At 43.2% G+C, this 272,982-nt stretch overlaps 4 protein-coding genes and 1 long non-coding RNA gene across 11 annotated transcripts; 2 read left to right on the top strand and 3 right to left on the bottom strand.

The window, feature by feature from the left end:
• Positions 1-29,691: 29,691 nt before the first annotated feature.
• PKDREJ (polycystin family receptor for egg jelly) lies at positions 29,692-37,199 on the bottom strand. The gene has a single exon (XM_005010063.6). It carries the CDS (start codon positions 36,683-36,685, stop codon positions 29,810-29,812), a length of 6,876 nt encoding a protein of 2,291 aa, XP_005010120.2. The 5' UTR covers positions 36,686-37,199; the 3' UTR covers positions 29,692-29,809.
• A 2,372-nt stretch (positions 37,200-39,571) lies between these two features.
• On the top strand, positions 39,572-65,858 carry TTC38 (tetratricopeptide repeat domain 38). Its single transcript, XM_072041038.1, has 14 exons — positions 39,572-39,728; positions 40,689-40,766; positions 41,379-41,460; positions 41,826-41,997; positions 42,991-43,164; positions 46,106-46,181; positions 47,275-47,394; positions 50,029-50,088; positions 51,186-51,224; positions 52,092-52,173; positions 53,757-53,922; positions 62,570-62,729; positions 63,025-63,098; positions 63,910-65,858. The coding sequence occupies exons 1-14, from the start codon at positions 39,585-39,587 to the stop codon at positions 64,001-64,003; spliced, it is 1,521 nt and encodes a 506-aa protein (XP_071897139.1). The 5' UTR covers positions 39,572-39,584; the 3' UTR covers positions 64,004-65,858.
• A 2,254-nt stretch (positions 65,859-68,112) lies between these two features.
• LOC101795565 (protein mono-ADP-ribosyltransferase PARP12) lies at positions 68,113-92,288 on the bottom strand. 5 transcript variants are annotated; one of them, XM_038185138.2, is made up of 14 exons: positions 91,911-92,288; positions 89,509-89,641; positions 86,685-86,937; positions 86,456-86,605; positions 86,020-86,088; positions 85,348-85,440; positions 82,978-83,101; positions 81,683-81,848; positions 78,974-79,094; positions 78,351-78,447; positions 77,861-77,942; positions 74,034-74,164; positions 70,819-70,970; positions 68,113-70,177 (listed from the first exon to the last, which is right to left on the bottom strand). In XM_038185138.2, exons 1-14 carry the CDS (start codon positions 92,198-92,200, stop codon positions 69,894-69,896), a joined length of 2,145 nt encoding a protein of 714 aa, XP_038041066.1. In that variant the 5' UTR covers positions 92,201-92,288; the 3' UTR covers positions 68,113-69,893. The 5 variants fall into 5 exon arrangements, with proteins under 5 accessions (XP_038041066.1, XP_071897127.1, XP_027309840.2 ...); XM_072041026.1 differs by having other exon boundaries at positions 78,974-79,090; positions 81,679-81,848; positions 85,348-85,449; positions 91,911-92,287; XM_027454039.3 differs by having other exon boundaries at positions 85,348-85,449; positions 91,911-92,287.
• Positions 92,289-93,150: 862 nt separating this feature from the next.
• On the bottom strand, positions 93,151-95,718 carry LOC119718057 (uncharacterized). Its single transcript, XR_005268659.2, has 3 exons — positions 95,546-95,718; positions 93,715-93,817; positions 93,151-93,617 (listed from the first exon to the last, which is right to left on the bottom strand). It is a non-coding gene; the product is annotated as an uncharacterized lncRNA (long non-coding RNA).
• Positions 95,719-127,130: 31,412 nt separating this feature from the next.
• Positions 127,131-271,147, top strand: ETV6 (ETS variant transcription factor 6). 3 transcript variants are annotated; one of them, XM_038181037.2, is made up of 8 exons: positions 127,131-127,485; positions 176,292-176,421; positions 234,142-234,306; positions 238,080-238,214; positions 242,956-243,498; positions 263,881-264,023; positions 266,799-266,899; positions 270,291-271,147. In XM_038181037.2, the coding sequence occupies exons 1-8, from the start codon at positions 127,453-127,455 to the stop codon at positions 270,394-270,396; spliced, it is 1,356 nt and encodes a 451-aa protein (XP_038036965.1). In that variant the 5' UTR covers positions 127,131-127,452; the 3' UTR covers positions 270,397-271,147. The 3 variants fall into 3 exon arrangements, with proteins under 3 accessions (XP_038036965.1, XP_071897117.1, XP_071897115.1); XM_072041014.1 differs by lacking the exon at positions 127,131-127,485 and adding an exon at positions 129,526-129,678; XM_072041016.1 differs by lacking the exon at positions 176,292-176,421 and having other exon boundaries at positions 127,350-127,485.
• Positions 271,148-272,982: the final 1,835 nt, after the last annotated feature.

Genomic DNA, 272,982 nt, shown 5'->3' with positions numbered 1-272,982 from the left:
ACTGAAGGAGGGAGCCTTGTGTTGGCAGGATAGCCCTGTTTTGGTGGCAGAACAGAGTCTTGAGGTCCACTGGACCCGAGTGAAACTTTTTGCTTCTTTATGTGTAAAATAAATATTAAAGTTAATACCCATGAGTAGGATAATGAGCTTAATGAAGTACGTGCAAAACAGATATGACTCTCGCACTCAACTCTTCACTCAAATCATAGTAAATATACACCCAGGGAAGGAACAGATAAGGTTAGGATTTAAAAGAGTGATAGGAGTTAGTGTGAGAAAAAGAAGGAAAGAAAAAGCTAGCATCAGGGAAGAAAAAAAAAAAAAAAAAGTGAGGAACAGTAGAGCTAGGGAGAGACAGAAGAAGAAACTGTAAACTTAGCATAGGCAGTTGACTGGCTGTGCTCCTTCTCCTCCACCTAGACAGGGACGCTTTCTTGGTAAGCTCTGCATCTTCACCCTTTGGTGAGGAATACCTGGGAGAGCATTTTGCTAGCACTGGTATCATATCTTAGCGCTGTTGCAGTAAGTGTATTTACCAATGGAAACTTCACATCTGTTATGTCTGTCACCTTATTGCAACTAATTCAACTTGATGAAACTGTCTCAGCAAAAGCCCTTTAGCAGGGCTCCAAAACTGGCAAACATTTGATAACTCACTTTAAAAGCGACAGCTGTTGCACTGGGAGAAGGGGCAGGTTGCATTAAGCACATCTTTTGACAAAGTCGTTAGATTGTACATCAGTGACCTGGGTCTTGTGGGATGCTTCACCATAATTTTCAATTTTTATGCAATAAAAATTTCTTGCATCCATTCTGCTTGAGAGCTCTTTTGCCAGGGACTGCGTGTTATTAATGGGTTTGCTTTTTGGGCTCTATTTATTTTTTTCTCTCCACACGTTGAAATTCCTATGTGGGACTATGGGATTGCTTGCACAAAGATGCCCCACAGTTTCCCCATGCCTGAGTGACACAGCCACCTCCTCATTTCCTTATACATGGTCTGTTTTGAAAGTAGTAGGACTGGCTTTTTCCTGGGTGAATGGGCGGACGAGAGGCGGTCTGCGCGCGCAGGATTGGTGGAGGGGGATATTGGGAACACTGGGAAAAATTGGCAGTCAGCTGTCGGCCGTTGAAGAGAGCAGGTCGCTTGTACTGTGAACACCTGTCGAAACGCCTCATTACAGAGAATCATGGAGCGTTTACTGGAGCAGCGATACGCAATCAAATTTTGTGTAAAGCTTGGTAACAAGGGCAAAGAGACTCACGACATGATTAAGGAGGCCTACGGCGATGCTGCCATGCGTAGATCGGGTGTTTTTGAGTGGCACAAGCTGTTCTGAGAAGGTAGGGAAAGAGTGGAAGACAACGACCGCTCCGGATGCCCTTCGACAAGCAAGACCAACGAAAATGTGTCGCAAGTGAAAAATTTACTGAACCGTGATTGCAGGATGAGTATCAGAATGATTGCTGATGACTTGAGCATTCCTCAAACCCAAGTTTTTGAGATGGTGAAAGAAAACTTAGCCATGAGGAAAGTGTGCGCAAAGTTTGTGCCGCGAGTGTTGTCAGAGGATCAAAAGGCCAACCTGAAAGCGATCTGCCAGGATCTTCTTCATCATATGAATGAGGAGCCCGACTTTTTGGACAATGTAGTGACCGGTGACGAGACGTGGGTGTTTGAATACAACCCGGAGAGTAAGCGGCAGAGCACAGAATGGCACATCCCTGCTTCCTCACGCCCCAAGAAAGCACGAATGAGCAAATCCAAGCAAAAGTCCATGCTCATTTGTTTTTTTGATCAACATGGAGTCACCACAAAGAGTTTGTAACACCCGGACAAACAGTTAATGCCGTTTTTTACGTGGAAGTCCTCACAAGACTGCAAAAACGCATTGCTCGTGTCCGCCCAGCCATCGTCAACAATTGGCAGCTGCACCATGACAACGCACGGAGCCACACAGCGTTCCGCGTAGTGGAGTATCTTGCCCAGCACAAGGTGGCAACACTGCCTCAGCCTTCCTACAGCCCCAACTTGGCCCTGCCAGACTTTTTTCTATTCCCAAGAATAAAATCGACCCTCAAGGGGAAGCATCACGCATCAGTAGAAGCACTTCAAGAGGCCATGACGAGGGAGCTAAACAGCATTCCGGTCCAGGCATTCCTGGAGGCGTACGAAAACTGGAAAACTTGTTGACAGCAGTGTGTAGATGCAGAAGGGTGCTACTTTGAAAAATTCCAATTGTTTGTTCTATTCTCATGAATAATTTTTTTTTTCAAAAAAAAATGAGTCCTACTACTTTCAGAACAGACCATGTAAGCTTTACAGATAAATCTTTGGCTCATAAAAATTTGTGTATGCTATAAGGGTGGGCCTCTCTACATTGTCAGCAGTAGGTAAAGCTACTTTTGTCCTGCAGTGTTCCTGAGTCCTAGGATATTTTCCTAGAACATTTGACTTTTGTATTTTTTGGAAGGAACGAGTGAGAAATTTTTGGACCTGCAAACAATTCTTTTGTTGGAGATGTTACTTGAAGTTAGCACACATAGGGAAGGAAGTGAAACCTACTCAGGCATGTATAAATTACAGATGAGCATATATGAGCGATGTTCTGTGGTGTGGTCTGTAAGAAGAGTGCGGAAAAGCACTGGGAAAGCATCTACAGGTGTGGGCCCTGTTTAGCAAGTGGCTCAACAAAAGAAGTGAAATATCCCACTCTGCTTGCACTGAGGTGCGAGGCTGCCCAGAGACCCTCAAAGGCTGCCCAGAGCCAGCGCCTTGCGCCAGCAGCCGGTGTCACTCTGCCATGCCAGCACCACCTGCAGCTTCCACGGGTACAGCCACTCGTCCCTTGCCTCCTGCAAGTGGTGTCGCGTTGGGGAGCTGTGCCCTACTCTCAGAGCAGGCCTGCCTGGGCCTGGCCATGCCTACGCTGCTGTGCCCAGGCCCAGTGCTGCAGTGAGCGAGCAGGGGTCCTAGCGCGAGGAGCTGCAGGGTGTGGTGGGTGCTGCTGCGGGCAGCAAGCAGCTGAAGGCTGGTAGGCAGTGTCCAGTGTGTCAGCAGTAACATCCCTGATGAGTTAATGATGCAACAAAGGTTGCCCTGGATTTGAAAAGAGTATGGCTAAACAGTACTAAACAGTATGGCTATCTGATACGATTGTGAAAGGTGCTAGACTTCAGAACTCAGAAGTCAGGAAGGCTTGTTTAGGGACTTCGTGATTTCTATCATGCGGTCAGCTGCCTTGTCAAAGAAATCAAGGCGGTGCATCATTGGCTGTAGGACAAGCGTGACAATTTGTAAGCTTACAGAATGGCAGAACGGCTGACCTGGGAAGGGACATGGTGCTAAAACAAAACCACCTACAGCAGACTGTACAAGGACCATGTCCTGGCAGCTTTTGAAGATCTTCAAGAATGAGACTCCACAACCTCTCTGGGCAGCTTCTGTCAATGCTCCATTACCCACACAGCACAGAAGGGCTTCCCAATCTCCTACAAGTATGTAGCGATGCCAGTGCTTTTTTACAGCAAGCCCCTCACTTTTTCTATAAAAAGAGAAACCTGATTTTTTTTTTATATAATAGAACCTCAATGTAAGTACAAGAATCACACATGTCATTGCTGAGCAAGTGAAGTGCTTTGTTGCAGATACATTCTGAAAAGCAAATGGATTGTGTGGACAGAAAGAGAAGCTTATTAATATTTTTCCAAGAAAAAATTATTTATTAGACCTAGGACTGGTTTCACTTATAGAAAGGAACATGTTAAGCAGTAGGGAGATAATAGGGCTTCCAGAAGTACACAAGTGACAAGAGGAAGACCAGGGAAAATGTGGGACCTGGTTACACAGGACAGGAAAAAGGCTAAGGTTTAGGCTAAGGTTTAGGCTGATGAAATTTCTTTTGAAAATAAAAGTCCTGACTTTCATTTTTGCCCTTCCCAGCATCCTTGCAATTTCACCAGCTTCTCAAGGCTTACGCTGCTTGTTGTCTTGGATTTGGGGAAGCCTAAGGTGCTTCTCCTTCATCTCATCTTCATTCAGCATTTCCTTACCCAGCTCTTGGAATACTTTTTCTGACTTAACCATTTAATGTTTTCAGAGCATTTTGGATGAATCACTCTCAGAGCTGAGACAGAAAAGGTTTTAGGATATGAAAGAAGAACACTCTCTTGAAAAAGGAGGTTGCTGATCCGAACAGCCACTCGACTCAAGTCTGGTAGCCATAAGACAAACTGTATAGGACAATGAAAAATGATGATACCCTAATTACAGCTAGAACTAATGCCCACAAGAGGTAGACGCACCACCAACCAAGATCTACATGTAGTCTCTTGTGAAAGAGCCTGGAGGAGAGGCCTACTGGCTTTCTTCCTTTCAGAACGTTGCCCCCTTCTTCTGCAGAGCCCTTCTGGGCCAAGGCACGAGGAGAAGGTTCCCTCTGGGAATACTTAAATAAGGCAACAATAATCGTTTCCAGATGCCAGGTCACCAAAAATTCCTTTTATAAGTTCCTTTTCTAATGGATCTCAGGTACCTCAAGTGCATTGGATACTGTGCATTCTTGCACTGTTAGAAGTGTCATGGGGTTTTTAGGGATGTCTGCTATGACCGTTTTCTCCAGGTCCACCGTGTTGGGGGTAACTATTACTTTGGCTGCCAGGAACCTGATGTCAAATGTGGACGTATTTGAGGCCACACGGACTGACAGGCTTCTGTGACTCTGCTTCATCTTGCAGATGCAGTGTACCCCCTGCCAGTCAGTCAAGGGGCCAAGCCTGCACAGGTCTTCCCTCCACTGACTTTGAACTCCACCCAGAAACAAGCACTGGTCACTGAAAATGTTGACGCTCACCAGCCCCGTGGTTGGATACCTTGTAAGGTAGGGCATCAGCAAGACAATGGAGATGTTCTGACTGTCAGCACCACTTCCTTGAGCTGCAGCTTTCAGCTGTGACTCTGGGAGACAGATAACGTAAGGAGCCTTGATGTTAAAACCTGCATTAGTCCAGGATTTTTGGGGCCAGATGGGATCCACCCAAGGGTACTGAGAGAACTGGCAGAGGAGCTGGCCAAGCCGCTTTCCATCATTTATTAACATTCCTGGCTATCGGGGAAGGTCCCAGTTGACTGGCGGCTAGCAAACATGATGCCCATCTAAAAGAAGGGCCGGAGGGCAGACCCGGGGAACTACAGGCCTGTCAGTTTGACCTCAGTGCCAGGGAAGCTCATGGAGCAGATCCTCTTGAGAGTCAACTTGCGGCACTTGCAGGGCAAGCAGGTGTTCAGGCCCAGTCAGCATGGGTTTATGAAAGGCAGGTCCTGCTTGACGAACCTGATCTCCTTCTATGACAAAGTGACGCGCTGGGTGGATGAGGGAAAGGCTGTGGATGTGGTCTACCTTGACTTCAGCAAGGCTTTTGACGCCGTCTCCCACAGCATTCTCCTCAAGAAACTTGCTGCTCTTGGCTTGGACTGGCGCACGCTTCCTTGGGTTGGAAACTGGCTGGATAGCCGGGCCCAAAGAGTCATGGTAAATGGAGTCAAGTCCAGTTGGAGGCCAGTTACTAGTGGCGTTCCCCAGGGCTTGGTGCTGGGGCCAGTCCTCTTTAATATCTTCATCAATGATCTGGATGAGGGCATTGAGTGCACCCTCAGTAAGTTGGCAGATGACACCAAGTTAGGTCCGTGTGTCGATCTGCTTGAGGGTAGGAAGGCTCTGCAGGAGGATCTGGATAGGCTGGACTGATGGGCTGAGGTCAACTGTATGAAGTTCAATAAGGCCAAGTGCTGGGTCCTGCACCTGGGGCACAATAACCCCAAGCAGAGCTACAGGCTGGGAGATGAGTGGTTGGAAAGCTGCCAGGCAGAGAAGGACCTGGGAGTGATGGTTGATAGCTGAATATGAGCCAGCAGTGTGCTCAGGTGGCCAAGAAGGCCAACTGCATCCTGGCTTGTATAAGAAGCAGCATGGCCAGCAGGTCTAGGGAAGTGATTGTCCCCCTGTACTCAGCTCTGGTGTGGCCACACCTCGAGTACTGTGTTCAGTTTTGGGCCTGTCACTACATGAAGGACATCGAGGTGCTCGAGCGAGTCCAGAGAAGGGCGACGAAGCTGGTGAGGGGCCTGGAGAACAAGTCCTATGAGGAGTGGCTGAAGGAGCTAGGACTGTTCAGCCTGGAGAAGAGGAGGCTCTTCTAAACCTAACCCTGACCCTGACCCTAACCCTAAACCTAACCCCATCCCTAGTCCTAACCCTAGCCCTAACCATAACCCTTACCATAACCCTAAACCTATCCCCTTCATGCCACCTTGGCTGCTGTCTGCACTAGCAAGACCAGCCTTCAGGAATGCCAGGTCACAGAGACCAGGGGAACAGCTGGAGCAAGGAAGATGTACCCTGAGTGGAAGAGGATCAGGTCAGGAATACTTCAGTGAAGTGAGCATTCCAGAGTCCGTGGGTCCTGATGCCATGCACCCACAAGTGTGGAGGGAGTTGGCTGCTCACCTTGCAAGGCCACTCACAATAATCTTTGATCATTCATGGCAACTGGGGAAGTGCCTGAAGACCAGAGAAAAGCAAATGTCACCCCTATCTTCAAGAAGGACAGGAAGGACAAGGCAGGGAACTATAGGCCTGTCAGCCTAACCTCAAACTTTGGGAAAGTGATGGAGCAACTAACCCAGGAAACTATTTCCAAGCACACGAATGACAAGAAAATCAAGAGCAGTCAGCATGGATGCACCAAGAGGAAATCAGGCTTGACTAGCTTTATAAACTTACATGGTGAAATGCCTGGTCTGTTGGATGAAGAGAAAGCAGTGGATATATTCTGCCTGGACTTCAGCAAGGCTTTTTATGCTGTCTCCTGTAAAATCCTGCTACACGAGCTCCCGATGTTATCGGCCTGATGGGCAGTGAGGTGATCGAAAACTGCCTGGATGGCCAGGCCCAGAGCAGGGTGATCAGTGGCACAAAGTCCAGCTGGAGATCAGTAACTAACGAGGTACCCCAGGGGTTACTACTGGGCCCAATCCCGCTTAATACCTTCATTAATGATCTGGATCATGCAGAAGAGGGTGCCCCCAGCAAGTTTGTGGATGACCTGGGACTGCTAGGAGTGGCTGATTAACCACAGGGTCATGCTGCCATCTGGAGGAAGGATGAGGGATCTGAAGAAACAGTCTGACAGGAAGTTCTTGTTCTCTTGTATTGGTTGCACTACTCATGAAGTTCAACGAGGAGAAGCATGAAGCCTTGCATCTGGGGAGAAACAACCTCATGTATCACTATATGCTGGGGGCTGCCCAGCTGGAAAGCAGTGTGGCAGAAAAGGACCTGGGCATCCTGGTGGAAACCAAGTAGAACATGAGCAGGCAGTGTGTATTTGTCACAAAGAAGGCCAGTGCTATACTGGGTTGCACTAGGTTAAGTATTACCAGCAGGTCAAGGGAGGTGATCCTTTTCCTCTGCTCAGCACTGGTGAGGCTGTTGTCGACGGAAGGAAGACACAGACGCTCAATATGAGTGAACAGTGAACTTCAACTTTAATGGTTAGCTCAGTTGCCTTTTATCTAGTTCAAACATAATCAACTCATACATATTGCAGAAACTAAGCTCAGGATTGGCTAACACTTCCCGGGCTTTTCAGTCAGTTCCTCCTTCTTTTAGCTACTGTCCTGCCTTAGGGACTTCCCACCCCCCCCACCCCCCCCCTGCTGCGTACGTGCCCAGGCTCATATGAGTTGAGTACGGTACTTCACTAGCCCATTGCCTCCTAACTGCTCAACATCCACATGTCCTACTTCACTTAACCATTCCTCCACATGAGGCCACACCTAGAGCACTATGTCCAGTTCTGGGCCCCCCAATAATTATTATCCAATAATGAGGATATGCTGGAGCAAGTCCAACAAAGGGACATGAGGCTGATGAAGGGACTAGAGCACCCCTCCTGTGAAGAGAGGCTGAGAGGGCCGGGACTCTGCAGAGTCTCAGAGAGATCTCATCAATGTCTATAAGTACCTGAAGGATATTTATACCTGGAGGGTACAAAGAAGATGGAGTCAGGCTCTTCCCAGCAATGCGCAGTACCAGGGGACAAGAGGCAGTGTGCACAAACTGGCAGACAGGAGGTTCCCTCTGAACATAGAATCATAGAATCATAGAATATCCTGAGTTGGAAGGGACCCTTAAGGATCATCAAGTCCAACTCTTGACACCGCACAGGTATACCCAAAAGTTCAGACCATGTGACTAAGCGCACAGTCCAATCTCTTCTTAAATTCAGACAGGCTCGGTGCAGTGACCACTTCCCTGGGGAGCCTGTTCCAGTGTGCAACCACTCTCTCTGTGAAGAACCCCCTCCTGATGTCAAGCCTAAACTTCCCCTGCCTCAGCTTAACCCCGTTCCCGCGGGTCCTGTCGCTGGTGTTAATGGACATCAGGAACCCTTCCGTGCTGTGCAGGTGACAGAGCACTGGCACAAGTAGCCCAGAGAGGTTGTGTAGTCTGCTCATCAGAGATCACTAAAACCACCTCCTCATTGGATATCACCAAAGGCATATCCTGGACTAATACAGGTTTTAACATCAAGGCTCCTTACGTTATCTGTCTCCCAGAGTCACTGCTGAAAGCCGCATCTCAAGGAAGTGGTGCCGACAGTCAGAACATCTCCATTGTCTTGCTGACGCCCTACCTTACAAGGTATCCAACCACGGGGCTGGTGAGCGTCAACATTTTCAGTGACCAGTGCTTGTTTCTGGGTGGAGTTCAAAGTCAGTGGAGGGAAGACCTGTGCAGGCTTGGCCCCTTGACTGACTGGCAGGGGGTACACTGCATCTGCAAGATGAAGCAGAGTCACAGAAGCCTGTCAGTCCGTGTGGCCTCAAATACGTCCACATTTGACATCAGGTTCCTGGCAGCCAAAGTAATAGTTACCCCCAACACGGTGGACCTGGAGAAAACGCTCATAGCAGACATCCCTAAAAACCCTGTGACACTTTTAACGGTGCTCTTCATTTTTGCAGTCTACTTGCTCTTGTCCCTCTGGGCCATACAAAAAGACAGGGCTGACAGGGCCAGCAAAGACAAGATTATAGTTCTGCCTGACAACGACCCCTTGGACAAAGAGAGCTTTTTGGTCACCTTGTACACAGGCAGTCGCTGGGGAGCTGGAACCAAAGCTGACGTTTTTCTCCAGCTCATTGGTCAGAACGGCACAAGCGATGTCCACTGCTTACGGCACCCCCAGGTTCCTTCTTTCCGTCGAGGAAGCACTGACCGCTTTCTCTTGACAAGTAGGGAGGACTTAGGAGACATCTGCGCCTTCAGGGTCTGGCACAGTAACAGGGGCCCATCTCCTGGATGGTTCTTAAGCAGAGCCAAAGTTGAAAACACGTCCACTCGGAAGACCTGGCTATTTATGTGCAGGAAGTGGCTTTCTCTCGACAAGGGAGATGGCTTACTGGAAAGGACATTCTTTGTCACAAACCCCAATGATCCCCTACCCAGAAAGGACTACTTTTTGATCCGTCTCTCCAGTCATCTGAGAGAGATTATTCTCTTGCTTTACAAAATGCATCATCAACAAAACACATTACTCACTGATTAATGACATACATGATTCATGAAGTTAAATTCTACTCCTACTATCAAGAAAAACCAGGCTTCTCCTCTGATAGAAAAAGTGAGGGGCTTACTATAAAATAACACTAACACCCCTACATAGTTGTGCAACTGTATTGGGTTTACATGGCAAGGGCTTGGGAGCAGGGGTGGGTACAGGAGTGGCCTCCATGAGCAAAGCCCAGCTGCTGCCCCATGTCAGATCAGAGCCAGTTGCACACAGCTCCAAAGGGACCCGCCCCTGGCCAGAGCTGATCCAGTGAGGGATGTTGGTTGTGCATCTGTGGGAGCAGATTTATTAAAGGGAAACAACTGCTGCAAAACAGCAGCTGGGAGAGAGGAGTGAGAATCAGCCCTGCAGACCCCAAGGCCAGTGCAACAGGAGGGCAGGAGGTGCTCCAGGCATGGAGCAGCAGTTCCCCTGCGGCCTGTGGAGAGGCCCCTGGTGGAGCAGGCTGTCCCCCTGCAGCCCATGGGTCCCACGTGGAGCAGATCTCCACACTGCAGCCCGTGGAGGAGTCCCCGGTGGAGCAGGTGGATGTGGCCTGGAGGAGGCTGCAGCCCATGGAGACCTTCTCAGTCTCCAAGATTCAGAAACAATTCTTTTCTCATCTGCAATACAGCCCAAACCAGTCACCATGTACTGTACAGACAGCCTGAGAGGAGATGTCATCAATGTTTAGGCCACAAGACCAGAAAAATCAATACTTTTAGGTTAATAGAATAGTGAAATTTAAAATGTTTGTTCCCTAACGGTTATCATGTTCCTTCTGATTCAGATACATGTTTTCTTGCAAAAACTCTGGGTTCTTTTAAGTTCGATTAACACACGTGATCCTTGCGCATACATTCTACTCCTACTAAAAACTCAGGCTTCTAGTTTTTTAGAAAAAGGGAGAGTCTTGCTGTAAAATAACACTGGCATCACTACCTACTTGTGGAACGTTCCCAAGATGACTCTTCCCATACATTAAACAAACTAGAACAGTATCTCTTTCTATTCCAGGATTGGAATACAAAAAAGACAGGGATCTCCTGGAAAGAGTCCAGCGGAGGGCCACAAAGATGGTACAGGAGATACAAAGATGATACAAAAATGCCTAGAGCATCTCCTGTTGAGGGATTTTTGAAACAGCAAGGAGGCCATCACTTGCTGCAGCTGAGCAAACCAAGCTACCAGGACGACTATGAGGAGTTGCCATAATGATGTTCCCTTATCGTCCAATTGAGGAATTAAAAATATTGTTGTCAGCAGCTGGCTTCAAGGACAAGATCTACATGACTGCTAATCACAAAGGGGTTGTTTTCTTGCAGTTGTTTCATCTAAGTGCTTTCAACCAATAATCTTGTGTGAGACATCTGCCCCTACTAAATTTGCTATAAAAGTCAGGCTATTTGGGAAATAAAGAGAGAGCATGATCTGACCGTATATGTTTATGTCATGTCTTCGGCCGTTCTTCCTGCAACAAATGGCACCCAAACAGGGACCCAGGACATCAGTGATCGAACCAGACCTCAAAACTTCTACGGAAGAGAGGAAGAGTTGGTGAAGATAGGGGATGAGCAGAGTTGTGAGCCCAGAAGAGTGGTGGGAGGTAGGAGATTGAGATTGCTTATGGGATAAAGCCATCTCAAGTGGAAAGCTGGATAAAGAAGTAAGTGGGACGTGGTGGACAGCAATTGATGCGCTGTGTGGTATGAAAGCCAAGCAGCAGGAGGTGATGGCGGTGGAACAAGCTCTTGCAGTCCTGTTTGGGACTGACAGATCGCCTGCTGCAAAGTGCTGCCAGCCCCGCTGCCAGCTGCTGCATTTCTCCGGTTTGAGCACCCGCATGGACACATTGGGCTGCATCATGTTCCACCTGCTGCTGCACCCGGGCCTGCCGCACCCCGGGCCCCTGCAAGCTGCTGCTACCCCCCACCCTTGGGTCGGTCCCCCCTCAGCCCACCAACCCTGCTGCTGGTGCTGTGGGCCACCTCTGGCAGCTCGGCCGAGGATGTGGATGGATCCTCTGAAAAGGCAGCCACAGATCTCAGCAGTGAAAACAAGAAACTCAATAAATCCCAGCAGCTGAACAAAGTTTTCAAAGACTGTGGTGCTGTAAGGGTTTCATTCCACGTTGGAATTTCATTAGTATTTCTAGGAATCTTCTACCTGACTGTAGCAAGTGGTGTGGGAGTGACTGTAGTGTATTGCTGTTAGGACAATCAAGTGCAACTTTGACTGGATTGTTTGTTTTGCCATGGATAATTGATGCTGATTATAATGGGGAAAAAAAGGAAAGGAAAGGAAAGGAAAGGAAAGGAAAGGAAAGGAAAGGGAAGGGAAGGGAAGGGAAGGGAAGGGAAGGGAAGGGAAGGGAAGGGAAGGGAAGGGAAGGGAAGGGAAGGGAAGGGAAGGGAAGGGAAGGGAAGGGAAGGGAAGGGAAGGGAAGGGAAGGGAAGGGAAGGGAAGGGAAGGGAAGGGAAGGGAAGGGAAGGGAAGGGAAGGGAAGGGAAGGGAAGGGAAGGGAAGGGAAGGGAAGGGAAGGGAAGGGAAGGGAAGGGAAGGGAAGGGAAGGGAAGGGAAGGGAAGGGAAGGGAAGAAAGGAAAAGAAAAGAAAAGAAAAGAAAAGAAAAGAAAAGAAAAGAAAAGAAAAGAAAAGAAAAGAAAAGAAAAGAAAAGAAAAGAGAAAAGAAAAGAAAAGAAAAGAAAAGAAAAGAAAAGAAAAGAAAAGAAAAGAAAAGAAAAGAAAAGAAAAGAAAAGAAAAGAAAAGAAAAGAAAAGAAAAGAAAAGAAAAGAAAAGAAAAGAAAAGAAAAGAAAAGAAAAGAAAAGAAAAGAAAAGAAAAGAAAAGAAAAGAAAAGAAAAGAAAAGAAAAGAAAAAAGAAAAGAAAAGAAAAGAAAAGAAAAGAAAAGAAAAGAAAAGAAAAGAAAAGAAAAGAAAAGAAAAGAAAAGAAAAGAAAAGAAAAGAAAAGAAAAGAAAAGAAAAGAAAAGAAAAGAAAAGAAAAGAAGAAAAGAAAAGAAAAGAAAAGAAAAAAGAAAAGAAATCTTCAGTTTGATTTTTGTTGATAGAAGCCAGAGATTATGCTTAAAATTTACTTGGATATTGTTTGAGGCAGGCCTGTAAGACTTCACTGAAATTTCTCTACTGTTGTTACTCTGCCTGCATATTAGAGACTGAATTTCATTTCTACTTCTTTTGATGTTGTATCAGTTCTGAATATTCCTTGTACAATCCGGGCAGGTCTCCTGTGGCACTACTGTTTATTTCAACAAGTGGCATGCATTTTACTTTTTTTTCCTGGGCTCAAACCATATTCATATGTAAGAAGAAAAAAAAAAAGAGAGAGGGATGCAGAGAGATGCAGAACAGAGAGGCAGGACACGGAGAGATGCAGAACAGAGATGCAGTAAGATACGGGACGTGCTGAGATGTGGAGAGATGCGGTGAGAAGCAGAACAGAGACGCACAGAGATGCAGGACACGGAAAGACGCGGGACGCGGAGAGACGCGGAACAGAGACGTGGTGAGACATGGAGAGACGCGAAGAGACGCAGGACGCGGTGAGACATGGACAGACATGGTGAGACGCTGGATGCAGTGAGACTCAGAACAGAGACGCAGAGAGATGCAGAGAGACACAGAGAGATGCGGGATGCGGAGAGATGTGGAACAGAGACGCAGAGAGATGCAGGGCATGGAGAAATGCGGAACAGAGACATGGGACGCAGAGAGATGTGGGACACAATATTGTATCAGGCTAGCAGTATGCTGAGCAGGACCAGTTTGGGTGCCAAACCGAGTTGTGGAGGCTGCCCAAGATGTCTCAAGGGACAGGGAAGTTGCTGATGGTGATTCTAATGCTGGCAGCAGGGATTGCACTTCTGGCCAAGATTAAACCATGACAAAATCTGTGGGTAACATGGGTGTGAGGACTTTGTGGGAATGTGCTGTATGAACCTCTCTGATCACAGTGAGTCAATTGCTGATCACCACTTGCTGAGGCGATCGGCCCCAGGGCAGACACGTTCTGCAGCGGAGCAGGGGATCGGGACAGGCAGGGCTTTTTTTCCAGCACCGAGGCCACTTGAGAGAGCCGCCAGGGCCCGGCAGCCCGCTCGAGGGAGGCTGACGTGGTGTAGGTGGAGCTGCCAGCGTCCCCTCCCAGCAAGAGGTGCTCCTCACCCAGGCTGAGTTCAGGTACCAGAGGCTGCATGGTGTGGTTGGTTTCTGCATCTCTTTCTTCTCTGGCTGGTAGCGCAGCGTCACAGTGCTGCTCCCCAGGCATGAGACACAGTCGTGGGTGTTGCACTTTTGACAGATGTGTCCTGTTCATTGCTGTTGCAGAACAGACAGCGCAGAAAGAAGGCCAGGCTGGGAGCAGCAAGGGGCAAGGTGAGCAGCCATGCTGTCAGCGTGGAGTCTCCAGATGACAGGGGTGAGCCTTGGGCTTTGCTGACTCCCCTTGGCCCTCAGCCCTGCAGCCCTGCTCTCAGAGCTGGCCTGCCTGGCCCCTACCATGCTGTGGCCACCGTGCCTGGGCCCAGTCCTGCAGCAGCAAGTGGGTCCTAGTGCAAGGAGCTGCAGGGGGTGTCATGGCAGCAGGGACACCACTAGAAGGGAAGAGTCAGCAGGAAAGCAGCAGCAAGGGCAAGGCTTTGGTCTGGCCCAAAAGAGAAAAGGCAAAGCAGGAAAAGGAGTGGAGGCAATGGCACTCTCCTCCAGGAAGCCTGGCAGCGGGCAGTCTGTTCTGGGTTTAGGGAGAAGGATGAGGGAAAATGAGCGCAAGAAGCAGCAGAGCCAGTGTGTGTGAAAAGGGAAGGTGATGGCTGCTTTACAAGCTCTTCTTCTGCCTTGTACCTACTCGGCTCTCCTGGGTTTCCTTCAGTCACAGATTCATATGCCAGTGCACACAAGCACCAAGACCTGAATGTCTGTGGTGGTTTTACCATGCTAGGCAGCTGAACACCACAACCACTCTCACACTCCCCCTCCTTAGATGAGGAGGGGAAGAAGTAAAGGAAAGAACAACTCATGAGTTGAGGTAAGGATAATTTAATTTAAGGAAATAATACTAATGATTATTAAGGAAAGATTATTATGAATCAAACAATATAACTAAAGGGAAAAAAGGGAAAGGGGAAAGGGAGGGGGAAAGGAAAAATAAAACAAATAAAGGCTATGTGGAAGTGCAGAGGAAAGAAATTACTCTCTTCTTCCCACAAATGAGCAATGCTTGACCATGTCCTTGAAGCAGGGCCTCAACGCATGTAGCCGGTGTTTGGGAGGATGGATGTTTTCACAACAAGAGCCCAGCCCTTCCCTCTTCTTCCTGTTTCCACCTTTTTTTGGTGAGTGTGACACCACATGGTATGGAATATCCCTTCGGTTGGTTTAAGTCAGCTGCCCTGGTGATGTTTCTTTCTCGCGTTTTTGCCCACCCCCTAGGAGGGTTAGAGAGAGTCTTGATGCTGTGCCAGCACTGCTCAGCAGCAGACACAAAACTGGTGTGGTAACACTGCTGTTCTAGCTACAAGTGCACAGCACTGTATGGGCTGCTGCAGGGAAAGTTAACATTCCAGCCAGAGCCAGTACAACCTCCACCCCTTATTCTGTAACATTTGTGTCACTCTCAGGTCCCCCATACTTTAGCATATAGGTATTCTCACCACCATTGTTCCTTGTTCTTTAACAGATTGATAGGTAGGTATATGTTTTCATTCTATAGGTCTTTCTCGGAAAATGTTCATAAGAACTGTTGACGATTTAGTCTTCATCTGCCAAAGTGGTCACTCAGGGCAGGCAGAGTTGGATGTCTGGACACCAGCACCAGCTTTGCTGAAGTCCTTGTTGCACTTGCCCAGTTCCTTGCAAAGTTGACCTGTCGTTGATCCTGCAGCATCTTCCTACAACATATAACTTAGATTATAGATTAGTTTTCTCTCAAGGTTAAATTTCTTCAAGGCACGCACTTGATATCCCCATTCTTTTGCAATACCCACCAGGTATACCCCAGTCCTTGGGCAAAGACAATCCCATGAGTGGGTTTGCCTTTTCCCGAGGCAGGAGCAACCCACACTGCCTTCCCCATCCACTTTCCTACATGCACTGCGGGGACTTTAGCTCCTTTCACCATGTGTAGGGGTTTTGTTTCGGCAGGACCAGCATGGCTGTCAGACCCGCTGTTGTTAACTAGCCAAGTGGCTTCTGGTAGATTTATGTCCCATTGTTTCCATGTCCCAGCACCCAGTGCTCGTAACATAGTCTTTAACAGTCCATTGTACCTCTCAGCCTTCCCAGAGGCTTGTCAGTGATAAGGGATGTGATACACCCACTCAATACCATGCCTCTTGGCCCAGGAGGTGACAAGATTGTTTTGGAAATGACTCCCATTGCCAGACTCGATTCTCTCTGGTGTACCATGACACCACAGCACTTGCCTTTCTAGGCCCAAGATAGTGTTTCAGGCTGTGGCATGGTTTACAGGGTATGTTTCCAGCCACCCAGTAGTTGCTTCTACCATGGTGAGTATGTACCGTTTGCCTTGGCAGGTTTGTGGGAGTGGTCCAATATAGTCAATTTGCCAGGCCTCACCATATTGAAACCCTAGCCACCTTCCCCTGTTCCAGGGAGATTTTACCTTCACGGCTCTCTTGATTGCAGCACAGGTCTCACACTAATGTGTAACCTGTGTAATGGTCTCAATGGTCAGGTCCACCCCTTGATCACGAGCCCATCTGTATGTGGCATACCTCCCCAGATATCCTCATGTTTCATGGGCCCATCGAGCTACAAACAGCTCACCCTTACGTCCTCAGTCCAGGTCCACCTGAGACACTTCAATTTTTGAAGCTCGATCTACTTCTTTGTTGTTCTGATGTTCTTCAGTAGCGCGACTCTTGGGCATGTGGGCATCTACACGACGTACTTTCACATCCAGGTTTTCTACCCAGGCAGCAATATCTTGCCAAAGGGTAGCAGCCCAGATAGGTTTACCTCTGCGCTGCCAATTGCTCTGTTTCCATTGCTGCAGACACCCCCAGAGTACATTTGCCACCATCCATGAGTCAGTGTAGTGGGGATTTTCCCTTTGAACATCCAATGTAACACAGGTAGCCGTGGTGCCAAGAAGAGCTCTGCCTCTGTACCCACAACTTCTGAAGCAGCTCAAACACCCTCATATGCTGTTAGCATCTCTTTTTCAGTTGGGGTGTACTTGATAGCCCCGGCTCCAGATACCCAGAGGTTGACCCCGAGTTTCTTCTGAGGTTTTCTGCCAGAGTCTCCAGGTGAGGCCATGCTCCCCAGCTGCAGTATAAAATATTTTTGCACAGCTGGTCTTGTACTGACAGGCCCAAGGGCTACTGCATGAGTGATTTCTTGTTTGATTTGTTCAAAGGCCTGTTGTTGCTCAGGGCCCCACTTGAAATAGTTTCTCTTTCGAGTCAATTGATATAGAGGACTCACAAGCTGACTATAGCCTGGCACATGCATTCTCCAGAATCCTGCAAGGCCTAGGAAAGCTTGCATTTCTTTTTTGCTAGTTGGCGGAGACATAGCCATTATTTTGTTGATCACATCCATCGGAATATGGTGAAGTCCATCCTGCCATTTTATCCCCAAGAACTGGATTTCCTGTGCAGGTTCCTTGACCTTACTCTGTTTAATGGCAAAACCAGCTTTCAGAAGGATTTGGACTATTTTCTTTCCTTTCTCGAAAACTTCCTCTGCTGTGTCACCCCACACAATAATGTCATCAATGGACTGCAGGTGTTCAGGAGCTTCCCCTTGCTCCAGTGCAGACTGGACCAGTCCATGGCAAATGGTAAGGCTGTGTTTCCACCCCTGGGGCAGCCGATTCCAGGTGTATTGGATGCCCCTCCAAGTGAAATCAAACTGTGGCCTGCACTCTGCTGCTAGAGGGATGGAGAAAAATGCATTAGCGATATCAATTGTGGCGTACCACTTGGCTGTCTTCGATTCCAGTTCGTACTGGAGTTCCAGCATGTCCGGCACTGCAGCACTCAGCGGTGGTGTGATTTCATTCAGGCCACGATAGTCCACCGTTAGCCTCCACTCGCCATTAGACTTTCACACTGGCCATATGGGACTATTAAACGGTGAGCGAGTCTTGCTGATTGCTCCTTGACTCTCCAGCTGATGAACTAACTCATGGATGGGAATCAGAGAGTCTCGGTTGGTGCGATATTGCCGTCGGTGCACCATTGTGGTAGTGATTGGTGCTTGCTGTTCTCCAACCTTCAGCAATCCTACAACAAAAGGGTCTTCTGAAAGGCTAGGCAGGGTAGACAGCTGCCTAATCTTCTCTGTGCTCAAAGCAGCTATGCCAAAAGCCCACCAGTACCCTTTTGGATCCTTGAAGTACCCTCTCTTGAGGTAGTCTATGCCAAGGATGTATGGAGCCTCTGGGCCAGTCACAATGGGATGCTTTTGCCACTCATTCCCAGTTAGACTCACTTCAGCTTCCAGTACAGATAGTTGTTGGGATCCGCCTGTCCCTCCAGAGATACAGATGAGTTCTGTCCCTTGGTAGCCTGATGGCATTAAGGTACATTATGCACCAGTGTTCACTAGAGCTTTGTATTCTTGTGGTTCCAATGTGCCAGGCCATCAGATCCACACAGTCCAATAAATCCAGTTATCCCTCTCCTCTACCTGGCCAGAGGCAGGGCCCCTCTAGTCCTGGTTGGAATGTCTGCCACTTAATTCTTGCAAATGAGAAACAGAGGTCCCTTCATCAGGATCAAGAATAACAGCAGCTCTTCTACTACCTCTGGGGAAGTGCCCAACAGAAACTGGAGCAGCATTTTTCTTAGGAGCCCCTCTTCTTGCTGCTGTATTTCCTTTCAGTTCATGTACCTGAGCAGCTAGGGTTGAATTAGGTACACCATCCCATCTCTTCATATCTTCCCCGTGGTCACACAGATAAAACCACAAGGTGCCACGTGGTGTGCGTCTTGGGTACTCTCTCTCTTGAGCAGGAAAATACTGATTCTTAGTGGCTGAAGTTGCTAATCTAGCTACAAGTGCAGAGCACAGCACTGTATGGGCTGCTGCAGGGAAAGTTAACATCCCATCCAGAGCCTGTACAGTGTCCCCAGCAGTCTGGGCAGGATCACTTGTTTATGACCCAGGGGACAATGGGTGCTCTCGCGTGTCCCCAGTGGCTCTTAGGTTCTTCATTGGCAGCAACGGACGAGGTTTGGGCAAGTCTTTTCTATCTTTTAGATGTGCTCATCTGTTAATCATAGAATTAAAGAACGGCTTGGCTTGGAATGGACCTTAAAGATCATGTGGTTCCAACCCCCTGCCATGAGCAGGAATGCCACCCAGTAGCTGAGGTTGCCCAACCTCATCCAGTCTTGGTCTTGAACACCTTCCAGGATGGGGCATCCAAAACCTCTCTGGGCAACCCATTTTCTGTGACTCAGCATCCTCTGAGTGAAGAATTTCCTCCTAACATCTAACTCTCCCTTCTTTTAGTTTAAAACTATTCCCCCTTGTCCTGTTATTATCTGCCCAAGTAAAAAATTGCTCTCCTTCTTCTTTATAAGCCCCCTTTAAAGTACTGAAAAGCCATAAGGAAATCTCCCTGGAGCCTTTTCTTTTTAGGCTGACCATCCGCAGGTCTCTCAGCCTTTCTTCATAGGAGAGGTGCTCCAGCCCTCTGTGCATCCTTGTGGCCCTCCTCTGAACCCGCTCTAAGAAGTCTACATGCTTCTGGTGCTGTGGGACCAGAACATTTTTTGTATAGTAGGAGTAAAATGTAGCGGCAAGTATCATGTGTGTCACTATTCAATGAGTGAAGTGCTTCATTGTAGATGCATTTTATAAAGAAAATGGATTGTGTGGACAGAAAGAGAAGTGTACCAATATTTTCCCAATAAAACATTATTTATTTGACCTAGGATTGGTTTCACTTACTAAAAGGAACAGAAGGGAGATAACATTTTAAAATTCCTTATTCTATCAAAATAAAAGTGTTTTTCTACTGTTGAGACGGTTCTTCACTAACAGAAGTTTCTATAGGCAGGTAGGATAGTAGCTTGGATGCCACTGCTGTACTTGAGAAGCTAGCAGCTTTTACTGGCCACAGAATTATTTACAAAGCTGTGAGGATGGAAAGATATTTTCTCTGTGCCTTCAAGCTGTTCTTGCCAACTCGTCCTAGACAAACCAGTGATTTTGGTGCAGCTCGTGGTAAGAAAGGCTGGCTGAATGGCTTTGTGGATGAAAGGCAAGAAGATGAGATTTGCCCACAGGTGAGGATGTTTTAGCTTGTCCAGAGGGGAAAGTCTGGGAGCGAACTGGTTCAGAATACGTGAGTTGTAGTGAAAACTGTTGGTGTTCTCAATGGAACAGGCAAAGATTAATAGCAGAGCTAAAAAGACAAGATGGCTGATGAAATTTCTTTTGAAAATAAAAGCCCTGACTTTCATTTTTGCCCTTCCCAGCATCTTTGCAATTTCACCAGCTTCTCAAGGCTTACGCTCTTCATGCTCCCTGATTTGGGCAAGTTTAAAGTGCTTCTGCCTCATCTCATCTTCATTCAGCATTTCCTTACCCAGCTTAATCTCAGAATACTTTTCCTGACTTAACCATGGAATGTTTGTACAATATTTTGGGAGAATAGCTGTCATAGCTAAGACAAAAAGGATTTTTAGGATTCGAAGTTCTAAGAAGAACTCTCTCAGAGTAAAGGAGGATGCCAATTCAAACAGCCACTCAACTCAAGTCTGGTAGCCGTAAAATAAACTGTATAGGACAATGAAAAATGATGATACCCCAACTACGGCTAGAACTAATGCCCACGAGAGGTAGACGTACCACCAACTAAGATCTATGTGCAGTCTCTTGTGAAAGAGCCTGGAGGTGAGACCTACTGGCTTGCTTGTAGGGCATCTTGCAGATGCAGTGTACCCTCTGCCAGTCAGTCAAGGGGCCAAGCCTGCACAGGTCTTCCTTCCACTGACTTCAAACTCCACCCAGAAACAAGCACTGGTCACTGATTTTGACGCTCACCAGCTCCGTGGTTGAATACCTTGTAAGGTAGGGCGTCAGCAAGACAATGGAGATGTTCTGACTGTTGGCACCACTTCTTTGAGCTGCGGCTTTCAGCAGTGACTCTGGGAGACAGATAATGTAAGAAGCCTTGATGCTACAGTCTCACAGTAGTCCAGGACAGTCCAATTAGTCCAGGATATGCCTTTGGTGGTATTTCTCTGTAGATCAGTTCTCCAGGGAAGAGGAGCACTTGTTGTTGGGGGCCTGTCTGCAGCATGGCCTGCCCTACCCAGCAAGAGGTTCTCCTCACCCAGGCTGAGTTCAGGTACCAGAGGCTGCGTGGTGTGGTTGGTTTCTGCATCTCTTTCTTCTCTGGCTGGTAGTGCAGCATCACAGTGCTGCTCCCCAGGCATGAGACACAGTCGTGGGTGTTGCGCCATTGACAGATGTGTCTGTGAAAGCCCAGGCAGGTGAGGAGTAAGGGTGATGGCTGCAGGTGGGGAGAGGAGGCTCGCAGAGCTTGGAGGAACAAGCCGAGCAGCGGAAGAAGCAGAAAAGTGCACAGAGGCATGTCAATAATGACCTGAGGGTCACGAGGGAGCTCTGGCATTGAAGTGCTGCCTGCAAGTGGGAACCAGCCAAGAAGTCCCAGCTGTTAGTGGGTGCCCTTGGAGAACAGAACATGCTCCATGGAGACCAGGACCTGTCCCTCTCTCCCTGTGTCCTGGTTTCAGTTAGGACAGAGTTAATTTTCTCCCTAGTAGCTGGTAGGGTGCTTAGGATGTTTTGGCTTAGGATGAGAAGAGTGTTGATAACACCCTGATGTTTTAATTGTTGCAGACCAGTGCTTACACCAAGCCAAGGACATTTCAGCTTCTCACTCTGTCCTGCCAGTGGGCAGGTTAGGGGTGCAGCAAGAGCTGGGAGGGGACAGACCCAGGACAGCTGACCCGAACTGGCCAAAGGGGTATTCCATACCATCTGACATCATGCTAAACAATATATATATATCTAGGGGTGGCTAACTGGGGGGAGGAGGGCCGTACTGCTCGGGGTTAGGCTGGACATCGGTCAGTGGGTGGTGAGCAATTGCATTGTGCATCACTTGTTTCGTACACATTATTATTAGTAGTACTATTATCATCATTATTGTTATTATTGTTATTGTTATTATTATTGTTGTTATTATTATTTTCCTGTCTTAAAAAACTGTCTTTATCTCAACTCACAGGCTCCACTTTCCCATTTCTCTCCCCCATCCCAGAAAGGGAGGGGGGAGAGTGAGTGAATGGCTGTGTGGTGTTTAGCTGCCAGCCAGGTTAAATCACAACAGTCCTTTTGGCACCCAATGTGGGGCACGAAGGGTTGAGATAACAACAGATCTAACCAGAGTGTGTTAAACTAAAATTGGTATAAGTATTAGACCTGCTTAATAGTTGCTAGTCATAATGCTGATTGCTTTTATCTCAAGTCTGCTGTGCCTGTTTTCCAAATTGAGTATTATAGCACCTTACTTTCCATATGTGCTCTCTGTCATGTTGTTTATTCTCTCCAGGCCCTGGTTTAAAACCATTATGGTACTGTGTATTGTAACAGTGGCTTATGAGATGATGAAATTTCTGGTCATTACTCTAACTTGGTGTTTGTACTCAGCAATGTCATCGACTATACTTTGGAAACCATATCTTGGAAACTATTAACAATTACACCTATTGCCTTTTTTCATCAGGGAGCCAATCTGTGGAGGGGAAAGGGGAAGATATTTTTTCTTACTTGTTCACTCTCCCTTTCTCCTTCACCACCCTCTTATCCTCTGAGCTTGTTACAATAGTTCTGCAAGATGTTGAGTATCTGTGGGACACTCAGACCAGCATGTTCTTGTTATGCCTCCTGAATGCACTTCAGGTTTTGTTTAAAGTTAAACAACTACTTACGAATCTCATCCAGAGATCTGTCCTGAGGCAGGATAGTTGTGAGTAGCAGGGAGTATGGGAGGATATGGGCAGGTTTCTAGAGCAATGGGCACTTCCAGTGTTTTGGAAATTCACCCCTGAACAACTGCAAAATCCTAAAAAACTGGGAGAATACTTGAAAAAAGGGTGTAATGACTCTGGCAGTTCCAAAGTGACACAAATCACTGGAACGTGCTGGGGTCTGGCCCATGCCTATTGAGCTGCAATTGATGCTACTATCAGCTTAATGACAGACTTTGCGGCCACTCCAAGTCCTGTGACAGACCCAACAGCCACTCCAACCCCTGTGATGGACTCTGCATCCATTCCAGCTCCTGCAGCTGTTCCAGCTCCAGCTCCTGCAGCCGCTCCAGCTCCTGTGGCTGGGTCAGAGAAACAAGCTGTAGCAGTGCAAGTTGCCCCTGTAGAGAAGGTGAAAAAATGGTATAGAGATTCAGGTCATTTAGAACACAGAGAGTCTTCTGCTAGGTTTAGGTATAGAGAAGATGATGCTGGGCCATCAGGGATTCAGGAGGAGGAAGATGAGGATGCTGAAAAATCAACAGTAACTACCCGAAACCTATACCAGCGTGAGCTATGAGATGTGCGAAAAGATTTTGGTCGCTGCATAGGTGAGCAGCTTGTCATCTGGCTGCTCCGGTGCTGAGACATGGGACCAGTTGTGTGAAATTAGAGGGCAGGGAAGCCAGACAGCTGGGATCCCTTGCTAGAGACACAGGCATTGACAAAGCAATTGCAGATGGAGCATGATCTCACAGCCTCTGGAGGTGTCTCCTGTCAGCTGTGAGGGAAAGATATCCCTTTGAGGTAGAATTTGTATGTCTACCAGGCAAGTGGACCGCTATGGAGAAAGGAATCCCGTACCTGAGGGAATTAGCCCTATGGGAGGTGATTTATGAGGACCCAGACCTCGGACAAACATCCACAGATCCAGATGAAGTCAGGTGTACACGACCCATGTGGCGGAAGTTTGTACAGAGTGCACCATCATCATATGCCAGCTCATTGGCAATTATGGCCTGGAAAGAGGATGAGGAACCCACAGTGGATGAAGTGGCTAAACAACTCCGGCAGTACGAAGAAAGTATCTCCTCTTCCTTACAGGCCTGCATCTCAGCTGTGGAGAAACTTTCTGAAGAGTTCCACCAACTTAAAGAGAATTTATCTTCTTCCCCACCTGAACAAACCAGTGTCCACCAACTAAAAGAGAATACTTTGGAGAAATTCTCTGGAAAGTTCCACCAACTTGAAGAGAGATTATTTTCCTCCCCACCTGTACAAAGCAGTGTCCCAGCTATCAGGGGTAGGTGTTCATCCGCACAAAGAAGACAATATGGTGGGTACACACCTCGTGCCACCCTGTGGTTTTACCTATGTGACCATGGAGAGGACATGAGAGAATGGCATGGAAAATCTACCATGACCCTAGAGGCATGGGTACGTGAGTTGCAAAACAAAACGATAAGGAAAAAGGGATTCTCTGAAAAGTTTGCTGCTCCAACGTCCAGCAGGCAGTCCTTCAAACACAGAAACAAAGAAGATTCTGACCAGGATTAGAGGGGCCCTGCCACCAGCCAGGGGGAGGAAAGGGACAATCGAGTTTATTGGACTGTGTGGATTCGATGGCCTGGCACATCAGATGCACAGAAATATAAGGCTGTAGTAGACACCAGTGCACAGTGTACTGTGATGCCATCAAGCTATAAAGGGCCAGAGCCCATCTGTATTTATGGAGTGATGGGGGGATCCCAGAAGTTAACTGTACTGGAGGCTGAAGTGAGTCTAACTGGGAATGAGTGGCAAAAGCATCCCATTGTGACTGGCCTGGATGCTCCGTGCGTCCTTGGCATAGACGGTCTCAGAAGAGGATATTTCAAGGACCCAAAAGGATTCCAGTGGGCTTTTGGCATAGCTGCTTTGAGCACAGAGAAGATTAGGCAGCTGTCTACCCTGCCTAGCCTTTCAGAAGACCCTTTTGTTGTAGGATTGCTGAAGGTTGGAGAACAGCAAGCACCAATCACTACCACAATGGTGCACCGACGGCAATATCGCACCAACCGAGACTCTCTGATTCCCATCCATGAGTTAGTTCATCAGCTGGAGAGTCAAGGAGCAATCAGCAAGACTCGCTCACCGTTTAATAGTCCCATATGGCCAGTGTGAAAGTCTAATGGCGAGTGGAGGCTAACGGTGGACTATCGTGGCCTGAATGAAATCACACCACCGCTGAGTGCTGCAGTGCCGGACATGCTGGAACTCCAGTACGAACTGGAATCGAAGACAGCCAAGTGGTACGCCACAATTGATATCGCTAATGCATTTTTCTCCATCCCTCTAGCAGCAGAGTGCAGGCCACAGTTTGATTTCACTTGGAGGGGCATCCAATACACCTGGAATCGGCTGCCCCAGGGGTGGAAACACAGCCTTACCATTTGCCATGGACTGGTCCAGTCTGCACTGGAGCAAGGGGAAGCTCCTGAACACCTGCAGTCCATTGATGACATTATTGTGTGGGGTGACACAGCAGAGGAAGTTTTCGAGAAAGGAAAGAAAATAGTCCAAATCCTTCTGAAAGCTGGTTTTGCCATAAAACAAAATAATGTCAAGGGCAGATCCAGTTTTTAGGAATAAAATGGCAAGATGGATGCCGTCAAATCCCAATGGATGTGATCAGCAAAGTAACAGCTATGTCTTCACCAACTAGCAAAAAAACCCACAAACTTTCCTAGGTGTTGTGGGGTTTTGGAGAATGCATATCCCAAATTACAGTCTGATTGTAAACCTGTTCTACCAAGTAACCCGTAAGAAGAATGATTTTGAATGGGGCTCTGAGCAATGACAAGCCTTTGAACAAATTACACAGGAAATAGTTCATACAGTAGGCCTTGGGCCAGTCCGAACAGGACCAGTTGTAAAGAATGTGCTCTACACCACAGCAGGGGAGAATGGCCCCACCTGGAGTCTCTGGCAGATAGAGCCTGGGGAAACTCGAGGTTGACCCCTGGGGTTTTGGAGTTGGGGATACAGAGGATCTGAGGCCTGCTACACTCCAACCAAAAAGGAGATATTGGCAGCATATGAAGGAGTTCAATCTGCTTCAGAAGTGGTCGGTACTGAAGCGCAGCTCCTCATGGCACCCCAACTGCTGGTACTAGGCTGGATGTTCAAAGGAAGGGTCTCCTCTACGCATCATGCAACTGATGCTACATGGAGCAAGTGGGTTGCACTGATTACTCAGCAGGCTCGAATAGGAAACCCCAGTTGCCCAGGAATCTTGGAAGTGATTATGGACTGGCCAGAAGGCAAATACTTTGGGATATCATAAGAGGAGGAGGTGGTCCGTGCTGAAGAAGCCCCACTGTTCAACAAGCTACCAGAAAATGGGAAGAAATATGCCCTGTTCACTGATGGGTCCTGTCGTATTGTGGGAGATGGAAGGCTGCTGTATGGAGTCCTACACAACGAGTTGCAGAAGCTGCTGAGGGAGAAGGTGAATTGAGTCAGTTTGTAGAAGTAAAGGCCATTCAGCTGGCTTTAGATATTGCTGAACAAGTAAAGTGGCCAGTTCTCTATCTCTACACTGATTCATGGATGGTAGCAAATGCCCTGTGGGAGTGGTTACAGCAATGGAAGCAAAAAAACTGGCAGCGGAGGGGCAAACCCATCTGGGCTGCTGCATTGTGTCAAGATATTGCTGCCCAGATGGAGAACCTGGCTGTAAAGGTACGCCACGTAGATGCTCATGTGCCCAAGACTCGGGCTACTGAAGAACATAACATCAGAACAACCAGCAGGTGGATCAGGCTGCTAAGATTGAAGTGGCTCAGGTGGACCTGGACTGGCAACATAAAGGTGGATTATTTATAGCCCAATGGGCCCATGACACCTTGGGCCATCAAGGTAGAGATGCAACATACAGGTGGGCTCGTGATCGAGGGGTGGACCTGACCATGGACACTATAGCACAGGTTATTCATGACTGTGAAACATGTGCTGCAATCAAGCAAGCCAAACGGTCAAAGCCTCTTTGGTATAGAGGACAATGGCTGAAATATAAATATGGAGGGGCCTGGCAGATTGATTACATCACACTCCCTCAACCCCGCAATGGCAAGCGCTATGTACTTACAATGGTGGAAGCAACCACCGGATGGCTGGAAACATATCCTGTGCCCCATGCCACCACCTGGAACACTATCCTGGGCCTTGAAAAGCAAGTCCCTGTGGTAACATGGCACCCCAGAAAGAATAGAGTCAGACAATGGGACTCATTTCCCATCTCCTCCTCAGCAGCCAGATGGTTTTTTTTTTCATTCTCACTCTATCTGTCCTTTCCCCCCACTCCGAATATCCCCTAATATTTTTGAGCATGACTTCTTAAATTGCATGTGCAGATGTCTGCCCAGCCTGAACCGCACACCAAGTCCTTGGCGCTGATTGCTCATTGCTGTTGCAGAACAGACAGAACAGAAGGAAGGCCAGGCTGGGAGCAACAAGAGGCAAGGTGAGCAGCCATACTGTCGATGCAGTGTCCCCAGATGCCAGGGTTCGACCCCTTGGCTTTGCTGACTCCCCTTGGTCCTCAGCTCTGCAGCTGTGCTCGCAGCTCAGTGATTGAGTGAAGATTTGAGTGCTAGAGCCATATAAATGTATGTTTAACATGAACACCAGTAAGCTCATTATCCTCTTAAGGGGTATTAACTTTAATGTCCATTTTACATATAAAGAAGCAAAAGGTTTATCTCAGACACCGTGGCCCTCAAGATTCTGTTCTGCCACCAAAAAGGGGTTGTCAAGCCAACAGAAGACTCCCTTCTTTTCAACCCATAAGGTCTCTATTCTCTTTTGCGACACAACTCATGCTGTCCTCCTGTTCATTAAGGTCTGGTTTTACATGAAATACATGGATATGACTGTTCTGCCACCACGGAATCACAGAATTGTCTGGGTTGGAAGAGACCTCAAGATCGAGTCCAACCTCTGACCTAACACTAACAAGTCCTCCACTAAACCATATCACTAAGCTCTACATCTAAACATCTAAACTGTGTGCAGTTCTGGGCACCACAGTATAAAAAGGACATGAAACTGTTGGAGAGTGTCCAGAGGAGGGCTACGAAGATGGTGAAAGGCCTGGAGGGGAAGACGTACGAGGAACGGCTGAGGGCACTGGGCCTGTTCAGCCTGGAGAAGAGGAGGCTGAGGGGAGACCTCATCGCAGTCTACAACTTCCTCGTAAGGGGGTGTCGAGAGGCAGGAGACCTTTTCTCCATTAACACCAGTGACAGGACCCGCGGGAACGGGGTTAAGCTGAGGCAGGGGAAGTTTAGGCTTGACATCAGGAGGGGGATCTTCACAGAGAGAGTGGTTGCACACTGGAACAGGCTCCCCAGGGAAGTGGTCACTGCACCGAGCCTGTCTGAATTTAAGAAGAGATTGGACTGTGCACTTAGTCACATGGTCTGAACTTTTGGGTAGACCTGTGCGGTGTCAAGAGTTGGACTTGATGATCCTTAAGGGTCCCTTCCAACTCAGGATATTCTATGATTCTATGATCTTCTAAAGACCTCCAGGGATGGTGACTCCACCACTTCCCTGGGCAGCCCGTTCCAATGCCTCACAACCCTTTCGGTAAAGAAGCTCTTCCTAAGATCCAACCTAAAACTCCCCTGGCGCAACTTAAGCCCATTCCCCCTCATCCTGTCACCAGGCATGTGGGAGAACAGACCAACCCCCACCTCGCTACAGCCTCCTTTAAGGTACCTCTAGAGAGCAATAAGGTCACCCCTGAGCCTCCTTTTCTCCAGGCTGAACAATCCCAGCTCCCTCAGCCACTCCTCATAAGACTTGTTCTCCAAAACAGGGCCATCCTGCCAACACAAGACTCCTTCCTTCAGCAGCCTCTCCTACCAAGCTTGCAGATCTCCATCCACCAAGTTTGTGAAAGAGAACAAGCTGCAAAAGAACAAGAACAAGCTGCAAAACTCCCTAAGACTGGTGCTTGTCAGTGATGCTGACAAGTCTGGCTGCTCTCCCCAATCAGGAAGGTGCGTTCACAGACTTTGTGATTTCTCTCACACGGTCAGCTGCCTCCTTGAAGAAGTCAAGGTGGTGCATCGCTGGCCATAGAACAGGCCTGGCTATCTATGCTGTGATCCTTCTGTATTCAAAGTAAACTGTGTGGAAAATTCCCACCTCTTATGAATAAGATTTTTTTTCTAGGTGTACCACCAAGGTTCTTTTTTTTTTTTTTTTTTTTTTTTTTTTTTTTTTTTTCCTGTTGGCATATGGCAAGATCCATTTTCAAAATCACTTTTTTGTTATTGTTGTGATGTTTTGTTTTGTTTTCTCAGTTAAATAATGTACCAATAGTTTGTAAAAACCCAAAGGGTAGTACCAAGGAAGCTGCACAAGTAGGTAGTTTTGTCAGTGCTTTTGATGATAAGCCCACTTTTTCTAACAAAATGCAGGCCTACATTTAGATAACAGCATTAATAAATAAATAATAATATATAGTAAGGAGGAAGTGCGTCATTGTTAGAGGTGGTCCCACAAGGATCACCTGTATCACCAGCAGAGGGTGAAGTGTGTCATTGCGGTTGTGTTTTGTAAAATATACTTCTGTGGATATAAAGAGCATCTGACCGGTAATTTTCCATTCCTTTCCTGTGTGCTTTTTTTTTCATGAGAGCAGAGCAAGTTCTCAGTTTGTAACAGTTTACCTCGGATAATCTTCACCTACAGATTGTAATATACTGACTGGTATGGGGATAGAGTTTTAAAGTACAAAATTATAGTAAAATAAAAAAAATCAGAGGCTCTATAAAATGGTATTCTGCAGTCAAATGTTAATGACTAGAAGGTAAATGTTAACAAAGCCATCAGCCTGCAAATACAAATGCAATGTTGTGAACTAATTTTAGTTGTCAGGTCATACCATACAATTTCTCTCAGCTGAGAAACTCTAAGCACAATCAGTAACAATGGGTTGAATGTTAAAATAAATAATTAATTAATAATAATAATAATAATAATAATAATAATAATAATAATAATAATAATAATAATAATAATTTATTAAAACAATATTTTATTATGAAAATAAAAGTATTTATGAACATTTATTTGAAACATAAGTATTACAGGAAAAGTAAGTATTACAGAGTACAGTTGACCTGGAATATGAAATCTTGCATTGTTCATATGACAAGATAAACCATTTTTTTTCCATTTATTTTTCTGTTCTTGAGGCCTAAATGCTGCAGACGTCTCTTCTGAGGCTGGCCATAGAGCATGCTGTGAAAAAGATTGGGTTCACCTGTTTTGGCTGTTCTACAGATCAGATAACACAGTATCTTTCTAAGCCTTTGTAATAAAAAATCAACTGCTTGGGCTTCATCAGATGGTTCTTCATACACGGGTTGTTTCGTATCTCTGTAGGCAGACAAAATAACAGCTTGGAAGAGATTGATCAAAAGACAGATCATCACAAACATGAAAGAGGCTAGGAAGAGACCACCCAGGAACCTGTTGGAACGAAAGTCAGTGTCTCTGAAAGCTAAAACACTGTAAGAGAATATAGTCTGAGCTGAGCGAATCATGCTATTGTAATTCTCTTCATGCTGGCCAAATGCAAGGTAGCCAAAAGCCATAAATACAAAGAGGTACACCACCACCACAAAAGCCAGAGAAAATATTCCGGGAAGTACTGCCATGATTGATCGCTGTGCCAGACGCACATCATAAAAGAATTGAGAATATTTTAGAGTTCTCAAAACTACAAAAAATGCCAAGAAGCCCGTAGTAATCCTTAAAATCTGATCTACATGAGAAACTGCATGAAAAGGAATGAAATCATTTGGGTGAAGTAAGTAGAACTTCAATATATCAGCTCCCATCTTGAACTTTAGGACCTTTAAAGGAACAAAAAGGAAGAATGCTGATTTTGAGCCAAAATTAATTAAATTAATTAAGTTGGAAGGGCTGTTCGTATATTTTTTCCCTTGCACAATGATGTAAAGGCCATCTGCGATGTAAATGAACAGAAAGGCAACAAAAACAACAAAGAGTAATTGTTGACCTTTTGTTTGCTGATGAAAAATGGGGAGTGCAAAAGAGTGTACTGACAAACTTGGTTTTATGATCCCCAGGTGAGAAAGTTCAAATATGACTGAGATACTGCAGAAGAGCTGCACATCAGAGTTAAATGTAGTTAATTCAATGATCAGAGCCCATGTATTTTCATCGATCCAATGGCTCTTCTGCAGCAAATCCAGCCTTGCTGTGGAATTATGTCTTCCTTCTTCGGGGAAAAAGTAAAAGGTGTAACCTCCGGATCCGTATGTGTGCAAATTGCCAAATGAGTAATAACTCCACGGAGTTTTGTTTGGCTGGTAAGTAAACCCAAGCCAACTGCTGGCATCCTTGGAAACAGACTGGTTGGGAATCTTTGACCAACTGCCAGCGTAGTCACCTTTCTCTTCAGTGTCCCTGCCGTATTTGTGAAGACAGTGGCTTTCACTGATCACAAGTTTATTTACAAAGCTATGAGGATGGAAACATTTTTTCTCAGTCTGTTTAGCCCGTATTTGCCTCATCCTAGGCAAACCAATGATTTTGGACCAGCTCTCAGGAAGGAAGGAAGGCTGAACGTTGTTGTGGATCAAGGGCAAGAAGACATCATTCATCCACATGTAAATATCTTCTATCTTGTCCACAGGGGAGAGTCTGGGAGAGAACTGGTTCTGAATAAATTGGTTGTTGTGAAAAATGTTGTCGTTCTCACTGGAATAGGCAAAATGTAATACCAGAGCTAAAAAAACAAGGTGGATCATGAAATCTCGTATGAAAACAAAAGCCTTGGCTTTAATTTTTGCCCTTTTCAGCATCTTTGCAATTTCATCAGCTTCTAAAGGCTTATACTGCTTGGTGCCTCTGATTTGGGCAAGTTTAAAGTGCTTCTCCCTCATCTCATCTTCACTCAGTGTTTCCTTGTCCAGCTTTATCTCAGAATAATTTTCCTGAGTTAACCATGGAATGTTTGCACAGTATTTAGGACGAACGGTATTCAAAGCTGAGTAACAAACGATTTTTAGGACAGAAAGGAAAAACACATTCTGAATAAAGGAGGCTGCCGATGCTAAAAGCCACTCCATGGAAGTCTGATAGCCGTAAGACAAACCATACAGTACAATGAAAAATGACGATACACCAGTTACAGCTATAACCAATGCCCACGAGAGGTAGACGCACCACCAACAAAAAACCACCTGTGGCATCTTGCGAAAAGGCCTGGAGGTGACACTTAGCGGCTTGCTTTCTTTCAGAAAGTTGCCCCCTTCTTCTGCAGAGTTTTTATTGAAACTGGAATTGGGTGGTAGCCCTCTCTGCAAGGCCTGAGCCTTTGGAGGGGAATTCTTTTTGGCAGTCTGCTCCTCAGCTCCAGTTGCATTGGCATCTCTTTCAGAAATGGGGGAGTGGCTCCAGTTCTGGGGAGCTCCTCGATTGCTCATCCTTCGGTGAGGCAGTGGGCCCTGTGCATTGCTGAGGCCAGGAAAGTTCTCCAGGGGATTATTATTCCTGGATTGTGCTGAAGTTTCTGGGAGGTACCGTTTTTGCAAAGGTTCTTTCCCGTTTTCAAGCCTTCCAGGAAGGAGGGGTGGACTGCCGGTTGGGTCCTTCTGGGAATACTTAAATAAGGCAATGATAAGCATCTCCACAGGTATCGTAACCAAAGCACATTCAATCCCTATTATTATTGATCTCAAGTACCTCAAGTGTATTGGAGATTGCTCTTCCTTGTCAGCATTAAAGAACATAATGTTAACGAGCAGATTTAATAATAAGATTGTTAAACATGAAGATAACCTTTGGAGCCTGGTGAAAGTGCCATTAAGAACATGGGCAAAAATCGAGAGCCACAGATGGCCCTCTGTCAGACCATTGGAGAGACGGATCAAAAAGTAGTCCTTTCTGGGTAGGGGATCATTGGGGTTTGTGACAAAGAATGTCCTTTCCAGTAAGCCATCTCCCTTGTCGAGAGAAAGCCACTTCCTGCACATAAATAGCCAGGTCTTCCGAGTGGACGTGTTTTCAACTTTGGCTCTGCTTAAGAACCATCCAGGAGATGGGCCCCTGTTACTGTGCCAGACCCTGAAGGCGCAGATGTCTCCTAAGTCCTCCCTACTTGTCAAGAGAAAGCGGTCAGTGCTTCCTCGACGGAAAGAAGGAACCTGGGGGTGCCGTAAGCAGTGGACATCGCTTGTGCCGTTCTGACCAATGAGCTGGAGAAAAACGTCAGCTTTGGTTCCAGCTCCCCAGCGACTGCCTGTGTACAAGGTGACCAAAAAGCTCTCTTTGTCCAAGGGGTCGTTGTCAGGCAGAACTATAATCTTGTCTTTGCTGGCCCTGTCAGCCCTGTCTTTTTGTATGGCCCAGAGGGACAAGAGCAAGTAGACTGCAAAAATGAAGAGCACCGTTAAAAGTGTCACAGGGTTTTTAGGGATGTCTGCTATGAGCGTTTTCTCCAGGTCCACCGTGTTGGGGGTAACTATTACTTTGGCTGCCAGGAACCTGATGTCAAATGTGGACGTATTTGAGGCCACACGGACTGACAGGCTTCTGTGACTCTGCTTCATCTTGCAGATGCAGTGTACCCTCTGCCAGTCAGTCAAGGGGCCAAGCCTGCACAGGTCTTCCCTCCACTGACTTCGAACTCCACCCAGAAACAAGCACTGGTCACTGAAAATGTTGACGCTCACCAGCCCCGTGGTTGGATACCTTGTAAGGTAGGGCGTCAGCAAGACAATGGAGATGTTCTGACTGTCGGCACCACTTCCTTGAGCTGCGGCTTTCAGCAGTGACTCTGGGAGACAGATAACGTAAGGAGCCTTGATGTTACAGTCCGCATTAGCTGTCTTGGTTTTGCTTGCAACCGTCGGCATATCAGGAAAAGCATCAAAAGAGGCTATGGGAAAAGCCTGAGTGACGTTTGTGCCTGTAAACACTACCACCTGGAAGGTCACTTTTAATTTTGTCAGGATCTGGATGTAGATGATCTTGGTATTTCTGTTCACTTCAAGACTAAATCCTCCAGTAGTGTAGGTTTCTGTTCTATCGGGTCCCACTGCTAATCGAAAAGTTGCTGATTCAGTATCCTTCCTTGTGATAAGAATGTCCGCTTCTTCAGGCAGGATCCCTTGCAGATCCCCGTTAGCCTTGGTCTCTGCCATCTTGAAGCCCAAGACGGTTGTTGCGATTTCCGATGTGTAACCTAGCCATGGGAAAGGATTCTCATCAAACTCAAAAACCGCAGTGGAAATGACAGCGTTGCGGGGCAGACTTGAATTCTGTCCTTTCTGCAGTGTTGGATAGAAACAATTCCTGCAGGTTTCTGTGGCTGAGAACGCATTGGTGACATTCCAGTTTTCATCCTTCTTCAAAGTGATGTTCCAGTTTTTTGTTTCCATCACAGTGTCTGTCTCTCCGGGGACTTTGCCCTGGAAAACTATCTCTGTTAAGTTTTCCATGATGGAGAAGACTTGTGTGACTCCACCAACATTGACATTCCTGCGAGGCAGAAGAGCAGCCCTCAGGATATTGGACAAGCACCTTAGTATTCCGCTGGTCTGAATTTCTGTTTGTTCAGACCAGTGGCTCTCATTCCTCTGTACTTTCAGCACTCTCGTTACTTCGGTCAGTTTTGTAATGGCAATCTCCTGTGAACGAATGTTCACTTCCTCCGGTTCCTCTGTGACTTGAGAAAGGGAGGCAACTACTTGGTTGATTTCCATCGTGCTCTCCACCGAAATATTTACAGCTGTTTTAATCAGGCTTTCCCGAAACTGAGCCTTGGGTATCTGGATTGTTGGTGCAGCTTTAATATAGTTGAGGACCGAGGCTGCAAGATAAGCCAAGTAACCAGCATTAAAATAGTCTCCGGTCTGCAGATAAGCTGTCATGGGCGCGCTTAAACCGCTCACTGAGGCAAGCATTTCATGGAAGATGACAGCTAGTGGTCGACTCTTCACAGGGTTCTCCACTCGGATATATAAGCTCACCTGGGTAAATGCCCCGAGAGAATCACTGACCTGAACATACAGGGTCAAAGTAGACTTCCGAGAGGGCATGCCAACCGGCAGGAAAGACGGAGGAGTTCTAGGCTGATAGCCAACGTACAGAATGATGCCAAAAGTGTTTTCCTCCACCGAGCTTATTTTGGCGGTCTGGGATACATCGGAAGCTACCATTACTTTGTATGTCAGAGGTAAGTTGCTGTCGGAAAATCCATTGCACTGGACAACAAATTTAGTCTGAAAGGCTGTACCCCGGTGTGGGCTGATGCTGCACGTCCCGGCCCTGGGAGGAGAATTCACTCTGAACGTGTATCTGTAGAGTGCTGACCCACCGCCCCGAGTGGTCACTTTTAAGAGCAGCATGTATGACTGATGCGCAGCGTTTGTAAAAGTCAGAGCATGTATAGAGAGGAAAGGACCAGACCTGCCCGTTGAAGTTCTGGAAGACCAGTCAAAGCGGATTTCGGTAGAGTTTTCCAAACAAAGGGACCAGAGGTAGACCGGCTGGCTCTTTGTCGGACAGTTCAGGCATTTTCCCGACAATGTAAACCTCTCCGTCGGAATGACAGTGCCGCCACAGTTCTCCAGGCACGCCACGGCCAGAAGAGGAGGGGAGCCAGGCCTCACGTCTACAGTCTGCTTGGCATAGCTCTTTCTACTGTCCTTCTGGATGACCAGACGGAAGTGGTATGCAGCGTTTCCCGGGAGGAATTCTGGTGGCACTGCCTGAACGGAACCCGTAGGTGTTGGCCATTTCAAGTCCCTCTGGGAGCGGTGACATTTCTGTCCTGCACTGACTTGCATGGTCTCATAGTCCGACACCTTTTTAGTGCAGTACCAAGTAAACGCGATTCCCTCGAGCGGCTCCTGCGAATCAGGGTCGTAGGACGCGGAGCCATCAAGAGTCCAGCGATCCGAGAAACCCACTGTCCGGTACGTGCCTCCGGCAATATTCGCCACCAGATCACTTCTCTCGATCTGAAGGAAAACTCTGTCCGTGCGACTGAAGTGTCTTTTAGTCCCAAGCACATCCACTCGAGCAGTAAAATACACCTGATACATGCCGTAATTCAGAGTACAGCCAGGGACAGTTAGCTGCACCGTGTCCACGCCATGCAGGAAGGACACGTTTAAAGGTTTCTCCCAGTCCGGATTCGTTTTCATGTCCGGAACAGCATAGAATATCCACTCCGGCTTTATAGACAAGCTGAGGCTGCAGTCCACCAGCACTCTGGCATACAGGTAGAAAGTCATGCCCCTTTTCTGATGGATGACAGACGTGTGAAGAGGCTTTTGAATTACGACGGAGTGTAGCTTACAGGCTGCTGCCTGCCGAAGCACTGCCATTTCCACTGTTCCCGGGGTGCTGTTACTGACCGCGAGCCTCAGGAGACCTGGCACGAGCCCCCTCGGGGCGCCGCTCCCTTCTGCCACAAGCCCTGCCTCTTCTTCTGGGTGGAAGGCTGGCGCGGCACGACGAGCCAGCCTCGGCGCACCTCCTGCGTGATCGCCGCACATGCCCGTGCTGTTGAGGACAGCACGTCTCGGCAGCATCACGACGCTGATGTTGCGGTGCAGACACGTGGGTGCCGCGCACAGGCTGGACGAGCACTGCACCGTGACGAGGCCAGAGGCTGCGGGCAGAGGAGCGTGCCTGGGCCGCGGGAGGCCTGTGTGCAGTGTCACCCGCCCTGCCCAGCCCGAGGTGCTCCTTGCCCGGGCCGAGTTGAGGTACCAGAGGCAGCGAGGCGGGGCTGGCGGCCGCGTCCCTCCCTTCTCGGCCTCGGGCCCCGCTCCTGGGGCCGGCTGGTAGCGCAGCGTCACGGTGCCGCTCTCCGGGCACGCGACGCAGCCCCGGGCGTCGTGCCCTCGGGAGACGCGGCCGTGGGGGCCCGGGCAGCTGAGCAGCAGCGGCGGCGGCTGCAGGCGGGGAGCAGGGGCCGGCAGGGCTCGGAGGAACGAGCCGAGCAGCGGGAGGAGGAGCGCGGGATGCAGGGGCATGGCGGCGGCGCCCCGAGGGCCCCGGGCAGCACCGGCGCTGCGGGCGGCAGGGCGGCAGCCGGCCGGGGAGCCCCAACCGCCGGCGGGGACTAACGGCCACGGCTCGGAACGCGCCCCGCGGAGCCCGGCCCCCGCCCCCCGGCCCCGGCGGCAGGGCAGGGCCGGGAAGCCGCCGGGCTGCCGAGGCGCCCCGGGGCGGCCGGGCCCCGCGTGGCCGGCAGCGGCAGCAGCGGCAGCAGCAGCAGCAGCAGCGGGCCCCGGCGGCGGCCCCGGGGGCTCGGCAGCGAGCGCGGCCGGCGGGATGAGCGGCCCCGGCCCGGCCCCGCCGCCGGCGGCCCCGCCCGCCCCTGCCGCGGCCCCTCTTCCTTTATGAGCTTCTTGAAGGTAGGATCGGAGAATCAGTAGGGCTGGAAAAGACCTCCAAGTGTTTCTGGTCCGACCATCCCCCTACCACCACTGTCACCCACTAAACCATGTCCCCAGGCACCACGTCCAGCCTTTCCTTGAACACCCCCAGGGACGGTGATGCCACCACCTCCCTGGGCAACCCGTCCCAGTGCCTGACTGCTCTTTCTGAGCAGAAATGTCTCCTCGTTTCCAACATGAACCTCCCCTGGCACAACTTGAGGCCATTCCCTCTGGTCCTATCACCTGTGAGATAGATCTGGTAGATCTGGTCCTATCATCTGTGAGAAGAGGCTGATCCCCAGCTCTCCACACCTTCCCTTCAGGTAGCTGCAGAGAGCAATGAGGTCTCCCCTGAGCCTCCTCTTCCCTGACTAAACACTCCCAGTTCCCTCAGCTGCTCCTCACAGGACTTGTGCTCCAGGCCCTTCACCAGCTTCGTAGCCCTTCTCTGGATACACTCCAGGGCCTCGATGTCTTTCTTGTAGTGAGGGGCCCAAAAATGAACACAGTACCCGAGGTGCACGCTCATCAGAGCAGAATACATGGGGGCAATCACCTCCCTGGTCCTGCTGGCTACACTATTTCTGATACAAGCCAGGATAGCCCTGGGGAACACCACTTGTGATGGGTCACCAGCTGCATTTTACTCCATTCACCACTCTGTGGCCAGCCAGTTTTAACCCAGCAAAGAGTGAGTGTACCTGTCCAAGCCGTGGGCTGCCAGCTTCTCCAGGAGAATAGGAGAATACTATGGGAGGCTGTGTCAAAGGGCTTGCTGAAGTCTAGGTAGACTACATCAACAGCCTTTCCCTCATCCACCAGGTGAATCGCCCTGTCGTAGAAGGAGATGAGGTTGGTCAGGCAGGACTTGCCAGATGTTGAATGTGGATTTCTTTGAGGCCACGTGGACTGATGGGCTTCCACAACTCTCTGTCATCTTGCAGATGCACTGTTCCCTTTGCCAGTCGCTCTCAGAGCCAAGCCTGCAGACGTCTCTGGCGATATTTGCCACCAGACTAGTTCTCTGGGGCAGAGGAGTGCTTGTTGGTGAGAGGTCTGTCTGCAGCATGCCCTGCCCTACCCAGCTTGAGGTGCTCTTCACCCAAGCTGAGTTCAGGTACCAGGTGCAGCGTGGTGCAGCTGGTGGCTGCATTTCTTTCCTCTCAGCCTCTGGTCTTGCTCCTGGGCCCAGATGGTAGTGCATCATCCTGGTGCTGCTCCCCCGGCACGTGACGCAGCCCTGGGTGTTGTACTGTTGTGAGACATTTCCAGGAGTTTCCAGGAAGGTGAGCAGCAGGGGTGGTGGCTGCAGGTGGAGAGAGGAAGCTTGCAGGGCTTGGTGGATCAAGCCGAGCAGTGGAAGGAGGAGAAGAGGGCACGGAGGCATGTCAGCAATGACCAGAAGGACCTGAGGGAGCTCTGGCATTACAGTGCTATCTGCAAGTGGGAGCCAGCTGAGGAGTCCCAACGGTTAGTGGGTGTCCTTGGAGATCAGAATGTGCTCCATGGAGACCAGGACCTACCCCCCTCTTCCCTGGCACAGCTGGCAAGGGGGCCTGGTGCGGGGGCCTGGTGCAGGTGCCATCCTTCTCCCTTGGGCGGCAACTGCCCAGTCCTGGGCTGCCTTGGCCCTGATGTGCTGGGGCAGGCAGGACAGTTGCCTGCCAGCAGACGTGGCTGCCATTCCCTGTGAGCTGGAGTTCCCATCTTCTCCTCAGCAGCCAGATGTTTTTTCTTCACTCTCACGCTATCTGTCCTTCCCCACCACCCAGAATATCCCCTAATATGTTTGAGCATGACTTCTCACAGTGCACCTGCAGACATGTCTGCCCAGCCTGAGCCCCACACAAAGCCTTTGAAGCAGAATGCTCATTGCTGTTGCAGAACAGACAGCGCAGAAAGAAGGCCAGGCTGGGAGCAGCAAGGGGCAAGGTGAGCAGCCATGCTGTCAGCGTGGAGTCTCCAGATGACAGGGGTGAGCCTTGGGCTTTGCTGACTCCCCTTGGCCCTCAGCCCTGCAGCCCTGCTCTCAGAGCTGGCCTGCCTGGCCCCTACCATGCTGTGGCCACCGTGCCTGGGCCCAGTCCTGCAGCAGCAAGTGGGTCCTAGTGCAAGGAGCTGCAGGGGGTGTCATGGCAGCAGGGACACCACTAGAAGGGAAGAGTCAGCAGGAAAGCAGCAGCAAGGGCAAGGCTTTGGTCTGGCCCAAAAGAGAAAAGGCAAAGCAGGAAAAGGAGTGGAGGCAATGGCACTCTCCTCCAGAGATATTCTGGCAACTTCTTTGTGCTCTTCTGAAGTTGCCTGTCCCTTCTTCCACCGGACATAAACTCTCTTTTTCTCCTAGACACCAGGCAGGGCAGGGCCGGGCAGGGCTGGGAAGCCGCCGGGCTGCCGAGGCGCCCCGGGGCGGCCGGGCCCCGCGTGGCCGGCAGCGGCGGCAGCAGCGGCAGCAGCGGGCCCCGGGGGCTCGGCAGCGAGCGCGGCCGGCGGGATGAGCGGCCCCGGCCCGCCCCGCCGCCGGCGGCCCCGCCCGCCCCGGTCGCGGCCCCTCCTCCTGAGGGCCGGGAGCTCCCGAGCCGCGGGGCAGGGTCGGAGAAGCAGCGGTGGGGCCATGGCGCCGCTGAGGGACTGCAAGGTCCGGCGCGGCGGAGGGGAGCGGAGCGGCGCGGCCAGGGGAGGGCCGGGCAGGGCCGGGCCGGACAGGGGGAGCCCCGGGGGAGCCCCGGGGGTGCCGACAGCCCGAGGGGCAGCGGGGTTGGGGCTGGGGCTGGGGCTGTGGGAGAAAAGCAAAAAGCTCCTCTGGGTGCTGCAGGTTCTGCAAAGCGCTGCGAAACGGCCGCGCGGAACCAGAGGAGTAAAGAGGAGGGATCGCTCACAGCCGGCTGGCATGGCTGCAGGGACACTGCTAGAAGGGAAGAGAGCAGCAAAGCAGCAGCAAGGGCAAGGCTTTGGTCTGGTCCAAGAGAAAAGGCAAAGCAGGAAAAGGAGTGGAGGCAATGGCACTCTCCTCCAGGAAGCCTGGCAGCGGGCAGTCTGTTCTGGGTTTAGGGAGAAGGATGAGGGGAAACGAGCACAAGGAGCAGCAGAGCCAGCGTGTGTGTTTAGGCTCCCTAAAAGTTTTGACGACGGCATTAGTTAGGTGAGTAAGTTAGGAAGGGAAGCCCATGAGGTAGTGAGGTGACCAATGTGGTGGTTGTGTGGCTATCCTGTTTAGGAAAAGGCAGTATTGCTTCTGTATATAGAAACCTGGGGTCTTCCTTTCCCGTGTCACTGTTTCATATGAGGTGTATCCTCAGCAGAGGAACTATCTCAAATTTGTGTGCAGGGAGTGAAGTGTGGTCCTCACCTTGTTAGGTATATAGCCTTTCAAATTCTACAATTTATAATTTTTGGTTCTTTATCCCCACTGCTAACCCAACAAATTGAGATGTATGGACAGGTGCACAAAACGTGTCTGCTTATGCTAGCATTGTTCTCACAGCTTTTTCCTGTTTTGAAAAAAAAAAAAAAACATTTGAAAAACATCAGAATGTCACCACTCTGTCCATCATCTCATTGTGTGAAATCCTTCATTTCTCATCTGTTTGTTGTGCAGGCCTGGCAGGATGCTGGACTCGGCCTGTCCACTGCTAGCAATGAAGCCTGTAAACTCTTTGATGCAGTGCTCACCCAGGTATGATGAAAAATGGGGTCTGAAGGGACTTCTGGATAAACCAGTCTTTGGTGTAGCTGATTTCTACATTCCTTTACAGCTGAAAGATTAGACAGAGGCTGTACTGAGTTTTGTTTCTTGAGGAAGGCATGATTAGGCAATCACAGCGTGTGTGTTTGTGTTCATGTATCTGCATTGGTTCTTTCCAGTAGCATGTGTGTTGGTTAGCTACTGGCTGTCAAGTCTGACAGGGAAACTGTGGTCTCAGAAATGTTACGTTCTCACAGATGTTCTTCAAATTGGGCTGAATTCAGCCATTAGCAGTCAGCAGAAAACCCTCATAGCAGAAAGTGATGCCAGACACTGTAGCTGTAGGAAGAACTTCAGGTAGTGTGCTCATCCCACTGGACCCTGGACCCATAAGCTGCATAGAGAACAAAGGCTGTCAGTTCTGCTGGTGGCCAAGCTACCTTAAAGAAAGCAGCTTCTGTGTTTTCTTACTGACCTAATTATATCTGAATGTAAAGGTTCTCTGCTATCATTTTTCTTGCTTCTGACTTTCACGTGGCTGGGAGAAGGAGAAGATGCCCAATGTCATTGGGGATTCCTTGACACTGTCTCTCTCTTTTACAGTATGCAACCTGGGCCAATGATGAGGGTCTTGGAGGTATCGAGGGATGTCTCTCCAAGCTAAAAGCAGCAGATCCAAATTTTAGTAAGTATAATCTTTAATGGTTAGTATGGAAAGTGTTGCATAATTCCTTGCCTCTTTGTGTTAACTGTGCTTTGTTTAGGCAAGTGGGAAGCGGTGGGCTGCAGAACTGTGTGAAGATTCTTTATAGTTGAGAGCAGGCTGGGATGATGTGTTTGGTTTTGTGTTTTTCTTTTCATTTCAAGTCTTCTTAAATGCTTATCATGAAGGGCCTAGAAAACTTCAGGCTTATAAGCCTTTCTGTCCCCTGTCACTACAGATCAGTCCCATTTTAAAACAAAACAAAACAAAACTGTGTTAATGCTTCTGTAGAGATGAGTTTCTGACAGTTCCATATGGCTCAAGTTGTAATGTGCTGGTTTCTCTAGCAATGGGACAGGTCATCGCAAATGGTTTGGAGTTGATTGGTACTGGAAGTTCAGTGCGGCTCAACAAAGAGCTGGACAGTGCGATGAGAACAATGATGACACTGTCAAAATCCCAGCCTCTCAGTGAGCGGGAGAAGCTTCACGTAGCAGCACTGGACATGTTTGCCCACGGGTAAGTGTCTAGCCCTATGGGGAAGGGGGCAGGAGCTGGTCTTGTCATTCAGAATCTCCTTGCTGTTGCTGTGTACCACCTTAGCACGTGTCCCACTTGCTCTTCTGTTGTCGCTTTCCTCCCGTGTAAAGGACTAGGAAGAGTTTTACTTACCGCAGGTAGAGGCGATGCTTGGGAGTGGTGTTGCCTAGCTGTCTAGCTAGACAACTAGTGAAGGATCAATGTGCAGTGTTGGTGGCTGTGCTGAAATTTATCTACCCAGGCTCTATCACCATGACTAGTTTTCCATCAGAACTGTAGGAGGGGAAGTGCTGTATGGCCTCTATGTTAAAACGTGAAGCACTCCTTGTTTTAAATGTCTTAGATCTGTCAGTGGAGTTAAATGGTTTAGAACTAAGATACTTAATATTTAAGTCCTCTGATGTCCAGTATAATATAATACACACTTGGACCCACAGAAGTAAAGTCTAGAACAGACCTTTCTTCTCCTCTCTGTTGTCTTCCTATGTCAAAATAGATTTCCTCTGAAAAATGGAAAGCCTGTCCCACTGCATGGGGTTTTTACAACCCAAGTACAGCACGTGGCATTTAGCTTTGTTGCATGTCATGCAGTTGGACTCAGCCGATTGATTTGGCCTACCCAGATCACTACAGAGTTTTCCTACCCTCAAGCAGATAACAGCAGGTCTCTGTTCAACCCCATAAGAAAATCTTTAGATTTATGGTTGAGCTACTGTTTTTTTCTGTGCAGTTTATAGCTTGTTTTTTTTTTTTTTTAACACAAGCATATTTATTTTATATTATTTCCCAGAAAGTACCCAGTGAAGAAAATGCCATTGTTTCTTACAGAAAAAAAAAATTAAATTCTTTCAAGAAAAAAAAGTTTTTTGATGTTGAATTTTCTCTTTTTCAGAATAGAATGAGTTTAGAAGTAACAGTAGAGTCGTGTGTGTGTGCCTTCTTTCAGCATTCAAAATATTTCTGTATTTCTAGCCAGCTTCCCAAAGCTTGTGATCTATGGGAACAGATTCTGCAGAGCCATCCAACGGACTTGCTAGCCCTCAAATTTTCCCAGGACACTTACTTCTATCTGGGATATCATATACAAATGCGAGACTCTGTTGCACGGGTTTTTCCTTTCTGGACACCTGATGTTCCTCTGAGCAGGTAGGTCATGCTTCATTTTAAAAATAGGTCTTTATCTGGTGTAAGGTATACACGCTTTGTCTTTTTAACTTCAAACACATCTAAAGGATAGGATCTGCTGAATAAAGACACATAGAAAAGATCACAGCTTGTAAGTGAAGTCAAGTGAATTGTAAGTGACCACACCTAGAACACCTCTCCTATATCCCTGCTGATACTGTTAGTGATTTTCTGTTTTGTTTGTTTTAGAAGTGAGCTTTAGGTCAGTTAGTAATTTTTGCTAGCAAATGTGGCACATCATGTAGCACATAGGATAGTTTTTGTTTGTTTGTTTTACTTCATTTTATTTATTTAGTTAAGTCCTGAAAGTTTTGGTTTCCCAAGGTTAATTTGGGGTAATCTGAATCTACTGACAAGCAGTTAGTTGACAAAAACAATTATGTGGGGATAATTTTTTAAATTATTTTTAAGACCTGTTAAATTACTTGAAAGCTGCTAACTTTATGTAAAAATCTACATCAAACTATACATCAGTGTATACATTTAACACTTAGAGATAGAATAGACCCTCCATAGTCAAACATAAATTTCTAAATACTCTATGAATATTTACATGTATGTAGACTCATGCTCTGTATCTTGATATCCAGTACAATCTTTTCTCTTCCACGAGCACTGTAAAGAATATAGACTGAATGCCTATATTCTTATAGAATGTCTATATTCTCATTCTTATTCTCTACAATCATAATAATGAATCTAAAGCACCCCACAAAATGTCTCATTTTTCCAGCAGTGTTATCTCAATTTAGAAAAAACGTAAAATACTTTGTTCTTCTTAACTACAGTACGCTGATGTCATTTCTTGGAGAAGTAAGACTCCTTAGCAGCTTTAACTGCATTTTTGTAATTTTTTCTGGACACAGTGTTATAAAAGTGCATTCGTTGTCCACTTAAATGTAAATCAACAGGAAATACCCATATATTAAACATCTCTTGAAGTATAGAAATCTGGCAGGTATCCCATGTCCTCAATCTGACAGGCATGTAGAGTTTCGTATGAATTGATACCTTGACCAAAATAAAAAAATCAACCTTTATTCCTCTCAAACCATGAAATAAATCAGGTGCAATGTACCCCACATGTTGTAGTATTTTTTTTTCTGCCTCCTGAGTATAAAACCAAAACTCCAGCAGATACTTTGAGAAACAGAGATGTATCCAGTGGTGTTTTGCAATCTACAAATCTGCAAATACAATAGCAGTTAAATATTTCTTAAAATGACCGCATCATGTACATGCACAGAAGCATACAACTTCCCTAATTTTCCTTTACATTGGACTTTTATTGCTTAATGGGGATGCCTTGTGACTTTAGAATGACGTTAACCAGTTTTCATAGAATCATAGAATCATAGAATATCCTGAGTTGGAAGGGACCCTTAAGGATCATCAAGTCCAACTCTTGACACCGCACAGGTCTACCCAAGTTCAGACCATGTGACTAAGTGCACAGTCCAATCTCTTCTTAAATTCAGTCAGGCTCGGTGCAGTGACCACTTCCCTGGGGAGCCTGTTCCAGTGTGCAACCACTCTCTCTGTGAAGAACCCCTTCCTGATGTCCAGCCTAAACTTCCCCTGCCTCAGCTTAACTCCGTTCCCGCGGGTCCTGTCACTGGTGTTAATGGAGAAAAGGTCTCCTGCCTCTCGACACCCCCTTACGAGGAAGTTGTAGACTGCGATGAGGTCTCCCCTCAGCCTCCTCTTCTCCAGGCTGAACAGGCCCAGTGCCCTCAGCCGTTCCTCGTACGTCTTCCCCTCCAGGCCTTTCACCATCTTCGTAGCCCTCCTCTGGACACTCTCCAACAGTTTCATGTCCTTTTTATACTGTGGTGCCCAGAACTGCACACAGTACTCGAGGTGAGGCCGCACCAGCGCAGAGTAGAGCGGGACAATCACCTCCCTCGACCTACTAGCGATGCCGTGCTTGATGCACCCCAGGACACGGTTGGCCCTCCTGGCTGCCAGGGCACACTGCTGGCTCATATTCAACTTGCTGTCAAGTTTTGAAGAGTCACTTCACTTAAAGGCACTTACCTATAGGTTAGTGGGCACTGGAGAAAGTGCAGAAGACTACAGCCATATGCATTGCATTTGAGATATACAGATAATTTTGGTGGTGGTATTTTCTTGCTTCTGACCATCTAGTTCTCTAAATTCCAGTTTATCCAAAGAAGTAAATGTCAGCTCTCAAAACACTGGTGATGTGCATTTTGTTCCTGATTTCCATGCTGGTGTCTCTTGGCCTCTCATTTCCTATGAGAGCTAGCTTATTGTTCTGTATTCTGCAAGCTTGAGCCCTTTGAATATTATCAGTGTGGCTTACCACCACCAGCAGCAGCCTGACAGTGAGTTTGTTCTATCTCCAGCCTGTTGTATTGGGGGAGCCAGAATAGCCACTTTATACAAACCAGAAAGTGTTTTGACACATTCCCACTCACTGTTTCTAACTGTAAATCTTAAGTCACTTGTGGGTGCTTTTTTTTTTTTTTTTTTTTTTTTCCCTGTTGGTAAAATTCAGTATGCTTCAGAATGTGTTGAATTTGAAAAATGCTAGTGGTGGTTTAGACTACCTACAGAAAAGCAGACATTGCGTCTAAATATTGTCTACATACTCTACAATTCAGAATCAAAAACACAGTGTTCCCAGTTCCATGTGATGCTCTGGCTAGCACAATAAATAGATTGCATGTTTTTTAGTATACATGTTGGGCATGAGGAAGAGTTGGTCTTTTGTTAGATACACATTTAAAATAGATGGGATCTGAGCTCTTTGCATGGTTCAATATAAAGTGCATTGTAAGGACTGTTTTGAGTTAAATGTATGTTCTGGTATGTTCTTCAATCCTACCTTAAATCTAGTTCTTAATGATGAAGCATTGTTCATTTCTCTTTTGCTTAGCTATGTTAAGGGCTACTATTCTTTTGGACTCATGGAAACAAACCTTTTTGATCGTGCTGAGAAGCTTGCCCTTGAGGTAATTGCCTTTTATTGATGGTAAAATGCTTTAGAATTCTTAGTCATGCTCCCTATCTCTGACTGATGTTTTGTGCAGATACTGTAAACTGACTCATCGTCATCCCAGTTGTTAAGAGGAGTAGCAAAGAGATAAAATTTAGCATGGAAATTCTCACAATTTCGCAAAGAACTATTGATTAATATTCCTTAGAAAGATTCCTATATCTATGCCATACCATGGCAATTTCATCTTAACTGTATTGCCTTCATTTCCTTACAACCATACCATGCGAGATGGTATCAAAACAGCTGTCTAAAATCCATGTATATCGAATTTTCTGTTTCCCCCATGTATAATTGTCTGTTTACTCCTATTAAAGAATGTTAGATTGACTTAACGTAATTTGCTCTTGACAATCCACCCTGTTTGGGTTCCTCCTCCATTTTTTTTTTCTAGATGCACATTCATGAATTATTGAGCAATTAAGTCTACAATGTTCCTGGGGATCAAAATTACTTGGTGTGTTCCCTTTTTATGAAGACAGTAGTTACACCTGATTTTCTGCAGTCCTCCAGGGGTCTCAGTTACAATTCATCTTTAATGGGTGTTTTTGCCAAGGTTCTGTTAAATCAAATGGCTGAAAGTGACAAGAAAGACTAACTTTACGAAATGGCTAAAACTTATTGGTAAATGGAGTGAGAAATAGTAAATTGCTCAATAGTCAGAGCTGGACATGTTCTTAAAGGAATGATTACCTGCAAGAATGTGCTATGGGGTATATTATGCCTGTGTATGCAATTCTTTTATGGCTTATATTGACATATGCCTTTGAAATAAAACATCATTTGATAACCTTCATTAAAGCCTGCATTCTAAAGCTGTTCTGCACATGTTTATCTCTGTGCAGTAGAAGTCAGGAAGTGAAGTCAGCCAATAAACATTTTCTTCCTTTCTGTCCAAATCAGTCTTCCAGGCTGTGGTTAGTAGGAATAGTGCAGGGATGTACTTAACGTGCAGCTAATAAATACAAGTCTCTTGCTTCTATATCAGCAATAATAAATATGTTTATTTGCAAGTTTGTAAGATCACATTTTCCCTTTTTGACTCACAGGCTTTGGCTATAGATCAGACAGATGCATGGTCTGTTCATACTATAGCTCACATAAATGAAATGAAAGCAGAGGTGAAGAAAGGGTTAGCATTTATGAAGGAGACAGAAGCCAACTGGAAGGTAAACTTTCTCATAGCATCTCTGAAAAAAAAATCTTAGGTCTTCTTTATCTCCTCCAGTCAAGTTCTCTGATTCTTCATCTAGTTTATTCTTGTCTCCATACATGTTACAAGCAATGCAAATTTCCTAGATTACGAGAAAAATCACTTGTGGTGCTGTTATCTGTGCCAATTTTGAAGCATAAAAAAATTGTATATTATGAACAACACATACTTTGAACCACTTTATGCCATCGTAACTCGGACTGCTGAGATTACACAAATGCCAAACACATTGGTTGGCCACGTTTCACAAAAAGTCTGTCTTCTCACACTGCCTTATTTTATCTAGAAATATTGAAAAAATACTGCTTTTCAACAAGTTTGTACACACACGCGCCATAGTTTCTTTTTCTTAAGCAGATGGAACTGGCTAAATATTTCATATCTCATAAAGTCATAGCCATTGCTGGAAGATGAAATATTAGATATGAAAACTGATTTATTTATACTCGCATGTTTATAGAAGTAAAATGACAAGCGTTATTTTCATGAACTTTTTGCTTAGACTGAGGCTGAGCAACATGCATCGATTGAGGAACCTATGTGATCTTCCTCAGGGGAACCAGCTCTGAGATAACACAGGCAAAGCAACGTTTTAGAAAGCTCATGTATTTAATGAGCTTTTTGATTATTTTTGTTTGTTTGTTTTTGTTTACTTCTTGATAGGGAAGGATGCTAGGTGAGCTGTAAAGAAAAGATAAATTATGCTTTTGTCTCTTTTCTAGTCTACTCAAGTTACTTCATATATCCAACTTATTTGAGTATCTCTCAGTGGTATATTGAACAGTTTTGTTAATTTGTCATGTAGTCCTTTGCTGTAAGTGGAGCTTAATTTTTATTTGTGTTGAACAGCATGTCTTTTCCTAATGATTAAGTGAAGAGCAGATAATAATATTCAGAGCATAAGGTTGTGGAGTTTGAAGTTGATAGAACCCACAAGAGTTTGTTTTAGAGTCATCTCAACTCACTGTACCATGTTGCCCAAAGAACAGGGCTGGATAGTGAGGCTAGAAGGATGAATTTTTTTTTTTTTAAGTTAAATCATTGAGGTACCAAGCGTGGATATGCATGCAGTCAATCAGTCAATCCTCTCTTCAGGTTCATATCTTTGATGTCTCAGAAAGGATTCTGTCCTTTAACATATTAGTTAATGAAACAGTGATACATGGAACTTACAGTTTGGGTGACACCTTCAAAACTACCAAGAACCATTTCTGAAATCAGCCCCTGACTTTTGGAACCTGTTTGAACTCTGTTTCTTAAAATAGTTCCATTCTTCTGAGCTTTATACCCTTTATCCAAATAAAACAAAGTGCCAGATCATTAAGTGGAATTGTCTAGAATACCCTCATGTCCACTCCAGTACAGTTAAGACTTATAACTGCTGACATTGTCATAATGATAATGTATATAATCACTTCTTTTATGCAATTTTTTTCATCTTAGCCTTCATGAACCCATCTTTTCGTCATGAACCCAGTTAAAATGTAATCATGTGGAAAAAAAAGCAGGGCTTTCTAAGGGCTTATGTTTGGCCTGGTGAATTGACAATTAGTACTTCTTTTAATGACCAGGATCTTTTATATCTTGCACCACTAGACTCCTTTAGGTGTTTTTAATTCATCTTTCTTTACAGTAAGAGTCATAAAGAATTTGTAAGTTTTTTTTACATGGTAGTTTACTTTTTATTGTTCCTCTCCACACAAAAAAAGAAGATGCCTTTCTTTTATGTATGTTTCAGCACAAAATCAAAAGGAGCAAAATATGTTACCAGAGGGGGCCTCTGTGCCAGTACTGTTGGTTATTAAATGGGAAAGTTTTTTCTCCAGAGCTATTGCAAAGAGTTCTCCTAGTCTGCTTTTATTTATTTTAGCAGTCTGCAAGCCCACTTCTGCCTTAGCAATTTAATCTCATTCAGAACTCAAAATCAGCAGGCAGAAGAAAGGTTTTGTTTTATTCAGTGAAGTAATCCCATGTTCTTGTTTATATGGCATTTGGTATTGTGGTATAGTAGTAAACGTGATATTATCAGGTTTATGCCAACCCCTTAACTATTTTAGTTGCTCATATTGGTTTTGTAGTATAATATTAAACAAGTAAAGATTACTAGAGGATTTATATTAGCACCATAAAGTTCACTGGGAACCTTTGTACTTCCTGAAAGTGAAGCAGTTTTCATCATTACAAGGAAGATTTTTCCACCTGTAAGAAGATTAAATTTAACTACAGTGTTGGAGGCTATGAAAGAATATTTAAAATTCTGGTACCAGTTGAGAAGTAGGGCGCAAAGTTGGTACAGTTCAGTGAATATTGATGATATTCAGTTATAATAAATAGTAATAATAAATATATATAATAAATATAATAATAACAAATTCAGTTATATAAACTTCAGTTTTCATCCTGAATTTCAAGTAGCATATGCATAATGAGAAATTTAAAGTAGACAAGCTGATTTAACATTCTTGTCTCTTCTGTCACTTGAAGTACTCTTTTATGAAGAAGAAAACAGAAATCTGTCTAGATACATTTAAATGGAAAGTTATTTTGTATATAACATTTTTATTTTATTTTATTTTATTTTATTTTGCAGAACAGTGATATGCTTGCTTGTCATAATTACTGGCACTGGGCTTTATACTTCATTGAAAAGGTATGAGACATTTTCATACAGATGTTTTATGGTCCAGACAGATAATTGATCTAATGCTATTTAAAAGGCAGCCCTAGCGTTTATTTATTTTTTTTCAGCTGTCTAGAGGGTTGTGTGTTTTTTTTTTGTAAAATGGCACAATGACATTTTTACAGGATAGTTCGCTAGTACAATTATTTTGAGAATAATTTTGTTGTAATTACATTGAACAAAGATCCAGTATCTTCGTTGGAATGTTGAAAAGTTGCTTTATTACATGATTATTACATGTTCAAAGATAAAAAAAATATCACTAATTACATTTGGCACAATTATTTTATAGAAAGGTGAACCTGGATCTCTAATTTTTAGCCAAAATCTTGTCTAAAAATAAAATTCTCTTCAAATTCAGTACTTTGTTGTTGAACTCAAAATTTCCCAACTCTAGAAAAGAGGCAGTACAACAGCTCTAGATTTGATAGCTAATGTTATTAGTCAATGATACTAATTCTTGCTCTTATAGAGAGATCAAATTTATTGAAACCCTTTAAGTTGCACCTTACCCAACCTATCAGGCTGCAATGCAGAATTTCCTTGGACTTGATAATTCTTTGTAGTTGTGGGTCTCAATTCATTCGGGAGACAAATGTGTCATCATGGAAAAGGTGCTGTACGTTGGTCAGAAAACAAGATAACTTGCAGATGTTCAGCACTATTAACACTATTATACAGCTTTTGTATAGCCTGCTTAACATTAGTTTTATTCCTACCTCTTTGCATAACTTCATGATGCAGTAATTTCTGCAAAGAAACCTGAAAGGAAGATTAGAATGAGAGGTAACACCTTGTCTTTCTCCCTCATGTGTAACCTATGGCAGGATTAGTTCTCATTATTAAATGAAACCTAAGCATAGTGGTTATTTTACCTAGTAAAGCCTGTTTTATCTTAGTCTCTGTTCTTTCTTTTCAGGCCTCAAGGAATTAATTGACTTTTTTTTTTTTTTAAACAAGTCATGAGGTAGTGAAGTAATACGGCACCTATTAATTGTATTTATATGTTTGGTTACTACCCATCACTCTTGTTTTCTCTACCTGAATGTTAATGATTGCTTTTACAGGGGGAATATGAGGCTGCTTTGACAATTTATGACAATCATGTGAGTAGGAGCCTTAATCTTTACTGGAGAACATGCTTAAGGCCACAATACGTACTTTATTCTTTCTGCATGAAATTGAAACCTATTGCAATTGCCATATTATTTTATTATATTATTTATATGTGTTGTTTGGGAAGCTGTTTGTCAACTACTGAAATGCCCCAAATACTCAAATATTGATTCAAGCCTTTCTTACACTTTTGCTTGAAGTAGCTGTAATGGCACTGTTGGTACTGTTTTCCAGGTGTCCACATATCTTATTCATGATGTATAGGTCTAAATGCCCCTGAAAAGAAACTTTTTTAAAAGGATGTGAAATAATTTTCTTATAAAGTCAAGTTACCTTTATAAAGAAGTGATTTTTGCATGTTAGCTACTAAGTCAACAAAAACATGTCTTTTTATTTCTACATAATAAGTTATGGTTCTTTACTGCATAGATTTCAAAACAATCTTAGTAAATAAGTGCTATCAAATTTCAGTAGTATAACATCTTTGTAAGGTTTAAAAATAATGTTGTCATTAAGAAAGCTGCTGTGCAGATTCCGGTCTACTAAATCTGGCAAAATTAAATACTAATTATGGCACTGTACTGGAAGCAAACAAACAAAAAAACACCTTGATGACCTTCCATGCTTACTGAGTTTAACTCCATAACATGTAAAGCAGCACAAATGAAGCAATATGTGTGTTTGTCACTGCAAATTACCACATTCAGAAAAGATGCAAATAGGGCTATTGTCAGACAGGTATTTTTGGATGAATAAAAAGATAAAATTAATTCTGTACTTTGAATATAAGTTTGATTATCTGAGTAAGTTCCTGCTAGCACATCAGTTGGGCAGCTTATGAATACCTGTGATTACAGATTGCTCCTCAGTGCCTGTCAAGTGGAAGCATGCTGGATATAGTAGATAACTGTTCAATGCTGTACAGGCTTCGTCTGGAAGGTAGGATATCCAACTGTTCTTTCTTAATGTGTAAGAGGAACAGTTTTCTTTTTGCCTTCCCCTCCCTACCCTCACCCCACAATACACACACTGGCATGTTGGAGAAGTTTTTAGAGATACTTACAGAGCAAGCTTGGTCAGTGTTACAGAAGAAATCTTAAAAGTCCGTTCTTGAGAAAAGCCTCAATGTGAACTTTATCATCTTTTGCTGTTCTGCTTTAGTTGGGATAGAGTTAATTTTCTTTATAGTAACTCTTACGATCCTATGTTTTGGATCTGTGATCAAAGCAGTGTTGATAGCTCACAGATATTTCAGCTATTACTGAACAGTGCTTACACAGCATGAAGGTCTTTTCTGTTTCTCATGTTGCTCTGCCAGCAAGTAGGCTTGGTGTTGCACAAGAATTTGGGAGGGAACGTAGCCAGGACAGCTGACCCTGATTGACCAAAAGAATATCCCATACCCTAAGTTGCTATGCCGAGCAATAAAAGCTCGGGAAAGAAGAAGGAAGAGGGGACATTTGGAGTTACGGTGTTGGTCTTCCCAATTAACTGTTAAACATAACGAGGTCTAACTTTCCTTGAAATGGGTAAAACATCTGTCAGATGATTAGAAGTAGTGAATTAATTCCTTATTTTGCTTTGCTTGTATGCTCAGTGTTTGTTTTATCTATTAACCTGTCTTTCTCATCCCACAAGTTTTCTCACTTCTGCCTTTCTGATTCTTCTCCCCATCCAACTGAGGGGGAGGCAAGTGAGCGAGCTGCTGGGTGGTGCTTTGCTGCCTACCACAGCGAAGCACCACCCAGGGTTAATCCACATCATGTGCATAACCTTTATTCTTTCCAAGATACTTTTTTTTCCCATGCCAGCACAGTATTTCATTCAGCTCAAGCTAGCAGAGGTTACATATTTCTTTTCTGGAAGATTTAACTTATATTGTCCCTGGAGATCTGAGGCTGAATAATTGAGTACATTAGCTTCTAAAATGCTATAGAGCTTTCTTGACGTAAATTTCAAATTAAATACTTTATATTGTGATATTGGTTGATATAGCAAGTGCACATCTATTAGCCTCTGGCTTTTGTGTACTCTCATAACTCTGTGTCATTTCTTCTCAACTTTTTAAAGCTAGAATTTGCACACTGGAGTTCCTGAAGGGTGGTGTTGGAGGGTGCAGGGTTTCATAATATTTTACTGAAACACTAATGGTGCATTGGGTTTGTTTATGGAATCCGTCTTATCTGTCTGTATAATTTGATTGCTATAGGCAATTCGCTATGAACATAATCTCCAAGAAGACACAAGCAATCTTGTATTAAAGCCAGAACCTCGCTTAATGCAGTCTAGAATACTGGCAATAAATTACTGACAGTCAATAAACCCTTTGCCCAGATATGACAGGCTGTAACTAAGCATTACTTATATTATTATATTATAATAATATTATAATATAATTTTGCCACTCTAGGGTCTGTTTTCTTGAGTTTAGTAGCAGTGCTATCTGTGCTGTGTGATGCTGATTACAAAGTGATGCTTTTGCATGTGGTATTTTTATTGAAAAAGATATCTTTTACTCATAGGTGTAAAGCTTGGAGACAGATGGGACAATGTTCTCAAGATTACAAAGAAACACACCAAAGATCACATTCTTTTGTTTAACGATGTACACATCTTGATGTCTTCCCTTGGAGCCAAAGACCACAAAACTACTGATGAGCTTTTAACAACTCTTCAAGAACTTGCCAAGTAAGTAAATGAATTAAAATGTTATACTGAAAAAATATTTTGTCCTCTGAACTTTAGGGTGGTAATGCCTCTGGCTTGCAGAAGTGTTACAACATACTCTTCTCTGCCTTAGAGTGTTAATGGAACAAGTCTGGTTTGAATCAGCTGACGTGCAATTAGAAGATCCCTGTAATTATTTTTGAGTACTACCTAAAGGGGCTTCTGTTTTGTTAAGCAAGAATCGCTTACATTTGAACTCATGAGCACTAAGTGAACATTTGCTTTGTATTTTCTTTTGATGAATTCATACTACGCTATGTTACATACAATAAGTATTTCACCCATATAGTAATGAGGACATTGCACAATATATGTTAGCTCTCTGTGGTGGTTATTTCTGCTCTGCTTTAAAACGTTCTTTAATCATGGACCGTTAGTTGGTAGCAATATTCTAATAGCTACGATTTGGTGCATTGTGAAGCATCTCTGCAGGAAACCAATTTTTAAATATTGCTAAAGCAGTTCTAGAGAGTATTTTGCTTTGAATTATGTGCAAAATTTGCATATTGAAGTATTTCAACTAAACAATGTTTTTTCTTTATGTTTTCTTTTGTATTGAATAACTGTAAATGATTGTAATTCTTTTGAGGGGATTGATCCATAGATTACATGTATGTAAATGCAGGTGATAGATCCTAAAAACAAGTTACTGGTTTAATGGTATAGTTTTAAGCACAAAATTTAGTAATTTACAAAGTTGTAAACAGTAGACCACCTGATTAGACTCTGCAGCAAACATGGGAGAGAAAAAAGATTAATACTTAACCAATACAAATTTATATCTAGTTACTCTTAATGAAATCTCTCGCGTAAGTGTGAGTAATGGTTTTCAATGTATGAATGCCGAACAACTGAAAGTGAACAGAAAGCTTCTGAAATCTGTAGAGATTGTGTCTGAGAACATACAGCTGACCTATGGGCTTGGTAGGCTGGTAAAGTCACAAATGGCAGTCAGATAACATCCCTGTTTGCCCGGCTTCACTGCCTTGAGTTACAGTACCACCTTTCCCCTCCTGTTTTTGGCCATAACATCTTAGGAATTTCAGCTTATCCTGCTCCAAACACATGATTACTGGTATGGCAATCATTGCCAGTTTAAAATTTCATTCAGTTCTAGGTTCTTCCCCCATATAACTTGTTTTTCCCCTGCTTCAGCATCTATTGCTTCCCTTCCCTTAGAAAAGAAGGAGGAAGAAGAATATGAAATTCTCACAATTTGTTTCTGACAATAATGTTTCTCAACCAAAAATAAATGTATTTAAGAGTAGTTATGAAAACAAGGATCTGTCAAATCAAGCCTAAGCATGTCTGATTTGACTGAAGTAGGAGACAGTGAATATCTTTCATATAATTATATTGATATGTAAGTATATGTAAAATGTGTAAAACTGCACACACCACTTCAGGAAAGCTGTAACACACTACAGAATCACAGAATCACAGAATTTCTAGGTTGGAAGAGACCTCAAGATCATCGAGTCCAACCTCTAACCTAACACTAACAGTCCCCACTAAACCATATCCCTAAGCTCTACATCTAAACGTCTTTTGAAGACTTCCAGGGATGGTGACTCCACCACCTCCCTGGGCAGCCTGTTCCAATGCCTCACAACCCTTTCAGTAAAGAAGCTCTTCCTAACATCTAACCTAAAACTCCCCTGGCGCAACTTTAGCCCATTCCCCCTCGTCCTGTCACCAGGCACGTGGGAGAACAGGCCAACCCCCACCTCACTACAGCCTCCTTTAAGGTATCTGTAGAGAGCGATAAGGTCGCCCCTGAGCCTCCTCTTCTCCAGGCTGAACAAGCCCAGCTCCTTCAGCCGCTCCTCGTAGGACTTGTTCTCCAGGCCCCTCACCAGATTCGTCGCCCTTCTTTGGACCCGCTCAAGCACCTCGATGTCCTTCTTGTAGCGATCCTTCTACGTATCTCTCCACCTACTGTTCCCTTTTGCCTGTGTTCAGCCTTTTGTAGTAATAGAACTGCACGTTTTTAGATGTAATTTGAAGCATTATGAAGGTTAATTTTGTTATTTCAGAAAACTGACTGTAAGATGAAGAAATTATTTTAATTGTTTGGATTAGTGGATTAATTTGTGAATCATGAATATATTGTATTCATGCATGTAAATGATATCTAAGATGTGTTTTACTTGTGGCTTTTTTATTTATTTATTTGTTTAAAATGCAGTCATAAAAATGACCCAGACCAAATTCATTTGGGGCTTTAAAGTTGACAAGAATTACAAGCTGACTATAGACTGGCACATGCATTCTCCAAAATCCCACAAGGCCTAGGAAAGCTTGTGTTTCTTTTTTGCTAGTTGGCAGAGACATAACTGTTATTTTGTTGATCACATCTGTCGGAATGTGGTGACGTCCATCCTGACATTTACCTCCAAGAACTGGATTTCCTGTGCAGGTCCCTTGACCTTATTCTGTTTAATGGCAAAGCCAGCTTTCAGGAGAATTTGAATTATTTTCTTCCCTTTCTCAAAAACTTCTGCTGCTGTGTTAAATCTCCTTGAGGCACACACTTGATATCCCCATCTTTCCGCATTACCCACCAGGTATACCCTGGTCCTTGGGCAAGGACAATCCCACAAGTGGGTTTGCCTTTTCCCACGGCAGGGGCAACCCACACCGCCTTCTGTGGCGCTCTCTGGTGGTTGGTATCCCATGTTTATTTTCATGGATAGAAATGTTAGTTAATGCAGGGGCGTATATTGTTCTTCATGAATCAATACTTCAGATCAATTGCAAGAGGAAGTAAAAAACAGTCTTTGATGTCTGTGCATTTTCTATGAGAGCTGGAAGAATCGTTTAAATGAAGGATTGTTTCATCATAGAATCATAGAATCATAGAATATCCTGAGTTGGAAGGGACCCTTAAGGATCATCAAGTCCAACTCTTGACACCGCACAGGTCTACCCAAGTTCAGACCATGTGACTAAGTGCACAGTCCAATCTCTTCTTAAATTCAGTCAGGCTCGGTGCAGTGACCACTTCCCTGGAGAGCCTGTTCCAGTGTGCAACCACTCTCTCTGTGAAGAACCCCTTCCTGATGTCCAGCCTAAACTTCCCCTGCCTCAGCTTAACTCCATTCCCGCGGGTCCTGTCGCTGGTGTTAATGGAGAAAAGGTCTCCTGCCTCTCGACACCCCCTTACGAGGAAGTTGTAGACTGCGATGAGGTCTCCCCTCAGCCTCCTCTTCTCCAGGCTGAACAGGCCCAGTGCCCTCAGCCGTTCCTCGTACGTCTTCCCCTCCAGGCCTTTCACCATCTTCGTAGCCCTCCTCTGGACACTCTCCAACAGTTTCATGTCCTTTTTATACTGTGGTGCCCAGAACTGCACACAGTACTCGAGGTGAGGCCGCACCAGCGCAGAGTAGAGCGGGACAATCACCTCCCTCGACCTACTAGCGATGCCGTGCTTGATGCACCCCAGGACACGGTTGGCCCTCCTGGCTGCCAGGGCACACTGCCGGCTCATATTCAGCTTGCTGTCTACCACGACCCCCAGATCCCTCTCTTCTAGGCTGCTCTCCAGCGTCTCATCGCCCAGTCTGTACGTGCAGCCAGGGTTTCCCCGTCCCAGGTGCAGGACGCGGCACTTGCTCTTATTGAACTTCATGCGGTTGGCGATCGCCCAGCTCTCCAACCTATCCAGATCCCTCTGCAAGGCCTTTCCACCCTCATTCGAGTCCACAACTCCTCCAAGTTTGGTGTCATCGGCAAACTTGCTCAAAATGCCTTCTATTCCTACATCCAGATCGTTTATAAAAATATTGAAAAGTACCGGCCCTAAAATGGAGCCTTGAGGGACCCCACTGGTGACCGCCCGCCAGCCTGACGCAGCCCCATTCACCATAACCCTTTGGGCCCTGCCCGTTAGCCAATTGCTCACCCATCGTATGATGTTTTTATTTAGCTGTATTGTGGACATTTTGTCCAGTAGGATCCTATGGGAAACCGTGTCAAAAGCCTTGCTGAAGTCCAAAAAAATCACATCAGCTGGTTTCCCTTGGTCCACCATACGGGTGATCTTATCATAAAAGGAAATCAGGTTAGTTAGGCAGGACCTACCCTTCACAAACCCATGCTGGCTGGGACCAATGACTGCTTTGTCCCCCAGGTGCGCCTCAATACGTTCGAGAACCATCTTCTCCATGATTTTACCAGGCACTGATGTGAGACTGACAGGCCTGTAATTGCTAGGGTCTTCTTTCTGACCCTTCTTGAAAATCGGCACAACATTTGCCAGCTTCCAGTCTACCGGGACCTCTCCAGACTCCCAGGATCGTTGAAAAATAATTGAGAGAGGTTCCGCGATGACGTCCGCCAGCTCCTTCAGCACCCGGGGATGAATCCCATCCGGACCCATGGACTTGTAGGGATCCAGGTGGAGTAGCAGATCCCGCACACGTTCAGGGTCGGTTGGGAGTTTGTCATCCCCACCGTCCCGGTCCTCCAGCTCGGGGCACCCTGGGTCCCGAAGCCCATCATCGGCATTGAAGACAGAGGCAAAGAAGGCATTAAGCGTCTCTGCTTTGCCTATGTCATCGTCTGTGAGAAGACCTTCCCTGTCAAGGAGCGGCCCTATGTATTCTTTAGTTCTCCTTTTTCCATTCACATATCTAAAAAAACCCTTTTTATTTTCTCTCACAGACACAGCCAGCTTCAACTCTAGGTGTGCTTTAGCCACACGAATTTTCTTCCTACAGACACGAGCAGCATCCCTGTATTCTTTCCATGTCACCTGGCCCTCCTTCCAGTAGCGAAACACTCTCTGTTTCCGCCTAATCTCCATAAGAATGTTCCTGGTCAGCCACGACGGCCTCCTGCCCCGCCTGCCTGACTTGCGATATTTAGGAATTGCCTGATCTTGTGCTTCTAGGAGGCATCGCTTAAAGAGTGACCAGCACTGGTGAACATCAAGGCCTTCAAGAGCAGCTTCCCAGGGGACCTTGCTGACTAGTTCCCCGAGCAGCCTGAAGTCCGCCTTCCCCATATCTAGGGATGAGGTTTTGGTGGCACTTTTCCTTCTGTCACCGTAAATTTTGAACTCAACCACTTCATGGTCGCTATGACCGAGGCGGCCACCAATCACCACATCTCCCACCAGACCCTCTCTGTTTTCTAGCAACAGGTCTAGGAGGGCACCTTTCCTAGTTGGCTCCGTCAGCACCTGCACCAAGAAGTTATCATCTAGGTGCTTCATGAACCTCCTGGACTTGCTCGTGTCAGCCGTGTGGCACTCCCAGTTAACGTCTGGCAAGTTGAAGTCCCCCATAAGGACAAGGGGAGTTAATCTCGAGGCCTCTCTTAGTTCTGTAAAGAATAAGTTATCGGCGCTATCGTCCTGGCCAGGCGGTCTGTAATAGACTCCCACAACGACATCCCCTTTATTCGTTCGTCCCTTGATCCTTACCCAGAGGCTCTCAACTTTGCCATCGCCGACCTGAAGTTCCACACAGTCCAGCCCCTGCTTCACATACATCGCCACCCCACCACCTCGCCTACCCTGCCTGTCCCTCCTGAAGAGCCTGTAACCGTCTATCGCAACACCCCAGTCACAGGACTCATCCCACCAGGTTTCGCTTATGCCGATGATGTCGTAGTTGCGGGACTGGGCCAGGACTTCTAGCTCATCCATTTTATTCCTCATACTGCGTGCGTTCGTGTAGAAGCATTTCAGGTGCGTCTCCTTACACTCAGCACCTTGTGGATCGAACCGAAGGACCTCACTGGCACACAGCCCCTCTGATTCTAGCGTACCATCCCTTAGGTCTTCACCGGCGTGCCTGGTTTTAGCCCCTTCCCCCTTCGACTCTAGTTTAAAGCCCTATCTATCAGCCCTGCCAACTCCTGACCCAAGATCCTTACCCCTCTCCGAGAGAGGCCCATCCCATCCGGTGCCATCAGGCCCGGCGTAGCATAGACCTTCCCGTGATCAAAGAACCCAAAGTTGTGCCGGTCACACCAGTCACGAAGCCACGAGTTTATGCGAACAGCGCACCTTTCAGCTTCCATCCCCCCTATCGGAAGGACAGAGGCAAACACAACCTGCGCGCCCGAACCTCTAAGTTGTCGCCCCAAATCCCTAAAGTCTCTTTTGATCGCCTTCGGACTTCTCTTTGCTACTTCATCGCTACCAGCCTGAAAGACCAATAGCGGGTAGTAGTCAGTGGGCCGTACCAGGCGCTTGACCTTCTTGGCAATGTCCCTGACCCTGGCCCCAGGGAGGCAGCAGACCTCCCTACGGGTAGGGTCAGGCCGACAAATAGGGCCCTCTGTTCCCCTAAGGACAGAGTCACCCACAACAATCACCCTTCTTTCGTTCTTGGTGGAGGCAGTCCTGATGCGTGGAGTTGACCTCCTCACCCTAGGCATCCTCCTGGGAACACTTTCTACCTCTTCCTCAGTTGCTGTTGATCTCTCATTCTCCAGGGCCTCAAACCTGTTTTGTAAGGGCACCTGGGAAGGTGGGGTCGGAAGAGGAGGGCATCGCCTGCGATGTCGAGCAGGGACCTGTTTCCATTCGTCCTCAACTCCCAGATCCCCTCCCTCTGCCCGACGGCGACTGGGCAGGGTGTCCACCCCCATTTGGGGTGTCTCACCCCGGTATGTCTCCTTGAGGCCCTGCAGGGAGTTGCTCCAGAAGTCTATCTCCCGCTCACACTCCCTGATGGCCCTCAGCCTCTCCACCTCCTCCTTGAGCTCCGCCACCATGCGGATCAGGTCATCCACTTGCTCACACCTAACACACGCAGCGTCTCTGCCTCCCGCCGATGGCAGGAACAGGCTCTGACACTCCCTGCATCCCGTGACCTGAACCGCTGCATTCTTTAGCGGGTACTCGGTCTGGGTGTGTACCGACCTCCTGCAGAGCGCTCCGTGCCTGGTGGAGACCATTCTCACCTAGCTAACGACTGTCGTTAACAGGTGTCAGACCACTTCTTCAAAATACACATCTGTTATACACTTTTAACTTTCCAGAGGAGGATGCATGTTAAGGAATGATAAACACATAGGGCAACACTGTATACATAAAAATCAGCGTTGACCTAGAGGACAATAAGGGAAATTTATGATCGTGACTCAAAGGGAATATTTAGGGCAAAGCTTAGTGCTTTGAAAGGTAGATCTTTAAAGACATTTTGATTGTTTATACAGAAAGCATACAGATACACACATTTTATTTATTTATTTATTTATTTATATAAGGAGTGAATTGTAGCAATGGGGCATTTACTGAGGTGTTGCATAGCTTTCTGTTTACACCAGTGTGTACATTTTGTATCATCAGATTTTTGGCTTGGTAAGTTTAAGGCAATATTGTGGCTTTCAGCTGTGGTTGCAAGCACTTTAAACAGAAACCAGTGACTAAAGTTACTAGGCTGATTCCTCAATGTTAAAGACTTAACTTGAAAATTTACAGAGAAATCTATTCTAAGCAACCAATGGAATTCATAGCATTGACCTGTGCTCCGTATTCTCAGGAATGAATGGATTTGTATTGCTGGGGTCAAATAGCTCTCTTCCCCTTCTGGTACTGCCCACCAAGCTTTTGGCACCTACATGTCACTGCCTCCGACTGTCAAGGTGTGATCACTGTCAGCTCCTTTTGTAGCAGTGGAAAAACAATTCCACATTGTCCCATTGCAGGTATTGCCTATAGGCCAAATGGCTACAGTTTGGCTACTTATATTTTTACATTTTTTAATATAGGGAAGGATGTCTACTAAAATGTATACATCTTCTACAGGCTTATTGTCATGCTGTATGTCTCTTTCACTCTTAGACGGGTTAGGTTACAAGCATTTAAAAGAAAAAAAAGAGAAAGAAAAATAAAGAAAAACAAGTGCTATCTAAAATCCCTTGCTGTTTTTGCATCTAAAAACAGTCTGTTGTGATGAAAATAAGAGCAGACTTTGAGAGCTGTCATTCCCAGCTGTCACTGGGAATGCAGTGTATATTACAAAGATGGTGAGGCACTGTGCTGTGTGGCAAGTTCTTTTGAAAGATTATTATTTGGAGCTCTCTGCAAGAGACTGATTGCCAGTTTTGGCAATGGTAAGGACAGTCAAAGAAGTAGCAATAGGATGTTCTGGTGAGAGGATCAGAAGAGAAACTAGTGTAGAACAGGCTCCCCAGGGAAGTGGTCACTGCACCGAGCCTGACTGAATTTAAGAAGAGATTGGACTGTGCGCTTAGTAACATGGTCTGAACTTTTGGGTAGACCTGTGCGGTGTCAAGAGTTGGACTTGATGATCCTTAAGGGTCCCTTCCAACTCAGGATATTCTATGATTCTATGATTCTATGATTCTAGAATTTTCTGGCTTTTTCTTAGCCTAAACTATTTATTGCAAAGGCAGGAGGCATTGGGCTTGTGACTTGCAAATATGTGCAGAGGAATAAAAACTGATTAATGAGTAACAGAGGTGAAGGTAACATAACCACACAAAAAAAATATTATCCAAGTACCTGAAATATCAGGCTTTGTAGGGTAAAAAGAATAACTCTGTCTGTAGGCAGTGACAGACTGGTACAGAAATATGCATGTTTATCATTTGACTTATGCAAGTTCATCACTTTCTCTTTCTACAGAGCACCTGGTGAAGACCATGAACTTTCCCTGGCTCCTAGTTTGGGGTTACCACTGTGCCAGGCTTTTATGGAGTTTGAAAATGGAAATTGTGACAAAGCAGTAGATTTGCTGTACCCAATCCGTTACCAGCTAATCCAACTAGGAGGCAGTAATGCTCAGGTAAAGGAGGTCAATAAAAGATGTTTTGATGCAACTTAATCCTCTTCCAGTAGCCTCCCTTTGATTCTTACACTATTAATAATACTTCATTCTTATAAAATGAAGAATTGTGCTTGTGACTGAATCCTGTTTACAAACACTTACTAGCAGTGTTAGCTATTTAAATATGTCAATGAGAAAATGTTTTCCTTGGGGGCTTTTAGTAAACAAGACATTGTAACCATTGTAATGATGTTCATGTAAGTCTAAATTACATATTAATTTGTATTTTTGCTAACTTTTTTTCTGTTTTCAGAGAGATGTTTTCAACCAGTTATTGATTCATGCTGCTTTAAATTGTAAATCAAAAGCCAAACAAAACCTTGCTAGGTAAGTTTTTTTCCTGATTTTTTAAATGGAAATAGTAGTTTTCAAAAATAAAGAGTAGTAGCAAGTATACTGAATTAGTGCTGAAATTACACACAAGCATTCATGGTTAAATGTTGCTACATTTATCAAGATAAAAAGTGCAATTGCTTTCAGTTCCAAATGTGCATTCTTACAGTCTGGATGATTTATCTATATTTGTTTAATGGCAGTTGATTTTCAGAGGGTTCTGTCTTAAACAGTGGCCACTTGCCTCATGGTCTGTGTACTTAATGGACTCCTAAACTTCAGCAAACTGCTGAAAGTCAAGTCCATACTAATAATAACAACAGTTTTACTGGGAAATATGATTAACAGAGTCTGATGTGAGCTTGCCTCAGTACAAATTACAAGTGTCTTGCTGGGCAGAAATCACAGATGTTGCTCATTGACCTGTATGGAGTTCTGTTGAAAGTTATCAGCTGGGCCTGCCTGTGCACTTTAAAGAATGGATCCTCCAGACAACGTAAAGCCTTGCCTGTTCCACTCCTGAAGTCTCTTTGAAACATAAATATTAGGCCCAAAATCAAAATGATTCTTTTGTACACCCTGACTGCTCATTTTCAGTCTCTTGTCAGTGCTAAGAAGCATGCTGTTCTGCCTAAACTTAATGCCAAGGCTAAATGTTTCCAATAAAGGAGATACGCACCTCAAGAGCAGGTCTTTAGGTATTCTTTTCTATCTCTTAAAAGGACACTGCAGATGATCTTACAGGAAAAAATGATGTACTCATGACCTTCATCCCATTTATGTGCTACCTATTTTCCTTTCTCAGATGCCTCCTGAGAGAACGTGATGTGATGAGACCAAACTCACCAATGACAGAGCGACTTATGAGGAAGGCAGCAGCAGTTCATTCAATGGCTTAAATCTGTCCTCTGTGCTTGAGATGAGATAGCAATATGCTTAGCAATCAAAGTCTGGATGCGGGGAGTGGAGGTGTTCTATGCTGTAGCCCATGTTTGAGAATCACAGTTAAGAGTACCCTAGGAGCTAGAGATCTGATGACAATTTCCTTAAAAGATAGAAAGCTGTTGCACTTCGTGTTATATCTTGGATGATTCTACAAGGAAATAAGAATACTTGCTGATAATACACAGCTATCAGTAGCATCCTGAGGCACTACTTTTCTGGTATATTTCCTTGAAAGCTCCCTTGACCCTGATAATATTCAGTACAGAAACAGTGCCTGGATTTCAGTTATTCATTGGCCTGGTTTATTACTTCATTAATATGTTAAATAGTGAGTAAACGTTTTAGGTAATTCAAATAGGCCTCAGCATTGCAGATGGGCAAGTGTAGGGCCAGAGCCAACACAGACATAAACGGAATTCCATTTCAACCTTCCAGCCCATTAAGGCATGAGTTACCTTGGCATTACAGATCTGTCTGCATTCAGGATCTTTTTCCAGATGCTTTTTTTTAATCTGTCTCTTACAAAATGTTAGACTTCAAGATAGAGGCCCAGAACTTCTTGAAATTACAATGCGGAAGAGCCAGACAAGAGGAACAAGGGCTGACTGCTGGTTAGGACTATTTTAATGTGGATGATTGCTCGGCACCTTTAAATCTTTCAGGAAAAAATGAAAAAATCTGGATTTCAGCTAAAACAGTGCTGTCTCTGAATAGTAATTTGGGCTGGAATCGTTGTGCTTAGTTTCTAATAACTCAGGCCTTACTGTCGTCTCAACAGCAAGAGACGCTTTGTTTAGCAATGTAAGCTTTAAAGCCAATGTTCATGAGCTTTATAGGAACACTGGAGAATCTCAGTGCAGGTGAAAACTGCCAAGGAACTCCTCCAGAAAGAGAGCTAATGGGAATTGTCACAAAGCTTTGTCCTGGCATGAGTGATGTGACGAGCCTTGGTGCTGCAAATAAGGCATGATAAGAGACATAAAGCTCCATGAAGTTCTTGTGCTTCTCAGTTCCTGCAGTGCAGCAGAGTTAAAAGCTTGTCTTGCAAAAGTAATCCAGAAATCCCTAATGGAGAGAAGATAGTATTTCAAACGAAACCTAATGCCTTCTGTTCTTGTTCTGGCATAGAAATGCCACACCCTTTAATTGCCCAAGCTCTGACTTTGGTATCTACAAGAACTCCAGGACATGTCTGCCCCTCCTTCCTCTCCAGCTTGGGCTCTTCCACACGTCCCACAGTAGCCCCTTTTCACACAGAATCCTTCTGACCTAAAGCACTTGCGTAGCTGGCCCTATGGTCGCCCTGGAGTTCCTACATAATAGAGGCTTAAGATATGCAAGTGCCTTGCTGCCTGCCTTCTTCCCCCAACCATCACGGGAGAAAAAATAGTTTAGTTTAAAAAAAATGATAGTTTGTGAACCCATATAAGGGTATTTCAGTCCTTGCTTGCAACCTTTTGAATGCTGTGGACAGTCATAGTTCACTGCTCTTCAGATATGTCACTACCTTATCTGTCCAGCCATGACTGTGATTGGCTCACTCAGTGATAAAGTTAGTGTTTTTTTTTTACTGTTAATTTTTAATCACTGCATGTCAAGCAATGACTTTAGACAGATAAATTTTTACTCAAGGGATGTAACAAATCCTACTATCAAACAGAAGTCTGAGAAATCTGCTGGCTGCTTATGAAGTGTGTAGTGTAAGTGATGCATTGCTACATAAATCTAAGAGTGATATTTTAGTACTTCTGATATAATGTGATTTAGAATTCTGTCTGCTTTACATTAATAAATTCAAAGATGTCCTCAGTTGTGCAGCAAGTATATGACGTCTTTGCCTGTATGAATGAAGATTTAAATGAGTTGACTCGAATTTGTAAACCTATAGTAGGATGCATTCTCTTTCCTTCTGTGAATGTGACTAGAAGCTCTCATTCAGCTAGTTCTACACATCTTGCTATAAGTGAGCATTTCTGTTTTTCAGCCTTGTCATCCCCGTCTTGTTTGAAATGATCCAACCAGTCTTTCTGTTCAATCTGTCTTGCTTCACCATGCTGTGCTGAACCATTTTCAATTAGCATTATAGTAAATAGATGACAAAACACATAGAGAACAATAGGAGAACCAAAGGAAGAACTTTACTAAGGATCGTGCGGACTCCTAAAAGACCTGATGGGAGCCTTCCAGCACCTAAAGGGGGCCTACAGGAAAGCTGGAGAGGGACTCTTTATCAGGGAGTGGAGTGATAGGACAAGGATTAATGGCTTTAAATTAAAAGAGGGAAGGTTTAGATTAGATACAAGAAGGACATTCTTTACTCAGGGGGTGGTGAGACACTGGCACAGGTTGCCCAGAGAAGCTGTGGATGACCCATCTCTGGAGGCCAGGTTGGATGGGGCTTTGGGAACCTGATCTGGTGGGAGGTGTCCCTGCCCATGGAAGGGGGTTGGAATTGTATGGTCTTTAAGGCCCCTTCCAACCTAAGCCATTCTAGGATGCTATGAAGAACACAGCCCACAAGTGGCAGGCTTAATAGGCAATGCTAGGATTGCCAGAAATAAGCAAACGTGGCTTCTGTTCAGAGTCACTAGTAATGAAAAGAATTGTTTCCAAAATTATGTACTTTATCATGGATACACTTTGATTTAGTCTTACCTTGAAGCTTGCTTGTTGCAGCAACAACTGGAAACATAATTCAGCACTGTGGCTACCTGGATGTTTCATGAAGCGTTATTCCTGTCTTCTTCCGCACTAGGTCTTTTAACAGGCTCAAAGGGCAAAGGATTACTGTGTGCCTGTTCTTGTAGCTTTCTTCTCTCTTCAGCTCGGTTACCCACACAGAAGTTTTTGTCTTCTTTCCTCAGAGCAGCTCCCATCTACAGTCTGCCCCCACCACCCCCCTTCATTAAATAGCCAGTATCCTGTGCATCAGAGAATTTTGGCCTTACCCAGCACGTTTCCCATTTCCTGCCACACTATGGAAGTGCAATTTGACAACGTGAAGCATGGCACTGGAGTTCCAATTTCTTCCCTTGTCCTAGATTTTGTAGTTTGGACTGACTTGTTTATTTGTCAGCATTTCACTTCATTCTCCATATACTTGCCTGTCTTGCAGATTATGGTAGATCGTGGGGAGAGGGAGGGAAGTGCAGCACTGTGTCTTGCAAGCGTTCAATTCTTTGAAAGTTACTCATCTAGGTATTCCAATACATCCTTAGAATAAGTCAATACCTGAACATTTTCCCCACATTTTAAAATCAGTTCTGCTACTATTTTGCCTTATTGGTTGTTTTTTGTTTGTTCGTTTGTTTTTGTTTTTACTTTAAACAGCTGCTCATAGCAGCTGTTAATTGCATGGAGTCTAACCAAACCACCATAGTACTTAATATCAAGGACATCTTAGCTACAAAGTTAATTTACATAAATATACTCAGTTATTGTGGTTTGGGCTAGGATAGAGTTAATTTTCTTTGCAGATGCTTGCACGATGCTATGTTTAGGATTTTTTTTAATGAAAACAGTGGTGATAACACACCGATGTTTTTAATTGTTTTTAAAGAGCCAATGACTTTTCAACTTCTCATGCTGCCCTGCCAGCAAGGAGGCTGGGTGTGCACCAGGAACTGGGAGGGCGCACAGCCAGGAGAGGTGACCCAGTCTGAACAAAAAATATTCCATAACATATGGCATCATGCTCAGCAACTAAAACTGGGATAGACAAGGAGGAAGGGGGGGATGTTTGGGGTGATGGTGTTTCTCTTCCCAAGGAACTGCTCTGTGTGATGAGCCCTGCTTCCCTGGAAGTGGCTGAACTCTTGCTCGCCAGTGGGAAGTAGAGAATTTTGCTTTGCTTTGCATGCAGTTTTTGCTTTACCTAGTAAATTGTCCTTATCTCAGCCCATGAGTTCTTGAACTTCTACCTTTCCAATTCTCTCCCCCATCCTACCTGGGGAGAGTGAGCAAGTGGCTTCTTGGTGCTGAGCATCTACACTAAAATGCAAAACTACATCCACACAGTTGTCCAGTTTAGAAACATGGATGAAAGGAAGACAGTAAGCATATGTATTAAGTAGCTAGTTTACTAGATGTGTTGAGTTTTGCCATCCTTTTACACATAGAGACAAACTGCACACTAACAAGCTGAAAAGTGACTGAAAACACATTTTATTTGCAAACATGCCAAAACCCAGTGATTTAGGAATTCTACAGGCAAACCAAAAGTGAGGAAATTTGAATATAGGTAAAACTTTCCCATTTGGTGCATTTGTTTTCATTTAGTTCTAAAACAGTCATTCTAATAAGATATACTAGTTTTATATATTTTCCCATTCTCTGGGTAACTTTGAGAATTTTAGTAGTACACAGGATTGACAGACTTATGTTCAAGATGCAAATTACTAGGAAGCTATTTGTGTTATTGTAAAGCTTATCTTAAATTAACCATTAGTCTTTCTTTAGCCTCAGCAACACTTTCTCTGTCAATAGCTGCACTGCCAGAATAAGATATCTTTCTACAGAAGGTCTTTAATTTACTTATGAATTCATTAGTAAAATTCAGTAGAATCTCTATATGACATTATCCTTTTGGGATGAGAAAAAACATCTAACTTAATTAAAAGGGTTTAACCACTGTTAGTATGGTTGTACCTCACTGACAAATACGAAAAAGAAAATTACCAAAAAATGGACCAAAGTAATCAGTATCCAGGATCACCATGCTTGAAGTAGTAAGAGGAACTACACTTGACAGTGAATTCTCAAATGAATGCACTGTGTGCAACAAAACACATATACGAAATACCAGTAGTTCTACCACTGGCATCGAGGTAAAATAACTGGTCTCTTCCAGTTATTTTTTATTTTGGGAAAAACGAAAATTAACTTACACAAGTAGGACTGAAAAGATCAACGTTTCTTAAGATGTTTCTCTGGTCCTACAGCATTTGCTAAGCAAGTGTTCACAGTGAGAAAGTACATGGCCACATTCTCTTGAAAGCCTAGCTGACTGTCGCACAGCCTTTATGTATGTACAACCATTAGCTGCAGCCAAACCACCAAATTTTAGTTTATCTTATTCACAAATTGTGACTTTCATAGTTTCATTTCTGATATATTTCTGTATAGGTCACAGAGCAAGTTACTACAAATCTGCAAAAAGAATTTGATCCAGCAGTTTCCTGATCAAAACAGCAGCTGCCATTGTACAGACAAAACTTCTCCAATTGAGAATTTACACCATGAAGTTAAACTAAACTTTTCATTCTTTGTTTTACCATTTTAAACTTCAAACTAGTACTGGTATTAATAAACAGCACTTCGAAAACTAAGTCAAGTCATTCTTCTATACACTGACTTGTTTAGATTCGTGATAGACAAGAGGATTGAGTACAGTCATCTTCTGCACTGAAAAGAATTTTCAAGTCTCTACAAAGCCTTCAGCATTGCAAAATGCTGTTAGAATCTTGAGAACTGCTAAAAAACAGAGCTTAAAAGCTACCATACCATTAATTGTTCTCTTAACCAAACCTTTTTATAAAGAGAAATCCTCTGTATTTCCAAGAAAATGTGTTTATGATTATTTATCTACAGAAGTTGTAGCATTCAATTTCCTGTCCCATGATTCTGATTTTTCTGCTATGGTTATCCAAATATCTATGCTTCATTTGGGAGAGAAAAGGGAGAAGACAAGGAAATTAGTCTCAACAGATACAACATCTGTTTTGCCAGCCCTCCTCAACACAAAAATTCTTTGGATTAACATTCAAAAATGTTGTATTAAAAAGAAATATGAGAACACCTGCAATTTTGAAGATAACACAAGGGCTACAAACAGCTCTGATCACTTTAAGATATAATACATTTTTTTCCTGCCTCCTTATATTCTATCAGATACTCTGGGTAAATTTGATTTTTTTCAAAGATAACAAAAATGGAGGGATTTAACTTGTTGTCCACACAACTGTCATAAAAACAAAGCCCATCAACAGACTTTGGTGGGGGGCGAACGTAGTCTTCCCTGCCTCGAACATAATCTCCAACCAATACACGAGCCATGAACATGACGTTTGCTTTCACTGCAGACTGACAGTACTCATGGGAATATGAAGCATCTCTAGCAAAGTAACTTCCTAGAAAAAGGTAAAAAAACATGGTTATAAGGGATGTGTATAAAATGACGGTGAAAACAGAACATCTCATCCTTTTTCAGGAGGCATTTGACCCAACTTTCAGGTCTCCTCTTACTCAGTTTACACAATACTGTAGATTCATTTACTTATTTATTTTACAAGAGAAAGTGTTTCACCTCAGAACTTCTATTTGGAATTTGCTATTATAGGAATAATTATAAAGAAAAACCAAACACAGCATAAAAACACTACAGGTATGTGTGTTGCTATTAGAGGGATAGACAAGAAAACAGAAAGACTTCCATGATCATACTGAGGGAATACACACCTTCTTGTTCCCTGCCATGAGTAGCAGCTATTTCTCTGGCAAGTCTAAATCATGACCTTGAATGTTTAGAAGATCCCACCTCCAGCTACAGGGGCTTTTTCGAAGTCCCTCAACACCTTGTGAAAAAGCGTACCGCTGCACAAAGCAAATTCTTGTCCTCCCCAGAGAGAAGGAAGATGCTAACACCAATTCCTACCTTATTTATTTATTTATTTATTTATTTATTTATTTATTTTGGGGGGTGTGTCTTCATCTTTAAAGACTTCAAAATCAGGGGGTTCTGAGGTCTGACACTCAGTCATTTCCTACATACCCTTTCCATAGTTGGCTCCATTGCTTCCACAAGTTCTCCAGTCAAAGTTGTTTATGCAGATATCTTCCAGGCGGGCATCCTTGGTTCCATGGAACAGGAGCCTTTCGTTTACTTCCTTCTTTCCAGCTTCCTTCTTCATTTGCTCCTTTTTCCTAACAGAAAAAGGCAGTATGGGACAGCATGAGCCATGGAAGAAAACAGAGAAAGGGTTTAAAAAAATAATAAAAAGTACAGGGTGTACATGTAAATATTAGCTGGATAGATTTCCTGTCTGCTTTCTCCTCTCTCGGCTTGGAAGATGAGACAGACTAGCAGCATGATGAAAAATTGCAAGATGAATGATCTACAGATACCAGTGCCCAGCAATTCTAGATCAATCCATTGGCAAAAGCCAGAATTAAGCAAGCATTGACACTACTGCAGTCCCCACTGCTTTTGCTCCTGTGCAGGGTCATACTAGTTCTGCTTCAATGTCTCCTGTCCCTTCCCACATGCACACACAAATGCTGCAGAGTGGAGGTTGTACTAATCCATGCTCCAGCATAAAGCCTAGAGGCGGCTTGTTCTTTGCTCCTCCAGTAGACTGAAACTGCCATGCACATGGGGCCAATCACCCTGCAAGAGGACAGGGCTGTGCTGAGACAAGTTTTCTGCATGCACCTGACATTCCCTGTATCACATCTTCCATCATAACCCTCCACCACCCTGAGATCCTGCCCCTGCAATTCTGCTGAGGAGACAAGGGCCAAAAAGAGATAAACTGACCATTCCTTCACCACTGAAGACCCTATTAATTTAAGGCCAGCATCAGACAGCGAGCTATGAGCAGTAGTACCAAAAGAGGAAATGACAATGGGAGACTTAACTAGTATCTCCCATCACTACTGCACAGCATCATGACCTCCCACAGATTTTCAGAAGCTGCTGAAGTGGACAACAAAGTAACATTCTTCAGGAAGTTATCAGCTACAAAGTTAGCAGACCAAGGTAGAGGGGAGAATACTTCCAACTTTGGAACTGCCTTAGTAAAGTGATAAGAACAATGGACTACAATTCGTTGATAGAGAACTTTATAACTGTGTCAAACTCTGCCTGGTTAGTTTAAATACCTCATTGGAGAAGGATAAAAGGTAGACAAAATTACATGTTTCCAGGTGCCTAAGTTTTGCTAGATAGAAGTGTTTTATTGAATTACTACACAATAACTTCCAGGGTTCAATTACTTTACAGGTCAAAGTAATTATTTGAGAAGTATTTTTCTTCTTCAATACCATCTGGAATGGTAATGAAATGTGACGCCCATCTACAAGAAGGGCCGGAGGGCAGACCCGGGGAACTACAGGCCGGTCAGTTTGACCTCAGTACCAGGGAAGCTCATGGAGCAGATCCTCTTGAGAGTCAACTTGCGGCACTTGCAGGGCAAGCAGGTGATCAGGCCCAGTCAGCATGGGTTTATGAAAGGCAGGTCCTGCTTGACGAACCTGATCTCCTTCTATGACAAAGTGACGCGCTGGGTGGACGAGGGAAAGGCTGTGGATGTGGTCTACCTTGACTTCAGCAAGGCATTTGACACCGTCTCCCACAGCATTCTCCTCAAGAAACTGGCTGCTCTTGGCTTGGACTGGCGCACGCTTTGTTGGGTTAGAAACTGGCTGGATAGCCGGGCCCAAAGAGTCGTGGTGAATGGAATCAAGTTCAGCTGGAGGCCAGTCACTAGTGGCGTCCCCCAGGGCTTGGTGCTGGGGCCGGTCCTCTTTAACATCTTCATCAATGATCTGGATGACGGCACTGAGTGCACCCTTAGTAAGTTTGCAGATGACACCAAGCTAGGTGCGTGTGTCGATCTGCTCGAGGGTAGGAAGGCTCTGCAGGAGGATCTGGATAGGCTGCACCGATGGGCTGAGGTCAACTGCATGAAGTTCAACAAGGCCAAGTGCCGGGTCCTGCACCTGGGGCGCAACAACCCCAAGCAGAGCTACAGGCTGGGAGATGAGTGGTTGGAGAGCTGCCAGGCAGAGAAGGACCTGGGAGTGATGGTGGACAGTCGGCTGAATATGAGCCAGCAGTGTGCTCAGGTGGCCAAGAAGGCCAACGGCATCCTGGCTTGTATCAGAAACAGTGTGGCCAGCAGGTCTAGGGAGGTGATTGTCCCCCTGTACTCGGCTCTGGTGAGGCCGCACCTCGAGTACTGTGTTCAGTTTTGGGCCCCTCGCTACAAGAAGGACATGGAGGTGCTCGAGCAAGTCCAGAGAAGGACAACGAAGCTGGTGAGGGGTCTGGAGAACAAGTCCTATGAGGAGCGGCTGAAGGAGCTGGGCTTGCTCAGCCTGGAGAAGAGGAGGCTCAGGGGCGACCTTATCTCTCTCTAGAGGTACCTTAAAGAAGGCTGTAGAGAGGTGGGGGTTGGTCTATTCTCCCATGTGCCCAGTGACAGGACGAGGAAGAACATGCTAAAATTGTGCCAGGGTTAGGTTTAGGTTGGATATTAGGAAGAACTTCTTTACTGAAAGGGTTGATAGGCATTGGAATGGGCTGCCCAGGGAAGTGGTTGAGTCAGCATCCCTGGAGGTCTTTAAAAGGCGTTTAGATGTAGAGCTTAGTGATATGGTTTAATGGAAGACTTTTCAGTGTTAGGTCAGAGGTTGGACTGGGTGATCTTGGAGGTCTCTTCCAACCTAGATAATTCTGTGTCTGTGTCTGAGGATACTCCACCACTTCCCTGGGCAAGCTGTGCCAGTGCTGCATCACCCACAGAGGGGTTCCTGATGTTCAGAGGGAACCTCCTGTCTGCCAGTTTGTTCCCACTGCCTCTTTGGCACAAACAAGTGTTTTTAACAAGTACTTTGTATACTATAATAGATAAACATTTGTGCAATAGGCAGTTTCTGCTCAACCCCTCTGACAATATGCTATTCCACGCTACTGTTGATATCCTCATCACAGTTTTGTGTCATTCATGTCTTTCTGTCACCCCCTCCTTCACCTTCGAAGGAGTCATGCAAAGGAAAGCTCTCCCTGGGAATATGGCTTTCTTTGGTCCATCTTAGACTGATAGGACTTAATCACTTAATTTCACTCCTCAGTCTGTCCCTAAAAAGGAAATACCAGTCAAGTTAAAGCACAGGTGGCAACCTCTTTCACTTCATAGGAAGTAGATTTAGGACACCAGTTCTTGCAGACCCCCTGCCCTTAAGGATGACAAAACAAATACTAACCACTGAAATACTTTCCAGAGTGATGGATTCTGAATCCTTTGTACTCTAACGATGTTGTAGGTTTTCATAGTCTGCTCAAACTGCTTCTTTATTTCTTTGTATTCAGAGGATGTGTTACTGATCTCCACTGCCTATAAAATATAAACCAAAGCAGAAAGCATGAGGCTTCAGTTAGCTCATAACACAGAGAAGCCTGATTACAGCAGACAAACACTCAGAATGGCCCTCTTTTAACTTAATGGCCCTCATTAAGTTGATTTAATGATTTAGATTGTTGTGAATAAATAGGACAAACAATAAATATATAAATCAGTATGTCACTCCTGCTCTGCGAGGACACCTCACCTCTCTTCAGGAAGGACAATGACAGTGAAGAAGAGGTCAATTAAATTTTTATCATCTCCAAGTAAGTGTTGACACTGGTCGCTATAAATCGCAATGAAAGTGTAATCTCAAAAAGCAAACTTGACTGATAATTTCAGATATTTGTTTTATGAACAAAGGTGATTAAGAACAAAAGTATTAGATAACAATTACCATTTGTAACGCACATGCAGTCTCCAAGCATCAAACCCCCTTAGCTTTCCAAAGCTAACACTTGGAAAGTTGCATTTAAATATAGATTTAAGGAAAAAAAGAAAAAAAAAGCCACATTTCTAAACATGAGAGCAATTAAGATTCTAATAGGAATGTTACACTAAATACTCACGTAAACATATATATTTCTTCCTTTCCTAAAGAAAACAAAGTCTATTAATCCATACTTTGTGTTTAAAAATCCATGAAGAAATGCACATTTTTCCCAGAGAAAAGTTAATGTAAAACAATTTAAACACGATTTGTGCTCTTCCGCTTACATCATGAATAATTTTCCCAATTTTCTCTGATCTTCTAGAATGGGCACTTATATTCTGTAAACTAGGATGAAAATGCCTAATGCTGGCAGACTGATGTCATGCAGTAGACATGCAGTCATGCAGTAGAGACCCAGCAGCCCACCTACCAAAGGTGTGTTTTAAGAAGGAAAGCTGTGGTCATTCAGGGAGGTAATATTAAATCAATACTTCAGCCTATCAGTTGAAAGATGCACATTTTAGAAGGGTAAGTTTGTAGAGGAGATAAAACAGGGATTAAATTTTACAGGTGCATATAAATAAATGAGTGTTTTTCTAGATATCATGTCTAACCCATGCATTAAATACTTACTGAAGAAGAGGTTTATTTTATGAGAGTCTTATAAGGATCAAGAATAAAGTCAGCTGCACAAGGAAGAATTACTTCTTTGTATTTATTAAAAAGTTTTTACACAGTTGAAGAACATTTCCTATGCCCTAATACAAGAATATTTTGCAAAGCCTCTTCACAATGCAACACAAAACAATTTGGATCAGCTAGTATTTATTATCTGCATGCTTTATGACACCGCAGCTTACTGTCACCTACAAGATGAAAATTACGTCAACATATTTTAATACTACATCTTTTATTGATACATAAACAATTCTTACTTGGACTATAAAATACGCATTTGCTATGTTCAATCTTTTGCTAAGGAAGTGTAAACTTTCTAGGTACAACAGAATGTCAGGTACAACAGAATGCCTAAAGATGTAAGATGGGTACTTCAATTATTTTATGATGTGATGGCTTCCAATCACATCAAAGACAGTTCTACTTTGCATAAACTCTCTTTTGGGATAGTCTTTATTTCCCCAAAGACACAACCCCTACTAACGAAAGGTAACACCACCTTGCTGTAGCAGGTTGGTGCTTAGCAATAACAAAAATTTATCTCTTTTCTTTATCTCTTTTCATCTTCAAACTTAAAAAGGAAAATCCTAGCAAGGAGAACCATTTGCTAACCCATTATGACACATCAGCTCTCATCCTTGATACAGCACAGCAGTCTTCAGCACACCAGTCTTCAGCACACATTGTCGAGATTCTGAAACATCGCTGCCACATGAAGACTAATCCTCTGACATAAAAACATACCACCTTCATTACACACACTTCTCAGTCCTACATTAAAGATACAATTTAAAACCCAATATGAAAACAAAATATCAATTCCTTTTTCGCCTTTAAAAGGTTTATCAGCTACTAACTTCACTTTGTCTGTTAAACATAGACAACAAAGAGATTCACACCAATTTTCCAACTGGTGTTTGTTACCAACATCTAACATGCTTTTCATATACTCTACTTTCTATAGCACTATGACTAAATGATTTACAGATTAAGACACTGCAACACTCAAAAAACAAGCAATTTTACCAAAACAGAGCTGCTCTTTTTAAGCAAGAAAGACTCTCTCCCTGTCTCATAGGTGTTCCTTTTTATAACGGGTCACTTCCAGTGCTGCAATGTTTGCCAGGATTATTTATCAGTATCTGAAGAGAAGGGAATTCATCAGGTCGTAATTGTCAGATGGTCACCACATGCATGCAGAATCCCATCCAGTCCATATTACCTACTGCAAAAAACATGCTTAGGGCCCCACAGAATTATTTAATCTAGCCCAGGTTTTCATTTTTAGTATCAAAAAGTACTGTGGGCTCTGTCATTTTTTAGATACAGAATTAACTTTTCCTTTCATTTGAAAGGCATTCAGTTTGTAAATTAAGAGACAGTTTTCTTAGGTCACAACTCAGCAAGCAAACTGAGCTCTAGGAAACAAAATGATCTTTAATTTCACTCATCCGCACAAGTTCCACCAGAGATACCACGGATCTGCATGTCACATTCCAAAGCCTCTCACACTCACTTCAGCGACTCCAGAAACATCAAACTGAATGGACTAAACTAAAATTCAGACTGAAATTTTCAGAATAAATAAGGGAAGCACCAAGTGCATACAACTCATAGACCTATAAGGAACTGAGCTACCTGTCTTCATGTCATTCTTTTGAAAAAAATCAAGCCTATGTTAAAAATCAAGTCTTACTCAGATAAGTTGCTAAAAAGCCAAGGGAAGAGCCAATGAGCTGTCTTTGTTATTGTGACAGAGCTCAGAGTATCACAAGTCCAAATCTTCAAAAGGTCTGGCTGCTAGGTTCCCACACAAACTCTTACTAGTTCAACCATCAGGTGCTAGACACCTGAAACTTTTACAATCTGAAAAAGTTAGTGGTTTTGTTATCGTTTGCCTGTTTGTTTTTCTACAAATTGTGAAAAACAACTATATGAAGGGAGCTAATGTACCAAGCAATTGACTTAAACGTTACCTATTTTTTTTTTAGCAGAACTGTGTTTAGATGAATTTGCTATACACACACACAGACAGATAATAGTACTACATTCAGTAAGGCACAATCCAACAGAAGGCAGTCAGTGTAAAATTAAACATTCAGGACAAAGCAGAGTAACAGAAACCAGACCATGGAAGCTAAGAGGCATGATAATTCTGGTTCTCATGCCTTTCCCAATGTATTAGCACTAGGGAAAATCAAGTACAAGGAGTGAAAATAGCAATGGAGCGCTTTGTCAATTGAAAATAGCCAGAAGAAATTCTTAGTCTGAAAATATATTACTTCTGTCCTTCCCTTAGCTATCAGTATGTCTGTGCCAATATAATTTGATCAATATCACACAAGATTTTGTAACAGTCATTGAGTAAAACCTCTTATGCTCAACATGATGCACTGTTCCTTAATCAGGGTCAGAAACAGTATATAAAAGGACAAATGTAATACCAAGAAGCATTTTTTTTTTTTTTAGCATGCTGTAGGACTTCAATAGTCTGTGTTTCTCTTCCAGAAAGACTACTTTTTAATATCATTAGAATGAGTAGTTAAAAAATAAAAATAAAATAAAAAATAAGATACCTTGTATTTTAAGTCAGACAAGTCAAATGGATCCCAGTGGGGAGGACAGGCTTGATTTGGAATAGAAGAATCCCTCTGACTGCTAACAAAGGGAAAGAAAGTGCGAAAGTGTTATCATTTCTAGTCCTGCTCCGACTATTCAATTTGGCAGCATCCCCTTTGGGCAATTCCTACATTTAAAAATAAACAAAATAAACCACAGAGAAATTGGGAAACACTCATTTTGTAAGCTGCCATTCAGTTGTCACAGCCCTCTTTCATGTACCAATTTAAGACATGATTGTCCATCACCAATCCTGTGGATGTGGTTCCTGGAGTAACATATCCCAGAAACGAGGCAATGCACTGAGCAGGCAGCTCATCGTATAGCAAGTGGATATGTTTTCTTCTAGCAACAGCTGAATTCTCTGCACAATTACTATCAACACTGGCAGCAATTTTGCCTTATAAATACTTTTCAAATATGAAACAACTTAAGATCATCGTTTACCTTTGCTTTATCTTCTGCACTTCTTCATAAGACACAAACTTTGGTCGCCTGCAGACCCGTCTTTGAGTTTTAGAATAAATGTTTGTCTGGGTCATTTCTAGAGGGAAAAAGAGAGAGGAAAAGGAAAAAATGTAATGAATAAGTATAGCTGATAGGGTCATTAATTAATGATAATCATTCATTAATGAAAAATGGCATATTCATTGTCAATGTTATCTGCTGAAGAATAGTTGCACAAAGCTTATGTAAGCTTTTTGTCCTTCCCTGTAACTCTTATTCAGCCTGTGCCTATATTACTGGCTCCTATATGTCATTCGTGCTCTTCAAAAGTTGCTCCAGCAGCACAGAAAGGGAGATTATCTCACTTTACTGCAGGTTTACTGTGACTTTATGTGAAGACTTTGATCTTTTGATTTCTGTTCCTATGTGAGTCTAGAGAGCATCAAGGAGTAAGGGGGAAGGGTACTTCTGTAAGGAATCACTTCTGTCACCACCTCATTTCCAGCGAGCAAATATGGTAACATTAGTAAAGTAAGGCATAGCCTTGAAAAGCTGGGATAGTTTGCAAATTAACTTCTGTAAAACCTTGCATAGCTGTAAATGAGAACCTTTAAAATGAGTACCTTTAAAATTGAGCTGGTAACCATACAAGCCAGCCTGGAAAGGTACGGTGGCATCTGGATCTGCCAGATACAAATTCTCAAGTATGTCAGAAGATGGCGAGTTCACAACATCACCTTCTCCCTTTAGGAAAAAAGCGAACGAACAAACAAACAAACAAACAAACAAAAACAACAAGAGAGAGAGAAGAGTAATGATTAAACATAGTCAAGACTAAACCTTAGATAACTAGTTTGGGTAGAAGGAAAGAGGAAGCAATGAGAAGGATGAACAGGGATCCAGCCAGAACTGTCGTGGCCTATTGTGAGTACCAAACACTCCTAAATATGTGGAGATACATAATACTGGACATACAAGTATCCCATGTAAATCTCTATAACAAATATAGTTCTCTAGTTTACAAACCAATGTAAAACATCTGAGTATGCTGATGGAGATGCTTTCTATCTAAGCTGCTGATTGAAATCAAGGCCCAACTTTACCAGAGCCACTATATATATCATATTCCGCTGCCTACCTTTCCCTGTCCCTGGATCAACTCTGCATTCAGCCAAGAAAACTGTTTGTGCAGCTACACTGTGAACCAAGTAGGGAAAACTGATCTTCCTGAGAAGAAGGAGAGATGCCTTACTTATTTATTTTCCTGTATTTCTCTGACCAGTGCCCCCTACTCCTGATCCTTGGTAATATGGTTATCATAACTAATGCCATTTTGTAGAGTAAGCGGCCATTATTTGTAAGTGAGATTGTCATATATCAGCCCCCCCTTTCTCCCTCCTCACTAGCCTTGAAGGCCCTGGGGTGCCAAGCTGACTTCTTCCCTCCCTTCTGGTCTTGAAGGCTCTGGGCATCAGGCCAACTATTTCCCTCCCCGTCAGTCTCCAAGGTCTCAGGCACTTGGCCAAACAGGACGTGGTGACCCTGCTACAGCCCAGGGAAGTGTAAGAGCACATGAAGCACTGCCTGTAAAGCCAAGCAGCTACAGGTCCTAAGTGGGACGTGGACTGGAGCTGCTGCTGGATGCCAAAACCCGTGATCCCCCAGCAGCCAGGGCTGCCTCCACCACTGTGCTTCCTTCAAGGACTGAGTGACTCATAATCCAAATATTCCAAGTGTAGATTGTGACTGTTATATCACATGCCAAGTGTTAGGATTTGACCCTTTTGTGGAGTAGTTCTTCCTCCAAACTCAGCTGTGGTTCAAGATTAACTAATGTTACATCATTCTTCTATTGTCAATGGGCAACAGGTGTAACAGGTGAGTACAAACAGGTGAGTACAAAACTCCTTGATTGTGTTCCAAATCCTTATGGCCTGGATCATAGCTGAGTCTATGAAGTACCAGAAATGGACATTCTGGAAGATACCAGAATGGCATGGTTGGTGGAAAATACCAGATTTACCTTGTCTATCTCATAGCCAGGATGTAAAAGTACTAAGAGTCAATCATCTTGTGATCCTATAAATACTGGTCATTAGCAAAGAGCCCCTTGAGCTCTTCAGGATCGCAGTGGGCTATGAACCAAAACTCCCCTTGAGCTGGCATGCCTCTCAGGGCAGGCTCCTCTAGATTCTAAGATATTCTGCTGCATATGCTGAAAAAAGAGGGAAGTGAGTAATTCACCAAAGGCCAGATTGTTGAGATTCAAAGATCATCTGCTGAATACGCCGATGAAACAAAAGCATAAGTAATGCACCAAAATGGAAAATGTCCTTAAAGCATGCAACTAAGTTTAAGAAACTCCTATACCTTGCAGTAAGTCTCACGTGAACCTTGCCATTCTCAAATCTTTAACTAAATCCCTAAATATCACACAAACTAGTTCTGTGGTCTACCATAAAATGTTAATAAAACCTAATTCCTGTTAAGTTCTAGCTTGTCCAAATTAATTTGTGACAGACCCAGCCTGCAGGGGGTTCAGATGCTTAGAACAAACACTAATTAACCATAAGATATGCTGATTATAAAATACTGTGCTATGCTGATCATAAAACCTGGTGCTACATTAATTACAAAATTCTGTGGAATAATAAAGCTTCAATTATAACTACAACTTAGTAGCATCTTCATTCTGCCCAGGATCCCTAAAGAACCATCTGTCCCCGTAGCATCAGATGGCAATTTTTCAGATAGATCACTCTCCTATTAAAGAGGATTTGGCCACACAAGGAAAAAAGTGATGTTTGACCTGAGACAGCAATCTTTACATTTCTGAGGCAAAAGAGCAATGCTTAAAACAGGCAAGACTACTTCCTGATTAAAAGGTACGTATCTCAGGTATGTAGAACACATGGACAACTCCAAAACGGAATCTGGTGGCAGAAACCAACAAGCATCATTAAAAACAGTCAACATAAGCTGGAAAAAAAAAAAAAAAAGACTATTTTGTCTTCTTGCACTCACCATCAAGATCTTTGTCAAGAAAGCAGATTTGACAAATCATCCAGGTACAAGGAAAGACAATTGCTTGTACTGAATCTCACACTAAGGAGAAGAGGCATGTTCCTTCCCCTCCAACCTGTTACCATTTTACTACACCTGTTAGGAACATCTGTAGCTTCCCTACCTTATTTGACACTGAAATTCAAGCAAAAGTATTTACTCAATTAACCTTGCTTGTGTAAAGGGAAGTGGAGGGAAGAAGCTCCACACATTCCTTCAGGAGTGATTCAAAGCACAGGATGAGGAAGATGTACAGGATGTTGACTTGCCTGTTCTCCATATTCAACCCACTGGCCTTGGTCATTCTGCCAATACCAAATCCACTTTGTAGTCAATACAAACATGGGTTGTGTGACAGATGATGGTGTAGAGAGACGTCGAAGCAATGAAGAGGAGCAGGTCATTGTCTGGAAATTAATGTTCTTATCTGCTATACTGTAAGGACAAATTCAGAGATTTATTATAGTAAACAGTACATATTTTAATAATCTAATCCCATGTTTAATCTGCTGCAATCTTCTTTAATATAATGTGACAGTCTGAACTTAATTAGGCCTGAAATAAGAGTATTTTCCACAGCATGCATAGCAGCTCTGAAAACTGCTTCCAGCATTCAGAAGTGAGCTATAGCCTGTGAGAGAGAGAGTATCATCTCAGTCACTAGCCACATTACATGCTGCCAGCTTCACAGACAGTCTGGGGCTACACACACAACAGGCAAAGATTTTTGCAGTAAATAAATGCACACGGCAAATTTTTCTTGGTAGAAAAATGAAAGCTGGTAAGCACTTTACTGACGTGGCCAAAAATACCTGCAGCTTATCAGCTTTGTTCTTTTTCTGTGGTTACAAAGAACACAATCACAACTTTGAGTTTTAGAAATCCCACTCCCTGGAGCTACGTGGAATTTTACTCTTTGCAGTCTTGAAAAATTAATTTGAGGCAGCCTCATCTTGGGAATCTTGCTTGTGATTTGCACCACCCAGCAGCCTAGTCAAGCAGCAAACAAAAATAATTTTCTGGATTAAAAGGCAAGAGCCAAAATGACAATGTCAATTTATCAAGGGCAAACTTGGGGTCCCCTACCAATGCAGCTGACTTACAGCGTAGAATTCAGAAAGGAGTTAAAGGAATAATTAATGACCCTAGCATACATTGGGAAAGTGAAAGGGCATTTCATAATATAGACCAGCTCTGAACTACTGTTAAGAGACCTAACTTATTTTTACTAACTAAGTTCTGATTTATTACCTGAAATACTAACACTCTAAGCACTGAATTCCAGCTTACACTTATTACTCTGCAGAGAGTTTTAAATGCAACACACTGACATGTTATACTTTAGAAGATGAAAATGGGGTGATATTTACATGCAGTCACTTCTACTTTTCTTTTTAGTAAGGAAAAAAAAAAAAAAAAAAGCCCTCATCTTTGTACATTCCTCCCAGACTCTGAGAAGCTCATTAATCAGAAGTTATAGAAGTCAGACATCCCTAAGAAGAAATCAAGAGCTTTCCCTCATAGGCTCAAGCACTTTAAGCAACGAGTCCAGCTATCAGCATACCTGTTCATTTTTGGGTCACAATAGGCCTTTTCAATTTCCTCCATCATGGAAAGGTCATTCCAGGTGAACCCATTAAATACTTGCCATCGATATGGCAAATGGTAATGAATCGATCTGCATTTGTCTATAATGAGATCAGATTTAGTCAAGAGTTCTGCAATCACAGAAAGTAAAACAAGAAAAAAAAAAAAAAAAAGGAACAAACACTGTTTGCATTCTTTGGCTTTACCTCCTGGGCTTTGGTATGAGCAATAAAGACAGACCACTGAAATTAGAAATGTGTTGAAACAACAGTGGTGTGTGTTTATTTAGTATTATCTAGGAAAGCAACACAAGCTCTCATCCTGCCAAATGTATTCAAAAAAAAAAAAAAAAAGTGTTTATGTATCACATCACCACGTTTCTCAGCTCTAAAGGGGCAAGTTTACAGGCACTCCAAAACAGTTACTTCTCTTTCCCTCAATCCCTTAGAGCTTCTGACCTGGTTAACAAGATGGACTGTTAAAGTGTTTTCTTTAGGCCCAGCCCAACGAATGAAGCAGCATAAAGGACTGCAATACTCCACAGGATATGCTGCAAGAGACTACATTCATCCTGGAACATGCAGCACACAGTCCTACTAACAAGACTGTTAGGCACTGTCGGAATTGCTACTTTGCTTCTCAGAACATGGGAAGCAACAACTTCAGCTGCCTTGTATGTGGGACCTGTGTTACACAGAAATGGGAAGACTTTTTAGGTCTGTGCATTTGAGTTCAGACCTTAATGTCTCTGCATGAATGCATGCTGCTCTATACAGGCACAGTCCGACCTCCATGCCTCCCTGTTAGGGTAGCTGATGTGCACTCCACATCCGAGTACGGACCAAACCTCTTATTCACAACTTTTGAACCAAGCATCGTATGGCTAAACACACTAACTCTCCAGTGGTTGGGTTTAACTGTTTGGTGGTCACAGTATAGCTGCTTTGAGCCTGGGCACACCATTCACATCATGCAAGTCAAAAAGCTCATAACCTTCACCCTCAAGTCTGGTCTTAAAGAAGCAGAGAGAGTCTGAGAAACATGATACCAGGCTGGGGTATCTGCTGCAGAGATAGGGCCAAAAAGTTTTATCATTCCTTTCCCTTGACTTTCCTGACCACAGAACATATGACAACTAGCCCTGGTTACGAAAACAGAATAAGTCACTTATTTTTTCTTTTTTTTACTTCTTTCTGTTTATAGGGGTGGAACATACCCTGTCTTGAAAGCACCATCTTTAAATTAACTTGAAATGCTGTAGAAAAACAAAACAAAACAAAACAAAACAAAACAAAGAAACACACTTGGTCTCTCTGGGCTAGATTTCATTTCTATGGTTCATAAAGTACCCATAAAAGGTATCATTTATTTTTAAAGCATTGCCTCTCTTCCAAGTAATGGTGAAGAAGAGACATTATCAAACCCTAAAGTGGGAAAGAGTAATTTACCCATTTGAGTCAGAAAAGGAGCTTCTGAGGGGAGAACACCTTTACAAGAACACAAACCCACTACAGAGATGTTAAACACACACAAACATCTGAGACCAAAGAATCTTCAAGCAACTAACTACACACTTCCTAAGCAAAAAGTGAACACAGTCTGACCTAGCTAACTGCTCTTTTGCCAAGACAAGGAAGTCAGAAAGGGAGTAGAAATTTAGAAAGTGACAAGTTGACCAGAAGACAAATTTAATGCTACATCCCTCTTATCCAAGGAAGTCTAAATCACTTAGGGCTTAGGAGACTGTTCTGGGACTTTCTCTGAATACAATTGCTTATACTTATATTTTCCCCAGATCCCTATTATTGGCCACAGCAAGAATCACATTTAGCTTACATAGTACAAGTACTGTATTTTCTTAAGTCATTGTAACAGATCACTTTTTAAAGGACTTAATGGTGCAAGAATATGCCTATTATCAGACGTACGTAAGACACCACAGGAATATAGGATGACATATTATCAACCATCAGTGAGGAAAGCATAAGGCCAGTTGTTAATTTTATCTAATAGCTACAGAAAGTATAACATCTAACAGTTAAAGGGTTTTACAAAATCATTCCCAAGACCTGACCTCGTCAACATAACTGAAACAGACCGCAAACATGTCATCAAAAGGAGGGAGGGTTTATATGTATCCACTTGAATTTCCTCTAATTATGTTTGCAGTTCTGACAGAGTTCATTACTGACTTGGAAACAAAGTGAAACAGTGAGAATGTATAACTGGCCATGGACAATGCTGAGGTGCTGACACGCCATGTGCCTCCATTAGTCAGAGCCATCAAGTGGACAGTACCTCTTCAGACACTGCTCTCCAAAATACTATTACTTCTTGTAAGGCTTACCATTATGTTTGCAGTACTTCCAGACATAGAACAAGCAGATCTCTTCAGTGTTATCTTCCTTCTTGTCCTTCAAAATGTTCGCAGAGGAATCGTCTTTTTTACCTAACAAGAAGGTAAACATCAGTCCTTTATTTACCCTGTGAAAACGCAACCCCACAAGAAAGATACTGCATTTGGCATTTCATCCCACATATAACAAGGAGTTGACTGTAATAGCCAAGCCAAGCACTTCAGGATCTGACTATCCCTGTATTCTGAATTAGGCCTTTGAAGCCAAGGCCCTTCTGCCCAGGAGGGCAGGAGATGCAAGAGTTCCTATTCACACACTAGAGCGTGTATCAATATGACCGCTCTACTGCTAAAGCTGTATCCATTCCTTGCGGACAAGGAAAAGATCACAGACACACAACTCTCTCTACCTCCCAGGAAGGAAGCAATGGGTGCAGAGCTGTTCCCGATTGCTCCCCAGACCGGACACACACATAGCTATGCTGCACAGTGCTCAGACAGAAATCTCAACACTCCTCTGCAGGCTGTCTGACACTTTCTGCATATGGTAGGGTAAACTCATAAGCTGCTCTCCCACTACCACAGGAAGCTCTAGGACTGTATGAAACCAAATCCCGGTGAGAACCCCTGATCTCAGGACTGGAGAGTAGAAAAAATCCATACCTTCATCTTTACCTCTGGCACCTGCTGGCAGCTGGAGTTGGCTCTGAGGAGGTTCGTTGCTACTGGGATCTGCATGAGAAGACTGAATGAATAGCAGTGCTGTAATAGAACCTCAGCTAGCTGGCAACATCCCAATTTGTGTGTTGAGGATTACATTCAGCACAGATCATTTTACAGGGCACTCCACTGCTGACAGATCAGCAGTGACAGTTAAAAATTCCAGCTAGTCACAACTATCAGCAGCCAATTGATAGCAATATCACACACAATAGGAAGGCAGCTATCCCTCCTACATGACTTAGCCACGAATCCATTCCCAAATGCAGATCAACGGCAGAAGGGGAAAGAAAAAAAAAAAAAGAAAAAAAAAAAAAAAAAAAGGTCCATATTGTAAGAGGGGAAATAGGAAAAAACATTGGTATTTATTTAGATTTACCTTTTGAAGCTTTTGAAGGTGGTACATGCACCCCGGAGCCCACTGTTGTTTCTAAAGGTAGCTTCTGTTCTTCGCTCATTGTATCTGCCTGTTTTTTCATCGAAGTTTTTACTGGCTTACAGTAGTAAACACGGTGATGATGGGGTTTAGCTGTGAGGTAAGGAAATAATAGCTTCTACAACTGTCAATCTCAAAATCTTATTTAAACCCATTTTTTCTTACAACTTACTTTTCTCCTTGTTCTGTTCCTTGTTGAACTCCACATGCTTGTGATCGTATATAATTTGGAAGTTTGCAACTATCTTTGCATCAATGCCTGCAGTTTCCAACACTCTCAGTGAGTGTTCATCCAAGAGCTTATGGGATCTCTTGCATACAAAAAATTTACAATTTCCTTTGAGATAGTGTCGGCAAATATGAAGCCTGCTGCAATTGTTTTTCTGGTTGCAGGCACCACCCTTTCTGTTGTAAAATTGGCAGACCTATAAACAGGGAGAACAGATATGACACAAAATGGAGACACACAGTAGATTCAGTGATTTTTTTCTTTGTTATTTACAGGCATTCAGCTTCTATGGCAGAAAAACTGATAAGAAGCACTTCTATACTGTGTGGGTGATGTTCACTGGCATAGGTTGTCCACAGAGGTTGTGGGGTCTCCTGCACAGCACAGGTTTCCTGATGTTCAGGGGGAACCTCCTGTCTGCCAGTTTGTGCGCACTGCCTCTTGTCCCCTGGCACTGGGCACCACTGAGAAGGGCCTGGCTCTGTCCACTTTGCACTCTCCCTTCAGGTATTTATAGACATTTGTACACATTGCTCAGACCCCTCTGAGCCTCTAGGCTGAACAGTCCTAGCTCCCTCAGCCTCTCCTCAGAGGAAAGATGCTCCAGTTCCTTCACTGGCTTAGATCTGTAGGCCTTGGCTGAAGAGGCTCATAGGTTACCACTAGTGACAGCCAAGCAACAAGAGAGCATACTGTGAACATTAACATGGACTGCCTTCAACAACACAACCTGTATGTACTGTTTATGTACTGTTATGCTCCTATGGAGATGCATAAATGCATAATGTGCTCGGTGAACCATGGTGTACTATACAAAACATTCAGTTCTGTATGGATAAAAGACCAATAGTGTTTTTTTGTTGTTGTTGTTGTTGTTTTTGTTTTTGTTTTTTTAAATACTATAAAGGCGTGAAGAACAGCAAGGGTGTTGAACCTCACCATGGATGGGGATTCTGCACAGCATGCCATGGCCCCACCATAGATGTCTGTCTGATGCTGTATTGTCACGTGTTCCCACAGCATCAGAACAGACTCATAAGATGTCTTTTTGTAACAATCATCGTAATAAACCACAAAACCAGAACAAAGCTGTGCCTCAATTAAACTGAGAACACACTACTTAGCTGCAGCAAGAAAGCACACTGCTCCTTGCATTTGCCAGCAAAAGGAAAAATGAGAGTCAGAGAGAAGGCAGTGGAAAGTATAAGAAAATCCTGATTCTGGGGTACTGTTGCTTTTTCTTACCCTGCTCCCAAGTTCAGTCCACAGAAGACAAAAGATTCATTTTGCTTGAGGGTTTTCATTTGTCAGCAGGCAAACATGCAGTTAGCATTTCTAAGCAAAAAAAGTGAAGCAGGCTTTCATACCCCTCAGCTCTCAGGTTTTAGAATAGCCTAAGTCAATGTTTTCCACTGATTGAGCTATTTTACTCAGTAACAGGAGTTACAGTGCTGTACTAGGGGTAATTAATGATGCCCTCCAGAAGTGGAGACTGGACAGATCTACAGATAAGAGTGTAAGAGTAACATCAATCAATGATGGCTGATACTATCTGCTCATTACTGGGAGTAACTAAACAAGAAACATTTAGATTGTAGAATGCAGCTGAGCTGGATGAAGATTATTAATCCTTCTTGCTCATCACCATGATGCTCCTTGAATCTGCCAGCACGACATATTTTAAAACACAAAAAGAAATGTTCTATTTTGTCAAAGTCCATCACTGTCACAGCAGGGAATAAGAAAACAATAGAACTTTTATGCCAACAGATCTGTGGAGACTATAACTTCCAAAAGACAAGAGCAGCAGGCAGCACTCCAGTAATTTCTTAATCAGGAACAGCTGTAGCCAGAATAGGATACTCCTGGCTTTGAAACAGTACTTTGAAAACTGAAAATTGCACTACCCATATGCACATGCACACAAAACCAGAGATTGCATTGTTCGGCCAAACTTAACAAAAGCAATTACTTACATACAAACTGAACACAGGCTGCTTTGTAGGAAAGTAATGTACATAAGCCTCAGTGCACTTTGGAAGGGACAGATTTTACATGAAACTGACTGCAGCCAGTTGGTCATTTTCTCACAGATGTTTCTCACTCTTGTATGCCCATGAACATCAAAACATGCAGGCCTATGTAGGCTGGACAAGGAAAGGGGTGCTTGCTTCCCAGTTTCCATTATCTCTTGGCTAAGAGCCAGCAAAAGTGTTTTTTTTGCTAGGCCTTTATACCCTGTATGCATGTATGGTAACTGTGATCTTTCACCTCCATTTTACTTCACCATCTGTAAATCTCTGATGAAGTTGCTGACATGTTTTGTTTGCTTGTTTTGAGTAACTTTATAGGCATCCTGTTGGGCTAACAGGAAGAGGAATGGCATGCAGAACAGGCCAGATGGAAGCTTGCTGTACGTTTCCTGCTGTCAGAGGGTAGCTCTTCTGCTGACAAGTTATATGTGACAGAACCTAAACCAAGTGCAGGCCTTCTGCTATTTAAGCAAACAAGATGCTCCTCTGTGTTTACCAGTTTTATTGCTGTCATGTTTGTTTTTTTTTAGTTATCAGTACATGGCATTTCTACAACCCTTGCTCTTCAGGTGCTTTCACAGACAGCCATTCCCATTCATAGTTCATTCAGACTAATCCTAATATTTCTGGTACTATATAACTTCAGAGCTTGAAATTGAGATCAGACCCCCACCTTCTTTCTTACCCTTTCCTATTCCTAATAAACAAAAGCTTAAGAAATCAGAACAACTCACATCAGGAAGGAAGAAAGGGTCATTTTGGAGAAGCAGGACTCGCAGCTCATCCTCACTGAGGCCAGACAACTCATGGGTCTTTAGGACTTTTTTGTTCTCAGTGCTGCTGATGTCATGAGAGTACCTACAAGCTCTGCAAGAAAATAGACAGAAATATCATGTGTTCACTTTTTCAGTCAAGTTGGTTTAAAGAGCCTTAGATAACATACAATTTGATAAAAAACATGGAAATAAAGGAACTTTGGCAAAAGCCTCTGTGAACATGCAGATAATAAATTAGCAAGAGTATGAAGCAAGCAGAATAATCACTCTGAAATACAGTACTGTTATTATTTCCATTTTTAACATAAATGTGGCCAGACTGCTTGTAAGAAAGCACAGACACAAAGCCAAGTCTGTTTGCCCCACACTTTCTTCCTCTCCAGTAAAAGGCAAGTCAAGTCACACAACCTGAACAGCTGGAGGGAATGCTAATTTTAGAGGATATACATCATCAGTGATAGAAGTTGCAATGAGCTCGATTTCATGCATGTACAATGTTGTCCTAGGGATAGCATGTAAGGAAAGATGCAACAGTCTGAGAGCCCAAAACAAAGAGATAATGAAGCTGAACACAACACGATATTATCTCTGCTGGGTGGGAAGTTTTAAAATAACAACAACAAACCATAACATCCATGGAAGTTCATGAACTTGGAGTTTTGGATAAAGGAATGCTTAAAGGACACTAATGAAATGCTGGTACTACTTAGTAACTCAATATAAACATGTATAGTGAGCATGAATTACAAAGAAAGGGAGATTCTATTTTTTTGCATTTATTTGTAAAGATATTTCAAAATCAGGTATGAGGAGAAATAAGGCATATCTATGCAATAATTTAATGCAGTAAAATAGTTTCATGAAAGCTTGCCCTTCAAAAACATAATTTGATATAGCTTTAAGGCCATACATGTTCAACCAATAAGTACCTGTTACCCTGTCAGACTCAAACCCCTGTTCTGTTTTTTCCTTTTAGCCACTAGTTAACTACTGAAGATTGTGATAACATTTTACCTGGCATGCTGAATTACATTACACAATTTTATGTAGACATTTCACCACCCAACTGTAGGACACATTGCTTTGTAACCAAATAAATAAGAATGCAGGGTCTGAGGGGCGGGAATATGCCACTGTCCTGAAAAACAATCTTATAAGGATACCAAGTTCTGCGGCCACTTGATGCCATCAACAGCCACACAACAATCTATATCATTTGAGTATTCATTTCTAAGTCAAAGGTTGAAACAATCCAGAAATGCTATGATGAGTCATCAACTGTGGTTTAGCAATACATTTAGAAAAAAAAAAAAAAAGCAATGAAAAGATACTGGTCAGACACAAGTTAAAAACTAATTGAGTCTGACTAAAAGTCGTAATTCACTGAACAGGAAGACCCCAGTAACTTGCACAGATGTTTTCCTTTCCAACAACAAAGGATGCAAGATCTGGAAGCAAGCCTTAATTCTATCCCATGAATTAAAAATTAACCTGTCTTGATCCATGTGGACCATGTAGCACTCTTTCTGTCTCCTCATTTTAATCAACATCCTTCATCCCCTAATTACACCTGAAAGGTGTATCCTTACTTGTGTTAGTTATTAATACACACAAAGGCAATTTTAAACTCTTAGCACTACTGAGAGGGCAGGAGGCTGCCCACGAGCACTCCAGCATGACATGATTTCCTTAAATCATTGCATATTTCTGTTCTTCCAGTGGGGGTGCCTCTGTGCACCTGAAGATATTTCTAACTGCAAATCCTACATAGCCTTATCTTTCCAAGTCATCAAAGCAACAAAGAGTAACAGAGTTTTAGCATCCTAGTATTTCACTTGTACCATCTGGATACACACCAGGCCTTTCCCCTCCATCTCCTTCCCATCTGAGCATGTGAGGAACTGCTTTGTGGAGGCAGAAGTCCAGTGTGATAACATCCCAGGACCAAGAGCTGCAACAGAAGTCTCCAACAGGAAATTCTTCTTTCAAACTCATTCTCATTGTACCGCTTTCCATTTTCATTTCTGCATTTGTGTTTCATTTTCCTGACTTTTTTGTTTGTTTATTTACTTAGCTAATAGCTACCAGATTTGGTTAGCCTCGGGGAAGGAAAAAGAACGAAAACAAATCCCCTGAAAGGCTGCTTGGCCTGCCCTTTGCATCCCCCAAGAAGGGCAGAAAAGGGGGTGCTGTGGGCAGGAAACGAAGCCCCATCCCCAGCAGCACCTATCTTTCGGGGCCACTTTGCTTTGCCCCTCACCCTTGGCACAACGTTTCACCCATCCACACACCCACACACCCACAGAGCAGACGGAGGTGCCCCCCTGCCCCGCAGCCGCCCCCCAGCCAGGGGTGCCCACCTGGGACCCAGGTTGCACTTGCCCCCGAGGTGCAGCTTGCAGAGGTGCAGGCGGTCGCAGCCCGGGCACTCCTTGAGGACACAGACCCGCACGTCCGACACGGCCAGCACCTCGGTGGGGAGGCCGTCATCTGCAGTTAGCAGGAACCGCCGGGGCCCCGCTGCCCGCAGCGTCTCCATCAGCTGCTGCTCCGACAGGTCGATGTGCTCCCGGAGCTCTGTGAGCCCCAGCCGGCCGCCCTGGGCACACAGGGTCTTGGTGAGGAAGCTGCACACCACCGGGTCGCTCATCGTTGCCTCTCTGCCTCGGGAGACAAGGAGGCAGGCGACGAGGCAGCCTCTTGCCTTCAGGAATCGAAACTGAAGGCGTGGGGCGGAGCGCCAGAGGACCCGCCTTCTCTTTGCATATTGTTCTGTGTGTGTGGTTTTTGTTGTTGTTGTTTAACTTTAATAAAAGAGAAACTTCGCAGCTTGATGTAATTCTAGTGTTCATGTCGTGCTGCTGTTAGTTTTCTGTCTTCTGTGTTGGCAGGGAGCTGCTTGCCAGTGCCACTGTTGCATCCTGGCAGAGGGTGCGGAGCCCAGAAGCGGTTCCTGATAAAATGCTGGAGTAGGAATGCGAAAAAGGAGACACAACTGAATCAGAAAGATGGGAGGGGGCTGAGCACCAGATCCACCAGAGTTCAGCTTTAACCTTCAAACTCTCTGGCAATGCAAGCCGAAGAAGCAGGCAGGATCACCCACCCCCCCACCTCAGGAAGTTAATTACCCCTGACAGAGAAGCGGATGCCAGCTTGTGTTGCCTGGTACACATGGCCACTGTGTGAGCGATTGCTGGTCACGTCACAGAACCTCCCCAAAGATCAGGACCGAGATGTACCCTCTGTGGTTTTGGAAAGTTGTGGAAGGATCTTTCTATCGGGCATGTTTCCCTCTTGCTCTGATATCAAAATAAAATAAGTTATTTAAATAAAGGAATAGAAAAGGAGGGGTAGAAAGAGGAGTGTACCTTATCAACTCTAGTTTCAGAAATGTGCATTGGTGGTTCTGGGCTGGCTTGTGTCCCAGACATGCATATATACGTGCGTTCCCAGGTTGTCAACAGGTTGTCAGAGATAATATAACTCGGATTCATACTTAATGTAGGTTTAAATCTGACTGATAAAGTAGAAAATAAGCAGTGAGTCAGCAATCTATTGCCAATGCCACACAGTAGAAAATAATAATGAAACTGGCAAACCTTTCAGTCATTTGCTTATGTTTATTTGTCTTCTGTTTTTCAGCCAATTTGTGAAAACATGCATTTGCACATTAATCCACTTAGAAATGTGAACTATGTGAGCAGAGGAGTTTCCTGGTTACAGCTTTGGAACAGTGTAACAGCATGAAAGGGGGAAATGAAAGTGAAGGACTGCAAGCAGAAAGAAGCTGCAAATACAGCCCTGGCAAGCATGTACTATTGCTCTGAAATACACTTAAGGAGGGTCTGTGGTCTCCTCAGTAAAAGCAAAGAAACTTTACTGTGTGTATTCTGCTTGTTGGAATAATATTTTGCAAACACAAATGCCCAGAGTAGTTGACTTCCTCACCAACTTCTTCAGACAGAACCTGTTTATGTAAAGTAGCACAGCTGGGTGAGACGGAAGGAATTGCTTTATCGAGGCGTCCAGGAACAGCGGTCTTCTCTCAGGGCAGTGAGTGTTTCTAGCTATAAATACAAAGACATTTGCTGAAAGTTAGAAACTACTGAAAAAATGGCTGAGCAGATGTAACCTCTTGCTTCTGCTGAAAATGTAACCCCGTACCTCTTTCTCTCTGTGGTCCTCTACTTCCAGCCAAAATGCCTCCTTGTTTGCTCTGACTGGTATTCCTCTGACTCCTCAGTAAATTGAGTCAGCTTTCAGAGAGCTGCAACAGGAAAATTGGCTGGTATGAGGGAAGTATGAGTGGAAACGGGTGAGTCCAAGCATCAGAACAGTTGAAACAACAGCCTGTGTTGATAACCAGAGATATAGTGCAAGGCAGTATAACTGAGAAGTAACTTATTTCTCTCAAGCCACAAAGACCCATGCTCTGTAGCATAGACAACTTGCCTGCAGAAGACTCTACAGCCTGTACAGCACATCACAAATACCATTTATTTTCCTGTCACTACAGCAGGAAGGCAGAATATAGCCTTGGGAACTCAAAATAAAGAAATAGAAAATGATCAAGAGAGTTGCCTGAAGTGTATGGAGGCAGACGTAGCCAGACTGTGAAGCAAAAGGGTGATGCCATAGTAATTGCTTGGTCCTGCTAACTTGGGATTTAGATTTGCCTTCCATTTTCTTTCTGGCTACTGTCCTAGATTAATTCCTAATCTTTGTAGCCATTGATCCCTTTGCCATAGTTAAGGGGAGACGGCAGAGGGGAGCTGTGAATGGAGGAGGAAAGAGGATTTGGGTTTCAGGAAAGGCCCTTTTCATTCTAATGAATGAGAAGAAGAGCAGAGGCTTGCAAGGGGCCCACACTCTGTAGAGTTAAACTGAACAGGATTGTCTATTGAAGAACAGTAAAGTGAGCAGTGTCCTGGGATCATTGGTATTCACTGTCAATACAGGCCATTCTTTTAACACTTGTTCTGCTGTTTCTTCTGGTGCCTTCACACACACATTTCCATTCATGCTGCATTCATATCAGTATGCATATTTCTGTTTAAAATCTGTATGCTTGTATACCTTTAACATAGAGTCACAGCCAGCCTTATGCATAGAGTTTCTTTTACTTCTGTAGAGAAAAAAAAGTCTCTGAAAATTAAAAATCTGTTAGGAATACATTCCTGTTATGAAGTAAAAAGTCAGAATGCAATCTGCTTTTAAGGAAAGTCATTTCCCCAGCAGAGATTTCAAGGAAGGAACAACCTAAGAGGTGAAGCTGCTGCAGATCCATGTCCCCAGGTCCAACCAGCAGGGAAGCTGAAAATGTATTCCCAGCAAGCATGCAGAGCACATGCTTACACCACATATATATATATATATACATACTACATATATATATATACAGGGGTGGCCACACAGTTCACAGACAGACTTTCAAAGCACTCACGTGAATGTAAACAGCACCATAGGCCTCCACCTGCTCCCCTCTCTGGTGAGCAGAATGGAAGTCCACCAGTGGGAACATGTATATGTACAAGGTGGGTCCCTCCAGCAGCTGATCCCAGACACCTGGTCTGCTACATAGCTGCCCCTCGATTTCAGTCTTCCCAGCTGTTGGCACCTGGGCTTATGATGTGCCAAGGTCACAGCTCTACTCCAACTGCTGGTACAGATGATCATGTAAACAGGTGGCCAGAACTTTCCAGGTGGGCAAATATCATCATCATATCATTAACATTCCCATCACAACAAACACAGTGCCCTTGTGTATGCCACTTCATAGTACAATGATGTGCGAAAGCTCTGGTGATGGATTGCAGGGCTGTCATTCCCCTCCTTTCCCTCCTCCAAACCACATTCCTTGGAATGCAGCAAAGGGGTTCTGCACCCTTTCAGTCAAAAACCCACACCTCTCAATTCAGCACCCAGTTCCACATGTAGCCCTTGACATTCAGATGTAGATACCAACACTGATACAAGCACAGACCCATACACTTACCAGGTTAGCAAACGAGCAGTGCAGATGGACTGTGCAAACACAAATCCAACCACTAAAATGTGTTGTAGCACAGCTCTGGTGACTGCAGGGGCTTCAGAAAAGCAGATTTTGGTCTGCTCAGGTTCTTGCTTGGCAGGATCATATATGAAACTGCTCTGCAGGCAGAAGGAGCCCCAGAGAACTAATCATCAAGCACAACTTCCTCAGAGCCTGTAAATGGCTTGTTACAGTGTGCAGAAAGTGGAACAGTCATGACAGAAGGCCAGCATGGATGAAAACTGACCTCCAGGCTAAGCTGAGACACAAAAAGGAAATACACGGAATGTGGAAGCAGGGACAGGCTATCTGGGAGTAATACAAGCACGTAGGAACATGGATAAGCATGCCAAGGCTCAGATGGAGCTGGAACCAGTAAGAGAGGTAAAGAGCATCGGGAAGCATTTCTTTAGAGACACTGGTAACAAAGGAAGGCTAATCAGCTTAACATAATTTCTGATCATTATGAAAGCTTCCTTGCAAAACCAAACCCTTAGCAGATCTAACCACTCTATCAGACCTGGTAAATATAGGAGACAGGATGTATGTTGGAGCTTTCTCCTGGGGAAAGGAGATTCTCTGTAAGCATTTTTACGCATGTGCGTAAACAAAATCTAATGGGTAGTTCCTTCTCAACAGACTTGTACTTCTTTTTTTCTGTGGGAATACGGTGACTTAGGAGCATTGCATTTCAATATTGTATCACTAGAGGCATGGTGTTGTCAAAGATCAAACATTTAGATACCTTTGAAAATACACTCTTATTGTGCTATTGCCTCTGAAGAGCACTTGATGTGAAAACATCTCCAGAACCTATTGTACAAACCTGAAGGTTAACTGTTCTCATTGATCTGTTAGTAGGGACCATATAGCCCCTCTTACATTAAACCACCATATACTTTACTCTCAGTTCAGTATGACATCTTTAACTGTAGCTTGACATCTTTAACTATTGACTCTGACCTCTGCAGAACTTTCAGCTCATCCTCTAAAACATCACCAGTTTCTGTTTGCACAGCCATTACTGAGAAAAGGCAGGGTATAAGCAAAAGTATCTTCATGCCTTCCCTAGACTAAGCAATCTAATCACACCCTCCATTACACAGTGTTCTTCCTGCAGGGTTTAAAGTAACTGTCAGGGCCCTCACTGCATTCATCTCCACCCTGTGAAACTGGGCTGCCTGGACTCTGGACCAACACTGATAAGCTCCTGCCTGCCCTTTAACAGAGCTCTCTGAGACAAAGCTAGCAGATGTCTCACCAGGGCTGCCCCCACTTCTCCTGGGAACTGTGTTTAAGCTGAGAGCCATGTCCTCAGCCCTTGCTGGAGCTAGGCTGCAGCTGCAGCACAGCCCTGCCTTTGCCTGGCCACTTACCCACACCCTGCCCCAGATCCACAGGCAGACTTCTGAGCTTGACTTTGGACCCATCTCGTCACCATGGCCCTGCCTGGCAGTCTGGGACTCTTGCCTGTGCCTGGCTGCTGTTGTCAGACCTGCTGTGCCTTGTCTGAGTCCTTGGGGACTACGAGCTGTGCCTGGCTCCCCTCCCCAAGCAGAGCAGCCAGCCCTCACAAGTGGGGTGCAGGAGTTGCTGGTGATGGGGCTCCCTCTGCTGCACTGCACTGAGGTGTCAGGGTGGCTGCTCTGCGAGGAGCAGGGAGCTGGGAGCAGAGTGTGATAGAGCAGAGCAGTGAGTGATCCCAATTATTCTCTAAAAAGCTTCCTACCCCCCTCTCTCCCATGCCTTGGGACATCTCCTGTTACTGACAGAGCCCTGCCACTACTGCGTCACTGTACCTGTGCCAGGCTCCTAGGGCTAGGAGCCATCATTTCAACTGTGGCTGTTCAGTGCTTCCCTAGTGAGAACAAAAGGAATAGTATTACATGCAAAATAAAGTCCAGATGAAAAATCCACCAAAAGAGGAAAGTTTAACCATATGGCCCCAAAATAACAGGCTTCTCAGATGCTGTGGCAGTCATAACTGCTTTTATTTTTCAGTACTTTTTGTTGTTGTTAATAAAAGAGAGGACTTTGTTTTCAGCAATCTAAGCTTTCCACAGAAGTCAGCATAATGTCATGCAAAGCATGCACTTTTTAGAAAGGTTAGCAGAGCCAGCAAGCACCACAAACACATTTGACATAGTTTTCAGCCACCCCGTGGTTGTACTAGCAGGAAGTCCCAGATTAGAAACCAGGCCAGCCAAGCCTGGCAGTAAACCACCCCAGCCTTTCCCTAGTGTCTGGGGAGTTACGCTCACTCAGAATTAGTTGTAAGAGCCTGCCCCTTTGCCTTGAGGACCATTCCTACAACCTATGCAGAATCCAGAGTCACTGTAGCTGAAACTCTGCTGCGTCAGCAAACACTGTGCAAACTTAAGCCTACTATACATGGAGAAGTCTGCTCAGAAATCTCTGACTTGCTTTTGAACTATTTCCAGTCACTGTTTTTGTTGGCTTCTTGGTGGAAGAGAATTTTAATAGCTGCCTTTATGTTGTACTTTGTATGCCAACCAGTCCTTTCATTCATCAGCCTCTCTGGACTAGCAGATCTCTACAAGTTTTCCTAGTTCAGAAAGTTTTTTTTTTTTTTTTTTGTTTGTTTGTTTGTTTGTTTTCCCCTGATTATTGCCATTTATAAAATCTGAATTCATTTGCAATCACTGGTGATGAGAACTCTTTTCTCTATTTCTCCCACTTTGGGGAATACATGTATTGGAGAACATTTTCAGGAGGTACTCATGGTGTCCAGGGGATGTATTAGTTATGCAGGCAAGTGACTTTCTACATATTTAACTGGAGTTCTGCCCACAGATTTGAAAGGAAATGACAGACAATGCCACAGCTTATAAACAGTAGTCCTTCTTCATTATATTAGTTCTTCTTGTCAGCTGTGTACTATTCCAATCCTCATTACAGGAGAGCCAGATATGGGCAGAGCTACCAACAGTTGGTAGAACCATCGGTTCTTCAAACAAGCAGATACTGAAGGATATATTCATGTCATCTAATGTAAAACATCTTTCTTAGTCTGTGATTCAGACGGACACTCTAGGGACTACACAAGGAGCCTGAGAGAGCTGACTGAAACATCAATTTATTTTAATGTAGGCAAATGAAATATATTGATCGGTGTCAAATGAGCTGTTGGATGAAGTTTCCTCCTCATCTCTCCAGCCTTTGCCATCACTGCTTGACTGTATTTTTATTCTACTGTTATTGTTTTGGGGTTTTCACTTTCCTCTTTCATTCAAGACAGAGAAACCACAGAAGGCCAGCAGCAATGGGCATAGCCACATTTATAAACCACATACTAACATTCATGGCCTGACAGCTCTGGGTGCTTTCTATCAGAGAAGGCTGGGATCATTGCTAGAAGGTCAATGCATCTGAGCTAATCTGTGCTGTGAGGGTTGTCTCAGGGAAGAAGTGCTCAGTTCAAATAATATAAATCAAAGTCAGGGTCAAAGGGGTTTATGCATTCATTAATGGCACACATTTAGCCACCAACCAGTGAACTATACATTCAGGGTCAATAATGATGAAACAACAGGTAAGAAACAGTACTAGATACTCATAAAATCTCAGTAACTACCAACTTATTTCTAAATATCCTTCTCGTATTAATTTTAAGGTGGTCTAATTGTATGTGCACATGCACACATACACACAGTCATGCAGATACATGTATATGCAAAAATCCTCCCCTCACAGGAAAAACAATTCTCCCTCCACCTTTCTGGGAAGGTTCCCCTGTTTGCACATGTATTGCTCCAACCTCTTGGGTACCCACACCATATCCTACAACCCACTGGTCACACAGTGGGGAGAAAACACCCCACAAGCTCCCATAAACTTCCAGGTGTAGGTCCCTCTGGCTGGACCTATGCTCTGCTAGCTGGCTGCAGGCTCCTCAGCATCCAACAGGAAGGCTGCTCTGTCTGGCCTAAGCAGGAGTCGAGGTGCCAGCAGGGTGACTTCTGTCAGTGCCAGCTTTTGACTTGATGTTTGTGGTCCAAGGTCTGTCCCCTCCTGTTACAAATTTTCATACTTCTCTTCTTTAAATGCTTTTTCTTTGTTTCTAGAACCTCCTTGAAATTCCCAGATTACTGTTTACTCTGGGTGATGGTCATGTTCCTCTTTAGCATAAGCGATTCTGGGCACCTGCTCTCCAGATGATTTTTGTATTTGATCATATTCATGATATTAATTCATATTTTTATTCTTACAGGTGAGCTTCTTCAGGTTATTTGACAAGGCTGGGCCATGAGCACCCCAAAAGAATCTTGATGTGAACTTTACAACTGCAAATCCTCCAGGTAAGCTTATGTCAGCTGTGAAATATGTTCATCTGATTTGTGTCAGTACAGAACAATGCTAGGGCCGCATGGTATGATGAATGTGACCTTCTGTCTTACATACCCTTGTATAACCACAAGTCCAAGAAAAACAGAGTGGTTAATGTATATAGTTCTTGTATCTTGCAAAGAAATATTTCAGCAATTTGTGTCAGAGAGCTTGAAGGGAAATGTGTTTGTAGGTTTTTCCTTGAAGTCTCTGATATCTGGGGGGAGGTTCAGAATAACTGCTATTATGACTATTGCATGGGATACTATGCAAGTCTCTGATACCTGGCCAGGACATTAAGGAGACGGGGAAAGCTGAAGAACAACTAAAAGACAAAGCTTGCAGGGGATGCTGCACAAGTCTCTGACATACAGCCAAGTTGGACAAAGGAGAAGGACAAGAGGGAGGAAGACTATGAGCCTTCAGCACAAGAGACCCCCCAGAGTCCCCCGGGGGACCACTGGATACTGATACGCATGCTCCAGTCGGAGGGTTTGAATTCCGGAAACTAATTATAATAACCCTGTTTTTTTTTTAAAGTAGTAATGAATATGTATTAGCCTAGGAGCATAAAAATCAGCTGCTTGATGTAACTGGGGTGCATCATGGTGGAGCAGAGACTCCCGGTGCACCCAGCACTGTTTGCTTACCTCTATTCCTTTAATAAATTGTAAACTTTGATTATAGTCCTATTTTGAAGACTGAGACATTTATTACATCAGCCAAAGGAGACTGTGCTAGTAGAGTTGAAACAAAAAGCATCTTTTTCCAATTCAGGTAGGATTCTCGTGGTTGGTGGTAGTGAGAAAAGAGAGAAATTTTTCAGCTCTGGATAACATTTTTCTCAACCCTTCTGAGCAAAGAGATGCCAGGGAAAGCCTTTAAATGAAGCAATGTTAAAAGACCATGCATGTGGAAATAACCTCCAGTCTCCGAGAAGAGTATAGCACAGACACTCCTGAAAATTCATTTAACATGTTGGTTAACTTCTTTGTTAATTACCTGGTTGATGGGAAAAAGCATGCCCTTACCAAGCTCACAGACTACGTGAGGAGCACTTGCAATGCTAAAAAGTAGGCCTGCCACTCACGGGGTCTCAGACAGGCAGTTGCTGGTTATTTAGTTTTTACACTCCATGTTAGTCTGAGCCACATATTCACTCTCCTGGCAAACTCAGGGAGCCAACCACACTCTTTTGATGAACTCAGGGAGAAACATTTATATCACCAGGCAAACCACTCAACCGTTGGTTGATTTTTATCTAAAACACAGGCCACATTCCAGTCCCCTTTGTGTTTAAAGTTAGGTTCCTTGCAACAGCCATGGTCAGTCACGCCCTGCATTCTCTATTGAGAATATGTGGCCTTCATGCATGCATCGCCCTTGCTCGTCTCCATCAAGTCTTCTTTCATTGTAGAGGTTTATTCAGTGAGTCACATTCCTCTCCTTGGGGCTTATTCAGTGACACAAACCCAAGGAAGTGATCCTCCCCCTCTACTTGGCACATATGATACTAAATTTGGAGTTCTGTGTCCAGTTTTAGGCTTGCCAGTACAAGAAGGATATTGACACATTGGCATGAAAGTAATGGGAGACCACCAAAAGCTGTCTGAGGCTCTAGTGCATGACATACTAGAAAAGGCTGAGAGAGCTGGGTCTGTCCAACCTGGAGAAGCCAGGTCAAAGGAGACCTTACTGTGTATTCTATCAGAAGTGTTGAGAGAAATGGTTACACAGAAGGAGCTAGATTCTTATGATGCACAGGGAAAGGACAAGAGGCAACAGATCACAAATAAGAGAGATTCTAATTAGATATGAGAAAAAAAACACCCTCATCCAGTGAGGGTGGTCACACACTAGGACGGATGCCCAGAGAGGCTGTTGGATCTCCATTTTGTAGTCATTCAGAGATTGATTAGGCAAGTTCCTGAACAAAATCCATCTAACCTCAAAGATAACTCTGCTGTGACCAGGAGGTTGGCTGAACAGTCCTCTAGAGGTCTCCTCCAACCTGAAATATTCTGCGATTCTTTAATAAGGGGAAGAGAAATGATAACAGCTGCCACTCTGTAGTGGAAATTTCAGCTTGAAACCTCAGCTAATCTACTGTTGTGGTTTAACCCAGCCGGCAGCTAAACACCACACAGCCATTCACTCACCCTCCCACCTCCCTCTCTGGGATAGGGGAGAGAAATGGGAAAGTGGAACCTGTGAGTTGAGATAGAGACGGTTTATTAAGACAGGAAAATAATAATAACAATAATGATGATAATAGTACTAATAATAATGTGTACAAACAAGTGATGCACAATGCAATTGCTCACCACCCACTGACCGATGTCCAGCCTAACCCCGAGCAGTACGGCCCTCCTCCCCCCAGTTAGCCACCCCTAGATATATATATATTGTTCAGCATGATATCAGATGGTATGGAATACCCCTTTGGCTAGTTTGGGTCACCTGTCCTGGGTCTGTCCCCTCCCAGCTCCTGCTGCACCCCCAGCCTGCCTGCTGGCAGGACAGAGTGAGAAGCTAAAACGTCCTTGGCTTGGTGTAAGCACTGGTCTGCAACAATTAAAACATCAGGGTGTTATCAACACTCTTCTCATCCTAAGCCAAAACATAGCACCCTACCATCTACTAAAAGGAAAACTAACTCTATCCTAACTGAAACCAGGACATCTACTAAGGACTCCGACCTTTCAGTCACAGGAATACAGGTGCATACAGAACAGGACAATGACAAAGAACATGCTGTTCTCATCTGTAGTATCATGTTCCGTGCTTTGGGAGAAGGACTAATGCTTCTAGTGACAACTATTGCTCTTTCTAATGACACATTGACATCTGGGCCCCACTGTGCTGCATTGTCTCCAGCCTCTTTGTAGCTTTCTATGAACTGCCTTTTTGCAGATACCCTTTTTGGAGGGGGCTTCCAGGGTGTCTTGCTTTCTTGAAAGAGGACAACCCACCTTGTCTACTGCTCTTATTATCTATGTATGTATGTATATATCTATCTTTAAGATTCTGAAGGACGGACAGACTGGCCTCTGTATTCCAATATTCTCATCAGCCAGGTCCCTTATATTTGCATTATCCTAGACTACAATTTCCTCCCTAGTTCTGCACAGGTCAAGACCTTCCAGCCATCAGCTAAAGATGTTTGTTACAGTGCCCAGCATGCTCTGCTATAGTCATTTTTCACAGCTGTTCACTTTCTGTACTGTCAATCTCTACAAACACTAGCTAATAGTTACCAGTTGTTAGCATAAGCCTGAATTCACAAAAATTAATCGTAGAGCAACGGCAGCATGGAGAGCTTCCCGAGCACCTCAGCCTCTCTTCAGCATTGCTGCGAGATAGTGGGATGCTAAAAGTTTGCAGGAGCTTCTTGCAGCACTTTTGGCTAGATGAAATATTATCATGATTTAGGGCCTGTGGAGTAAGCTAATAATAGATGAAAACAACAAAAATTTAAAGAGAAGGGGAAAAAAAAACAAGCTAATGACAATGAAACTAAGCTCCAACCCAAAGCAAGTGTTGAGTGTTTTTGTTGTTGTTGTTGTTTGTTTGTTTGTTTATTTTATTTTATTAAATCCATAGAAATACCAGTCACAAAGGCTGAAAACTGAGTGAAGAAAAGAACTATTAGGAGTAAGAGGGCAATTCACAGGCTGGATTGTTTATAACAGACCACTAAATCTCATGCTGACAGTGCAAAGCATACAAGGTTGTCACTTAGGTCTTCCTAATCTCTACTTCCAGCTGTAGGGTTGGCATCTCACATAGCTGTGGTACCAGTCTGCAGCGCCTCTCCTCAGTAGGTGCTTCCTGGCCCTGAGCCCCGAGAAAGGAACAAAACCAAAGCAGTGGCTGGTAGGAAAAAATCTGAAGGGCGTAACGTGCCAGAAAAGGAGGGGGTCAAAGACGGGTCAGAAACTAAATTAGGGACCGGTGGTGACACAGTAATAAAATTGTTGTGTCACACCTTCCTCACTGTTTGTGGGAGAGAGGGTGAGAGGGAGAGGATGCAGTAAAAGCAATCCATCCCAGAGGCACGTCTGCTGGTGAGCTTTTGACCACTAGGTGGGACCCGAACTCTTTTCACCGACTTGCTCACCAGCAGCAGGCAGTTAGTCCTAATTTTAGGTAACGCCGTGGCTCCGGTAGCTGTGTGTCAACACCTGTGCTCAGTAGCACAGGGCTCGTGCAGACACAAAGAGAGCGCCCAAATGCGGGTCAATAATTCATTTGCGCCGCTGAGCAGGGATGCTGAATATTCTATGTGCAAACTGTGGGAATGTGACTGGTTCCTAATGCATTACACTAAGAATGCCAGTGATTTGACAAAGAGCTCTGAGGTGCATATCCTCTATGAAGGAGGACACCAGCACAATTTGGGGGTAAGTCATTTAACATGCCTGTGGCTTGGTTCCACCACCGCTAAAGTGAATTTTGAAACCCGCTGTGTCAAAGTGTGCTGGGTGTCAAGTGTGTTATTCCTGAGATGATTTAATATCCTTGGGAAGGGTACATCCTGCTCATCTGCAGTGGCAGACAGAACTGTGGTTGTCTAGAAACTGCTACTCGACCACATATTCTGTGCTCTGCCGTCCTCTAGGTATCTGGGCAGGAGGAAGACGAGACTCCAGGCTTACTTCCCTACAGCCCCCCATATAAACAAGCTAAATAAGAGTTACCGCTCATTTTTTAAAGGCACATACAGTTTAATTGTTATTAAATAACAACCAGTATTAGAGAGGCCCCAGGTAATATGGTCTCTGTTGTACCATATCGTGTACAAATGCAGAGTAAGAGGAATTCCTTCCCTTAAGCAGATTACGGTCTTCATAGACAAAATGTGCCTGGGGACAAAGAAAGCAAGCAATGCCCTCCTAAAAGCAAACAAGCCATCATTTTACATAAGGGAACATAAAGGGAAAAGAGTAGATCAGCAGCTGGTGTAAAGCTGACACAGCACCATTGATGTTGTGATTTATAGCAGCCAAGAATATGCCTAAGGTAGGCGAGGCGTCTTTCTTAACATCATATTCAAAGTCTAGCCTGGAGTTGAACCAGATCCTCAGAAGCCTAATCACAGGGCTTCTCTTTTCATGCACTTGCTTTCCCACTGGCCAGCTCCTGGAAGATCAGCTTGCTCATCTCAGACTGTGGTCCTCAAGGACTCAGCCAGAATGTCATTGTATGTGGCTTGTACAAACCTAGCTGGGATTTCGTATAGGCGTACATACCTGGAAGAAAGCCTAGTTCAGTAAAAAGCTATAGGTCATGGTTTTAAAGGAAAGATGGAAGGAATGTAAAAGTCTTGCTATTAAAAATTGCTATTTAAAACTTGCTTGGGCAACTTTTAAAAATAAATGCATATTCTAAGCAATGTTTGATCATTAAATGCTGTGTTTTCTTACTGAATACAGAGTGATATATTGCTGTCTATTCTTTCATCAGTTGAGTTAGGTATGAACTGAATGTATTGCCCCAGATGAATTAGCAGCCTACAAAAGACAATAAAGATTATTTTTTCATTAACTGCATTGGGGTGATATTGTGACTATACTAATAGCAGCCATGTAACACAGAGCAATATGGAGATATTTGTTTTCTCAAAACACATGGGAGCTGGAGTGTCCCAAAATATTGTTCAACAGTCACTTTACCTTCCAAATAAAAAAAATGGGTATAACCACTGACTAATCTGAGAAATGTTTATGAGGTATTGAGCAGAAGATTTAAAACAAACAAACAAAATAATTTGCAAATACAAACAAAAGACATGCCAAGAAATTGGTGAAATTCAATGAAACGCTGAGAATAGAGCAGGAAAGTCTGCTGTAGGAGATTGTTGATCCTTCTGGTATATTGTCCTTTAGAGAAATAAAAGCCAACCATCTTAACAAGTACATATAACCAACTGCAGAGTGCATGCAGGGAAAGCAGTGAAGTTAGACAGCTTAAATGAAATATGTGGATTAATAATGGAACAGTCATAAATTGTAATTTTAAAGTTTTTAGACTGTTTAGTATTTTAGACTTCCAAAATCAGATTGTGTGCTTAACATGAATAGTTTATAGAACCTAAGCTGAAGCCAGTGACATTTCCTTTGGAGGGGTTCAGCTGGGACAGTAAAATTTGAAATAAAACATTACAAGGCTGAATTAGTACCATTGACACACACACACATACAAAAAAAAAAAAAAAAAAAAAAAAAAGTATGGAAAAAGAAACAGGATGAGTGCCATGCCACCAGAAAGCCAATCCTGATTAACAGACCAATCTAAGACCATTGCATTTCCCAGTGTTGGCATTTCTTCCCACCTGTGTAATGTTTTTAAAGCAAGGCACAAAACTTGTGCTTTGCAGTGATAGCAATTAGAGGAAAACAGTCAAATGAGGTGCTCAGATTGAGAATAGGTTTAACAGTTTTATTGGGGGGGGGGGGGGGGGGGGGGGAGAAGGGTGGTGTTAGTATTTATTTATTTGTTGTATAGAGGCTTGTTCTGCACATGAATTCTGAATTTTCTGGCTTTAGTCTGTGCTATTCACCCCCAGTTTCACAAATGCTAACAAATGGACAACTCCATGCTCCAGCTTTTGGAAAAAGAAAAAAAGGCAGTTTGTCTCAGACACTTTTTGCAGTATTCTTGGAAATAAGGACATAAATGAAATGAAGAGAGCAAATGAATTGTGAAAAATAGTAGGGTTGTTGTAACAGCCTAACGTCTAAAAGTCTCAACATCTAAAAGAGACTGTGGCTGTAAGGAGCAATGATACATTTTATTAATCTGATAAAAAGTGGCATAGCTTTAAAACAACAAGTAACATTTTATCAACTAATTTCTGATCTTCCTAAGAGAGTAAATAATAAATGCTCATTCAGCTCTTTCTTCACAGTCATAAAACTGTGTTTTAGAGTGACCACAGAAATACTATCTTCCAGACTGAGACTACTGACATGCATTCACAGCTTGTGCTTAATTATAAAATCCCTGTGGTCATTGCTGGAGCCAGTTTTCCTAGACTTTGGTCTTGATTATTTTCTGTGATCTGCAGGCATCTGTTTGTTGGAGGACACAAGTCCCTATTAAGAAAGCCTGTTACTGCTGTGCAACATTCACAAGTGATTAAGGCTTTACATTTACTTTAATCCCATCCCAATTATTCTGAAATTGTTCTGTCTTTAGGAAAGAGCAGCTAACTGATACTACATTTCCAAATAATAGTTTAACAAACAACAACGGGTTTAAAAATGAAGTGTGTTAGCATGTGTTTCTTCACATGGTCTGTCCTCTTAGGCTTGGGAAGGAATTGGAAATTTCGTGGGGGTTACATACTGCAACTGTGGGATCTCACCAGCATCAAGATGCTACTAGCTCTAGCTCTGAACCCCCACCAAGTGAAAAGATGATGAGTGTTGGCATCAGAAACAAGATGCAAGAAACAGGGGTGGGATGGTTTAGTTCTGGTGATTCCAACAACAACAAAAAGTGTTTTTATTTTTCAGCCTTTGGTTGTGATTATGAGTCAAAATCCACAATACTAGCTGACACAGGCCTCTTACACATTGTAAAGCTCTGTCTGACCAGAGCAGGTCCAGTGACAAAGCTCTGCACACAGGACTGAGTCAAAGGAAGTATGCAGGGTGCCCGTGCTCCCTGGTCTCCATAGCAGGTACAGTTCTTGATGATATAGCTGCAGGACCCCAGAGGGTGATTCAGCTGGCCGGCCATGATGTGTCTACATTAGGGTGACGGCAAACTTGTGTAGGAATGTGTGTTAAAACAGACAAAATGCTGAAAGGAAGGAGGAAAAAAATAGATTAGGGTAACATTCACTCTGGATTAAAAAAGCATTGATGTTTTTCAGGCATGTGGGAAAGCCAATGTAGTGTAGGGCAGATAAGGTTGTGGCATGAAGTAGGAATCAATGTTTAATTTTTATTTTTTGTATTTTTTTTTATTTTTTATCTTTCCCACAATTTTCCTTCAGATCTGGTCATCACTTGGACAGGCATGGGACTGTTGGCTGCCCCATGTCATTTATAATGGGACAAAAGAGCTGTCTCAGGGACACTAAATTTACTGGTATATGTGTTACCTGAGAGTACCAGGTACAATTTAGATGCAGGCTAATTAACCTTAATAGGAGAGACCAGGTAGAATACACTGGATATGTATAATATGAATGTCTGGAGTCCTGAGTGAACACAAAGGAAGAGAATAAACCTTTCTCCCATCCCATGAACTGTACTGCCCCTGAGCTCCCTGTGACACTTGCCAGCTTTCCCTGCTCTCAGGCAGAACACACCAGGCTTTCTCCTGGGCTGAAACTTTTTCCTGTGCCATAGACAGGCCAGCAAATTAGCCCCTAGACATCTCTCTTGGCTTTCAGCCCTTTCCAGCTTAGGAGAAACTAACAGATGTGCCCTTTTGCTGTTCTCCTGCTCTGAGCTCATTACAGGTTTCCAGGCAGGGGAAATTAGCAAAGTCTCCTTAGCATCTGCCTTTTCCAGCTGAGGAGGAGCTGCCTGCAGAGAAGCTTTCCAGCCCTGGCTATCTGCTTGTGTTTGGGCACACGTCCCTGTAAGTTCACTGCCCAGACCGTCCCCCTCCATTGCCACTTGTGCCAGCCCCAGCTGCTCCTCCCAGGTGTACAGCCCTAAGTGTTTTCACAGGGGAACTACGCTTGCTTGCTCAGCCCCTTCATGGCATTGATCCAGAGAATGTGAAATAAATTTAGATGAGGAGTCAGAAAACAAACAAACAAACAAAAAAAGCCTCTAAGACTTTAGTTACATTTCTCTAATGATGTAAAAGAAGCTGTGGATCTGTTGTCAATCAGTGGCCATGGTTGTTTATTTTTTCTTAAAGCCTTTTTCTTTTTCTTCTTTTCTTGGGTCCTAGAGCCTGGTAATTACTTGAGAAACATAGCTTTTGTTTTAAAATAAATTAAAATAATTAAAAATAACAGCCGTGGATAGAGTGGATAGAGACCTGGAAATATTCTAACATGCAAAACAAGAAAATTAATGGGAAAAAAAAAAAAAAAAGGGGGGGGGGGGGTAGAAGAGGAGGCAGATTAATTGAATGGGTATGGAGAAGGATGAATAATGGCCAACTGGGCCACATCCTGGGTGGCATGTCCCTGCACCAGGTCACCCGAGGAGGAACACCTCAGTACCGATCCATGTGGTGAGGACCCATGGCAGACCTGGTGATGTGAGGAGGAGGGGAAGCACTGTCCCCTCCACTGGGCCATACACTGGAGGCTGGGCCACCCAGGGAGGAAGGTCCCTTCCTCCTCCCCTCTCCCATGGCCACGGGCTTAGATCCATTGCTTCTCCTGGCTCCTGCACAGGCAGTAAGTTATGAACCAGTGAATTATGAACACTCGCAGAGGGGAACAGGAGACAGGGGATGGTGGGTTAATTGCAGATCCCTCATTTGGCAAAGCAATGCCATGAAGTAAATCTTGCTGGTGGTGCTGTAGAGCTGGCTGTTTTTAAGCAAGCATCTACATGGGGAGCAAAGCCTTTATCGTTGATCAGCCATTATTGTGATTGATAATCACAGGGATTGTTAACACTGTTGAACCCATCATGGCAGTGCCTTAGAAAAAACTATGTCCTGTATTGTGAGACAATGCCCTTGAAGCTTTTGTTTCCTTGGAATAATTACATAATTAACAACGAATTCTAGAAAAACTCTTTCCCCAGCAGAATATTACTGGGAACAGATATGATACTGTTATGGTTTCTAATGCAGGGGCAATGAGCTATAGGAAACTCCCACTGAGGATGTAGATGAGCTAACTCATGTTGTGGGGTGGGGTTTGAACCAAGAAAGGATATTAATTTTCTGAAGAATTTGGTCCTTTTGAGCCTCAAACTATTGGAGCTTGGTGCAGGAATTAACAAATGAAATCCTTACATCCTGTGAAATGCATGAGGGTGTATGAGATGATCACAACAGAGGTAGGAGATGATGAAGTCATTGGAGTTTACTGCAGTTTTATGCTGATATAAATCCTTCTATGCTAAGCCACTGGCCTTATTGCAACAGATGTCATGGTCCTGTAACTGTTCACACCTCAGGCGGAGCCAGACAGCACTGCTTCTCCTGCTGGATATATTTTTAGTCTTGGAAGAGTGTGGTCCATCTCATCTGCCACAGCAATGCAGAACAAAGGCAAATACACTGTGAACACAAATGGGACAGCTTGGAATATGAGTTTGCGTGATATTGACTAACTGTTTAAACTCCTTCTGTAGTAAGTGGAGAGAAAAAGGAACTTCACCTGTTCCTCTGTCCTGTTTCAGCTGTCTGCGGTAGGATGAGATGAACTTCCAGTTGCTAATGCAAGATCTTCCCTCTCAATGCCACAAAATCATAGGGGAACAACAGATTTGCACCTGCCGGCTCTATTGATTGCAATGATTTTTTATTTATTTATCTATCTCTTTTTTAAATTATTATTTTATTTTTTATTTTCTGGGTGTTCATCAGTAAAATTGACAGCAGAATTAAACCCAGTTTGAGGAAGGATGGGACATCTGAATTTGGTATGTTTTTTTATGTAGGTTGAATTATGTTTGGCCGTAATGAAGAACTGATCAATACTAGATGTGTCTATAGGTTTCGGAATCATCCAGGTATCAGAACAAACACTTAAGAATATTAATAAGGGAATCAACCATTTAGTTTGTGTGAATTTAAAATTATATAAATAAAAATCTAGAAGGATGAGATCAATGGGGTAAATTTTATATTACAGCAATGATATCTGTACTGGGCTGTTCCTTGCAGTGACCCAACAACACTCCATGTGGCTACTTTGGAAACACCAAATGACACACTTTGGCCTTCTTGTGGCAAGTGGAAAGAAATATCCAACAAATTTTAATTAACCAAATTATGTGACGGTCAAAAGAAAGAAGAAATGAAACTCTCTCATTTAAAATTAAATCAAATACCTTGTAATATGACACAGATAAATACTTCACAATTACAGGATGCAACATCAGTGCCCGTAGGGAAATACAGAACAATATATTTCTAATGCCAGACACTCAAGAGACTATTTATTTAAATTGTATAAAGATTTACACTCCACTAATCTCATTATGGACCTTACATAGGAAACATGGATTGAAACACATTACATGATACAATTGGACCTTAAAAGATAATCACATTCATAAGGATCTTCTCCTAAATATAAGTAGCAGGATGCTTTATTTTGCAACACCTGGATCCAGAAACCAACCAATGCTGTTAGAAAACATTAATGCTGTTGGACTTGTTTAACGAGCAATTTATCTTCCAGGATTTCTTTTTTCTATAGAAAGCCATCATTAACACCTGTCAGATCCATATAAACACATTCACCTTTCAAATCACATGACCTGGTTGCATTATAGCTTATGTAGGTTCTGAATTTGTGTCTCTGAGGGTGGTAAATTAAGTGACAATATAAACCTTTTCTCCAAGGCAACGATAATACCCAGCTCACGTGCTGTTTTCTGGTGTTTTGTTTTTTTTTTTTTTTTTTTTTTTTTTTTTTTCCACAGTATGTGCTCAGCTGCTTTGCTGTTATTCTCATTTAGGTTTAACTCTAATGGCTGTTACAGAGAGGTGAACTCACATGTGCAAAATCTCCCAGCAAGGTATCATACCCCAAGATTTTGTGTTCTCTGAGACTCTGGAAGTAAGGAAGGCACACTGCTGTTAACAACGCGGTAATTCTCACACAGTAGTTCTCAGCACACTGCTGATAACAATGTGGTAATTCTCAGCTGTACAGTCTGACCATCTCCAGCATTGACCAACACCTCCACACACATTGAACAAATTTATGATCAGCAATGGGCGAAATGGCAACAGTGATTTGAAACCAGGCACCTAGTTAAAAATACTGAGGAGCCATTAACATTTTTTTTGTAATCAATCAACCAGCACCATTTGGAGGACAATTGCCCAACTGGGCATTTTACCCACTGTGGTTCACTGCATCCATATAATAATGACTTAAAAAAAATTAAAAAAAACAATAGATTTTTCAGACCTCGGGTAACTGTCAAACTTCACTGTGCCACGTAAGTGCATGTTCTGCACAGGCATCCAAATTGCTTCAACTCCTGGAGCTCAGATCAAAGACTTGTGCTTTCCACATGGTGCAAAGAGGCCAACAAGGTCCTCCCCCACAGATAGGAATGTTTCAGCATAAGCATTGCTGGAACATGAAATATGCACATGCCTTATCAATCTCTTAATTACTTTATCTACAGAATCAGGGTACGGGTACATCCATCATGTTGTAATCCAGTTAGGGCTTCAGTAAACAGCAAAGTTACTGCTGGGACAACAATAACAATTAATCTAAAGCTCTGACCAGGTTCAAGGACAAGAGACCTGTCAAATCTCATAAGGTGAGAGAGAAAATCATGCTCCTGTTTTATCAACCTCTCTTGCAGCCTTTGGGGTCCAAGGACTGCCACTTTTCTGCTTTTTTTTTTTTTTTTTTTTTTTTTCCAGCTGTGAGCTAGCAACTGCAGACCTGCTGACTAGCCATGCAAGGTCTGTGGGCTCTGGAGTCTGTGCAAGGCAGTTGCAGCCCCACAAGGGGCAGGAAAATGAGAAACCTTCCTTGACACTTCTTCCCCTCCAAAGTGACCTACTGTGGAGGGATTTGGCTCTTGTCCTGTCAGGTGGCTAGGAGCATGGCCTGGGTAACCATAGGCTCAAGAGATCGGATGGCCCACCTCTGGGACCAGAATACCCATGACTTGCTTGTACATTTATTCCCATTTGTCTCCTTACCTTTGCCTCAGCAAAACCAATATCACATCCATGGGGGAGGGAGGAGGGAGTGTAGGTAGACAGGCCTGTGATTTAAATGACTGATTAATAACATTAAATTTATTAACAGAGGTTCATTGAATTAGATCTTCTCCTGCACAAAATAGATTAAAATACCTTGACTAGATCAGCTGTTTCAATTGTCCTCCTCTAGAAAAATGACATAAGATTATGGCATTTTCCCTTGTATCTTGTTATCTTGTTCCCAAAGATGAATTTAATTCATATTAGTCCTAGTGCTCAGAAAAATCACCTCTTGTACACTTTGAGAGAGTCTTCACAAATCCATGTAACCTACTCTTTTACAAACAGCTTGAGGTAACCTTTTCCATTTGCTATCACTGAAGCATCTATAAACTGAGGATTTATAGATAGTCTGTATTTTAAAATGCTAAATTATGAAACAAGCTTGTTCTGTATTGCTATATTGCCAAAGAGATTCATTGCTGCAGCAACCTGTATGCGTAGTTAAACAGTATTTCACCCTAGGAATACAATAGGACTTTGCTGGTCTTGGTGCCAGCCATTTAGCCTCTGGAAGAAGAAGCATTTTTTCATTAAAAAATAAAAATTAAAAAAAAATTGGCAGCTAAATATTCTTTTGATGTTCTTTTTTTTTTTTCTTTTTTTTTTTTTCTTTTTTCTTTTTTCAAAATTCTTCACAACCAATTTAGATCATTAAGTGTTTTTAATTAAAATGAAGTCAATAAGAATTTTTAAGTATAGGGCTTTTTCCACCTACTTCTTTCCTTTCATCTTTTTTGACAGGGAAAAGAGGTGAACATCTCACAAAAGCCAGCCTTTAATTTTTATTTTCAATTGGAGTGAAACTTTTTTTTTTTAACACTTGAGCATACACACATCCTTCAAAATAGCATTTCTGAAGCAAACTGCAGAATATCTTGTCACTTGTCAAACACTCATGGCATTGACCTTCATAGTTCTAGATGATTTGAGTTCTGTCTCTCACAAACTAGGAAGCAACCTTTCAATCAGCATTTTATTTTATTTTATTTTATTTTATTTTATTTTATTTTATTTTATTTTATTTTATTTTATTTTATTTTATTTTATTTTATTTTATTTTTGTATCATAAGGTGACATTTGGCATCAAACAAGACATTTGAAATAGAACCAGCTGGTGACAAGTGTTTCCAGGGAGGAAGCCTGGACTTGTGGATTTCCTCACTTTCACAGAATCACAGAATCACAGAATTTCTAGGTTGGAAGAGACCTCAAGATCATCGAGTCCAACCTCTAACCTAACACTAACAGTCCCCACTAAACCATATCCCTAAGCTCTACATCTAAACATCTTTTGAAGACTTCCAGGGATGGTGACTCCACCACCTCCCTGGGCAGCCCGTTCCAGTGCCTAACAACCCTTTCAGTAAAGAAATTCTTCCTAACATCTAACCTAAAACTCCCCTGGCGTAACTTTAGCCCATTCCCCCTCGTCCTGTCACCAGGCACATGGGAGAACAGGCCAACCCCCACCTCACTACAGCCTCCTTTAATGTACTTATACAGAGCAATAAGGTCACCCCTGAGCCTCCTCTTCTCCAGGCTGAACAAGCCCAGCTCCTTCAGCCGCTCCTCATAGGACTTGCTCTCCAGGCCCCTCACCAGCTTCGTCGCCCTTCTTTGGACCCGCTCAAGCACCTCGATGTCCTTCTTGTAGCGAGGGGCCCAAAACTGAACACAGTACTCGAGGTGTGGCCTCACCAGAGCTGAGTACAGGGGGACGATCACCTCCCTAGCCCTGCTGGTCACGCTGTTTCTGATACAAGCCAGGATGCCGTTGGCCTTCTTGGCCACCTGAGCACACTGCTGGCTCATATTCAGCCGACTGTCCACCATCACTCCCAGGTCCTTCTCTGCCTGGCAGCTCTCCAACCATTCCTCTCCCAGCCTGTAGTTCTGCTTGGGGTTATTGCGCCCCAGGTGCAGGACCCGGCACTTGGCCTTGTTGAATTTCATACAGTTGACCTCAGCCCATCGGTGCAGCCTATCCAGATCCTCCTGCAGAGCCTTCCTACCCTCGAGCAGATCGACACACGCACCTAGCTTGGTGTCATCTGCAAACTTACTGAGGGTGCACTCAGTGCCGTCATCCAGATCATTGATGAAGATGTTAAAGAGGACCGGCCCCAGCACCGAGCCCTGGGGGACGCCACTAGTGACTGGCCTCCAACTGGACTTGGCTCCATTTACCACAACTCTTTGGGCCCGGCTATCCAGCCAGTTTCTAACCCAACGAAGCGTGCGCCAGTCCAAGCCAAGAGCAGCCAGTTTCTTGAGGAGAATGCTGTGGGAGACGGTGTCAAAAGCCTTGCTGAAGTCAAGGTAGACCACATCCACAGCCTTTCCCTCATCCACCCAGCGCGTCACTTTGTCGTAGAAGGAGATCAGGTTCGTCAAGCAGGACCTGCCTTCCATAAACCCATGCTGGCTGGGCCTGATTGCCTGCTTGCCTTCAAGTGCCGCATGATGACTCCCAAGAGGATCTGCTCCATGAGCTTCCCTGGAAAGGGGAAGCTCATGGAGCTTCCCACTTTCCACGTTATGGATTTGGTGTCTTCAAACTGCAAAGCATAACAGTTTTTCCCACTCTTTCCCCTATGTGGTGTTGGTCAGACTTGCTGGCTGGTGGGCAGCTAGAAGAATTTGGGGCCTAATAAACCATTTAGGAGCTAGCCTGTTGATTTGGGATCTTTGGAGACAAAAATGTCATAGAAACCACACAAGCTGCTGGGGGAAAAAAAGTGTTATTTCTATTGCAAAGACAGTTGCTGGAAGCTTTCCAGCTTGTAAGAAAACTTGGGAAAGGATTCTCTATGTCTGTGTGACATATGCCTTCATCTGTGGGAAGGCATATCAAGGAGGGACATCTAGGACATGCCCTCTTCACTTCTGGTGTCTGAGTAGGTTGTAATGGAGGAGACATCCATCTGTGAAGCAGAAGGCTGTGTTGTTCAGCCTTGTACATGGTTTTACCCACTCAGCTAATGTGAGATTTAGAGTCATAGAGCAAGAGAATCCTATCCCTTATCTTGGTTATAACTAGGTGGTGTAATTTCCACCAAATATAACAACTGTAGCCTAACATCTGTCTCTCAGAAGGTATCCACATCAGCTGAGAAAATAATCACAGCATGGAAAATTTCCCTTTTATCAGAAGTTTTACTGATAAACTTAATCTTCTTCACTGGATGGTTAAGTTGTGATTTATTAATAATTTTTTATTATTATTTATTTATGACATTATATTACCAACATTAGAAAATGGCTTAAGAACCAGTCTTCCCAAAGTCAAGCTATAGTGTAAAGAGACAATACCTTTACTTGCCTCAAATATCATCAACTGAAGACAGATTTTCTGTTGGTCCCCAGAGAGGAATGAAAGGTAAAGCACAGTCTATATAAAATGTTCCTTCACCTTTGAAATGTATTCCTTTTCACAGCCTGCCACAAGCCAGTTTTGAGCATGGAAAGGCATGATGCAAGATGTCTCATTTTGCCATGGCTTTGTCTTCTTCTAGGCAGGTAGCCAGGATCTCTTTTGTGGGTGGACATGAAAAAGGGAAAAATGAGTTCTGATGTGTCAAAAGCTGCAGCTTTGAAAGTTGTTTGTTTTTAATTTTGTGAAGCACATTTCCATAGCAAAAAGAAGGGCCCAGTAGATGTGTTCCTCCCCACCCGAGTTTATAGGTTTTGTTTCTTTGTCTTCTGTTTTTGTTCTTTAAAGAAAATGAGCACTTGGCTCACTTGGTTATGGCAGAAGGGTGGAAGAGAGTAAAAGGGGTGGTTTCTTTTTGAGAAATGTAGAGATGTCACTGGATTCTCTCTTCCCCTTCCCCTTTCCCTTCACCTTCCCCTTGCCCTTTCCCCCTTTGCCTTCCCCTTTCCCCTTCCCCTTCCCTTCCCTTCCCCAAACAAATAAAACCCAATAAACTACAAACAAACAATTAAAAACACTCAAAACAAAAAACACTTCCAGCATGAATTGCTCTACCAATAGAAAGTTCTACATACAGATGTGAATGGCTTATTGGGGCAGCTAAATTCTTACCTGATTGAAATGGCCATTTCTGACATCTTATCGAACCAGGTTCCTTATGGGGTCACAGGGACATGTCAGCATGCTGCCTCTTGGCTCCCTCCTATATGCTTCCGTCACAAACCTAATAGCATCTTCAAACAGATTTTGGAGATCAGGTGAGGAATTTGAGTGAAGTACCAGTGAGTGCTACACAGTTTAAGCCCTCTTTACCCATAACACTTCTAGGAAAGGGTGTGCCAACCTGTCACCTGTAAGGAGAGGCTGTGACAAGGAAATAATAAAGAACAATGGATGTTTTCACTACTTGAAACACAACATGGACAGAATGATCCTCCATCACTCCTGAACACTTACAAAGCTAGCAAGATTCTGCAAGAAAACACTTTGTTACCTATGTTCTTCACACTTCCTTGTCCCATAAAGGCTGAAAAAATCATTTGCTTGCCACAAAAGAACATCATGCTAGAACATGCTCTTTGAACTTTGAAGCAACCTTTTTGCTTTTGAGCCTGTTTTTATCTCTATACTTGCTTTCATTGCATTCTTTCTCGTGTAAAATATGAAAAGTTGGGATTTTTTTTGGCAAAATAAGCTCAGTGTTCTGACTCAGCACCAGTATGTGAAATGGCTCTCATATTCCAAGTACTTTGGGCTTTGCTCACAAATTCTTTTTTTTACTTCTCCAGTTCTTCCCACCCCATAACTTCTTGCTGTGCTTTGGGAAATGAGCTAGTGGTCTCAGTGTAATTTCAGATAGGCAGAAGCTCCCCCCACTGACAAATATATCTGCAGCAGTCTCAGTGTTGGTAGTGTCAGTACAGAGTGACCTGGGTGGACTGCTGCGTAACTTGGAGTTTTTATCATTTCAAATCCATGCAATCAAAACCATTAATAAGCTCATGCTGGCAATACCATATGTAAGAGGTAAGGTGTATGATCTCTGTTTTACAGCTGTGTGGCTGAGGTGTTGAAGGATAAAATCTCTTGGTCAAGGTACCAGGAGAAATGCTATTTCGATCTCAAAATGACCCAGGAGCATCTCATTCCCCAGAAGACATCCTCCAAGCAGGAATCAGCTGCAACTCTAATGTGTATGATGTCTTCTTAGAAGGCGCCCCCTGCCACGTGTTGCACCGGCAGAGGAAGAACACATTCAGTTATGTCAACCTTTGCATCCTACAGCCAGATGCAATTCCTCTATAAAAAGAAGCAACCAAAACAGGCGCTGTGTAGAGCCACATCAGAAGGCTTAAATCACCACCTCTCTACCTCACTGAGTATACTGAAAGGCAGCATTCGTCTCACGGAGATGTACGAGGCAGGTCACTCCCGCAGACGGAGGACTGTGTTTTTGAAGGTGGCCAGATGGTGGTAGCACTGCACAGCCGAAATACCACGGCCCTCTGCACCAGGAGGAGGGAGAGGTGGGGTGAGGAAGCCTCTTGATTCTCCTGTAAAGCTGAGGAAGAAGAGGTGATGAAGTTGGAATAAATGGTGGAAGCTTCAATACCAAATGAGGGTTACTAATAAAAGGCTTTATATCTTATACTGCTCTTTCTTGATTCTTTTAACAGATGCTGAATGGGTTTCTTTCTCTCTCTTACTTTATACTGGAAAATACTTCTTTGCCCTTTTCAAATTAAGACAAAAATATCTGTGGCTTCTTCATTTCTTGTGAGGAAAAGGAGGAAGCAGAGGTGAGGAAGGGTGGCTTTTTAAACTAAGGGGAACTGTTGTTCTGAAGCATCTCACTTTCTCAGGCCCTGAAAACACCGTGTTACTTCAGATGGTGGAGTCACCCAGCAATGCTGGCAGCTATTTTCTGGAGTTCCATGTTTTCAGATGACCCTTCTCCCGGTGTGGCAGCCACAAGCTGTCAGACATGTGGATGTACTCTGTGGCACAAAATGGCCACAAACAAACGATCCCACTGGGACAGTGGTCAACTGCAGCTTTCAGCTAAGGATCACAGAGCACTTGGGGAACCTAAGCACACTTTGCATTGTAAAAGTCTTCTGGGCTGTAGGTGTGTCTCCATTTTGTAGGTAAAAATTGTTACCATAATTTTGCTGAAAGGAGGAAAGCTGAGGAACTTCAGAAATAACTTGCCTAAGGGCATATACCACACCAAAGCCAGTGTCAGGGCAATTGTGTTGTGTACACACGCATTTGTGTGTGTGTGCTTATATTGGAACATCTGCCTGCTGGTATTCCTTAGCCTGTAGTTTGCAGCACAAATAATCCAAATCTCACAGCCTCTACCTGTCAACTTACTTGGCATTATGTATTCTAGAGCTATGAAAAAGAGATTTGGGCTGTTGACTTTGGTTGTCTTTTTTCTTTTACTCTCTTATTCTGTAATAACTGCGTGTCCCTGCCTGTCCTCCTATTTCACGTTGCATTTATTGTAATAGTTTACACCAGAATAATTTGTTAGCCTTGCTGGGTGATCATAGGCAAATTTCGTCACTGCTCTGAACCCTGGTTCTCCCATAAGTGAAGTGACAGTGCTGACAGTTACCTCACTCAGCAGAGCACTCAGATCTGCAGCTGCTGTGCAAGAGAAGACCATCACGTGAGTATAATTGGGTAGGCACTGCAAGGACCCACACTTCATGGCTTTTCTCTCCCTGTCTCCCAGTGCAGCAGCTTTTAAATGCCGCTGTACACATTCTCACCAGAATTTCTCCCCTTCCCATCTTTTTCCACTCTCGTTCCTTCCCCACTTCTCCCCTCAGGCCTCTCAAATGTCATAAAACTCTCTGAGAAATCTACCTTCACCACTGACCTATTTTTCTTCCCCATCGTTTGGTTCTGGTTTGTCAGCTCCATTCCTTTCATAACCACCCATATCTATAGTTACTTTATCACCGTTCCCTTTCCTGAGCCTGGCACTTTTCCACTCCCCTCCTTAGAAATTCCCTCTCCATCATGACACTTTCTCTAGAAACAGCCGTGGGCTATTTCTAACTTTCCTTCTCTCATCAAAGTGCTTGGGAAATCAGCTCGCTTTCATCTCTCGGCGGGGAGGCTGCAACACTGCTGTGGGTTGCAGACCAGCCTCAGAACCAGGAGCTCCTGACTTCTGATGGAGGCACTGCCACTGACTCACCGCATGGCCCTTGGCAAGCCACTTAACCTCTCTCCTTTCATAGCTTTAAAATAGGAGTGATAATTATTCAGTTACCTCACATGGGTGTTGTAAAAATTTAATTACCACTTGTAAGATGCTATCTAAGAGTGAAATATGTCTTTATCTCTCACACAGTAATTGTGACCACTGAAATCTGCACTTAGTTCAGGCTCTGGCATATAAAATTATCTTCCCTGTGTAGCTGAAGCCTCCCCTGCTTCTGGTTACAAAAGTCCCTGCACCATCGTCCTCTGACAAGGACAAGTTCCCTTTGCTCCAGCCCATTCCCTCCTGGATGCCACACAGGTAGGCTGAAGGTCTCTCTTGTCAAGGTTACCACTCCAATTGCTCTTTCACTTACTCTTTCCATCTCTCTTTCCATGAAATTGTTGGTCCAGCATCTCCTAAGCTAGGACCCTGGCCCTCTCCACGACCTTTCCTATCCTCATCCATTGTCTCCCTCTTCCCTTTTGCTTTGCTGCCACTTGCAGGGCTTGTCCATGCCACGCTCCCTGTTGCAGTACTTCCTGGTTGTCCTCAGCCTGTCTCAAACAGTACAACTCAAGACTTGGCTTCAGCTTTCTTGAGGCAGTTGCCACACAGATGGGGCTGTCCAGCAAGGGGCTGCCTGCCCATGAGGATAGGAAGGGGCAGTGGACCATGCGCAGGTCAGGTGCTGGTGCTGCTGCCAGCCCTGATGAACTGTGGATTGTGTGGGGGCAACAAGCCCAGTGCCTGAGGCCTCTGTCCTCTCACACATTCATACGGAGCCCCTGTGGTCTGTGCAGACAGTGACTGGTCCTCCCGCACCAGTAGCCAAACACACACTGCTACCTTCCAGCAGTGCTCCCCATGACAGTAGGACCAAGGCTTCTTTCCATGCAAGTAAATGGCACACAAAAAGGGCAATGCTGCAGAGATGGATGTTTCCAAGAGCAACGTCCAGGCCAACATCAAAAGAAAAGGGCTGGGGCCATCCATAGACACCAGTGATGTGTGCACATCTTATGAGTTGGGCCTGATAAGGACATGACCTTGGCACTCAGTTTCACCCACTTCTGTGCCTCTTCTCAGTCATCTCCCAACCTAATATTGGGGTCAGCTCAAATTTCCGGTCTTAATTATGCCACTCCCTACACATACCAAAGAAAATGGTGAGTGGCTTAAGCTGATTACCACCTCTTTGCCGTAAAAGGGCGACCTATTTGCTCTGATGGAGATTGAAGAACATGCAGAGACCTGTTAGGGCTACAGTTAACCCTTCTGGATGCAGATTTGCTTTTAGAAATGGAAGACAACTATGTAAATTAAGGCCACCTCTGATCAGGGCAATCTGAATGACCTGCAGTTCAAAGGGAATTCAAAAGGGTTTATTTTTTGTATTCTTGGCCAAAGTCTTTATCTTTGGTGTATATTTGGCAGTTTCCAAGCTAAAGTTATAAATGAGCACGAAGATGGAAAAAGATCTCCGGGTGGAAACTGGTTGCTCTGCAGCTCTGGAGAAGCTACTGCCTATCCATAATGCATGCACTCTAAACTATATACATATATGTCAGACATGATTTAATAGGCTATAAAATCCTACATCATGATGCCACTGGAACTATTGAAAATAAAAGCAGATAAATCACAATTCAGTGCAACAAGCTGTACTCTGTGTTTGTTTGTTTGTTTGTTTTTGTTTGTTTTTGTTTTTTTTTCCATTTGCCAGGGTTTCTTTCTCTACTTTGCTGAACACACACACACTACTCTTTATCAACCTTGAGTTTCCTTTTCCTTTTCCTTTTCCTTTTCCTTTTCCTTTTCCTTTTCCTTTTCCTTTTCCTTTTCCTTTTCCTTTTCCTTTTCCTTTTCCTTTTCCTTTTCCTTTTCCTTCTCCTTCTCCTTCTCTTTCTCCTTCTCCTTCTCCTTCTCCTTCTCCTTCTCCTTCTCCTTCTCCTTCTCCTTCTCCTTCTCCTTCCACTTCTCCTTCTCCTTCTCCTTTCCCTTCTCCTTCTCCTTCACCTTCTCCTGAGCTCACTGAGCTCCACTGCCTCAGAGGCTGCAGGGCTGGGCTCGGCTCTGTTTCCACAGAGATGAAAATGCAGGGATAATTTATTTATTTATTTATTTTTCAGCAATGCTGAGCAATTGTTGTAAGTAGATTGACTGCTGTTGCTAATATAATGTTATTCCTCACATTAGATTATGAGCATTAAATCTACTAGACAATGTTAATCTGGCAGCAAAACAATTTATGTTTTACTTTACTTTTACTGCTAGCAAGATATAGAGTTACAATGACATGGATTACAGAGTATGCACCACAATTCAGAATGGGTACGAGCACTGTAATCCTGACACCCTGTGGAGAAATAGATGTAGAAAAAGGGCAGGAGGAGGGGAACCAGACTGTGAAAATATTACTAATAGGGGGGATTAGGCTTTGAAAAGTTTTCTTCACCTCTTCAGCCGAGCTAAGTGAGCTGGAGAAAGAAAAATCAGCCATAGTACCTGTAAAATGTAAATCAGTTTGGGCTTATCTGACACAGAATGAACTCTACACCTTCAGCTTCTTCTTTTTATTTTTTTATTATATATATATATTTTTTTGTTTGTTTGTTTTTGTTTGTTTGTTTGGTTTTTTTTTTTTTTTTTTTTTTTTTTTTTTTTAGAATGCTTTGCAGTAACAACATACAGCTTGATGGCTTTTCTACTTTAACCTTGAGTTTTGTCATCTATTTTATTGTTCCTGAATTCTCCTGGTATGATTCATGTAATTAAATGTGAAAGGGTCAGGCAGAGAAGAAGAGAGTGAGGGAAGAATAAATAAGGAGGAAAGGAAGAAGGAAGAGAAAAGGGGAGAAAGGAGAAGAGGGAAGAAAGGAGAAGAGAAGAGAAGAGAAGAGAAGAGAAGAGAAGAGAAGAGAAGAGAAGAGAAGAGAAGAGAAGAGAAGAGAAGAGAAGAGAAGAGAAGAGAAGAGAAGAGAAGAGAAGAGAAGAGAAGAGAAGAGAAGAGAAGAGAAGAGAAGAGAAGAGAAGAGAAGAGAAGAGAAGAGAAGAGAAGAGAAGAGAAGAGAAGAGAAGAGAAGAGAAGAGAAGAGAAGAGAAGAGAAGAGAAGAGAAGAGAAGAGAAGAGAAGAGAAGAGAAGAGAAGAGAAGAGAAGAGAAGAGAGAAAGAAAGACCAAAAAGTTTTCTAGCATTCAGAATTTGGGGAATAAGTTTGAAAATGCACTTTACGAAACAAAATCCAGATGTGAGATAAGAAAATGAAGACATATGCAATTTACAATTTTTTTCAAAACAATCTTTCCTTCAAAATCTTGTGATATTGAGGTGGGAGGCAACTAACTTATTTCAAATTCCTGAAGTTGGCAATACTGACATACACTTCACAGTTTCAGACTATGTGAAAACAAAGCAGGTACAGTTTATGTCTGAAATCTGTAGCTGGAGACCAAGTGCACTGCAGAACTGTCTTCTTGGTTTTTGTACCCCTTTGTGCTTTACCTCATTTACCAGTGTTTTTATGTCCCCTGTGGAGCCTGTACATGTGGAAATCTTTCTGTGGCATTGAGGGCCTCGGACATGGTTTTGGCTGTGCACGTGTGGGTATGTGACCTGCGTAGTCCTACCACTGCACATCTTCAGGTGATGTCAGAAAGTTTCCCACATATCTGCAGAGATTTAAATTCCATTTAAACAACCACCCCTGCTAAACTAGGTCAAACAGGGAGGTTTCACCTACCCTGGTTCCTCTGCTGCTCCGTGCTACTGATTTTCCCTCCGCAGTCTTTCCCCGGTTCCTCTCAGCTGCTTCCCCTTCTTGTCCTGACACCACAGTGGCAGCCACAGCTCAGGGGCTTTTAGCTGCCTGATTCCCAGGCTCCCTCCTCCAGCTCCCAGAAAGGATCAGGCTCTGCTGGGCTGGCTGATCCTTCTTTATGGCTTCCCCTCCTCCTGTGGCTTGGGAAGGAGAAGAGGAGGCCCTGATGGTCTACACGCCAGCCGTCCTTGGCAAAGGACTTCCCTTTGCCCTTGGGTTTGTGTGAACAACCCAGCACGGCCACAAGTTCACAGTACCCCTGCCAGTCCCCACCTGCTTGCACCACAGCGAGCAGTTCGGGGAACTGAGCTAGGTGTGAACACACTTGTGCACGCATACAAGGACAGACAGACACACAGACACACACACATATGATATATTCGTTGCACCTTCTCACACTGCTAAAGGCAGTTGATGGTGTGGCCAAAGGAGGGTGTGCTACGACCTGCAGCATGGGATGGGGCACTGCTATGGGGTGCTAGTCCTGCAAGCTTTGTTTTGTGGCATTATGCTCTCACCAGTACCCCAGAAGAGGTAGCTGAGGGCTTTGCTTATAACCACTGTGGTTGCACTCAGTTTAACCCAATCGGATATTTCAGGTTAGCTATTGCTGGGCTGCTGTTACTGGAGTTGAGTTGTCTTGGGAGCTCTCTCAGGGCCACTCACTGCCTGTCGGTGTCATAAGTGCTGCAACATCCAAGTACATTCCAGAGGCAGCACTGTCAACGTGAGTCTACGATGTGACTTGTGCAAAAAAATCTGTTCCCCAAATGTAACCATAAACTCATCTCTCAGAAGAAGTTGCACTGGTTTGAATATTGAAGAGGAGTTAAATGAGTACAATCTGCAGTCCCCTTTCCCCTTTTTTTGTACCACAATGTTCATTTTCACAGCAGCAGAAAACTGTTTCTCTTATTTACAGGCACAACATACTGGGTGATTCAAAATAATCCAGTATGTGACAATGTGTGAGGATGGCATGCCTTAGAGCATCAAGCATGTTTAGGGTTATTTTTTACATGTATTGGTTGATGGACGAATAGGTGTCACACCAGGATTTTTGTATTTCAATTTTAACTCTCATGGGTTTCCAAATGGGAAAGCTATATGAAGACCTCTGATGGATACAGCATTTCTCACTCTAACACTTCAGACTGAATTTCATGTATATTCCTAAAAAGCCAAGGATTAGAGACTTCTACCACAGGAAACATTAGCCTAGCTGAATCTTGGAAAAAGGACTTGTCTGGGAATACGAAGTGAAAGGTAATCTTACTGCAAATGATGAGAAGCAGCGTGACTGATGCACACTAGGGTCATAAAATGCAATTCAGTTTCAGAAACCAATTTGGGAAGGACAAAAGAATCTTAGTGCTAAATGTGCAATGGCGATCCCTTACCAAAGCACATCTGTGCACCAACTCTCATGGATTTCCTGTTTTTTCCTGAGGATCAAAAACTCTGTTGCATGCTAACATCAATGTATGCCTCAATTGATTTCACATTCTTGGAACTTACTACCGTCTCCAACTGTGTTTTGTTCCTTAAGAGCCTGATCCTGTGCCTAAACCTCTAAGAGTAATCTCTGTTGCGTCACATAAACGTCAGCAGACCCAGCTGCAAGGTCAGGATCTGCAGAGGTGAGTGGCAGAAGGAAACCTGAATATGGGCAAGGCCCTAGCAGAGGGAGTACTGAAGGCACAGCACACCTTTTTCCATCCAAGATAACTTAAACGAGAAAAAAGCATCAAGTGGCTCTTTGTGTATGCTCAGTCTTTGGAAGGTGAAAATAAAACTGCTAATAAAACAGGAGCAAAGAAGCAACCACCAAATAAGTGAGTCAGTTAAGGTTCACTGGGCAAAGATAAAAGCAAGGAAAAGATAACAGCAGAGACACAGTACAATAAGTTAATGATAACTACTGGCACCAGCAACTAATGGGTGCCTTTGCAAATATAAGGAGGAAAAAAAAAAAAAGTGAACAATGTTCCCTTATTAAGAAATGAGGTGAAATCAGTGATTGTTGCATATGTCTGAGGTACTGCTCTATGCTGCTGAAACTGGAAAAAACAGTACACAAAAGGAGAAATGAAAACCTTGGCTTTCAGCTGGATGTAGGTTCCCCAGTGTCTAGTCTCCTTTGGGAAACAGGTTCCAACATCATTTAGAGACATTTGAGAGAATTAGCCCAGCTGTTGAGAAAGTGGATGTAGGATGACATGTGGAGTCTCAGGGCTGTAAGAGAGGCCCAGGTGACAGAATCGGTGGAAGCTGGTCTGCAGATACAATGCTGTGGACTGAAAATTAAAGTCCCACAGAAAGGTTTGTTTTGCTTTCTTTTCTGCAGGGCTTGCTCTATTTTCAGGGACAAACTCTAGACCGGAAAGTATGAGCTCCCAAACCCAGATTTCCAGGCCACTACGAGGAGGAAGAACATGCTTTGTTTCATGGTTTTCTCTTCTTGCTCTTGCCCCCCAACACCTCATCCATCTCCCTTTCCTGGGAGAGCTCTGAGAAAGGCAGGAACTCGGTGTCATCTTACAGGCCAAAACGTGGTTACCTTTTGCCTGAATTAGTATCGCTGCCACCAACGCAAGCAAAAAGTTAGGGAATTTCTGGCTAGGGCGTTTATTAAAGGTGTCTCTGTGGGATGGTAAATCCTGCTAAAGGATCCTCCCTGGAGATAAGCTGAGCAGCAGCCTCTCGGTGAGAGGGAAGGAACCTAGCTGGGAGCCTGCTGGAGGTTCAATACAAGCTAACGCACGTCCCTTCTGTGCTGCGCGATGTCCACACGGGGCAAAGCTGAAGGGGAGCTGGCAGCTGAAGCAGCTTTCCCCTCATTGTAGTGGGTGTCGGGCTGGCGGTAACGGCTGGCTCAGCGCCCGCGGGGGGCAAACGGGGGGAAAAGGGGACACCGGGAAACAAGTGGGAAAAAAAAGCAGCGACAGAGGAACAGGCGGCCGAGGGGAAGCCCCGCGAGGAGGGGGCGGCGCGCCCGGCACGGAGCGGGCACCGCGGGGGGGGGAACCGGGGGAGGGAACCGGGCCTGCGCCGCGCCCCGCCCCGCCCTTCCCGTGCCCACCGCCGCACTTCCTGGTGAGGGCCCTTAAAGGGGCCTTGTCGACGGCGGCAGAACAAAGGCTGTTGTTGTCTGCCGCGCACCGCGGGCCTCCGGGCCCCTTTAAGGGGCGGGGCCGGCTGCCGGGAACCGACGTCGCTTGCGGGGATGCGGAACAGGGCAGCGGCGAGGGGGCGGTGAGGGGGGCGGGGCCGGGCGGTGAGGGGGCGGGGCCGGGCGGGACGCCCGGCCCCGCCCTCCCCGCCCGGGCCCGCACACGCACGCAGAGCCCGGGGGCAGCGGGCAGGGGGCGGGCAGCGATCGGGCGCCCCCCGACGAGGGCCGGGGACGGGGCTCCGGTGGCGGCGCCACCCCCGGGCCGCGCCCGCCGCCGGGCGATGGTGGCGGCGGCGGCAGCAACTTCCCGCTGAGGGGCCGGCGGAGGAGCGGAAATTTGGGGGGGGGGAGGGAAGGGGGAAGGAAGGGGGAAGGCAAAAAAAAAACACGCACACACACACACACACACACAAAAAAAAAAGAACCGAGAGAACTTCCCCCTACGCCGCGCTGCGCCGCGCTCCGGCTGAAAGATGTCTGAGGCCGCTGCCCAGTGTTTCATCAAGGTAAAAATAATAATAAAAAACAAACCTTCTGTTTTTTTTTTTTTTTTTTTAATTTTTATTTTTTTTCCTTATTTAAATCATTTTTATTATTTGCGGTCAGTGGGGGGCTCTCCCCGTGCTACCCTCCCGCGCTGTGTTTACGCACGGAGGGCCCTGCCCCGCGCGTGTTCCTTTCATTATCATTATTCTTAATAATAATAATAACAAGATTTTGCCCTTTTCTGCTGTTTTTCCCCCCGCGGCGGCGGGAGGCGGCAGCGGGCGCCCTGCGTGCTCCTTTCCCCCCGCCGCCAACTTCGCGCAAAGTTTTGCTGCCCGGGGACGGGGATGGGATGCGCTCGGCGGCGCTGCCGGGGGGGGGGGGCTGGGGCTTCTATTTTATTTCATTTAAAATTATGTTTTCCTTTTCCCCCTGCTTCCTCCCACTCTTTCCCCTCGCTTTATTCCCTGCCGGTGGCCGTGCCCAGCTCTGGCTGCGGCTCCCGGTGTCAGGAGCGGAGACAATGGGAACAAAACCCGGCTGCCTTTTTTTTTTTTTTTTTTTCCCTTTTCTTTTCCATGTGTGCCCAGGAGCCCGCTGGTGGCAGCCCTTTCCCCTCTCCTTCCCCCGGCCGGGCGCTCCCCGTCCTGCCCGTGGCCGCCAGAGCCTCCAGCGGGACGCGAGCACCCGGACGGCTTCGCTGCACGGTGCTTGCCTGCCTGGCTCTATTTTGGGGGTCACGGCGGGTGGCGGCAGCTTGCACTAGAGAGGCACCCAAGTTTGGGGCGGCGTGGGGCCGTGGAGCACCCTCTGTGTCCAACAGCCTAGGCAAATCCCGGTAAATACAAAGTGAAACGTAGCTGCTTGGTTGCTTTTTTATTTTTAATTTTCTTTCTCCTTGGTGGATCCTGTGGGAACATGGGGTGTAGGCACGAGAAGGCGAATGTCATACACAAAAAAAGTAGCGGCGGATGAGTTGTGTTTCCTTATTTTAGAAATGGGGCGTTTTGAAAATAGGAGGCTTGCTTCTGCTCTTACTGGTAATGCTGCTCCTTCCCTAACCCTAAGGTACATAATAGTCTTATCAAAGGTGATTAGCTACCTAGCAGGACAGATACATCTTTTGGAGCCCCAAAATGTTTATATGCCAATTTTTCTTAACATTTAAGTAGGCTTTTCTCTGGAGGTTCTCCAAACCCACCTGGATGCGACCCTGTGCAATATGCTGTAGGTGACCGTGCTTGCCAGGGGTTGGACCAGGTGATCTCCAGAGGTCCCCTCCAACCTCAAACCTTCCGTGACTTCATGTTTACATGTCCTGCTGCTTATTTCAAGTGTCGTGCTGAACTTAGTGCAGTCTGAACTTACTTCGTAGCGTGCGTTTTCTTTATGTGCCGACTCTTGCAGCTGTTTGTGTAGAGAGACAGGAACTACCGTCCAGGTGAAGTACTTCAGAGGGTGTCCTGAGGGCCGGGAAAAGCAGAGTAATTGGAATGGAGGAAAAAGTTGAAAGGGGGACAGAGGAGAAAGTGGGGAGAAGTTTTCTTTGGCTTCTTTCCTGGTGATGATTTTAATAGTTTCAAATATGGGAAGTATAAGCTTTCGGACAGAAATGCGTATTTCAGATGGTAACATTTCTTTACCGAGCTGTTTTGGATAACTTTCCCTTCAGTTTTTCACTCACCCCTGGTTTTTGGGGTGCTTGTTTCAGCCAGCCCGTGCGGAACCTGGTTGCGATCAGCAGCTGGACTGGAGGGGAGTTGTTGAAGCCATGGTGTGACTGTACAAGTAGGATGCGTTATTTCCCAGCGCGCCAATCCAGCTTGCGCAGCGCGGGGCAGAGGCGGAGGAGTGAGCAGGAGCCATGCTGTGGTGTGGCTGTGCTGCCCTGAGGAGTAGCCAAGTGTGCTGGGAGAGTATTGCAGTGCTTCATTAAGAGCCCGGGCACTGGAAGCGGTGGTGCTGGTGGATGTATTTTGTGTTTTGTTTGTGTTTTTTTTTTCTTTTCTTTTTCCCCTCCCCTGACATGGGGCAAGACTGTGTGCAGTAGATTCCACAGCAGCTGGGGTGATGAACCATGGAAAGCTTCGACGAAGGGAGTAAAGGCTAGAGCTCCATTTATGCTGGGATGCTCCATGCGTGGTCTCCCTATCTACCTTATTAGAGAGGCACTCTAATAAGATTTAGGAAAACTTTGAGGAGGTGAAATTTCGGTATGTATTTAGCTGCTTGCAATCAGTATAAACTTGCAGTAATATCTCGGTTCATGTCAAGTACTTATCAGTGTGTATGTGCAATTGTATATTGATACGTGTTTGCTTTGCGGCAAGTGTGTGTGTGTGTGTGTGTTTACTTGCACTAGCTCTTTCTCCAGGAGAAGCACAGGGCTGACATCCCGCTCTTGCCAGCGCTTCGGTGTGTGCGTGCCTTCCTGATGGCAGGCAGCCCCGGGAGCCCCGCTGGCCTGGTGAGGCAGGCAGCAGAGTGTCTGCGTGAAGGGTGTGCAGCTAAGGGAGCGGTCTCTGCTGGCATTCTGGAAATAGCATTTTGGGGCTCAGAGGTTGGCGTGGAGGCAGAGCCCTTGGTGTTGGCTACAACGTCAGGCACTGGCAGGCTTGCTGCTGGGAACTGGTAGGCTTTCGGCTTGTGACATACTCCAGCCTGGGACAGCCCAAGGGCTGTGACTCCAAAGCAGGCTGAGAAGGGAAATGTAGTCTGGTTGTCGTTATTGGATGCCTTTTTTGACCCTGCTGTTGGGATGTTACAGCAGTAGCAAACCTGTTCTCTGCTCCTGAGCCTTAGTAGTTAACAGATACATTATCATATATACTGTCACGATGTTCCCCCAGCTCTCCCTACCATATGAGCAAGTGACCCTTACGGCTTTGCCTCTTGTCCTCCAGCCAAGAGAAACGAGGCATGGGGAGAGCACAAACATCTTGACAAAGGCTTATTACACCAGAGCAAAGGCACACAGGAGCCAGGGCTACAAGCTTGGTGCCTGGACACTGATAGTGATTTTTGTGATCAGTTAGGATCCATGTGGTAATGAGGTCTGTCTAAAACCCCACCTGGAACTTTCTGATTGTAAGGGTCTCTCTTTTTTTTTTCTTCCATTGAAATAGTAATACCTTAAGAATATCGCTGTGCTATCATATGGGGGCTCAGAACTCAGCAGGCAAATAGAAGGGTCCCGAAAGCCAATAGTCTCATATGTATAAAGACACACAGTTACTATATCTATAAAATAAACCTGGCACTTTAATTTCCTTAGCCTGATTTACCATGTGACCATACAAACAAGTGTGTTGGCACAAGCGTGGAGTTGTGGGGGAACTAAAACCGGGAATGTGCAGGGGCTCAGCTGCTTCAGATCCCAGAGACCAGGGCTTCTCCAAGCCCAAACTCCCCTGCATGTGTCTAGCAGACGTTTGAGCTGTGTGCTTTCTGTGGGCAGCACTGAATGTGTGGAGCTTTCCTGTGAGTCAGGTTTCACAACTGGCTTCCGTGTCGCGTTGCCTTTGTGAAGCTGTGTGCTGGTGGATGTGAGCGCTCTCCCTTGCAGTGAGCCCCTGTGATTGCACAGACCCTGCAGGAGTTGGCACAACCCTGTAGCTTGAGGATTCGTCTCACCAGTGCTCGTTTCAGATTCAAGGATGTACTTTGTAAATGTTTAAAAAAAAAAAAAAAAAAAAGGAATAGGGGGGAAAAAAAGACTGCTCATGTAAGCCGAAGGGCAAAGAATCAGCATGGTAGTTGAGCTTTCAACCTTAACTGGCTTCCCCAGATTTTTATTTTTATTTTTTTTAATTTTAAGTAGTGCTTTATGTTTCCTAATATTTCATTAACAGCATGATGTTTTTGTGAATAATTCTCTCCCACCTAAAGCTTCCCATGCTGAGCAGGGACTGTTGAGCACCAGGCAAACAGAATCCTGTTACCCTTAACCATGGATGAGTATCTGTTAGCAGGGAGTATGCTTCTTAATGTTTATTAGTGAACGTGTGTACTAGGAGGCTGATCCTTCTTGTCTTAGTGTCAATGACAAAACTCCCATTAAGTTCAGAGGGTGTAGGACTGAATGGGAGAAGACCAGTTTAGAAGTACGTACGTATTTAACGTCTGATTAATCACTTAACTCCTTGGCACCGGTTAAATTTAATCCCTCTGAAGCCAAATTTTACTAACACAGTCCCAATTAAACACTGGTCATTACTATTCACTGTGTCATTATAGGCAAAGTCAGTTTCCTGGGAGGCAACCCATTAAAGCAGCAGCCCCAATCTGAAATGCCCCAATTAAACAGAGAATACTTTAATGATAATTTACATGTATATTACACCTTGCATCTCAAAGTGCCTTTTGAAGGGAGGTGGCTAAGCAATGCTCTGCTGATAGAAATGGTGATAATCAGGAGGTGAAGCCTCATATGGTTACACAGAAGTAATTGTTCTGCCTTTTAGAAAAGTTATCTGGGTCCTCGAGCGCTTCCCAATGGCAGCTTGCATCCTGAGGTCTTCTGACAAAAGACTTCCATGTAATCTGTGAGAAGGGAGAGCAAGGTCAACCTGTGGTTTTGGCCAGCAGTATGGTTCTCACCTATGCTCCAAAAATTGACTGCTTTTTTTTTTTTTTTCTTTTCTTTTCTTTTCTTTTAATTGTATGCATTTGCTTTGGAGTTTTAGTGATTCAGTTCCATCAGCTGGGAATCCCCAGAGCGACAGCAAATCATACGCAAGTGCTTCTGAAACTGTTTGCTTTGGCCTTTGCTTTCCCTATCTGTGAAACAGGCATAAAATAGTAATGAGCTCACCTCCGCAGGGCAGTGGTGAGGCTGAACGTTGGGAAACAAATGGCATTCATCGCAGACGCCAGCGGTGGGCAGATCCCATTTACTCCTGGCTTTTTAGGTCGCACAGTGTGCGGGGAGCAATGGTGGGTTTTGGGGGGCAGCAGCGGTGGTTGTTTTCTGGCTGTTGGTTCTTCTGGCTGGGTCCCCCCACTACTGCTGAGCAGTGGGGGCACAGCATTGCAGCTCAGTCGCATCTGTAGGCACCTCAGGCATTGCTTGGGGAGAGCTGGCAACACAGAGCGGGCACAGGCATCCTACCGCAGCCAGAGCATCTCTGCTACCTTCCACCATCTCTCCCAGGACTCCGTAAAGCCACATGCAAAGTGGGCTGTGCACATGGCTGTCCCAGGTGATGTTTTTCCTGGAGGAAGAAGGATGTAGCTTTCTGTTAAATTCAGCAGCAGCTCATGTGCAGATGCTGCTCTTGAAGAAGTTGGGGACCATAGGGTTGCTGTCCTAGGACTGCACTTCTGCACATGGCTGTGAAGTTGTAAAGTGTGCTTGTTGATCTCAGGGGTGTGCTGAGGTTAGGCCTGAACAGAGACCAAGCAGGCTACCAAAGCTTCTTGTGCTTCTGACAGCAGAGTTATGGCAATTGATTCTACTATTGGGTTGTTTTTTAGGTCTACAACACCAGCCAAACGTAGGCGATGGTGGTTCTGGTGTTGCTGAGCTGTCTTTAGGCAGTGCTTTGTTGGAGCACAGAGGACAGCTGTTTGTTTTACCTATTTCTTTAGTAGCATATGGAACTCAAAACTAGGTTATACCGTTGTGTTTCTTTTTTTTTTTTTTTCCACTTCAAAAATTCCGCTGCTGGCTAGAAAATAAATGTAGAAAACCTTAGCTGAAGTTGAACTTGTTTATGGAATACTTGGAACTGCAGTAAATAAAGGATTTTGAATGGAGTTAAGCTTTTCACTGATAGATGGTATTGCTTCTCCACTGTAATAGCACTGAACTCCAAAGTGAACTGGGCTTAGCAATTAAGGAAAGCTATAAATGATTCTTCATCTAAATGATTTTCCAAAGGTTATTCCTTGTTAAACTGCATGCAGTTTTCTTTGCTTCAATGTTGTCCTTGTATAGTTTGCAAATAGCGTTACCATTAAGACGGTCTGGAGAGAGGATGGGTGTGAAAGAGAGACGGACACTCACAGTGGTATTTATGTTGGTGTTCTGTGGAATGTTTGCACATGGAAATAAATAGCATTGTAAATCGTTTTTAAGATGTTTATAATGCCAAGAGTAACACTGGGTGTGACCGAGAGAGTTAAATGTTAGTACAACCCCGCAAAAATACTTCAAATGTGACAACCATGCTTTACATGTTAAAATATTAACAGCTGGCTAATATTAAATCCAGAGTTTGCATTTTTAATTCTATAATAAAATAAAATGCTTTTATAAATAGGTGCTATGAGTGTTTTCTTGCTGTGTGGATTTTTTTTTTCCCCAGCTAGCCTGGGTAGGATCTGATCAGGCTTGGAAATGATTTATTTTGAAAATTCTTGAGAGTTTAAGCTGGAAGAAGCCAACTGGCACCCAATAAGGAGTATCCTTAAAACTGATGGGATGTAGTAGAGTGGGATTATTTATATAGTTTGTATTTCAACATGCTATGGATGAAGTGATTTTTCCATTATGCTTTCAGTGGCTTCCTCCAAAACATCTATTAACAGAAAGCAGGAATGTTTTCTAAATTGTATGCAATCTTGTGGAAATCCAGGGGCTTGGAGTTCTACCAGATAAATGAAATGTTTAATAGAAACGCCAGAGATAGTACTACTAGAATTTAGAGACATATTTATCCACTTTGTAGGGCCACAGTGAGGCATTCAGCATCTGCAAACCACCTTTTCTTTTTATTTTACTCCTTTTTTTCCCCCACCTAAAAGGGACTTCCAGTAAAAGAAGTTTCCATTGTTGGTGGGGCACAGTGAAACTACTGATGTGCTTGGAGGTCAAATGGAGCAAACCCAATATTACAGCACTGGAATGGAGCTCCTTCCTGCAATCTAGGAATTCATCTGAGGTCTGTGTTGGGATTCCTCCCTATGATTGATATAATTCTGCTTTCTTCTGGTGGCGTAGGCCAGGACAACTTTTTCACTGTACATTGCCCCTTGAATGGTGAGTTCTTACCTTCATAGCTATCCTGTGCTTAAAATTAAAAGCACATGCAGAAACAAGCCTCCTCCAGCCTGTCCTGGGCCTGAGGTTACGGGTGTGTTAGGATGTGAGCAACCAGAGGCTCCGTGGTGAGGCTCCCGCTCCTCAGTGGAGGCCACTGGAAGGTGGGTCCTCTCCTCCTGGCTGTGCCAGTGAGGAATGGCCTGGGGTGTTTCCAGTGGGCACCACTGAGGTGCAGCTTGAAACCCGCAGAGCCACTAGGGTAGCACTGGCAGGTTATCATCAGCTGTTTCACTGCCTTCTCACCGTGGAGGCTCTGATCCCAGCAGCCTCACCCCAGCCCCAGAGGACCAGCACCTTCCAGTTTGGAGCACCGCCGTGCTTGGTTGGACAGCCTGGCTTAGGCATTTGTGGGTGCCAGGGTGAGGGGTGCAGCTGGGGCTGGGGAGCTGAGGAAATGAAGGGCTGAACTGTTTTCACTGAGGGACAAGGATCTTGTCAAGTCCTGGGGTGCAAGGAAGGGCACCAGTTTATATGAGCAGGAGCATTGGTAGATGTAAAACATTTTTCTCAGTTGACAGTCTGAGTGGTTGTGTCACTGTCAAATGACTCGAGCAAATGCGATCTCTAGAAGAGAATTTGGGGAAGAGTGTGGGAGCAGCTTCCAGGGGAAGAAGGTTATGGGCTGTAAAATATTTCATGGCACGTCGCCTGAGATATGTGTGTGTTTCAAGTTGCACAGTAAACAGTGGGCTCAGGCACCACCGAGGTAGTGCTTTAGTAAGCTGGGGTCATCTTACACACCAGCTGAGTCATCAGAGCAGTCCATGACTGACCATGTGCTGGCTGTTATTACCTCCTAACTGGGACAAACTACAACTTCCCGTAAACCTCAAAGCAAGAAGAGAGTGAACTAATAGCACACACAGCCAGCTTGAACCATGCTGATGGGCAGTAGCTGGGTTCTGCAGGGTCAGAGAAGAGGACAGAGGGAAGTATTCCTGTTTATTTCCTTTTCCTCTTGGTAGTTTTAGTTTAGGACTGTCTTCTGATAGGCCTTCCAGAACTGGTCTTGCACCTGGAACCTGATTTTAGGAAACAGTTTTGTGGACAAGCGAAAGAGAAAATAGCTCAGGTTTCAACTGGGGGCCAAACAAGCAATTAAAACCGTAGTAGGAAAGGAACTGAGAGCAAAATAGAAACGATCTGCCTATTACGTTTTAAATCCATGCTGCGTATCAGTTCTTGTTACAGCATGTGTTTCTTGGTTATTAAGAGGGCTTGTAGTGGCACCAAAAAATAAACAGGAATGAGTAGTGAAGTTGCAGGAAAGCCCAGGGAAACTTCCATAGGGGGCAAAGCTACATTGCCTACGACTCGCCAGACAACTCAGTTTGGGAAAGGAGTCTGCTGAGGGAGGTATAACAGAGGTCTATAAAATCACACAGTAGTAGTGTATGGGGAATAATTACTTCTGATAGTACACAACTAGAGTAGGTAATGAAATTACCAGCCAGCAAGTTTGAAACGAGTACTTTTTCCCTCTGTGTTAAATTATGGAACTCACTGCTGCAGGATGCTGTGGAGGCTAAAAGTATAAATGGATTTAAAAAGCAGGGTAGATGAACACACATGAAAAAGATGCCAAGTCTGACAGCCTTTAAGGGGAAAAAAAACCTGTCACTACGCTGGAGAAAGATTGATTTTTTTCAGTCTGTTAAACCTTTTCTGAAACAGGCTTCGTGTCTCTTAGAGATGAGATCCCAGGCGAGATAGATGTACTCTGATGGTACATAGGCATGTAGATGCTCCGATGTAAAATTTAGTTTGCTGTAAGACTGGTCTCAAGTAGTTATTTGTCTTCTCTGAATTGTTTCCGAAGTCTTCATCTCAGCCCCCAGCTCTTCATTTCAAGAGCACTTCTGATTCGGGAAGAGAGCTGAGGAAGATTTTGTCTGTGACTCTGAGGGGTTTGTGAAGTCTGGATTGCTAGGAGTAGCAAGAGATTGGTTTTGTTGCTTTAATTATTCAAATGAAGGAGGGGAAAACCTTCAGGGAATACATGGAAGGGGAATTACAGATCAGCATTAAAAAATTGAAGTTTTCTGTTTTTGAGGGAGGGATGCTGTTTACTTCTAGGAGCCAAATGTGGGTTGAACTGTACTTTTGCAAAGGTCTCCCAGTTCCCATTATCACCCATGTGAAATGTGTTCCTGAAGCATTAACTCTTTTCCGTGTATGTGACAGATCAAATGGTGTCCCCGCTGCAGCCTGCAGGGATTGGCCTAAGAGTAGCTGCTTTCACTACCTGACCAAATGTTGTGAGCAGTGGCTGAACTGTCTCATTTGCAAAGTGCTGTCATATGTACAGTCCTTGCATCAGGCTTGTGCTGCAAGGAGAAAAAATAATTTCCAACATAATTTTTGATTTTGATCCATTTTACATGTGTACTTAGTTCTTTTTCCTAAAGAGAAGCTGATCCACGTTTGTGAAGAGCCATTAAAACGTATTGATGTGCAGCTAAAAATGGCCTGTAACCTAAATTTTGTTCTCCTTTCTGCTAATCTATATGGTGTCCATAAGCATCTGTTTAAGTAATTAGATAGCCTTATACAGACTTAACTAAGACTTACCTTTTTACTAAATGTTTTGATTTTGGAAAATAATTAATGACTTTATTTGATGAACGATCAATTTTTATTTTTTAAAATGCTAGATATGACAGACTGCACATGGCTTTGCAGTGAAATGCAGTTACAAGTGCAACCTTCCCCTAAACACCCCTGGGTGTTAAAAGTAAATATTTTTAAAAATAAAATAAATAAATTGATATTTCCTTTTCATGTATAATTATCTGGTACATTTTGAGGTAATATATCTAATTGATTAAAAACCAAGATTTTCTTAAGCAAATGAAATGTTGTCTTTTTTTTTTTTTTTTTTTTAATTACACTGATTGTTTTTTGTCATGCTGACTGTGGGTAGTTAGGGTCTGGCGGCTGGAAGATGTGGCGCTGTACGGAAAGGTGGAGCCCCTCCCTTGATGGACAAGTGGTGCCGAAACCCGGGAAAGCTCCGGGATTCGGGTGAACGGTGGCCGGAGTGGCGGGACCAGCCCGGCGGGGAGGACGCTCCCGGACCAACAAGGAAGATGGAAACCCTTGTGAAGGTCATATCAAAATTGTGGAAGCTCAGCTGAGGAAGCCAGGGGTGCCGGTGGGAAACCAGAGCCTGAGGAAATCTGGGAGAGACCACCGCCATGTGCGCCCCAGTATGGTGCTGAACTAGAAGACGAAGAGTCGGGTGAAGAAGCCTCCGGCGGGAACGGGGATGAAGTGCTAGGTTTGACTAACACGTGGAAATGCGAGAAAGAGAACAGCTGTGGGGGCGACCGGGGAGGAGGTAGAAGCACGAGAGAGGGGCAGAGAGCCGATCAGAACGGCCATCCGAAAAAACGCTCCTGTGGGGCAAACGCCTCGCCGAGAAGGTGGTGGGGTGAGCCATGAGGGAGAGAGTGGCCCGCCCGCAGGGGTGGTGGACAGGGCCAGGACTCGACAGGAGGGTACCGGAACGTGGAGGTGAGCAGTCAGCCGAGCTCTGACTCCGGATCAGATACCGATTCACATTCGGAGGAGGAAATGGGGACAGATGGCAAAAATATCCCCAACCGAAATAAAGCTGCACCGCGAGGGGGAGAAATTCCTCTCACGGATTGGAGGAAAATTAAGATTGCGTGCGCCATCTGGGTTCTATCGGCCGTGCTAGCGTTCCCGGTCTGGGTGACAGACAGGGGGCAGAGGGTTCACTCACCAACAAACCCTAAGGATGTACAAGCGATTGTTAAAGCCATTGCGGATAAAGGGCTTAATTCTGCAATGGTCTCCACCCTCATAGGTGGTGTTTTCAGGGGAGACGACATGCTCCCGTTTGATATAAAACAAACTTGTCAACTGATCTTTGATGGGGGGGGGATGATCGTTTTTAAACAAGAATAGGACAACTGTATGAGACTACTGGCCCAAGTAACTGGGGCGGATCACCCACTGTATGGCTCTAGCCTGCAGCGGCTAATGGGTATGGACACAACAGTGATCACCCCCCAGGCGCAAGCCCAGGGCCTGTGGGCCCATTAAGTTATGGCAACTTGTGTGGCCAGAGAAGCTCCAAACAGCCAACACGCCAACTTCCAGTGGAAAATGCAGCCTCAAGGAACGATCAACTCGCCTACTATCTGCCAGATCACAGTGGATTGGGCGCTGGCACCAGTTCGGCGCATTGACCCGACCACGACTCAGAATAAAACTAATGAAAACTGAGTTTCTGTTTACAGGAACAGATCATCGGACACCCCCGTAATCTGTATACCCCGGTGACAAGAGAGGACAGTAAGTCAGCAAGCGTCCTATCTGCCAGTGTGGAACTCTCAGGCTTAGAATGCAGACAACAGCGAAGCGGCCTCCGTGGGTGGGGGGCTGCGATGCCTTTGTGTGATCTTATCTTTGGACCTTGTATAGTAAATAAGCTTGTGTTATTTGTTAAAAGTTGGTTAGAGAAAGTTAATATTATGTTGGTAGAACACCAACAACTACTTTAAGAGTGTATTTACTCAGGGTTACCAGTTACCTCCTAGTTTTCTCCTGGTTATTGTGCCTTATGTTTTCTAGTTAAGTTATGATGTCTACGTCTTAAGATTGTTATATTTTAGCTAATTTGGTTGTGCATAGAGAGGGGGGAAATGTGGGTAGTTAGGGTCTGGCGGCCGGAAGATGTTGCGCTGTACGGAAAGGTGGAGCTCCTCCCTTGATGGGCAGTAGCGCGTGGTCTGTGCCGTAAGCAAGCAGAAGTGACGTTATGGGCCTTGGCTATATAACCCCATGTGACTCAACAATAAACGCCATTTGCCATCCACCACATTGGTGTCTGTGAGCCGATGGACCAAGCGGCCTGGGGTTGGTCGCCGTGCCATTCCTGAACCAGGTCGCCACTGCCCTCTGAAGGCAACAGCTGCTTGAGTATTAGTAGATTTTGCTCCCTCACCCTTCATGTTTATTTGTTGACTGGAGGAAGAAAACAAGCTTTCAATTTCTGCGTTTCCCAGGTTTGGGTGAACCAGTTGTTGGGATGAAATAATTGACTAAATTGAAAGAAGGAAATATTCTCTCTGTACCCGTTACTAAAAGGTAGCTTGGCTCTTTGGCAGGCCTAGGCTCTAGGTGGATGGCAATGGGTCCCACTAGTTCAAGTGGCGTGACTTCTGTTCTTTGGGATAGCTCTGTACTTCAGATTTACTTTGAAATTATTTTCTTTATTATAGTTGTGACTGGGTCTCAATACACTTCTTTAGTTTCACGTTTAAATGAAGGGCCTTAGAAAAATTATATGTGTTTAGCCATAATGCCTTGGTGGATTTTGAAAACAGCATTAGTCAGAAGGTCCTTCTGGCCTCTGTAAGTTATCTTCTATTGTGATTTTTCATCTAATGCTTTAGTGGTAAGACCAATCATGAGCAATGTAGGTCTGAAGCAGTAGAAGATCAGCGGACGTTAGGGATATTTCTCCAGTTTAGCATCAATGTTTGGTTTTGCAGACAATGGGGAAAGCAGTGATAAATGTCAAACAAGCTTCCTGGTTCCAAATTAAACTGAAAAAAAAAAAAACCCACAACCTAACAAGGCTTTGAAAGAATAGGTTTTAACTTGCATCCCATAGTACAGGTGTCTGTATGCTTTCTAAGGTACTTGAAAAACTCCATTAGTTCAGTGTTTTCATGCATGTGGTGTTACAGCCAGTTCCTTATGAGGTGGGGAGCTATGATTGCCCTGCTTCACGAGTAAGGAGCTGAATGGCTTCACATAGTTTCTTGGTACTTAAAGCTGCAGTAAAATAATGCCATGCTCTCAGAGCACAGTCTCCTTGGGTCCCTTGCCTGCATCCTACCCGGGACTCCCCTGTCGCTCTTTGCTTGGCAGATCATGCAGTGCTCAGGGTGGCCTGCCCCATCACTCATGGTCTCCCTTCCTGCTTACTGGGGTGAGCACCAAGAGAGTATCTTGTGGTCCTGCTGCTCCTCCCCAGGTGGCAAAGAGCTGTACTGCCATTGTTTCAGCTAGTCAGAGAGAAGGCAAACTTAAATGTTTGTGAAAGAGAGGGCTACTTTCCTTTGGTCTGGAGTGGATTTTCATAATCCCCTATGGATTTATATTTGAAAAATAGATGTTTTTGTTCAGAATTCATCACTGTGAGCTTTCTGAGACAGCTTTTTTGATATAGACTTGAGAGCTCTATAAAAATTGTTCACCTGCAGGTTTTTCTAGATGTATGCTGGTGCTGATGAAAGTCCATGTGAGCAATGCTGTACTTCAGGGTTGGAACTTATGTCTTAATTTCCAACAGAGCTCCCCTCATATGCAGCTCAAAGCCTATCTGCCTTCACAGCTACAGACATAAACGCACTCAGCACTGCTGCAAGATGCAAGCTTTGACATGGGGTGGCTCTCCACGCCTGTATAGATAGGTAGCTGAACCGAACACAGATTGGGTACTATACCTACATTAAGCTATGGGACTGTAACAGTTTTCTGGAGTTAGTGGAGGAAGGAAAACATAAGCCAGGAAAATAGGGTGGGATTGAGAATAAAGGATTTAAGAAGTAAAGGGAATAAGTTTGCTGTGACAGCAACTACAAGCACTTGGGCTCATGGCAAGCTCCCCTGAAAATCATGAAAATTTGCTCTGGAAGGAATTTCTCTCTAGAGACAGAGAGAAGCTGAATTGGCAATGATTTTTCTCGTCATAGGAGAAATCAATTGTATGAGATCTTCCTATGAACTAGGAGGATCAAATGGAAGCATCCAATAGTTTTAAACAGAAGAAAGGTTTTTTTTGTTTTTTTTTTTGTTTTGTTTTTTTTTCTTTGCACAATGTACAGTGAGGCTACAAAATTTTGTAGAAGTACAGAAGTTGCAATGTAGGGTCAAACAGGAGACCATTTTCAAAAGACAGCTCATACTAGATGGATCTATGTGGGACCATTAATTGCAAAGGTAAAGACACAGGCCTTTGCTCAGAAAGCCCTGGACCTGTAGATTGCTGGGGGAGCGTGCAACAGGGTTGTTCTTATGCTCTTTACATGTGCATCTCCTACTGGATGTTACTGGAGATCTGGTACTAGCCTATAGAGACCTTTGGTGTGACCAGAACTACTGTTTTTCTGTTTTTGTTTAGGCCTTTCATATTTGGGTGCTGTGCTGATACCTCTGACAAGTGAAAAAACAGTAGTGGAGAAAACCACTCGTGAATCAAGCCTTCTGCTCTGTTTTTTGCTCTTGTCGTGGTGTTTCCTCAGCAGAGGCAACCTGACCATTTGAAATTCATGAGGAGAATGTTCTCCAGATTAGGAAGGACTTCTCAGTGAATGTCGTTCTAGAAAACTCTTGGGGATTTTCCTGTCCTCGATTCTCCTCCTGGGCTGTGATGCCATTTGTTGGCATAAAGCACTTTGACCTGTCTTATTTCTGCAGGTTTTTCCCAAGATTTGGCTGACAGAGAATGGAAAAATAATTAGATTCTTAGATCATTCAAATGCTACATGCAGTGTCAGCCACACCTCTTCTGATGGTTGATAAGAGACAAGTGAACACGGTTCTTTGCAAGATGAGGGTATGTTTGTTTGGATGACACAAACATGCCACTGTGTGACTGTGTCGCTGATGAACAGGTGTTATACAATACGGGGACAGCTCCAGCACTTCCATTAATCTGCTCCATCAGCGTGCCTGCAGCCTGCTTTGGAGTGACTATCTTAATTTGGTAGTTCAATCTCTTTGCCTTTCGTTCCCTGACTCTTCTTTTCAAGTTCCTAATAGCTGAGAAAATTGAGGAGGAAGTGTTGTTTACTGAGTGCCTGGACTTCGTTTTTTCTACTCATAATGATTAAGAAATGAGTAAGCTGGCAAACAGGATCTTCTCATGGGACCCTATATACACAAAATGTTTTCCATCAGTGCAAGTGAACTATTTCTCAAACCATTGTTGTCCTGTGCTAATGCGGTTAGCTGGCAATTAAAAAACTAGAAAGGTGAGCCGACTGAAACAGAAGAAGAAGAAAAGCCCTGCAAATATTTGTGTCCTCTGTCAAGCCCTGCATCTGGAGTGGTGTGCCACAGCAGACAGGTAACAGAGCAGCAGTGCATATGTGCTGTCTGTATGTGCTGTACAACCTGCTTGCCTTAAACTGCCTCCTGAAGTGCTCTCCCCCTGCACCAGCCTGATGGTCCCTACAGGGACAGGCTCCTCCTTGGCTCTTCCAAGCTCTGGCTGTACACAGAACCCAAATGTCTGAAGACATTATAGGCACTACCAATGCACAGAAACAAAAGCAGAAGTTCCCAAAAGTCTCAGGTAGTTGAGGGAATTGTTTTCCCAGTGTTAAACACAAGCAAAAGTGGATTAAAATATGTCCATGTACTACATACCAAGTCACACTTACGTTTTCCTGCCTCAGTGTGTGAGCACAGTAGTAATATGATCCTGTGACCAAGGAGCATATTATTTGCCCAGGTATTGTTGATGATCTTTAATATCCGACTTCTGATAGCCTAGCTAATTGCACTCAACTTTTTAACTTTTAGTTTTCCTACTCAGCCTTAGGCTTTGGGTATCACTGTTGTTCAAGGCATCACAGAACTGGGTGCTGAAACACCAGCTGTGGACAAATGAGCATTTGACTATGCACTCTCAAATGCAACTCTATTTTTAGGCTGGGTGAAGCAGGGCTACATTTTCTAATGCCAGCCTTTTTCAGCTTTCAGCCTTCTCCTTTCTCAGATTTCCAAATGGATAGTCTGTTCATTCACGCAACAGTCTCTATGCTGTGTTTTTCTTCAGGTTTGTACCTCAAGTTTTACCTCTCCTTTAACGTCACTGGAGCCCAGCCCTGAAAAGTGGTGGTGACAAGACTAGTGGGAAAACACAGCCCTTGAAGATTGCAAAGTCCGTCCTTTTGTTGTTCAAGTCATTTGAAACAGGAGCTAAATAATATGGCTGGCTTTAAAAAGCAGACATATTCTAATCTGATCTTTTCCAGTGGAAAAAAGGCTAACACAAGTGTTTGATAATCTATGTGGCAGTACACAATAGTAAACTGGGATTGGTTTAGACCATTAATGGAAAGTACCTTAACTTTGATTTCTTAATGTTGCGTCAGCTGAAAGGGTAATCATAGCCTTTCTGACTTCCCACTGCTGCTGGCTTGCCTAGCATCTGCCTGAAATGAAAGGGCAGCACGTGGATTTCAGTGTGCAGAAGTAGCAGGCTGCTCGCGTGGCCAGGTCGTTAACTTATTTCCCTCCGGTCCTGGGCCTCGCTGCTTTCCATTGTTCCTTCTGCTGGGTGTGGGCTCGTTAAGAAGCCCTGGAAACCAAGCATTTTTCCAGGCGCAAGTCATTTGTGCCGAGACACCTGATTCTCTCAGTGCCAACTAGTGTTTAGCCTCCTCTTTTGAGTCTTGAATGTTTTGTCAATTCCCTTTTCAGAGGGTAAGGGCATTCTGTCATGACTCTGCCATGACTCTTTGTCAGTGTAAAAGTGCACGTAGGAGGTCACAGGCTATCTTGTCAGGCTATGCTGTTAAGCTGTTCAGTGAGGGCCTCTATATAGAACTGTTTTCTTTTGAAGCATAGTAGGATTTGGCACTGTTAGAGGTGAGGCACTTCAAGACTGTGAAGAAGAGTCCTGCTCAACATGTAATGAGGCAAGTGAAAACTGTGGCTTGGTCAGGGGTCCTGGATCTTCATCCTGCACTGGACCTGCAGGTTCCTGAATTCTTTTATGGTGTGGCTATATGATACCATTCCTTCCTGCCTCAGGTGGAGTCAGAAAATCATTAAGGTTGGAAAAGACCTCCAGGGTCATCTGGTCCAACCCCCCCCCCCCCCCCCAATATTACCCACTAAACCACGTCCCTAAGCACCACGTCCAACCTTTCCTTGAACACCCCCAGGGACATTGACTCCACTGCCTCCCTGGGCAACCCATCCCAATACCTGACTGCTCTTCCTGAGAAGGAATGTCTCCAAATTTCCAACCTGAACCTCCCCTGACCCAACTTGAGGCTATTCCCTCTTGTCCTAGATGTAGATGTCCAGATGTCCATAGATGTTCCTGCGAAGGGATATATGCACATGTCCAGCTTGAGCCTGATGTGAAGCTGGTTGCTTCTGCGCAGGCTTTTTACCTTTTTTTAAAGGCGCTACAAAAGTGCGCCGTTGCTATTTTGCTGAAGAAGTAGTTTGATGAGGACCTCGGTGCAGGATAAGGCGATAGCACCCTGGAAGATCTTGTCCCACCTTTTCTCTTTCTTTTCCCTTGGGCTGGCACAAAGGTTTGGGTGGATGTCTGCTGGATAGAGCAAGAGACCAGGATTAAAGTGGACAGTGTGTGCTATCATGAGGCAGAGAGCAGTGTGGAGGTGGGAACGAGCAGCTGGGAACGTGTGGAGGGCAGGGCACATTTTTTCTGTGGTGTTGTTAGTTGATTTGGGATTAAAGTGCTGATGAAACACAGAGCAAGGCTTTGGCCAGATGTGTGTTACCTGGAATTAGAAACAAAGCTTGTAAAGACTCCCACCTGCTTTCTTTATGAGGACCGTCCCTTCAGGCTAGATAGAGTAGCTCCAGGAAGACTGGTCACTGTTAGCTTTTGGCTGTTAAAACACAGTTCCGTGTTTGCTGAGAAACCAATTCTCCTCTCCTTATGCCAGCAGACACCAAGCATCTGAAACAGCATGGGTTGTTCTTCTAGTGTGAAGGGGAGAGCTGTTGCCTGGAGGTATGAGCGAGCCTTCTGGTATCAGTGAGGCCCCACTGCTGTCATCTGCAGGCTTCCAACTGTGCAGTGGCTTGCTTTGCATTTCTGCACACACCTTGACCGTGGTGTTTGGGTGTAATTGTAGGAGAATGCTGCTTTAATACAAGGAAGATGTGCATGTATCAGGTCTTCAGAGATGGACTGAGAACTCTGAATGCCAGCCCCCCACACGTTATGATTGCAAATTTATGCTGCTCTGTAGTGCTGGTGCTGACAGACAGTCTGGACCTGCTTAACCATGTGTCAAAGCGTGAAGCCTCTCTGGGTCAGGGGAGGAAGTTCATCCCATGCGCCTAATCTAGAGGTCATTTCAGAGTTTCAATTATCTATTAAAATTGCGTTCCTGAAACATGCAAACATGGAAATGATACGTTCGTTCAGCTTGTAAACACTAGCTCTTCATGATCCACACTCATCACAGCTTTCCTGGGAACTCGATAGATGCCTTGTGTTGGCTTTGGCATGAAAGGAATTTGACATCCTCTCTATAGAAAACAAGGGCAGCTTATAGATTTTGTTTTATTTCTTTTATGTTTTATATGCTGGCCTTGTGACACGGTTATAAAAATATACCAGGTTGGCACGTATACTTTGTTGTCCTTGACAGGAAGAATAGGCTTAGGTTAAAGGTACTGTACAGAGATATGGGAGGTTTTAGTTCAGTCCCTGCTCTGCCGCTGCATGCTCTGTGTCCTTGAAATCATTTAGTGTGATTGCCCCTCTATAAAGTGCAATGCCTATCAAAATGCAATCTGATCAAGGGTAGAAACTTCTTGTGCCTCTGTAATATGAACAATTAGTAATGATCTTGCTGTAACCCTTACTGGCATGATTTTTTGACTATAATCCTACATTGTGGGATTATAGTCAGTAAGACACAGGGTCTAACAGTACCTGGGTATGATTCTTGGTCAGTTCACTTTTTGTGTTTTAAACCTTCTGTTTTGAACTGTCTGAAGACTCACAAAGATACTATTGTATTTGTTCACATGTGAAAGGAGGCCTGAGCCATGGCTAGGATAATAACTTAAAATTTAACAAAAATTATGCTGTGCACATTTTAGTATTAGAACTGCTGAGCATCAGTTTGTATTACCCCAGCACTGGAGATTTGGTTAGATTATAGTAAAACAATTCCTTCCAGCTGGTAGGAGCTTAGATTATCATTGTGGTGAAGACTTGAAAAATTATCCTACCTCTTTGAGAGTTACTTGAAAAACTGAAAAAAAAACACTTCTGCAGCTAAAGGAGGAGGGAAGTCACTCTTAATAACACAGGTATTTACCAGAGATTAGCAGACAATATTTTAGTGGACATGATCCCTGTGCTCCACTGACTTAAGAGGTTTTGACTGAAGCCTGTAGTGGTAATTGATCAAGGGATAACTAATAACAGAAAACTTACTGTTAGGCAGTGGCACTAGCTATACTGAAAGCTAGTCAAGAGACAGATTTTATGTTACACAGGTGACATCACTGCTTCTAAATTAATTCATCTTCCAAAATTCAAACATATGATGAAAAAAAAGTCATTGGTTAAGAAAGCTTGGATATCAGGTCAGATTCCTAGGTATTTGTTAAGGAAATTTGTTGAGGAAATTCAGTTTGTCTATTTATTTTTATTTATTTTGAGTTACTTTTGTACAGAGCAGAATGGAATTCTGAGACAAGACACTGATTCATTCTTCAGCTGTTCTTCCTGACTCAGCTTAAGGAAGTTGACTGAAACATCACCTTTCTCTCAGAAAGCAGACCTGTTTTCTAATAGACAGTTTCTCATTAGCTCTGCAGATGATGGCACCAACAGCAACAAAAATAGGAAATTGTGGTACTAAGTAGCTTTTCTAATTTAATTTTTAATGTATGAATTTGAAGGCCAGAGGGCCAGTAGGAAGCCACAAGAGGAGTCCATTGCATCTTTTTAATCAGTGTTTTGCATCCTACCCATGGCACCTGCATGGCAGGCAGATGACAAACCCTGTGTTGTTTTATTTTGTTTGTTTGTTTTGTTGTTCTTGCCCCGCAGCCCAGCTAGTTGTGCATATTTCATGTCCAGTCTCAAGTGAGGCTGGTGACCTCCTGAAACTGTGCAGGTGTTGTGTCTCTTGAGCTGGCTTGATGTCTCTGTCCAACAGGCAGCCTGCTTGGGCAAGGGGTGATTCGCTGTCTGTTCCTGCTCTCATACATTGGGCAGCAGCCTTTCTGCCTGATGCTGTTGCTTCTCTGCAGCTACAAGAGGTAGCTTGCTCTCTGATCACCTGCCTCCTCCCCAGCTCAAGATTTTACAACTTGAAGACCAACAGATCTTAAGGCTGACCTTGACTGGATGAGTCAGCTCTCTTTGATGTGTGTGCACTGTTGATGGGAGAGAAAGAAGGCAGGGACACACGCTGGCTGTGATACAAGGCTGCTTTATGCTGCCCCACCTCAGTGCATCACATGAAGGCATCTTTTCCTTCCAGACCTCTGAACTTCCTGCAAGTTGGAAAACTAGGCTCACAGACTTTGACAGATTGGATTTGTTGTTGTTTTTTTTTTCCCCTCTCAATTCAGAACGGGGGGCTCCTGTGAAATGTAAAACATTCAGGAGGTCTCTCAGACAAGTATGAAATTGATGCAGCAGCTATTGATTACTTGGGTGAGCTGCTATCCACTTGTCTTCCATTCACAGAATCACAGAAGTGTTTGGGTTGGAGGGGACCTCTGAAGTTCATCTAGTGCAAATCCCCTGCCACAGGCAGGGACACCATCTACTAGATCAGGTTGCTCAAAGCCCCGTCCAGCCTGGCCTTGAACATTTCTACTCATTCATCTGGCTGTTATTCTGTTAACAGTTCCTTGTGTGTATTGTGATTGGAAGAAATCTCTGATGTTTAAATCACTTTCTGGTATATTTACAGTGCTTGTCTGTATTGTTTTTGTCTCTGGTCCTATCTCAGAGAAATGATTCTCTTCTCCTACTCCTCCCCAATCACTTTGCACCTTTTAAAGGTACCTTGGTGTGAAGGCAGACTGGTAGTATTGCAGACTTGTTTGACGTGGATGGAATGAAAACTTATACCAGGCAGTGAAGAGGTCCAGTGCTGAATGATTTTGTTTTCTTTAGCTTAGGAAAGAAAGGAAGCCTTATCTAGAAGACGTGGCTATTAACAAATAGCCATTAGCTCTTGGAACACTGTAATTATCAGAGAGAACTCCTAATGATCTGAAAGAGAGGTGTGTTTTGTTCTTTTTTTTTCTTTTTCTTTTTTTTTTTTTTTTTTAAGATGAAAGTAAATAATGTAATTATTTGCTTTCAAATGTTGAAATGCTTGATTTAGTGGAAATGCTTGATTTAGAAACATAACATCCATGCTAGCCCTGCTGAATGACTGTGTGTTGCCCTCCATGCTTCTCTGAAATACATCCTACAAGCACTATTGTCTCACCAGTAGTGCCTGTTAAGGGACAGTGGCTCTGTCCTGGCTGTTGACTTCCAAGGATTACTCCCTTCCTCTTCCTTTTCTAGGCTAAAGTAGAAAATTTTTGCCACCTTGTTTGAGAACAGGCACTTTCTGAGCCTTCAGACTTATGATTCACAGAATCTGCATCCCTATTCAGTTATTTGAGCAGCTGGACAGAGGATTTTGGAGCTGCCCCTGCTGCTTATGTTTCTGAGAATCTTTTTTTGTTGGATCCATCCTTGAATTAGAGCACTGCTCAAGCAATGTTATTGTGCAATTACTACTTGGGACCAGTATAGCAGACAAGGAAAGGTGTGTGTATGTGTGTGGGAGGATGTTTTCAGCTCTGTAAGTAATAATCTCCAGCTCTTCGTGGGTCATTCTTTCTGTCCTTTCCCCTTACCACCAAAGACCGTTTCTGCATGTTCTGCTGGGGGGCTGAGGTTTTCTCTGGAAGTTAGGTGCCAATGTGAGCTTTAGCAGGAGGTGGTTGAAGTGCTGGGGGAGGGAGCTCCTTCTGAGCATCTTCTCTTTCCTGTGGGATATCCCTGTGAAGAACTGCTGGTTCTTAAATGCCTTGAGAAAGGGCAGAAGGATAGGTTCCTGGAAGAGTTTTAATTGCCCACGGGACCCCGGAGGAATTTTGCGTGTGCTTGTAGCCATTTTGTGGTGAGTACAAATGTGCCTTGCTCTGTGCTTCTTGGAACTGTGGCTTGTTTACCACTTACATCTCAAGTAGCGGTGCTGCACGTTTTGGTGTACCGTTCTTGACTCCCACAGTCCTGCAGTTGTGATGGATTTTTGGCCACCTGTGGTTTGAAGCAGTGTTGCTGGGGACTGTGTGTGTGTGTGTAGGAATAGCAGATTAGAAAATGAGAGGTTGGGAAGCTCAAAGAGCTTCCTGAAAGTGTGGGAGTACAGGGCAGAGAAAGGAAGAGAAATCTTTTTGAAGCTATATCAGTTCTTTACACGGACAGGAATAGCAGACAGAGCATTTCGACAGAGTGGCCTGAGGATAAACGTAGTCATGTGGCAAAGCAGTAGCACTGTAAAAATCACCACTGTCCACTAGCAAAGCATACTCTTCCAACGTGAGTGTAGTTTTACCAGCATGGCTGTGTCCATGGAGTGCACTTCTAGCATCATGGTAGATCTGCACATGCCTGTTGTGTATGGGCAGCCCTTCTAAATGATGGAAGAGGTTTGAGGGGGAGCTCAGATCGCATCCCGTGACATACACTGTACCTGGGAGGAGCTCTGAGATAGCTGGGTGTTCTCCTCTTGCAGATCTATAAAGTGTATGGTTTGTCAGGCTGGGTACCGGTCCATCAGTGTTAGTTAGCATCCTTCCTCCAGCCTCTGTAAGATAAGAAGGGCGGTACTCCTTGCCTTTAAGCCAGCTGTGTCAGGTATTGGATGCATAGTGTGTTGATGGGACAGTGGAGGCTTGCTTTCCAGTCATGGTAGCAACCAGCACCTGAACTTAAAAGACTTCATTTACCTCACTCTCATTCTGAGCTTCCTTCTCAAGAGTTTTCCTGACCCTTTCTCAGCTACGGATGACAGCCAAAGTTTGTTCCCCATAGGGCATTAAAATGTTATTAGGGCAAACTCCACTTTTTTTATCCTGTGTTAGATTTTCCAGGCGTTCCTACCTCACTGCTATCCTCTCTTGGATGGCCCAGCAATTCTCTGTTGGCTTGTTTAGTGAGCTCCTGCTCCTTTTTTATGCGGCATGTAATCCTCAATACTGCAGTAACAAAGCTGTCTTTCCATATGGCGTAGTCAGAGGGGCAATCCTTCCTTCCCCCTTAAGCAGCCATGTAGCCGCTGAATGACAGAGGTCCACTGTCTGCCTTCTCCAGGTTGATTGGAAAATGCCTTGGCACCACAGGACAGGATAAAGAGCATGGGGTATAAGGGAAGTGATCTGCTGGACAGTAACTGGGGCTCGCATCCACAGTGAAGTGAGGCCCAGTTTTGGTTACATGTTCTCGCCTCTCCTTCCAAAGGTGTTACAAGGCAAATCAGTGTTGTTTCCTCTGCTTTCCTAAGTGGGAAAGTGAAGCAGAGAGAAGTGACAGAGAGGGAAAAGCTTATTTGTATATGCCATCCTGAGATGGGAATAGCGACCTAGTTTGTCCTAGCCCAGTGGACTGGGCACCTGTATAGCACTTAAGCACGTGCTTGATGGTAGACATGGCAATCGTGCCCTTGGAGTTCCTTCTCTCTTCAGAACAGCATGAACAGAGCTGTCTGCTGAGCACAGACTGCAGGGCCGTTTCCACTTATGCCAACCCATTAGCATCACCCAAGCTTGTCAGCCAGCACAAAGCTGGATTTGCTGGTGTAAAGGATGTCAACATCTGGCCTGTAGAACCTGCTTTACCAGTAAGGATGCATGAGATGAAGCAGAGAGTCATCCGTACCAGTAAGAAATGTTACCAGTTGGGTTGCAGGAGATGGAGACAAACAAATGTGGCCTTGTGGTTGGCTCATGGATGGAGCTGTCTTGAAAAGAAACTCATGATCCTCCAGGTGGGCTCAGAGCAGTCACACACAGACAGCACGGGGTCACCGAGCAGACGCATCTGTACAGCCATGCTGTGACCCCTGTTAGTCATGCCTTGAGCATTTAAACCATGCAGTGCCTCAGTTTAAAAAACCAAAAAAACGAACAAAAAAACCAAACCAAACCAAAAAACAAAACAAACAACAACAACAACCAAACCAAAACAAACAAACAAATCAAAAAAAAACCCACAACCTAAGAACACAAACAACAAACCCCAAACCAAACACACTGTGACTTTTTCCATACGTCTGCTTCTCTGTCTTCAAAGACAGCTTCAGTCTTCACAATCATCCTGGCATAACGTGTTTTGTGATGATGCTAAGGGGCAGATTTAGGTTGGCAGGGGAAGCTGCTTTAATGAACTCAGAGGTTGGACAGGCAGCCTAGTATTTGTATGAGCAGCAGTTTATTGTTCCAAAGAAAATTACCTTTTCCAGAATCTCAACTTGGGAGCTGTTTGCAGGATGGTGGGATTTCAGTGCCTAGAAAGAGTGTTACAAGTCCATTTGCTGCTTGAGTTCTTCTCACACATCATGTGAGACACTCTTCATTTTTTACTCTGCAGGCCGATCTCAGTTCGGTATATCCCTCTGGACATTTTGATCATCTTGAGGCCTTTGCCATTGATTTTGGAAGGATGTGATTCAAAGCTTTCACCTGGGTTGGATTTATTCAGTGAGACTGTTTACAAGAGGACAAGTTTTAGTATCGTGCCTCTGGAATATATATACTTTTGTTTCTTTACATCTGTAAATCCAGAATTTTTGTAAGCAGTATAATCATAGCATCGGAATTTAATCCATTCCATTTAGAACCAATGGCAATTTTCATTATTTATTGCCAATGAAATAAATTACTGCTCTTAAATTTGGGATCAAAATGAGTCTCTGTTGTGTGTTACTACTGTGTGCTATGTTATGTGCAATATACATTATATACATCATAAGATGGTATGTGCAATATATGTTGTTCTCTTATGGGCTGTTTCCTGAGTCCTCTGTGTGCTCCTCTTCTGTGCCTCAGTTTTCTGTATTAAAAAAGGAGGAGTGCTGCTCTCTTGCCATACAGTGCTGGGAGGCTTTAAGTGTTTTGCAGTCTGCAAAACGCAGCAATTCTCAAACATGCTGTTCCACAGAATGTAAGGACAAAGTGGTAACGGTGACGGACTGATGTTGTCTGAGCTGTTTGAAACACGTGGATAACTTAGTTTCCAGGGAGGAGAAGCAAATTCTGTGAAAGATCGAAGGGGGTGAACTGATGTCTAAACTGATGAGTGGAAAAGGAAAGCAAGAATTGATATGTGGAAGGAGAACAGAAATTGATCACTGCCATAAAGGTACTACTGAACTGTTAAGGATCAAGTTAATTTAAACTCTTATAATTTTGTAGGCAGAAGGGTTAAGAATTAGTTAAATAACATGAAGAACATAGTCATATTTTGTTCCTCCCACCCCTCTCTACTTAAGTAGTTAATAGAAAGCTAAAGCCATAGTACAAAAGGAATATTTTCTCATTTCTCTCTTGTTTTGGGAGATGCATGGGGTAGATGTAACTAGTGGTTCAGAAAGGGATTGATCATCTTTGCAACATCTCAGAAGACCAGGATTAGCAATTAACAGAGACCTGCTGGAGAAAGGAATATACTCACCTCTCTTAGAAACTTGCAATTTGTGATGCAAACTGGGGGGAGTACAGATAACCAATTTTGACATTTGTCCTTAACTCACCCAGGTAATTGCCATGTATTAGGTGTGCATCAGAGAATTTTGCGGAACTTTCATAATCAAATTAGCAGAATTGTGCAAGATGTGTGTGATCAAAGGTTTAAAGATTTAGGCCTAGCTCCTGTAAACATCTACTGAGATTTTTATGGACCTGTACGTAGTTTTGGCCAAATATAGATTGAGTCTGTTGATGGTTTGGGGGTGAAATAATTGAAAACTTTTATGTTTACAGTGATGATCGTGGCTAAAAGACTAAAACAACAACTCTTGATCTGAACATTCCCAAATTTGGAAGTCTGAAATCCACATCTGTTTAGAATTTTTAGATGGAAACATTTTATCCTTGAAAAAAAAATCACTGATGCTTAAATAACCATGAAATAAATCCATCAAGAAAGACAAAACATTATATGGAGCGTTTTGTTGTTTTTTTTTTTTGTTTTTTTTTAAAGTGAATTAATTGCAGTGCTTGTCACCACATGGTATATTTAATTCACACTACTAATTTCATATTGCTCAAGGTAAAAGAAGGATGGTAGGTGAAAGCAAGGTGTATGTCATGGCTGAACAGGCTTTGAGACTTTCTCTTGGACTGTCTCTCACTAAGAAAGTTAAGGGTTAATAATTTACTCTGGCTGCTCTTGATGTATGGATATAGTCTTCGCACACCAAGAACACAGTTCTACAAATGCACACAACTCCCACTGGGTTTGGTGGGATTACTCACGTGTCTGAATGCCTCCAGGCTTGCTGCTCAGTTTTGTATGCTTATTTCTTTTTAGAGTCCTTTTTAAAAATACACAGGAATTTAGCAATTTCCTTTATACAGTGCCTCAGCCAAAGCCCACTGAAGTCATTGCGAAGGCTCCCACTGTTTTTAACTGGCGTTCAGATCTATCCCGTATTCCTTATGGCCTAGTGTACTGGGTGTGTGGGGTGATGGTGGGATGTTTAACTACCTCAGTTCCTCTAGAATGACTATCCTCCTGTAATTTAGTTACTGTGGAATAGATTACCCACATTACTAGCAGCATAATTATTTTGGAACAAAAATACTTCGATTCCAGAGTTGTCTCCACATGGGTAGCTACTCTGAAATATAAAATTGGGCAACAGCTTCATCTGCAACAGTTGTGCTGCTCAGTTGCCCTCTGTAGGCAAAGTGTGTTTTAAACTGAGGTAAAAGGTAGCGATATCAATCCCTTTTTATATCAGCACAGCCCTCCTGCTGTGAAGTTTTGCTGAATTGTGGTTATTCTAGTTAAAAACAAACACAAAGCAAGAAAACAACCCCAAACCCAAATGTAGACAAGCCCTTACTATGGACTCTAGCCAAACTTCTGATCCTGCAATCAGATCTGTGTAGGTGGACCTCTGTGCTTGTTACTTCAGTGGGACTCTTTAAATGTGCAGATAGCCACCTACGCCGATCTGATTGCAGGATTGTGGCCCCATACTAGTAAAAGAGCATAAGTGTTGGTATTGCTTTGGGGGTGAATGTGTGGAGAATCTGGGGTGTGACCCAGGCGGTTCAAAGCATTGGAACGATGTTATTTTTGAGATCCCTGAGCAAGGTTACCCACTCTCACATCTCAATGGAGATGTTGATAAACAATCTAGAGGACAAATTTTATCTGTCATTGCATTTTTGCACTAGTACAGAACAAGAAAAATACCCAATAAATTAACTTATACTGCAACATGTTTGGATCCTACAAATGGACTTGGAACAGACCCCAGGGATGATATTTTATAGTCTGCATTGTTCGTGCCTGAATCCCACGGATCTAACAAGATCTGTAGGCCTAAGCATTTGGGGCTCATTTGTAAAGCTTTTACATTACTCCTTTCTATTTTAGCTGTACCTTTAACCTCCCTAACTTTTCTATTAATGTGAATACTGGCTAATACACTACACTTGTGCACATGCATGATGTTAATTCCAGATACTTCACAAGCCAGATTTTAGAAAATCACCTACATGATGATGTGTTAAAGCACCTACTTCAGGAATAAAGCAGGAGCTTAACAAAGCAACAACAAAAAAAGATGGGTGGATTAAAGTAAAACTTACTTGGTCCCTTCCTTTGTAATACACAAATTCATATAAGAGTATGAAACTTGCAGGATGAGAAATAGAAGTGATATTAAGTGGCATTTCCCATGGAAAATGTCAAAAGAAATTATATTTTTATAGGTTTTCCTTTCTAATTAAAAAACATGTTCTTTTACATCAATTTTCAGAAGAAACACAGCTTTCCATAAAAGCAAGGACTTAAGTTTGTAAACCACAACAGAAAATCAGCCATTTCTCCATCTGCTCTGATCTCTGCTATGAACATCTGTCGTAAAAACTGTTGAGTGCCCTCACCTGTTATCAATTCAAATAGGTAAGGAAGCTTATCAGCATGTCACAGGACTTGGAGAAATCAGGTTGAAGACTTGGTCGGGTGTGATGTTCTGTCTGAAACTAACTTGGTTTGAAGAGTTGCTGCCTCAAATGCTTCTTGCCACATTATTTGTTCTTTCCACTTCCAACCCCACTCTTACTCTCTCATGTTTGCCTCTGTAGTTGCTTCCTAATCTGTGAGATTATTTGCTTTTTAAAATTATTGTTAATGTGTTTTAGATAATGGATTTTGTTTTATTTTTAATTAGGAAGTTGACGTTTTCTTTAAGTTAAATGGTGAAATTGTTTGGGAGGTTGAGGTTCCCATGTTCCTAACTCAACTCTCCTTCCCCTCCTGCCCCTGGCAGCTGTGTATTTTGAGTGGCTTCAACCTGGGGTAGGGAGTACTTCCAATTTGGAGAATAGGTTAGGAGGATTTACTTCCCTCTGGTCCCAGTATCCCTTCTGATTTCCTGAGCCAGGTTTTTCCTGTATTTAAAGTCTGTTTTCTTAGAGGCATATATATATTGAGGTAAATACGTTAATTAAAAAGGAAAGAACTTTACGACAGCAAACTAAGTCTATTTTAAAAATAGCAGAGGATCTATTTTTCCATTATAGGGAAATATGGAAAGCAGATGACAGGAATTTTTGGCAGCATGTGTTACTTTATTTGCTGTTGGGGAATGGCTTGTTCTGGTGAGGGTGTGGGGAGGGTCTTGGTTTGCCTGTTGAGGTGCTGCACAGCTGCCCGAGGCCTGTCCTGACCCTCGCTGTGGCCGTGGCTTGAGGTGGGCTGGCGGCTACCTAGGACGGGGTGCTGGGGGGACCGTGCTGTCACCATGCTGCTCCCCATCTCTGATCCCATGGGATCACTGGCCAGAAAGCTGGGGCGCATAGGACCCCTGAGTCAGGGAAACTAGCAGCAGTGCTGCTGGCGGTTCCTCCCGCCGCCCCTCCTGTGGGGCTGACTCTGGGTTAAGTAATGGTGTGGAAAATGCCCCGGGCAGCCTGCATCTCTCCTTTCCTTCAGAAATGGTGGTGTTTTCACCTTGTGGCTCCTCAGAAAGCAGTACTTGCAGTGGCAGCTGCCCATGCTGCAGGCTTACCCTATGCAAACACACTGATGTGGCATCACCACGCTGTGGTGGTGACAGGAGGGAGCTGGGCTGCTTCCCTTGGCTTTGCTGCTGGCCAGAGAGGTGAACCTGGACACACTTTGCTGTCTTACATGCTGTTTTGAGGCATGTAAGGTGCTATCTCCTTTGTAAGGCACTGTGCGGACAAAGCGGTGATGTTGCTGGCATCAACATGTTGTGTCTGGCTGGGTGTGTGTTCCTGAAATCTGTTCAGGGATGTTGATACTTAATTTGGTGCAAAAAGGATGTTTTGCTGTGAGCTCCCACTTTCTCATAGCCACAAAGGAAACGAAAACACATGGACTGAACCCAGAAGTAATGAGCATGGATGCCAGTTATCCTTCCATCATCTGGGCTTGTAGGGCACCTCCACACAGCCAGCCTGCTCCTGCCCTTGGGCTGTACTGCATGGCACCCCAGCAGCCAGGACAGTGTTGTGGTCTCTCAGCTCTACTAGTGCAGGCTTTGCCTTGCTGTAGTGGTGCCTCTCTGTGGGCAGCTGCAGATGAAGACTCCTCTCCCTTGTAGCCTGAGCCATTCTGCAGATTTAAGTTGCAGCTGCCACAAAGCATGGCTTAGTTTAGGAGCTGTGCAGCTGAAATGCTGTTCCCATCTGCCTATAGGCTGGGTTTCAGAGCTGCAGGTAATTGAAATTATCACCTTGCAGCTTTAATCAGCAGGTAATTCATTGCCATGATGTATTTTCTGATCCCAGCCTTGCTCAAGCTGACCTGCTGCCACTGTTCACCTGGCTTGATTGGGCAGTTACTGCCTGGGGTCAGGAGATCTTCCATGCAAAACCAGGTTCCTCTGCCTCCACGGCGATTATGTGTGTACTCTGTATGGTAATGTTAATCACTTTCTATCACAAGCTCTGCAACATCTGTTCAAGCTCAATTTTCATCCCTCTGCTAACTAGTGAGAAAGTGACTCTTCTTTCTAAAAGGCTAGGGAGAGTAAGGAAAAGAGTTAGAAGCAGAGGGTCTCATCAGTCTGGTGGGGCAAAGTGTCCCTTCTTTCAGGCCCTTTCTTTTATATTAAATTCAACTGTTGATGCAAATGGCAAGGCTTGTGCTCGGCATCATGTAGTCCATAAACCATCCCTGTATCATGCTGATTTCATGTTTTGTTAGGAAGGATGCTGCACAGGACTTCGAGATAGGATTAAGCAATGAGCATTAGCAGGATGACTGTGCTGAGAGACAGGCTCGGTCTCTTCCAGCTCTGGCGGAAGGGAGGTGGCTGTAACCCATCCTGTAACAACAGGTTTTTCCTTGAGCAGCAGAGCCATTCTACTGGGCCAGTTTAGTCACCTCCTGAAATTGTCTGGTGCTGAGCCTTTATTAGGGGTTCCGTAATCAGATGTTTATGGTGTGATAGAAGCAGCTGACAGTGGTTTAAAAGGAAGTATGTTGTAGTATTTCCTCCAAAAGTCCAGCAATGAGAAACTTTGGACAAGAGTTTTACTTGACAAAATTCTACTTTGACATAATTGAGGCGGGGGAGAGAAGATTTCTCAGTGGCTTTTCCTTGCAATTGATCCTGTCATGAGAACAATGTCATTTGCCTCTTAAGAATCTGTCTGCCCCTGCTGCTAATCCCCCACCTGAAATCTTAACCTACTCTGAGTGACAGGAGACACACGTTAGCAGCAATGAGCTGCCCAGAGAAATGTGAAGTCATCCCCGTGGTAAGGAGATTAAGAAAAGTCAAAGTTTGTTTAATCTATGGTTCAAGTACTTCTAAAGGGACAAAACCATGTCCAAGTTGTCTGGAAGCCTGTTTTCTTCATGAAACTTGAAGAAAATGAGGCCAAAGTTCAGCCCGACTCAGTGGGTTTGCAGTGATGGAAGGAGATTTGTTGCATCACTGTAAGTAAAATTTAACTTGAAAAGCTCATTTTTATTTTATTTTTTTTCTCCCTGTTTTATTTATTTTTTTTTTCCCATGGGCTTCAGGGGTCTTTGAATAAAACTCTGAACTTCTAAATTCTAGCTGAATGATAGCAACAAAACAGTACGTGACAGCTACTGTTTGTACAGATATCCTTAGAAGTGTTTGCACATCATATGGAATAATGAGGTATGGATTGTTTATACAGACCTGAAGTTTTCTGAAGGCTGAAATGTGATTTTGGTCAATGTTGGTATGGGTGCACCAGGAAATCATAACCTCAGCATAGTGCAGTGTGAGGACAGTGAGGCTTCATGTGGCCATACCACTTTGACTTTCAAAGCTTGGTCAGGCTGGGCTGCCCAGCCATCAAAGCTTTTTTTTTTTTTTTTTTCCTCCCCTGTCTACACCAGTGTGTGTCACACAGGAGTTAGCGTGGACAACCACAGCCTAAGGGGTATGTTCAGAAACTAGCAATGGATGGTCTCTGGGTGCTGATGATTTACTGGCTCTTGGCTGAGGCCTTGTGTTGGTGTGCAAAGCGAACAAAGCCGCTGTTTTTTGTGTTCACAGCTTCTGGAACTTTATAGGTAGAAAAAGATGCAAAGAAAAAGATAGGCAAATAGTCGTGTGGCTGCTAACGTTCTTTAATGATACAAATTGCACCTGTAAATCTGTGTCAGGGAACAAAGCTCTTGCACCTGGAATTAACCTCATCACTGAACAGGTTAGCTGCCAGGAGTTTACATGCATGGAAATGGGGAAGAGGGAGCTAAGTATTTTAAATGTATACACAATATAAACACAGGTCATCTGATTTGCACTAGAATTTTTGGAGTTGGGGAGTGTGTTGGTTTTTGTTTTAATGATGCAGATTGTATGATGTAACTGGCACCTGTTTTGTGGGAAAAAAAAAAAAAAAACAATCTCAAGAGAGGCTGGCCACCAAAGATTTGTCCTCACTGCTCTGAGAGTTCATCTCGTACTTCCAGTTTTTCCTCTGCTGTCTCCTGTTTATATGCATATCCTTCCCTCCACCTGAGTGTTGCCTTCTCCTTGAGCTTAAGCAGTTGAAACTCCTCTGTGTTGCCGAAGCTCAAGTTACAGACCTGGCTGAGAGAGATCAGTCGTAGTTACATTAACTCTGCAGCTGCTGATGCAGTCACTGTGCTGCTAGCCAAATGCCTCTGTTTAACCTGGGGGTCACTCCAGCTTGGGCTTGAACCGCTACCCCCCGGTGCAGGTCTTTGTGCTGGAGTGGGTACAGAGCACTCGCGCTCTGCCTAATCTACTCTGCGGTAGTGACTGCTGATGGGAGGGTGGTAAGGAGCAGCAATTAAACCCCTGCAGTTGTTTGCTGAACCCTGTGCTTTGGCTGGACTGGAAGTTGCAGTCAAGTATAAATTGAAATTAACTAACAGAGTTGTTTAAAACAAACAAACAAAAAAAAAACCACAAACTTTTCTTTAAGGATGCCTGCTGTGGGTGATTTTCCTAGGCTGATACACCATGTTCTGAGTGAGACTGACCGCACGTCATATGTTTGTTGCAGCACCTGCAATGTCTCTTCTCATGTGTATAGAGATAAATTGGTTTGAAGTAATATAGGAGAACAAAACTCTAGATATGACTGCCAGCACAGCAATGAGTTTTATCATAAGATTAGCATTGAGTTGTCTCCGTATAAAGAATGGGGCTAGGCCTTGTGTAAGTATTTCAGAGGCAGCTGGTGTTAATGAATCCACACTGACCAAAAGAAATCTACAAATTTAGGTTTAAGCAGAAGAACTAATTTTGATAGGGTGTGTGGGTGTCGTGAAATACATACCTTTTTTTTTTTTTTTAGGAAAAAAGTCTTGCTTTATTCATCGTATTAGTAGGCACAAACATACTTCAGACAACTACAAATTGTTCATTAGGACTTGCGAGCTTTCTTCAGACACTGAAGTCTGCCTGTCTAGTGCCCTTAGATCTTGTGCTTTCGTAAAGGAAAAGAAAAATCTTTAATAAAAAATTATTTTAAAAGAATACTGTTTTTTCTGACTTTCACACCTTTCATGGTTATACCTTGAAGGTAATAGTCTTTGCTGCTTCTACAGACCAGAGAGCTCATGGGGTTTCCTGCTATTTGCCCTCCTTGGCACCTCGTGTTTCCTTTCCCTGCCCATTGGTGAGATGTGATTCTCTTTTGTGTTCTGTGCTATAGCTAGGGCTGGCAGTGTATCTCATTTTTCTCTTCTTCTGTGTGCAAGGGAGTATGTGCCCTTAAATCCTCCCCTCTCAGTAACAGGCTTCCTTATTCTCTCCCCAAACCAGGAGAGGAGTTCTGTATACATCTAAGGATCACTTCTGTTGTGCCAAGATTGTTATATGCATCTCTGTTCTCGCTCTTTTATTTTCTTTTCTCCACAGGGTTGATGCATTTTTTTCAGCTGTTCGGTAATTATGGGCTTAGCTATGGCAAGGGGTATTGTCATGCTGCAATGTATCACAGGCTATGTCACCAGCCAGCTATTGCAAGTAATAGGAGCAGGTAGTTCTGCTCACTAAAGATACCAGTATCTCCATTTCCCACTTCTGCACTTTCCAGTGTTCAGCAAAACCTGTAGCTCCCTTTTGTCAGTAGTAACACAAATACTTACTCACAGTTTTTTTTAAGATTAGTTCATTTGACATCAAAGATTAAGATCTTGCTTTTATTTTTACAGACTCACAGGTTTAGATGAGTTTCAGCACAGGTCATTACTATAAGTTTCAACACTAAGGTTAAAGTTGCAATGGAGGTATGTAATGATATGTATGTACAGCATGCCTGTATGTGCACACATGCAGGCAGGTGTTGAAAGATGGATCTCTGCCTGGGAGCCTGTCCGCTCTGACAATGACACCAACTAATCCAATAAAAAGTTAGAGGTTTCCTTACAAACTCTGCTTTTAAATGTGTTAGTAGTTTCAGCATTTCCAGTCTGGGGCCTTGGATCATTTCTATTTTTATTGCTAGGATTCCAGTCTGGGTGGGGATAGGAAGAGGGAAAAGCTTTTGGAGAAAGGGAAAAAAGAAATATGTTTTTTGTGGCAGTTCACAAAGTTATGTAATTTTAGCACTGGTCACAGTAGAAGCAGATTAGCAGACAGGATACAAGTGAAATAGCTGCTGTTTGCGTGGTGAGCAGTTTGTTGCGTGGACATCATCCTGTCACGTCTACAGCGTGCACCATGTTAATTCAGACCATGTTCTCGTGGTGCCAAGAAGCGCAGTGGCTATGGGTGGGGTGTCTGTGCCTGAGCCCAGAAGTGGCTCAAAAGATGCACGCTACTGAAAATTCTGCATAGGGATTCTTCATTATGCCTGTGCATGCCTCCTGCTGGGTGCTAGGAGGGAACTGGAGCAGCTTAGACAGCTTACAGCCATAGGGATAGTGTTCCCTTGCGGTGTGTGGGGTCAGGAGGGCTGATGGTTCTCATCTAAGCCAATTTAATTTGTGTTCCTGGTGTAACTGGAACCTGGTTAGTGGTTTCTTTACTTGCAATTTGTTAAGCAGTGGTGCCTGTTCACTTGTTGTGCAGTGAGCACTCCTAAATTGTTTGTAAATCACTTCGGGATCCTTCTGGCTGGCAGGCGGATTCTGTATAAACATATCATCCGGCCCTGCCGCAGCAGCCTTGCGAAGTCCAAGCCTTTGGGAGCAAAACCACTTGCCAAAGAAGCAGGTGTGTCAGTACAAAGTGGCCCACAAGGAGCAGCTGTAAGCTCGAACTTTGCCCATTTGTTTGCTCAAGTTTTTATCTCATCCTTTGTTATACAGCCCAGTGAAAATGAATATTTACTGTGTCAGTTACACCAGGGCCATCTGAGTGACAGGCTCTCTGTGTACTAGGTGGCCTCGTGGGCAAGAGCCACACAATACCCCAGTGCTGGAGGGGAAAGCTGTGCTTTCTCTGCCAGAAAGCTGTGCTTTCTGTGCCATCTGAGAAGATAGGGAACACCTGAGTAAACACTGGGCACCCAGTGCCCTGTAGGTAGAGTGACCGGTTTGATACATTTGATTGATTTTTTTTTATGCCCGGAGCGTTCTCATCCTGTGGGGGAAATTCTGAGAGTAGAACAAGGCAAGAGTGCTCCAAATGGAAAGCTAGACTTGCATGGCTTCTTTTTTTAATTTTGCTTCAGATTTTTGAATGTGGATAACAAAATTAATATCAAAATAGAAGTTTCTTCTGAGTCAAAGACCAAATGTTCCACTTGGAAAGTGCAGTGTGCCACTGCAATCAAGATAAGCTATTTTGAAAAAAATATATATATTTTTTTTAATGCAGCCATTGAACTAGCTATTTTTGTTGGAATATTTTGGTTTTTAGCAAGGTTGTGGGTGCTGAGAGAAATGTGAACTGTAAAATTTGTTACCGTTTCTGGTCTTCAGATCCCTGGCAATGGACTTGCCGTTGAACACTTAAAATGGATAATTAGTGCTTGTGTAGTGCATTGTAGGAGGAAAGGAAGCATACTTCTCCGTGTTTAGGAACTATTTTGTGCTGAAGGTAAGGCAGCCATACCCACATCAACTAGGCAAACCTTGGTTGGGAATTAGACGTATGCACATAAGGAAGTGCCGTGACCCACTATCCCTGGAGCTTGGTGGATGATCAGAAGAGCTGCTTTCCTTCCCTGGCTCTGTGTGACCTTGAGCAACTCACTTGACTGGTCCATGCCTCATTTTCCATTTTAACTGCTGCATACCTTACCTGTTTAGATGTCAAACAGTTAGAAGTAGGACTGCTTCTCACTAGTCAGAGAAACTGCTCTGCTTTGACATAGTCCTAACAAGCATAAACAGCTTTGGTTATTCAAAATAAATTTAGGAAGATTCTAGTTAATTTTTGATTTTCAACTGTATTACCAAGGGTTGATCTTTGGACCTATATAACCAAACTTTTTTCCTTATTTGCTTTCTGTTATTCTGCCTTTCGAAGGACTTTGTGGAAAAGAAAGCAGCATAAAAATCACACAACCGGTTTGGCAGGTCCTGTATAAACAGGAGAAATGCCAGGAAAAGTCGCGCGTCTTTGTTGCCAGCTTGAAAAAAATAAAATAAAAAAAAAAAATCCGGTTAATTTTCCCCTAACGAAAACCTCAGCCATTGCTATGTGTGAGTGGGGTTGTGGGGAAGGGTGTGTGGTGGGAAAAGTTGGGGGATGCTGGCTAGAATGAACACGTGTGTCCTCAGATGCTGGGAATGTGCTGGGCAATTGTCGTGGCCACCTTCTTGGTTGTAGGAGCAGAAGCAGTGTTTTGCCGTGATTCTTGTAAGCAGTTTGTTGTGGTTCCCCCTCTCTACCCCATCTCCCCTGGCAGTCTCACAGTGCAGCTTGGGTGTTAAACACACCCTGCTTGGTTAGACAGGGGTGATTGGTGCCCTCTGGTTTTTCTCTCTGCCCATGCCCAAGAAATGCTGTGCTGCTTTCCAAGGCACTTGTGCTGTGACAGTTGGGTTGGGTAAGGAAACCTGCCTTCTGAACGGGATCTGTGCAGTTGCATAACTGGGGGAAGGGTTGGGGTGCCTCTGTCCCGATTCTTGTAGCAGAGGAGGGACGTGTTTTTGGAATGGGCTCACAGCTCTCTTTGGTGTAGATGAGCTCTGCTGTGTGCTTGCCAGAAGATTTAGGTCGATGCTTTGGCAAGGAGGAGCATTAAGAAGTCAGAAGTGCTTGTGGAGGTTGAGGGGTATTTAAAATCGATATTAAAATGCAAAGTGAAATAATGCCTTCTGAGGGCTTTTACATGATACCTGCATGCCGCCTCGCATGTCTGATTTCCCTGAAGTCAGCTTTTCCCTTCAACTTTGTCCTTCTGTTACCAGAGCAGCAGCATAACTGCAGAAACACGACGCTGCGGGTAGAGTCAGGATGGGAAGTAGGCAACTTCCTGCTACTTCCTGCACCTCTGTTTCCTGATTGTAGAATAGGATTCAAAAGGTTTTCTTCCTCTGGTGCTTTTCCATCTCAACTGTTTTGTCTTTGAGCTCTCAAGGGCTGGGGCTGTCTTTCACTGTGTTTCTTCAGTGCCTTGAACAACAGCAGTGTGGTTTGGTTTGCCTCCAAGTGTTATCGCGGTGTAATGGTCAAGTCAAAAAAGCTGGTTTTAGATCCTGATAGTGTTCTTAGGAGAGAATATTACCTTTTAAGTTGTCAAAGTAGCTTTTTGCTTTGCCCTCTGCTCCTGATGGGCTAATCGCCTAGTCTCCTTGTGTTTGGGTCTCTCCGCTTGTAAAGGTGGGTGTAAGAACACTTCTCTTCATTGCAGGAAAGTGATAATGATGTTATGGGGCCTATGTAGATATAGCATGGCGGTGGGGCCTATAAACAAGCTTTCATATTGAGCCAAAATGGGCCCAGAACTAGCATTTCACTCTTTTTCTTAAAGATGACATCGATTTACAAAATTTCAGTTGGCTTACTTCCCAAGCTTGTCATTTCTGTAGTGAGGCAATATTTGCAGCTCATCAGCAGTCTTACGGTAACGGTGGAGGGGATCTCACTGCAGTGCCCGTTCCAGTATGAACCAGCAGCTCTTAGCTGTGAAAACAAGCCAAAGACAACCAGAGGGAAACTTCAGCACTTCTCTTTTGCCAGGAGCAGTGTCATAACCAGTGCTTTGATATTATAATATGGAACAAAATAATAATTAGAGGAAAAACAAAAAAAGTAGCAGAAGAATAGCTAAATTGATGATTTTGCACTTAATCATCCCAAGGCTTGACAGGCCTGTGGGCTCAGCATTATCCCACTGCCTCCCTGGCACCACAAAGGTTCACAGGGCTGTGGTAATGCCACAACTTGTTTTATAGAGTGAGTTTTGGAACAGAACTTCCCATCTCCTGTCCTTTTCACCATTTTTCTTCAAGCCTCTTCTGTGGAGCATGTTTTGTCTTGTGCCCTGTGGTGCAGCACCTGCTGCCCAGCCCCACACAGCAGCACCGTGCAGTGGGTGATCCACTTCTTGTTCCCCTTTGCAGTGCTGGGAGTGCCCGTGGAATTTCCACAGTGTGAGGGCTGTGTGGGATGTACCCTGTCACATGGACAGGTCATACCTGGAAGGCATCCCTTGTTTTCAGAGCGGTTGGGAAAGGATTGCTAATAGCGCTCCTTACACAACAGAATATTCACCCGCTTAGTTCATTACTTATTAGCTCCAGGCAGGGACATTGCAGATTCGTTAATGCTAATGGCCAGATCATTAGAGTGTGCAGCATTAGTGGAGGAGAAAGCATTTAATAAAGAGACATCACTGGACCCTGTCATTGTCACAGGAATACAGACCATATTGTTAAATTCGGTCCCTGCTCTCATCCTATCACCTCTTCTTAAAAGGATGGCCTGCTAGGAATCTTCAGCTTCTTTTCAAGCCCATGTGCAAGCTCATCTTTTCTTCTTTTAAATCAGATATGCTATACCATGCCAGTTGTTTCTTTACAAACATATTTAAAAAATCTCCTTAAAGTTCTGCCAATACTGATGGTTCTGTGCTGGAAAGATCATGTTTTGGAGGAAATAAAAGATCTTGCTATGCCTCAAGCTATCCTTCAAGGTAGTTTGTTTACTTTTTCTAAGTAATGGTTTGTATCTGATGTGTTGATCAGATCACCAGAAGGCTCAGTTTCTTCTAGTGTGCATTCTGATACTCAGACTGCTGTCTGGAGGGACCTTCAAAAAGCTGTTAAATAGCTTGCTAAAGAAGTTGTTGAGTAGCTGTTAAAAATAAGATGTTTCTTTTACAGGTTAACCTGTCTGCAGATTTTTTTTCTTTTGATGTAACTCAGCTTCCTTCAGTGGTCTCCTGTTGAATCTTAATATTTTAATCTTCCTTCTACAATGTCTTCATGGTATATCTTCCCTTTCTTTTGTTTTTATTTCCTTTTGGCTGATGGGCTGTACCTGTCATAACCTCTTTGTCTCTGTAGCTCCTTTATTCCTTCCTTATAGAAGAGTCAGAAGAGACCTTCTGACTCTTGTAATAGTTGTCTTTCTTGCATACATGGATATGTGTGTATGTATGTGTGTGCATGTATGTATATATGTGTGTGTAGATATATGTACATACAGGAAAAAACGCAGAATGAAAAGCCAGCAAATGTGCAGGATGCAATATTCTATGAGAAATCCTGCCAGCTGTTTTTTATATACTCTTTTGTCAGAGTTTCCTTTCTGGTCACACTGATCTCATGTTGTTCACTTTAAAGTAAGTGGCTGGAGTAGGTGAAAGATAGTGGGAGGGAAGGATTGTAATTTGATGTTTCTTCCATATCCAGTTTCTGTACAGCAGACAAGGTCAGTGCAAGTATGGCCCTTTTTAGGAACTCCCTTTGCATTCAGTATGCTGGGGTTCAAATAATCTGAATCAACCTGATATTTTATAGCGGCAAATGTCCATCTCCACTTCTTTCTGCACTGGCTTATTAAGAAGATCTTTGAGAATGGGTATTTTATGTGGCTGTCTCTCTCTCCCTGGATTCTGTTCGGTTTACCTGAACACCCGAGTGTGTCTGCCTGTTTTATCACCAGCAGCCCTTATTATAATAGCTCTCCTCTTCCCGGACTGGGGGAGGAGAGGGAGGACTGGCCTAGATTCCCTCTGGAAACTTGCCTTTACCTACTTAGAGGTGGCGTTGAACAGGAGGGTATGGCACATTCTCTGCCTGGCTGCCTATGCTGAGTTACTTTTGTACCATTTGAACCTTCAGGAGCAGCAACTGTAAGATGTAGGGTTAGAACCTGTCATGGCACTCTCAGGTTTCTCTGGGTATTTATTTGGTATGTCCTCTTTCTTGGGAAGTCCAAGGTGTAATAAAACGCCCTCATGGATATGAGGTGGTGCAGTGTATGCCATGTGTTTCATTTTGCTGGTGAGGTAAGTTGTAAAGACCTCAACCTTGCAGAGTTAAACTGTAGTTTTGTGGGATAATCAGTTGGTGCAATTGTTCTCTGGTCTGAAGTGGTCTTCCAGTGCCAGAAGCCAAGCCTGCAGTCAGGGTTGCTTTCTCAGTGCCTCCAGAAGTTGATAACCTCCTTGAAGAGGACACATTCTCATACGAACCAGGGCAGGCACCTACCTGATCACACACAAACAACTTTTTTTCAATTTGTTATAGTAGCTGATTTTTGGGTGTGCCTGTACTTTTGAGTGATAACAGTTACAAGATAATTATGGCATATCATGATGCAAGTTGTTTTCAAACAGGTACACACACTGTTCACCCTCAGGTTCCAACTGATTTCATGTAGATGTGGGGAGAGAGTAAAATTAAGTGACTGTGCTGGGGAAGGTAAAGATTGAGTGAGATGCCTATGTGGGCTTCACTTCCATTGGTTTCAATCAGGACCAGAACTGCTGCTTACAGAAAGCTACTGGAGAACGTTGCAGGTACAGATCAGAGCAGAGTCCAGCCATGCAGCAGGATTAAGATGGGCCATTTATTATATTGATGGTATTTTGAAAATGTGTATTTTGCAATGTTGTAGCTGCTCAAGAATTTTGTTTCTATTAATGACTGATGGTTAAAAGAAACTGACTTTTTCATGAATTACTGTCCCCTGGGTTTTCTGTGTGACTGATGGGCATGTGGATAATCCATGGCAGTGAATGACTTGAACTTGTCCATGTGGTGGTTCTGACATGGGGTTTGCGCTATGGAAGTGCTCGATATCCACTGTCAAGAAAGATCCTGTTCATAGTAGTTGTAGGTTCAGTACAAATGTTGCAGCTTTCCCATATCCTGACAGCTCCCTAATGTGACCAAGTAGAAACACTTGAACTGCCATGCCAGTCCGAAGAAACCACAGGGTAGCTCTGGGATTGTCCATTCCCATAACGTGAGAGAGGGCAGCTCCTTGTACACCATGTTTCCCCTTTGTTTTCCCACCTCAGTTTCATGGCCTCCGGAAATTTTGCACTCAAGTGATGAGTGCATGACTCCCATGATGGGTGTTGAGGCTGTGAGTTCCCACGCGCAGGGGCAGGGTTGTACAACCTCCATATGCTAGAGATGAAGCTCCCCAGCACTCCCTGCTTTACAAATGAGAACACACACAAAAAAAAAAAAGGCAGTAAAATCCCTGATGCACAGCTAGCTATCTCAGCCTGGAAAGTCTCTCAGTTGCTCTTCCTGCTTCTTACTCACTGTCCACAGCACTTTAAAGCCTCATGTGTTTTTGTAGCTCTGCTGTAACCTCTCTCTCGAGTGGTGCTTTGTGCTAAGAGCATGTGCAAGCGGGATTGTGGTCTAGGTGCAAAAGGGGTTGCTGTTTGGATTGCAGCAGCTAACTTTCACCATATCTTGGCTGAACAGAGGTCAGCAGCAGATTTTTCAGAGGAATTTGAGATGATAACCACAGTAGGCAAACTTCGTAGTCACGTGTGGAAGGGAGCCGGGGAGACCAAAAGGGAGCTGAAGTTTCTTCTTAACATCAGGCAGTTGAATTCAAGGTTGACTTCTGCCTTGAAGTAGCAGGTCAGGTGGGCCAATTGTGAGCTTTGCTGCCTCTCTGTGGAGCCTGGAAGGGTCTCCTGCTTCGACTTGGTAAGGCTTTACTTCCATCTTGGTGTCTGACAATTCCTCTTGCCGTTATTGAACCAGGATTTGCCATATATATTTTATGATGCCTCCCTTGGATATCTATGGACAACAGTCTTTTTTTTTGTTCATACGAATGAATAATCTTTTCTCGAATCTTACTAAGCTCTTTGCCTGAGTATTATCTTGTTTTACCTGATGTTATCTTCCTTCAGTCTGTTTCTACCCTCTATTCCACCATATTAGCAGTGACCTTAGTGAAGAGATACTTTTTGAGAATGTGGTTCAGCTAGCTTCTTGCTTCATTTATGCTTGCTCGTTTGAGATATTTTGAGGTGCTCAGACAATAATAGGACCCTATCATGGCATTTTCAACAACAAGATTGACCTCTGCAAGCTGCCTTTTCACAACACATGAGTGCAATAATATTGCTGCCTGTAAGACTTACATTTAATTAGAGCAGTGGCTGTAATAATTTTGGGAGAGGCATGAACTTCCCTACTGTCTCCTTTCCTCTTCCCTTTCCTTTTCACCTCTCTGTCTTTTATCTGCTTGACTGAGGATTGAGATGTGAGGGGGTAGCCATCTCCTGCCCCTGTGCTGGGAGATTCATCAGAGGCAGCCTGAAGGCAGGAGGCGGGGAGGAACTGAACTTCACAAAATCACTAAGGTCACTGAGACAATCTCTGCTCCCTGTGTGCAGGAAATGAGATGTTAATCTTTTCCCAGTGCTGCTTTGCATAAGGTCCATTCCAGAGAGCTGTGTTTGTTTTAATTTCTCTAATTACTGATAGTGTGCTGATTATGCTGCTATAGATTTGACGTGAATTGCTGTATTAATGGGATCAAAAATGAGGAGAAGTCTGCTATGGAAATTAAGGAGATGACAGCAACTGGGGGAAGGGAGGGAAGTGGAGAGTTTAATTCATACCCTGATCCTGCAGAGCTCTACCTTTCTTCTGGAGCCTGATCCTTCTTCCCTGGCAGCAGTTAGAGTATGCAAACTACAACATTGACCAAAATCCCACAATATTTCACTTGTATACCCAGAGCTGTACAGCCTCTTAGGGGCTCCGATTTCCTCCTTCCTCCCTGCTTTAGACCCTGTAACTGTGGGTGGTCTCTTGGACTTTTATATCCAGCTATAGCATTGCACACAAAACACTGGTGAACACTGCATACATCTTCCTTCCCTTTCTTCTTCTTCTGACTTTCTTCCCTAATGATGCTTGTTCTCTTGCTATTGACCCCTGTGCTGATCTTTGACAGGTTTGCTGGCATAGCCCTGTTGAGTGCCCAGAAATACAGGGCCCTCTGAGGCTTTCCTGCAAGCAGCTCCTTCCCACCAGCAGCACTCTGCTCCAAGGCCATTTTTTCCTGCTGTCTTACCCAAGGCACCTATGCCTAAGAAGAGCCACAGTAGCAAAGGCAGCCCCCCCTGCCCCATAATTCCAGGCTCCCCTAGAACCTGTCTTGCTATTTTCCATTTCTAGATATGTTTGTTGAAAGCGGTGGAAGCCCTGGTGATGTGTCCTTGCAGAGCTGAACATCCTCTGTGATTTGGGGTGTATGGTTTTATGTGTAGAGCATTGGCTTCTGTGGTCCCGAGACATACATTCCAAACCTGGATTTGCACAATCCAAGAGTGTGTTACTTCAGGGTTTTTTAAGCCAGGGCTTCCCCAGAATCAAAGAGGGCACCAAAATCTCAGCACACCTGCTAGTGCTGCCCTCTCTGAACACATCCCACAGATGAGGAACTGGAGCAAGGTGATAGGATGATACCCAGGCAGCTGGGAGTTTCCCTTTAAAGCAGCATCCCTGTGAGTAAGAACAGCCTGTGAGGACACAACAGGTAATGTTCTGCCCTTTTACTTCTAATTGTTTGCCCCCCAATAGTTACCACAGCCCAAATTTCCGTATCTCCACCTAGTGGTACCACCCACTTCTCATGGGAAGCTGGAGGAAGCCTTGGCCATTTGGAGCAGCTAGGGTAAGCAGGAAATGCAATGAGATGAGCACAGAGTGCCAGACACACACCAGCAGCCTGGGTGGCAAGTGCATATCAACTTTCTCTCTTGGTTGACTTGCCCTGTGTAGTATCATTGCATTAAGTACAGGAATAGGTTTTTATGCAGTGCTAAGTCAGCTGTCTTATATCCAACGTAGGATATTTGCAGACAACATTGACCGTTTTGATTTCCTGGAGGCTGCTGCATAGGTAACACATTTCTTTGCTTTATTAATAAATAAAAAAAATGATTTTGGCATACCATTCAATCCAGTTATTTCAATGTCATATCACTGGGATAACATATGGGTTTGCTTACAATGCTTTCTTGTGTATTTTATTTTAATTTCTGTGAAAATATATATCTTGTGTGTGTGCCATCAGAGGAGACTTGATAAAGGGACAGGACTGTTAGTGTGCAAGCTGGAGAACTTTTGTAATGAAGGTCACTGTTTCAGAGTTTAGGAGGGGTGTACATTGAGCAAAGGTGTGAAGTTTTTTTTAAGTGTTACGTCACTCATCCTCAACTGTTAGACTTTTTTTTTTAGCTATTATTTAAAGGTGACTACAAATTAATTTTATGATTTGGATATAGATGTATATTTAAAACCCAGTAGTATGAACAACTTGCATTCCTAACCAGAGTTTTGTAATTGTTTAGGTTTTGTCTGTAAAGTCAGTTCTTCAATGTGAAATCAGTGTGTAGTAGCTTCAGGAGTCTGGTCAGCTGTGCTGTACACTTCCACTATGTAGTCATGACCAATATAGCTTGTAAGTTACCTTGCCTTTTTTAGACAGGATGGTTTGATCTGAGGTTTTCTCAGCACGTGGATATTTAGTATTCTGTACTTTCCTAGTACAAAGAGAACAAAAATGTACCTTGTCTTGGTTCTTAAGCATATATATATCAGTCCCTACTAGATTAGGCAGCTGAAAGCATTCTGTGGTCTCAGTGGTCCTGGGTGGTTGTCTCAGTGGTACTGTTGGAGCACCAGCCACTGGAGCAACCCCTGGAGTAAACTCTGTGAAGACTGACCTCCTGTAATCAAGGTGAGATTTCATGGTGAAACTTCCCTGACTCACTGTGAGCTAAAGAAAGCCTTTCAAAAACTCACAGCAGGCAAGAAGCCATTAGTTTTATCTGCTGTGTTGTGGCTACTGGCGAAATATTAGGGATCTGCTATTTTGAAGTTGTTTGTAGATGCTAGGTGTTTGGGGCTGAGCATTTGATTCTTTGTGGGTTTAAGTGTTTCTAGAGTCCCTTGGCACATGGTGAATCTGGAATGCAGTAATGCCAAACTCTTTCCTAGCACTCATCACCAATAATCTCAAAGGACCACAACAAATGTGTATTGACTTAGCCTCTTTTACTAGTAGACTAAACTGCAGCAAGGCTCAAGTACACACAACGAGGTTCATCCTCGTTCTGCTCCCTCTACTACCTATCCTGCCTCCCAGGCTGTTGCTTGAACAACCCTGCCATTGAACCATCTATTCTTTGCCTTAATGCAAAGGGAAATATTTAACTGACTGGTTACGAAACTTTTTCAGAAGAAGTTCTATTAGCAGAGTATCTGGTTGCATAACCTTAAGAGCATGAGATACCAGCCATACTTTGTTTGATGGATCCTGTAGGAAAAGCACCACGTGGCTGCGGAGTTGTGAAGATAAAAAAACATCCTCAAACAATCTGTTTTCACTGGTATGAAGACAAGAGGTATCTTGTGGAAGTGTGACTCTTAAGAGCCTCAAAAAGACTGGAGAAACATGTGTGACCTCATGCATTCACACTCCTGTGTGGGCAGGGTGCTGTGTATGGTTGAAGCACGGAGCTATGGTAGGTTGCAGGTCTGGAATGATGTTTGCAGTTCTGCTTCCAGACATGTTACTGACTCATGCTGCAAACAGGGATGATGTTAGTTTTTTCCACCAGCCCAGTGACTTGACCTCCCTGTGACTTTACTATTCCACACCTTTTGGAAATCTGGCCAGGACAGTTACAAGGGCCACTCTTTCAGGATGCACTTGTTAAGTCTATTGCCCTTGAGAGGCACATGCGGTCTTTTTTCAAGACAGCTTAACTCTGAAATTACTTAGCTCATTTGAGCTTTGCTCTTTCTGTAACTCAGGTTGCCCATGTGTCTAATAAAAAGAAAAAGACTTAGCTAATGTCTGCAGATTGCTTTGATATTTGGGTTAAAGGTGCTGGAAAAAATGCAGAATTAGTAAAAGAGGACATTTCAAAGGCACAAATAAGAGTCAGAGAGCTAATTCCCCTTTGTACCTCAAAAATGTTTTTTGCAAATATTACCAATTCACACATTACTGTGGATATCTAAGGTATGTGGAAAAAATAACTGGGACAGAATGAATGAGTCTGCATTTCCACAAATTCTTTTTGTTTTCTGCTGTCCTGTTCTTATGAATACTAGGAAACAATGAATCAAATGCATTTACTTAAAACAGTACATCTCCATGCAGCTGTCTTGGTATTAATCAGGTGCCATATGCCTTTAGGAGGTTAATCAGTGCTGAGGGAAAGGCAGCTTGTACTGCATGCATTACATCTTGTTTTGATACAGCACCTTCTCGGTGTTGAGGGAAATGCATTGGATACTAGATTTAGTTTCGTCTGCTTCGTTTACTTTCCTCCTGCTGTTGGCCAGTGAGCAGGCACTTTGAAGATGCTCAGCACTTGGCTTTGCAGTGGTGATTTGAGTATTTGTGTGAGCGTGAAGTGGAACCTGAGGTCGGTCTACACCCTGTGTTCTCCAGGGGGAAAAGGACTTCAGGTCTCCCATCTGTCCTCTAGTGCCTGTTTGCAGAGGAAAGCATCTGTGTGGCTGTGTTTCAGAAGTGTTCCTCTTTCTATAAATATTCAATAAACAAAATGAGCAGCTGCAGTGTGGTTCGATTATCTGAGCTGTGGATCGCAGCAGGAAGTGGCTGGTCTTGTTGCTAATCACTCGTATGTGCACCACTGATGAGAAGGTGCAAATTGCCAGTGAGGCTGCAGGATGTGCTCTGGGCATGGATCTGGACCTCCCAGGAGTGTGAGGCCTACAGTCAGCCATTTCGGGTCAGGGATTGAACTGTGTAAGTTAGAAGCAGAATGTTTTATAGCTCCACAGGTGTGTCTTTCAACCATGTTCTAGTGAACATCCCTGTTGATGAAGAATACCTAAATTCGTAAGAGCTGATGGACAAAAGTCTAGCCTGAGTGGACAGAGTTAGACACTGAAGGACACTGTGAGAGACTGGAACATAAAAATGAACAATTTGTGGTACAAAGTAATATGTTGAAAGCCAGCTCTACTTCCCTTTGCTGGCAATGAGGGTGCAGAGCTACAGGCTGGGAGATGAGTGGTTGGAGAGCTGCCAGGCAGAGAAGGACCTGGGAGTGATGGTGGACAGTCGGCTGAATATGAGCCAGCAGTGTGCTCAGGTGGCCAAGAAGGCCAACAGCATCCTGGCTTGTATCAGAAACAGTGTGACCAGCAGGGCTAGGGAGGTGATTGTCCCCCTGTACTTGGCTCTGGTGAGGCCACACCTCGAGTACTGTGTTCAGTTTTGGGCCCCTCGCTACAAGAAGGACATCGAGGTGCTTGAGCGGGTCCAGAGAAGGGCGACGAAGCTGGTGAGGGGCCTGGAGAACAAGTCCTATGAGGAGCGGCTGAGGGAGTTGGGCTTGTTCAGCCTGGAGAAGAGGAGGCTCAGGGGCGACCTTATTGCTCTCTACAGATACCTTAAAGGAGGCTGTAGAGAGGTGGGGGTTGGCCTGTTCTCCCACGTGCCTGGTGACAGGACGAGGGGGAATGGGCTAAAGTTGCGCCAGGGGAGTTTTAGGTTAGATGTTTGGAAGAGCTTCTTTACTGAAAGGATTGTTAGACACTGGAACAGGCTGCCCAGGGAGGTGGTGGAATCACAATCCCTGGAAGTCTTTAAAAGACGTTTAGATGAAGAGCTTAGGGATATGGTTTGGTGGGAACTGTTGGAGTTAGGTCAGAGGTTGGACTCGATGATCTTGAGGTCTCTTCCAACCTAGAAATTCTGTGTGATTCTATAACGTTATGTTGTACAGGTGCCTCTATCAGTGTCAGTCCAACTCCATGTTGCACAGCCAGGATAATGTTGTAGTTTGTAATGGAAGTGATTACTTTCTCTTACTCCAACAGGGCTTGTCTTTTCCACTTGCCAGAGATCAGGGTGAGGGTAGGGAGTTGCACCTATACTGTCCTGAAAACACTCGGGAGCAAAAGGAGCTCCTTTTGTTTCTACAGAATGTGGATGTAAATCCACGCTCTTTGCACCACCATCATTAAATGTTGGCAGCCCAGTTCTGGGGCATAATGATTTTTTTTATGTTTCTACTGACTTGTGGCTATGTTTATTTACAAAGGGTATAATTTATGTTGTGATTGGAGGTCATGTTTAGAATATGGAAGAGTTTTTTCCCATCAGATCAGATGAAATTTCAGTCTTGAATTTCTTGGCAGACATTTTCAGAAGTAAAAAACAAAACAAACAAAAAAACCAGTGACAATTATGAACCTAACACAACATTCGCAGATTGTCCTTTAACTCTGTTTTTCTATCCTTGCTTAGCTGTTTTCTGTATGCTAATTTATTTGGTTGCAAGATAAACTACTTCAAAGAAAGTGCTAATAACTAGTTTAGGTGAGAAGAAAAAAAAAGTGCCACATTACTCTGTGGTACATAGGGTAGTTTTCAGTGATAGAGTTTGGTTTTCTGCAGCAAAGACAAAACTAATGTCTTTAAAATGCTCTGAAGGTGTAAAATGTTGAATACTTAACAAACATGCTCAGATCTTTGTTAGCACAAGATTAAGTGTTTTTAGTGCTTTCTGTAGTGGTACGCCTGCACATACAATGTAGTTGCTATCAGATTTTCACTGACATAAAACCCACTCAGGCTCCCCACTTCTGTGTCACTTCCCTTTCCTCCCTGAGCAAATTTCTGAGAAAACCCTTGGAAACTTCTTGGGCCTCCTGAAAATTATAACTGTCGCTGTAAAAGCTGCTCAGTCTCTGGCTGCAGGCTCGGAGCAGGCCGTGGTCCAGCCGTGACCCCTGGTGCCGTTTGGCTCCACCACACATACCCCTTTATCCTTCCTCCTGCTTCCCCCAACCCCTGGCTCGGTTTCACACCTCTGTTCCAAAGTTTACGTTGTCCTCTCTTTTTTTCTACCCCCCCCACCCTGCTTTCTTTTTAACAGCAGGAAAGAATTTCCTACACACCTCCAGCGAGCCCGGTACCAAATCACACCACCTCGACACCACTACATGTCCCAGTGCCTCGAGCGATCAGGATGGAGGAAGACACGATCAGACTGCCAGCACACCTGCGTGAGTGTCAGCGTGGAGGCATGCTTCCTTCAACTGAGGAGGGTGTGGGGCAGGGTGAAGGGTTGGTTTTATTTATTTTCATGGAAGAGAAGTGGGGAAGCCGTTGGCTTTAGTCTTTTTTTTTTTTTTTTTTTTTTTTTTTTAAAGCTTTTGCTAGTTTGATTCTCTCTATTTTTAAACAATGGAAATCACTCAATTACAGCGCAAATGTTATTTCCTGTCATCTGCCCCCCACCACTTCTCATCAAAGATGGGGCTGATTTCTCATGACAGGGAAAAACATGGAGGTTTTATTTTGATGGGAAGCACTGTGCATCTGTCCACGTAGTAGGAGTTGCTCAGTGATGTGCTGTGGCACGAGGTCATAGTTTCACAAACTGTGACAAGTGTATTTTTAGGCTGTTATGGGTCTCAGTAGTAAACATTCCTGGTGCCCAGACACACTACTGCTGCACTGACAGAAGCAGTGGGGAAGGAGGAAGAAAGGGCCTAGTTGTGCACAAAAGGATGCTGCGAATGAGGAAAGACACATCCCTGACTTTGGAACAAAAGCTGGAGCTGGTGGCGAGGCAAGAGCCAGGCACTTCCTTACTGAAATGATTTAATGTTTGAGGAATAGGAAAGGCCAAGGGCTGTTGGCCAGTGAGAGGTGAATTACAGAAGTAGGGTGGAGATGAGGAAGTGTGGAATTTTCCTCTTTAGAGAGGAAATAGTTGTGATGTAAATCGAGAGGTTTTAAGAAAACTTTTTTCAGGTGTCACATTCCTGGGGCAATTGAACAACAAGCAGCAACAAGGCCAGTAGCAAGCTATCTGTGTGTTGCTATCCCACAGACGTCTTTGGAATTTTAGAAAAGGAAATGGTCTTTGAGGTAGTCTTTCTATTTAAAAATATATATATCCATGTTTATCACGAGATGTTCTCATTCCTGTCCTCAGCAATCTTCAGGCACACTCCTTTTCTGGATGCAAGCTGTTCTCCCAGCACTTCAGTAATCCTGTGCTCTCTCACTTGTGGGCCAGTGAGTTGCACTGCCCCAGGATGACTCCTTGCCCATGCTGTTTTCTGCACAGTTGTGATTTTGCCTGCTGTCGCCTCTTGCTCCCTTCTGCCTGTGCTGCAGCATAGCCCAGGTTGTACTTCTGATGCGCAGGAATGCGAGCTGGCACCGCAGCCTTTCTGCCTGGCTCTGGCCTCTGCCACTATTCCAAAGCTCCCAGAGAATGCCTGCCTGTGCATGTGGCTGCTGGCCTCTTTCCCCAGTCCAGGAAGGAATTGCTGTGGCACTTAGAGTGCATTTTAAAGATTATGTCAAAAATTTAGAGGAAAAAATCAGACACGGAAGCAGTGCTTCTCTCCACTTTTAGCCCCTGAGATTTTTTTTTTCCCTTTCATCCCATTAGTTGGTGCTATTTAGTTCTTCATTGGGAGTCACTGCCCTTTCCAAACCTAGGATCATGGCTGGCTTTCAAATTAATTATTGCCTTCCGAACTGGGTTTAGCAGATGCACAAGACAAGAAGGCGGAGACGCTTGCTAGTGAAAGAGGTGGGGCACTCAATGTGTTTACTACCAGCTCCCTTCCCATCAGCTAGCCGGCATGCTAGGTAAAGTGTGAAGTTTAAAAGGTTTTCTTTCAGTCAGAGCTTGTTTATCTGCTATTTTAGGTGTGATTCAACTTTTGCCTCATTTTTTTTATTTATTTTTGTTTTGATTGGTATATTTTTAAACTTCCGAGGAGGCTTTCATCCTATTAATACTTCCACACCAGTCTGATATGCTATAGTGTGAAAACATAGAAGATTAATCATTAAGTATCTGTGGAATATGCTTCCACAAAGTCAGTGTGTCAGATAATAAACAATGTGAAGCACGCTTACATAGTCTTACTAGTTATGGTGCATGTCAGTATAGTGTTTTTTAGCTCAGCATGCAATAATTGTCACATTCAGAACCACCGTTTAAAGTATACAGTTTCATAGCTGCGCCAGGAGGGACTGTTATGCATTTCTAAAATAATTTCTGTTATTACCTGAGTTATAGTAGCATTTAAGTTCAGTAAGGGTTTGAGCATGTTATGCATGTTATGCTGAAAGATTTCTTCTCTCCATGTAAAGACTTAAGTGATGAAGAGGATATAAGGCCTCTACATAAGTTGTTTCAATGCTTAATTATCCTCCCTATTTGCTGCTTTTTTTTTTAAGTGGCCTATTTATAGTTTGAATTTGTCAATCTTCAGTTTCAAACTATTAGATCTCATTATCTCCTTTCCTGCTAAATATTGTCAAAAGACTACTCTTGATATAGGTGCTTTTAGATAAAGTCACTTCTTAACCTTTTCTTGGCTAAACTGGATAGGAAGAGAGGTTCTTAAAGCTGTCAATCTTCCTGTACAGCTTCTAGATTTCAAATTATTTTTGTATCATCTCCTGTGAACTGTTTCTCACCAAAGACATCTGTCTTAAAATGAGGACATCAGAGCTCAAGATCATATTCCAGGAGCAGTCTTCCTAATACCAGGTATAGAAAAAGCTAAGTGCCTTTTGGATTTCAGGTTGTGAGGTTCAAGAATTATTAACATGGGATTTTGCAAATTGTGCATGTACCCCTCTCACTTTTTAGAGATGCCTGAGGCACAGATTTGGATCCAAATCTGAACTACCTTAAAAGGTAAAGTAGCGATGTTCTAGTTCAGACTGTGCTACTATGTGTGAAGACTAGATCTAGATCCAAAGACTGAGGGTTTTTTAAATCTGAGTTTTTGTTTGGTTCCATCCTTATTATTATTTTTTGTTGATTAGGTAAAGCACTATATAAAGATTATTAATCTTTTTTAACCCTCGCTCCAATGCAACAGGGAAATATGGTAAGTTTCTGCAGCCATGCTCCATGCATGAACCCTCTCTAACTGGTAGCTGGAGAGGGCTCCCCTCATTCTCTATTTCCATGAAATTCTGATGACATTTACCAAACCAAAGGCAAGAGTTCAGTGTCCTAAACTGTACATGTTCATTTCTGCCAATTTGCAAATTCGAGAGCTGTGCTACAAATACAACTGTGAAAGTAACAGTTTGCCCAAGCACTGATTTTCACCTTCAGTGGCAATGTAGGAGGAGAAGAACGAGAGAAATGTTTCAGATGGACTATGAAATGCACTCCATAGATTCAGACTGTGTTCTGTGCCTTCCTGTTAGAAATTTCACTTTTTCTAATGTTTAAGAGCACTTTAAAGGTGCTAATAGCCAATACTATCTGGACAATTACTAGAGCAATTTCTTTTGGTTCTATAAATTATTCCTCACTGTTTGGTGAGCACATAGTTCTTAGCTATGCTGAGCTGACTTGATCCAGAGACTGGAGAAAGGAGAAATGAAAAGTTTGGAAGAGTGGAATGCATATCCCTCTTAGCTGCAAGCATACAGAGCACTCCTCCTTTCTCTTTGGTCAGTACAGATTGAAGTCTACAGAGAAACCGCTTATCCTGGGGTTGATGTGAAAACAGTTTTTTCCATTCGTACACATCCTTTTCTTTTTTAATTTGCAAGTTTCTTCCCATCTACTACTCCTGTAGTATAGAACTACAGTGTAATCAGCTGTATTAATTATAAAGCTGTGGAATAGTGAGAATGATTTTCTGATAGTGCAGCATTTTCTCTGATACTATACTTCTGTATAAGAGACTTTTGACCCATACTTATAGACGTTTGCCTAACATCCACTTCTTATCTATTAAATAAGTATTGGAAGTGTTGTAAATAAACTGTCAGTGGGGAGCTGGAGACCGTTTTCCTCTATTTTATACTTAAAATAGTATACTTAATTAATATACTTATTTTATACTTAAAATAGAGGAAATGTAGTCAGAATGTACAGTCATTTCCAGTTTCCTCTTTGTCCCTGTTGTGTGTGCTGTGGTAACTTTGCAGCAAATCTGATCTCCACCAAACTGCACTGAAGTCAGATAGAGAGAATGCTTGGAAAACAGAGATGTTTACCAAGGACTCCAGAGAAGCAAGTTCATTTATCATACAAGGCTCTGCCCTTGGTGTCTTCTGTGACCTTGGGCATCTTGATTTAGCTTTCTTACTCTAAAATGAAAAAATGGTGGTTGCATAGATTTTTTAGAAGTTGTGAAGATTAATAAAGTGTCTGCCCAGATACTGTGATAATGGAGAATGCTGAGATAGGTGAAAGCTGTGAAACTATTTGCATACCTCATAACCCCTTAACTCCAAGGAAGCGTACTTCATATTATAATGGAGAGAAAGTTTTCTCTGTCTTGTTTTTGTATTAAAAACTGTTGTTTGTTTGTTTGTTTGTTTTTAAAAAAAAAAAAACAAACTTTTTTATCTGGTTCAATGTCATTAGTTACTCTTTTTCTGCTGTGGCCGATACCTTGGGGTAAAAAACTCTTGGAGCTGAATAGAGGGAACTTCATTTAAGTTATGGATATGTCTTAATATGCAATGAGTCAGAGAGAAAACAACCTTTTTTTTTTTTTTAATATACAGAATAAAAATAAGATGTTTTGCCTTCTCTTCTAGAACAGCAACTGTAATTATGTGCTTAAAGGCTTCATGATTTTTTTTTATGTTCAGAGAGAATGTAAAACTTCTTTAAGAAGAGACACAGAAATATCAGTGCTGAAAAGGACTTGTTGCATGCTCTGATCTGTGTCTTTGCCTGTAGAGCAGCATTCCCCCTTGCACATTTCTGTCAATGTATATGGTCTGATTTTTATCTCTGAAGGGCATCTTCCCTTGGGAATGCATGTGTGTTTGTTTAAGGAGATGGACGTTATCTCACAGGCAAAGATTTCAGTGTTTTCTATTGATACAAACGTGAACAAGAGTTCATTTCTTCCTCTGCACTAATTACTCTTCTTTCTTTAGTGTTGGCATTCTTCATATGCCTGCAGCCCATTGTCATAGCAAGGCACGTTGCACATTCTTTTCTGTACACACGAACCAATTATTCTTGGCAGCAACTAACTTTTCTTGCTCTTGCCTTTCTCTGAACTCCTGACAGCCTGCACTGATATTCAGAGTAAAAAGGCACCCCCAGATGTCACAGTACGTGCATCACCTCAAAAGGGAGAACTTTTACATGGGGTATATGGTGTTTGTCATCATCTTCACTCACTTTTTAGGGTGGGGGCTTCGGAGGTGGAGAAAGATGGGAACCAGTTTGTAAAATTCTTTGAGAACTCCTTGTTTCAAATGTAAGCTTGGGTTCTGGTCTTTGGTTTTCCAGTCTGGGATATGTTCCATGCTACAGATGATTTTGATGAACATCAGAGCGTATAGTTCTGGTCATATACAGCTAGTCTGATCATGTTTTTTTTTTAATCTTAACATCTTTGTGTCTGTTGTATCTACTGTCTGTTCTACTGCCTTCATTGAGGAGGACAGAAAGGAAATTTGGTTAATTTTCTGACATGATTTTATTAAGGGCTTTAACTTTCAGTGAGTATTTTATAGGAATCTTCCTGCATGTCTTTTTTTATTGGTATTTGAAACTCTAATTCAGTGGAGAACAGTCTGGTGGCCCTGTGCTGGTTGTACATCTTTGTGACCCTGGCTGTACCACATTCTGCAAAAAGGCCCTTTTTGTCATGGTTAAGTCAGGACATGAGTAGAAGGGCAGGCAAAGTAGTTGAAGGGCTTTCGGTTGGTGGGTACTTTAACCTAAGGCATTTATCAGACCCAAAAACAATCTAAAGAAAGCAAGCAAGAGTTTCTTTTTCCTGATCATACGTTGATGTTTATATGCATCAGTTGTTTTTTAAAGGCACCAGTTTTCTTTTTTTAAGGAAATGCAGGAAACAATTAAGAAGGAGAAGGAAACAGCAACACTGTCAGGGTTGCCAAGGATCCATTTTTTCTGTGTAGTGTCTATTAATTATGTTACTCCTTTTATTAATCCTTTGGCACCTGTTAATTATTCTGCAATTTTGGCTAGCAGCTGGAACAGCCACTTCGAAGCATTAAGCATATTGTTATTTAGTTACTAGACTATTCAGTGCGTTGAACTGAAAGTATGTAGTGAGACGGGGAAAAAAAGCCCTTCACCCTAAGCCACATTTAGAGCAGCAAGCAATAAAAATATTTGCTTTGGAAGGATCTTTGTGGAACAAAACTAACTGACGCACATTCAGGGAAAATAAAATAAAAGCTTCATAAGACAAAGGGACTGTGCATGGTGGCCAGAATGTCAGATTAATGACTCTGAGACTAATCCTGGTCCCACTGAAATGAGTGCTATGATTCCCACTGAATCTAACAGGATCTGAACTGGCCTCTTTCTGGGATGGTTGGCTTTTTCCATACCCCTTTTTGCTCTTCTCTCACAATATGGCCACTTAAACTTCATTCCTCCCTCTTGCTGTCCTTTATAGGCTTGCCTCTCCCCCTCATCTCCTTTCTATGTTTTGTTTTATTCTCTCTCTGGGTAGCTTGTACTTTTCTAAGAAATCCCAATCCACTCAAAAAAACAAACAAACAAAACACACATACACAAAAGAAATACAGAATAATTGCACTGTTCACTACCACCTCACTGTTTGGAATGTTTGATCTCTTTCCTGTTGCGTCTTCTTTCACCATGGGCTTTTCTTGCACATTTATATTGTGAGCTACTAAGAGCAGAGTCTATCTGTTCACACTGTTTAACAGTGCCTCCCTTAGTAGATCGTAATTCTTTTGTGGTCTTAAGGCACAATTTGTAACTCATAATAATCTATTGACAGGCTGGCTGGACTGCGGAAATGCTAGCTAGCCATTCTTTCAGCCTCCGTGACGATTATTTTGGTCAGCCCTAGTGAGGTGACTGCGCCTGGCTCCTTCATGACTGTGAATTACGTCTAGTTGTTAGGATGAAAAGCATGAACAAGGGAGGGTATTGTTTGATAGCTGGCTGAATATAAGCCAGCAGTGTGCGCAGGTGGCCAAGAACGCCAACAGCAGCCTGGCTTGTATAAGAAGCAGCATAGCCAGCAAGGCTAGGGAAGTGATTGTCCCCCTGTACTTGGCTCTGGTGAGGCCGCACCTCGAGTACTGTGTTCAGTTTTGGGCCCCTCGCTACAAGAAGGACATTGAGGTGCTCGAGTGAGTCCAGAGAAGGGCAACCAAGCTGGTGAGGGGCCTGGAGAACAAGTCCTACGAGGAGCGGCTGAGGGAGCTGGGCTTGTTCAGCCTGGAGAAGAGGAGGCTCAGGGGTGACCTTATCGACCTTTATAAGTACCTTAAAGGAGGCTGTAGTGAGGTGGAGGTTGGTCTGTTCTCCCATGTGTCTGGTGACAGGACAAGAGGGAATGGGCTAAAGTTGCGCCAGGGGAGGTTTAGGTTGGATATTAGGAACTTCTTTACTGAAAGGGTTGTTAGGCATTGGAACCGGCTGCCCAGGGAAGTGGTTGAGTCACCATCCCTGAAGGTCTTTAAAAGGCATTTAGATGTAGAGCTTAGTGGTATGGTTTAGTGGAGGACTTGTTAGTGTTAGGTCAGAGGTTGGACTTGATGATCTTGAGGTCTCTTCCAACCTAGATGATTCTGTGATTCTGAGAGGTCAGTTATGCCTGTCTCTTGCCTAAAAGGCCAGTTTCCACAGCGGCTTATCTGAATTTAACTTATCTACAGATTTTCTCTAATATCAGGGACTGTATTTTTGTCTGTATTTTTGCTTGCTTCAGATCGTACCACTAAAGCAAAGGATGTGTGCTAAAGCTTAGCAAAATGTAGTTTATCGATATAGCAGGCCTTTGAACTCTTGGTTGGGTGTGTTATAAAGCACAACCTGCCTCCTGGGTGTTTCTTACAGAGAATCTCCAGCCAACTTTGAAGCAATCATACAGGCCTGGTAATTTGGTTGGGTGGGAAGCCCAGTCTCAGATTAACTCTTGCACCATGTCTGAGCACAGTACAGATGCAGCCACTCTTCTTGAAAGAACTTGATCCAGAATATGCTGGATTGGGAGGGCTAAACCCTCATTACTGATCCAGCTGTGGAAACTGTGACCTTTGCATCCGGAAAATCCTGGTTTACATTTTTCTGACATGTTTTTTTTTTCATCACCTGTGGGAAACTGAGCCCTTTGTCACAAGGTTTACAGCGGGGTGACTTGGGGCCCATTTAGGTGTCACGCCTGATATAAACAGCAGGCAAGCTGAACCCTAAATCTCCTTACCGCTGCCTAGTTACTGTTGACAGAGGCATCCAGATCAAGTGTGAAAAGTGTCCTAGAGGGACAGTGCTGTGAGTTGGCTTCTGCTTCCTGAGAGAGTATTGTGTTGGTTTTTTTTTGTTTGTTTTTAATTTATATATGCATTTATATATACACATTTTATTTTTGTGTGTGTATATCATACTGTGTATATATACACAGACGAAGTTAGCGCAGTGTTTTCCTGCAGTGATAATCCCAGTCGAAGTGTGTGGAGGGATAGGATCCTTCCTATCCCAGAGAGAAGTTGTAAAGCAGCCCCAAGGTGGGAGGGTGAGACCCATGCTTTGGGGCATATACAGCTTGTGGTGTGGGATTCCCAGTGGTACTAAGCCAGTCTGTTATACTCCTGCAAATCTTCGCTTCAGGGTTTTAAGTCTTCAAAATGTAGACTCACTTCTGCTCAGAGGGGAAAGGGAGCATTGTCACTTTAATGTGGGATTCAAGCTGATCCCTAGTGGAATTCCCCTGGAAAGTGTGGGGAGGAATAAGAAGCAAAAGCAGCAGGACATTTATGGTATTGCTGTGTTTGAAGCATTTTTAGCTTTGTCTTAAAGGGATGCTGTCAAGATCACTGAATCTAAAATTAGATTGCTTTTTCTTTTTCCATCCCAAATGTGTCTGTTTATTTTTTTCATTTGTGTTATGTTACAAATGCTTCTATGTTAATCTTTTAAAGAACTAAAATTAATGTAAAGAGCCCGATATTTGTAATAAGGCTGCAGTTAAAGACTGCAAAGACAGTCTTTAAAGCAGTCAAGACTGCTGCAGTTAAAGACACAAGACAGACTGTTTGTAAGTCATGACTAGAAACTCCACAATAACAAACCATTTTGTGTTGAGCACCTTGCAACAAAAAACGGAAGTGTGGTTAAAAAAAAAATAATAATCAGAAGCAACAGGCCATGCATGCTATGTCCAGTCCTGTAATAATAAACCAGAGCTGAGCCTCTGAACATTGGAAGAGAGCCCCTCTAATGCTGGACAGTGGTGTTCATCATCTGTGAGGTGAAACCTACTGCAGATTCAAGGTACTTGGGATTAATGTAATGAGATGTGTGTGTACGCGCGCGCACACACCAATTATTTGATGTCCTTTTTATTGCATTGGATTTCCTTCTGCACTACTTGTATGTCTTCTTTCCCCTGTGCTGGCGCTCTTTCTGATACTTAACAATTACAGCCTGATAGAATCCCCATTAAATGCTTGATTTACAACTCCTCATTTTACTGCTGGGGCAGAAGGGCTTAGTGATTTGCATGTACATTGAAGAAATCTTTTGTAAGATGGTTCTGTCCAGATTTGGAGGCCCAGCCACCAACACCTTAGTTAAGAGTCTCTTCTCAAGTCACTTTCCAAATGTATTTGGAGGGGGAAAGCACTTGTGAGTCAGCCAGTTCTCTGCTGTGGATGCTTGTGCACTTTCTGCCTTTTGTGGAATGAATGTGTTTACACAAGAAGTGAACATATTTGTTCAAACTTTGTTTTGTACAGGACTAGCATGCTACTATTGATGTACCAGTGATCTTTGTTCAAGATCTGTGGAGTAGTTTATGTATTTAGTAGGAATACAATTAGTGATGCTGGGAGTTAATGAACAGTGACCGCTGATGGGCTTTCTGTGGTCAAAGAACTGGGATGTTTGCTCAGCTCCAAATCTTTGCTTATAGATCTTTACACGTAAAAATCATACCCGGGGAATAGCCTTGAGCAACCTGCTTTATTTATTGCATATGCCTGTGTGATTTTGATCTTTGCATACTTCTATATCCCACTGAGTAAAAGTGTCTGTTCTCCACTGACAGCAGGGTCAAGTAACTCTAGAGCAATTGTTCAGACCAGAAAATGAAACTGTCAAATTAAGCTGTGACAAGTTAAAATTAAGTTAATATCTCCAGTGATTCACCAGCTGTCCTTCCTGCCTCCAGAGGCCACAGGTATAGTGTGGTATGTGTTCAGTGGAGGGACGGTATGAGGGACCCCTCCTATGGAAAAGTGCTCAGTGATGGGTGTAGGTTTGGAGACAATGCAAGTCTTCCTATTTGACAGTTTACTGAGTAGCTGCAGATTCACTGTGCAACTCTTGGAGTTACTTGTAGCCCTGTATTGCACATGCTGCAAAAAGAAATGAAGCTATCTCCTGAGGGCAAACGTACTCTACACATTTCCTACTTGGCCTTTGCCCTGTCTCAGTGCTGTGACATGCAGGAGGTCTGGTACCCCAAAATGGGCTTTTGGCCTCACATATTTCCTGCTGAAAGGAAGAGCAGCGGTTTCACTGGCTTTTGAGAGTGAAAGACAGCTTTTGCCAAAATGATAGATTTTGTTAACACTTTCTGTTGAGGATAGGCACTAGGAAATTGCATGTTTCAGATAAAAGTACTGTACTGCTGGTAATGAAATTGCACCGTTTCAAAGTCCTGCAGAAAAGGTTTGTTTTCTTAATTATTAATATGTTCTCAGTATTTTTCCTCTTTCAGTTCTACAGAAGCATTTTTTTAATGTTCTTCTCAGGTGTCTTGAAGCTTCTTGGCAGAACAGACCTCCCAAATGGGCAGTGACCTGGTCAGAGCACTAACTTTTTTATTTTCAACCCACCAGCAGGAAAAAATAAAAAGAACAATATTTTTGAAGGGAAATTTCCTTTTTGGGTTTTTGTATCTCTGAAAGAATTTCCGATGTAGGCAGACAGTAATTCCCAGCTACATGCTTCCTGATAAGGAAACAGCTCCAATAAATGCAGCTATAAATAGCTACCTTTTTATTTTTTAACATGTAGAGAGACTTGTTTAGCCTTTCTTTCAAACTGCTGGAAGAATGGGACAGTATAGGATTGGAGTCTTAGATTTGGCACCCAATGGATCTCCAGATCCGCAGATTAAGTTTTTCATCTATATTTATACAATTAATTACATTACATAAAGTTTAGGTGTCGTTTATGTCTGTTTGTCTTTCTCATGCCATTGTAAAGGAAAAAAATGCTACTTTTTTATATGATTAACGTAAGTTGTGTTTTGCCATCCTCATGAGAAAAAAAATATTACCTGCTTTAAGCAGAATTCACAAGGGTTTTGCTATAAGCCTGCTTTTTATTGGTTCTCTTTCTATATATAGTTTGTTAAGGTGCCTTGTCATCTCAGAATAGGTAGCATGGTCTTTATCTACACCTTTTTTAAACCAATTTTTTTTTTTTTTTTTTTTTTTAGTATTTTCTATGGGCATGCTGTAGCACATTCATAGTAAGGCATAAATTCCCCTTTTTCTAAAACCAACTTGTTGGGATAAATTTGTGCTGTTAGTGTGTGAGCCTTGCAAATTTTCTATATTACTTCCCTTTCTTACGTTTTTTTTTTTTTTTTTTTTCATGCATTTTTAATGTTGCAGCTTTTGGTTTTGGACTCCAGCTAAAATTTTTCCTTGCTAGTCCTGTTTTTCTTTATTCTTTTAAATATTTCTTTTAGCAGTGCCAAACACACAATACTTTCAGAAAAGCAAATAGTTATTTACCTACACAAAAGTTTGTAGAGATGAGTTAATCTGGTGCAAGCAGTAGAGTGAAAACTTCTTTACAGGCTAGATTTCAGGCCAGCTGTACCCGTTGTTCAGATTGCAATTGAAAATGTATACATGTCCACCAGCATGTTTTTTTTATGGAGGAAGAGTCCATGCCATAAATCACCCTCATCAACAGGTAGACCTTAGTGCTGGTTTCCATCCTTGCATCTGCCCACAGGCTGAAGCGTCTCATGTGGCTGCTGATGGGTGGCCATCTCCAGCAGCGCCCTGCAGTGTGTCTGAGGACATGCAGCTTTACAGGCAGCATTGGTGGCTGTGTCCTCTTTTCTCCCTGGTTTCTGTCTCAACTCTCCTCTTGATTTTCTGAGGGGGAGCACAGGTTCCTCCATGGTCAAAGCAACTGGATGGGTGTGACTTTCTTGCCAACGGCAGTTAGCTGAAAGATGTGTCCCAGCATGGCAGGGACTGGGTCAACTCACCTCTGTTTTCCTCCTTCCAGCAGTTTTGCAGGATCTTATGTCTTGTGGCCAAATCTTACCCACGAGGGTACTCAGCTGCCGTGAGCCGTTGCTCTTGGCCTGCTGGTTGTCCTCAGAGCTGGCGTGGATCCCATCAGATTGCACAAGGGTGCAGCTGGTAGAAGATCCCTCCTTGCCCCTGCTGTGTGTTACATGCTGAAGTGCCACTGCAGGGCTTGCAAGCAGCTTGCACAGTCTCCTGAGCACATCACTTGTAATCTGCTCTCCTTGGAGAATACTACAAATGTCATTACCTTCTCCCTCCTGTGCACTGGGGCTGCACCCAAAAGGTTGATCTGTGTGTGCAGGTCTTGCCACACCTCCTCAACAGGCCTGTGGAACATGCACAATTAATACGGTATTAATTAATTATGGGGAGAAGTCACTGCTGGCACAAGAACCAAAGCTTCCAGCTTATAAAATGAACGCTTTGATGCTGAGCTTTAAAGAACATTTCCACCAACTCAAGCCAACAGAGAGATGCTGTGAGATTTAAGCCCTCCCTCTTCACAGACTCTAAAGCTCAAAGTCCTGCCGCCCTGGGCTTGGATATCAATAATAGTGATAAAGAAAGGTTCAGGAAGCACAATTGTGGATCTACTCTCCTGAGTAAAAATGCACAAGTACTAGATGAAAACATTGGTACTGAACGAGAAAGGGTTTGTCAAGCCAGCTTAGTAGATACTTGCAGGGTGAAAAGAGGTGTGTGACCTTCTGGATCCACTTGTCAATAGGAGTTGTCTTTGCCTTAGCAGCTGCCATAGCTTTATTCAGAATGTTTGTGTAGAAATAAATGTGGAGTTTTGTGCTGTGCTTCTACTTTGAACGGTGGTTGGGGGAAGAGAGGAAGGAACGACTGTGCCACTTTGGTCTTATGCAATACTGAGAATTTCTCCCTTTCCACTTCCTCCTTCTTGGTAGTGCAGAAGGAAGTAGACCTGGTCCTTGCTGGTCCACAAACCAGTTACTCATTTCAGTTCTGCCACTCCTGTGTGTCCTTGTGTACTTCCTAGTGGGGGAAATCTCCCTTTATGTATTCAAGTTCCTCCTTCCTAGTCTCTCTTCCGTTCTGATTTCTTCCAAGCAATCTGTCTCCTTCAGTTTTTAATCTCCTTGTTGGCTTTCACTTCCTCTCTGTGCTTTAGTGAAGGCTTTTTGTCAGAAAAACACAGATACTTCTTTGTTCCTTTTTTTTTTTTTTTTCCCTGTGTCATACTTCTTTGTGTATTGCTTCCTTGGAAACTTCCTTAGTCCTATTACCTCTGGGCTTTTAGCTGCATTACTATGGGTAGTCATTACTGTGTTGCTGGGTGTGTAATTGTTTAAGGCACCTTGATCTTCTCACTAGAGATATATTTTTATTTTTTTTTACTGCTCTTTAAGTACTAATAACCAGTGGTGACAAATACCATTGTTAAATGCATTGAGCTTGTTTCATCACTGCTCTGCAACTTGCTTGGTGGTTTTCACCTGTTGAAAGGGAGCATAGCCAAATCACAGGAGTTGTTCTCTACTTCCACGTTGTATTGTTCTCACAGATGCAGTGCATGGTGTGCGGCGGCAGCAAATGGGTCACACACAGTAGAAGTTCAAAATTTGGTTCAGAATCAGAGCCTTGGAGCTCAGCAGAATGCAAATAAGGGCTAGCACTCAATGTCGGTAAGAGCTGCAACATTTACAGTCCTCATCCACTTTTTAGACCCTGTCTCAATTTTAAAATCAGAATGAAAAACAAGCAGGGCGACTGAGGGTGACAGCAAGAGTAGCTGTACTTGTGGTGGGCAGACCTGAAGCAGCTAGACTGGTAAAGAGTCAATATTTGCTGTTGGTCCCCTAACATGGCATTATCAGCATGTGCAGTAATGATGGCTGAATCTCAAAGTTTGGCATCTCATTTGGTTCAACAGAACACCTAGAGGTAAATCCAGATGTCTTTCTCTCAAATTGGTTGGATATTTAGTATCGTGGTGAGTCTTCTGTAACTGTGATTTTCTTGTGAGACTTCTGGGAGAATCCAGCGTGACCGTGAGAGCACTGCTTCCCACCCTGGGCCTTTCTGGTGCTCTGCTGTTTGCAGTGAGAACATGCATGCACAAAAAAAATTCAACCCAGATAAGTGTTAGCAGTCAAAATTCATTTCAAAGATGAGAAGCTTCAATTTTATTTTATTTTTTACATTGACACATCATGTGTATGTACACGTTTGAAATACTTAGATCTGATGGAGAAGAGGCTAGCTCAAGAACTTAGGTTTCATACACAGATTCTATTACTCTTCATTTTTCCCTTGAAGCTGACTAACAGCATGTTACAACCACCTCTTTTAGGCAAAGTTGTAAAATTATTGCTTATGATCATAAAAAATGAACACAAAAATGGTGGACAGCACCTCTTGGACTACACGCTCTCCCCAGTAGGCTCACAGTGCTGTCCTCCCAGTATCTCAGCTGCATGAAGCAGGCTCTGGAGAGTTAGCCTGTATTTGAAACTAGAGTCCCAGGTGAAATGATCTATCAATCTGTTTTTATGAGATCAGGTGCACAGAGTTGACAGTATTGCATATGGTTTGAAATCTGTTAGATTAGAGTTACAGGTGCAGCCCAGTCAGCTGCATGTAGTACTTTCTTACTGAATGCACTCCATTGGCCACTTCCTAAAGACCGCTAATGTGAAGACTAATTCACAGTCTTGTCACTGCTATGGAAACTGAAATAATCAAGCATAGCACTGTCAGTCGGTTGAGGGAGGTGATTGTTCCGCTCTACTCTGCACTGGTGCGGCCTCACCTCGAGTACTGTGTGCAGTTCAGGGCACCACAGTACAAAATGGGCATTAAACTGTTGGAAAGTGTCCAGAGGAGGGTGACGAAGATGGTGAAGGGCCTAGGGAGGAAGACATAGAAGCAGTGGCTGAGGTCACTGGGCCTGTTTAGCCTGGAAAAGAGGAGGCTGAGGGGAGACCTCATCGCAGTGTACAACTTCCTCACGAGGGGGAGTGGAGGGGCAGGCACTGATCTATTCTCTTTAGTCACCAGTGATAGGACCCATGGGAATGGTGTCAAGCTGTGACAGGGGAGGTTTAGGCTGGACATCAGGAAGAGGTTCCCTGAGAGGGTTTGTTGTGCACTGGAACAGGCTCCCCAGTGAAGTGGTCACTGCACCAAGCTTGTCAGAGTTTAAGAAGCATTTGGACTGTGCACTTAGTCACATGGTCTGATTTTTTGGGTAGACCTGTGTGAGTTGGACGTGATGGTCCTTACAAGTCCCTTCCAACTCAGGATATTCTATGAAAGTAAATAAAAGTAGCTTATGGTGACAGTTTTATTCTGAAATTACATGGTCACCACTCTGAAGCATTTTTACAACAATTGTAAATTGATATAACATCGAAAATGCAAAGGCTGTAAAAATACAGTTGAAGTGGTACAAAACCTGTTTCTTAACCAGCTCTAAATTGCATGAACACTTTATATAATTTGAGTCTGAGGAGAACCGCACTTTAATAGATCCTGACAACTGGAAGAGCATGGACATAATCTTTTTCTGTATGAATAAAAGGCCTAGCATGTCTTTACTGCTTGAAGTTATGGTCATCTACTAAATTAACTGCTCCAAGTGTCACTCAGAATAGGGATGAAAGTAAATTATTCTTATTTTAATAATAGTTCCTCATTTCTTCTTGAGAGACAGCACCTGGTGTTTGTATGGGACCACAGTACAGGGAAATCACACCCAGAAAGATGTTGGGGCTGTACAGTAGAAAACAGTTAAGAATGTGAGTAGTTCATGACATTTTGATGGGGGTTTACTTTATAACCTGTGAATGTCCCTTGAGTGCAAAGTGAAGCAAAGATATTTGTCAAAAATCAGTCACCAGTCTCAATTTGTTGTGCAACTCTGCATCAATTCCATGATTTTGCACCAAAATTGCTAGGAAGTGGAAGTTCCTTATTGAGTCTCGTGGACTTCTAGAGAGTTTTTTTTAACACCTTGTGTTAGTTCAAACTCAGTCCCATTTAGCATGTGGTCTTATCCACAGTGTCGTTTTTACTGTGATAAGGAACCTAACCACAACATTCTGCTTCCCCAGTTTTCTGCTTCCCAAGAGACTAGAGACAGCAATAGGATTTTGCAGTTTGAGGATAAGATAGTTTTCTAAGTGAATGGGTTGACATGGAGAAGGAATGTTAGTTGCCACATGGCTATGAAATCGCACTTGCTATAAGAAGGTGAAGAGATATTCACAGTTCTTTCCAGAACAAAAAATCCAGAGAACTGAGGTAAATCATTGGGTAGCATACATAAAAGATACCTGAATAAGGATGCATTGCTATATGGAGGAAATTATTGCAGGAAGATATTTAGGTGGCTGAAAGTGTAATTGGATCTAAAAAGAACCAAATAAACCTGTGAAGGGGTAGGTCATTTGGTCAGAATGTTCTACGCTGTATATATATATTTTATATTTTATTTATGTTTATACTATCCAGACAATGCTCTAGATGCAACCACAGCTCATGATGTCCTTAAAACACGGATTACCAGAGACTGAGATAAGCAATGTGTTATAGAAGAGATTACTTAATGCTTCCTTACTCCCTGTACTTTCTGCTTATACAACCACTCCCAAAGACATTTGGCAAGATGGGCCAGCGGTCTTTTCTAGTGTGGCAGTTTTTAAATTTTACCCCATCTCATAACCTTCTCCAGTGGCTTGACAGTAGTGTGGCTGCTATCCAAGCAGATATGTATTCAGTATGCATCTGCTATACCAAAGGGCTCTTTTAGGTGATAACTAACTCACCAGCTAGAGGCTGCGGATAAAAGTTAAGTGAGGGGATTTGCCTTTAAGCAATTCTGACAAAAGTCTCTTTACACAACAGCTGACTGAATCACTGAACGTAATGCCAAGGGCAGTGATAGGAAAAAAAAAAAAAAAAGTCATGTAAATTAGCTGGCAAGGGAACAGGGCAAAGCTATCTGGTGAAGGAGGGAATGGGAGAGGAGGACAGGCAGCCACCTGCTGGAGCTTTGGTTTCAAGGACCAGATCTCCCATCAAGTGTTGGAAAAACAAATTTTAAAGTAGAAACTGAGGGGGAAAGGCTGAGAGTATTTCTTCCTAGTGTATAGGCCTCCAGTGGACTGTAATCACTCCCTTAGGTGGTTCTGTCATCCCTAGCACATGCTCTCAGAGGGTTGCTTTCACTTTCCTGTTGTCATCCAGTCCAAGATCCAGTTCAGCATGTGCCCCTTATATGGCCCTGTCTCATCCATATAATGCATAATGTGAAATTCAGTTCTGCTTCCTCTCTTGCCCCAGTTTGGGTTTCTGGGCATAGTCATTAAAAAAAATAAAATGTTATTCAGTATTACTTGTGATTTGACATGGTAAATTGAAAACTTACTGGAAGTCTGGCAGTGCTTCTGATCTATGTCCCCTTTGCTAAGGTGCTTCATAAAATGCCGCATGTTGTTATTCACTCTGGCTTGGATGTTCTTGGCTCTCTCCCACTTAATGATTCACAAGATGTCTGTGAGATTCATTTTTGTAAATGTGGTTTTTCCCCCCCTACTTTCCATCCATATATTCTCCCACCCCTTCCCCTTTGCTTGCAAATCTTCACTTCAAAAGTTCACTGAATTAAAAGCAGAGTACGTGTAAGGGCTGGAGTGCAGTCTCTGGGGTGCCGTTGGAAGAGCTCTAAGACACACTGCAGATTTTCCCCCTGATTTCCAAGTTAGGGGGTTGGAGTAGTCTGGGAAGTTTTCCTACAGCATACTGTCCTCTTCCACCACGATTTCACAGCAGTCTCAGCTATGTGTGCATGTGTCCTGTGCCTCTTTCTTGAACAGAGAGATTTTTCTCTAGTAAAAGCTCAGAAATGGGTCTCCTCTGAGTGCTGTCTCTGGCAGGGGGGGAGCAGGAGAAAAGTCAAGTGCAGTGGGGGTCTGTGCACACCAGCGCAGAGGCAGAGCCTCTGCTCCCGCCACACCGGCTGCGGGGAGAAGCCAGGGGTGTTTGCAGGGCTTGCATGCCAGAGCCTCTTCAAACAGCTCTGCTCAAAGGCATGAGCTGGGCTCGCTTCTGAGGGAAATTTCCTTTTTGGGGAAGTTGCTGCAAAGGAATTTCCTGTGTGGGCAGACAGAGCTTCCTGACTTGAAGGCTTCTTGGAAGGGAAACTGTTTCATAATGAAATGATAAATTAAAGACATACCAGCCTGGTTCACTTCAAAACAGCAATTGAGGGAGCTCAGGCAGTACACCATTACACTCCTGCACAAAATGAAAATAAATTGCATCCTGACAGGATTCTCTGTAGCACAGCATATCCTTCCCCCCAGCCTTCCTCCCTGTAAGTCTCACTTTCCTCTCCTGCCTCCCCCTTTCCCTTTCCCCTGCTATTTGCTGCTGTCTCCTTTACGACCCCCTCCAACCAACGAGGCAGACGGGTGTGATGTTGGAGATGGTTTATTAAATGGAGGAGACACTCTGCTCCTCCTCCCATGGCTCCAGTTTAAGCCCTGCTGGTGCTGCCAGAGCCCCGGACGTAGGACCAAGAAACTGCAAGTGGCTGCCATGAGCACTGGGTGCCATGGCTGTGCATGTGATTGTGTAAAGTGAAATTGGGGGTACCAAGGAGTTTAAGTCAGTCCCTATAAAAAGGAATGTCTTGGCGTGATCATGAAAATGACTGGGAGGAGGGGTTGCAGATGCGTTTCCTGTTAAATAAGAGGAAAAAAAAGGACCTTTGCTCCATCCCAGCCAAGACACAATGGAGGGAGGGCATCCCCAGAGAGCTCAGGCTGTTATAGCGGAGTTTTCAATAGGCACAAATTGGCTCATGTTATTTTCCTGCTCTGTGCCGTCCTAACGGGTTGAAAAGTGAGAAGGGAAGCACTGGTGGGTTACTGTGCCCTATTGGTTTCCCTAGAGCTGGGAGTTCAGGTGAACCGGGCAAAGAGCTTAGATGAGACTGCTTGGGTTGCTGAACACATTTGGGATGGAGTTAGAGGATATGATTTCAGATGGCATAGGTATAGGGGGAACGCACATACAAAAGTTCCAGTTCGCCCTTTTCTGTCTCAACTACTTCATCTGTAAAATTTATTGATCATCCTGCTAATAATACCTAGTTGTACAAATTCATCTGGTGTGCACTGCTAACAAGTGTAGAATCAGCATTTTCTTTTTCCTCCTTTGAGAGTGGGCCTTTATTCCCTGCCTCCTATTCAGCTGGTAATTAAAACTGCTTTAGTACTTTGCAGTAGTCTCCTGAATTGGTGTGTATTATGTGCCGCCTTCTGGTAAGGAGGCCTTCTCCTCTTCTCTTCTCTTCTTTTTTCAGTAGTTATTTTAGGATTTTCGAGACATTTGAATCATTGGCAGAACATTGCTTTCTGTTATGATTTTATAGTGAGTGTGTCAGTTTGGGATTTTTTTTCTCTAAAGTTACAGCTGCTGAAGTCACATGACTGAAAGAATTTGAGATTTTATTTGTATTTTTAAAGCAAGTTGCTGGACTGCATAAAGAAAAGCAAGGAAATGTGATTCACAATACTCAGAAGCCAGCTACGAAGTACACCAAAGAAAAAATATGCATGTGTGAGACCGTATCTGTATGACTTATTTTTTGCATCTTTGTCAGTTTTAACTTATTTTCATTGAAGTCCGGTTGCCTCATTTTCAGATATTTGGGTTTGGTAGTCCTGGAGGTATGGAAGAAACAGAACTCTGCTACTAGTTTAGGAGATTGTCTCATCAATAACGACTTGTAATCATTCCTCATATTGAACAGATATGCCAAGTGTAAAGTTCAAAATGTAGAACTTTGTTCATCATGATTGGCATACTATATACCACACGCATACAATGCATGACAGCATTGTGAAAGCAAATCTAACACTGTGCTGTGCTGTGGCCAGGGCTGTCTTACAGCAATTAGAAGACACAGTACTGCTTCTTAAATGAAAGTAAGGAAAGATCCGTTCTCGGTAACCTGTACAAAGGATGTGCAGCCACAGAGCTACAGCATGTAGGTGTTCCTGGGGGAGGCAGGATTTTGGTGTGTGATAGTAGGCTCTCATATTCATTCAGCTGTATCATTGAGGCACAGTGGGTTGCAAACTAAGTTCAGAGAAGAAAAATCCTTACCATCACTTGCATTTTGAGTTGCTCTACTTCCTGACCCAATGAAAATCCTGAATGAATCCTGAATGGTTTTAAAAAGACAGGTTCTGCAGCCGAGATACAGACCAGCAAAGAACAGTATAGACATACCTCCTTTTTTTCACATGTGTTTTGTAAAATACCTGGTAACTTTTACTTGCAGTGCTGTTGCTTTCAGAAGCAGGTTTGGAATTTGAGGATGGCCTCTCAGAAGCAGCTTCCATGCCAGATACAATACAATGTCTGTTCAGCTTGAAAGGTTTTAGAGGCTAAATTGTTAACATTTGGCTAAAGTGGATGACATACCTTGGATGGGGCCTTGTGTGGGTGGTTTAACAGGCTTGCTGCTTGGCCAATTTCTTACTGTTGATTTTTGAGGCACCCAGAAGTGTAGTAGGCAATCTGACTGCAAAGTGTGGATGAACACCCTGCTCAAGACTTTTACGCTGTCCCCACCTTTGATAGCACTAAAGTAATGATTAAAATCAATATACATCATGCTGTTTACATATGTTGCTCCTCTTTCTGTCCTTGCTAACGTATTTTGTTTGGCTAATCTCCACCTAAAGAAACTTCATTGCAGTTGCAATGCCTGCCTGCCTCTGACTTAGGCTAGAGTGAACTGTTCCTCTCTCTGTACTTGATGCAGCCTCAAACAGTTCTGCGATTTACTACCCCTGCTTCCCAAACTGAGAACTCCTAATCTCTCACCTTTCCCCAAAGAACACAGAACTAGTTTCTGTTGTATTTTTCTTTTTTTTTGAGTAAAAACTAAACTGAATTACTTCTAATCTAGTCAGAACTAAAATCTAGGTAATATCCTGCAGTGGCAGCAGCCGTGGCCACGCCAGGAGGAAATCTGAGTGGGAGCACAATTGTTGAGCTGCACGTAGAACAGAACAGTTCCACTCAGTTGTGCCTTTTTTTTTTTTTCTTTTCTTTTATAACAGAGGTTTACATTGTTAATCAGGTGCCACTCCAAGCTCACTATTCAGCTTAATGATAGTGAGTTCCAGTAAAATGGGGGTGGGAGGACACTTAATTTGTGCTCTTTTTTTTCTTGCTTTAAACACACTCTCTGTTTGTTCTTGGCATGATATCAAAAGAGTGCTGAAAGGAAATGAGGTAGAAAAAGGACATGAAAATCACAACCGCACGACTGATCTCTAAGGGTATTGTTCCTACTTCCACACGGAAAGCCCAGAGATTCCTAGTAGATGTTCTTGCTGGGTTGGCAGAGGATGGAAATCTTACATTTCACTTCTGGCAATAGTGGGTCAATAGGGATTTCTCTAATCAGCTAAGAACTAGCAGCAATGGAATTTAAATAAATTGTAGGTAATTCATCCTATCATAGGAATAGCTGCTACAATGCAAGGTCTTTGAGGACAAAGGAAAGACTGAAGAGATGAGGTAGGATACAACTTATTACCTAAAGCCTCTGCTCTTACTGGTGGCATTCTGTGTCCTTATCTTGAGCTCTGTTCCTCTGTGTAGCATATATTTTTGCTTGAAAGAAGAAAGAAGCTGGAGATGGTGAGGTGTATAATAAATGTCCCCACAGTTCATTTCGTTACATGCTTGTCCATTCTGGTGGAGCCTCTATGACTTCCCTTGAGAGACAAGTAAGTCTCACCCATAGGAGAATGGCATTCAGCCTCCACTTTCCTTTGGTCATGTTAAGTTTCCATCCTCTCAATTACACTGACTTGGACTGCTCAAAATCTCTGCTTGCATGGTGTTGATACCAGCTGTGTGCAGGCATTTCTCTTACTACACTGCTTCTCCTACAGTGCTGCATGATACATGTGCAACGTTTTAGAAAACTCAGCAGATCTGGTGTTGGAATAGTTGGGGAAAGAATACCTGGGCTAAAGATCATTTCAAGGTAACCATTCTTCAGATTCTTGTCCTATTCTGGCTTGCAGGCTGTCAGGAGAGTAACTGGTATTTTATCAAGCTGGATCTTGCCCTGATCATTTGAAATGCTTCCTTTTTCACCTTAATGTAGTTTACCATCACAGATCTATTGCAGCAAGAAATGTTAACAGGAAAGAGATGTAAACACTGACTCTGTTTGACTTCCTCTAAATATCTATATGTTTGTGTTGAGAGAGTTATTCGATTAAGAATAAAACAGAGCTTCCCAGGGAGTCCTGGGAGAGCCTAACTTTGAGGTAGGTTCTTCTCTTGGGGATCCAGAGGGAGAGAGAACTGTATGTGCAGCAGTGCTAGTTGGTATGTTGCCCAAGCTGTCACCATGACTGCATTGCAACATGGCATCAGCTCTACACCAACTGCATTTGCTTCCCATGAGAAAATGGATTCTCATAGAAAACCCTAGGGTTGAAAGTGAAAATTATGGCTGTGAGTTTCCTCTCTCACACAGTCCCTGGTTTTAGGAGTTTTCAATACCTAGGCCTGATTGTGTATAAAAACGCTAAATTTATTAACTGCTGATGGACGTAATGGTTTTCTCCAGGAAATCTCTGTCCCTGTATTCGAACAAATGTTCCTCTCAAGTGACATTTAAGGGAAAGGGTGAAAAAAAGATGCAACTCCCCATGCACCTCACTTTGTTAAAGTGTGAACAATATAGGGAATTGGTACACTACTTTTTTTTAGTACTGAAGACCTGGATTAAAATTCAATATAAGGCACAGTAAGATGGGTCAAATCAGACTTTTCATAGTCTTCAATAACTTGTGGTTCTCTCCAATGCTGCTCTTTCCATTATTTTTTTTCCAGGGCAGGTGGCAATCCCTGTATCACTAAGCAAGGCTTATTGACCATAGGTTTACTTTTTCAGTTATCTCCCAAGACCTTCTTGGACATAGTTCAAAAGACCCCCTGAAGTACACAAAGTAGATTTTGAAAAGAAATTATGTCATTTTCACCGAATATCTGCTCAGTTTGGTGGCCAGGGAATGTATCAGAAGGGCAGGAGTTCTGGCACGCTCACATTGAAGAGTAGTCTCAAAAAACAATGCAGATCAAGAGCTGGGATATTTGAAACCCAAATCATCTGAATTTCCCTTGTCCCTTTTACCCATGTCATAGTTAGACTAATGTGACCATAACTGTTTCTAAATTTTTCCAGCGATGGACAGTTAGCATTCCTGCAGCAGGTGAAGAAAGGTGATCTGTCTCAGTAATTTCGTACAGTTTTTCTCAGGTGTAAGCAAAACAAAGTGGTATTTTTCTTAGGGAAATTTCCTTTCTAAGGAAGTTAGTCATATAAAATTATTATTATTTTTTTTAAATCCAGTATGAGTCGAGGGAGTGCCCTGATTACACATTTCCTGGAAAAGGCCGTTGGTGACGTACCATTGACTAATGAAAACTTGTCTGTTAGAAGTAGCTCCTTTCTGTTAACTATTTAAAAAGGCAAGGGTATTTCAAAGGCATAGGGCTTAGGTATTTCCTAGTTCTGCTTTTTTTAACCCATTGTCAGTTGGCCTATTATGTCATTAGCAGCTACAGATTCATGTCCCTGAATACTGAAGTACTCTGATGTAAAGTAATGTAACATTACAAGAACAAAAAAGTAAAATCAAAGCCTGCTTGCCATTCTGTTGCCAGCAGTGAGCCCCTGCAGCTTAATGTCACAGCCTGAAAATCATCTGGGAAGAGCAGAAGCGCAAAAGAGACACAACAAGCATGACAAGTTCAGTCAGATCTCCTATGAAAATCTGAGTGATCCTTTAAATACTGGTGAATGGCAACCCTCAAGGAGTTCTGTTAGTCCCTGTGTGTGGGTTAAGGATGGACTTTTATGCCTCATTGAGAAAATATGGGCAGGAAAGAGAAGAGCAGTAGAACTGAACTTCTGTGTTCCATTGCTAATGATTCAGTTTTTTTTAGCATGTGTTAAACCATTGTCCAGGAAATCTGGGAGCAGATGAGCCAGAACTTCTAAATACTGTTTTAGCTGTTATGTCTAAGACTCTGGGAATTGTACTGCTTATGCTCAGAAGAGGATGACTTGTGCCTGCGATTTATTCAACCCCAAATGACCTCCAAGCCTTACTGGAAGTTAACTTGAAAAACAACAACAACAAAAAAATCCCCCCCTCCCTTTACTTCTACCAGAAGAGATTTTTCAGTTTTAAAATCATCATCATGCAACATTTTGAGTTTAACCCCAACAATATCAACATGACAGAATTATGCAAACAAGGAAATTTCCATGGGTTGAATTGCACAATTTCAAGAAAGAATCTCAGCTTTAAGTAAATGTGAGTGCTGAGCCCTTAGCATTGAAGGGCTATGTACTCTCTGCAGCTGTTGGAGCAGAGAGAATAAATATACTTTTCTTCTTCTGTATTCATTGACTGAACACACAAGTGGGCATGAATAGTACCTGCCTAAGTGTTTGTGTGCGGTGCCAAACCACAGGGATTGTTCTGTGGACTAGTGCATGAGATTTACTGTTCAGTTAAAGAACTAGCATTAAGAGGGAGATGCCAGCAATGCTGCTGTAGGTGTTAAAGCTGCGTGATGAGATTCTGAAGTGCTTCCTAGTGGATCACTTATTTTATTTTACTTCCATAGGGTTCTATATGGTCTGTGATGACAGCTAGGTCTAGGACATAATAGCAATTTCCAACTCCACCACACAAACTGTGGAAGGTGCAACATACCCTAACCTATCAAAGATCTGCATTTCAGCTTTCAGCCTCAGACCAGACTTAAATGGCATAGCCTCATATTCTCGCCTTAATCTTCCTCACCGGACTATATATGCTCCTACAAATGGTCTAGAGGCTGTATTGTTTTACTGGTGTTACCACTGCATTACTGTACATCAGGCCCTGTAATGCATGATATGTCTGTAAGGGCAGAATGTCTTACTTGTCTCTCAGTACTATCACTTTCATTATTACAGTGGTGCTCAGCAATGAGAGGGTTGAGTCTTACAGAAATTAGGTTAATCAAGTGATTAAAGTAAGTAAAATCTCAGCACCAACCTCTGACTTTGCATGAATGAAAACCAAAACCGGTAATGTCCATGAACAAATAGATCTGGGGTATGTAAGGTGTATAGCTGTCAGAGGAATGAGATTCTAACAGCCGTTCAGCAGGATTAGTGGCTCAAGCAACCTAAGCAGCTGATGAAGGTGCTTTTAAATAGAATTGTCATAGAGAGAATTCAATTTGGTGATTCCTTCTGAAGAGTGATTGGCTTAGAGGTCCCTACTAAACCAATGCCTTGTGGCCTAAAAGCTGTGTTCTTCTCCCACAAATCTGGAGTGCTCTGTGAAGTCTTCCAAGTCAAGATTTATGAAGGTGCCTGGGATGTGTAGAACACCTGAGATTTATTGACTTATCTGTGGTTATCTCATGCCTCAGAAACCCTTGTCCCATGCAGACTGTAGGTGTGTATATTAGTAGAAGGGATTAGAGTCAGGACCAAGAAGAAGAGAGAGAGGTGAGATGAGTAAAGTATCACCTGGGGAGTTAGGGAAATAAAGAATAGGATTTTTCTGTGAAGCCAAGAGGTGAGAGTGTAATGGATATGCAATATACCTTCAGTCTGCTCTGTGAAAAAGGAAAGGCAGGAATCTAGGGATAAGCTACCTGCATTGGGACAAAACATTGGCGTGCTTGGCATCATGTAACTTGCAAATGGGTGCAAAACGCATTATTTCAGCAGAAGTTGTTGATTTTCTGACGGCTTAGGCAATGAATATGAATGAATCAATACACTCTTACATTTTATTGGATGATAATCAACTGGTGAGACTCATCAGCAGAATGACGGATGTGGTTTCTTTATCTGACTGTCAAACAGAGAGTTTATGTGTCATTCTTCACTTACGTGAATTTGCCCAAGGCTTGCATTATTGATAAAAAACTGTCCCATTTGTTGTGTTTAATGATCTACAGGTTATCAAGCCTTCTGCAATCCTTTACTGGTTGTGACACTTTATTGCATGATGCTACTCACTTTCTCTACCCAGAAAAAGGTCCTTTGCAAGGATAAACACATTAATACTTAGAAAATATTTTGAAATTTGCTGATGAAAGGTGCTTCTTTCCACTATCTCCAGAGTATTAGAAATAATTCTTTCTGAAGAAGATGGAAGAATAAGGAATATGGGTCAAAAGGCATTGACAATTCGAAGCTTATCTACTAGAGAAGTCTGCCTTTAGTATATAAGATCTGCAATCATTTGAAGAAGGTTAGCTAAATGCAGGAGCATGACTTTGTACTGTGCAGTGTTGAGAGATGCTGGAGCTGCACTATGTCTTATCTCATCACATCTGTGTTTCCAAAGTCCATCCCTAGATGGATGGTAAGTCTGTAGAATACAACAATAACTCGGGAGGGAGCAGAGTAAACAAAACTTGATCCAGGGAGATCTTTTCCTTATTTTTAGTTATCAAGACTTTGAATGTAGCTATACATTGTTGTTGTTGACAGCTTAATTCTTTTCCATTGTCCATTCCCAAAATGGTCACAATAGTCTGATTACACTGCAAAAGATGATGGTAGCATTTTGGAAAATGTTTTGGCTCAATTACTGTAAGCAAGACTTGTTGGTTTGTCGTTTTTTTTACTGCTAGCGATGATAGTGGTGAGTGCATACGCTGGGAACTTTAGAAAGAGTAGCTCTGACATTGTTTCCTGTGTGGGGTTTGGTTGCAAATTTCTCTTCAAGCACGTAAAAAACAAATGCAGATTTTGTATTTTCCATAGGGTTTCTGTAGGATGAAAGGCAAACTGATCTAATTCATTTTAAGAGGCACTGATTTGAATGTGTTTGATGTAAAGGTGATTTCAGTCTTACTGATATCATTTCAGAAAGACAAAAGTTGAGCAGATCTGCAGCAATGCAGAACTTGTGTAAAAGGGAAAGGAGATTTAAGCTTTGGTATTTGAGACCAGTACCAATATTTATCTTTTGTCTTACTTTAAAAGCCTTGACATGTGTTGCATTTAATTACTTCCCTTTTGTTACTTCACATTATTGGCAGTTTACTGGTCTGTGTGGTTTCTATCAACTATAGACTTCCAACTATTTACTTTTCAGGTAAATATGAAGATGGCTGCTAAATACATAAGCATAAACAGATGGCTGTTAAAAGGAAGTAGTTCTCCCTGAAAAGACAAATTCCTTGACAGTGCCAAAGAGGTGTCTTTAGAAGACTGACTCAGTAAGGACTGACATAAAGTTGTGGCTAGTTTAGGGCTGTCTGGTTGTTTTAAGTGAGGCTCAACAGAATCAGTCCAGTAACAGGCAAAAAATTCCAGCTTCAGTAAACCATTTTAAGTGGAGAACATAAGTTTTTCATAGTCCGGGTAGCTTTCAGAGTCATAGAAAACAATAAAAGAGGCCCTTGCTGGGGCTTGTTCAGAGCCAGTCTACTTCCAGTCCTCTCTTTTCCATGAGACTTTCTGATATTTCTTAAGGTTGCAGGAAGTTATGAAATTCAGTCTGAATCTTTAACTCCTGTGGCCCAGGTTGTCCTGGACCAGGTCCTGCTTCATTGTATTCCATGTTTATTGTGAGAGAAACATGGTATAGACACTGGAATCTCCTTTACAGAGATACTAAAGAAGATGGATGGGGAATCTCAAACTGCCAGGAAGGAATTGTTCCAGTGAGATGACCCGTGTCCTCTGTTGCAGAACCTTTTATACAGCCACAATCAGGGATGCTGAACATACTCAGCTAAATAAGCTCTGGTTGCAAGAGCTGAAGCTGCCTCTTCAACGGCTTTTTCTGATTCATCATATTCCCTTGCCTCCTCCCATACCCCCAAATGCACTGGGATTCAAATGTGTTTCAGAGATGGTGTTCCTTATGTCCTGGTCTTCCAGTCTGTTTTTGTTGTTGTTTGCTTGTTTTTTAAAATAAGTTTGTTATCCTTCCCTACTTACTGGTACAGGCTTTGTTCTCTCAGCACCTCACCACCTCCCTTTCTCCAAAATCCACCAGATAGCCTGCCAGATGAGTTATAAAACCCATGAAATGTACATTATTTCTCATTCCAGTCATGGATCAGTCTAGGGGGAGAAATGAGAGGGAGGGGTGAAAAGGGAGAACAAGCTGGCTCAGGGGAACCTTAATAGATTTGGGTTGAGTCCAAATCACACTAGCAGTGGTTGTAAATAAACACTTGGATTCAGTGGCTTCTGTTAAATGAGTTGATGTTCTCTGTCCAGTCCTCAGTGAAGAACTGTCCATGCACATCCAGTCCACATCATTAAACCAAGTATAAGTAAGCCATGAGCTGATAGGTGATCTGCCAGGTCAGGAAGAATTAGAGAGTAAAACAGGTTCTCACAGCTCAGGATGGCCTCTCTGTGCCAGGGATAACACACGGCCAAGGCAGAGACATGTAATATAGCTCTTTTCTGTTCTATGGGATAGAGGTCTTGTTGATTATGCCACTCTTCAGAGCTGGTTCTTCATGATTTCCCACAGCACTGACTTCCCTTCTGATATGGAAGTGATATGGAAAGTGATAAAGAAAATATAACTGCATGGTGCAGCATCAGAGAGGGGAGGGAAGCCAAGAAAAACTCACATGTCAGCTGAACAAATTAAAAAATAAGCACAAACTCAGCATTTTGTCAGTCCCTCCGCCTCCTGGCATTTCCTTCATGGTTAGGACTTTAATCATCAGTAAAACAATAACAACAAAACATGCACAAGGAGTCCAACCATGAACAATCATAATTCTCTTCAACACAGCAAGAAGCTCTTCAACAAATAACCATTAAGAGATTAAGCCTCTTTTATGAATAAATTGTTTGACATGCTGAAGGCAATTTGTTTGACGTTATTTTTGCAGAATTAAGGAATCGAAGACCCTGACAACATGCTAATTGTCTATACCTGGCATAGAGGCAATGTTAAAGCCTTGGTAGTACTCCATGCCATTGACAAAATAGCATTCAAAGGGGATCATTTGCTAATGTAGTCCTTGATTTGGCTGCTAATAAAAGCACGTGAGTTTGTATGACAATGATGTTCTTCATCCGAAGATCCTCAAATACCATTTTTGCTGAGGGTCTTCCCTTACAGTCCCTGCTGAGTAAGGTGTTGGCATTATTATTATTACTGTTGCCCATTTCAGAGAAGGTGGAAGTCAAGGCAGTAATTTCCCCACATAGTGTAAACCAGGGTAATGTGGTGTTATATCTGTAAAATGTCAGTCCTGACCTCCTGTTTCTCTGTTCTTCCCACCTGCACATTGGCTACTGACAAAATTTCTATTTCTTCTCTTCAAATATTCAGACTGAGAGATTCCTCTATGTTGAACCTAATGCTGGGAGAAAAGAGTGAATGTTACCTGAGTCTTTTCCTTGATCAACCTGCTGTACAACTACTTGAATGTTATGTTTCAAGGGGACAGTATGAAAACTGGAATACGAGATGGGAGTAGGTAGGAATGATTTATTATGGAGGAGCCAGTTAAAACTAAGTTAAAGCGCCCATAAAAACTGTGGCCCAAGGTGCAATTAAATAGCATGTTTAAGGTCTGTTCATGCCGCTGCTGTGGGCTTCCACAAGTCAGATTTAGTCTACTGTGCTAGAGTGCACAGGGGCTGGGTCAAAGTGAGGTTGTTTGCTGCTGTATCTGAATTGTGGCTGTAGTCAAATCAGTGAGCGCAGAGCAGAGACATTGCGTTCAGAGGCAGCTGTCAAGAGCACAAGATGAGGAATCCACTAATCCTCATCTGTGTTCTCTAAACATGGAAAAATGTACTCCTCCCAGCCTAAAAATAACATTTAATCACTCTGATGTATTTTTCCTTTTTCTTTTTCCTTAATCATATGATTTAGAGATGTGACACCTCTAGTCCTCACAAGTAAGAGCAGCCAGGGAAACAAGGGACCTGGAAGAAACTTTTCCTGGTGTTTATTTCCTGGCAAAGTCCAATTTTCAGCTTTAAAAGGATGTACAGGGCAGAGTGAAGTCCTGCACATATTTTTGCATTTGCCAAAGCTCTTTGAGCTTTGGTCTTAGCCTATATCTCTCAGGACACACTTGCTGTTGTTCGTTGTCCTCTCAGAGGAACTTGGTATTAAATTCTTAATTCCATACTCATACAAAGAAGAAGAAAAGAAAAAAGAGTGAGGCTGCATCAGATCTCATTAAAAACAAAAACTAAGTTTTAAGTATTTGCTTCCCTTGCTTTCCAAAATGTTTTTAATCTTAAAAGTCATAGAAGCTGAGATCACCCCAAAGAAAGTTAGAATAAACATGACTAGAAAAGACCCCTCAGGAAGATGTCTTAATTTGCTGCTGCTGGGTGATTGTAAAAGCCTTGTGCCTTGTCTCAGCAGCTGAATAGGTATCAATAAAGTACATAGCTCAGAAGAACGAGACAACTTCACTTTCTTAAAAGTGTGATGGAGGATCAAAAGAAGTCAAGTGGCAATAAACTCTGTCAGCAATTTGCTGTACTAGGTATCTGGCCAGCATCTTCTTTTTTTTTTTTTTTTTTTTTTTTCCCCTCTAATGTGTACTGCAGGAAACAAACAAAAAAACACTGCTACATTGCTTTATTTAGTCAAGATCCTTGTTTTGCTGCATTATAAAAGCAGTTTGATGCGTGGTCTTTGTATGTGGGGGGCATATTTGAACATGCATCGTTGGCTCTGAATGTTCTGACTTTTGGTGCTAACACTGAGAGAATACTAACTCTTCCCTTGGAGCTGGATGCATATGCAGACACTGCACACCTAGCCAGCATAGGGAGTGTCCTCTGCTGCTTGTCAAAGGAAGCTCTTCCAAAATCCAGTTCAGAGCTGTGGTGCTGGTCATCGCTTTGCAGTAAACCTCACCCAAGATTTTGTCGCTTAAATGAGAGACTTTATGTTCTTTAACAGTAGAGTTGACCCTTGTGCTTTGGATGCCAAAGGTTCTGGCTTTTACCTTTCCATGTACTATGAGAGAGGCTGTATGCTTACTGCACTAGTATGATTTATGTCTACTTTTTTGTTTAGGTAAGAGTAACAGCTTTTAGGAAGCAAAGAGCAGATAGCTGAGGTGACTACTTTGAGACTGCAGCAAGGAACTTATTCCCAAGTGACTCATCACATGGGGAGAGCCAGTCCCAGGAGAGGCCAGAAGATGTGTGCATCTCTCCTAAGCTCTCTCAGGACTGCCAGAAAACCGCTGCACTGAGCTCAGGTATTGCTGTGGATGGTAGGGTTCACTCTATAAAGCACATGCAGTTCCCTGGTAGAATGCTGGTGCGAGCAGAGAAGGAAAAAAAGCTATAGGATTTTCCTCCTATCAGGCCTGTTTCCGACTGATTTTCTTAGCAGGGCACTTTTTCATGCTCAGAGGAGAGCATGAAAATCTCTTAGATTGCTGTGCCCCACTCTGAGAGTGCTTCTTGCAACATAACTCCTGATCACAGGTCTAAGCACATTTAATTACATCTCAGCTTTTGTTCCATTTTTCAGTTCGGGGGACTACTCTTAGAAATGGTTGTGATCGCTAATAATAAGCTTTGACCACTAGTATTTCCCTCCAAACACTGGGATGCTTGTTTTTCTGAAGCAAGAATGAGGCACTGAATGAGGTCATTCTACCAATAACTCTTCTCACTTATTGATTGTCTTATGTTGCATTTATCAGCGGCTGATAAATAAGTGAGAAGGATTTTGTTGTGATGTAGATCACAGCAGGTCTCAAAGTCAGTCAGCAATTCCTTGTCAGTGGGAGGGCACATAGGGGTTATCGGTATATGCACCTCGTGAAAGACCGGTGTTCTCAGTTTATAGCTGGACATGCTGATTGAGTTATTCGGGTCATTCATTGTGTGTATGTCTGCTCTGTCAGCTACTGGTGATTTGCAGAAATTTGTTGTCACCTACTGTGGATTTCAAAAGATGAGTCTTGATCAAATAGCCAGTCATCGTCCTGGCTACCCAATGCTTTTCATCTATACTGTATACTGTGCCCACGTTGGCAACTGCCGCCATCTCCATGGTACTTTGCACTCTACTCCTCTTTCTTTCTCTGTATTTACTTGTAGATGGGTGTGCTTAAGTATATATTTAAAATTCAGTGCCTTTATGCCTCACTGTCTGAGAATGGGAGAGGAAGATAGGGAGCTGCCAATGAGGAAATAGTGTCTGAAAGGCAGAAGAATGGAAATAGTGAGAAACCAGGCACATTTTTAGACAGATGTAATGGGGGAAACAAAATCCTGTTACAAATCTAAATGTCCCTACAAATCTTGGAACTCCAAATGGAAACTAACCCTGGGTACTTGTATGTGTACCAATGATCTGTATATCAAATTCCAAGTCCTCTGTGGATTGCACTGTGCCCAGGACAGATTTTTCAAAATGCATAAGAGTAATGACTTTTACTGGATGGGCTGTAACACTGGCACTTTCAACATAACAAGTTGTCTGGTCCAGAAAGAAAAATATTCCAGGAAATGGTATATTTAAAGAATAATAAAGAGATCACTAAAGCTTCCATGGTATTATTAGATGCTTAGGACAATAAGCAAGCACTGAACTGACTGAAGTTGTCCAACTGACAGTGGTGGGCTGAATCTGTCTTGTAGGACAGTTCTGTCACACTGCTTTCCTTGAAAACATCTTTTGTAGTACCTGCTGTTCTAACTGTCTGGCACTTCTTACTGCACTGAATGGCCCAGTACTTACAGAGCAAGTTACAGCCACTACCCAGATGTGTGAGAGTAGCTGACACCTGGGTGCTGCACCACTACCTGCACAGTCCATCAGGGGTTGCTTGGTGACTCCCCAAAGAGACTTTGTCAGGTAGCATAGAAAGGTTAGCTATAAAGTCTCCTCACTTACTTGGAGATTTGCTGAATTTCCTTTTTTACTTATTCTTTTTTTTTTTTTTTTTTTTTCCAGAGATCTTCTCCAAAGCAAATCATCTCTAAAAAAAGACTTTTTTTTTTTTTTGTAGTCGTCTATTTTCTTTAGAGACTAATGAAAAAGGTTGGTCTCTGAACCTCCACGTTGAGACTCTCTGATGTTGACCAGCCTGATCCAATGTTTGTGATTAGGACGTAACATTTCTGTTGGTGGAATAGAAAGATATCATTTGTTCTACCTCAGTCTCCTAGATATGCTAGCAGCATCCTGGACTGCATTAGGCAAAGGCAATCCTTCCCTGTTGAGACAACATCTAGAGTGCTGTGTCCAGTCTCAGGCTTCCCAGTGCAAGAGACACATGTTCATACTAGAGGATGATGATTAAAAGGCTGCAGCATCTAATACATGAGGAGAGGCTGAGAGAGCTGCTGTTGTTTAGCCTCAAGAAGAGGAAGCTTGGAGGGATCTTACAGTTGTGTGTAAATACTAGATGGGAGAGAATAAAGACAGAGTTAAACTCTTCTAAGTGGAATACAGTAACAATGGGAACAGACTGAAATACAAAATATTCCATTTAAACATAAGAAAAACTTCTTTACTGGAAGGGTGAGCAAATACTGCAGCAGGTTACCTGGAAAGGTCCCAGAGTCTCCACCTTTGGAGATACACAAAACCTGACTGTTTCTGAGCAACCTGCTCTAGCTTACCCTGTTTAAGAATGATTGGGCTAGATGGTCTCCAGAAGTGCCTTCCAGCCTCATCTATTCTGTGATTCTGTGGTATGTGCAGGCTGATGAACTTTGAGAAAATGAAGGAAACCTCATGCTGTTTGACTGTTATCCTTAGTCTGCTGGGTGGCTAAAATAAACCAAACAAAAGGTGTGGAAATAGGGAGGAGAGGACTGATTATGACTGTAGTTGCTAATGGAGTGTCAGAATAGTCTGTAACCACAAGCAATTACTAAATTATTTGAAACCCTAGTTTACAAGTTATCATCTATTCCCTTTATTTTCCTAATTCACTGAAGTCCATTCAAAAGTTCTATCTTTTAGATGGGAATGGTGAGCTCTAACTCTGCTATTGCTATTTAAGAAAAATTACAGGTTGAAATAGTTTAAAATTAGAATCACAGGATAATTCAAGTTAGAAAGGACCTTGGGAGGCCTCTAATCCAACCTCTTGCTCAAAAAAGTTTCACCTATAAGGTCTGACTTGTAGCTGATGGACATTCCATCAGTGCTTTAGCTCATTTGGTCATTAAAACCTCCAAGGATGGAGACAGCACAGCATGTCTGTGCAGTCTGTTCCAGTGCTTGAGTGTCCTTGTGATAAAAGAGATTTTCCAGTTGGAATTTCTTACTCCAACTTTTTAAGTGATTAAAAGTAATCAACTGCTTAAAACCAGGTGTATTTAACCAGTAACCAGGTGCCTTTTGGTATTTTAAGGAGTGTTTGAGCAAAGTAGAACTCATACTCTCTTGGAACTTCTAGAAGTCCTGCTAGGCTCTTACCTTTGTTTTTGAGTGTGAAAGTGCATCTGAAAATCCTACCCAAAGTGTGCTGGGCTACATGACTTTAGTAATTTGGAAGTTTGAAAGTAAAATCTCTTTTCCTTCCAAAACTGTTACCCTTCTTGTGGTTATGAACAGTGCTTTAGGATTTGTAGGGACTTTGATTACAGGAGGATGTGTCTGGTGAAATATAGCCAAAACATTTCTTTCTGAGGTAAGGTTGTTTAGGAAGCCTTATCATTCTGTTGACATTGCTGATGCTAATAATCATGAGATAAAATCACAGCTAGGGCCATAAGAAATGTAAGTCGGAGTTCCTTTCCCAGTGCCTAACATTTCTGGGAAATTGCATGAATAAAATGTTTCAAAGAGGCAAAGAAAACTTGTGTGTGGATTCTTAAAAGCAGTATGTCTGTGTATATCAAATAGGCCTTATTTCTGAATAATGCTTAAGGTAGAAAACCTCACAAGTCAGCTCCAGGAGCATATATTTTCCTGTGTGACAGAGGATAATTTGGTCATGATTGTTACCCTAACCATAGCTGCCTTTTTTTTTTTTTTCTCTCGTCACTGTTTGCTTTTGCTCTGTCCGTTTCTTGTTGTTCTTAAGAACAGATATTTGCCAAAACAAATGTATGTGAGTGATAAAAGCCAAGAGGAATGTCTGTTGGACCACAGGAAATTTCCTGTGCAGGAAGAGATCTTGGGAACTTCCTGTGGAGCAGAGCATTGTGGGCCTGCTGGCAGAAGTCCCTTTACCGCAGCTTCAATTAACTAGAAGAGGGTGGAAAATAGTATTGCCTTTTGCAGGCATGTAGTTCAAGCTTGGAGTCTGAACTAGACAGTTTAAAAAAATAAATAAATGCATGAGCAAATGTTAAATCAGAGTTGTGGGTTTGCAGATGATTGCTCTCATACCCGAAGAAAGAGCAGATAAGAACGGTGCAGAGTTGTAGGTCGTCTCTACTTGTGCTTCATGCCCACCTTTTACAGTGCTGACTAACCTGGTGTACATGGGAGTATCCCAGGGTTTGATGCTGCTAGGAGACCTCTTCAAGATTGGTCTCATACCTGAGAACAAAGTCAATCCTCCGTCCCTGCATTTTGTAGACCACCAGAGTCTGGCACCTTGTGGGATATATGAGACATTGCTAGTCAGCATGCACTGTCCAGCAGGGTTTTCCCTGGATAATAGCAGGAAATGAGTATAGTTCAGAGGGCAGAAAGAGAAGAGGAGAGAAAGAAAAAGACACCAGCAGCACAGATTTTATGAAAAGGAAAACTAGGCATTCTGGAAACAAACATATGGTACATTTAGAGCATTATTAGATCCTAAATGAGGTTAAGAAAAGACTTTGTCTCAGAGGTTGCAGTGTCCAGCTGCATTAAATGAAGGCACCTGAAGGTCAGTGGCAGTTTGGTACCAGCTTTCATATGCTGATTTTACAAACTACCTAGGCGTGCCCTGGGGAGGGGATTTTCAAAGCAGCCTATAGAGGAGGTTGGGAACAGGGGATATCAGACCCATTATTAGGCGATGGCGATGGCAGAGGGAGCTCAATATGGATATTTGTCAGTGTTTCCGAGGCTTTAATCCCAATTTAATCTGGGAAGATAAAACCTCTGCCTGTACCTGGTGATTGGCCTCGCTGGAGAAGGTGCCAAAGAAAAAGCTACTGAACTGGTGCCTAAGGTTGTGGTCTGTGCTCTCTCCATCCTTGCTGAAAGCGGCATTAAGGTTGTTAACTCTCTTCAGAGGGGTCAAATAGCAGCTGACTCTAACATTTGAACTTTAACCTAATGAGCCAAGCTTGAGCGTAATGGTTTCGTCTGGTGATCTCTAAGCCCCAGTATCTCAGGTAGCACGGTTCTTCTCACATAGTTCAGGCCCTGTGACCTGGCGCCCTTGCACAAGCTGCTTCAGCGGTATTTTTTTGTGTTGTTTTTATTCTTTTTTCTTACAGCTGTATGTGTGTGCACTTCTCTTTTGTACCAAGGAACTCTTTGTTTGCTTACTAAGTGCTTCCCCACAGGAAATTTCCTGTGATGGAAAACGCTGGGGAAACTTCCTGTCAGACGAGATGCTGCCGGGGGCAGATAACAGAGACGCTCGAACCCGCAAACCGCAGCAGCTGAAGAGGCGTTGTCACCTGGCGCTTTCTGCCGGAGGAGGTTGGGCGGCAGGAAGAGCCAGCCACTTTCTTGAGTGATCTGGGGCGATAGGACAGGAGAACCGCTCACTGGAAAACCCGCGACTGCTTTTGACTGGTGAAATCTTTGCTAAGGCTAGCCACTGCAGTTTGATGTTGTTGAGCCCAAGTCCTGGAAGTTAGGGATTCATTTTGTCACATGGGACTCCTTGGGGGTCAGCAAGGTCAGCATTTCTTAAGCTCTGAAGAAGGTGTGTAGTTAAGCATCCCGTTGCAAGCTGGGTACCAAGTATGGCCCTAAAGCTCACAAGTTAAGGGAAAAGACATTGCCACATGGAAGGACTCCACCTTTCAAAAATGTTGTCCATCTGTTACGAACTGCTTTCCTGAAGAGATGGTCCTGCAGCCATACCATTCTCAAGCCTATGTCTGTCCCTGGCAGTCTGTGAAATACGCATTCTTATCACTTACCACAATTTGCTCTCTTATTGGTGGAAAAAAAAAAAAAAAAAAGGCCTGGATGTCAAGTAACTATTAATAAAAATGGCACCCTAGGGTCTGGCAGAGATCTCTTGCCATTTTGGGCAAGGGATGTGGCTCAGCAAGGCTGAAGCTTAGTGACTTCTCAGAAAATCTGACCTGCAACTGTGCAACGATGGTTTGGTTGGTCCAAAGCTGACAGTCTGAAACTTGCTTGGGGAGAGCAGCTTGGTGCAAAGCTCTTTAGCCAAATGCACACAATGCCAATGGATGTCACGTTGCTTATGCAGTTAGTTGGGACCTTGGGGAAAGCTGAGGCTGGTAAAGGTACCTGAAAATAACCTGCATCCTTCCACTACTTTTGCTGTTTAACTTCACAGTGCCTCATCTTCCTCAGGTGCTAGTGCTTCTTTCTACTCCCATGCCATCTACTCAGTTAAGATCAGTGGTGGCTGTGTAAGTAGGACGTCAGAGTTGTCAGTCTGTCAACATAGTGGTACACCAGCTCCATAAACAATACTTTGAGATTCCTTCTTACCAAATGACCCTTGCACAGTATCCTCTGCAAGTCTTTAACTGTTTCCTCTGCCCCTACAATACCTCAGCTCTCCATGCTGTCTGCATCTGTACCATACAATGATTTTTACAGGTTCTTACGATGGTGCTGGTTTCTGATAACGTTCCTTATACCTCCTTTTTGTAGTACTCTCATCTCCATTTGTGGTCAGTTACCTAAGTATTTTTTATATGACAGGGCCTGTTTTTTGCATGTAACTCTTTTATATTGATTTATGCCAGGAACCTATGGCAATTTTACACCAAGGGATGGAAAAGAGAATAGTCTTCCAGACATTCAGACCTGGATCTTCCTGTTTTTCTCTACAGCTTAACCTCTTTAATCTGATGAATACATTTAATTTGCCTCCTTGCTTTTCTGTTTGTCTTATTTTAGAGATTCATGTTGACATCAAATTAATTTAAACTAAGAAGTCCTGAAGGAACTTCTTAAGGTCCACTTCCCTTGGATGAGAAAAGGTAGATTCTTTAAGCTGTTTGTTTTCAGTATGGCAGGGTTTCAATAAAACCTTATTTCAAACAGTAGTAACTGTTTCAGTTTGATTAATACTCATAAATGTATGCAGGCTGGCCAAGTGGCTGGCCAGCCAGTCACCTGGGTTTGTGAGATAGGCCAACTGTCTGTCGTTTCTTCATTGATAGGGAACCCCAAATTGCTTCTCAGCTATTGGGCAGACAAGATCAAGGCACTGTTTCTGTTCTCCTGGTAGAGTAAACAAAGGGCTTTGGGGTTATACATAGCCGCCAGTCCTCATGTTGTGTAACATGCCATGGACTAAAGGCATCCAGGAAAAATGACTAGTTCTTTTTGTGGAGTGAATGTTAGCACCACTTGTTATTCAGGTTTCCAGATACTTCCCATGACAAGAATTTATTTTTGATAGTTTTGCAACTTCTCTACTTTTTAGCTGCTGTGGCTGATATTTTTTTTTTTTGCCAGAACAGAACAATAAGTTGGTGTTAAACTCTCAAAAGAACTAAAGTCCTAAGATTTGGAACAGACTTGAAGGAAGAGAGGCTGTCTCTGCTGTTGTTTCCACATCCCCTTTGATGGGCCCTGCAGATGGGAGAGGAATCTGCCTATTCACAGCCAAAAAGGAGCAAAGCTCAGACTCGGGCAGGGGGAAGAGCCTGGAGCAAGAAGGCTGGTAGATGAGATTAGCATTGGCCACAACCAGAAGTGCAGAGAGAAGGAAGGACCTGAAGTTGAGCTACGAGGATGGATTTCTTAACCTCACCCTTCCTTTGCTGTCACGGACATCTGCATAACCTGCTGGCAAAATGAGCAGGGGTCATGGCAAGTGTTCCATGTCCTACTGCCAGTGTTGGATCCTGTAACACAAGACAGCATATTGCTGCTGCTGTCAGTGTCCCCCTTAGCAAAAAATCGCAGAGGTCTGTAGGTTGGATCTAAAAGTGATAGATCCTCTGCTGACCCATGCAGGTTTCATTATGATGCCAGGGTGGAATTTCTGAACGTTTTTTTTTCTCTCCATTACTGATACTTTAAAAACAAGGGAAAAAATTACACACAATATATATATACTCTGTGTTACAGATAGTAATATCGTAAAGGCATGGAAATGTCAAAATTAACATTGCCTGTATGCACATTGATCTTTTAATTACACAAACTTTGCATATGCATTAACACATACAGCATCTAGTAAAGTGGGAACTCCAGGTTCTGCATGAGCAAGTTTACTAAATACTAGTTAAGAGGAAAGAGGGTAAGCATATGGTCAGGGGAGAAGATCACAGGAGAAGTTTATTAAGTCTGAGGGACCCTTGGTCTACTCACCGATGTCTAGTGTGATTAGTGTTTTGTCAGCTTGCAGGCTGTCCATAACCATTTCAGCTTTGGTCACTACAGCTGGACTGGAATGGTTGTCTTTGAAGTGTGTGAGAGTTTCCTCCAGGCTGTATTTAGTACCTGTGGGTTTGTTAGGTCAGACGTGGTTTGTGCCAATTCACACAGGAGGCCTGTGGCCAAACTCAGGTTTTTCTGGTCCCTTGACCAGTGTCCTTCTTGAGAGAAGCATCTTCCTTTTGAAGCCCTGTACAGACCTACCTTCCCTTCCATTCATATTCAGTATCCCTGTGGCAAATAACTCAGCTGTTTACATGGGAAAGTAATAGTAGGAAAGTATTTATTATATTTTTAGCAATCTGTAATGCAATTTAGCAGATGGAGAAAACAAGGAGTAGAGCCAGCTTTCTGCAGGTCACAAGTATGTGTTTTGCAGGCTGGAGCTGGAGGATTGGTAAGCTAAACTAACTGAGACAGTGCAAAGGTTGCTGAACATATACATGTGCTATCAGTGCACATGGAAATTCACGCAGTAGGAGACCTGAGTTCACTCAAATCACAAGAGGAAGGCTTTCCATTTCCTAACTCCTTTAGGTCATAAGGTGTGTGGTTGGGAGATCTGTATGTTAGGGTGTGTGTTTGTCATGCTGTAGCAGTAATACATATACCTTGCTATGGGGTTTTACAAACTAAGAGTGCTACAGAAAGTCCAGGATAAAGCACCATATTGTTCATTCAAAAAATGTAATTTGGTTTTAATAATTCATAATGCTTAATAATACACTAGGAAATGTTCTGTAATATATTGTATAAACATAATAAAGTCTTGGGGAAATGAGAGTTTACTGCAGCTTGGCTATTAAATATTTTCAGTGAAGTAAAGTGAAACAGCTCAAGGCTGCAAAAAATGATCCAACTGGCAGATTAGTAAACTGAGAATTCACACTGTTAATTTGTAAATACAAATAATGAAGTTCAGAAGTGAAGTCATTAGTAGAGCTTATCTGTGAGTAAACTTTCTTGGTATTAATTTTTAATAGTATAAAAGCATCTGGTTTTGAAACAAAATTCTTCTTAGAAGAGGTCAGTACTATACAAACTTTTACTTTTATTCCAAAATACTCTAAGTTGAATAAAAAGAGATTTTACCAGTGGTTATCAAAAAGATTCTCATAACGGTTACAGAAGATTTTCCTTGCCCCAAAACTCCAAATAGATTCTACAGTAAACGTTGTGAAATGAAAGCACTGAGAAGTGTTTCTGTTTCAAATGCAACAGATTAATACCAGCCATGAAATAATGCATTTTTTGCCTTTTTATTTTTTCAGTGGATCTGATTTTGTATATTCAAACAAACACCATTAGAGGCTTACCAGTCTCCTGAGTGCCATGAACTCCTTTTTTAAATTTTTTTTTCTCCCATTTTCCCTCACTTACCATCTGTGGAAACAAAGGTGCTGCTTCCTGTAGTACAAGCTACAGCATTACTCCATTGTTTCTGGTTTGTTTAGCTTTCATGAGATGGAGATTTGGGTAAAATACCAATAAACTACATCCTCTTCATAGCTCTATGTAGAGATTACAATCTGGGGAAACTCTCTGTAACTTCTCTCCTGTTTGTGTGCTTTACCAAGCACCGTAGGGTCCTGGTTGGTGACTGCAACTGAGAGACTACAATTAAGCAGAATAGTAATGCAGGCATATTGAATTAGATGATGAGGGTCATTTGCTTTCTATTAGGGCAGTGCCTTCTGGCCCTTCACATGGACCAGGGCCTCATTGTACGAGCTGCTGTAGTTGGTAAAATAACTGTTCTGTCCTTCTGTACAAATAGGACATCGGTCCCCCTGGTTTACAGCTGCTGGATATTTGTTAGCTGCTGTGAAAAAACACAAAGCAAGAGCTTGTATAGTTAGTGAGAACTTTGGAATGTGACAAAATTTCATCATAATCCTTTCCAGAAGAAAGAAATTTAAGATAATTAAATTAACGATACCATTCTAGGTTAAAAATATGCATTTAAAAAAAAAATAACCAAGAGTGTAAGGAAAAGCTCACAAGCTTTTTCAATTATTTCGTTTAAACAATTGCTATCAGGAGACTTTCATTTAAAAGTAGAAAGATAACTCACAGTTATTTTAGCTGAATTTGAAAGAAACCTATGTGGATAAAGCAGAATTCTTTTTGCACTAACACTGTAGTTTTCGTTTGTAACATTGTGTAAATAAAAATAGAGTTACCTAAATGGACTGGCTATTTATAAGAAATAAAAAATAAATCTAAAATGTATAACTGAATGAATATAGGGATTAACAACATACAAGCTCTTCCTAGAGTTCTCTGACACAGGAAGAAGTGTCTGAGAACTGATGAAGTGGAGAGAGAAGGAAAAATAAGAGAAAAAATATATGCAAAGCCACTTGGGTAGAGTTATGCAAATGACCTTATCAGTGTAACCAAAAGGCTTCTCCATTGTGCCTGCCAATTAGGAAACAGCAGCTACGGACAAACTCAACTCCCTCTTCTTGAGGAGATGCAGCTTTAGCCTGCAATGTTGGCAACCACACCGTGAAAAGAGATTAAAAATCGTCTGCTCTTTTATGCCTTTTTAAGAGGTTGGCAGAGATGCTAAATGAATCCTGGACGGGGCAAGCACCCTGATGGTATCCTTCTTACGTTTTTTCAATTTCATATGGAATCTAGCATCCCAGAGCAGCAAAAGGAACCACTAGGCTTTGACAAGGGTACAGAAATAGTCCTGGATTTCTCTGAAGGCCTCACAGAAATTTCTGTGCTAATGTTCCTCTGTTCAGACACTGACTCTGAAGACAGGAGGGAGGAAACAATTCCTGCTGTGCAGCCCAACTCAACGTCCCTGATCCAGGTGTACTGCTCTCCTTTTGTCATATCCTTTATGATTAAATTCACTCTGAAGCTGAATGGAAGCAAAGAAAAGCACTGGCTAATCTTATGCAGCGTTTTCCAATTAGCAGTGTGTGTCAAGATCTATGAAGTGTTTTGGTAATTAACACAAAAGAAAGACATTATGTTCAAAATCAGGAACATGACCTTCTGATGTTCTGGGAAGCTTTTTTGTCCCTTCTAGTGCCTGATGTACTACCCAACACTGCAGCTAAATAGTCGATATTGCCACTGATTTCCACAGGAGATGCGGACATGCTTTTCAGGACTGAAGGCCAGTGTTTTTAAAACCTTGAGCAGGTATTAACTGGTCACTGATTTAACATTCAGCTGAGTGGAATAAGCCCATATACTGTCTTGGACTCTTTGGCCTTATTATTGGCCAAATATCCAAACCCATTCCTCTAGGTTTCTTCTTCATTAGTAAGTTTTCTAAATAATTTTTTCCTCAAAGCTAGTTTCTATGTGGAGTTTTTAATACCCTTTACAAAGAACAACCTGTTTCCCGGTATCATTTCTCTATGTTAGCAATTGTAGTTACTACAAGGATGCTTTTTAGTAGCAAAGGGGAGGCAGTGAAGCAACTCTTGTTATCTACACCAGCCCTTCTCTTATACACAGAGGCTCACTTATATTTCTGGAAGAGAACAGGAAGACAGAATAATAGTGCTGTGATTTTTTTGCTGTTGTTGTTCAACACACTCCTTGTTTTCTTTCTGATAACACCAAGCTATTTACATGCAAACAAAAGGCTCCTCTTGCCGAATCAGCCTCCTCCTCCTTCCTCCTACCTGATTCCGTCAGCAGAGTTGTGAAAGCATGACTGTGACAGCACTAAATGAATAAGGGTGAGGTAGGGCTGACAAAAGAAAGCTCCTCTTCACACAGTGTGCACACCTCAGAGGTAATGGGGGGGAAGAGGAAATCTAGAAAAAGTTTAAAATGGGGCATCAACAAAAAAAAAGTAATTAAAAAGTCAAAAAAATAATCATACTTTCTTTTGAGAGTTAATCTTAAAGTCAAGTTGTGTTTCAGGACCTAGAAATTAAAAAAATGGGTCAGACTAGGGAAGAGACAAGATTGGACAGGACAAGCCCAAGAGTTGCCCATTCCAGCTGCTTCAGAGGAAGGTATAAGAAAAAAATGCTTTGATTTGCTATGGAATAAACAGCCCACAAATAAATCTTTTTTCTGAATTTCCATTGTTTGGTTGTCCAAACACCTGAATAATGAGGGCGTAAATCTTTTTAGAAATTGCATTCATGTTCTCAGAAACTCAACATGGTGTCAAACACGGGATACTGTGTTTTCATGAACATACAGTATTTGAGTCCATATGCTTTCTGTTTATTATCTGCCAGAGTGGTGTGAGACATGTAGAGTCTGCAGATTTTTTCAGTGCTTCACGGGAAAATTTTTGGCACTTTGCATTCCCTAATGTCATTTTGTGTGAAATTGCTGAAGGAGACTTAAGCCAACCCCTCCCGCCCCCCTCCCCAATTGATACTGTGCCCATGTCTGCATTTCTGTACCATGCTGTCAGTGCTAAGCCAGTTGACCCCAGTCATGTGAAAAAAATAAAAATCACATTAATAAGCAAAGCATTTCGCAGAAGTATTTTTTCACTTTTAGGTTGTTAAGGAGGAGGAAAAGACCTAGAATATCAACTTGCTTTGCTTTGATAATGTGTATGTATTAGCTTGTAGAAATTGTAGAAACAGCCATGAAGGGAAGACTTAGGGCAACCTGATAGGTTAAAAGGTATCCTGTCTTCAAAATGTGGTTCACTATCCTTCCCTGATGTGCTTGTTCGCTTCCTACCCTCTTACTTCTCAAGTCTTTCTTTCTACTCCTTCCACTCCCTGCCATTTCCCTCTCATACAAATGCACACTTTAATCCACAGCCTGGGCAGTTTATAAGCAGTTGAAATTTGTGCTCTGGTTATCAAGAAACTTTCCTTCCTTTGTTCTAATACTGAAGAGCATTTCCAAAAAAATGCTGTTGCTAGTGTGGTTGGCAAAAGCAGCTTTCATGGGTGCTTAACTTGTGACACAGTCTACTAAAGCAGAGAGAGGAGAGGCAAGCAAGCGTTTCTTAGTAGGACAGAAGATACTGCATCAGGGATGGCCAAGTTCAAACAAGTCCAGACACATGATCAGTAGGTCCAAACAGTGGATTTTTTAAAAGATGTTCTCTCTTATGCAAGGTGGTTGTGAATCAGTCTTCCCAGGAGAACAGAAACTTGAGAAGATTTTGAAGTTATGATACTGAAGAATGAAGCTAAACTGGTTTGGACTTTGTAAACTAAGCAAGTCTTGAAGGATTGGAAGAATAGAAGAGAAATGGCTACCTTATAGTGAGACACCTCTGTTGCATTCCTGACTCCAGTGTGATTGTGAATGTCTGAGTTTTTGTGAATAGGAATTGTGTGAACAGATATACATACAAATCTGGATTTCTGCATCAGATAAGAGATGTAATTTGACAAGCGTCTGTCATAGAGTTGGTTGGAATTTGCCAAAATAAGGGGAAGAGCAACTATGAAAATTTTAATTAGACAAGTTGATGAAAGAGTATTTCAACTACATTTTCAGAATATCTACTTAGCAAAGAGTGCAGTAGTTTCAGTTGGTTCCCAGGGGGACCAGCATTGTCTGTACACCATTGTATTGTTCACTTTGCTTGTACATTCGATCCCTTTCCTATCCTGTCTGTTTACATTGTTATGTCCTCCAGGCAGGGATTCCTCCTTTTTTAATGTTTTATACTAGTAGGCACAACTGTAAGCAGTGTAAAGTAGCTATCAGATGTTACTAAATATTTGTGACAGGTGATATCACTTGATTTTTTCACAATACTTAAATGAAGAAAGATAATTGTGCTATCCCCCACCTTTTCAAAAGAGGGGTCACTGTTAGTGGGATTGAGAGGGGTAACTTTCTCACCCCTCTCTTCTGTCACCAGTCGATCTGACCTCAGTTAGATCCCTGATATATGCCCAGGGACATTTGCCCCCATGGTGGAGGCCCTGGGATGCCCAGCTGCATAGAACACCCCTCTCAAGAGACAGAGGTCCCCTTTCCCACAGCATATCTGCAGTAGGTTGATGGAGATAGCAAGCACAGGCCATTCCATGTGGGAATGTGAGTATTGAAAGAGGGACAGCACAAGATAGCTTCACTGATCTTGAAGTCAGGTGTCTATACTAGCACAATGGGTTTACAGAGTATTAGGAACAGTGAATTGGTGGTGGTATCAGTTACCTGGTATTACTAGGTATGCAGTCTCTGTCACAGCACCTTTACCTCTGCAAAAAACACAAAAAGCAGGATGAGACAGAGCCTCTTTGTGAATTATCTCATCTATTTGTTTTCATTCAAAGCTTGATCCTCTACTGGAAGTGCGTAGGTAAATTATTTGCCTCTATTGACATTGCAGTAATTTTTCCAGTCCTGGAAGCAAGCCTTTCTCAGTGACATCATCAAGATTAAACTCAAATAATACAGTGATCCCATGCATTTTTCAGTGACTTGATGTGTTCTTTAGCAATAGTAGTTGAAACATTTTTTCCCTTCTCTGTCACCACATCCAGCTATTATTCTTTCTGTGGTTTGTCAACCCCTCACCGGTTGTGTTGACCTGTTAGTGCAATCTTGGATGTTAATGCAATTGTGCTCTTAATCAGTCCAGAAAGCTGATCTAGCAGAATCCAGTGTATGTATATACTTAAAAATGGCTTATCTCTCTCATCAAGTCCACAGCCTAAGCCCCCTGCCAATTTCCCTGGCATATCAGAGGAAGGAGCCAAAGAACAATACTAAGTCAGCGCTGCCACTGAGTTCTGAGTGGTGGCCTGAAAGTAGCTTGTTTGAAGGATGGTGTAGAGAGCATCAGGATAGAAATCATCATCTTCCTTCTGCTTCCTTCATGGCAGACAGAATAACAGAAAGGGGGACTGATATCCCAGTTCAGGAGCATATTTTCCTCAAGCACAGGACTCAAACAAGACACCTTTGAAGCTGGGGGGTGAAAATGAAGCACATACATGTATTTCTGATATCTTCAGCTGTCTGTCACTGAGAGATAAACATTACTGCAGTCAGGGTGAGTCTTTCACGCCTAGATGTGTCCAAGAACTTGCCAAAGCCATAGTACCACAGACCTCAGTGTGAACTAGCTACCATGGTGTCAGGGAGAGTGTGCTGAACATGTAGTGGATGCTCACGCCCTTGTTGTGATTGGGACCTTGGAGAGCTAGTTCAGAGGGTGTCCCAGGGATAACACGCCTCTGACTGCAGTGTACACATGCCTTCCAGACAGAAAGCACAGCAGCCTGCTTCTAATCTGACAAGCGGATGAATTGAGGTCTTGCCTTCCATCCCAATTAATAAAGTGTGTTGATTTCTGATTGCTTGGAGGGTGTGTTCCAAGTGGCCCCAAATGGAAGATCTGTCTGTACTTCATTAGACTTCCACAGAAATAACGGGGGAGCCAGATTTTAGGGGTCCTAATATGAGAAGTTAGTGAGTGTGCTAACTTCAGAGAAAGCAGGAGTTAAACCCTGAAGAGGAAGCAATTCTCAAGCTGCAGCAAAGATAATCATGATAATTTATCATCTGATAATCAAAGAGCACACACTTAATTTGTTCTCATTATCAATGTATTTCAAGCACAAGTACCTTAATACAAGAAGCCTTTCTGTGCACAGGTTATACTGGAAGGGTAGAGATAAAGGGCCCCATGCAAATGCAGTGCACTTCTTCTGTATGGGAAATGTGTTGTGCAGTTTGGAGTCCATCTTTGTGGCCTTTGCATCCCCTGGGCGTGCAAGAGGACTCCCAGCATCTACAGTTGTTGTGTTAAGCACCTGACCTTTCTCTAGGACAGCAATGTCATCTTGGAGAAATGACTGACAGTTTGCGAGAGCTGCACGGATTTGGTTCATTAAGGAACCATCAAGAAGTGAAGCTAAATCTGGATGTTTTTAACCGTGTGAGAGCTCTGGTTTGCAGTATCTTGGGAGCAGAAAATGTCTGCAGCACACTAAGAGCAGGCTTTCACCTGCAACCCCCAAGATACGGTTCAAACCTGAGTACATATAGCGTGCAGTCTCTAGAGCTGTAATTTGCACCATTTCCCCCAGTTCTTTAATATTTAATGTCACCTGAAGGCAAGTCTTTCCATAAAGCACAGAAGAACTAATATGCTGGTGGATCGAAGCAGGCTTTTATAGCCCTCCTGGATTAGGAGTCTGAAGGAGAATGCCTGTATGGACAGAGACAGAGGTCCAAAAGTGAAATTGTTTGAAGTGTGACATGCTCTGACCACATGCTGGTGGTAAAATTTGCTCTACACTGGTTTGCTCAGTGGTTACAGGCAAAGCAAGCCATGGGTCTGGCTGCACTGCCAAACTCTGCGTTCCCAGTAGCAGCACAAATGCAGCTGCACCTCACAAGGCTTGGAGCCCCAGTGCTGAGGAAGCCAACGTGTGACATCTTGCTGTCACAGCATAGACTGTTCTGTAGCGGAGCTGGCCTCACGTTCCCTGGAAACAGCCTGGAAAAAATACTCTTTGTGTACACTCCCCTCTCCCCAGCTCTCACAATCACAGCTGAGTTAGGAAACAAAGTCCCAGCCAAAATTCCTCAAGGGAAAGGGACCCAGCTTCATCAGGATGTGAGCCTTTGAGAACAAAATCTCCTTGTGAGGAGAAAGCAGCTTCTTAATACAGGAGGATTACAATGTCTTGCTATGTTGGTGGTGGTGTTTTGCTGGCATGTGAAACTGAGATTTCAAAACTTTCCACTTGATTCGGCTGTGCAAAAAGGACTTCCTGACCTCTCTTGTGAAATGGTAGAATCACCTGTAGGTTTGCAGCCATTTGGAAGATCAAGGTGGTCTAGCTGATATTAGGTTAAACTGATAAATTGCTGAAAAAAAACACCTTAATTTTAGCAGTTGCATTGATGGTAACTAGCAACTATTTCATCCATTTTTCATATTTTTGTGGAGTGCTGATGGGATACCCAAAATCAGGGCTTTCAGTTCCATCACCAGTAATACTACCAAGCATGGTCATAGCCTTAGCACCCCTCTCCACTGCACAGCAATTAGGCAGCAGGCAAAAGACTTAAGTAAAACCGTATGTAGGTCAAGACTAGCAAGATCTATTTATTTCTAATTGCTTACAAATATTTAACACCCCAGCCAGGGATCAAGGCTATATTGTGTTAAAAAAAATAATAAAAAAATTAACAATCCATTATAATACTTTTTCTTTGGGGGGGTGGGGAAGGGAGGGGATGGTGTTATTTGAAGTTAAAATTACTGTTGCCCAGACACCCTGAGTAAGCTCCACAAGAATTAGGAAGGAAATGTGGGTGTTAACTAATGGTGTAAAGGTGCTTTGTAGTTGTCCAGTTGTAAAGAGGAGCAAAATACAGTTCCTAGATTCAATTCCTACTATAACAGATTTGGTGTATGGGCAGGTGTCCAATTAATTTGTACCTCCCATCTATAAAAGCTATAACAATATAATTTGTCTGCAGTTGTAAGGCACTATGTAGTGTAAATGTGCAAGTAGTACTAATAGTAGTTATTCATGGATGCAGCAGTGGCTGTATTCAGTATAGGAAAATTGAGAAGAGTGCTTAGGTCTGAATTTTGACCTAGATTAAGATGAATTGTTTTGAAACAGTAAAGGTTTTCTGAGAAATAAGTGATATATATATTTTTTATAATCTCCTTGATTTTTGCTTGCAAAGCCACTTGCTTCTTGCAGCATGGTCTTTTGAGCTAGCTAACTCATGTCATTGTCAGGGCTCAGCTAGTTTTGTTTGGGATATAGTTTTTGCACATACAAGGAAAAAAAGCAACAGAAGACATTTCTTTCAGCCCCTTTTGGAAGGGAGCAGTAGGAAAGCAATGTCTGCTCTGTGGAAAACAGCCAAGAATTGGTTGAGAAGGAGTCAGGAGTGGATTAGGACTATGACTGGGATCAGATCCAAGCCAACATTTCCCCGTTCCCAATCCCCCTGCCAGCTGTTTCTGTTGCACGAGCTGCTCTGGTAGGAATCCCATGGTCACCTGCCCTCTCCGGCTGTGGTCATGAGAAGAGCAAAGAGAGGGGTCATCTTGGACCCAGGCAAGTTCTTTGCTGCGTGTGGTAACTGCGGTAGTGGGTGCAGTCAGCCAAACAGCGTTGTGCTGTCAGCAGCTCACTGACTCACTGTCACGCTCTGGCCTTCCCTGAATGTGGTGCCCAGATGCAAAAAGCCAGCCTTCATCCTCCCCTGGAAGGAGCACTCTTGCTGGGCTTCTAAGAAGGTTTTTGCAAACAGCATGAAAGGAAGCTGGAGCCGTTCTGCACAGTTCTTGAAAACTCTTGGACATGGCTCATGGAACCAGTGCCTAGAAAACAGTCTGGTCTTTTCATCACCCCTTTGGATGCTTGGTTCTTTGGCTGGTAGCTTTTCTCTTCCAGAATTTAGAACAGTGGCCTCTTCAGCACGCATATCAGTACCATTTATCTAGACTGATCTGCCTCAGGAAAGAGGAGGGCATCCTGCATGAATTCTCCATCCGGGCTGCAAACTGCCTGTGTGCAGCAGGTAGGCTGCTCCTGCATTGTAACATTTTCCATGGCTGATCCCATATAGGGGCAGCTCACAGAGGAAAGAGCACTAAGTCCTAAGGTCTGCTTTTTCTGCAAGCAAACCCCAGATGATGCAGGTGGAAACAGAAAGGAGTGGGATGGCCACTGTGGCTCAAATACTGACTTCAGTTACAAGAAGTGCAGCACAACTGGCCACGTTAAATGACTGTGGCTGCACTTGAAGCTTTATTCTGACGTCAGTTACAACTGTGAGGACTTCAGGAATTGGCCTGCATTGTTCAGGGACTTTTCTGGCTGTTGTTGGGGCAGAGGGTCTTAGACATAGCTGAGTAATTTTGCATAGGAGAGTTACTTAATTTACCAACCTGTATCTGTGAAGAAAAGGTTTGGCTATAGAGTGAGAATATGTTCTTCATGTTACATCCTGCAGAGTGTGGCCTTTCGTCTCCCCTTTCGCACTTAAACTGGCTTAAGTGGGGTTTTTGTACCGGTGACTTCATCTGCCGTCATTAATCAGCAAGCTATCTCAACCCAGCAAGCTAATTTCGAGTCCTGCTTGTGCATTTGATCAGCAAATGCAAACTGTGTGTAATGTCAGCAGGTCAGAGAGGTGATGGAACATGGGATTTTCACTTCAGTTCCAGAAAGGGCCATAGTTGCTTCCAGGAAGCTGAGCCTTGGCACTGGGTGTGGGGAATTGAAAAGATTTATTTCCCTGTATGAGAGCTCAGCACTTGATCATTCTAATCAAGCATTTTCCAATCAATATGTTTCTTACAGGCTTTCCAAAGGCTGCATTAGAAAAGCAATTTTATTTATTTTATGACCCTGGAGCCCTAAGGGATTAGGGTGTGTCAACTTTGCAAGTCTCTGTACAGACAGTGGGAAAAGAAAGGCTGGGTCACGGGGCACAATGCTAGCAGAATCATCATGGAAGAAATCTGTCCCAGTGCTTCACAAGGCTTGTTTCTGTAGCATGTCTGCCTACACAGGGGCCCCAAAGCAGGCACTCGGCACAAAGCATTGCATCTACTTGTGCTCCATCTCCACTACCCTGTTCAACAGGACAGCAGGAGACACGAGCCCATTCCTTTTATTTCAGATTACTATTGAAAAAAGTTGCTTCACCCTCTGTTCCCAGCAGTGTGGGAAGCTTCCCTAAGTCTTGTCATTCTGATTACAGGCAGTTTTATACCTTTTTAAAGGACACGCAAGCCCCACCAGGGTCTCTGTTCTTGCCTGTCACACAAGTCCTCTGTTCCCTATCCAATCGCTTTTTTCCTGAACAAGGTCTGTAAATGCACATTTTCTTCTGCTGCCATCCATCTCCCTTGTACCGGTTTGTACTTGCTTCCCAAATAATTCTCCCCGAGGATTAGCCAGGATTAACCTTTCCCTGTTTTTCTATCTTTGCTTATCTGTGGGCCTCCAAACTACAGCCAGCCTTTTACTGTAGGATGAAGCAATCTCCATGGGCCAGCAGCAGCAACGGGCTACTGAGTCTCCGCTGCATCGTCCACATGTGTGCCAGCTCAAGGACACTTATTTAGGCTCTCACCTGCATGGGGATAGCTAAGCATGCCCCAGATGTCTGTCACCTGCTCCCCAGCTCTGAGGAATTAAAAAAAATTCCCCGGGAAGCAGAGTCCTTCATCTTCCTGTCCTTACCATCCATAGTCCAGGTAGGCCTAAAGGGCTGCTGAACGCCTTCTGGATGGGAGCCTGGCAGCACTGGTAGCAAAGGGAAAGCACTTGCAGTAGAAGATCAAAAAATGCGGCATAAAATTGCACTCTCAGGAGGACCTCAGCACCCAGCTTGTGATTTAACTTGGAACTTCCTCCAGCGTAATCAGCTCTCAGCTGTTGAACTCACTGCTGCAGCCCAACTCGGGGAGCAGCATCTCACAGTTTGTGCTGCCCGGTTCAGAGCAGGGCCCCTGGCTTACATCAAGCATCAGTGCCTCTGAGCACTAGGGGAACCAGGCAGCAGCAAGGACAGCACTGCAGGAATATTGAGCAGGACTCACTCAAAGCTGCTGTGCAGCACTTTTCACTTTCAGTGTGCTTCAGATGTTAAATGGCATGACACCTCTGTGCATTTTGGTACTGTAGCTTTCCAAACAAAGAAATAAGGCAGAAGGACAGGACCTTTAAAAAGTCTTGTTCACAGAGCCTGGGAGAAGGATCTGAATCTAATCATACATCTTTCTTCCAGACCGTGTTGCCTTTGTACAGAAATGAAGAGAAAAACACATACTCATGCCTCTGTCTTGTTTCACATGCACCAGTGTATGCCGAACAACATGTTATGCTTTATGGATATCATGGAAGAATTTATTTAATTAACAACAAAGAGAGCTTCAGTTCCAAAAGAGCTAGTTGGTAGCAGACATTAAATCTTCTGAGCTTTTCCAGAGTTGTTTTCCCAGTAAAGGCTCAAGCACTGTCCTATAGTTGGAGCTAGGCTGCCTGATGCTGCCAGCGTGAGGATGCATCTGTCCTTGGGTGTTCAGAGAGCAGCTGCAGATTTGCATGTGCTGGCTGCTTTGCTGTTTGCCCGACTGTGCTAAGTGGCTTTGGGTGTGGGAGCGAGAACAATTCTATCTGCCCTCCAGAAAGCAGGGATAAAGGAGAGGTCTTTCTTTACCCCCTTCTCGCCTCCTCATCCTGCCTGCCAGACCGCCAGGTGTAGAGGCTGGAGGGCTGAAGCGGAACAAAAAGATACATGAAACTCACTGCGAGTGCTGTTTCCGTCATGCAGGCTGTAGTGTGGCCGTGTCCTCATTTTGAAACTAAAACGTAACAGCAGCTCTCAGTTATACTGTACATGAGACCTTGCACTGGATTTGCGTCTTCAGATTGTTCCAGATGAGTCAAGGTGAAAACAGCCTACAGTACATTGCACTTCACGTTTCAGATGTATCTGCTACGTGTGTTGTACATAGCAACTCATACCATAAAATACATAGCTTCTTTTCCAAATGAAAGGAGTTGCTAAACATGAGTGCATCGCAAGGGTTCAAGGTTGGCCACATCTTTCTAAAAAACGAAGTTGTAACCCCACCAGGAGTCTGTGGCCTGTTGCACATATTGCTGGCTGACACTGCAGTTTTGTGTGCCAAAGGCTGGTCCAGGTGGTCAGAGCACTGCATTCCAGCCTCAAAACCTGACCGTGCTTAAGTTTCCTGAGGGGCTCACTGTAAAAACAGGAGTGAATCCTTTAGAGACCATCAACTTAAACTCCTCTTCAACACACCAGTACATTCTGGTGTGTGTGTGTGTGTGTGTGCGTGCGTGCATAAATGCTTGAACATATGTAAATGATTTTACTGCCTACTCGAAGAAGAAGGTGTAAATTAACCCATCAGCCCCTCTTCTTTGTACTTGTTTTTGCTCTCCAAGAATGTAAAGGAACAGAGATTTCTTCTGCAGTCCAGATGGTTATCAGCCCGTGCCCCTGGAGTGTGAGAATTGATCGCTCTTGGCATTTATAAGCTGGCTGTTGTAACAGGTGTTAGAAGCAGGACTTCAGGTGAGGAACAAGCAACACAAGTAGATCATTTACTAAGACACCAGTAGACTACTAAGTGCTCCAACCTGCAGCATTAGAAAGGGGAGCAGGAATTTAGCTCCCTGTTTAATGCATATGAAGCTATCAGATCATAAGTGCATCTGTAAATCACTGTAGTTTACTATACAGGAGATAGTGTGTGGAAGCTGATAGAAAACAAACTAGAAACTGTGCTGGGATCTCTCAGAGACGGATTTTGACAGTGTACGTGGCTCTTTTTAATCTGCTTTCAGTTGGTGAGTTCAAGAACTTTTCGTTAGTGTTTATTTTTACATAGAGATGGAGACTGAAGTTGGGAACGCTTGCCAGATCTGAACTAGTAGAGCAGTGGCAGAGATGGGAACAGTGCCAGGTTTGACTCCCAAGGCAAAATTCGCCCTCTGCAGTCCGTGCCACACTGGCTACCGAGGGGGCAGGCTGGCAGAGAGGCAGAATCCGCTGTGCCTGATCAGCACCTACTGAAAGCAGCAAAGCCTTCCCGCTGATTTGCACAGTCAGTCCACCAGGCAAAACCGCGACCTCATTTTGAAGCACTCTTTGCTCACTTTATTCTGCTTGGTAAATATCTTTGTTAGTTCAAGACAATGCTGTTAGCTTTCACAGAGAAGAAAACTGGAGAGATAAAAGAGCCCATTTTCCTCCACCGTGGGTATGACAATAAAAGAGAAGATGGAGAGGGGAAAATAAAAAACAGCATCCAAAAAAGAAAAAATAGTATAAGCAGGATTAGTTTTCTTTCATGGAGAGTATAGAAAAGCATTTTCAGGACCTACTGATAGCCATTTATGCTGTGCTGTAAAATCCGTTCAGCTGCAAAGCCAACCCTCTCATGCCCTTGTTTTCACAATACCAACAGCTTCTTTGTAAGAAAGGGCAGAGAAGGTGGCATACAAGTTTAGCAAATGCAGTACTGCACATGAAAGAATTATTTATGAACGACAGTTTCTGAAGCACTTTCGGCAGCGCTGGTGTGCACCCTGAGGAAAGCCTCCCGTGACTGAGCTGATTCAGCCTCGCAAAGCAAATGGGCATGCGCTGGGGACAGGCAACTACAGAGGGGTTTGTGGAGAAACCAACTTCCCGGGAAGGTGACATGGCAGGGAGAGAAGGAAATGAGTGGCAATCTGTCCAGGGAAAAGCAGATAACATATTTTATAGCACTTCATATCTTCAAAACACAATGCAAGCATTGAATTATGGTATCACCCCATGGGTGGAGAGATCTAGCTCCTCCACCCCCTCACTTTAGCACTAGCCAAACTGAATTAGAATGGCTGCATGCCCATTTTCAGTAACCAGAAGTCAGGCAGACCTAGGACATAATGCTTTTTGGCCTTTTTTTTTTTTTTTTTTATGAAGACTCTGTCTCCCCCTCTCACAAGCTACAGAGATGCTGCTGAAACCCAGCAGAGAGCTGAAGGGCACTATGAAGCGTTGTGTCTCCTTTCTGAGTTGCCAGCACTGCACACCTGGCTCTGTAGGCTGTTTGGTGTCTGGCACTGATCAATCGAAACTCTGTTAGACATGGTACTTTGAAATTAATTGAACGAATATAAAAATATACTGTCAACCAGCACATAGGAAGTCAGGATTGATGTTTGTACAGGGAGTGATTTATGTATCATGTTGTTATCAGTAAGGGAGCATGCAGATCATGTGAAGTTATCATACAGCTCTGTTCATTGCAGCCTGATTTTCCCAGCAATGTTTTGTTTCTTGCCTCATCTTGTGAAGTGTGCATCAAAACTCCAGCTAGATTTCCACATTACAGCATTCCTTTGGGCAACTTACTGCTTGCATGGCATGGCAAAGGGGGAAGATAGAGGCAGAAGCCATGCATGAGCATTTCAAACTCTTCTCATATGTTTTATATACCTTTCACAAGTTGTGGTCTGGCTGCATTGCATTTAACTTCTTTCTGTTTTACCTCGCTACAGTCAGTGTACATCCTGCCCAGCAGTAGACTGGAATCTGCAGTGTGTTTTCTGCAGGAATAAGTTTGACATTTTAGATGACAGTTTGTATGTCTCTGCACTCCCTTTGAAAGGAACGAACCTACAGAAAACTCTGACCTCAGCTATCAGATCCCAATTCAATTTGAGGGGAAAGAATTTAAGTCTTTCGTAAATAAGTAAATGCTACTTCTTATGTCTGTGTGGCACTGTGCTACAGGGGTAGTTGGAAGCTGATGGAAACTCTTGCAGCTGCTATGAAGACATCCCTTCCTCAGATCAGCCCTGCCCCTTTTTCAGGCTCGATCTCAGTGCCTGCTCCAGCTCAGATTCAGTTCTGTGTGCAGCTGTGGTGCTGGGACTTTCCAAAGCCTGTCTGGGAATCTGGCATAGCAGCAGAATGCAATTTACTCTTGCTAAAACAGAAAACAGGGTTGCCTATCTGTTAAAGCAGTTAAAAAAAAAAAAAAAAAAAAGCAAAATAAAACAGTAAAACAGTACAAATCTCCCAGATTTCTTTTAGGACTCAGTAAGACGAGGGTAATCAGATTTCATAGAGTGGTGTGCCAGGAAGGAAATTTTTTCCCATGTGCAGCATACAATCAGCCAGGTGCAATATGAGGAAGGGAGGTTCGTCTTCCTCTGAAGCATAAGGTATTAGCCCCTGCCAGAGGCTGTGTACCAGAGATCTGATCAGATATGGCAAATTTGATGTTCCTATGCACAGTGTGAAGCTTTCATTTCTACGCAACACATTGTAACAAGTTAAACAATGAGTCATCTCAGGAGGGGGGAAAAGGAAAGAAAGCTTTTATCTCCCAGTGGATTTGAGATAATCTGTCTACCTAGGTATAAACAGCACTTCACCGTGATGTCTTCTCTCCAGGAGAAGTAGCTGGTTTTAATCTGACTGTAAAACAGATCTTGAATTGTCACACTTACCTCTCTGCCTGGGCCCAATGAAGGTGGCTGGCAAAAGATCTTTGACTTTCATGGTAACTTGATTGGGCCCCGGTGGCTAAACTACGGGCTGTATGTGCTGCATGGGCTGTTTGGGGGAAATGGAGTGCCGGCCTCTCCTTGGAGGTCTGGAAAATCTATGCCTAATGCAACACCCCTGCTACTTTGCAATAAAGTGCCGTACCACCTTCATATGGTCAGAGCTGCACTGGCGGTACATTACTGCTGTACAGGAGGCACAATATGAAGCAGTACTAAAGGTGCCAGAGCCTCAGCACTTACTTCCCTCTCCAGTGTGGGAATAGGAGCTACGAGCCTAACTGCATCTGCGGGAGGGGTGTGCTGGTGTGAAGGCACCTCTCTGAACAATACCCACTTACACATACACTGTTAGAGAGGCTATGTGCAGCAGCCCTTCTTTACAGTCCACACCCATCTACAGGGAAGTACAGCCAGAGGTCTCCTGCATCTGATTGCTCTTTGTTATGCTTGATCTGTTGCTTTATGAGGGGCGTGAAGAGAGGGCACTCCTCTCTTCTAGGAGAGGACACACACCAAGGATGGATGGAGCCAACAGCTTAGCCTCCTGCCAGCTCCACACCTCGGAAGGAGCAGGTTGGGGACAATTCCATCTCACAGTGGGCACTTGGAATTCGGTAATATCCGATAAGCTTTGGGGGATGCTGAGCCAGTTCTTGATTTTCTGAATGTCCAAAACAAACCGCGATGCCTAAGCTAATAAAGTGTTGCACAGTCCAGTGCTTAGTGTAATCCTACATTACCATGGCATCCCTCTCCCACACCTTGCTCAGAGACTTTGCATGTTAGGATGTGGGGAGAAATGGGGTTTCACTGGTGTTTGCCTATATTCCCATGCATTGTCTCAGTTTTGTAACGCAATCATGGTCTCTTCCTGCCGCAGGTTTGCAGCCCGTTTACTGGAGCAGGGATGATGTGGCACAGTGGCTCAGATGGGCAGAGAAGGAGTTTTCCTTGAGGCCGATTGAGAGCAACACTTTTGAGATGAATGGCAAGGCTCTGCTGCTCCTGACCAAAGAGGACTTTCGATACAGGTCTCCTCATTCAGGTGAGGATTTCTTACTGAAGCAATGACTGAAAAGAGAGAAGAAGCTGCAACAGCATCTGGAGAGGGACGGAGGAGGATACAGAGTCATATTTGTTAGGGTGGACTGGGCCAGGGAGGAGAGAAGGGACAGAGCTGCTTGCTTGAATGAGGCAAGGACAAAAAGGAACAATGTGGAAGAGAAATCCAGATACACCTGAGTTATAGGCAAATTTGAATGCAACTCTAAAACCAAAAAATGCAACCTGTTTCTCATTAAAACTCCCTGCAGAACTCCACAGAAAGCAAGCTTCTCTGGCAGCACTTCATGACTTCCAGCTCTTTCCCATAAAGGCTTATCTTTTCATAGACCCAACTACAGCAGTAAGTTAATCAAGTGCTCCAGCCTCTTAAGAAGCCGGTATTAGCATTCTGCCTCACAGTTGGCTTGGCTGATGTGCTGCTAAAAGTGACTGCAAAACTTATCCTTGGGGGACCTTTCCTCTATTTTACAGCCCCTGTGGGCTTTACTTTACTTCACCATATTCGCTCACATGCTGGAGTCTGGCCCAAGGCAGAACACAGGCAGGTGTGTGAATCAATCAGCTTATTGCTCGAATTATGTCTTCATTTATTCACAAAGAAGATTTAGAAATGTGTATGTGGATGGCCTGTATTTATATCCCCTGTGGTCTGTCTGCTCCAGCTTTACAGTCAGAGCAAGCCACTGCCCTCCTTTGTCAGGGATGTTTAACTGAAAAAGAGTTGTGAGCTTTTCTTATGACCATACAAGGTACTCCTGTTAAATAAAAAGGTTTGTAATTCAGTCACTGTAGGTTATCAAAGAACTTGGACCAAATGGTTGCAGAACTGCTGTTATGAGGCTTCCTCATAAGGCTCACTCAGCACAGAAGTACAGCTGGTGCTGCTTGGCTGTGGCTGATAAACAAGCAGTGGCACTAATTCTGCGTCAAGCTGCTTGGTGACTCCCTCAAACACACCCCTGCAGCCATCCTCCTGCAGAATCTGCCTCCCAGACTATAGCTTACATTGATTCTATACAAAGTTTTCAAGGCATGTGCTTTAAATGAAGACTAAATTTATATGGAAGGAGATGCCAAACATACATGTCTATCACCACTATAATACATTAGTGAAAACTGATGCTTGGAAACATCCTCTGTTCAATATTGGTACACCATTTTGAATCATTTCATTATAAAATAACCCTGCCTTAAGACAAAAGGAGTACTGAAAGTGAGTAAGGACAGTAAAGGACAGCTTTGTGTGTATCTTGTTTGCTACTCCTCTTAACATCCCAGTGCCTTGCTGCCTACAAGTTATGCCTCGACTCTTCCCTTTGTGTGCTGTGATGGCACTTGAAATGAGTAGGATTAAAATGTTTGTAGGCTAGAGACAGAGCATTCCCAGAAAGAGCCTCTGGCTTTTAAATATACTCAGTGCAAAAGTTTAAACTCTTGTTTACCTAAATTTGGGTTTAAATGGCCTCTACCCTCTCTTTTTCTCTGCTCTTTTTCTCTTGGTATTCCCTAGTGAAAATAAGCATTTTAGAGGATATCTCAGTAAGTCCCTAAAAATGTGAGTGACTATAGGTAAAGGAAGATTACCTCAACATTTCCCAGAAACAAACTACATGTTACATACGAAGTCGAAAAAAAAATAAAAAATGAAATAATGCTTGCCATAGAGCTTTAAGTTTTTCAGGAGTGTAGGTACATAAAAGCTGTATCCTTTCCACTCATGGTTAAACCAGTAGAACAGCATCCACTCCCCCCAGTGGTCCTAGCAATAAAGTGGGCTCACAGCCCCACAGCTGTTCTGTTTAGTGCTGGTGAGGGAAGGGGAGAGAGCAGAGGAGGGAGAGAGTGAGAAGAGACTTCTCACTTTTGTAGCTAGTACAATTGCATCTTTATAGGGCATAAATATAACTGTTTTATTAGGTAGAAAAAGACTGCCAGCTGTATGAACATCTTCACTAATCTGACAGGCCAAACTGAAAGAGGTACAAATTTGCTACCTTATTGCTTGGAGTGTTACAGCACTAGTTATGATTATGCCACTATTGCATTCAAAGATGCAAATTATGTGGTAAAATCACTTTTTAGACTTTCATGTACTAAACATGGAAAAGGTAACTGGGTTCTTGAGGCTTTGTTTTTAATTAGATATTCAGGTATTACAATCACCTCTTTAAAATGCCCTAAAGTCACTGCTGAGACAGTAAAAGCAGCCAAGATGCTAAAAATAGAGGAAGCTGAACTGTGGAAAGCAGGATAGCTTTAACTATTTCATGCTAAGACACCAAACTTCTCAACAAGTAGAACATTGGCAGTTTATAGAGAAAACAACTGAATGGCACACAGCTTACAGTCTCATAGGAAAAATTACTAACCCCACACACACTTGAGAAAACTCTCCTAGAAAATCCAAGGTTTCCTAGTTGAAACTTCACGGAGTTCCTTTTCAGATAATATGCTTCTGCTGTAACCTATTCGTCTATACTATGAGGTATGACAAACAGAGGAGAGGAGGCAGAATTAAAAGCTGGGTGACTTCCTACGCTGTGTACCTTTTTACTTTGAAATGTGCAACCGGTTACGTTACACAAAACGTGTAAGTACCTAGGTATTTCATGTAGATGTTACTGAAAGGAGGGCATCAGTACCAGATGTAATACTTAAGACACAAAGCACGCAGTTAACACATTGGTCTCCTAGATAACTACAATGAAGTGTTCCTCTGAGGAAGGATATAACAATTCTGGTGACAGGGAATGGGAGGAAGAAGCAAGGAACAGTCTGCTTGCACCCCTAAAAGAAACAAGCATTTGGATCAAGTCATGTCAGCTTGGTGTAGTAGAATTTACTGCAGACACTTTTGTGGAAGAGTGATACAATAGCAACTAGCAGACCCTATTTGCCCATCCAGAGCACCAAGTCCTCTGCATTAAGCTCCTTTGTATGCATCATATCCCTCTTCTAATATTGCCTGGTACAGTGAGCCCTATACAGATTCTAATATCAAGAAATAACTAGTTTTGGGACCCCATTTGGGCTTTCCAGAAGTCCATCCTGGGATGCCAAGAATGATGTACAGAAGTTCCTAAAGCAGCTGTAGCACTCAAGTATCTCCAGAAGTTGTCACCACAGCAAGGGAGTTCAGGATTGTTAAATCTTGTCTTTTCAAGTCTCTGAGTTCACCCCAAAGTATCTGATCTCCTAGATTGGAGTAGCCAGTAGCACACTGCCTCAGCACTTGAGGCAAGTGTTGCATGGAAAGGCTTTACAAAATCTTCTTCCTCCTTGCCTCATGAAGCCTAAATCAGTTAGTAATTAGGGAAAAACACCACATTTGCTCCCAGCGACTCACTGCATAATCATGGGTTCTGTAGTTAAGAATTATGTGTCCTGAGGTGTCTTAGTTAAAAAACTGAGGCTTTGATGAGAGAAGGTGGGACACTGCTTGTAAAGGTTTGGAACTCCTGGACAGGCAATTATGTAGCCTGAAAAGGCCCTGTATTGAGATTATAAGAGACTCTTCTCACACTCCCATTATTCCACAGTCATACACAGAGGTGTGACACGTGGCTTTTCTTTTTCTTTTTTTCCTTTCAGGGACGAATGTTGCAAAACAGTCAACTGCAGGATTTTACTTCAGGCATGTTTGCATCTGAAAATAGCACCCATGAGCCATGAATTCATACATCAGATGGCTAAATGAGTCTTCTCAGCAGTATGTAGGTGTTCATTTCCTTTTTCCTGCTGTTTGTCTTTCAGGCGATGTTCTGTATGAACTCCTTCAGAATATCCTGAAGCAAAGGAAAACTCGTATGCTGTTCTCACCTTTTTTCCACCCTGGGAACTCAATCCATGCTCAGCCAGAGGTCCTATTACACCAGAACCATGATGAAGGTAACTCTGTCTCATTCTTATGGGAGCTATTATTATAGAGGCCACTTGAGTAAGGCTGTGAGGAATGATGTCATTTTCTTGTTCCAAAGTTACTTAAATAGAGCTATTCTCCTCCCTTTGTCTTGATAGCTGTTAACAATCACCTGGTCTAGGGAGTCTACTATCTATTCTCCATTTATTTTCTATTATTCAGTCCTGCATCCAAAGCCTGCTTAAAAGCTATGCCAAATGTAGTTTAAAAAAACATGCCAGAAAGTTTTATTGACCCCATTCATTTCTCCTCATTCTCAGTTGGGTAGAAAAGGTGCATCATGGACTTTTAGTATCCTGTAGGTTCAACTAGATGCAATTGTTCGCAGAGCAGGAGAAAAGGCAACCTCAGAGAGGAACGTCTAACTCAAAGTTACTTCAGATGACAATCTGTCGGCATGCTATTCCTGGCACTGAGCCCATCCTGTTGCTCAGCTTTTGAAATGATTGAACAATTAATTTTGAGAAAAGTTTTTTGTTTTTTTTTTTCCCTGCAGGTTTTCTTTCATTTTTACCATCAGAAGTATTTGTTTAGTTTATTAGTTAGCCTTCTAGTAGTGTCCACACATACCATGCCTGTCATAGGAGGTGAAGAAAGAATAGATACGTGATTGGGGCATTGCAGATTTGGGCTTCCTTTATTCAGTATCAGCAGAGATCAAAATATAAGTATGTTTCCTTTAGTGGAAATTTTAGTTTTTATTTTTCTGGAAATAAACACACCAAAGAACTTCCTGGTTATCTCCAAACCCAGAAAAATATAAAGCTCAAGCTTTTCAAGAGGTCCTTTCAATGAAAGCACCAAATAGATTTCTTTTTTTTTTTAAATAGAAAATTAAATATATGAAAAATTAGTGTTTTTCCTTTTTTTAAATGAGGAGGATTAAAAACCAGAATTGGGCTAGGGTATCTCCCTATTCTCTGCTCAGTGGAGAAAAGATACACAAATTGTCTCAGAATTCAACATGGGATTGCAAAACAAGATTCAGAGGCACTGTCAGACCTGTACAAGGAGCCCATAGCCAGCCTGAGCAAGTCAGAATCAAAGGGCACCAGCAAAACTTTGAGACTAAGCCAAGAGCAGGACAGCAGCAGGTGGGATCAGGACACTCCAAAGCATTTCCACACAGCTGTGTAAATATTTCAGATTAGAAGAGGGTGCTGCAGGTTAGGATGAGATTGAATTGGCAAAGCTGTGCAGGAGAAAGTTGCCTAGTGTTTCAAGATAGGCATTTTGCAGCAGCCGTTATAAAAACCTCTATTTTTTTCCTGAAGTTTGACATTCACCCATAGTTTTCAGTTTTTAAATTTCAAACAGAAATACTAGCTGCCCTCTCAGACACCCATGCATTAAAGATACAGAGCAGCTGAACAAAATTGTTGAGTTTCAAACTAGAAAACCCAGAGGATTTCTGGGATGTTGAGTTGGTCTTTCACATGTCACTTAAAACATAAGCCCTTTGAATTCTTGTCCAACTTCTGACAGAGTACAGGATGCTTAAGAAACCATTCTCATTTCTCCTTCATGATATTCTCCTTTGTGACTACTAATAGTACCACTATATTTTTTGAGAGATATGTACTGTTACTTAAAACTTTCCGTACAATAACAAAAAATAGTTTTTGTTTTGGTACAAGAGGAACTTCAAAACAAACAAAAAAGACCACAGCTTGCCTGCCACATCCTCTGACCAACCAGAAAATCTTTATGCCAAAAATGTATAGGCAGGTGAATTTATTTATGTACTTTGACATTCCCTTTCTTCCTGTTCCACAAAGTCACGTGGGAGAAACTAGCACAATTAAGTTTACCGTTTTCCCTCAAGGGAATGCAACTTAGTTTAAAAAAATAAATAAATAAATGTGAGAGGCAGAGCTAAACCCTGCCTAATTTACAAACTGAGCAGAGGGGTCAGGTGTTTGTTTGGCACAATTATGAGTGGTTAAATTTCAGAGAAGATTTTTTAGAGTCTGTCCTTACTGCAGTGACCTTTTTCATTTTCCTCTTCTGGCTTTCTTGATAGATTATACAATACATTCATGATTCTGCTTCTAAATGCTTCAAGCATTTAATCCATCGTTAATCCAGAATCATCTGAGTCTGGATCAACATTTACATCTAATGTTCTTTTACTAACTCAAGCAAAGTGAGCTTGACTGAAAGCAGTTGACCTTTGAGGATATCTCCAAGGTGCATTGGCATTGGCTTGGAATCTGCCCTCCAGGCTTCAGTTTCTGGCCCTATAGAGGGATGAGCAATGGAGAGTGAATTATCTGCATCGCCAGTGGTCTTTCTGATGCAGCACTGAGTCATTTGATAGGATGCCATACAGGAAGCTTACACTGTCATTCCCTGCACTTCTTTTATGGGTAAGCACAGAGTGCCAGTCTTTGGGACTGCCACTGCAGTGACTGCTCACATCCACAGTGAGTGCAGCCCCACCCATCCCTGTGTGGATCGGATAGGTCAGCAATTTTCCTGAGCAACGATTTCCCTTTCACAGATTTCCCTTCAAGAAAAGACTGTTGGTTGCTCAGAATGAAGAGCCAGACTGAGGAATTAATCTATTCCTGCAGGAAATGATACACCATATGTGCTCGACTCACAGTCATCAGATGTGTGAAGGAATTAATGTGATGAGGATTTTATTCTGTTCAGGGCCATTTGTGGCAATGGAACTGCTTGGAGCTGAGTTTGAGTTTGGGTTGTTTTGTGGTAAAACACTTTCTCTTGTCCTATCCTGGCTCAGGATCACCATGGTTTGGAATTGGAGAGAGAGGTCTGCTTCTGTCTGGAGTTTGTCAGAGCCAACTAATGTTTGCAAAGAGCTCAGTGGAAAGCACAGCAAGACAATCCTTTCTGTTTTCAAGATAGCTGCTCCCCACAGACACGTCACTTCAAATAAGTAGGACAAACAGTACAGTATTCTGGTATACACTTACAGGCCAGGAATGAGCAGCGTGTATTTAAAAGTACAGTGACAGGAGTGGATAGTCTGCAGAAGATAGGACACTGATCACAACTTGGGGGGGAAGGGTATGAATACTTTCTGCTTTCTTTCAGTTGTGGCAAAGACTTTAAGAAATGACTGTCAAAGAGGTAGGTGCAGTTGTAGATTAATTCCTTTTCTTTGATCTTCACATCATTTTGGTTATAACATACTAGCTTGCCACTTTGTATTTAAAGCTGTTTGTGTTTAATCGAGAACAATACATGTCTCTGGAGTTTCTTTTCCTCCAGGTATTTCATTGTGAGTTTCTTAAATAGCTCTACAGATGTATTTTTCTTGTCTGGGACCTCAAGCATATGAAATAAGTGTTCTGAAGCCATGAAATTTTAGGTTTTCCTGGAGCCTTCAGTGTCCTTGTTTAGATGAGCAGTCTGTTGAGTAGGGGTAAAAGAGTTAATAGGAAAGCTGGTACTGTGTCAATGCCTGGCACCGCATTTTCTCAGAACTAGAGCTTTTCCTGTCCATACCTTTCTCTAGGTACATGTTGGTCCTGCTCCTGCTGCCTGCCTGGGTTCCTGGATGGCAGGAGCCCCTGGATTTCCTGCACACCTCTACAGGGTCTTCAACGGGTATCACTGCCTTGGCAAGAAAGCAAGAGAATCGTTTTTTACAGAGGATCAGAGCAAATGTAGTGAACAAACAGGCAGCCACAAATATGCAGCTACTTGTTTCAATTGTTGACATGTACCCAGCAGTTTCCTTCTGTTATCATCCAAGGCTTTCAACAAACAGCATTGAAATTTGATCTTTGTTTTTCAGATAAAAACCTGTTAGTCAGTGCTCCCTGGTGGTATTTTCCTCTCTGTCAGTAATTTCCCCAGTCAAAATTGATGGCCTTAGCTAAGCTGAAAGTGTGCACTGTTCATGCCAAACATTTCATTTTGTGAGGGGATTATTAGTGTCTAAAGACAGTGATCCAGATACATGATTTATCCCCCCCTAACTGTTAGGAATCACAGCCAAGGAAGTATGGCCATGCAAAAGTGACACTGGAAGTCGTCCTGCTGAAGAAATATAAGAGCTTATGTGGGACAAGGCAGCACAAGCTAACTCCAGCAAGTTGAAAATATCCATATGAAGTTGTTAACACTTTTAAAATCAAGGCAGGGATACAATTTAGCTAGCATTTCATGAAGAGCGGCCTACCAGTGAGTTTTCTTGGATAACCCAGTCCATATTTCACACTAAGATTCTGTGCCCTGACCCAAATCTCTAGCATCCCAAGCTTATCACTCAGTATTTTTCAGGAGACATTTTTCTTTTTTTATCTCTGTCCTCTACCTTGCAGTGCTCATTGTACAGTAACAGGAACCACACATAGAGATGTGAATGACAGGATGAAAGTTCCAAAGCAGTTGTACAGAAATACAGTTAGTGTAGCTAGATCAGCTCTTACTTTCTTCACAAGTGTTCCAGTCAGCTACTCAAAATGGGATTTCTCTTAACACATTTCCCCAGGAGCTACTCATATGTGGTGGTGGATGGAGATTGTTTTTGTGGTACTGATTTTGTTCAGTATAGTAACAACTATCTACATTTACATGGTATTTTTCAGTGGATCTGTAAGTCACACACAAAAAAAAACAAAAACATTTTCCAGCTAATAGCAGTACCCAGTAAATCCAGCTAGTAGTTTAACAGTTAGATCCTATAGCTTGATCATGATATAAACTCTATTTTTTTTTTGTTTGTCTCCACAGATAACTTTGTCCAGAGACCTTCAAGACCATCCACAGAAACAGTCCACCACAGTACCCCAACCATTGAACTGTTGCATCGTTCTAGATCACCCATCACCAACAACCACCGTCCATCACCAGACCCCGATCAGTGGCCACTGAAGTCCCCTATGGACAACACTATCCGTCACCTCTCCCCAGCTGACAGAATGCCAGGGTCAAGGCATCAGCAAGAGAACAACCACCAGGAGTCCTATCCTCTCTCAGTGTCCCCAGTAGAAAACAACCACTGCCCGCCTCCTCCTGAGGTGCTCCAGAAGCCTTCCAGCCCTCGCCAGGAGAACACCAGGGTCATCCAGCTGATGCCCAGCCCTATCATGCATCCTTTGATACTGAACCCCAGGCACTCCGATTTCAAACCTCCAAGGTTGTCTGAGGATGGGCTGCACAGGGAGGTAAAGCCAATCAACTTGTCCCACCGAGAAGAGTTAGCTTACATGAACCACATCATGGTGTCTGTATCCCCTCCTGAGGACCATGCAATGCCAATAGGAAGAATAGCGGGTAAGTGACATTTTCTAGGCTACACCAAAGTTGACACTCTTCATTCATAACTTAAGATACTGTGTGTTAATAGCTTCTCATTTCCTTTTGCCACTCTGCGACCTCCCTCAGAAATTACTGGCATTCTTCAAGTTTCACCACATCTGTGGTTTAGGCAGTTAAGTATGATTAAACCAGTTTCATGGCAGGTAAGCAAAGATGCAGTGACATGCTTGTGACCATGGAATGCATGATTAGTAACAGTGAAACACTTGTGTCCTGACACTTAATGCTTCTTTACCCACTAGCAATCCATTTATTTCCCAAGATACCTATCTCCAAAGGCTTGTCCTACAAAGAGTTTTTCAAGAGTTGCATTCACACTAGTGTTGAGCCCTATGGAAAGGCAAACACCTTCTGTCGGTTGCCTTTGAGACAATACAGTGTCAAGCCTGCTATGATAGAGATGGTGGGACTAATGAAAGCTCACCTCAGAGTCCTACCTTGTAGGCTTTCCTGTGCTTCTTACGCTAGGATTGTCCCTTTTTACGGAAACAAGGTTGCCTTTGTCCCACGCAAACCACAGTCATTGTCTCACTTTTGTTATCGTAAATAACTGACATCACAACAGCTGAATCAGGAAGCTGAGGTTACAGATATTTTTTTTTTGTACTTGAAAGGGAACTGTAAATAGACAGGGAGAGAGGGAAGGGGAATCCAACCACTTCAGAAATATGCTGAATGCCCCAATAACTAGTTTCTTTTGAGAGATGTAAATACATACCACACCCAAAAATGTTCCATGCATTTATGTCAGCAGCAAGCTGAAGTGATACCCAGTTCCTGTGGGGTATTACGTGTGTCCACAGAGGTACATCTTAAAATACCTTGTTCATTTCTGTACTTATATGCCTTAAAATTGTTCCAGATGCAATGCTGCCTCAGTTTCAATGAGGTAAATTTTCTATTTTTTACAGACTTATCACATTATATCAAAAGGTACATATCTCACCAGCTAGTCACACAACAAGCACAAAAAGGATCATGATCCTTTCACCTAAGAGATAAGTTATGGAAATTAATCTTTTGTCATTCTTGCTTGGCTGACATTTGTCTCTCTCCTTTTGATTTTTATTACCTATACTAATCTCAGCAAGTTAAGAAGTATACTTGATGTTAATGGCAAAGAAGATACCCTACAGGTTTCATTACTGAAGATTTCCTTTCCTTGAAATAATATTGGAAGATCAGGAGGATTATTTGTTTGGTTTCTTTTTTTTAGAAGGAAACATCCTCTAACAATGAAGCCTAGACTAGAAAGAATATGTTTGTTTTATTGTTGTTTTTAATTTTCAAATTTAAACCCCAGAGTTTTCTTGCATAATTGGGAACCTTTGGTTTCAGTGTACATTGTGCGCTGGTTGCAATGTCACCAGCCCTGTAACTAGTACTCGCACATCCACTCCAATGCTGTGTTGCTTGCAGGGCAACAGTGCCTAATACCATGGATATTTGGGCCTAACATGGTTGCTTAGCAAATATGTATGGTAGTTTAAAGTGTTACACACAGCCTGAGCTGCTTTCATGTGCAGTTTAGTGGCTTTGCTCAGACAAACCAGTAGCATGTCTTAAATAGCTGGTGAAGTATTTCATACCAAAAGACCTGATGCCTACTTGAGCGTTCATTTCCGATGAGGACAGTACTTTATGGCCAGAGGTAGGGGGGTTACTTATCTGGCACCTGCTAACACCTTAGATTTCTACTGATAAATTTATGTTCTTCCATTGCTACTCCGTGCCCAATTAAATTGTAAACACCAACAAGCCTCAGCTCCTGTGAATACACAAGCTAGTGCTATTCTGGTTGGCTTCTCTTGGATTCTGAACTGTAGCTGGATCCTATAAAAGGCTCACAGCCTATTTAAAGCTGGCCGAACCTAAATTACTACCAAAAATGTAACAGCTCGTTTTTCATACCTGAAGTCAACTTCATCTGTGCTGTTCAATTCAATAGCAGCACCCTTAGGTCCTCTGGAAAGAAAGCACACACCTTTCTACCTGCTTCCTGCCACCTCATAGCCTTCAATTTAGAGGTCTTGACATTAAATGATTTCATTGTATGAACATTTCTTTTGTATGTCAACATAAATCTTTTTTCAAGTTAGTGTCCTTATCTTTACTGACACTGCTATAGATAACATGGAGGCTTTTGATGAACCATGACTTGCCACTTCGATTTAAGAGAAACCATGAGCATTTCAACACTTGGCTCTTACATTGTGAAGATACATCAATACAGTTGTATTGATGAAAAGAGCTTTTTAGAAATTACTGACATTATTTCCATGTTATGGATGAGGAAGACTGATAGGTAGAGTAATGAAAACACTTACCAATAGTCCAGTTGCAGAGCTAAGTACTTATTTACTTACACGGGTGAGAAGGGAGCCTGGACTTTCTATTGGCTTAACCATTTGCATGCAGGTGATTGTCATGGGAGACAGTGATGAGAAGGAGCTACCAGGGAAGCCCCATGGGCTGTTGACTAAAACATTGAGCTGAGCTCCAAAACATGTTCTATTCCAAGATCAGATATTTTAAAACATAGAAGGAATTCTTCCTGGACTTAAGATACCTCACAGCCTCATAAAACTGTTTACTTGTAGATAGAGTCTGTTTTTAAATGCAGTATGCAATTATTTGGTGCTGAGGAAGAAAGCAATGTTTTTGCTTGGTGCTATCCATGAATACTCTGAGAAAGTCAATCAATAAAGCTCCAGACTTCCTGTCAGACAAAATAATGACCTCTACAAACAGGTTGGTTAATCTTTCCTACCTTTTTATGTAATATAATTTCTCAAAATATTAATTTTACCAGTAAAGTACTTTCTCTTTTACAGCAAAGAATTTAAAATTGAAGGCCTTATTTTCTTTTGCTCGATGGCCATTTTACACTTTCCTAGCAAATAAGAGATATAAAGTATTTTTTTTTGTTACTCATTAAGGTCCCATTTATTATTCATTTGTGGCTAGAGTTGATTTTAAAAACCACGTTTAGCTGTCTTACTAACACAATATACACAAGTCCTTTCTGTAACTTCGACAGAACTAGAGGATATTTGATTGGGATAATCCAAAGTCAGACTTGTTTCCCCTGTAAACTCACTAGCTAAGATTTAAGCTAACTCGCTCAGGCATCAATAGTCATGTAGTTATGACATCATTCAAAAATAGTACAAGTACCTAAGAGAGGAAGTTTAGCAAAACTGTGTAACAGACAATTTTCCCACTGGAACTTCTAACTGAAAGCAACAACAGTGTTGGTAGACAGCCCCTAACTTGAACTCTAGCAAGCAGGCTCTCTATCTGGTGACTAAAAAAAAAACCACAGTATATCTTGGTTACCCCAAAATCATCTCAAAGAATTCTACCCCGTGGAAAAACACCTCTCTCTCTCTCTTTTTTTTTTTTTTTAACTCAGTTGCAGTTTTGATCAAGATTGGTGCTTGAAATTAGCTTTTCTGCAGAATGGAAATTCCACTCCCTATACACCTCTAACCGGGAGGGTTTTGCTATCAAACATTTTAGGACTTTGATATCTCATAAAAGGTACTTCCCCAAGGTACAAGGATAGGCAAGGGTTGTTGCGTTGGCAGGCTTTCTGAGCGCAGCATGACTGAGGCACGCACAGCATCCGTAGTAGAACCATAGCCACCAGAAACTGTCCTTGCAGCCATGCTGAAGTTCTGCTCCTATTACTTTTCTTGGAAGCTCTGTTGTTGACTCCAACCAGGGCTGATTTTAACCACAAAACTATGTGTAGGTGTCAAAAATGTCCATTTTCTAATAGCAAGGTCCACTTTAGCTTACAAGCACAAAGGAAAATGGGTGCTTGGCATAGTCGATCTAACCATAAACCTGTTAGTTACCTAAAGGAAAACACGGGTGTCCCTGCAAGAGGCAGTTAAAGGATTATCCAGCTACAATAGGGTTGGTTTAATCCTAACTTTTATCACATAGAGGTTGTCTTAGGAACATGAGAATTTAATGATACGTTGCAAATTACCTCACTTTTGATTCAGTCACTTAAAACTCACTGATACAATTTTAAATTTTATTTTATTTTATTTTTGTGAGGGGAAATGCATTGCCAAGCGGGTTTCTGAGATTTCCAGCTTCCAGTATGTTTCTGTACCAGCTCTCTGGGACTGAACAGCTCTTTCATGAATCCAAGCAACCACTGGCAGTGGAAATTTGGGAACACACATTGTGCTACTCCTTTGCTCTGGCACTGCCATTCATCCAGTACAGGTAATAACTGAATGACTGTGCAGGTAGGAAAGGCAAGGTTCCAGAGAGCAATGGTAGGTGTGGCTGGATTTGTCCCAAGAGCTCCATGTCCTGTTGGAGTTGGAACCCAATGAAACCCATGAAGCTCTGGGTTCTCCCTGTGCATGCCTAAGCCAATTTGTGCAAGCGGCTTGGAAGGACAAGCATAGCTATAGAGCCCCACCCTGCATAATACTTTTGATTTTGTTCCACTCTCAGGAGGGAAAAAAAATCCAAAGGCAGGTGAGTCTCTTGTGCCTGCTGTTGTCTATTAGTATGCAGTTCTTATCAGCTGGGTTACCTTAGCAACTAGGCTGTATTTAGCTTTATGAGCTGCCAGATTTGTTTCTTCCCCATTAGCAATGTGAGGAAAAGCCAGGTAATGCTTAAAGTGTATGGAGGTACATTGCCTACTCCTGTGTTGGTTTGGCCCCTAAAACTATTGACTGCTGTCGGAATGAAGACAGGCAAGATTCTTACCCCACCAAAATCATGAAAGAGATCGCCCTCCAGCTCTGCTTCTGACTTGCTGTCCATCTCAGTCCCTCGGTGTGCCACAAGCCCAGAGAGTATAGGGACATAGCATGAAACCCACAGGTTTGTATAAGCGACCTCTCAATATAAATAATTTGATTGCCAAAACTGAAAATGCAGTCCCCTGCCTGTTGAGAGCACATCAGCCATGAATGACTCACGTTCTGCTGAAATCTACAAAACAGTGCTTATAATGGGCGTAGGCTATGTGCTGGCTCTGAGCATGGGGACGTCTTTCACCCCAAAGCTCTGTAAAGACAGTAGTTTTGCAGAGCTGCATGTGGAGAAAGGTTGGAGGAGGAATAAGATCAAGGATTCTCCTCTACCTTTGTTTGAAAAACTTAATCACTTCTTAAAAACTTGTGTAGGAGGGGAAAAGACAAGAGGAGTAACTGAGTGAATCTTTTACAAACATAGTGCTTAAAAAAGCTGTGAATCAACTGATACTTATTTTTTTTATTTTGGAGTTGAGCTGGAAAACTTCTTTTGAAGAAGGATAAGAAAAACAAATTCATCTGGTTGAGCTACTAGATTCATAACACTAAACACTTAGAGTTTATACATTCTAAGTCACTGCACTTCAAAATACTGCAACTTGGTGATTCCTCCTCAATTTACCCACTAGAACTGGAGTCCCAGCATCTGCAGTTACTCTAGATTTGTCAGTGTGAGATTTACAACCATGTGAAGTTGTAGGATGATCTTTTTTTAACTGGTATCTCAGCAAAATCCTTTGTACAAATGCAGTTACACCACATCAATTTATTTTCCTTCCTGTACAAAACAGCTATAGAAGCACGGTTGCTATACAATGGCTTATGTTGGGTAGTAGGGAAGGAGGGTGGGAAAGGAGACAAAGAGCAGTTATGCCTGTACAGTAATGGTGGTAAGAAACAAAAACTAAGCATAAAGTAAGAATTAAAAGTTTTGCAGAATCTAATACTATTAGCCTTCACATAAGGGATGCAGCTTCCTGTTCCCTTTGCAGTACAGTAGTATCTATGGGTTCTATTGTGCTGATGTCCCTGCCCCAAAGAATTTACTGTCCAAACAGAGAAGGTAAATATGAAGAAAGGAAGGGCACAGAAAGGTGAAAGGTGTTTTCAAGAGTTCCAGCACTGATCAGAAACAGGAGGGAAGAGAGAACTATACTGTATAGCAGAAAAAATGAATCAGTAAACACCGTCTGACTAGTCCCACACTCAGAATTGTAGGTTAAATTTAATTCCAGATTATAATAACTAGTAACACCTTCTGTTATGCTACAGTGCCTCACATTTGGAGGTTCCAGTTTATTTAAAAAAATATTACCCAACTTAAAAAGTGAAACAAGTAAGACCCTGCAGTCTGATAGTCCTGCTTTTATTTTTTGCTATACCTCTCATCATAAGAGCAACCTGAGCTAGCCATAAACTCAATACACCAGGTACATACCTTACTGAGCTATCTGCTCCTGCTTTTGTCTATTGCCTATTACATATGTGATAATAGGCACTTCTACATCAATGTTGCAGTTGTATCTTCTATGTAAAAGCAGAACCTGCCCAAAAGTGTGCCTATCTACTACTAGGAAGTAATTTGGGTTCTTGAACCTAATTTGGCCTTTCTGGTCTTTTTTTTTCTTGCACTATGGATTGCCTACAGGTGTAAGTCAGTGAGCACAACAGGTATTAGTACTAAAGGCTTGAACCTAATTCCTTCTTACAGTCATTCAGTGGTTGGTAAGTGACTTTAGTCCAGAGTGACAATATTGCTTTGTAAGTAGAAAACTTCTAGAAGACAGTCGCTTGCTGTGGACAGACATATCCACAGAGACCTACCGTAGCACTTGATACTGGAAAGAAAGCCAGGTTCCCTGTGTGTATGAGCCCTCAAGCTTACTCTGTAGACAGGGATGTGCATCAGTGTTTGATTCGTTACTGTCCCCCTTGCAGAGCTGCATCACGAGTTTCACTGTGGTGAATTCATATCTGAAAATGATAGCTCTCTCCTCCTTTGCAGAGGATGAGGACTGATAAGCCAAGCTGCAGAGGCTTAGCTTTTGTTGTATGCCTCCCTAGAGGTATGCTGTTTTCTTTAAGAAAGCACATATCATTGCTAGTGCTGTATAGGAGTCTACTTACACACGCCAAGACTATCTTCATCCCCCATGAGACATGATCCCAGCCATGGCTAACAACATGATACTGACTGGTGAGCTTTTGTGAAGCATGGCTGGGGAGCAGCTGTGACAAGACTCACCTCCAGTCTTAGGGTTGTAAGAGTTGGTGGTTCAGTGCTTGCTTTCCAAGTAGCTGACCTCCTTTGTATTAGGGCAACAGATCAGAGCCTTGAAAGAACCTGGAATTCTTGATGTAGGTATGTCCTGTCACTCCCATTTGGATTGACAATGATAATATTTCTGGCCTTGTTAAATCACCTGTCCTTGCAGTCATGTACAGTTAGATCTGCAGTATATGCCACATCCATTTTAAGCCCTTAGTGGAAATCCAGACTACTATAAAAAGACTGAAGTATGGATGACAATTAAGTTCATAGAGTTCATTTTCATAGGAGAAGTTTTCATTATAACCTTGAGAGTCATCTTAACGTGGCATTAACAATTAGTTTCAACATGAAAGTGTGCCTTCCCTGCCAGTTTAACTAATGACACTCAAGCAATAGCTGAATGGCAATAACTTGGATAGATAGTTTCAGATTTTCTGTGAGGTGTCTTGCTTTACAGCTGCCTCCATGCTGCACAGTTACAGGAGCAGAAATTGCAGCCAGGGCTTGTTCTGGTCTACTCAGAAGCTAGGATTGACCAAGCTATAGGAATGCTCAGCCATTTAATTTAATCTTTATCATTCTCATTACTGTACTGTAGTATCTACGTGTCATGGCTAGACAGATGTGATAAGTGGGTAAAGACTACCCTCAGCTTTCATTGAGTTCAGCAGGATGTTAAACACTTTTTTATTGAAAACATTACCTTTATTTTCCCTGTATATTTCACACTTTCTTCAGGCTGGAGTTATGTCTGAATAGAGTTGTAATCTGAATTACTGAACTAGAAATCTGAACTAGAATCTGAACTAGTCTCTGACCCATCCATTACATATTCTTTGTGATTCGAGTGCTCTTTTCCACAGTCGCATGAGGGATATGAACCTTTTGGAGCCTCCTACCCCTCACACATTTTTACTGCCAAAGACAGAGCTTGGCCTCATCTTTCTGTGTTACTTCTGCAACTGTTCACGGCATGACAGTCTCAGGTTCCTGTTCTCCTTCTGCCTGGTCTCCCACTCAGCATTTGGGTACAAGACAGAAGCAACATACAACCGTTTTATTGTGTGATCTGGCAACCTCTTTCTCCAGCCCCAGCTTGAATTTACAGAGCTGAACAAACAGTTGTCTGTCAGGTTTCTTCACATAGAAACATTGGCTTTACTATACCAGTTTACTATTCTGCTTCTAACAGCAGACACCATTCATAGAAAGAAAACCCTTTTTCCCTCGGTAACCTGGACACAGATTACCAGATAGCGATGAGCAGGACAGCTTCATCTCAGTATCAATGCTTATCCTATCCCAGTGCTCAGAGCCATTTAACCCCTTAGTCATGAAATTCATTTACTACTTTTTTGTAGTTTTGTCTTCTAAAATACATGTAATTAAATAGATATTGAGGATGGATTGTTCAGAACTGTCTCAGCACAGCAGTAATCCTACTGTAGCATTTCTGTCTTTCTGTCTTTGCTGTCTTTAGCCACAGAAAAGGCTTTCAGCAAATATAAAGAAGATCTGATATGGTCCAGCCATATGTCTTCCCTCTCCTCACCAGCTTTATTTTTCCTTCCTCTCCATTTGTGTGATTAAAGAAAGCTAATAAAGTAGTTATCACCATACTCATGAAATGACTTACAGTATCAGCCAGTCTGGTGAGCATGATGTACCAGCTTGATAGCCTGAAGGTATTCTTGGCATGTCCAGAAAGCTCTGCCTGATGCACAGTTAGGATGTGGTTGAAATGCAATTGGAACTCATCTCCATGGCAAGCCTAAAACAAGTCAGGACACAGGAGTTCTCTTCCAGGTTTTTTGGTTTGTTTGTTTGTTTTTTTGTTGTTTTTTTTTTTCCATACAAATGAACAGCCATTGACAGCTTTGTGATTATCTGGTTCTGGCTGCAGTTTAAACAAATCCATATGCCCCAAAGTAGTGTCCTCTTTTCAGAGACTTTCTGACCTCCTTGAACAAGGGGAATGATCACAGACTGTAAGCTGAAAGTCCTCAGGCACCTTCTGTGCCTCTCCCTCTTTCCTCCCTATCCTTGCCCACTCTGCCAGTGTAGTCTTGCCACCTTTGTGCTGGCTTTAAAATTCACCAGATTTTCCTAAAAGCAGATACAACTCTCAAATGGCAGAAAGCAAGCCAGTGTTTTTTGCAGGGTTTAAGTTAATTAAGTCAGCTCACAAAGAAATTAACAAAATTGGAGCCAGCACAAGGTAAGCAGCAGGAGGAAGGAAGGATAAAATAGAAGGGGTGTCGGGACCTTGTCCTCCCAGCAGCTATGATCAGCTGAAATTTACCAGTTCATAATTGTGATACTGTGATCATCACCATGTTAACTATCTTAGCCACACTTCAGGTGTGCTTAGAGAAACTAGAGTACCAGAAGTAGTTCTCGATAAGTTCTGTCCATTAGCGTCAGTTGTGAACAGCTGTTTGCATGATGTTTGCCTTGCTGTGAACAAATGCAGTTGAAGCACATGATGCCTTGTAAAAAAAAAAAAAAAAAAAAGAGGCTTGAGTTTGGGGAAACTTTTAAGCTGGTAGAAATCACAGAACCATTTAAGTCAAATGATATCATGCTGGAGAAATTTTAGGCTAACCTACTCAGCAAGGGGTAAGTCATCAGCTGATGTTAGAGGGGAGTATGACAAAGTTACTTTGGTATAGTCTCTTTGTGAAGCCATGTTCACTTCCAAGTCAGTCATCAGCTAGATTAAATTCATTCTATATAATGATCTTCAGGGCAAGATGTGGGTGGAACTTAGAACATTTCTGTGGTTAAGAGATGATTTTGGTAGTTGATACGTGAAGAGAGTTAGGTCTACTTCAGTGCCGTGGGCCTCACTTAGGCAACAGGGGTCTCAGATGCAGTGTATGTTTTAGGGAATATTGCATTACAGAAGAATGTTATATTCTGAACAAAAGAGGTCTTTAGCATATATGTGCCTATACTGTTAGCAGTGTTACTGAGTCTAAGGGAGCACATATTTAAGAGTTACCTGACCACTGTAACATCATGTGTGTCTACCTTGGCAAAATGATACCAGAGAAGTCATTTCCTAATGACAAGACAATGATCAAAATATTTGGAACCTAACCCCCATAATGTTGAATTTACAGATCATTATGAGATGGTATTTCAAGTCTAAGGGATATATGTATTACCATCATATAGCCATTAGGAAGTATATGTATGTCAGTGTTCCTTTAGTTGTATATTCAGAAGACTCAGGCCATACACTTAAAGGATATTTTAAATGAAGATTTCATAATACATGCCTTCACTCACATAGCATATCTTTGACTGTCACAAGGGATTCTTAACAATACTACAGCCTCCCCTTTTCCTTAACATTGCTGAAGGAGTGCTGTAAACATGGGTAGTAAACAGCTTTTCAGCCAGAAAAAATGAGAAACTGTAAAAGAGAAACTGAGTTTTATCATGCAAAGGAGGAGTGGCTGAGGCCTGTGTGCTTCTGCCACGTGAAAGGGGGGCTTAAAACTAGGGTGAGGAGGCAAGCTTGCTACTGTCAGAGGGGTTAACAGTCAGTAATTGCTGTTTATGGGATAGATTTATTCCTGCTCCTCAAACCCCAACCACTCCTCCTGTCTTCTCTCCCTTGCCCTCTCCAGGACTCTGCAGCTGCCTGTTGTTTGTGTGTCTAGTGTCAACCCTGGCAGCCAAGCAGCTACCAGGGACTGGGTGGGCAGGCAGCCCCCAGGCTTTATTCTAGCTCAGCTGAGTCTGGGACTGTACAATATGTGGCTGTTGCTAGCCCAAGTGTGAAACTGCTGCCTCTTGCACATGTAGGGCAGTGCTTATGGGGGGCATTTTGAGATACAGATAATGAATCTATACCTCATCACTACCTTGTGCTTAAGTATAAAAATCCCCCGAGAACCATTAACCATAGGAAGAAAATTGTATCCATGCCTTTCCATATGAAGATATAGCTTGCCCTGATTCCTAGCTAATTGCATAGCTCAGTCTTGCCCAGGAGTACAGCTGAAGATATGGTGGGACGTGGAAATGTCTGCTTTCAGAAGCCCTGCCACATTACTTGAACAGGTCGCCACCTTCCCACTTTGGCTAGGTTGTTTGATACTGCATCACCTTAAAGCCTCTCAGTCCCAGCTCACTCCTCAGACAAATCTCTTTAGCTTCAATTTGTAAGCATTTCAACGATCTGAGTTCACTTGAACAAGCAGTATGTGTGTGTTAGGGGGGAAATGTTGTTTCCTTGTGCTACAGAGACCTAGCTACTTTCTAAGAAAGCTAAAATAAGCCAAAAGACAGGAAATTGCAGCATGCCCAAACATTTTAGGTACCAGCCCTGACTCAACTCCCTGACTGAATCTCCCACACTTGTAAACTTGCCAGGCTTCAGCAACATCCTTGTGCTTTCTTGCCATAGCTCACTAGCCAACACACACCCTGTGGAGAGTCCTACCATAAAACTGCTCCTTTGGAGTCCTTCTGACATACAAGGAACTGCTTTGGCTCCCTGGAGGCATTCACAGCATCCAGAGTTTCTTCAAACAAATGATTTAAACTTCCAAAGCAACCATCTGCAAACAAGTGCCTTTCTCAGTTTCTCCATCCATCATGAAAAAATGTTTAACAGTTTTGACCTTCCTGGAGAATACAACTTCTGTATTGCTCTTAGCAGCCTTCAGTGGGGGCATCCCTGAACCTCCTTTATAGTAATTGCTAGCACTGCCTTTTCTTAGGTTTTCTTGAATTTCATAGGCTGCAGTCTACCCTACATGGGCTCTAGTATACTCTAAATTCATTACACTGGCAAAGAATCATCAAGTAGTCTTTGACTTTTTTCTTTTTTTTTAATTTAACTCTGCAAATCATAGAGAAAGATACCCACTTATGGAAAAAAAAAAAAAGAATGCCTATGTTCACATTCCTAAAGGCCTACCATTTGAAACGTGAATTAAGCCAAGCTGATGCAGGTACTCTGCAAAGTGCTTCTGCTGTTTAATCCTTTTTATTTCCTGTTTGCAGTAGCTAGAGACAAAATTTCCATTGTTGATGCATGCCAGCTCATTAACTTGTTGCAACTTAGACATATATCTAAATTTGCTGATTGACAAGTGCAGCTTTTGAAGACTAGATTAAAATTCATTGTAGGAGCCAAGCAGAATTTTCAAGAATTTTCAGTTTTCTTGTTGAAGCAAACAGAGATTTAGAGGCCTAAGATACTTGGGTGGTTGCTGGTTTTTTTTGTTGTTTTGTTTTATTTTCTTGTTTTTGCAATCCTACCAGCCTACTAAATACCTCTGCAAGTCTGAGCAGCTCAGTTAGTTTAGAATACGGGATGAGGCCCTTGATCACTTGGGACTTTCTTATGAAGATCTCAAGATGCAGATCTGAGTTCTTATTTGAGGAATATTTATATTCAAGCTTAGGCCGAATCTATTCTAAAAATTAAATGAACAACAAAAAACAAATCTGTGCTTGAATGTTACCTCTTCTCAGAGTCTGAAGCTCTGTTGTTAGTCCAATAATTTGCTACCCAGACATCTCAGGTTGATTTTTTTTGAACTTTCTTGGTTTTGTGAAGGGAGGGCAGAGGGTGTGCATGTGGGAAGTAATAACAGCCAATGAAAAATAACCAAAGCCATTATGTTAGACTAGAATTTACTTGCTAGTCACACACAGGTGAATGTGCAGCCTTGGCAATGCTCATAGTGTGTACAGTTCCAGTCAATTTTTAAGGATACATCAGGTTCTTTAAACTCTTCCAGGGGCCTCTGTACAGAAGACATGAAGAGTCTGCCATTTCCTTCAGTAAAAGTTACGTTTATACACCTGGAAATTTTGTGGAGCATAGTTACAGCAATACACTATTGATATAACATTGCACATTGCAAATAATGAGATGAAAGTAAAGTTTTGGGCAAATGATATATCTGCAGAAATGTAAATATTAGTTGCAAGTTACTGTAATCAGAGAACATCTGCCATGGGTTGCATATTCAGGAATATAACAGTCTGACATTCACGTTTCTGTGGAAGTGCCACACCTCCCTCTGATGCCAAGGAAGGCTACTACTAGTACTAGAAGTGGTGGCACACTGAAATCCAAATGACTGACTTTGGAACACTGACTCCATACAGCACTCTCATGCTGGGCCATATGCCCATCAGCAACCTCACCAACCTCCTAGCACAGTCCTGAAAGCACTAGTCCAGACACAGACCCACACATCTTTCCTCTCCCGTCAAATTTCTAATAATTTCATGCCTTGACCAAAAAGTGTCTTCTTTCCTTAATACCAGCTAAGTGAATGTTTTGCAATTTGAAACAGCTTCCAGCAAGACAGACCTCTTCGTGGGGCCGGATCAAGCCCAACACAGGTTTTTAGCCCAGTGTGGAACCTATATGCCTCAGCAGAAGCCAGAGTTACTCCTATACTGAAATAAACCCTGGAGCATAGCTATGTGGTCAGCCTTCATAGCTGGTGGAATATTTGGGATCCACACGGAGTGCACTGCTCTGACCTAATACATCTCCTGGCTAAAGCAGCATTCCTGCCACCCTCGATCCTTAATCCAACTGCAGTAATCAGTGGAGCAACCTGTTAGCTACCTGCAGAGATGGAAAGTACCTTTTGGGCACATCCGTGTGGACACCAGTTGGCAGATAAGCTTTGCACATGGTGGCATATTGCCCACTGATGGTTTGCGTGGCCTTGGTGAATGATTCACTGCTGGCCTAAAGAATTGCATCACCTTTACAGTATTTTAATGAAGAACCTGACAGAAAAAAAGCATGAGGATCTGTGGGAAAAGCTAATCTAAAATGGCAAATTCAGCACAAACCATTGACTGTGACTTTTCAGGTTTTACTGTTAAAGTTAACAAAGATTACAGAGGAGGAAAAATAAAATCTGGTAGTTTTTGGAATGCAACAGTATTACCAATGGTGATCGTTTGGCAAAATATGCCCTGGGGGAGTCAGAGCCAGTGGAAATGAAGGAGAAGGAAAAGAAAAAATGATACTTAAAGATTTTTTTAAAAGATTTCTGCACTAAAAATTGTTTTCTGTACAGCCTTTCAGTGAAAAAGCTCAGGAATGAATTTCACGTGTGTCAGGAAACCACTTATGAAGGCCCTTACTACCATATTACTTGAGCACATCCCATGTTATTAAAAGGTGCAGACCAGTAAAGCAATACAATCTCCTTTGCCTTGTTCTTTACAAAAGAATCTAGAAATATATATATATATATATATATATATATATTTATTTATTCTAATGCATGCATGTCAGAGAGATTAAGTGCATGTATGGGAAAAATTACTGGTGGAAAGTTGATTGAAGCCACTTCTGCTCAGCACTGCACAAGGGGTTAGAAGCAGCTGTTTTTGGCATTTAATTTTAGCCAGCTACCTGCTTTGTATCTGCAGCCATGGGTAGGTGTCTAGGCTACATATGCAACTTGGGATGAGCATAAGGGGAAAGGAAGGTTTCTCTTCATCCCTGCACAGAGAATGAGCCAGTCTAGGCCAGTCATTAGGGAATGCAGAAAATTATTTCTCAGGCCCTGTTCTGGTCCTAGCTGCCAGTAGTTTTTTTCAACCAAAAAATTCTGAGTGCCTCCTTCCTTTTACACGCTTCTTCTTGTAGAGGCTGTAGATGAGGTTACCATTGCGGTAGTTTTTAGCTAGCACAGAAATCTGCATTTTTTGCCAGGCATCATCTCTTCAAAACACACTGCTTTGTTCTCCAAGTCTATAGTAAGGGCAGCGGCAAACTAAACTCTGGGTTTAGAGTCAGTACACATTTCAGAGATAACTCTTACAGTTTGAAAGTGGGAAATACCATCAATAATGTTAATATCCCTAACCACTTCAGGTGCACTCACTGAATGTATTATTCATACTCCTTTTCAAAAAGCATTTCATATTCTCATACTGATGAAGATATCATCATCCCTGTTGTAACACATATCAAACTGAGACAGACAGGAAAAGAAAGACAGGCTAGCAAAAATTCATTTTAGCACCTAGAAGCTAGATGCCTTTGCTTACCTGTCCTTTAACCAGTGCACAAACTGTGTCTCAGAGACTGGCTTTGCTTTCAAAGTAAAACGCAACTACATGTCCATTTGAGGGATCTGGCCATTGCACTGTAAAAAAAAAAGTGTTGTTTTTGATAGCAGCAGAACACCTACCTACCTCTGTGCAACTCATTTTCCATATTTCATAGGTGCCAGTTATTCCGTAGACACTGTGGGAATAAAAACGTTGTTTTTGCACAGAGTTACTTTGTTTAGAGGGAAGGAATCTGGTATTGAGATATGCTTGCAGTGATAAGAAAGCTTAACAGACAACCTTGTAAAATGATCTGGGTTTGAGAATTGAGCCGGTAACTGTGCACAGACCAAGGTAAGAAATACTAAGGATTGCCTTGGGGTCAGGTGAGACTCTGTGTGATGTGTGATTGAGACATACTTTTGTACGAAGCGAGTGTGGAGTCCTGATCCATGGTTCTGTAGCTCCGCGAGGGGCATGGCCAGAGACAGACATTAGTCAAGTGTGAGATAAGAGAGAGAAAGGAAGAGTCTCGGGAAATCTGGTGTACAGTACCCCTCGCATGGTGAAGTGCTTGGCAGTATACCAGGAATTAAGTTGGCCCAGCAGAGGCTTTGGTGAAAGTACAGGTTGGAGAAAGATAAAAAGAAGTGTTAAAAAGGGTTACTGAAGGTGTTAAATGTGTGGTATGTAATGTTTGATAGAACTGTTTGAAGTTGATTGAGCAGGGAAAGAGGATGTAGGCATGATCTAAGTAACAGTCTAGAAGCTTTGGTATATTTGCTGTGGTGTTTGGTCAGTTTCCCAAGTATCAGGGAGGGATGGAGCGGGGGGCGGAGGGGGACAACCTGATCCACCAGGAGCCTTTCCAGGGGGCCTAACAACCCTTTCAGTAAAGAAATTCTTCCTAATATCCAACCTAAACCTCCCCTGGTGTGACTTTAGCCCATTCTCCTTTGTCCTGTCACCATGCATGTGGGAGAATAGGGGATACCAAGCTGAGACTAGAGGATAAGATGATCACTGGGCAATTATTTTATGTACCCAAGACTAGGACTAACTTTGGCATTTGATGATGAAATTGGGCATTCAAATAGTAAATTGTTAGACTGGAATAACAGTGTTATTAATGGAGTACTCTCAGGCTCTGAGAGCAAAGGTATTTTCACCTCTGACTGGAAAGACCCTGAAATGGGGGCAGAAGCAACAATACAGATGTACAGTTTTACCTCAGGGATTTACAGGGCTACCGATTTTTTGGGGCAAGTTCTAGAACAGATTTTGGAGCATTTCCAACCTCACGAGGAGGTGTTACTATTACAATCTGTGGATGATCTTTTATTGTCAGGACAGGAGAAAACAGTTGTGAAAGAAGCTACTAACAAACTATTCAACTTTCTGGGAAAGCAGGGCTTGGGAATATTGAAAAATAAATTACAATATATAGAAAGAGAAGTCAAGTATTTAAGGCATCTAATGTCTGAGGGAAAATGAAGAATAAATCCAGAGATAATCCAGGGAATTGTTAAAAACTAAGAAAAAACTAAAAAGTTTTTAAGAGAAAGTTTTTTTTTAAGGAATCAAGAGCCACGAAGTCTGAATGAAAATGGATACTCCCTGATGGGAGAGAAATGCTGAATAAAGCACCAATGAGGCAAATATTAATCATTTTACATCAAGAGAGTCATAGGGAGGTGCAAGCAATGTGTGATGTTGTGCTAAGAAAGTATGTCTCTGTAGGAATATACACTTCAGTGAAGCAAATACGCAGAGGGTGTACCATATGTCAAAAGGTAAATAAAAAGGTCATCTGTAACACACCTAGAGAGAGATGGGAACCAGGGATTCAACCTTTCCAAAGTATACAGGTAGACTGTACTGTTTTACCTAAAGTAGGGAGACTTTGGTACTTGTTTGTACTAACTGACCACGTGACTGGATGGGTGTAAGCTCTCCCCTTGGTATCTGCCACTGCGAACACTGTGGCTAAGGTATTACTGGAGCAAATAGTCCCTAGATATGGGATAGTTGAAAACATTGATTTAGATCAAGGAAGTCATTTCACTTCACAAGTGCTGCAAGGGTTAATGCAGGCCTTAGAGACTGAGTGGGATTTTCACATCCCCTGACACCCCTCCTCTTCTGGAAAGGTGGAGCAAATGAATGAGACATTAAAGAAGCAATTAACTAAATAAGTGTTAGAAACCCAACTTCTTTGGGTAAAATGCTTACCTTTAGCACTCCTCCAGGTTCAAACAGCACCAAGAAAGGATATAGGAATTTCACAATATGAGATGCTGTTCAGATTACCCTATCTGGGCGGAAGGGATGAGATACCACAATTCAAAACGAAAGCTCCCTTAAGAACTGTATCCTGGGGTTGTCTTCTTCTTTGTCATCTCTCAGGACCCATGGGTTGTTGCCTCAACCCGTCCTCACCATCAACCAGCAAATTGGGTCCTGATTTGGACCTGGAAAGAATCAAAACTCCAGCCTGAATGGGAAGGACCATTTCAAGTACTACTAACCACTGAAACAGGTGTAAGAACTGCAGAAAAAAGTTGGACGTACTATACTCAAGTGAAAGCATCCATCAACCCTAGTACCTGGGACGTTGTTTCTACAGAAGACTTGTTGAAAGTTAAAATCAAAAAGAAAAATCTCATAATAGACTGAGCAAGATAAAAGCTTACAATTGTAAACTAACCTTTTATTTTCACAGGTAACTAATGAGTGTGACTTGTGAGTGAGAGAAAGGCCTGGTCTATAGGGAATCAAAGTGCTCCTAAGGTGTTCTAGTAGTAGTGTACATCTTATTCTTTGTATTGATAATTATTTGGAAACCTAAGGGTTAAAAATAATATCAGGGAAAAATCAACTATTGATTTTGTTTCTAGTGATTGTAGTCCTCAGAGAAGGCCTTGGTTAACTGGCAACTTGGAAAAGGCATGACCAGATAATAGCAAAGATGGGATACCCTGACAAAATATGGGTGAATGTGACAGAGGGTTATGTACCACAGTTTGCCAGGTTGCTGCTTGTGAGGTGTTACCTTGTGGAGATTTAAATGCCTATCGACAATTGAGTGGAGAGAACAACTGTCTCTGTCCTGAACCTAAGAGTAGCCGGATGTTTGAAGGACCCCCTTGCCCAAGATGGACTAATGTATGGTGAATGACCAATCATAACGGGTGGTTGCATACACCCATGTCAACTGTTGGCTTCATGAGGTTAAAAAAGTATATAAAAAATAAAATTAGAAAGAACATATTTAAAGGAACCATTCAGCCCAATTGTCAGCTTCTACAATGTAATCCAGTAACTATAACAATTAGTCAGGCTGATTGCATTACTAACCATACTTACAGTCTCAGAGCAGATGTAACTGGGAGAGACCCAATAGCCAGGATGAAAATAGATAAATGGAAATGATCCTCTGTTGCCACCAAAGATAGGGAGAAACTCGAGGAGAAAACAGGAGGCCCTCTTTGAAATGCAGCAGTTGTCACAGTTAAAGAAATAAAAGATTTTAGGCAAACATTTGAGATTGAAACAGGATATGGAGATGTGAATGGCTGGATAGAATGGGTCAAATATACTGTCCAGAGTGTCAAGCATAGCAATTGCTATGCTTGTGCCTTGGGTCAACCGATTGCCCAGATAGTGCCCTTCCCATGGGGGTGGACCAAGGACTCCCAGGGGATGTGATGTATGATTACATTGTACCAAGAAAAGACTGCCTGGGGAAATGAGGCCTGTAAGTTTCTCCCTTTGGTTGTTGCATTATCCCCTGCATAAGAGGACTAGTACAGTGGTTAACTGAAACTGCACTACTGAAACAAATGATCATGGATCCACCACCGTACTCAGATAAGACGATGATATTGAGGAGATGGAAAGCAAAGAAAGTGAAGAAGAGGAAGATATCTACCAAATTACATCTTAGAGAAAAGTTTTGCAAAAATCAACAATTTATAAAGAAGAAAAGGGGGGAATAGTGGGAATAAAAATATTGGTTTTGCACAGTTACATTGTTTAGAGGGAAGGAATGTGGTATTGAGATATGCTTGCAGAGATAAGAAAGCTTAACAAACAACCCTGTAAAATGCAGACAAACAGAATTCTTAGAGCAATTAGGTGGAAATCACTGTATGAGAAACATCACCACCTCAAAGAGTGTAAAAGTCAAAAGAAATATGACTTATAACAGGCCAGCAACTGAAAGCCATGTATGTGAAGCACCAGATGGATTGTGAACCTGGATTACCGAGTCAGTGGGGAAACGGGAGGGTCCCGGTCATTGAGGGAAAAAAAAAGTATATAATCTGTGTTATGGAACTAGTAGGTGCGCTTCTGCTTGTGGGATGCCTGCCATTGTAATCGCGAATAAAAATGCTACTTCATTGAGATACTAGCCTATGTTATTGACTACAGAGTGTTTCTCACAACACACATTGCAAGCAGGAAGTAGAAGCAGCTCAGCTCTTGGCTTCCCCCGTCTCAAGAGACTGCCATGAAACTGAAAAACACTAAACTAAAACCTAAGTATCTGTTAGACCTTTAATTAGCGACCTAAGGAGTGTTTGCCAAGAGGAAATTTGAATTCAATTATCCAAATAGAAAGTATTTAACCTCTCAATAGCACTCAAGTAATTATAATACTTGTGTGTTTTTTTTTTTTCCAGGAACCTTAAAAAATAAAAAGCAAATTAAAAAATGGCAGAAGGTGTCAGTTTTATGTCATTTCTAACAGTGAAATCCTCTGTTACAAAGGAAAAATGTAGCATTGTCCATGCCTCAGACCCCTTGAGCTGGCACAGAACGGGGCAACCTCAAGTAGGGAGAGCAGGATGCAGGATTCTTGATTTACACCCTGAAACAGCCTGCAACATTATCAGGGCTAACTGTGATAGTTTTATGTGTGTCAGTGCAACAGTAAACACAACAAAGATCGGCAGGTCATTTCACACAGTTTATAATTTGATAAAGATGCTCAGTCAGTGTCAGAAGGACCAGGACACATCAGAAAAGACTGTGTATATTCCAGTACATTTTGCAAATATTAGTCAATACCAACCAGGTCATTTGCATTTCAGATTGCAGTAGCAGTTTCAGGCCTGTTCCCCACTGTGCTTTCACTATAAATCCACCCTGAAGTTCCCAGAATTAATTCCAAAGAAAATCATCAATATTTTCTTTCTTCTCTCTTCACAGACTGTAGGTTGCTTTGGGATTATGTTTATCAGCTGCTTTCTGACAGCCGGTACGAAAATTTCATCCGATGGGAAGATAAAGAATCCAAAATATTTCGGATAGTGGATCCCAACGGGCTGGCCCGGCTGTGGGGAAACCACAAGGTAAGGGAGTAATGCATTTTTCCTCCTACAGCACATCACCTTTCATAACATCACAAAATTTACTTATAAACAGGGGAGAAAGGAAGGGAAGCGTATGCATATAAACTACTCCTGGAAGGTCGTAAGCTTGCATTGTACATACATTAGAAATATAAAGCATCCGGCCTCAAGTACTAAAACTTACTCGTCACATGAAGAACCTGTTGGTTTGGTTTAAAGGCATTTAGTTATAAACACTTCTAATTATAAAATTACAAAGAGCAGAAGAATTAACGGTCCTTCTCTCTCAAGGCAAATCATTTATTCCTGAAACCTGATGCTAAGGCTGTTCTGGTAAGATGTGGTCTACAAAGAGCTGTGTACTACACCTCAGCAGAAGCTTCCTTTCTGTTCAGATTTCACAAAAGGAGAGACTGCTGCCCTGTGACAGACATCAAATGCTGTAGGATTATGTATTTCCTTGTAAGATGTTGCTCTTTGTTCGCTGGAAAGCAGTTACTAATATTTGCAGTATGGGGCTGAGTGTGTATACGTATATCTATCTATATGAGTACAGATACATACTCATATCTATATGTGTATATACATATAAGTATAGACATATTGAGTATATGAGTAGTCAGCATAGATTTACATAGATTTACCTGAGCAACCTGTACAATGAAATGACTAGTTTGATGGATGCAGGGAGAACAGTAGATATTGGTTATCTTGACTTAAGAAAGGCTTTTGAGACTGTGTCTCCTGTAATGTCAGGCAAACTAATGAATTATGGACAAGACAAGAATACAGTGAAATAGACTGAAAACTGTCTGAACTGCTAGGCTGAAAGGCTTGTGATCAACAGCACAAAGTCCACTCACTAGTGGTATTATCCCAGGGATTGATTCTGGGGCGATTACTATATAACATGCTCATTAATGATGGGACAGAATGCACCAGCAAGTTTTCAGATGATACAAAACTGGAAGGAGTGGTTGATACACCACAGGATTGTGCTGCCTTGCAGAGAGACCTGGACATTGTGCAGAAGTGTGTTAATGGAAATCTCATTAAACCTCACAAGGGGAAATGCAGAGTTCCACACCTGGGGAGGAATGACCCTAGGTGTGGAACATTCTTACTAGGAAGGTGATCAGACACTGGAATGGGTTGGCCAGAGAGAGATAGGAGTCTCTATTCTTGGAGATTCTTGGAGATGTTCAAAGCTGGAATGAACACAGACCTGAGCAACCCATTCTAGTCGTCCCTGCTTTGAGCAGAGAGATTGGACTAGATGATCTCCAGAGGTGCCTTCCAACCTTAACCATATTGTTATTCTGTGTATGAGCATACATCTTGATACAGTCAAGATTTTCGTGTGTGACATTAAATCTCTCCTAGAGGTTTTGGGCTGCAGCAGTGGGAATGGGATGAAGAGTTCTGTGAATGAAGAGTAGTACTGCCCTTGCCTCACCTACATGCTGATAATTAGGCCCTGTGTTTCTCATGTTGGCTGTCTGAAAGTGAAGCTACTTCAAGACATTAGTCACTTGGGACACACAGTGGCCTTTTAGCATATAAGAAATGGAAAAAAAAAAACACAAGAACTATTTCAGGGGGCTTCCCATTGAGCAGAGTCTAGATTTTTCAAATAAAACATTGTCATTCTTAGTGTTTAATTATCACAGGAGCTCTTCATACTTTAGAAGAAGAGTAGAGGTCAGGGCAAGCAATGGAGGTCTGTTACTAGGGGCTATTTTGGACAGGAAGATCAGTCTCATTTAATAAAGGCAGGTCAACACTATAGACTTCTGCCTGATCTTGGATTGACAGAGATGTGCCAAGCCAAACACTTAACATGAAGGCTCACAGAACAAAAACATGCTTCTTCTAGTTTGCCTTGTTTTGCCTATGGCAAGGCGGCTTCTTAATACTCATGCAAACATGGTTTTGCCAGTGTAGTTCCCTTTCTGCTGGAGTTTCTTTGCCTGCATGGTAGCCAGTGATTCTTGTACCAGAAAAATGGTCATCGTGCAGACATAGCCTGAGGGATTGATCCTGTTATCCCAACCCAGGAAAGTACTGTAATGGCGGGCCCCATGCAGCTCTGCCTATGCCCATTGCTGCTGCCTTGTGACACTTGGCTGAAGTGAGGTCGTGCCTCAGTCACTCTGCAGTGCTCTGGCTGTGGGGTCAGCAGTTCCCAAAATGAAGGGGAGGCTCTGTCACAGAGGCACATATACAACCTAATGGACCACTTGATTTACACCCCTATAATGAGAGGAGAAACAGTCTCTCAATCTCCACAGTGCTCAGTAAGCATTAACTAGTTAATGGAGGGGATTCCTAGAGGAACAGCGCTCTTAGAAGGGATTGCTGACAAATGCAGTCTGTTAGCCACTGTTCTTATGCTTTTACAAAAGGTGGGTTCATTAAGAACAGACCTGTCACATCTCATGTGGCATGAGCATCTCCATCTAGTATCTCCTTTTGTGGTTGCTGAAGCCTTTATTTATGTGTGATCCAAGAAACTGTAGAAAAACCTCAGTTGGAATTCTTGGTAGACATTCTAGCTTAAATTGCACTGTATGAAAAGAGACACATAAAATTTTCCTGATGAGGGCTGGAGGGGCAGAATGGGGCTGCAAACAGCAGAATAATAGAATGTGTAATTTCTTGTACTGGCTTGGTTATTTTAGCTACCTGTGATAGCTCTGCAATTTCTTTGGGGGTTTAGGAACGTTTTCATGAATCGTCTTAACACATTTTTCCCTTTTCTTTTGAAAAAATCAGAACAGAACAAATATGACTTACGAGAAAATGTCCAGAGCCCTACGCCACTACTACAAACTAAATATTATCCGGAAGGAGCCAGGACAAAGGCTTTTGTTCAGGTAATTTTTGCTTTTCTTTGCCATTCCTTTCTACAGACAATTCATTTTTGAAGATGGAAGACGGAATTCTTTGTGTGATACTTCATTGCCACAGCTCTAACATCATTGACAATGGGCGTGCATTTGTAAAAGCTGTCTAGACCAGTGCTTCCCAGCTTTCAAGACAACTGCATCAATTTAGAAAAATACAAGCCTGCTTCAGTGATCAGTGGAGTCAGTAGTAATCTTTTCACTCACTCCAAGCAGGCTGTGCCATTTTTTAAGACCTTAGCTAACTGATTTGTCATCTCAGCCAAACTCCTAGAAAATCCAGTCCATGTTCAACTCCTACAGATACAGCTGCTAGTGAATGCTAAGCAGAAATCTGGCATTTCCTCGAGAGCATCAGCATCACGGAAGAGAAGTGCTGATGAACTTGTCTTTGGCAGCAGTGCCTTCAAGGAAGAGAGAGACCTGCAAGAGCTGCTCATAAAACATCAGATAGGATGATACAACCGAGAATTTAGGAAATACGACCCTGAACAGTGTAAAGCAGAGGGTTAATGAATGAACTTGAGTGCAACTGGCAGAACCACTGAGTGTGAGCACTCCAGTTCTCTGCAGGCAGGATCAGGGAATCCTAGAGCGTAAGTCTGACCCACAGAGTGCTGAACTCAGGCCAAAGGCTGCTTTGGATCTGGTCTGGATTACTGGTCTTGATCCAGTAATGTTCTTGGAAATGATATCAATAGGAAGGCAGTCTTGGAGTTTGTTTTCTTAAATGTCTAACAGAACTGCATTAGTACTCAGACTACCTGAAGAGGTTTCTGTGGAATGTCTTGTTGATACCATTTTAGAAAGAGACTTAAGACAGAGAAAGGATAATGAAGCGAAGAAGGAATCACAGGCAAAATCAACTGTGTTATTTCAATTTTTTTGGCAGAAAGTTAAAGTTAAAGCAAAAGGAGCCTGGGTTGTTGTGGCCTTGTGTGAAGATTGTACTTCCCAGGGGAATTCTGTGATGCTGAATAATGCCTGTGCTTATCTTGGAGCTTTTCCTTTGGTGGGAGCACAAACAAAACAGGAGTCCATCTCTCCTCAACCAGGCTGCCTATTTTCTCAGAACTGTAGAAACTTAATACCCTTGGAGACCTCAGTTCCTCAGTCAGATTTGCCCAGAATTGACCAACAGATTCAAAGGTCACCAGGCAGCATAAAACATGAGCATACAAACCTCATTTCCTCTGGAAACTGGGGGGAAGGGAACAAAGCTTTTTTTGCACAATTCCCAATAAGAACTTATTAATGTTGTTTTCTTAGACCTATTTATATCTGAAGAGAAAAAGAAGAACAGCTGCAGAAAATCAAGCCATTAATATGCCTTTCTTGGCTATTTCTCGCAATCACAGAAAAAAATAGGAAATGTGACTTTATAAGCAACATGCAGGCAGTTGTCATCTGCAAATATCTATACAGAGCTTTAAGTTTAATGGACTCAGAGGAGGTCTTCTAATAAATGGGCAGAATGCCTTCTGCAACAAAAGAAGTCATAGAAACTGTTTCTTTGTTGGCAGGTAGTTCTGGTCTGGTTGATTTTTGGTTTTGGTTTGTTTGTTTTTTAGGGTTTTTGTTTTGGTTTGGTTTGGTTGGTTTTGGTTGGTTGGTTTTTCTTTTCAATTTATTCAAATGCTATTACAAATACTTTGAGTTCCATGACGTGACTTAAAACACAGACCAGAAAGAATTCCTGAAGTAATGCTGTACAGTTCTTATCAGCCTATCTTCCATGTGATTTAGGAAGCAGAACAGACAGAAGGTAGGGGGACAGTGGTATTGTTCCATTTTGGTTTCATCCTTACTCAAGATCAACAGGACAAGCACAGGGTTTAAATCAGGGCACAGTCTGGCCTGTAGGCTTTGGTGAGTTTTCACTGGATAGCCAGGAACTGATTCACCACTTTTGTATGCTAGCTTTTGAGCACCGTAACACCATTTATATCGGCACAGTTCTTCCAGCATACAAATGGGAGTAACACAGAAGTGAGTCATAGCTGATTTCTTTTTCATAAATGCATATGTGCACATGATTTCCAAAATTAGAAGGGGTGGCAAAAGGTTAGTTCCAGGCAGTGCTACGCATTTGCTGAGAGGCCCTGGGTATTTCAAACTGAAAACCCTAAACTTTATAAACTTGGAGGCAGCAGAGTAGGCAAATCTTGCCTGTTAGCTTCAGCAGTGATTTTTCTGGGTCACTGATAGTAATGAGGCTCCTGTCAGTTGGTTTTGTTTTTGCTGGGGCCAGGATACTGAGCATATCATCAACCTAAGTAAAATTCCTCTGATTAACACATTTTGTACTGCTGAATGTTAGCCAGTACATAATTAATGAAAAAATACAAAATTTTGTAACACTTCCAGCATAAACATGTCCTATTCTGATTTTTCCAGAAGTACTTACAAGTTAGGAAAGTGGTTTGTGTTTAAACTAGGATTTCATCCTTCCTGTGCCATTTTCTCTTCCTGTGCCATTAAATCCAGAAAGAAAAAAGCAGAGCTCTTCTGTGCTGTCCGTACGCAGTGGTACACAAAAGCACCCTGGCAAAGATCAAGACTGCAGACCTGATCTGCAGGCTGGTGGATGTCCTTTCCCATTTCCTACTGCTGCCATGCCTCCCCAGAGGCAGTTTCTGTTTCTAGCCCCCTGCAGATTTACTGCATCAAGACATTAGTGCTGTGGCATTTATTTACAGAAGACACTGCTACGTTGCAATTACACTTGGCTACAGTCATACAGGAAGACACTGTCTTTGTGCACAGTTCCCTTTTCCCAGTTAAAGCTTAGCCCAAAAGCTTTTTCTCTCAGGGCTTTTTTCATTTCCCAGAGCTTGTTCTGACTTGGTCCTTAGCTTTTTCCAGACCTGCTCTTTTGGTGTTTCATATTCATCTTCACTCACCTGCACACAAGCTGGCAGAAATGAGTAGCCTTCTGCCTCTCCATGCCTTACAAGTGATTTGCTTTGAAATATGTTGACAATAAAGATCACTTACATTTCTGTCACCAGATTCCGTAAATGAGTGGACATGTGGCATGCTGTCATCTTACATGGCAACAGCAAACAATATGAAGAAAAAGAAGTAAATATCATTCTTTGGAAAAGACTGTGGGTTTTGTTTCAGATTTGGACTTTAGAAAAAGGGAGCAGGAGAAAATGCTTGTGATTTTTCTTACTTCATTTCCATGTATGGGGAGGAAAGATACTGGTAGGCTGGGGAAAAGCTGGGAAATACCAAGTCATACCAGAGGATACAGCAAAGATGATTCTGGGGAGCTGCAGAGGTCAGGGGACTCAGCATCTTGATAAGGAGAAAGGCTGAGACCACTGGGAAATCAACTTGTTTCTCTGTTTTGCAGGTTCATGAAGACCCCAGATGAGATTATGAGTGGCAGAACAGACCGCCTCGAGCACCTTGAGTCCCAGGAACTGGATGAACAATCATTCCAAGAAGATGAGTGCTGAAGGGAACTGGTGCACCGCCTCTGTGTGTCCATGGGAGAAACATCTGCCTGGATGGCTGGCACAATTTGGGAGGGGAAGCAACAACACAGAAGCAGTACTTGCGGTCTCCACTTAGCTTGAAGACCATGCAGGACCTGAAGCACCTTAACAAAACAAACTAACAGGCAGAAGTGGTGCTGGCAGAAAAGTGAAGGGGAGAAAGCCTGGACTTACGCACTACTTCACTGTTCCTACAGAGTCTCCCTTGAGTTCTTTCTGTCTTTTTGGTTTCATTTTTTTTGTTTGTTGTTTTTCTTTTTTTTTGTTTGTTTGATTTATTTTTTTCCCCTAATAAACATGCAGTTTGATTTTCCTTATCTCACATAGGACAAGACATCAGATTACGCTTTTTTTGGGGGGAAGGCTCTCCTATGGAAATAGAGCGCTCTTATTTTCTGTGCAAGTCTCATGATGTAACACTGCATAATACAATAGCAACACAGGAGGGATTTGCTCAAGGGTTCCAGTTTGCTTGGATCAATGCATATGTGCTGCGACTGGGAAATGTGTTGAAGCTACCAAAAGAATTTACCACACATGTCTGTCAAATGAAGAGGAATCACCCTTCATGTATTGGCTGGGATAGCATCCCAGCATAGTTTGGGCTCATGAGTCCTGCAAGTGGCTATTTACTGCTGGCATATGGACCAAAACCAATCACCTAAGTGCTCCAGGGAGGAGAAAAATAAATGTGACAAACCTCTGCAATAGACTGATGTTGACATTGTCCCTCCTTCTAGCAAAGAAGTGATAGAATGGCGTGGGGGGAGAGGGGCAGGGACTAATATAAATATATATGTATATAGAGAGAAACGTTTCATATATATATATATGTTTATACGTAAACGCCACAATATATGCACAAAGCAGAAATTCAGCTCAAAGCCTTTGATAAAAAAGTAAAGGCTGAAACATCAGAGATTACAAAAGGGACGTTTTTTTCTTATACCTGCTAGCAATTTTGGGGTGAAAGGTGAAGGACTGTTCCTTACATCTTAAGGACAATGCAAAGGGATCCATCATACATGTATGGTTTGTACTATTCAGAAACTACTCCAGGATCACTTTGTGCCACTGGAGAGGTAGATTATTCACCAATCTAAAAACTGGTGGTAGAGAACTAGAGACCAAATAGCTGTACTGATGCCTTGGAATTGATTTTGGCTTTGTTTGTTTATGCCTCTCACAACTCTTCCCCACCCCACAGCTTTGCCATCCAGGAATCTTGTCTCAGCTTGCCTGTTTTTAACGTGATTTAAAAGACCAGAAAAAAAAAAAAAAAACACAAACAAACAAACAAACAAAAACACTAGATAAATGTTTCTTTCTTGGGTTTTGTTTTTGTTCTTTGCAAGGTACCCGGTTTTTTACACCTCTGATTTGTTTTGCATCATGAGGGTGCTTTCCATGAGGCAAAAAGCCACTCCTAATTTGGTTGCCAGAAGCTCAGCAGCCTTTAATGTCTGATACTAGAGAAACTACTGGCCTTTTTCATTTCACATTGCTCTGTCCATCATGTCAGGGAAGTCTGGTGTCCAGGTATCCAGCCATCCACCAGCACTGGGCCTTTTAGTGGGAAGAATACCTAGCAGCAGAAATGATACTTGCAAAGGGAGAAGATACACAAAGAAACTGCAGGAATCACATGACGTTTGGAAGAAATCAAGTCCACACCAGTTCATTAAAAACAGAGAACCTCTTTATGGGAACATGAATACTAGAAAAGGGAAAAAAAAAAAAAAAAAAAAAAAGTGGGTTAATCTAATCCATTCCTACCAAAAAAAGCAAGGTACATTTCCATGATTTCCATGATAGCACTTCTATCAGCTATTCTACTAACATGACTTTTGATCTTACCCTATACTTAACAAGAAGGTTAATCTATCCAGAAAAAAAAAAAAAAAAAAAAGAAAGAAAAAAAAAGAAAAAATAGTACTTGGCAATGAATAGTGGCCTGTATGTTTAAATAGAAATAGTCCAAGCTCACAAAAGACTTTATTGAGTTGCAACTTTAGAAGGAAAAGGTTTGTTAAGGGCAAAGATAGGCATCATACAATGAGGAGAGATTTTTCAGAGCCAGTATCTGATGAGGAACAATGGAGCATACATCTTTCCCTGAGCTTTTCCGAGCCACATTTTTTTATTATATTATAGTCAAGATGTTATATGTCCCAGCACACCAAGTGCTTGACTTTTTCTGCCTCAAAAGAAAAGATGCAGGAGTGTCCATAGGAAAGATGAGCAGATGACCTGTCACTGCCATGACTGAAGTACTTAGAGCTCATGAGCTGTGAGACACAGGGATCCCGGTGCTCACAGGCCTGAAACCAAGCGTTCCTTGAAACCAAGGGGCCAAGGTGATACCTTGCTTACTCACTTTGCTTACTCACCTGTGCCTCAGGAGCTGGAGTGAAGAAAGTGCTGTGTGTCCTCTCACTTAACATGTAGCATGGAGGGAATTTGGACGTGTTTTCCTGGGGTGGTCAAAAGAATAACTCAGAGGATATTGTGAATGATAGATGAAGTGGCAACACCAAACTGTCAATG

Source organism: Anas platyrhynchos, chromosome 1, assembly GCF_047663525.1.
Source record: "Anas platyrhynchos isolate ZD024472 breed Pekin duck chromosome 1, IASCAAS_PekinDuck_T2T, whole genome shotgun sequence".
Lineage (NCBI taxonomy): Eukaryota > Metazoa > Chordata > Aves > Anseriformes > Anatidae > Anas > Anas platyrhynchos.
The sequence above is the reverse complement of the archived record's forward strand: the minus strand, read 5'-3'. Positions and strand labels throughout refer to the sequence as shown.

Excerpts from the sequence above, each read along its gene's own strand:
- LOC101795565 (XM_072041026.1), bottom strand. The coding sequence starts at position 92,200 with ATGAGCGACCCGGTGGTGTGCAGCTTCCTCACCAAGACCCTGTGTGCC. Across the intron at positions 79,091-81,678 it reads TGAATATGGAGAACAGGCAA|AAGGTGATGTTGTGAACTCG; the intron begins GTCAACATCCTG and ends TCCTAAAGGGAG. Across the intron at positions 77,943-78,350 it reads GTGCAGAAGATAAAGCAAAG|CAGTCAGAGGGATTCTTCTA; the intron begins GTAAACGATGAT and ends TCCCTTTGTTAG.
- PKDREJ (XM_005010063.6), bottom strand. The coding sequence starts at position 36,685 with ATGCCCCTGCATCCCGCGCTCCTCCTCCCGCTGCTCGGCTCGTTCCTC.
- ETV6 (XM_038181037.2), top strand. The coding sequence starts at position 127,453 with ATGTCTGAGGCCGCTGCCCAGTGTTTCATCAAG. Across the intron at positions 234,307-238,079 it reads ATACAGGTCTCCTCATTCAG|GCGATGTTCTGTATGAACTC; the intron begins GTGAGGATTTCT and ends TTTGTCTTTCAG. Across the intron at positions 243,499-263,880 it reads GCCAATAGGAAGAATAGCGG|ACTGTAGGTTGCTTTGGGAT; the intron begins GTAAGTGACATT and ends CTCTCTTCACAG.
- TTC38 (XM_072041038.1), top strand. The coding sequence starts at position 39,585 with ATGAGCGGCCCCGGCCCGCCCCGCCGCCGGCGGCCCCGCCCGCCCCGG. Across the intron at positions 39,729-40,688 it reads CGCCGCTGAGGGACTGCAAG|GCCTGGCAGGATGCTGGACT; the intron begins GTCCGGCGCGGC and ends TTTGTTGTGCAG. Across the intron at positions 52,174-53,756 it reads GTACAGGCTTCGTCTGGAAG|GTGTAAAGCTTGGAGACAGA; the intron begins GTAGGATATCCA and ends TTTTACTCATAG.